Source organism: Zalophus californianus, chromosome 5 (genome assembly GCF_009762305.2).
Source record: "Zalophus californianus isolate mZalCal1 chromosome 5, mZalCal1.pri.v2, whole genome shotgun sequence".
Taxonomy (NCBI): Eukaryota; Metazoa; Chordata; class Mammalia; order Carnivora; family Otariidae; genus Zalophus; species Zalophus californianus.
This window is the reverse complement of record NC_045599.1, coordinates 53693985-53982342: the sequence shown is the minus strand read 5'-3', so window position 1 is coordinate 53982342 and position 288358 is coordinate 53693985. Positions and strand designations below refer to the sequence as shown.

The following is a 288358-nucleotide window of genomic DNA, read 5'->3' as shown; positions in this document are numbered from 1 at the left end:
CACTTTCCACAGAATGTGGAAGGGAGATGGGGAGTCAATGGAGCCTGACTCAGAGCAGCATCTCCTGGCTGCAGGAGGAAGTCAGAACTCTGGCTCCCAAGTCCTTCCAAAGCTGCTCAGGAGCTCTGCCAGTATCTCCAAGGGCATCACATCCCCAAACTGAATCCATCTGAATTAAAAAAAAAAATCTATGCCATGCATCTCATGTGAGAGGAAGCAAATGTCAAAAAACAAAAACAAACAAACAAAACAAAACAAAATCAAACAAAAATGTTGTGAATAACTTATGGACAATTGTCTGGAGAGAGGTGATTCCTGTATCAGACTTTTTAAAAGACATCTGGCAGGGACAGGAATTCCTGGCAGCCCACTTATAATGGTCCCAAACTAGAAACAACCCAAATGTCCATCTGCAATAGAGTAGATATATAAATTGTAGTACTGCCACAAAATAAAATACTCTCTAGAAACATGAATGAATGAATCACACCTGCGCTCTACAATAGGGGTGAATTTCACAAATACTGGGGTAATGAAACCCAAAACAAAAACTACAGTCTGATATCATCCGTTATGTAAATTCAAAACCAGGTAATTCACATCTATATCAGGTATGAGACGTCATGATCATGTGACCCCTGAGGGGAGGTAGTGGCTGGAGTGCCCCAGTTGCTGGGGGGGGGGGTCTTCTGTTTCTGTTACTCAGATGTGTTCATTTTGTGAAAGTTCACTGACATACACTTATTTTTTGTGTACTATTCTGACCATATGTTGTATTTCAGCCCACCCTTCATTTCCTCACCTTCCAAGACTGGGGACAAGTTAGTTCTGGGGTCAATAGATAGCCCCAGAGTTCTGGATAATCAGAAGCTGGAGAAGTACCAAAGAGAATGCTTCTGAACTGGGAATCCATTTTGCTTAGAGCTCATATTTCTGTCGTGCTGGTCCTGAGTCTTGAGTCCTTCTTTGGCCTCACTGAATCTTACATCTCAGGTTTTCTTCTTGTCCTCTGATTCAGTCATAGGGTCTCCCAGTCCTGTTTATACTAAACAATCTCTACAATATCTAGTGCCATGTGGGGCTTACCTGAGAGGTGAATGGCTGAGCCATATTCCATTTCTACACACGTGTTTCCTCAGTTGTCTGTGGTACACACATCCATTCCCTTCACTTTCAGTCAAAACCCGAAGAAGCCATGAGACAGCGGGGCAGTAAGCTTCACCAGCTTGAGGGACCACAGGGATCTCTCCTGTGAAACCTAATGGGAGGGATTCAGGAATTTCAGCTTCTAGACACATGGTGGGTGATGTTCCAAGCATCACAGGATGACTCCTCATGTGACTGGCAGGGCCGGGAAGGAGGGAGAAGCCTTTCCTGTGAGCCTCACAGGCTGGGTTACAACAAGATACGTGAGTGGAACGGCTTGCCACAGGCAACGTCGAGAACTCTTTTTCAGAAACGGTGGCAGGCAGATTCAGACCTCCGCTGCTTCACGGTTCTTTGAAAACATGAGAAATGGCCTTCCAGGTTTTCCAGAGGTGCCGTGGCCAGATCCCGACTGGACGCCGGGCCGTTACATCAAAGCCACAAGGCTCGGATGGCACATGGCCCTGGCCAGGCCAGCCTGTCTTTGGGCGGGTCAGCTGGCTTACAGAAAACAACAGGCCTCAACGTGACAGTTCCCACATTCTGCAGACTTAAAAGGGAAATCCTCTGGCCTCTGACTGGGCTCCTGGGGCTCAGCCCTGGCCTTGCCTGAGGCTGCAGGAGGAAAAACAATAAGGAAAGGGGGCCTGTTGCTGTCACCGGCTCTTCAGGTGATCAGAGACATCTTCAGGCCTGCCAGAGTTCTGTAGCCTGAGCTTCCTTGTTCCTCCATGTCCCCTCACTGCCTCTGCTGACTGATGCTACAGAAACCTAGCCCAGCCTCTGCCTACCTCTCCCCACTCACCCTCACCTCACCCCCTTCTACTTCCACTTCCTATTGCACATCCCGGCAGAGGGCTTCCTGACCCTCACAGGCACCCAACGTTTGCCCCCAATACTGCTACTCCTTTAAAAAAAATCCGTACCTATCCTTCTCTGCCCCATTCTCTCCTGCTCTTTTGCTTTCTTAGATTCTCATTGTGATTTCCCTTCCCATTTCTACAAAGGCAGGGTACAGAGGAAGGCCAGCAGGGGGCCAAGGGCCCTATGGCTGACTCAGGAGACAGATGAGTGTTTTGGGTTTTGCCACTGATGTGTGTGACCTCGGGCAAGTGGGACGGACTCTTCTCTCTGGGTGTGAGTTTTCTCATGTGTCCATGGGGTTGGGGGACCCTTGCCAGAAATCCGTATGTTGTGCCAGAAGGGCTGCCATGGGGAATGCAAGGAAGAAGACTCTGTTCTGGCTCTTATAAACCTATTGAGTAACAGTCTCTTCATGTTCTCTTTGATATACACACACACACTCAGTTAGATGGATGGACGGATGGATAGGCAGGTAAGTTAATGGAGGAAGAAAACTGGGGATAAAACAGTAACCTTATTCACCACTGAACCCAATAAAAGTCTTTCAGAGGGACTGAATCAGAATCTTTCCTTCCCTGAATTCATTTTAATTGCTCCTTGTGATCAGGTGTGACTCTCCACCCCATTTTTTCACAACTGAGTGAAATAAGGAAGTACCTTAAAGTTGGTTTTTCTTCTGCTGCCACAAAGGTCCACATAACTGCTGGTTCCTGTTTGTGGTAAAATGGTCTTAGCCAGATGAATGAACGGCACAAGATCCACAACACAATCAGAGCACAGTTACTCCAAACAGAGCTCATGCTGACCCACTGAACTGCCAAGCACCTCTCACTTGTTAAAGGATATTCCCTCCATGTCTTTCTCCTTCTAGTCAGCCTCCCCTTCCCTTTCCAACAACTAGCTGACTTATCTAAGACCTATGCTGCTTCACCGTATTTTGTGAAAACAAATGAGAAATCGCCTTTCAGTTTTTCCAGAGGTGACTAAATCCAGCATGAGCTAACTATGTCCAACGGCAGTGTTGGCAAGTGGCTTCTTTTTTTTTTCTCTTTTGAAAATATCAGCAAAGATGGAAGCTTGACTTGGTGTTGGCTGCAGAGAGCTCAGGGACCAGTGCATAAATCTGCTTTGTTCCTGGAAGAACTCTAAGGATCTAGAGTCAGGCTACAAAATTGCTGCAACGCTGGTGTTTCAAAGAACCCAAGAAGAGTCAAATGTCCTGGCTGACCAGCACCCTGCCCAGCTTCATATGCTGCAGGTTTGCCTCGGTTAGCACAACAGACCAACCATTCCTTTGCTCAGAGGCAACATGAAATGATTTGTTTCCTTTTGGCTGTGTCAGTTCGGCAAACCAGATACCAGAGGCTATAAGCTCAGGAGAGCCTGCCTTTCTGGAACACCATTTGTTTGGACAGGACAGGCCAGTAAGGCTTTTCATCTCTTTAAACCTCTTGGGGTGGGGGTGGGGGGAGAGCATATTTGAGGAATTCCTTTTTTCAAAGATTTTTTTTTTTTGCTCCTTCCAACATTTTGTTTAAGAGAAAATGAGATGTCTATCTTCTGTTTCCTTATTTTTTTTCAGGAAAGCAAAGGGTTGTTGACTTCCTCCCTCTCCCCTCCCTTCCTTCCTTCTTCCCGAAGGTACTCATCTGAGAAAAAGAGAACGAAGTATTGTTCCTGTTCTCTTTCTTAAGTCATTTGAAACATTGTCCCTGCGAGTTCTTTAAGTTCCCTGCAATCTGTACACAAGAGAAGGAGGGAGAGAGAGAGGGAGAGAGACAGAGAGAGCAAGGGATCAGGTAAAGCACTGGGGCTGCTGCAGCCATTCAGACTCAGGAGCTGGTAAGTTACCCATGCAATCATTTCTACTTCCATTTCAATGTCCCTGGGATGGGTACTGCCGTCGGCACCTCCAACAGAACATACCTCGCTGTGTATAATCCTAAATCAAAGGGTATGACTGATGGATGGCCCAGGATTTAAGCTTATACTTTTTTTTTTAAGAGAATACTGATGCTTTGCAGAGCTATGGCTGGCCGAACTGGAAATAAAATTGCACTGGGGCTAAGGAGGACAGTGTGTTAAATGTGATTTTTGGTACAGATAGTGTGGCTGGGTTAGCCAGGAGCCACTGGAGTGTGTGATGTGTCTTACTGGAGGATTCAGTCTTCCTCAGTGCTATGTCCTGGGAAACTCAGGAGGGTGTCTGCTAAGAACTGTGGTTTGCTGTAGGGCTTTTGTTACTTGTTGTCTAGATTGAGGGTGGCCTTCTCTTGTTCTTTTCTTTCCATTCAAGACCGCCCCCTCCCCAAAAAGAATGTTAAGTTATAACTGTTATTCTGCATCACTGAGGCTGGAGAAAAAAGAAAAGACTGTCACTTTGAATTGTACTGCATGCTTATGTGTTCCGTTTTCACATGTGGATTGAGTGTAAATTTATCATCCACTGTCAATGGAAGGTGTCATCTGCCACACGAAAGAAGGCAAAGATTTTGGGGCATATAGCTTTAGTTTTGGAAAACAACATGTGGCTAGAATAGGATTAAGATTGATCTCTTCTGAGAGTAGGAGCAAAAAACTAAGCTACAGACGCAATTGAAAAATATTCACCCAGCACCTGATTTTCCAAGCACCAAATAGAACAGAGCAAAGTGGTCAAGCTTATACAGACAGCTAGTTTTTAAAAGTCTAACTTGCTTCATTTAAACTTGTCAGAAAGGATAATTTTACCAAGAACTCATCATGGCAAGCCACAAGGGAGCCAAGAGCACATTGTCAAAAATAGGCCAGCAAGGTCTCTCAGAAATACTATGTATAATTACTAATATTAGCCATTTAATTCAGAGAGGTGTTGAGTGGGTGAAAGACAAAGATCATGCAGTTTTTAAAAAATATTCATTTCTATAAAACTTAGGGAATGAAGTAACTTAGGAAGTGAAGAGTATAATAAAAACAACCAGTCTCTCATTTATAAATTAATTTGGCCAGACTGAGTATGAACCAATCAAGTAATTAATCTTTACTCAAAACTGAGCCATCATCTTAATAAGCCTGAGAAAGTATGCTGCCACTAGGCTGCAATGTACATTTTGTTCCATTAGTCAGATTTCTTTTTTCCTTTCCTTTTCTCAAGAGGCTTTCCTTATGAGCACTGTAAAATGAGCAATGTAAGAAAGGCGAGATTAGCGTTTGCCTGCTTGAGGATGCAAAATTATTCTAGTAACACTTGAAAGGGGCTTCCAGCCACCCCATTTCATAGATCTTCAGGTGAAAAGGTATCCAGGACTGACTGACTTGGGCGTTTTGCATCTTTTATCAGCAAATGTGACCCCAGTGGAAAACTCTGGGTTGCGATCTTGACTTGCTTCTTTCGGTTTCATTTTTTCTTGACAACATATTTAATTTTGTGCTTAATTAAAACAACATCATAGAATGCTCTGTAGTTTGGGTTATTGAATAAAAGCATCAGATGCAATACAGTATGACAAAAAATGACAGCAGAGTCACAGTGTCTAAAGACAAGTAAGGCAAAAGGTGGGTATGATGTCAATGGTGCAGAAAACAGCCACACTTTTAACATGCGTCTTCACTGTGGCCCAAGATTAAGCTCAGGATATGTTCTCTTCTTTAGAAGAAAAAAATACACGTTATTTCCATTTAAGTTGTTAAGCCATTGCAATGAGAATATTTGTTTGATTCTGGGGGGAAATATTCAGCGACCTAAAGAAAAAAGCCACTGACTCATTTAGTGTATTTGCTACCAATCTGTCTCCACTCAACTCCAAGGAGTTGGCATTTGTGGAAACTTCCACCGTGTGATTCTTCTTTGGGGTCATCAGAGGCTCTTTTGTGATATCATCAGGGGAACTCCAGCTTGGAATGATTCAGAATTTGATGCAAAGAAGATTTTGTTAATTAATTTGGGTCAACACTGTGCATCTAATTACAAATTTGTCGAATGAATGTCAAATTATGTTAGGATGTGTCCTGTAGGTCTTTGTGCTGCGATGTGAATCAAATTAGAGCATCAAAGGCAGAGCATCAAAAGCACAGACTTTGTTGTCCTACAAACGTGGGTTTGAATTCCAGCTTTGTCACTTGCTGACTATGGGGCTTAGGCCAGGTTGTTCACCCCCAAGCCTCAGTTTCCTCAAGTGTAAACCTGCATCCATGTAATAGACTTGTGAGGATTAAATAAGATTATGTACGTAATGCAATTAAGTGTGGCGACTATGGACAATGCATGGCAAGCAGCAGGAGTCAATGTCAGTTGTAATCTTTTAAGTCGTATATTATTTAAGGGTACTGTATTTTTTAAACGTATTTTAAGATGTACTTTAAGAGAATACATCTTCCATAATTTGTGTCATTATCTTTGGTCAATACTGTGCCAAGGGTCCATCAGAACAAAATGATTCCTCACAGCTTTAGAGGTGGACACACATTTAGTAAAGGTATCCTGGACCCCAAATTCTTATAAAATAAAGGAAGGCAGAGCTGAATGTTTTGATGTTCCTCGCTGCTCATGGCAGAAACACCAGATTTAGCCTCACTAAAATGCCAGCTCTGTTTAACAGAGCTCAATGCAGGGGAAAGGTTGCCTTGGAAGAAAAGTTTTCAGCTTAGATGAGTGTTCAAAGAGACTGCAATTACACTGTAGACGTCCCATTCTCCCTTTCACCTACTTCCCCAAACTGTTGAGCTCTGTGTCGTTGGTGACCTTTTCCCTGGCCATGGAGGGCTGGAGACACAATTTTTGGAGACCATCGTGGCAGTTCCGTGACTCAGCCACAGAGAAAGGACTTGAAATGACATGTTGTCTTCCTACTGAGGGCGGCACACTTGGTGATCTATTTCCCTAAACATTTTTGTAAAGAGCCATTTAACCTCACATGAATATTAAGAACACCATTATCACCATAGTGTGTGTCTGTGTGTCTGTGTGTGTGGCTGGAGGTACGTGGGTGGGGGGTGTGGTTCATCCAACTGCTATTTTTCTCTCACTCTAAACTTTAAAACATACATACTGATTAATTTGTCAAGTAATAATGATACTTTAGCTTAGGTCTTGGTTAAACTTCCCTCTCTACTTTCCTGAAGAAAATGTACAACCACAACAACGACCAGAAATCTGTCACTAATAATGCGAAACTTTGAGGTTCTTTGTTGTAATAAGAGTTTCTGATACAATAAAGATTTGTTTGAACAACTTCATCTTTGGAGAGCAAACTGAAGTTGGGTTGTTCTACACTAATGTGCAAAAGGTGTCTTCTAATGTGGCTTAGTGCAGTAGAACAAAGAGCAGATTAGGAGTCACAACACTTTGGTTCTGTTCTTTTCTGACCTCCACCATTCCCTATACGTGTGACCTGGAAGGTTTCTTTACTTTCTTGGACCTCAGTTTTCTTATCTACAAAATGATGGAGTCAGACCAAATCGGTAATTCTCAGGGTGGTCTGTGTGTGTTCATTGTGTATCAGAATTCACCTGGGGGCTTGTTTATACTCTTCTCTCCTGCCCACTGCACTGGATGATCTATGAGATTCTGATACTGACATCCTATGATTCTCTAAACAAATGGTAAGTGTCTTGTTCTGTTTCGTCAGGATTGCATTGACATTAAATAAAAATGTATGTGTTAAAAACCATGCTTTTAAGTGGAATTCCTATTCAGCATTGGACATCCTCTCTAGAAATTAGTTTTAAATTTATCAATTGGTGTTCTAGAAGCTGTTAGTATTATAAAGTGAGAAATATGCTAGCTGGTCAAACAATCTGGTGAGACTAATCAATGTTCTATAACCATACATAAATCATAAAAAGAGCAATTACTTAGGTGTATAAATATTGTAATGCTGCATGCATAGCACTTTTTGATTTATGCATTTCTATATTATTTTCATCTTATAATGAGCATGCACTGTTTATTTGGTCAAGAAAAATAGATACTAAATTTTTCTATGCAAGTTTTAAAAATTATTGCTAGATTCAATCTCATAAGCTTTTTGTTTTGTTTTTACACTCTTACAGTGTGTGCTTGCTGAAGCCTATTTTAGACAACAGATCCTTGTCTCTAAGTTAATGGTGACATGGAAAGGCAAAAGAATGATTATGGTGTTTGAAAAACCAGCACTCACAAGCCATGTTAAATCTGCTTTAATTATAAGAAAAATCTGCAACTTAAAGAAAATGTTGTTCTGATTTTCCTGATTTTGTTTCTACCTAAATCACCCAATTTTTTCCCCATATGCTTATACCTAATTAAGTTGAGCAGCAATGGACGCAGGTCTCCATCTGCTAGGAACAGAAAGACAACAAGTATTTCGATGGGTACTCTTAGAAACAGCTACCCTAATAATGGTTGCTCGCTTTTGACCATTCAAATACCAAATAATTTTAGATAAAAACAAAGACATTTAGATAAAAGAATAAGAACATGTCTTCATCAGGAGATATGTGTAATATAGGAGTTCACCAGAAAATAGGCACCATGAGGACAGGGACCCCGTTTGTTCACTGCTTATGTGCCCAGGGCCTAGAATAGCTCATGGCATATAACAGATGCACGATAAATATTTGTTGAATAGGTAACTTAACACATAAAGGGGCTGTGGAGTGAAATATGCTATCTTTATATAAAGCCAAATGCAGAAGTTAGTCAAACTTTTTTAGGGTCTAGACAATGACAAACTACCAGCTTCACATATTTATTCCCTGCCTGAATTGACGGCAATTATGGCTTATTCCGCCATTATGTGCGTGGGGCTGCTACATTTATGTATATTAATGTGTCATCTTGGCAAGGACCCCACCTACTCTCTCGTGGGAGATAAACATTTATCAGATCCTCAGAGAAGACTGTTGGTTGCATTTTATTTTCCATTTGTTTTCTGGGCAGATGATGGGTTAGCAAATTGTTTTTGGAGAAAGAGAGACAGAGAGAGGCCATTTGTTTTTCCTTGGCTAAAAGAGCTGTGAGCCAGAATTCAGCCTTGTAGGAAATGCTCAGTGCTCTCTGTTTTTTTATAGGCAGGGTTGTAAATTCAAGTAAAGGGATGCCACTCGGGCTGAGTTTACACAAACATGAAGGGGTGAATTCAGGGAGGAAAATGTGATATCCTTGTGGTGCACAACACCCTTTCCTTTATATAAGTAGGCAGTAGAGACAATCAAATGAACAAATACTGGTTTGAGGCAGTCCTGCACTTATTTGGCCTATTTAAAGTGGTAAATATAATAACAACAAGGGGTTTTGCCCATGGGGTCCAAGGTTTCTGTAATTTGCAGTAGAAACTGGAAAAGCTCTTTCTGTTCACATTGATAAAGCCAAGCACCAGAGCACACAAAGGCAATTTTAACCCATTCTCCTATTTTCCTATAACATGTTATGGCCTCACGTGGACCTCATTCTATGATGGCCACTGATATTAAATGGGAGAATGAGCCCCACAACAGTACCACCACCACCAATGGCAACATTTATGGGAGTCATTTCCAAGTCTGGGGCCTGCTAAGAATTGTATATACATCATTTCACCTAACCTTCCCATTCTAAGAAGTAAGTGCTTTCTTGCTCTCATTTCTGAAATGAAGAAAGACAACCACCTTGTTTAACAGATAAACTAGAGAAAGTAAGTGATTTACTTAAGTCACTAAATTGATGTTGCGTGTTGGGTTTCTCATTAAGGAGAACATGTTACCTGCAGCTAATAATATTTTTAAAAAACTAAGTATCCCTTAAGGTAGTGCTCCTCAAATGTAGTCCAAGAATCAACAGCATGGCATCACCTAGGAGTCTGTTAGAAAAGCACAACCTCCAGCTCTATCCCAGACCTCCTGATTCAGAATCAGTATCTTAACATGATCTCCACGTGATTAAGGTACACATTCAAGTTTGAGCAGCACTGTGTTAGGGTTTTGACTGGTTGTATACAGAGTGATTTCAGAATATAGGTCCCTGTTCAAAAGAGTTACAGAGCCATTGGTTAACTTTGACCTTATCCAAGACAACAGAACTACCTCTTGGAGAGTGGTTACAGTGGTTTTTGGACAAGTCTTGACTCTATTCAGCTCTGAGCAACATTAGGCATGATTTTTATGGTCTCACCAAGCAGGTCAACTCCACACCAAAGGACCCTGATAATAACAGAGAGGAAAGGTCTGGGGTATTGTTTTTCAAGTGTGTTCTGAGCACCAAACATCAGAATTACCCAGGGCAGATTTCTAGGCCTTCTCCAGATCTAATGAAGCTGGGGAGGGGGCCAAGTGTCTGCCTATTCCATAAGCTACTAGCTCAGGGTAAGGAAGTCCCAGCAGGGTGGTGACAAGTATTTGGGTGACATCAGTCCCAAAAGACATTCAGCTTTTCAGCAGCTTGAAAAAAAAATTTAAGCAACCATACCAAAGAGAGTAAGCTCAGAGTCCTTCCAGGAAGAAGAGGTACTCTACCAGCTTCTTCCATTGACTGCTGGAGGATGGGGACAAGAAACCCTGTTACCTGCCTTGAGTCTGCCTCAGGGAAAAGGATGGGGGCCTCCGGGGTCTCCAACATCCCTGCCAAGGAGCAGATGCCAACACACACACCTCACTCTTCCCAGTTAGAAAACTTCATGGAAAGAATCCTTAAAGTTTCCTTTTCATTGGGACTCACCGTTCTGTCTTGGAACAGAAATCAAGAGGGGGTATTGTTGGAGGGGTGGGGAAAGGAAGCAGGGCCGGAAGAGAGTGAGGGAGAGGACCGGAATAGCCTCTGGTTTGCTTCATCCAGGCCTCTGCCTGGATGGAGATGGTGGCTTCTCCCCCTTAATCAAGGCCCTCTGGGCTTCTTCCACAGGAAGTGCAGGGAGACGGAGAACTGCACGTTTTCAGCTCTGTTTTATGGAACACCCACTGTAGTACACCACCACTTTGTTTCTTGCTGTTTTTCTAATTCGGGCAGTTTTCTTCCCCATAGCACAGTGGATCCTCCCTCCCCCAGCCACCACCCTACAGGACTTTTTCAGTCAAGAAAGGAAGATAAAGAGAGATCTTCCAGCATTATCCTAAAAATATTTACATATATATACTGAACAATTTAAGGTGCTGAGAATTGTACTTAATCCATCAAGATGGGGTTCCTGATATACTAGACCTTGAATTTTTAGGGTGAGGAACATTCAAAAAGTTCCACACAGTGACTCATAGGTGTGTGCAGAATCTCTCCTCCTACCAGGTTTTTTTTTAAAGAGGTGAGTGAGGAGGGACTATTCCGAGCACCATCTTTCTTGACACTCAGGAGACATCAGGTAATGCAGCAAGCCAGTCAGTGGTTCCTCCAACTTTGTCCACGGTGCTCCTGCCACCCAGCCCCATCTCAGCACAATGATCCATCTCTGGCTCTGTCTAGGTCCTCGGGGGTAGAGTTCTTTTCTCCTGACTGCAGCCTGGGCCCCAGGTCTGAGCGGGCATGCTGGAGAGAAGGAGTGGAGAGCCCAGTTTGGGGACAAGAAGATACAGCCCAGTACTACATCATTTTGAAGAAGGCAATTCTATGCAGAGTGTCTTCACAACCTCTAAGGGCTCAGACCGCCACGTACTCTTTACAATGGCTTACACTGGCTCCTTTGTGCTCCTTCTAACCCTCCTAGGAGAGAAATACTGGCATCACATATTCATCCATGAAGCTGGGAAGGACCTTGAACCATGAGCAAATCCCACCCCAGAATGATTAGGACATGAAGTGACAGCCTTATTTGTTTTTCAACCACTATGGATTTTGGGGAGTGGAGGATTTGGTTTATTTAGTAAAGTGCTATTTCTTCTGTTTATGGCACATGAGCCTTACACACATGTGAATAAACATACACATACACACAGAGAGACACAGCTTATCCAAAGTCATTGGTTGTTCTAGAAGGAAACCACAGATTAGCACCAACTTATTTATTTGACTCAAAAAATGTAGTTATTTGATTATTAACCACCTATGCTTCTAAACAGACTTACTATCCTAATCATATTTTCCTTAGGGATGTTAAAAAGAGTTTGAATTTTGTTAGCTAGTAACAGCAGGATAGAAGGTGAGAAAGGACTTAAGTGTTACTGCAAGCAATTCATAAAGGCTTTCATTCACTGTCATTTTGAAAATATACGTAACACAGGACAGAAGGAGTCAGAGAATAGAGAGTTGAGCATGCTTATTAACACGTGAATAGGCGGCAGATCAGTAAACCCGAATGCATATGGAAATTTAGTATATGACAAAAACAGCATTGCATTATCAGAGGGGAATGCTGGATCATGTAATTAATGATGTTAGGGACACTCAGTAGCTATTTGGGGGGAAATTTACATCCCTACTTTATCTCTTAAATTAAAATAAATTCCAAATAGATAAAAAATTGAAAAGATTAAAAATAAGAACATCAAAAATAAGAAAAAAATGAGAGATTCATCTTTTGAATCTCAGAGTAGGGAAAATCTTTTTGGTTTTACCAAGAAGTCTTAACATTTATTATACATTTTATCACTTAAAGGGCTTCTACAAGGCCAAAACTCAATTAACAAAGTCAAAAGACAAACACAAAACTGGGGGAAACATATAATGTGTATCACAAGGAACTTAATATCACAAGAAATGGGCAAATGACATGAACTACTACATTTCACATAAAATGAAATATAGTTGGCTCTAAAATTTATAAATAAAAGATACTTATCCTACTTCATAATAAGAAAATATAAATTAAAACTATGAGACACTATTTTTTACCTACTCGATGAAACAAAAGATGAAACATTTGTTAGCATATTTGTTTCTGGGGATCTGGAGAGTACTGTCATGCATCTGGTGCAATAGTGGACTAGCAAAACTTACTGTAGGGAGCAATTTGTTAATGTCTATCAAAACGTAAAACTGACTTCTCTTGGAATTAATCCTACAATATACTTATAAGATGCAAAAAGACATTCCCACAATGCAATATATTTGCCCAGCATTATTTGAAATAGGAAGAAAAGATTGTAAGTAGTATAATTGCCCATTAATAAGGGATTGATTAAGTTAAGCACAGTACTGCTATAGAATAGAGTATTATGGCACCCTAAAAAAGAATGAATAGAATAAAGACCAGGACTGGACTCTAGGTATATGGTCAACTGTGACAAAGGTGTAAAGGTAATGCAACGAGGGAAAGATAATCTTTGAAACAAATGTCACTGGAGCAACTGAATATCTATATGCAAAAGAAAATCTGACCTTAGGCTCTTACTTCACATGATACACATATATTAACTTAGAGTAGATCAAAGACTTAAATGTAAGAGTTAAAATTATAAAAAAATTTTTTTAAAATGTAGGAGAAAATCTTTGTAACCATGGTTAGTCAATGATATCTTAGTCATGACACAAGATGCACAAACAATACATGAAAAAATTGATAAATTGGACTTTGTCAAAATTAAAAACTTTTGCTGTTCAAAAAAAGGACACTGTTAGTAAAATAAAAAGACAAGCCATAAACTAGGAGAAAAATATTTGCAAAACAGAGCTGATAAAGCACTTGTTTCCAGAATATATAAAGAACTCTTAACAACTCAAGAATAGGACAATTAAAAGCTGGGCACAATTTTTGAATAGATACTTAACCACAGAAGATATACAAATGGCAAATAAGCACATGAAAAGATATGTAATATCAATAAATAAAGTGCAAATTAAAACCATGCATGATAAGATATAACTACACACCCAGTAAAATGTCCCAAACCAAAAAGACTGAAAATACCAAATGTTCTCAAGGATGTGCAGAAACTAGAAGAACTCTAATACATTGCTGGTGGGAATGTGACAGGGTACTGGCACTTTGGGAAACAGTTTGGCAGCTTCTTAAATAGTTAAATACATACTTACCATGCAACCCAGCAATTCTACTTCTGGGTAACCACCCGCTAATAATGAAATCAAATGTCCATATAAAAGACTCGTACACAAATGTTCACAGCATCCTTATTCATAATTGTCCCAAAGTGGAAACGATTCAAAGGTCAATCAACTGGTAGAGAAACAAAAGGTGGTAGATCTGTGCAATGGGGTACCACCCAGGCATGAAAAGGGACTACTGTTCTATGCAATAATGTGGTGAATCTTAAAAACATCTTGCTAAGGAAAAGAAGCCAGACACGATAGTATTTAAGGAGCCAGAGGTATAACAAATATTGAATGATTTCATTTATTTGAAATTTTGAAAACCAAAAAATCTAGAGAGAGGAAAAGTAGCTGGGTGGCTGCCTGGGGTTAGAAGTAGAAGCTGGAAGTGACTGCAAATGAACAAAATGGAACTTTCTGGGAGTAATGAAATTATTCCAAAAGTGGGGTTTGGTGATGATTATACAACTATATAAATTTTCTAAAACACATCACATTGACACTTAGAAATGTATGAATTTTATATTATGTAAGTTATATCTCAATAAAGCTGTCAAATTTGTGAAAGAAAAAAAGTGAGGAAGTTCTATACGTTGTAATGATGGAGCAACCTCCAACCTGTATGGTTTAAGGGAAGAAAAGCAAGATTCTGCCAGTGTACGTGATGCTACCACTTTTGTGTAAAAAAACAAAACAAAACAAAGTATATTTTTTGGTATGCAGAGAGTTTCTCTAAAAGGATACAAGAATTTGCCTTTGGGAACAAAAGAGATGAACATAGGGGAAGGGAAGGAAAAATAAAATAAGAGGAAAACAGAGAGGGAGGCAAACCATAAGAAGCCCTTAACTCTAGGAAACAAACTGAGGGTTGCTGGAGGGGAGGAGGGGAGGGGGGTAGGGGGATGGGGTAACTGGGTGATGGACATTAAGGACAGCACTTGAAGGAATGAGCACTGGGTGTTATAGGCAACTGATCAGTCACTGACCTCTACCTCTGAAACTAAAAGTACAGTATATCTTAATCAAATTTAAATAAATAAATAAATTTAAATTAAAAAAAGAAAAGAATTTGCCTTTGTGCAGGCGAGTGGGGTGGCTGGGGTAGGGGAAGGGGCATAAAGGAAACATTTTCACTGAATATCCTTTTGTACTCAATAAAAACAGATGAGAGGAGAGAGGGAGAGAGAAAGGGGCATTCTGAGTCCCACACCAGCTCTGTGACTGTGGGCAACTGTCTGAGCCTCTTTTCCTCATCTGTAAAATGAAGGCGTTGGACCACTTGCTCTCTAAGGATGCCTCTGACTTCAAGTTCCATACTCTGAGAATTTCTTTAAGGATGATCATCTCACATCTGTCTACCTTCCCGTTGTCTTTCCCCTGCCAGCCCGTCATGGACTGCCACATAGAAAGCCACAACCCAAGGTTTTGTTCTTTCTCACTCAGGTGCATCTCAGTGTATCAGGTCCCCATCGTCTCAGCAACATGTAAAATATGGTTGTCAACTAGGGTGACAAGGCATTCCAGAGTGACAAAACAATACAGAGGAGTGCTCACAACTCATCTGTCCTAGGGGCAGCTGGTTGAAATCAAGTCCCAGCCCTCCTGTTGGCCAGAAGTGTGATAATAAACACATGGGTAGTTCTAATTTCTTCATCTGCATGATAGATATAAAACAGCATCCCTCTTCTTAAGGTTTACTGTGGGGATTACGAGTGATAATTCATGTAATTGCTTAGTACAGTGCCTGCCTCATAGTAATATTCAATAAATGTTAGCCCTTGTAATTATTAATCTGAACTCCACTGCTCATGGGACCCACTTTCCTGGAAGTGGAGGGAAGAGAGGCAGCTAGGTTATCAAGCTGTGTACTCACTAATGTCAGGAACTGGGAGTTTAGGGGTGACAGAATGGCTTGTTTTCTTAATCCCAGGACCCAAATGGAGATATTGGAGTCACTTCTGCTGCCCCCAAGCCAATATCACTGAGGGAAACTTCTAAGATTTCATCCCTGGAGTTGATTATAACCTGAACATGTGATGAATGCAAGCTGCAAAATTGTGAGACTGTGACATCAGGCTGGGGGTCAAGCCTGTTAAGTTAAAGAGCAAGTTTCAATATGCATGATAAAAGTGCCTTAAATTACATTTGGATCAAAATATCATCAAATATTAATATCAGGGCCATTGTATAACCTCCTCACCATGGTAGCTACTCAATAAATGTGAGTTGCAGCTTTCCAAGCAAATCAAACCAAACCTCTTCCATCACCACGATGCGCACAGGCTCATGGTCCCCAACTTCAGTCTCAGCACCGCACAGCAAGAGAGGTATCTAAACCCGGACAACCTGGGGTCCCTGTAACTTCAAGTGTCTCAGCCACAGATAGGAGCCCTACCCTAACAACAACAAATTGATAACTTTCAAGTGATTTAAATTTCCCGTTTGTAAGGTGATAGGGAACCCCTTTTGCATACACTCCCTGCCTTATACATTATCACGTCACATTCTAGAACTAGGTTCCAGAAGGCATAGTTTACTTTAGTGGGTTGCCCAGCTCACTAAATCTCTCATGTGTTTCTGTTCTGCCTAACTACATCGGAACTATATTTGTTAGGGACTGTGTTTTTAAGGATTTTTGTCCCCTCAAGAACAAGAGCCCTCCAAATTCCTGCTGGCCTCACATTAATTCTCTCTGAGATCCTACGAAAAGCTCTTATTATCCCCACTTTAGAGATGAGAAAACTGAGGCTCAGGGAAGAGAAACAAGTGGCTGAAGTGATACAGCTCTGTGGATCTCTGGGGGTCGGGGGACTCAGTTTAAGGAGGCAAGGAATCTGTATTTCGATATCAAGCGCTTAATAGTTGGCATGCAGACTAAACAATGTTGTGAATGTATATGTACCTCTGCTTTTCAAATCTAATTATATCAGGGTAATTAATAAAAGACAAATTAATTTAAAGAGGTTACTGAATTCAAAGAGCGTTAGGTTATTTCATATTTTTTCTAACATACTGGGGATTTGGAAAATGGGTTTATTTTTATAATTTGCAATGGGAGTCCTCATGCTGAGAAGCCTGGGAATCACTGCAGGAGACCAAAACTGGGAGGTACTTGGAAAAACCTAGGTCTTTGGTGGCAATGAGTTTTCCATTCTTAAACTGCTACCTAGAATCAGTTTCTATATTTGATAGAAGTCTAGAAATTGTCTGGATGTAGGCGTCATTACTATTTAATTTCTTCATCTAACAACTGTCTTCAAAAAAAAAAAAAAAGTCCTGGTTCCTTTCCTTTTTATCTGTGTGACCTTGGGCAATTTGTTTAACTTATTCATGTCCTAGTTTCCTCATTGGTAAGATGGGGAAAAGAACAGTACCTACCTCACACAATGCTGGGGCCGTCACATTAGCTAACTCATGTGATGTCTTTCACACATTCTTGACACACAGCAAAATACTCAGCAAATATTATGGTTGTGTTAGGCACCACTTGCCACTGTTTTTTGACACATAGTCGGGACTTGATAGACATTTTTGGAATGAACAATGAGTAACTGAAAATGTGAAACTGGAAGAGAGGGCAGTTCTAGATATGTGATTCATCTACATATCCTTCATCCCAGGACAGCTGTTTTTGTGCAGGTGCTCTGTTGAGGAGTTTTTGCTTCAGTGAGCTCAAACTAGCGAGATGATGATGCCTTATCTAGCCTGGTCCCTCAGACTTTACAAGTCTCTCAACTTATGTGTTAGACGCATCAAGACACATGTGGAAGGGATCAGGCAGAACGAGCTGGGCTTAGAACCGAAGTACAGGCTATATTCCTCTTTAAAAACTGTAAGAGGAAATAAGACCAGTAGACCTTCTAGACAGGAGAGAAGCAATGCTTTCTTACCACAAACCAAAATGCTGAGGACCACAGTTATAAGAGGGTCAAAGGAAGTTAGAATGAACTTTCATAGCAGGCTCAATGCTTATCTAGCTTAAAATTTCACTTCCAGATTATCCCCTGGATAGTTATTTGGCTTTATTACATAAATAATCTTTGAGCCTAACAGAAAGAGGGTTTTACTTTTGCAAAGTGAAATGTTGAAGGTAGGGGTAAAGCACCTGTTCGGTGTTTGCAAAGTGAAGTGTTGAAGGTAGGGGTAAAGCACCTGTTGCTAGACTTTAAAAGATGGGCTGCCCTGAGTTTCAGTGCTGGCTGACATAGCTTTCTTTTTTTTTTTTTTAAGAGGGGGTGGGGAGAGGCAGAGGGATCAGGCAGGCTCCAGGCCCAGCATGGAGTCCACAGTGGGGCGGAATCTCACAACCCTGAGATCACAACCTGAGCCAAAATCAAGAGTTGGATGCTTAACTGACTGCGCCACCCAGGCATCCCTGACATAGTGTTTTTTAACATAAGTCTGAGGCAGATGGGCCACTGAAGAGAATTACTTATTTGTCTAATTATTTTTCTAGCTCCCAGCCCTCACCTTGTCTTAGGTCTTCTTCCTTCCTCTTTACAACTATGAGAATATCTTCTTACCAGCATTGTTAGGAAGCCCAAATACAGGTAAAAGGGTGGCTACTATTTATGGAGTGCCTTTTTTAAAGATCAAGTGGTTTATATTTCTTATTTTGTGAAATTTCCTAATAACCCTGTGAGGTGGGTTAATTATTTTTTTTAATCACCATTTTCCAACTGAGGAAACTGGGACTCAGCGATTAAGTACCTTGTCACAGACGATAAGTAGAAGACCTAGAATCAAGCCCTGGGCTTCCTGACTTCCAAGTTGATGCTCCTTGTCATATATCGCTCAGCCTCTCTGTGACAGAACATACTTGAACATTCTTAGTACTTTACCTGGCCATACTGGGTGCTCAGTAAGTGTTTCCCTTTCTTCTATCATCTTTTGTCTTCCTTGGGGAAATATGTAGACAGCAAGTGCCATCTCAGGGAGAGGAAGGGCATCTCAGTGTGGACTTCCCTCTCACTCCTTCTACCCTCACTGGGGTCCCTTATGCACCTTTGAGTGCTTGGTTCTGTCACCTTCAGCAACTACCATTACTCAAGTTCAATAGTTCTCAGCTGGAGGTAGTCCAGTCCCCGCACTGAGACATTTGAAAACAGGGAGGATACCTTTTGGTTATCAGAATGAGTAGGGGGCACCCTTGGCATCTAGTGTTGGGATGGGCCGGGATGGTAAAGTTCTGCAATGAACCCGTGCAAAATAGCAATGATGTCTATTCCCTTTGAGAAGGTCAGGGCCATGACTGTCTTCTTGCTACCATCCCTCCATGCCTGGCATAGTACCTGTCCCCCCGTAGATGCTTAATACAAATCTTTGTTCTCCTTTGCTACCCTTCCCATTTTCTGTATCTCTCTTCTCCCACTGGAGGTTCTGAAAGAGAGTTGTACAGCTTGCCTCTAATTCTAATTTCTGGAGGCCTTATATAGCTCTGTCTCATCTATATTCCAATCCTCTTTCCTTCCCCTCTTTTCAAAATGTTCAACAATTTGGAGGCCCACATCCCTTATGAATGCCTTCTAACTTGATCAGTGATGATTTACTCTTTTAGTAAAGCTCAGAGACATGGCTTTCTAGAGTAATTTTAGGTAGAAACTTTTTTCTTTTAAAGTGGATTTAAATACCCTAAAAAGGTATGAGGTCGATGGCCTCAGTGAATGGATTGTGATGTGATTAACTCTAAGTGATCTGGTTTTGGCCCAGACAGCAGCAGTGGCCCTGGCTGGCTTCCCCTCTCAGACCCATGAAGCTACAGTCTGGATTGGGTGGAGGAAGGGAGTGGCCCCTTAAGAAACCAAGAAGGAAAACGCTAAAAGCTTGAGGTCTGACCAGTTTCATCATTCTCGCTGACATGTCAGGAAAGCTGGTACCGTGTAAATCAAGGACTACTTCACTCCAGGACAGATAACCTGGTAAAGAGTAGTCAAAACTGGAATCCCAGGAGATGTCTGTGCCCTGATTCCAGCTCCAGAATGGTAGCATGACGCGGCAGGGTGGCGCATATCTATGGTTGGATATTTTCAGAGTTCATTGTTTTTATTTTCTCACTGATTTCTTTGATAAGACCCCTAGCTCCTTTCTCTTTTACAAATTTCAGATAGGAGGTTCTCTGCCCATCCTGGGAATTCCCCACTCTAATCCACTCAGGCTCTCTCACTTTTGAGAGCATATTAGGGAATTAAGAAGTCTTAAAGTTCATTTTCATTCTTTCTTAATTGAAAATCACTCTCTACAGAGTAGCACAGCTTAGGACTGATCAGGAAGGGCTGAGAAGGATCACAAAGCAGAGAAATTTGGTGAAGGTCAAAAGAGCTAGCATTTACTTAGCACCAGCTATGTGCCAAGCAGACTACCTATCACGTATCACATTCTAATCTTTCTCCAGATCCACGAAGGAGTCTATTAGTCAGGGTATACTAGCCTATGCCTTAATAACAAACAACCTTCAAATTGCCATTGCTTAAAAAAAAAGAAAAAGGAAAAAAGAAAGAAAACAAGGATTTATATCTTATTTCTATTACATGGCTCAACTGTAGCTTTGTTCCAGGGCATCTTAACTTTAGACCTGAGGCTGACAGAATAGCTATTATTGGAAATGTTTCAGGTTGCTATGGCAGGCATGAACTACTTCTCAAAGATTCCACAAGGAAATGACACATGTCACATATGCTCACGTTTTGTTGGCCAAAGCAAGTCTCAAGGCCATGCCTACATATAAAGGGAAGAGAGAAATGCAATCCAACTATATGTGCAGGAGAGCTAGAAACATCTGGTCGATAAAGTGTTATTATAGCTGAGAAAATGGATGCTTAGGAAAGTCAGTAGGTGGTGGAGTTAGAACTCCAAGCCGAGTTTTGTGACTTGGTCTCCTGGGCTCTCTACTCTCCTACAGCAGGTACGTTCTATAAGCACGTTGTCACATACGTGGTGCTGTACCTTCTCTCCAAATAAAGTGTCCCTGGGGCTTAAGAAGGAAGTGTGCACATGCACCTGGGTATGAACAGGTTAGAGTCAAATCAAAGTTAATGCGACTCAGCCTTTACTTTATTGTACCAATTTCTACTCTCTGTAAAGATCTTTACCACACTTGGCATGAAATCATTATGTAATAGAAGTTTCATCTTTGAACACATGCCAGATTTTTGTTTTTAATCATAGTTTCAAGTACAACAGGTTTCTTTGCTTATTGCCTTTATTTGCTATTTAATGAGAAAAGGGCCACTCTGCCCTTAGTTTGGTAAGGTTGCTGCCTGGTGGATGTTCAAGGTCAAGGGGAAAGGATGTCCCAGTCTCCCTCTATTACTTTCAAGACAATCTCTAGAAAAAAAAAATCTTGCTCAAAGAAACAAAATAACAAGACTGATTCTACCAGCCCTTAGAAAATCAATCCCAATATTTCATCTCCCTGGAGCCCAGACGAAGGGCTATGCTATGTTAGTTCTCCTCAGACTTTTCTAATCCAAGTACCCCTAATGAGAGAGGAAAATAAATCCCAAGTGGTCTACCACAGGTGCAATTTCAGACTTTAACCAGTCCTGGGTGCGTGCGTGTAGGTTTGCATTCTGCTCCATAACATATCCACATTTGTTTGCATGTAAAATGTTTTAAATCACTCACCACTACATAAAATTGATAGGCCAGAAAAATATACTTATTCTTGATTTTCACCACTCCCTAGGAAACTGACCTCAAGCCTTCCCCATCCATGAATAATAATATGCTTATCACCTGAAAATGGGCCCCAGAGGGGCAGGGATAAGGATTACTTTTAGGCTGGGGATATGGGAGGTTTCCCTTGGCAGCTAGAGTACCCCTAGAAACCAGGAGAGGATAAAGGCGAGAAAAGGAGGAAGAAGGGGGGGGGCGCCTGGGTGGCTCCGTTAAGCGTCTGCCTCCGGCTCAGGTCATGATACCAGGGTCCTGGGATCAAGCCCAGCATCTGCGATGCTTCTCAGGGAGCCTGCCTCTCCCTCTCCCTCCCTTCTGCTCTCCCCCTGCTCCTGCACTCTCTCTCTCAAATAAAATATTTTTTAAAAATGAGGAAAAGGAGGGATAGGGGAGAAGGGAGAAGAAGACCATGAAATGGTATCTGGAAGCAAAGAGAAGCCAGCACAGCCATGGCAGCAAGTTACAAATATGGCTTTAAAAAGCACATGGAAAGAACTGAAAACTAATTTATTAAGTCAGTTGCTAAAGAATAACATTTTTATTGGTTATATTTCCTTATCCATTAAAAAAGCAAAGTGCTTTGCCTGAAGCACAGCTAGCTAGAGTCTAAGCAAATTATTTAACCTTGCTGGTTTCTGAGCCATAAAGCATGAACTCAAGTGCTGCTCAGCCTAATGAGTATATAGTTTGCAAAACTCTTTGAAGACAGAGAGTGCAACTGAAGTATTATGTATTATTAAATAAAATGCCTACTTAGGAAGGGAACTCTCCATTAGCATTATATGTGCCTTAACTAGTAGTCAACACCTGGTAGAGCTAGAAGTCAAAAATTTTTTGACATAAGCAACCCAGGCACTGATCACTTAAAATAGAAAATAAGAGAACAAAGAAACAAGCCCGGGCAGTGACAAATGGCAGGCAGCATTAAGGCATTGGCTTGGTTCAGAGAGAGATTCCTGAGCTAAAGAAGGCCTCATTTACTGGAATGGAAAAATATAGGGCCAGGAAATTGCTCAGAGGTCTTCTGTCTCTTCCTGCGCACATGGAGGTGCACTGTGCTACTGTTTTGGATCAGAATCTCAGTTTTGGAAATAGCCTGAGTTGTGTCCTTGGAAAGTGAGAGGGTTGTGTGGTGTATTTGTGTGTGATGAAGGAGGGGGAGGAGGAGAGGATATTGGGAGGAGACATTTAGATGCTCTCTGGAACCAAACCATTTCCTTGGGCCTCATAGACAGTTACCAGAATGACACTGGGAAACTGGGCAGATGATCCAGGCTAAGGGAACCTCCAAGATTCCTGAACCAGCTCCAAGGTAGAGCCAAGTCAGCCTGCTGACAACAAAGGCCACTTCTGAACGTTCACATTAGATGGCTGATTTCGAGCCTGCCTATTTCTCAGCATGGGCTGAGTCTTGGTTTTTCATTCAACAAACATCTATTAACCGATTCCAGCAGACACTGTTATAGGCACTGGGGATATATCAGGAAACAAAAGACAAACATCTCTGTGCTTATGGAGCCTGCATTCTAGTGGACGGAAATGAACACTAAATAAAATAAATAAGTTACATGTTAAAAGGTATGGAGCATTACAAAGCAGGAAGAAAGAGTGAATAGGGAGTACGAGTGCTGAGGGGGGCAGGGTTAGGGTGGCCTCAGTGAAAAGGTTGTACTGCACAAAAACTTGAAGGAAGCAAAAGAGAGAACCATGTAGATATCTGGGGAAGAGCTCTCCAGGTAGAAAGAGAAGCAAGTGCCAAGATCTGGAAGTGGGAGACTGCTTTCTGTGGCCAATGGGGTTGGAGTGGAGTAAGCAATGGAGGGTGTGGTAGTGTATGCTCTGTTGGGGGCGGGGTAAGTATAACATGGATAGCCTTGGATGCCACTGGGTGGACTCTGGCTTTTCTTCTTCTTCTTCTTCTTTTTTTTTTAAGATTTATTTATTTATTTGAGAGAGAGAGAGAGCGAGAGAGCACTCAGAGGGAGAGGGAGAAGCAGGCTCCCCGCTGAGCAGGGAGTCTGATGCGGGGTTCCATTCCAAGACCCTGGGATCATGACCTGAGTTGCAGGCAGACGCTTAACCGACTGAGCCACCCAGGCGTCCCTACTTTGGCTTTTATTCTAAAATAAAAGATGGCGGGAAAATTTTAGGCAGGGGAGTGACAAGATCTGACTTACATTTTAATAGAATCAATTTGACTAGTGTGTTGAGAGTAAGCTAAAGGGAGCCAAAGTTTGGAAATGAGGAGAAGAGCTAGGAGGCTATTAGGAAGTGATTTTCCACTGATTTTAGAGTAAAAGGCAAAGTTTCTGGGGGTGCCTGGGTGGCTCAGTCAGTTAAAAGTCTGACTCATGATTTCGGCTAGGGTCATGATCTCAGGGTCATGAGATCTAGCCCCACATCGGGTTCTGGGCTTAATGGGGAGTCTGCTTGGGATTCTTTCTCTCTCCTTCTGCCCCTTCACCTGCCCTCTCTCTCTAAAAATAAATAAATAAATCTTTACCAAAAAAATAAGCCAAAGTTCCTAGAAGAAGCCTGTTGTGGTATGGGCCAGGGTAGGGGCAGTGCAGGTGGTGAGAAAGGGCTGGAATCTGCATGGACAATGAAAACAGAACCCAGAGAATTTGGTAATCCATATACTTGGGAACTTAAGAGGTCTGTCCAGGACCATGTCAGTGAGCTGTGAAGGAATGGTTATGAAGGATGTACCCTCTTCCCTTCCAGTAAAGGAAGAAGAGGCAGGATTCTCGTTGGTTCAACCACCTTGCCTTTTGTCCTTTATCCTTCATGTAAATTGAGGGCCAATTTTGTGCCAAGCACTGTGCTGGGATATAGCAGTGAATGTAAATAGGATTACTGCCCTTATAGAGCAAACAGTTTACAAAGGGAGTCAGATGTTAAGTGAATAATCACACACATAAATGTAAAATGACTACTCTGATATACGCTGAGTGTCAAAATTGGTTTATCTGCCCTGGTCAGGAGGTGCTGAGGAAAGAACACTTGAGCTGGGATCTGAATAGACACATGCCAACCACACAAAGATGGCAGAGGGAGGAGAAGAGTGTCCTAGGCAATGGGAATGGCATGTACAGAGGTTCTGGAGGGAGGGGGAGCACAGTATGGATGAGGAACTGAGAGAACACCAATGTGAGTAAAATGTAGAGTTTGGGGAATGTGAGCAAAATGCAGCTGGAGAAATGGACAGGGTCAGACTGTTGGGCTTGTGGGCCATGTTCAGATTTTGAACCTCATCCTGGAATCAATGGGAAACAGCTGGAGGCCTCAAAGCAGGGGAATGATGGTCCTACGTGCTTGCTGAGTGAAGTAAGAGTGATGCTGAAGGCCAAGTACGAGACAAAGGCAGAAGCTCAGGTGAGTCAGTGCTTGGTGCTCCTGTGGACCTGGGAGAGAGCTGGGAGGTCATGATGAGAAGAGAAGAAAGATCAAGATCCGAGAGCTATTTAGAAAGTAGACCCGGGTTTGGATGGCCCAGTGGTGTGTTCCCAGTTCTTTGTTTCAGATACTTGTACCAGTGGATGTAAGACTCTCCTATTTGTAGAACTCACCTACCTGTATTAGACCAAGCCACAGGGTAAGTTGGAAAATCTATTTTTCTATAAATATTTCAAAAAGATAAGATTTACTGTAGGATGGTTTAATGTCTGGGCTTACCAGAAAGAGAGGGTGAGAGAGATGACTGTCCCTAGCCCTCTCCTGGCTTGGTTGTATAATGAATTAATGTAGTCCCAGCATTGTACAATAGAAACATAAAATAATGCAAGCCACAAATGTAATTTTATATTTGCAAGTAGCTATATTTAAAAAAGAAAAAAAAAAGCCCAGATGAAATTAATTTGAATAACCTATTTTATTTAACACAATAAATCAAAATATTGAGACATGTAACCACCAGAATAATTATTGAGATAATTTCTTTTTTTTAACTAAATTTTTAAAATCCAGTGTGCTTCTACATGTACAGCATGTCTGCATTTTGATTAGCCAATTTCATGTGCTCAAAAGCCACATCACACATGGCTAGTGAGTACTGAACTAGATCACGTAGCTCTAAACCATTAAAGCAGCCACACAGATCCTAAACCCATGTACAAAACACTGAAAATATAGGTCCTTCTATAGGAGTTTAAAAAGGCAAGTAATACTTTAAATAGAACTTCTTAAATTTCAAAAGCAATTAATTTGTGATTAACTATATGAATTCAAGGAAGTTGGTTTTCTCTTCCATGCCTCAGTGCCCAGAAAAGAACCACAGTGGGGCTGGATAGTATGTATCAATGTTTTCAATCTTAACAATCACTGGCTCCCCAAGAAGGAAGTCCAAATAGTTTTTCCTCCTCTTTAATTATCATTTCCCAAAGAAATCTTTCCTTCCAAACTTCTAAATTCTATGATAGTTGAAGGTGGGAAATTAGCTAGTTCAATAGTAAGCAGACAAAACTCCAATAATGGTTTTCATTCTGAGGCAAAAAAGTTGGATTTTCTTAGGAAATTTGAATACTAACTGGATATTTATTGATTAAGGAAACTAATGATGTTTTAGATATTACATATATCACTGTGGCTGTGTTTTAAGAAAAAATCCTTATGTTTAAGGGATACATCCTAAAATATATTTATAGATGAAATAATACGATGTCGTGGATCTACTTAAAAATCATCCTAATTAGGAGGTAGGGGAGAAGGTGGGGTTTAGATGAAATAAGATTTGTTGTAATTGAAACTTGGTGTGAGATTCACATGGGGATTCACTGTATTATTCTCTCTACTTTTATAGTTTGAATACTTATGTAATAAACTTTTTCTTTTCCTGAAGGTAGATTTCCAGACTTTCTTAGGTCCTACTAGAGGTAGGATTTTCAAACATTCCCCTTAAATACTGTGTATGCTTCATAGTACAGATGCAAAAGCCTACCTAAGCATCAAGTACAAGTAATTCTTATTTAATAGTGCAGTGAAATAAAGCTGTATGTTTAAGGACCCCGAATTCCCATTGTAGTTTAAATCTCTGGTGTTTTTGGTATAACAAGACTTTACCCTTTCATCCTACCCTTTAGTACTGATTTAGGATCAATATTTATAAGCAAAGCCTGTATCTTCTGTGTCAAGGAGAGCCCCAGACTCTGCCTGAGCCACACTGGGGATCAGGGAGCACAGTGATAAATCATATAGACAAAGTACGTTGCAAACCCAGAATGGTGCAGATGCTTGGCCCACGGGCATTCTTTGCATCATGGAGGCGACATGTGACAGGGATAGGTAGAAACAGAGGAGGGAACTCAGAGGGAATGGAGCTTCAAAGGCCAGAAGACATAACACCTAAGACCCACAAAGGGGGATGTATGAATATAGGTCACTTGTCACCTTAGGTTGCCTGGGCATTTTGTAAATTTCTGGTGTAACACTCTCTCTAAATTCCATGAGAGATTTCTGGCTACCTCCTGTCCACTCAGCCCTCTCGAACATTTGATGGAAAATGAGGAGGCTGGAGTCTACTTCCAAGTTCTTGCCCAAGACATTGTGAGGAGCTGAATAATAAACTGAGAACATAGGACTACCTTGCAGATATGCTGCCTTCAGGCACCCTTGCCTGCTAACATCGGGTCTTCCTGCCTCCAAGTCTTTGGGTGCTTGACCTCTCACCAAGAATTACAGAGCAGGTGCTCATTTTCACGCCCAAAGGAATATCACTGCTAGTGTCTACATAAAAGGATATACAAAGAAAGAGAACAGGACTTAGTCTGAGAATGTTTTCCTTTTGCATTTTCATCAGCCAAAGGAGTATTGAGTTTAGGGTACCAACATATGGCACAAATGTTAATTCTAAGGAAAATTTGGCACACATAATACGCTAAGCCATGCTACTTTCTACACATGTGGTACTTGACTTCAGTGGTGGCAATACCAGTGCCAGATTTTCTTAAATGTCAAGCATTTTAAGAAATGGTTTCTTTGAATTAAAATTACACACCCCCAAAATGGAAATACTACTGAGATGTTTCTAAATAAAATGAGGCAACAGCTGACCAGAGGCCATGGTGGACCGCTGGAGAGCCAAACATCAGCAGAATGGTGTTTTAACTTCTAAGCAATATATTATAATCCTGCAGCGCATTAACCAGATGATAATCTGCAAAGAGTGTCCAAGTCTTTGGGGTAGAAGACTTGACAGTTTTCACTGAAGATTCGACCTGTCCGTTGACAGAATTCACCTGTGCTACCTAAGTCACATGAGCAGGTGAGACTTATCCATGGAAATGATTCCCCCTGTGTCAGCATACTCGGGCATTCAGCAGTCTTCATGGTCAGAACAGTCTGGTGGTGAAATATGCTGAGCCTGGAACCTTAGACTTGTTCTTACTAAGTTTCCCTTGACCACTTTCGTTTATCAAGTTCACTCCAAGTTCAGACCTGATTACCTCAACTCCACTGGCTCATTTTCATCCATATGCTTCTTTTCTAAGTCATCATATACATCACAGATAAAATGCTTGTTTCCAAATTGCTCTGTCTCTGCTTAGGAATCTGTGTCTAGATTTCTAGTTATTCACAAATCCCTTAATATAGGGAGAGACTGAGTGGTATACTTCCCAATGGACTGATAAAAAAAGTACAGGAGGGGAGGAAATTGGGAATGACAAAAGGCTTACAGGAGCCAGTATAGAGTCAAGGTCATCCAGTAGGAAGTAATATATGAACTGAGATTATAGCCACTTGGGCTCTAGAACTTTAAGACTCACATTCTCCCTTTGCCTCTGTCACATGGAAACATTCATACAACCTGAACAAGATGATGCCTGAAATCCTCTCCCATGCTCGAAACATTCTACCAATGAATTCTCTTCATCTCATGGGGTTTTTGTGGGAACCAAATGTAATAATGAGTATGAAAAGTTTTCTTTTTTTTTTTACAACTTGAGAATTATCTCTGTGTTAAGTTACAATATCACAAAATAATTCTCTCAATAAACCTGGAATTATTTTCCATTTCTATTACAAAAATGTTGGGTCAAGTTTAGGAGTTTACTTAATTTCAGGTGGAAAATGAAAGGATCCACAGCAGGTAAAAAGATGCATTGAAGGAAATGAGTAGTTTACGTATAAATTTGACCTTTCTGGAAATCAATTTAGCAATATATATATATGCTAAGACCTGAAAATTCATATCCTTTGACTCAGTAATTCTTTTTCTAGAGACTCTAATCTAAGGAAATGATAGTCAACCAAGATTTATGTATAAACTTGTCTACTGCAGTGTTATTTGCATATTGTATAGAGATGTACAGTAAATAGTAAGTGTTGGAAAAGAAAACATTCATTCATGTAAAAGACTTGAAAGAAACAAGCCAAAATATTAACAGCTACTCTTGGTTGGTGGTATTATTATTTTCATTTTCTTCTTTAAGCATTTCAGTATTAAATTTTATGATGGTAATGAATTCATATTAAAGTCATTAAAAATAAATTGTGTAGAGTTGCTCACCTTCATCTAACTGTGTTGTTAACTCATTTTGTCTTTTAATTCATCTTGATCAATAGCCAGCTTATCTGAACTGTGTTCATGACTTTCTTCTTGTTCTTCTGCTAACAACAACATTCTCTGGGCTTTATATTATGCCTGTTGTTTGCCAGCAGCCTAGAAAGCACCCAGAGAGCAGATTCACCTGTCAGTTTTAGAGTGTCCACATGTGGTGCTCATTCTTTCCTTGAATATCCCATATATTCTTTCTTCTCATGAAGTTCACAAGATATGAATTGGCCTAGGACTCATTTCTTTTAGAATAAGATCTACCAAGCGACACTCTTAAAGTGTGGCTTGCTTGATTCTCCCTAAAAAGTCCCCATGCAGAGGGGCACCTCTGTGGCTCAGTTGGTTGAGCATCTGGCTCTTGATTTCAGTTCAGGTCATGATCTCATGGACCCCCATGTCGGGCTCTGTGCTGGACATGGACCTTTTCTCTCTCTCTCTCTCCCTCCCTCCCTCTCTTAAAAAAAAAGTTCTCAGGTGGAGGCATTATCTGCTCATGAATTTCTCATCAATCCCCTACACAATAGCCTACACAATAGCCTTTTATTCTGAAAAACCAAAGGTTTCAGAAATTATAGGCAATTCTCTAAACTCTAGATCAAATTTACTCACATTGTGTTTTTAAGTGGAATTCACATGAGTTACCTGTTACCAGATAGTAAGTAGAAAGGTGTTTTGTTATTTACTCACTACATTATTCACTCAAACAGTTCCATGTTAAGTTAGCTCCAGCATTTCTTCAATCAGCACAAATGAAGATGAAAACTTGAAGGGGTTATTTCCCAAATAGTCCATCAAATGATGCTATCTATCAAATGTAGCTTTTTTATTAGAAAGCCAGAGAAGGTTAATAATCTAACAGAATCAGCCTGTTGCTAGTAATGGAGACTGGGGAGAAGGGGAGAACGGGAGAAAGAGACAAACTGATCAACTAAAACCAAGTTACCCCCAAACGCTCAAAGTCAAAAAGCTCCCCAAAACAGACAATAACCTATGGCAAAGCCCGTCAAAGAATTCTTTCTTTGGCTAACCCTTCCAAGGAAATAGTCTTTAGCCAGAATCTTCCAGATTCAGTCTTGTAGCATTCAGACTCTCAGAGTAAGCCTGTCAGTATCTTAACTAGCTTTTCCTCACCACCTCATCAGTTTGTCGCACAATTCTCACTCAATTTAGATCCAGCTATTTCTTCACACTTTTACGTTGATTTGGAAAATGTCCTTCACACTTTGGTTGTAGTCTCTCCTCATGAAATGCCATTTGCATTAGGACGATTTAGTTTCATGAATGGATTTTCTTCCTGTGTGATTGTAGCCTTAGATGAGCCTAGGGCCTTGTATACTTCATTCCAGATATTGTTGCAAAACAAGAGTTTGTGAGGCTGCTTCTATCTTCCTCCCTAAATATAAAAGTATTTCTTTCTCCCTTTGTCCAAATTCTCAGATTTGAAATCTTGGTTGTATTTGTATATGGTGTTTTCATAAATTTTAAATTTGAAACAGTCCAATCCCTGTTTCTGGTACCATTCTCTTCCATCATCTACACTGTCTCAGGCAGGTGTGGGCTTATACAGAGATTACACACACCCATGGGCACACACACAACTTACGAATGGCAGATATGATCCTGTATGTTTTGTCAAAACAATTCCATTACTGGCGAGTCCATGAGAATTGGATGTCTGGTGTTACTTGAAACTAGCCAAAAAAAAAAATTTTTTTTTTAGATCTGTCTTTAGAACTGTTCATTTGCATTCCCTTTTGATGGTTTTTGCCAAATTTTCCACTTTAAGTAGTCACATTTGTGATCTGTGGAAGCTCTTAGATATCAAATGATACTGTTTCTCTGTCATATGTTGTAATTATTTTTCCAGTCTGCCATTTCATTTTTAATTTTTTAAATAAGATTTTATTTATTTATCTGAGTGAGCATATGAGTGGTGGGGTGAGGAGAGGGATAAGCAGGCTCCCTGCTGAGCAAGGAGCCTGATGTGGGGCTTGGTCCTAGGATTCTGGGATCATGACATGAACCGAAGGCAGACTGAGTCACCCAGATGCCCCAATTTTACGTGATTTTTGGCATACACGAATTTTTTTCCTTATATCATCAAACTATTCAAACTTTTCTAGTTTTTTTTTAGCCAAGGGCTTTAAAAGGTTACAGGTTTAAGGCAAAGACACATGAAAGCCCTCTTCCCAATGAGTTGGAACTTCAGGCTTCGAATGAAGCTGGTACAATCTTTCCCTACCATGTTGTTGAAACAACTGGGCAGGGGATCAGTCTGGAAGATATGGTTGGATTTACCCTCATCCTGAGGAGAAAAAAGCCACTGTGAAACTAGAGGAATAGAAGTAGGGTGAATGCAGTGTGAGGAGGGACAGCAATGACACTAATGTGTGTGCTTAAGAGTCACTATGTGACCAGAAAGTGGATGACTATTCTGTAACCTTTTCCTAGTTCCTGAGCTTTGGGTTGATTTCAGGGGATTTTGGGGGGGGCCAATTCCTTCCCAGACTTGGGCAATCTGAATGATTCAGTGGCCAGGGTCCCCTGGGTGCAGGGGAATACTTTCAGTGGCCAGCAATGTGGTGAGGGGGTGAAGGGGCCTGCCTCACCACAGCTATGACCAGTTCCCTGACAGATGGCACTGCTGCACATCCATAGAGTGTTTCACCCTTTGCAAGTATCCTTTAGATGCTCTACCTGGTTTGGTTATGACAGTGACTATGCGAAGCAAGGAGGGTACACCAAGGTTTCCTATTCTCTTTTCTACAGACTAGAAGTAAATAGAATATCAAATGTAACTGATTTTCCAAACGTAAGTGAGTTTGTGATTGAGTTATGAAGCAAGATGAGAGGTGTGCGGTCTACTACAAAGGGGCAGCGTGGTCTAACAGGTGTACAGGCAAAGAAGGTGGGCACATCTGGGATGAAATGCCAACTCAGCCAGTTATTTGCTCTTTGACCTCAAGCAAGTGACTTTCCTCTGAGCTTCTATTTCTCATCTATAAAATGGAATAATGGCCTTACAGGATTGATGTGAGGATTAAGTTATATAATGCTCCATCTCCTTCAGGTCTTTTATCGGGTTGGTGCTGTATGTTTTTGAGTGTCACTGTGAAACTTGCATGGAAGGAGTAGTATATAAAGACCCTCTCAGGAAGGGCAGAGCATGAAGAGCCCCTGCACAATGCCTGGCACAGAGTGGGTGTTGCAAGAACCTAACTTCTCTTCTACCATGCCAGCTTCCAAACTCCTGAGAGCTAAGATGCACTTGGAGGCTTTCCTCTGAAGAGTCCTTGTGTGGTTTATAACCCTGCTCATCTAAAAGCTCTTTTCTATCATAACATTTAGAGTGCTGCTGGCATTGAGGATTATGATTCATCGAAAAACTCAATTATTTGCCCAGTAGGCCATTGTATAAGTAGGCTTGATTAGCGTTTGCAATAGCCCATATGTAAATGTAAAAGATCTTGAAAGAGGGTTATTAAAACAAGAGTCCAGCCACAGGCCTCAAGAGAGAGCTCAGTGTCATGGCTAAGAGCAGGAGTTGGCAAACTATGGCCCCCAAGCCAAATCTAACCCACCCCCTGTTTTTGTATATAAAGTTTTATTGGAACACAGCCACTCCCATTTGTTGACATGGCTACTATGGCTGCTTTAGTTACAAGGACAGGGTTGAATAGTTGCAACAGAGACTGTAGGTCTCACAAAGCCAACAATACTTGCTCTTTGACCTTTTAAGTAAAAGTTTACCAATACCTGGCTAAGAGCTGCTACTTTCAGGCTATGTGACCTTAGACAAATAATTTATACTTATTGTGCCTCAAATTCCTTTTCTGTAAAGTAGGGATAGTAATAGTAGTGATTGAATGAGATAATCCAAAGCTTTGCATGTGCTGAGTCCTTGGTTAATGATAGCTATAATTTTACTCATAATCTCATTGATTTATAGCAAAGTCCATTGTGTAAAACTCACCCTGACCCAGGGACCAAAAATCCTGTTTGCTCAACTCCAATTTCAAAGCCCCCGGGCCCACTGCAGATATCAACAGCACCTAAAATAGTCACCTTTTCCTGCCACAATGGCTTTTTAAGAGCAGCCATTTCAATGCCATTAGCTCAGCTTCCGGGATATTAAACACATACTCTACCTTTCCTCCACACTTAATATAGACATTTGGATTCGTGTCACTGAATATTTTCCAATAGTCTGCGTATCCTATCTGGGAGAGGGGGAATTGGATGAGGCATTTGATGGAATTAAATGTCAATAGTATCAGCTGTTCCTTTCTAAAAATACAAGCAAGATATTCTAAAAGGTGTGAACCATCAACCAACGTATAAGGGAAGATTTTGCATTTAGTCACTTATTGTTCGAAAATGAAAAGTTTTTTTTTCGAAGACAATCAAGCTTGACAAACGGCATTAAAAGCCACTAAGGAAGCTGCAAAAACAGCAGCTCCACATTGCTTCCTAAATATAATGGGAAATGCTCTCTCAATGTAAAGAAGAAGTCTTATCCTACAGTCCAATCAGCATATGGAGGTGATTTCCAAGAGAGAAGTGAGAAAAAAAAAAAATCCCACAGCTCAACCTTTCACAAGTATCAGTCATGCAGGGAGAAAACTTTCTTGTACTCTCTTCCGCATTGTCAAGCTTTGCAGGTTAGAAGAGCCGAGAAGAGCCATCCCTATGAGGGACCAAATCTGCAGCCTAACTTCTTAGCAGGTGGCTTGGCAGGGCCTTGGGGTAGGTTGGGGCTTGGGAAGAGAAAAAGGGGTGGGGAACTTCTCTAGTCTGAGACTCATATGCACTCAAATGAGGCACTGGTGGTACCCCACCACCACCAGGTACAGCATGACCTGCCCAGGATGTTTCCCTTTGTGGATTACCTGAGCCCTAAAATAGCCATTGCATGAGTTGTGCCTCATCAACTCAGCCTTGTCATAGAGAAGAATCTTAACACCCCTATACCCCATCCCTAGTAGCCTGATTGTGTGGAAGAAAGGGAAGGATGACTACATGTCACAGGGCTTCTTCCATCAGAATCCTTCCTCTACCACCCTAGGCCCAATCACCTTTCCCTTATTGTAGAGGTTCTGCCATTGATAGACAACAGAGTTTTATCACACGCCTCCCTGAAGTAGTTCTTAATCTTGGATGGCTGTGAGAATCACCCACAGAGCTCTTAAAATACACCAATGCTTGGTCCCCATCCCCAGAGATCCTGATATAATTTAGATCTGGGGAGGGGTCTAGGCATGGCATTGTGTTTAGTCATGGTGGTGGGTGGATACTGTACATTTAAAGGTTCCCAAGTGATTCCCATGTGCTAATCTGCTATGCACAGGGTACTCTTCTTGGTGGGTACAACTGTGAATAGAACAGGCAAGGACCTGGTCTCATGGAGCTTATGGTCTAGTGGAGTAAGACAGAGAACAAATAAATGAATGGCAAAGATTTTTTCTGACTGCCACTGGAAAATAAAGCGTGGGGCCGTGAAAGAGCTGGAGGATGGGAGATTACGTAACTTTAGAATAGTCAGGGCATCATCACTGTAGGGTCCTACTCTGCTTCTTTGCTTATGGTAAGCTCTGTTAGCACTCAGGGCTAGTGGCAGGGCTGTGGTTTAGATGCCTGCTTCTTGTTCAGGACAATTAGTGTCACTGTGTCCCCTGAGCCCAGTTTCCATGGACTGATGAACCATGGGAGACCCTCACTGGACAGCCCAGATCAATCACTGTAACCAGAAGCAGACTCACAGGGCATGTGTTATCCTCAGTATGCCAGCATGCCCCCTCCCTATTTCCCTTTCACCCACTATTAATTGAGTGCCCCACTCTAAAGTAATATCCTATCATCAGCATCATTACTGAACATAATTTGCTGACTTGTAATAATGATAATACTAAAAACAGATTGAACTACACTTATTATGTGCAGGCACTCTACAAGATACATTATCTCATTCAATTCACTACCAAGGTAGAATCAGCTCTGTTTCATAAATGTGGAAAATAAGACCCTGAATGGTTAAGAGACTTATAATGTGGCTTACATTTTAGACCTTTTAAGTCCCCTCCAATTCAGACAGTCTGTGATCCTACAATTTCTAGCTCATTTCCTTAACTAGGTGGCAAGCTCCCTGAGGAAAGGCACTGTGTCATATACATCTTTGCAGGAGAATCCCTTCTCTTCTCAAACCCATGTTCCTTGCCTGAGGTGAGCAATAAATATATCAGCGGTCAATTTGTGGAGGCATCCTGGCAATCACTCCAGAGCCCTTGAGGCCCCAAGGAATCCTTTGAGTCCTTCGAGCCTCAGTGTTGTTGCTCATAAGCTTGGACTTTGTCCTTTCCCATCAGAACTGCCCAGAGGAGTTTTTACCAAGCAACACTGAGACTACTTGAAGTGCCCCAAAGCAACTCACAGACACTTATAAATGGGTCCTGTGGGCATTTGCCCCAAGGTCTGTCCCCAAAGAAATGATATTTCATGTTCCCCATCAGTTTTGTTTTGCTAATTAAATTTTTTTTTAAAAAGAGATTAATATACCAAATAACAAAGTCAAAGTCATTGCAATTTCTTAGACTAGACATTGTTATTCCAGAAGACACACTTCTGCTGATGTTTAAAGGTATTAGGAGGACATATCTTGGAAGAGACTTCCTCATTTTTTTCCAGCTTTTCTGAGGTATAACTGGTAAATAAAATTTTAAGATATTTAAACAACGTGATGACTTGCTAGACATACATTGTGAAAAGATCCCCTCCAACTAGTTAATTAACACATCCATCACCCCACATATTTACCACTTTTTTTTTTTTGGTGAGAACATTTAAGCTCTACTCTTTTAGCAAATTTCAAATATATAGTACAGTGTTATCAACTACAGCCACCATGTTTTACATGAGATCCTCAGATTTTTCATCGTATAACTGAAATTGTATACCCTTTTACCAGCCTCCGTTTCCCCCACACCCAAACCTCTGGTAACTACTTCTCTACACTGTTTCTATGAGTTCAACTTTTTTTTTTTTTTTTTTTTTTAGATTCCATGTATAAGTGATGCCATGCAGTATTTATCATTCTGTGTCTGGTTTATTTCAATTATCAGAATGCCTTCAAAGTCCATTCATGTTGTCACAGATGCCAGGATTCCTTCTTTTTTTAAGGCTGAATAATATTCCATTACATACATTTTCTTGATTTATTCATCCATTGGCAGACACTTGGGTTGTTTCCACCTCTTGACTATTGTGAATAATACTGCAGTAAACATGGGAATGCAGGTATCTCTTCAATAATAGTTGCGTTTCCTTTGGATATATACCCAGAAGTGATATTGCTGATCATATGTAGTTCTATTTTTAATTTCTTGAGGAACCTCCATATTGTGTTCCATAATGCCTATATTTCTTAATGTAACAGATACAAAGAATATAACAAATTAGATAAGAGATAGCTTTACATGGCTTGTCAGTGTATGCACATATATGTGTGTATGTTTGAGACAAAGGGGAAGAAAGCAAGGATATTAATGTGGTGATATCTCCTTGAAAAAAATATAGGAAATTGAGAAATTAGGGGTGCCTGGGTGGCACAGTCAGTTAAAAGACCAACTCCTGATTTCTTGAACATCCAACTCTTGGTTTCAGCTTGGGTTGTCATCTCAGGGTTGCGGGATTGAGCCCCACATGGAGCCCAGTGTGGAGCTCCACATGGGGCTCAACATAGAGTCTGCTTGTGACTCTCTCTCCCTCTCCCTCTACCCCCCCCCCACCCCATGCTCTCTCTATAAAATAAGTAAAATCTTTAAGAGAAAAAAAAGAAAGCTGGTAAATTACAGTAACCTTCATTTCTGAATTTGGAACCCCCTCCTTGTGCTGATGTCCCTTTCATTTTTCACAGTTGAAGTGTCTAAGGAAGAACACAAAACTGTCCACCATATAAGTCCAGTGATTATTTCCATTTCATAGAAGAGTAACTAAACCCCCAGAGGTTTAATCAAAGGTGGTATTTTCCCCTCTTCTCCCTCCTTTCTTTGCATTCAGCAGAACATGAGGAATGCCACTCTCTGAGGAGAGTATTGGGCTGGTTTGGCCCACTGTGGCAGCCTAGCCCCAGCTCAGCACAGGAACCTGACAGTACATCTGTGGCCTTGCACCCAAGCTGAGTCTTTTAATTGGCCTTTGTAGTGCTTCTGAGACAGGGAGAAATGGGCTCCAAAGAGTCCTAATCTCACATTCTCTTGATGCTGAAAACCCAGATTAAGGGCCTAGGGGTGGATCTCCAATGTTAGCAAATGTTCTATCAACAATGTGTGATTTCAACATAATGCTCATAGGAACTAAAAATCCACAATGACGATGTTTGCTGCTGCAAATATCTCCAACTGGCAAATCATACTGAATCTGAACTGGCAATCTATAGTAACATTAACTTACTAGATGGAAATACAACCTAAATTCACATGTCCTCTTAAAGCCACAAACAAATGTGCTTTAAAAGGCAGGTACAGCAGCACATAGTAAAAGAATCTTAACCAGGCAACAGCTCTGTATTGAGTAACTTCATGGCAATTAGTACCATGCAAGGCACAATGGGAGACAGAAGGGTATGAATCCCAGGCTGAAAGGAGCTTATGGGTAAAACAAAACCTAAACATGAAAGAACCAGAGTGCAGTAAAGACAAAAAAAAAAAAAAAAAAAAAAAAAAAAAAACCTCTGTATTTAACCCGGGGCTCATTGGGTGATACAATAGGATTTGAAAGAAGGGAAGGGCACCTGGGTGGCTCAGATGGTTAAGTGACTGACTCTTATTTTTGGCTCAGGTCATGATCTCAGGGTCCTGAGATAGAGTCCTGAGTGGGGCTCAGTGCTCAGTGGGGAGTCTGCTTGAGATTCTCTCTCTCCTTCTCCCTTTGCCCCCCCCCCCACTACAGGCACTCTCTCTCTCTCTCTTAAATAAATTAATAAATCTTAAAAAAAAAAGAAAGAGGAGAAAGATAACTGTGCATAAGGATAGGGTGGAAAAGTTTCCAGGAGGAAGACTGGAACAATGGGATGGATCAATGGAAAGAATATTTCTGGATGGCTGACCAGTCTAAACAAAAGCCAGGAGGTAGAAATCAGTTTGCTCCACGTAAAGAGAATAGCGAAAGCCTGGTCTCATTGCGGTTGAGAGGATTTTAGTGAGAAGGGGAACTGAGTTGGATCTGTTTTATTAAAGGACCTAAAAGTCAGGGAGAGGAGTTGCACATTTGCTTTGAAAGTCAGGGAGTGAAGTTTACATTGCTCTGTGTATCAGGTAGGGATTCTGTTTAGTTGTAAGCCATAGAACTCTGAATACATTTTCTTAACAAAGTAAAGGATTTGTTTTGTCAAATAACAAGAAGACCAGCACCAAGGGGGTAACGGAAGTTTCATACTGACAACTACCCTCTTCCCCTCTACTATACTTTGTGGGAAGCATTGTCATTAACCTTGTTTCATGGATGCAATATGACCGCTCCACCTCCAACCTCATATCCACATTCCAGGCAGAAAGAATTAAAAAAGGAAAAGATAAAGCAGGTGGTTTCTGTGTTGGGAATGCAAGAGCTTTCTCAGAAATCCCTAGCCCCAGCTGCTTACATCTCACTGGCCAGAAGTGTGGTACGAGAGAACCCTTAACTGAAGGGATGTCTGAAAAGGTTAGAACTTTGGCTGGGCACATGGCCACCACAAACAAAATCAGGGTTCTGTTTCTAATGGTAGAAGGAAGAACGGATATGGGAGCAGCAATTAGCAAGCTCTACACTCCATGTATAGCAATATATACACTATTGTTGTCGGTTCCTCAAGAGAGAGCTGTCTTAGAAAAAGTGACGACTGTTTAGAAGATGAATTTGATGCTGGTATTCAGGAAGGAGGAAGAAGTTCTGGAAGAGTGGATGGAAACGGCTGAAAGTAACATAGGAGTGAGTGGGCACCCAGACTACAGTCCTAGCTCTGGGAATGGAAACAAAGAGAGAAGCTAATAGCCATTTCTAAGAAACAGTGAACAAGATTTTCTAGCACCCACCCAACAATGCATGGTCAATGTGGAAGGTATTGGCAAGTTGACTTCTTGGTTCCCTCCCTCCCTCCTTCCATTCCTTCCTTCCTTATTTTTTACATAAAGTTAGTATTGAGGGTTTATGGGAGAGAACATATTAAAGGGAGAAACTAACAAAGAAAAATGCCAGAATGAGACATGTTGAGGCAATTACAAATCTTGGAGTATTATTACATGTTAATGTAATAAGCACTTAAGGTATGGAAAAGAGACGAGTTAGATTCGAAGTTACGGATTCTAATATGAATGTGCTCCTTCTTGGGAATGTGAGCATTGCATTCTCTAAACACAACACTTAGCAGATGATTAGAACAGATTAGAATATAAAATACATTTGTGACTAATAAGCAAGATGAACCACATCTGAAAGCAAATTATGTTCCTTTTGATGACTAATACTAAACAACAACAAAAAAGCATTGTCTATTTGTTAGAAGGGAAGTAGAAAGAAAAGGGTACAAGGAAAGAACTCCACAGACTTTTTTGGTACTTTTATCTACTAGTTAGTGCTAATGAACAGAATAAGCTCATTTTACAACTAGAAAATTATTGCAATTTGAAAATGTCTCACTTAAAACTGTTAGTAAGTACCAGTCACTGTACAAGGCGGTGGAGACTCGGAGAAGTTTAGGAATTAGTCTGGACCTCAAGGGGATCACAGTGACGTGGGGAAGCAAGTTGTTGCAGCGTTCCAGGAGGAATCAGCGTGATGGGTGTGGGCACAGACTGTGGGAGCCCAGATGAGGGAGGGACTAATTCTGTCTGAGGGCTGGAGCATGCTTGTCTTTTGACGTTTTATGATTGTGCAGTGGCATTAATAGGATTGGACTTTTACCCTGGAAGAAGTTTTAAGCAACTTAATTACCTTAGGGCCCTGGGGGAGGACCTGATAATCCAAGGGCCTCATCCTTAGTGTCCCAAAGTTCCTTCTCACCAGGGGGGAGGGAGCCAAGGAAAAACTCAGGGATGGGTAGGGTGGAGAAACTGGATTAGTCATATTTGCAGCGTGTGATTCTGTAATTACTACGAATCTTCACATCAGACTCATTTAATCTGAACTTCCAAGGTTGAATGTATTTTTGTCTTTAGATCCACCTCGTTTTCTTAATGCAGTTCATCAAAGGTCAGCCCACTTTTCAAGTCACCAAAGTCTTCCTCTGTTCTGTAGGATACATGGCTAGTGTAGACTGGGGCACTGGTTGGAGAAAAGGGTAGTTTTCCTCATTTCTTTCACATCCACAGATATTCCTTCATCTGTTTCTTGTTATTCTAATAGAAGTTTTAATGATAAAAAAAAGGAAATTAAGGAATATCTTGAAAGAAAATATTTTATGTCAAAGAAATGTCATTCTGCTTCTTGATCTCTCATATCCAACAAATCAACCTGCCAGTTCAAGAATCCTCTATTGTAGTTCCTAGAATACTTTTCTCCACATCTGTTTGTCAGTTTCTTCTCCCAGACGGCAAGTTCCTTGAAGTTAGCACTTGGCTAATTAGACATTGTCCTCTGGCTCCCACACAGTGCAGGCACAGAGAAAGCACTTGAAGGCGTTTCCTGAGTGAATGCCTTTGAGGAGGTTTCTCCAAGGCTGAGTCTTTGTGGTTGCTTATACTTACTTCCCTGGGTCGTAAAGCTGCATGCCCAAAGTCTAAACCGGGATTAACTTTGCCAGGGGCATCAAAAGACCTTGGGCAGAAAACTTGAGGAGTCCAAAGAAATGCTTCCAGAGAATTCTTCAGTACTCTAAAAGGATGGGGATCCCAAGTCTAATTTTGTCTGAACGTTTGCTGTTTGAAAGCCAATATGAATTTTTACTTTTTCAGTGCAAATATTTGAGCAGCTAAGTCAGTCACAGTTGCTAAAGTATAAGTTGAAAGGGTATACAATTAAAAGTTTCCTCTCCACCCAGGGAACTCCAAACCCAAAGGGCACGTTCCCATGTCTATAGACTATGATGCCAATGATCCATGCTGAACAGGTAACTCAACTGCTGGACTCCCAAGCCTTCCTCCACCAGCCATACAGTCTGCCTCCTCAGAGGCAACCAGTCTTATCAGATTCTTATATTTCCTTCCAGAGACAGGCTAGGGGTACAAGAACATGAGGAAATAAATACATATAAGTATATGTATTTTCCAAGAATGCTTTTAGTGAGCAGAATCAGTAGAAAAATCAACATGAAACAGAAGATCTTAAACTTAAAAAAGTACGAGGGGAAAACTGGTATCCAGGATGAAAAGTGATCACTCATCAGATGACAAAAATAGAGAAGGAATTTTCTCTACATAAAAATAAAAACAAAGGGTGAGGTCACAGATCCCTTTGACCATTAGGGTGGACAATTCCACAAAACTAATGGACATTTGCCCAGCAGATCATGGGGGAACTTGCAGTTATGGAGTGACTGAGAGAAATTGTGGTGGCCTGCCTTCCTGGGATATTGTTTGCTAGAACGTGGGCATGTTCTACTCTAGGGTGACACACTCCCTCAGAGGCTCGGTGGCATTTGATCACTGGGCATTTCCAGAGCCCTCCCACATTCACTCATATTATTTCAGTGTAACAGGACTGAATTCCACCTTTCAGGTCAAAGGAATATGGCACACACTGGCTAAGGATCCTGCACCCGCATGAAGCAAAGGGGGCCATGCTTTCTGAAAAGTAAAACCCTAGGCATTGCTACACCTTAGCTAAACCACCTTCCTCATCAGAGTTGTTCTTGGCCTGGATGTGAAGTTGGCCTGGGATGGACTGGGACAGGGCATAGGAACAGGGATCAGAGAGCAAGAGCAAGCTAAAACATGGGACTTGTTAAATAGGTAATGCACCAGGCAAGTTTCTGACTTTCTAACCAGATTGTTAGAAATATAAGATACCTACCCACAGAGAAAGGTGACTAGCAACACAGGAACTAGTCAATGAGTCAAACAGACAAATGTGATAACCATCAGAGAAGTGAGGAATTTTCTTCCAGCTCTGATAGAAAGGAAAGTTTCACCTGTATGTCTCCATAAAGCCTCCAGTAGGCAAGAGTCTCTCTACCTCCTGCCCTTTACAATCTTGGGACTGTCTGGCTCATATATCCAGTGAAAGGTGTCAAAGAAAGAAGGCAGCTGACTGCTCAGGTAGACTTCATGGGATAGCAGCGCCTGGTGGGACTGCCATTATTTAGTCTGTGGGTTTGGATATTCTAGTGTTCCATTTCATAAAAGCACTCAGCTAATCACTCTTAGAGGAAATGATTCATTCACAAGAGTTATCTGTGGACCTGCATGTCAATACCAATCTATTGATTTACACGGGGGAAAAATATCTTTCCTAATGACCAGAATGATCCTGTCCACCGATGGTAGACATACATTTCAAAAATGTTGGAGAAGTAACAGAAGATTATTTACTGAATATGCAATCAGGGCCAAAAATTAGACCTTGAAGTGTAATTTAAAGCACTATCCCTGCCCCCATAACATTCATGCTGAAAAGAAAACGTAAAAAACCAAAAAAAAAAAAAAAAAAAAAAAAAAAAAAGCTGGCATATCTGCCATATTTAAAGTCTCCCCTTCGGAAAGAGCAATAATTAAGATCAAATACTTATAACCGAGTTCCCCTCTTCATACACCATATGCATATTATTGTATGCATTCCAAAGAGAGGGTGGAGTCTGCTTGCCTTGACAGATATTTCCCAAATATCCCCAGTTACTCTTTTTATAATAATGTGGAGAGTAGGATTTTGGGGTATGTTTCTTTTTATTTTTAAACTTATTTTTAATTTACATACTATAAAATTCATTTGAGTTCTAGGAGTTTTGACAAATAGAGTTGTGTAACCACCACCACAATTAAGATACAAAACAGTTCTTCACACCCCTCTCCCAAAAACACAGCCTTGAGTTATACTTTTAAGACAGGTTCCCTCCATAGATGGCTATCCTCGTTTATTATGTGTTAATTCTTACCATTCTTGCTTGCCAGAGGGTCATATTTTCTGGCATTAGCTACCCATTCTAAGGCTTACCTAACAGAATATGCTGTCATTCCCAGAGATAGACAAAATAAAGCTTTATCATATGCATGTGTATATTTGCTTAGCCAGGAGGAGGTATAACAAGTGTACTTCATCTACAAACATAAAGCCAAAAAACAAACAAACAAAAACCTGACATATATTCTAAGGACATTTCCCCCAAAAGAAAGTAGGAAAAAATTTTAATTCCAGTTACAGCTCCATCCACAAGAGATATATTAGCTCTCAGGGTTGGGAAAGCAAACTGCTCAGCCACATCTCCAATTCATTTCCTTTCTTTAAATGGGTCACGAGGGCAGAGATAACCCCAACACCCTAGCAGCTGTTCCGGGGCTCAAGTAATTATATTCATTCTGCTTTCTAGAACCTGACCTAGGCATCAAGCACTTTCCTAAATGAAAACCACATCTCTTTATTTACTTTTTCCCACATCTATTTAATCTATGCAAGTTAGTAGCTGTTGCTGTTTTAATAAGACCTATTCAGTGTATATGTCAATATGAGGTAAATACGCATACTCAGCATGGACAATCTTAACAATGAAAAACTAAACTTGACTTTAACTATGTCATGTCTTGGTGATATTTAGGAACTTAAAAAAAATAAATCATGTGAGTTCAATGAACTATTTTACATGTAAATCGGTCTCATCACCAATTAATATTTTCTGACCACCATGCTGCGGGCTGACAGGTTACTTTTTATAACAAAACGGGAGGAATTTGGGTTTATAAATTAAATCAGGGCCACAGGGCCATCCAGAAGGGCCCTACCTGGGGTCTTGCTCCCGGGTATCTGGTTACCTCTTCTGAGGTAGAGCACTAATTCAGGGAGTGACAAGGCAGACCATTCCTTTCTTTAGAACATATTACCTTATCTACCAGCTGCATACAGAGACCCTCCTATGCCTGCCGACTACAGGAAGACAAGACCGAATCATTATTTGCCAAACATATCATACACATGAAGAACGCAGCAATACAACTGCATACATATTAAGACAATTATGTTCCATCATTACAATGTTTAATTCTAAGATTCAAAGTCTCCTTTTATTATCAAAAATTCACAGAGAACCAGGTGATCCAATGAAATCCCACTCTGGAGGAATGTTACAACAAAATCTTCTTGTATGAACAGAGACAGGTTAGTAATCAGTCCATGTATCTCCCATCCTGCCTTCCTGGTACCTTCCCCCCAACTCCCTACCCTTTGCTTCTCTTAGCACTATTGCTTTTTCTTAAACGTCTCCTCAATGCCCACCTCCTCTCTGCTTCCATCTTTGTTGAGAGCAGAGCTCCAGGTAGACCACATAAAAAAGTGCCACTCTCTCAAATGAAAAGGGAAGCCACTGTCTCCAGTACCAAGATCTAACAACCTCCAGTGAAAGGTGGAAATCTTCAAGTAATAAAGAATGTGAGAGAATATTCTTCCATGAATTTCAGGATGAACAAAAATCAGTGTTACGGAGTCAAGATAAGTAGATCTGCCTCTGCCTTGCTGACTCACCATGACTCTTCTGATACCATTTACTGGAATGACCTTAGATTCGAGTGAGAACCACAAAATACCAGTAATTTTATCTGGGGAATATTTATATTTTAGTACAGTAGGTGAATTCCTGATTAAAGGGCATTATTAGAAGAATTTTTTTTTCCCAAACTAAATGTGGTTTCATCTTAGGCCTTGCATTTCTAACTGGTCCTTATGATTCAGAAGATTTTATTCTTGTTTTTAAAATCCTTTCATTCCCCATTTCCTCACCACTAACTCTTGTGGATAATACGCATGAAAGAAGACATCTTAAGTCCCAGATTTTTCTACACAGATCAACCCAATATTTTCCTCCTCAAATTATTTGCTTCCTGACTTATAGCCTATTTGCTTTGGTGATTGAGTATACAAGGAAGAAAGTCAGGGACATTCTCAGAGAGTAGCAATGAAAATCTATGACGATTCTAAACCTCCACCCTTACCTCACAGTACAAAAGGTGGACTGCTACTACCTTTCCAAACATCTCCTTTGGGTGGAAGAGTGCAGGGTGACTACTTAGTCTTGGTTTATGTTTCACATTCTTGATCCAGCACCTCTCTCCCCCTTTTTTTAAAAAGTAGGCTCCATGCAGGGCTTGAACTCACGACCCTGAGATCAAGGCCCTGAGCTGAGATTAAGAGGCAGATGCTTGACCGACTGGGCCACCCAGGCGCCCCCAAGGGTCTGTCTTTCCACTCACTATTGCCTGTTGGCCTTTTCAGGCACCTGTTGTCTGACTGGGTTGCAGAACCTTATGGCACTTTGAGGATGGCTCCCTGGAATTAGTTTCCATATACTTTGCATCCTGGAAATAGCCAGGACGTAGGCCTTACCCTGATTTGAGGATCAGTTCAGAGACTGCAGCCCTTGGAAACTGAGGAGGGTAAGCAATAGCACACGTAAGGTGTATATTTCAAGTTCTTCCCACAGTAACTACCTGAGAGTTTATGAGTGTGCTCATGCTCTGATTAGGGATGTCTCAAAAAGTCATCTGCAGTCTAAATAAAGTAAGATAAAATTATACATTTAAAAGTTCCATGTGGAGACTTTAAAAACAAGAGTTTTTCATTCCTTCTCTCATCCCACAGCAGTTTATTGAGCACTTTGTTGCTCAATAAAAAGCAAAGCACCGTGCTGGGCACTGGAAATGCAGTGGTGAACAAAACAGACCCAGTCCCTGCCCTTACAGTCTAGCAGGAATTGCAAGAGTCAGGTTGTCACTGTTGGCTCAGCAGTGTCCTAAGTATCTGAGACTTGGGGTTTGACAAACAGGTCCTCCTATCTCTGGGTTAGTGACCTCTGATATTAGGCTGGGGACAATCCTTCAGCTTCCCACAGACTGGCTGAAATAGCTTACAAGACCACCCGACCCCTTTGGTCCCCACTCACGGAAGCCATCTGTTACTAATGTAGGCCCAGAGCCATCTCCATAATAGGAAAGACAGCCAAGGAGAAGGGATGGGGGACCATTCTCAAACCAGAAGGCTGCTCTTCACACTGAATGAATACACACGTCCTGTCCTCGCCCACCGGCCTCTTTTAGTGTGGTTCATATCCACTGCTGCGACAAGACCGACTCAGGGTAAATGAGTCAAGTCTATGTTTTAACCTGCAAAGCAGAGGCTGACCAAGAGCTTCAGCTTGGAAAAGAGAGATGCTGTCAGTCAGCATCCATCTACTGATCACAAGAGCAATCCTCCCCTCTTGTCCACTCAAGAGCACCACGCTGTCCAGTGTTTAACACACTTTCACATACACCCCCTATTTTAAGTTTGCAGCAACCCAGTGGGGATATCCCAACCTCCATGGCCAAGGAAACCAAGCCCCAAAATTAACTTGCTCAGTTTCTCACAGCTGCTAACACAAAGAATTCAAATCCAGGTCCTCAGCCTACAAAGCAAGTCTCCAAACTACCCCATAGGTGGCTACTTTACAATTCCAGTTCTTCTTTTTTGCATATTGCCTTGCTCACCCTGGTGGGGTATGGTCTTATGACACGCTAGTTTTCTGGGAGAAGCCATGGGTTACTGGCCAGGGGAGGGCCTACAGTTCCCTGATCCTCTGCCCTTGGCCAAGAAGATTATTGTGGCTCTCAGATCTCTTCTTGCCACCTGAATGGGAATCCCTATCTGCCATGGATGCCTGTGGACCTATTTTTAGAAATAGAGGGGAGCCTGTGGGTGGCACACATTGAGGTTTTCTAGGAGTTAATATTTTTGTAGAGGCCACTCAGAGTTTTAAGTTGACTGATTTCAAGATAAATTACCTCCTGGGGAAAACATCCTTTCCCTGTTCTTCCCTTCAGCATTCCCCATCCCAAAATGAGTTTGCTTTTTGTGTTTTTCTTTTACCCCTTAGGGCTTCTCCTTAGCACCCTGTGCTCAGAAGACAGGGATATTAATAACCAGCAGCAGCTACAGCTGATTTCTCTCTCAAGAGGGCCAAGAGGAAGCAGATCCAGCTCTCCTTGACCTCTGTAGGGACTGGTAGTGTCCCTTAAGATCTTTATGCAGAGGGGACTGCTGTTTTAAAGTTCTGGAAAAATGTCTGTGGATGGATCTCAATGCCTTTTTAATGCTCCTGAATTAATGATTTTATTCTAGAATAGGCACACTACTATTTTAGGGGTGGGGTGTGTATACACACAAGTTAGAACCGGGGAAAATTTTAATCATATTAAAACAGGGAGGAAATTAAAATGTACATATGGAAAATCTCTGTATTTGGGGAACACAATTCTGCTGTTGATGTTTAAAAACACATCATCTCTGTTCAACAATGTCTCTTTGCCTTACTAGGTTGATGGTGATAAAATTAAAATGCAAACACTGAAAATAAATATGCTTTTGAACTTAGTATTGTATTAAAAATGTCACTTCTAATACAGTAAAGTGACTCAATTAGTTGACTATGTCACAACTAAAAACAAATATATTAAACAAAGGCAATAATGTGTATATACCAAAACACCTTTTGTTTCAAAATTAGTGATGACATTCATTTCCATGTAAGTAGTTTTCTAGTGTAAGATATTAACACATGGTATAAAGACACCAGACATCATTAGCCATGCATTTTCTAATACCTTCTTAACAATAAAATACACAAAAAACTCAATACATTCTGGTCCATGCTCTGATATGTCTCTCTGTATCTTTTTCTCTCCCCGCAACCTTTTTTTTTTTTACACTAATTCTCCAATCAAGCTCTCAAATAGGAAATAGGAATCCCTGCCTCTTTAAACTAGATCAGAATAAGACAGACAGAACCAGTGTGCACTTGGATGGGCTCTGCCGTGGTCTGCCATAGTCACATGTAGCCTGGAGTAGTTCTCTTCAGTCTGAGTAGCCTTTTTAAAAATAGAATCTTCTCTCCACCGAGGGTATACAACCAACCATGGTCAAGATGAAATCCAGAGAAAGGAGCTGCCATTTTTCACCTTTATTTCAATAGGACACATTAACCTTATCTGGAAGCCAACTATTTTTATAGAAGCAACACTCTCAGATCAGGGTCCCCTGCACCCTCTATAACGGCATGTGAATTCAGGGAGCAGGAGCTGCTGAAGTGCAAGGCGAGACCTAGTAAACATGGAAAACCATCCAAGAGCCTCTTCCCTCTCTGTCCTTGCCCTGGTGTCGTCAACAGCAGAGCAGGATTCCCCGACCTCATAAACCTAGATATTCATTCTCCTACTGCTCTCTTCACCTCCTACAGGTGCCTGGTCCTTGAGTCTGCAGTGGTAGAAGACCCAGCATTTTGGTAACAATTTTAGAAAGAAGCAGAAGAAAGATGGGACTTAGGGCTGAGGTTTCCTTCTGCTAAACAAGCAAGCTCTTGCTCTTAATTACTAAGCCCCAAACCCAAGGAAAGAAGACAAACCAGGACTGTCTTCCCACCACGTAAATACAAAGATTAATAGACATTTTTTTCGTTTTCTGATGATTTTATGTAACACTTTTAAGTAATGCCCAAATATTCATATAATAAAGGCACATATTTTTTCTCTCAGTTGGATCCTCTGTGTATGGAATTGGTAATCCAATATAAAAAGGCCCATTTTGTTTTAATTATGCTGCAGTTTTCAAACCTCTCATGAAGACACATGTGCAGTTTTGGGAATATCCAATATTGCAAATGAAGAAAATCACTAGAAGCTGTTGGCCCTCTCACCCCCTGGGACCCTCACCCTACATTGCTCAGCATGTAGCCAATCTCACAGGGTCAGGGCCCTAAGTATCCCATCCAAGCTCAGAGAATTTGGGTACAAAGGGCCTTCACTGGAAACGTGGAGTCAGCCACTTGGTTCTTTCTACCACTATCCACATGAGGAGGGTAGAAAAATGGCAAGGAGACATGTGAAAGGAAGCAGAGTCCTTGGTTTAGACTCCAGCCCACAGGCTCTCGCACACATACCTGATGTAGTCACCAGGATACAGTAACTGGCTCAGCAAGGAAATGTCATGCACCTCAGGAGTCACCGAAAGCCAAGCTTTACCCCGACACCTGTGTGAAGGAGGAGATACAAGCGCAGTTTTAGAGATTCACAGTCTTGGAAATTTTCACCTGAGGTTGCTCCAGGTGGAAGATGAAAATGCATAAGTTGCCAAGATGACTTTGTGACACTGGCTCACAGGCTTTTCTTAATCACATTGACCTCATCCACTTGATATACCCCAGCAGCACACCTTGCTCGGAGTGGGTAACTCAGAAAATCTGAGATCCCAGTTAAGCAGTTAAATCTCTTCACCTGTGTGGACTTGAGTACTCTCATCCTCCAGCAGCAAAGGTCCCCAAGACAGGGAGGGGCACAGGAAATTGGTTCCTCCAGAACAGAAACAACCCCAAAGACCATTAGCAGATGACAATTCCATCTCAGGCTGAAAACCCACATCAGAATGCATCCCCATTCTTAACTCCTGCACTGAGCATGTCACTTCATCTGTCTGGGCCTTGCTACTCTTTTTTTTTTTTTTTTTTGTAGCCTCATCTTAAGTGGGCACAACGGCTGGTTGAATTCTCAGGTTTCTTCCCAGTCCAGTGCACTCCCAAGCGCCCCCCACCAACCCCCAGCTATGATTCTGTGGCTGTGGATTTACACTGGACCTCTAGGGTCCCACTCCAGGAGGCCAGGGCTTTCCACTTTAGTAACGGGTTTGTAAGGGGAAAAAATGTGATACCTCAAACAGCCCTAGGATAAGTGAGGGTCAGTATTAAACAAGCATCACTCTTCATAAATTAGTACTGATCTCTAGCCAGAACCCTTCAGGGAAAAAAAGGGACTCTTTTTTAAACAGTAAGTTTCTTTCTCTTTAAAGGAAAATTGCCAAGGATGCAGAAGGAAATGAAGATGATCAAAGATGAGGATGTGCATTTCAGTTTGGGTGTGAAGAGAGCCCCCTCCTTTCCCCACTGCCTGCAGCCAGTGGTTTCCCAAGGGAAAGCTCCCCAAAGACACCCCTTCCCAGAAGCTCTCCGGGGGCCTTTTTCCCAATTTCGGTATGAACCTCCTCCGGGACACCTGGATGGATTCCCAGGGGTCTTTGAAGGAGGAGGGTCTCGGAAACGGAAGAGCATGCCCACCAAGATGCCCTACAACCACCCTGCGGAAGAAGCCCCTCTCGCCCTCCATGAGGAGAGCAAAAACCACGGCCCTCCGAACCTCTCTCTGCTCTTCCCGCAGCCCCCGCGCCCCAAGTATGACTCGCAAATGATCGACCTGTGCAACGTTGGCTTCCAGTTCTACCGCACCCTGGAACACTTGGGGGGCAAGCCCGTCAAGCAGGAGCCCGTGAAGCCCAGTGCTGTGTGGCCCCAGCCGTCCCCCGCTCCGTTCCTGCCCACGCCCTACCCCTACTACCCCAAGGTGCCCCCGGGCCTCATGTTCCCCTTCTTCATGCCCTCGGCCTCCCCCTTCCCCTTCAGTCGGCACACCTTCCTGCCCAAGCAGCCCCCGGAAGTGCTGCTGCCGCGCAAAGCCGAGCCTCAAGAGAGCGAGGAGACCAAGCAGAAGGTGGAGAGGGTGGATGTGAACGTGCGCATCGACGACAGTTACTACGTGGACGTGGGCGGGGCGCAGAAGCGCTGGCAGTGCCCCACCTGCGAGAAGTCCTACACCTCCAAGTACAACCTGGTCACCCACATCCTGGGCCACAGCGGGATCAAGCCGCACGCCTGCACCCGCTGCGGGAAGCTCTTCAAGCAGCTCAGCCACCTGCACACCCACATGCTGACCCACCAGGGCACGCGGCCCCACAAGTGCCAGGTGTGCCACAAGGCCTTCACGCAGACCAGCCACCTGAAGCGCCACATGATGCAGCATAGCGAGGTGAAGCCGCACAACTGCCGCGTGTGCGGCCGCGGCTTCGCCTACCCCAGCGAGCTCAAGGCCCACGAGGCCAAGCACGCCAGCGGGCGCGAGAACATCTGTGTGGAGTGCGGCCTCGACTTCCCCACTTTGGCCCAGCTGAAGAGACACCTCACCACGCACCGGGGGCCCATCCAGTACAGCTGCTCCGAGTGCGACAAGACCTTCCAGTACCCGAGCCAGCTGCAGAACCACATGATGAAGCACAAGGACATCCGGCCCTACATCTGCTCCGAGTGCGGCATGGAGTTCGTGCAGCCCCACCACCTCAAGCAGCACTCCCTCACGCACAAGGTACGGCGGGGGGGGGGGGGGGGGGGGCTTGGGGAGCAGGCGCAGAGCCCTGGCGGGGAGGGGCCAAGAGCCCTTCTCTGCCCTCCGCCTGGGACAGGTGGGGTTTGCAGCTCTGGGCAAGGGGCTGCTTCCCTGAGTCCTCACCTCCCTCCTCACCTTGACATGGCAGATGCTTAGGAGACCAGCAAGCACGTCCTTTGCCCCCTCCAGCCTTCTAGAGTCTAAGATGGGCGTCGAAATAAATAATGTGGCCAGTTCGGAAAAGAGGGTGAGGAAGGCCGAAGGAAACAACAGGTCCTTGTGCTGTTGCTTCTTAGCCTCCTACAACCACTAAAATTCGGTTTCTGGAAACCTCATCCAAGGCACTAGCATGAGTGTGGCCTTAGGCCTCATTTACCCAAGACCAGCTCTGTGCCTGGGATATACTAATCAGAGCCTTCTAGAGACTTCTCTTGGTCCTTTGCTGCCGAAGCCGTGGCTCCGTTTTGGGCCGATTTCTCGCTCAGCTGTGAGAACTGCTTCATATGCACATGGCTCTGGGTCCAGCAAGGCCTGCGCTTCCGGCAGTAGAGCCCCCGCCTAGTTGGAGGAGTGAGAGAGTATCCTTCTGTTTGCCTGGATTTTATTTTCCCTGGGAATTACAGGCCCGAGGGTCTAATTTCAGCCTAGCTTGCAACCAGAGCTCTTGAGTCCTGCAGGATGAACTAAGGCAGGGCCTCAGTTGTGTCCCTAAAATCTTACCCAGCAAAGCTGACTTGGGTCTGCTTTGAGCTTCCGAGAGGGGAGCTCTGCCCCACTGACCTCTCCCCTCACACTTTTGACCTCAAGTGGTTTTCTTGGCGGGAGAGACTTCTAGTAAGCCAGAGTTTCTAAAACCCACTCTTTAATTCAGAAAGGTCAGTGGAGGACTTTGCCCAGCCAAGAAAACATCTCTACTCTGCCATAATGGGTTTCATTTGATAGGTTAGGACACAACAGGGGCATTTTTTTGGCTCTGCAGCAGAGGACAAAATGTGTGGCTGCCCTGTGGGCAGTGCACCTGTAGATTCTACAGCTCCTGCCCTACAAAAGGCACTGTAGATTCCACCCAGAGAGGAGGCACCTGCCAAATGCAGGAACCATCAACAAAGAATCTATACTGAGATTCAGCCACAAAGGGGACCATATGCTGATTTCAAGGGCTCCTACATGTGTGGAAAAGGAGTCAAAGATGCATTTTAGAACATATAAAAATTCTGTAAAATAGTAGAAAATGAAGTCAGAAATGGACAAAACAACCTGGTATCTGAAATGTCTCATTTGAATTAGGAAACAAAACCCATTTTAATCCACAGTGTCCGCAAACAGTGAGGGGTAGTATTTACTGAACACTTGCTGTGTACCAGGTGCTTTACTTCTCATTTAATCCTCTTCAACAACTCTAAGAGCTACCTGCAGGTATCTCTACTCCAGATTTGCAGATGAAGGCACTGAGGCATGGGGCAGCCACCCAGAATCTGGGACTCCAGCTCTTGAACGCTACTGTCAAGTGTTCCCCTTCTCCACCCCCTTTCCTCCCTCACTCCTAACAACCCCCACAGGCTCCTTCTCTGTGCTTTCACTGATCCTGTTAGTGACACAGTCGCTTCCTTTGTTCCCCAAGTTGTGTCCAGCCTTCCATTCACTTGAGTTCTAGGCCAGCCTATGTGTGAATTTTACTCTTCAGAGAATTCCGAAAACAGTGATAAGTAGATTCTTCTCCTTGGTCGCAAGACAACAGAATCATAGGCAAGTGGATAGGCGATCTTGAGAAGAAAGATGCTGAAGTAATGTTTGAAACCAATCAAGAACATAATTTTTATTAATTTCAAAATTTTAAACTCACGGCTTGAATATGCAACATACTGTTAAAATTCATCTTCTTAGGAGGGCATTAAAATTTAGGTCTCTTTGTTAGCATAAATTCATACTCATCTACAATCATCTAGACTCAAGAGTATTCCAGCTGGAAAGAGTACCTGATTCTCATACCTACCACCACATCTTGAGATGAGGAAGCCATCACCAAGGGAGGCCATGAGACTTGTCTAAAGTTACACAGCCAATAAATGGCTGGGCAGAAGACCTGGATTCACCCTTGGGTGCCATGGGCTCACCAAAACTGAAGAGTGATATTTTCTTATCATGTCCCACATTAAAGAAATGGACATATAGGCAGAGAGACCGAGAGCTATACTTGGAACTCCTCTCTCCCTAGGTCACTATGGATACCAGATAATATGTGTTTTATAAGGTACAATTGTTAGCTAAGCAACTTGTTATGATCCTGTAACAACCTTAGTTTTAATGCCATGGTTCTCTAAGTTTTCCTTCTGAAAAGTCATTCTGTGTTAAGATGGCTTGTAGAGGCCTTTTCAGGAAAGCACTGGTGAGTCAGGAATAGCTAATACTCTACGTATGCTATGAGTTCCTGAGAGTGCTTTCAATTGAGGGCATTGATGCTTAAGAATTCAAACACTTCTCCATAAACAGCAAGGAAAATAGAAGGTCTCCTTCTGTCCTGTTTTCTAATTCAGAAAGCTGTCCTCTGCCAAATTTCTCTATAGGACAGAAGCTAGCTGAGCAGAGGCTCCATAGCCAAATCACACGGAGGTCACCATGACCTGTGGGAGCCCTGGAGACTATTTCAAGAGTTGTAATTTATTCAAGTGTGCATAAGAATTGTTCTTCTGGGATTTTCAAGTCCATTAATGAGAACGCCAGCAAACAGTGGTTTTCATATGAGAAATGATATTATCTTGAGAAGGTTTTATTTTTTTCATTATCAGGAAAGGTGGATTATAGACTCATTTCACATATTCCACAGTGCTCTTACCAAAATCCTATTAATCCCCAGAACTGTTACTGTAGAATTAACCCCTGTAGCAGCAGGAACAAGAGCAGTGGCTTTCTTTTCCTCTAAAGGTCTGGCTTAGTTCATGGTTTTCAGAAAACAAAAAAGATTATGTAATCAACACTTTTCAAGAAAACATCAGTTAACAAGGCTAGTGCCACACTATTTGGGACTCAGCATCTGTCACCAAGCTCTTCATGGACTTGTGTGGCAAAGAGAAAAATGAAGACTGTAATTCTGATGAAAGCATGTTACCTGCTAACCACAGCATTTTTGGAATCTTGCTTCCCTCCAGGGCGTGAAGGAGCACAAATGTGGGATCTGTGGACGGGAGTTCACTCTGTTGGCCAACATGAAGAGACACGTGCTGATCCATACCAACATTCGTGCCTACCAGTGTCACCTCTGCTACAAGAGTTTTGTGCAGAAACAGACCCTCAAGGCACACATGATCGTCCACTCTGACGTGAAGCCTTTCAAATGCAAGGTGGGCAGTGGGCCCCGGGAGGGATGCAGGTGGGGAGGACTCAGAGGGTTGTGCTAATGCCCTGTGGGGGAGAATCTCCAGGAGACTTTCTACGGTGTCATCAGGTGGGGTCACTGAGGCTGTGGCCAACCCCCGGCCCATCTGCAGCTCTGTTCCTCTTTGCACCACCTACGCTCACACCAGCCCTTCGCTGGTCCCTGAGAATCTTGCCCTGTTTGTCTCACTGAGTGTAGAGGGGAGGACGCAGCCAGTAGGGGAGGTCTGAGGATGGAAGGCCCATTTGGGGAATGAGGTGGTTAAAGGACGAAGGCGATGTGGAGAGTTCCCATTCCAGAAAGGAGCAATCGGGTATAGTCCTCTTCTCCTTACAAGCCAATAAGTAGAATAGAGAAAGGAGTCATAGAGGCTTCTAGCACTGCCCCTCCTGTCTCATACCACCCCCCTTGCCCTCCTGACACTTGGCCTGAGCCGTGTAATTTGAGGGCAGTTCTCCCAGGCAAGATGAATGAGATTCTGAGGTTAGCCCCTCTGATGAACTTAGAAATGCTTGTTTGGGTCAAGGAATAACTGTGAGCACGGTCATCTGAAGTGTTTCTCCTTTGTTCCTAAGTACCATGGAGTGCAAGGATTGAGCATCTTCATTAAAATGTCTGTATCAGGTTAACCTGGTTGGATTTTTATTGTATCAGCGGAGATAACGTGGGAACTGGAGATCTGTAAAACTCAATGCAATGACTGGTATTACTTAAAATGCTTGGGCTTTCCAGACTGTTCCCCTCTCCTCCCGTCCCCTCCCCACATTGTTTCCCTTCTCTACCTCCAGAGTGAGAAGGAATCTTGCCGGGGATTGGGTAGTTTAATTCAAGGAATGTACAGGCACGTGTCATCCCCATCGTGAAGAGAGGGCTGAGGGCGAATGAAAGGGGAACCCCACCTTCAGTTAGAGCCTCTCTGTTTGAAATGGAAGCCTTCCTTCTTGGTTACTGCATGTCTGATAGGGTCCCGATGATATGCTCTGTGCATCCGAGGGGCTGTTCCTGCTTTAAACCCTCTACAGCATGTCCCCTGTCCCCCCCCTCCCCACTTGAAGGAACCCCCCGTGAAGCTAACTGCTTTCCTGTGTTGGCCACTCCTGGACGGGGTGAGAGGGGTCAGGAACCAGAGCTTCCCTAGACCTGTATGAGCATTCTCTGGAGGTGGGGGAGGGAGGTTTCTCCCTCCAGCCCTTTCCTGCCACCCACTTGTGTTTCCCCTCCTTTCCTTCAAGTTCCCAGTGGTTTGAAAGTCAATTTATGTCCATCTTGAGTCATCTGAGCCAAAGGGGGAGGAAGCTGCATGCACATGGGGCTACAGAATTCACAGTGCCTGGTGCAAAATGAAAATGTGAGGCCGCTTGTTCAAACATCATTAAGAATTTCAAGGTGTTAAACTCAGGACCCTTCTGAGTTGGGGCCTGTGTGACTGCGCTGGCCACGTGTCTGTGAAGCCGGCCCTGGCTGCACGAGTCTGTGGAGTCCATATCCCACCTCTTTGTTCTCTTGTTAGGCACCCTTGATTTCCTTCCCACTTCCCACTTGAGCCCGGGGGTTTGCTGTCTCCTACAGTGGGGGTGTAAACAGATGCTGTCAGTCACTCCCCATGTGTTACACTGAGTGTACTCTTGGGCTTCGAGCACGAACTGTGTTTTTTATCTGATCAACTGGTGGTGGAACATGTACCTTGTTAAAACACGAAGGGAGCCATGCTTGCCGTCCCTTCCACACCTGTCCAGTCCAGCCAACTGCCACTTCCACCTCATCAATTCAGGTCCAGAAGTAGTGATTAAACCAGGCAGAAAATATCTCTGAAACAAGGGATATGGCAGGGAGCAGAGCCGATACAGGAAAAGGGCTTGCAGGTTGGGTTTGATCTGGGGACATAGGGGCAGTTCTTTGTGCCTACCTCAAGGGCCTTGGAACGGCCTGGAGAATTTCTTGGGCCAGGTGGTATCTGAGGGTTTAGAAGTTTCCCTCTGGTACCAGTGCACAGAAGACTGCACATTGTAGTGCAACCTGGGCCCAATGATCAGTGAGCCAGCTTTGCCCAATGCTTTGTGGGCATTGGGCATCCACCATCCACCCCAATGATAGTGTACCATACAGGGCTCAACAGGTGCCTGAGGTTCCACTTTGTGGCTCAGAAACTCAATTTGACCTCTCCTTGAGGGTGCATTAGGCTCTGTATGTGGGCTCACACCACCAGATTGCAGGATGAAATGCCAGCTCTGAGACGATGCACAGTTTATATTCTTCAGTGGCAGATGGGCCTGTTGCAGGAATTGGACGAGTCATCTGCAAAGGCCACCTTTCCCTGGTGGAAGGGTTTTCCCAGAAGACCACACTATGGGTCAGGAGGCTGCCTAGGAGAGTGTATCTATCATTAAAAAAAACAAGTGGCTGTTGAAAGGTACTTTTGTCAAGCAGGTGGCCCTTCTCCATTCTTAGACATTTCTGAAACAAGGACAGGTGTCAGTCATCTCACTGAAGAGCCCTCTGCCGCCAGGGAGGTGCCAGAAGCATCTCCCTGTCCCCATCTCCCTGCCAAGTGCTCCCCTGCTTGGTGTGCTCTTTGTATCATCACCCTTCTTCATTTCAAAGGAATTTCAGCACATGTCTGCATTTACAGAGTATGTGACAGGGCTCTTTGTGTTTGTAAACTAGCTCCAGATCCCACTGTAGGATGGGCCATCTCAAGATAGTGTCCCTGTGGACTTTGCTCCCCATCAGTTGTCATTGTGGATTCTTGGAAATCTGGCCCTGAGTGGAGGTTGATGGGACTTTGGGAGTTGGGTACGGAATGGAGGGCCATTTGCTCATCACTACAAAATTCACAGTCAATCAGAAATGAGTCACAGGCTGACTGCATAGCGATGTTGGAGAAGAGGCCCAAAAACTCAACCCAAGCTTTATTGTGGGTAACAGGGAGGAGATGTTCCCTTTACATGATTGACATGGCTGGAAAAGGAGGCAGACCTTGCTTCAGTCATGTTCCAAGAGTTAGCTCTGTCTCTTTGACCCAAAACCTTGTAAAAAGGGGAGATTGCTTAAGTAACAGATTCTACTTTCTTGGGTTTCTCACCACTAAAAATCCTTCCTAACCTAAAGCCCTCCCCCCCTCCAAGCCCCATTGCAACATGGACTGGCTCTCTCTGGCCCCATGCTCAGTGGAAACAGCTGTCCACAGCAAGCAGAAACATTCACTCACTGTGAGATTAAGCATTAACAATAGGATGGAAAATTAGAGGAGAGGAAAGGTTTCCATTCTATATTTCTTTTTTTTTCTCAAAAAAAAAAATTACTGCCCTTCTGGGCTCTTTTGCTATTGGCTCCACTTCTGGACTCCCTGCTTCTTGGAGCCAGCTGGAGGATCTCCAAAGACCTGCGCCTGTAGACTTAAGCCATGTTTCAGAAATATGCTTCCCAGATTCTGCGTAAGCACGCAGGGGTTGATTTGGATGCTATCCTTGTAGCAGCCACACTCCATAATAGCAAAGAACCAGCTGCCGTCTTTGGGAAACCTGTCCAGGAAAAGCAGCCATCCAGAATTTCCGGGACAAATTCTCCTTTGAGATGGGTGAAGCCGGGAGCTGCCTAAGTTATGAATCACCAGGTCATCTGCAGCCTCGTCTGAGGCAGAGGCCCGAAGGCGGAGGGCAGAGCTGATAGAAGAGGATGAGGTCTCCTTGGAAAAGGTCCCACCACCTTTGCCACAATGGCTTTGCTTGGCACTCCAGCTCTTGGATGCCCTATGGGGGACAAACCGGCTGGGGCCTGTGAGGGGCCCAGAACTTTGGGTCTGGGCTCTCAGGCTGGCATGGAGGGGGTTAAGGCAGTGACCAGATAGCAGCCTTTTGGCAGTAAAGCCCTCCTCAGCAGAAGGAAGGATATAACTGTATGAACTGCCTGCTTAACAATGCCTCACATGTCCCCAGGGGCCCTCCTGCAAATAGATTTCATCTTGCTTTCTCTTGTACTTTTCAAAGCTTCCTGTTTTCTCACGGTCCTTTTGGACAGTTTACAGTCTCTCTCTCTCCCTCCCTCCCTCTCCCTTTGAGGAAAGGAACACCCTTCTTATTAAAAAGAGAGAGAGAGAGAGAGAAGAATGTAAGGGAAGGGCAGTTTAGCAGAGGCCATTCTCCTCGGCTGCAGGCTTCAGCTCTTTGACCTTTTCTCCTAGAATAGGAAAACACAGGCTTCCTGGTGCATCTCAGTCCTCAGGCTCAGATGAGGCTGGTTGGCACGAAGCGGCGTGCCTCTTCTTGGCTCTGTGGGCCTCTGGCCAGGGCTGCCTGCTGCCATCCCCCAGTCTCTTCACAAAGCTGGCTTCTCGGTGTGGCTGGCCGGCCCCGTTGTCACTGCAGCTCACGCAAAGTGCCTGAGGTGCCTCCAGGCCCTGGACAGTGAGGGGCGGGGCAGGAGGAGGCCAGAATTCAGAGTGAAGGGCTTCGGCCAGCTATTTAAAGGGCTGAGGACTGGGTTGCCGCATAAAGGGCTTTCCCAAAGGCTGCAATTCGGGATGCATCTTCTCTTTCCAACCACATTTCTTAGTGCTGGGTCAGGCACAACTCCTTCCATTTCTGTACGCCTCAAGTGACCTGGCAAGTATTTGCTCAAAGGATTCCTTACTTCATCCTCCCTTTAATATTTCCTCCAAATAATTTGGTTTAAAAAGCACTCTTATCTGTAAAGATCTTTCTATTTCCAGATTGTAAAGGAGTCTACTATGTACACGGTAATGATAATAATAAGAGCTAATATTTATTGAGCTCTTACTATTTGGCAAGACCTTTGCATGAATTATCTTATTTGATCCTTACAACAACCTTCATAAGAAACTATTATCATTGACATTTTACAGAAGAGAAAATGGAGCAAGTTCTCTATCCTTTTGGGCTCTCAGCATCACCTCTCTGCTCTGCTATTTCCAAACCTAATGATTCGTGCAACCCACTTTGAAAGGACAGTTCAAAACATTTGTTCCAATTTTCTATTAAATGTTGAGGTCCCCCTCCATTTAAAAAGTAGGCATAAAAGTGTGTCTTTGATGGAGAAGCTGAGATTTAATGTCAGAGGCACACGAATACCCCTCATTAGAGCAACTGAGAGTTCAGGAGGGGCAGACTGGTTGAGATGACCATCTGCACCATGACATCTGAGACTTCACCATTCCATTAGCTTCCTGTATCCCCCGACAGCCACCTTAATTTAATCCCCACAGACCTTGGCAGGAGATGATTCAGCAAGTCTTGACTTGGGTAAGCTCTTAGCCTTACACCTCATGATTATAGGGGCCTTGACATAGACTGACTGCTTTCCCCAGGAGAAAAAACTAGCATTTTGGTGATCCCTCCCAACTCTTCTTCTTCCTTCCGGTCTACTTCCCTTTCTCTATTATAATGAGTCTTCCTGAAGCTCACATCTCAAACCCTACCCGAGGGGGCCATCTTTAATTCACCCAGTTCTCTTTCTCTGGCCTCTCTTCAGTAACAGTGACTGAGAGGTCTCTCTCTGAATTTCACAGACATAAAATATCTTCTACTATGTGGATAGCCCTGTGCTTGATATTGAGGTTGGCCACAAAGAAAAGGAAGGTAGCCCTTGCATTTCAGAAGATAACCTAGGGTTCCTTTTAGTGCCCCAAACATCTTTCAGAGTTAACACACCTTCGTTCAACCCTGCAAAAGCTTTCCATTGGTTGGTCCAGCAGGCTACCATAAACCATGAGGGATAACTCTGATATATAAAAAATAAATTTTACCAATAGCACAAAAATAAGTGTCCTCTACCAGTCACCTTCTGATAATATAGCTGACCAGTCATGCCCTACAGTGGACCTTCCCTAAAGCCATATGCTTTGACTTCAGGGGACAATATCATTTTAATGTCCTGATGTACTCATGTACCACTAAAAATGTCTCATGATTTTCAGGAGTGAATGAATTGAGTTAGAAAAACATTATATTAGAAAAATACACACTGGGCTATGTTAAAGGATCATAAAATGTGGCTTGTCTAAAGCTAAGAAAGAATCCGGAAATTACTTACCAGTAGCCATTCTGATGTGTGCACACATCTCTGTGTGTTGGAGTGGGGGTGGGGTAGGGAAGGGGAAAGGGAAGTGGGACCTTGGGGCAGGTGAACTGCACGACCCCTCTGACCTCCAAGTCATAGCAGCTGTGGCAACAGCAAATAGTTGGTCATTAGCACAGCTGTGATCACTGTGTTGCCTATGATCTAAGGTGGAATAGAGTGCCTGAAACTACTTAATGAAGAGAAGTCATTCTGTATCAAAACAAAAACAAATGGCACCTTATACATCCTTCAAGGTTTGGCTAAAATTCCATCTCCTTTATAAAAACTGTTTCAGACAAGTCCAGCTTCTAATACCTTAGCAAGTAGAGGTAATACCTAAAAGTAGAATCTCTCCTTTACAGGAGCCAAGTAAAGAAGGCACCCATCTCTTCAATTCTGTCTGGTTTAAACTACCACGAGACCCATCCAAGCCTGGACTAGCGCAGTAGTCTGATCTTGCAGCCTCCAGCTCCTCTCTTCCCATGTGTCTTGTGCTTAACCACCCAGGGCTTCTGCTGTTTTCAGATCTTTTGCTGCAACCTCACTCCAAATAATCAGGAAGCACCCCACAAACCGAATGAGATATACTTTTTCTAAAATGAATCATGAGTGGAAATACCTAATGTAGAATCTCTAGATTCAAAGCTTTCTTTCCCCCTTAGTCAGGATGGAGAACTGGATAAACTAAGCTAAGCTAATAAATAATACTGTACCAGAACTTCCACACATGTGCAAAGCTGAGTCACAGATTGATTCATCTTACTAAATCGTCTCTATTGAGAATAAAAGAAAGCAAGTATCCATCCCACACGTAGGGCTTCTCCCCAGGACATTAAAATTAGACCAACACTCTCAGCCTTTTCACTCTTGGGTCACCTTTTCCACATGAATGTGGTGTGCAGGTGCTCTGAATACTGAGTGTGGGACACCAGTATGCCAAATTCATTCTTGCCAGTAAGGAAGTAAAAAGGGAAAAAAGTACTTAACACCCCCAAATATGAATCATTTAAAAATACAGAACCAATTATTCATTATCCATGCGTGGATTATCTGTGACAAAGTTGTCATCCCAGCTGGCTGCCTCTTACCACCCAGCATTCTTTTCAGCTGGCCTCCCAAGGTCATTGTTTGTTAGGTCTACCCATTCTTCCAGGGCCAGTTAAGTCTCATCTCCAAGGCCACCTAACAGAAACAGTGCCTTCTTTAATAAATATTCAATCCAGGATCCCCAACACTGTCCCTGAAAATCTCTCTCCATGAGAAAGGAAAACTGGTGTCAGCCTCAGGGGACACTTACCCTGAGTCCTGTCTCCAAGCCATCTTTCCCCCCATCTCACTGCCCTCACGACATGGGCCTCTGAGGTTGGGGAGGGAAGGAAGATGTTCCTTCTTAACACTCTGGCCTTAGCACACACAGAAAACCCTTCTTTCTATTCTTCCCAGCACAGCTGAGGGAGGGCTGGATTCTCTAAACTCTGCTCTGCTAGGGCTTGGGGACGAGAAAAGGAAGGAAAAGACCCAGAGCAGCAGATTCTGTTTTCCACCTTTTGCACCTGCATAAATTGCCTTCGAAAAGGCAGTTCAGTTCTTTCAAAAGAAGTTGGAGAACCACTGTTCTGATCCATCATGCATCTGCACTTTGTTGGAAAAAGAAATGACAAAACAACAAAAAGAAAGAAATGAATAAAACATGTTTACTTTTTGTATAGCTGAGATAATATTTTTCAGTACTTCAAATCTCTGCCCATAGAGAAGACATATTCCTTCCTTTAGCTCTCTCTTTGTTCTTTCTAATTTTGACATCCATCCCAAAAATAAGCAAATTAAAAAATTAGAAACACATTGCACGATACAGTCTAACAAAAGAGTTATGTTGAAGGGACACAAGATGGTGTGGTGGTTTACCATGTGGCTTCTGGTGTCTAGTGGCCTTAGATCATTATCCCAGCTCCAGTACCCATTAGCTGTGTACCTTGGCCAAGTGCCTTAATCCCTCATTTTGTCCATCTGTAAAATGGGGGTGATAACAGCACCCATCTCATGGAATTGACGTGAGAATTAGATGTGACACTCCATGGCAGACTTAAGACAGTATCTTCCATGTTATAATGCTCCATAGATATTAAACAAGTAATCATATACTTACGATTAAAGTGAAACACACTTTGAACCATTGCTTTTCACATCAGCCTTTCTCCTTTTCTACAACTTGCATTCAACTGAAGCTGAAATAGGTCTGCAAGTTTTGCCTTGTGTTTAAAAATCACTGTGTAATAGGAACACAATCTCATGAGTCCATTCCTACTGGCTCCACCTCTGAGCCTGGGCACAATCCAGGCCCTCCCTGACGTCACTGGGGACATTTCACTTGGAGGCTGCTTAAAATGCCAAGATCCAAACAAAGGAGAAACACATCCATCCTCACATGGGCCTGGGTGTGGGCTCATCTGGGGAGGGCCCACCACCACGAGTAACCTGTCTTATCCTCATCATTGTTTCTGACAGCTGTGTGGGAAGGAATTCAACCGGATGCACAACCTAATGGGTCACATGCACCTGCACTCTGACAGCAAACCCTTCAAGTGTCTCTACTGTCCGAGCAAATTCACCCTAAAGGGGAACCTGACACGCCACATGAAAGTCAAGCACGGGGTCATGGAGCGGGGCCTCCATTCTCAAGGTAATCACTCTTCCAGGAAGCACCCAAGGCTGCTGAGGCCAGTGGATAACAAAAGGGAGCTGAACTTGTTTTTAGGGGGCTTTACTTTAGGGGCTATACCTGTAGTTGAAAAGGGATCAGAATTTTCAAGACCACAGCAGAGGAAAAGGAAGAGTCTTACAATGTTACCATAACAAATAGAATGCTAATATCTGAAGGTAGTGCATAAAAGTGAATTATAGAGGAGAAACTGGAATATCCAAATGACGCCCGTCAGTACTGTTATTAGTTTTTGCTCCAGACACCACATCAGGTGTCCTGTCTCCTTTAATCTTTAAACAACTCAAGGCGAGGGGCGCCTGGGTGGCTCAGTCAGTTGGGCGGCTGCCTTCGGCTCAGGTCATGATCCTGGGGTCCTGGGATCGAGCCCTACATCCAGCTCCCTGCTCGACGGAGAGCCTGCTTCTCCCTCTCCCTCTGCCTGCCACTCTGCCTATTTGTGCTCTCTATCTCTCTGTCAAATAAATAAATAAAATCTTTTAAAAAAATAAACAACTCAAGGCGAGAGGAACTTCTATTACCTCCATTTTACAGATGGGATAACTGAGGCTTCAAGATCCTGATTTTCCCAAAGCTGCTCAACTCAAAAGTGGCAGAGTCAAGATTTGAACACAGACCTTCCTGACCCTAAAGCCCTTAGTGGATCTTTTTCATCACACTGCTGTTAAAGGACGTGTGATTTTTCTTTCCTTTCTAAAAACCAGGTCTGTAAGCTCCGCATTAGCAGAAGTATATCTGTAGCAGGCCAGGGCTCCTTGTGTTTACAACCAGATGCACCCAGGGACAGTTTTCCTGCCTGGTGGGGCTAATTGGCCCATATGCAGAGCACAGGCTGCTGCCTCCCCCCACTGAGTCCTCACTGAACTGGTAAAAAGATCTTGCCTCTTCCATTTTCTCAGTCCCAGGGCCCTTAGCTGTGAAGAGTTTAGGTTCCCGATCCACTAAATTCAGCAGGTTGCTCTTTAGTCACTTAAACAAGCAGGCAAGAGATGCACCTCTATCCCAAACAGCACGCTACGTGCTGCCAGAGAGACCAGGGAAGTGAGACCATCTTTGCTCCCTGGAAGGTCCGTGTGCGGGGAGAGCAGACACACACTGAGGTAACTTACAAAACCCTGTGAACTGCTGTTTTCTGATGCTGGTGTGATTAAAGCGCAGTGCCATGCACTCTAGAAATACTATTATTTGTGCCCACAACTTCACAAAGTAGCCTGTGTTATTCCCATTTTATGTAAGAGGAGACAAAACCAAGAGACGTTATAAACTGTTCGATGTTATACACCAAATCTGAAGGCAGAACTGGGACTCCAACTCCAGAATTTCTGAATGAAGCCGGTGCCCACTACACTAGGTGAACACGTGGGGTGATCTGTTCTTGTTGGCCGCTTCTCCTACCCTTCTCAGAGAGCTGGTCAAATAGGCACACGTATTCATAAATACGACATACACGTATACCCACAGCATGAAACAGAATGATTATAGTTTTCCTATTTTTCACGGCACCCACTGAGCTTACACTGCTCCTGAGTGACAGGGAGCTGTGGTCATCACAAAACAAAGCCTAGAGTTTATGCAAAAGCGCTGAAAAATTCTGGTAAAAAATAAAAGCCGTTTTCTTTCCCCGAGATTGGTTTTCTCCTGAATTATTCTTTGCATCTCTAGTTGCCTGAGCTAATTTCCAACATAGGCCTGGATTTTTCCGGAATAGGTGAAGTTGCTCAATTGCTGTGGCTGGGGACAGAAGGCACTGAGGAGACAGTCCTCCACTTGACAGCCTACCCTGGTCATCGTGTCTTACCCCACATGGGGGCTCAAATCCTAAAAGGCACCTAATGACTCTGTCATTCTTCTGGAAAAATAAAGAGCATCATATATATCAGAGAGATGCTTTGAAAGTTAACAGGCTTTCAACAATTTTAATGTTTTCATCTACAGAAGGTGTTAGCACTTTTTCACTCTAGTGTTTGAAATGGCTCAAAAATCATGACTCAGATTAAAAAGATCCTCCCTGTGCCCCTTATGTGATTAAAGCTATAGACAGCTTCATTGCCTGACAATAGCATAAGGTAGGCTGACTTGGACCTTTACCTCCTTTATGTGCCCCCACCCTGGAAGCCTGATTGTTCCCACCTTCTCCCCAGGGCCTGACTGGGGGTTCACCAGAACCAGAGACCTTCAAGATCAAATCAGGCAGAGTGTTACCATGCGTTTGTTGGCTCCTGAAAAGTCCCTCCCTGCAGGGCCCTCAAACTGAAACTAAAAGTGAGACCCTTGCGCATGGCTGTGCCCAACAGCAGGGATACTTGTGGTTGGACACAGGGGCTTTGGATCTCTTTGTGCCCTCTCTATCTGTGCTTAGGGGCCCGGTATGGGGTGGCCTTCTTGGCCCCAAATGGTAAATATAATTTTTTCAAGATGAAAATACCTCTGTTATGGTTTTGTTTTTTCTTATGGTAAAATATATGCTCACTGAAAATAATAAGAAATATATTAGAAATGAAAAGAAAAATGTTAGAATCACCTAATGTTTGAGATTTTGACATAAATTCTTCCAGATATTTTTTGATAAAGATAGATAAAATCGGGACGGTACTATAAATATATATGATAAATATGTTTTTTACTTAAAATATATAGAATACCTTTTTATGACTATTAGTAGGTCTCTACATCTTCTACATGTGGTTCATTGTATTATTTAAGTAAACCTCTATCATTTCAGTTTCACTGTAAAAAAAAAATGTGATGAGCATCCTTATACATTTTGTGCACCTGTATGACTATTTTCATAGTTTAAATTCTCAATTGTATAATTGCTCAGTCAGAGCTATGCTTATTTTAAGCTTTTGGTACATGTTGCCAGATTTACCTTAAAGGAGTTCTACTGATGTAAACTACGTTTGTGACAAGGCCCATCTCTCCGTAGCCTTACTGGGAATTTATTTTCATTTTTTATTTTCATTTAATTATTTTTTTGAAGTAGGCTTCACACCCAGCGTGGAGCCAACACAGGGCTTGAACTCACGGCTGTAAGATCAAGAGCTGAGCTGAGATCAAGAGTCAGATGCTTAACCAACTGAGCCACCCAGGCGCGCCTGGGAATTTGTTTTTAAAATGTAAAATGAAACTATACTAAATGGCCCTGGGTACCATACAGTGACCCATTTTCACAGCTATTCCTGGGGCCTGAATATTGCTTTTGCTCTCACAGGTTTTGGAAGGGGGAGAATGGCCCTGGCCCCGGCGGCGGGCGTGCTCAGGAGTCTGGAACAGGAGGAGCCCTTTGACCTTTCCCAGAAGCGTGGGGCAAAGGGGCCAGTGTTCCGGTCGGACGGGGAGAGCGCCCGGGGCAGCCCCTGCCACGAGGAAGAGGGGGAGGACACCAGCCGTGAGGTGGGGCGAGACAGCCCGGGCCCGGCCCCGCAGAGCAGGCAGCCCTGCACACCCCATGGTCTACCCGCCCACCCCGAGCCGGCTCCCAGGGCCCTCGAGGACCCCTGTGAGGAGCAAGAGGAGGACGACGATGGGGACAAGCCCCGAGGAGAGCACCAGGAGAGGAGCAAGGGCAGCTGCGGGGCAGAGGGCAGCCCGCAGAGACGATCTGCCCTCAGAGAAGAGCGTCCCCGCCTCAGGGCTCTGCAGAGTGCCCGGCGGGGCCCCTCCTTCTCTGATTACTTGTACTTCAAGCACAGAGATGAGAGTTTAAAAGAATTACTGGAGAGGAAAATGGAAAAACAAGCAGTGCTTTTAGGTATCTAAGTGGACAGTTTTCAAATTGCATTTAGAAAATGAGAACTAGGCAGTTCAAATATAGCTTTCTGCATGAGTTGTCATTTGCTGGAGACTGGCAAATGGTGCAAATCTTTATAAATGGCTCAGACTACATGAGCAGGGATTTGTCCTCAGTCATGTAAACGCTTCTCAGGTCTCTCGTTGGGCCCTTGATTTCTAACACACATGCAGGGTCCTCTTCAGTGCTATTTTATGCATCTTCACTATAATAGACTGTACATATCCTAGATACCTAATTGTAAGCTGATGCCGAGGTGCTTTTAGAAAGTCTATTTTCCTTTGACTAATATGCAATACATGGGGAATTTTCTTTAGTTGCAAAAATATGGTGCTTGACACGTTACCTTATCAATGATGATTTAGTTGAATGTGTGGAAGTTATCATATTTTTCCAGATAGATGAAAACATTCCTAGTTGTATATATGAAAATCACCTTTATTAAATAAGCCAAGACACCAGAAATGACAAGAAGAGTGAGGTATTGAAGAGGATATTCTCAAGTGGTTGCTGCAGATATAAGAGAGAAGTTTAAAAAATATGAATAATTTCAACTAATGAAAAACCAGCAGGACTGAGCTTCCTGCCTGGGTCTGCCTTGTTCTGCTTCAGCTGCCTTCATCGCATGTGGAATTTGGAGCGTATTTTCAGATGGCCCCAAAGTGGTCAGTGTCTGCAGGCTCACCCCTTGTGTCCTGAGCAGAGCTCCCTCCTGGACACCTTGTTCTGAGGCCCCGTGCCCCATAAAAGTAGCTGCAGGAAGAGTTGTCGCCTTACGAGCAGCGGCTTTCTCCTCAGCGCCGGAGCTGGGGGCGTGGTGGGGAAGTCTTGCAATCTGAGTGCTGCTTCTTTAGAATATTAGAATCACCATCAGCTAATTACTGCTAAGGGAGTAGCTGAGGTCAGGCTCCTGCAAAGGGGATGCTGAAGGAAACAGTTTGGGTTTCTGTGGGTACAAGCCCAACTCTGGACTGTGTTCTCAATGCTGCCTGCACAGTAGAATCATCTAGGGGAACTTTTTAAAAAAATGCCAATGCTGAGGCCTCAAGTTCTGAGATTCTGATTTAATTTGGTCTAGAGTGGAGCCCCAACTTTGGTGTTTTTTAAAAGGTTCCCCCTGATGATTCTTCTGTGCAGGAGGATCAAGAAAGACTGACTGGGCTAATAGGGTGGCTCTCTTGGACTCCATGAATATGTGTTTCTGGCTTCAGACTCATTAAAATATGGAGCAGGAGACCTTGAAATCTTATTGCTGACCTAGGGCTTCTTACCTGTTCCGTAAGACCCTCACAAGGACACAAACATACACATGCATGTGCACGTGTGCACACACACACACACACACTCACACACACCGTATAAACACACACTCTTTGTATTAGGAGATGATGCCTGTGATGTTTATGGTCACCTAATATGTTTAAAAATACATAGCCAGCCTACAGTGACTCATTATTTCTTCCTAGATGCTTGAATCATGATTGTAGTGAGTGGCCATGACTGTCATGGGTGGGTTGAACCCAGCCAGTAGGCTTTCCTTAGGCACCGGTGCCAAGTAAAGCAGGGCTCACGGGATGTCGCAGATCTGTGACTGACCATAAGCAGTAACCCTCTGGTACTGTGTCTGTGTTTATGTAAAAACTGCCTCTTGGTTGGTAGTTTCAACTCTTATTTGTAGAGCGAGGTACTGTTTATTGTGTGCTTTCTCTCCTCCTAAAGTTCCAGTACATTTCTTGAGAAGACCTGGCCCGTGTCTGACTGCTGGATGTCAGCTTTTTCTCTTGGCCAAGGTGCTTCCCCCTGAGACTCATTGATTTCTAATCATCCCCTCATGGGCTTTGTCAGTCCCTGACGCATTTCTCCTGCCCCCCCTCGCCTAAAGCTCTTTCCTTCAGCCTCACCACCACCACAAATGCCAAAGCTGTTTGGGTTTCCTACCGCCGCCACCTGTGTCCTGAGGTCAGGCTCCTGCAAAGGGGATGCTGAAGGAAACAGTTTGGGTTTCTGTGGGTACAAGCCCAACTCTGTGCTGGGAAACTGTCCCAAGTCCTCGGAGGGGTGACTTGCCTTCCAGTCATTATTGATATAGCTCATTAGTGCCTTTGATCAAATCATGCAGGAGGCTGGCTGCATGGTCTGTGAGGGCTCCAGCTGTCAGGGTCCCATTACAAGTTCATTCTTTCAGTAGCCCATAGTAGTTGAAGACATACTTCCAGTGTGTTCTGGGTATGCCTCGCCAGAACCAGGAAATCTAGAATAGCAAGCTCTAGTTTTTTCCAACCAAATGAATCATACGGGAATGTTTGAGGATCAAGTTCATGTTGAGATAGAGAGAGTATGGTCTAGAATGGTGGTTTCCAAATTGTGGATCAAGGAGCCAGAGGTCCCTCTTAGGTCCCTCCAAAGCTACTAGAGGAGAAGGAGAAACTCTCAGCCCTCACGCCCACTTCACTCAAAGTGGCTCACATTTCATCTGTTTTTCATGTTAGCCTTCCAAGTAAAATTTCATTTTGAGGGAAAAAAATTCCTAAGAAAAGTAATTTAAAAAGTGTTAGGAAGTGTATTATAAAGCCTGTTTTTAGTTCTTGACTCTGGGTATGAGAGACTTAATTAGATCTAGCCTGATGATAAATATACACTGACTTTGTGAGAATTAAGGCTAAAATCTTGGTTTTGTATGTTGTTGAGTGACGACCATCCTGATTTGCCTGGACCAAGCCTGGTTTATACCTCTGCCCCAAGATAATTGCTAAGAGTATCACCTCAACTCTCAGAAGTATCCCAGTTTGGGAGATAAATTACATGGATACCTCATGTATAAGTGCAGAGCAAAGGAAAGGGTTGGCCAACCTTGCCTACTGGGCTAATTAATGAGAATGCAAACCTGAAGGACAGCACGTGGGGATCACCCTGAGAGAATTGAGGGGTAAAACCGTCCAAGGTTATCAGCATTCTAAGGGCTAGGGCAGAATAACATTCACCTTCTTGTGACACTCTGAAAATAGGTCACTACTGAAAGCTTTCCAGACTTTTGACCGCTGTCACTCTGAAACAGCCAACCGACCAGCCAAGTGGCATATTTCTCTTTTATCCTTTTATTCAGGCCTATGATTACCTCCCTCTTTTTGCCTTCTAATTCCTCTCTCATTCTTTCTTTTTAAAATTTGACTCCCCACTGGCCATGAGACTGAGGCTGACCTTTCATAACCCCACAAGGGTAACTGGTATATTTGTATACGAGTAGCTGCATGAGAAAGTCAATGTGCATACTGTATTTATTAAGCCCTAAAGGCATTTAATAAAATATTAACATCGCATTTTGAATCATGATCTTTGTCTGCTTTGCTGGAACAACATGTAACAGAGCTAACATTTAAAATCCTTTGCATATTTGGACAACATTACACCAAATGTTGATTTTGTACAGAATTCTGGCTTGCTATTTAAATACAAAAACTCCAAGTATGTAGTAACCCAAGTTGTGAATATCGCTTTCTACTTCGGTGAAAAAGCAGTTTACCTGAAAATAGCATGTAACCTATATTTTGTTAATTTAAGCAAATAAAGACATGTTGAAAAGGCTGAGTTAATTATTTGCAAATACCTGAAATTTTGCTAGGAAACTACCATTGTCAGTGTCTCGCTCCTGCCCTCATACCTTCTGCCAGAGTAGTTCCCTTTGGGGCTTCAACCCAGGGAGATAGATGTTCGATTCTCCCTGCCTCAAGGTTTCAGAAAGGATTCATGAAGCTCAGACCATCTGCAGCGGGGGTGACACTTTCCTCATCTTTTTCTTTCCCATTCAGAAAAACTAGTTCTGGAAGGGTGTCATGAGGAAGTGGGAAGTGAGCAGCAAGATTGCCTTACTCTGTGTCAAGTTCTTTGTAGGATAAAGTTGAACTAAGAGGCCATGTACCATACTGGGCATGAGCATAGGTACTGGTATCAGGTTCCTGGGTTCAAAGCCCAACTCTATTCCTTGCAATCTTTGAGACTGTGACCAGTTTGTGAATCTCTCTGTGCCTCCGTTTCCTCACCTGTGATAATGGGGTTCGGAACCTTCCTCACCAAGTTTTGTTTTTTTTTTAAGATTTTATTTATTTATTTGACACAGAGAGAGATAGCGAGAGCAGAAACACAAGCAGGGGGAGTGGGAGAGGGAAAAGCAGGTTTCCCGCCGAGCAGGGAGCCAGATACGGGGCTCAATCCCAGGACCCTGGGACCATGACCTGAGCCGAAGGCAGACACTTAATGACTGAGCCACCCAGGCGCCCCCTCACCAAGTTGTTTGTAGGTTAATATATGCAAGACACTTGAAAAGTGCCTGGCTCATGGTGCACGCTATGTGAGAATTTGCCATTATCGTCACCAACAAAGTGGCCAGAAGACAGAACACTCAGCTCTCCCTTCTCAGCTCACAACGCTGTGTCGGCATGGAAAGTCACCATTTCTGAGAAGGCTTCCCTTTTAAACATCATACACCACTCTACACCATGCATGGTGCTAGGTGATCACACACTTGATTTTATTCAAACCTCACACAACCCTGAGAGGCAAATTTTATTTCCATTTTACTGATGAAGAAATGGAGGATCGGCAGAGTGAAATAAGTTGCTCCAAACGACCTAGTTAGCAAGTTCCTCATTTGCCACCAAAGCATGTACCAGTTTGGGTTCTTTGGGAGTAGATGATGAGATAAATCTGGGTGCAAGATGTTTTCCAGGGATTAGAACCAGTGAAAAGAAAGGGGCGGAAAGAAGGCTGAGTAAAGAGAGGACAAACTGTGTGTGATGCTGGCCTGCTAAGCCTCACTCAACACAGCAGGTAGCTCATGGCAAGGATTGCCCATCAGAGTTGTGCCATGTTGAGCAGAGATGCCCGGGCCTTTGCACACACCCCCTTGCTCAGTCACCAGGTATGGGCTGCCCTAGAAAGGGCACGACCTCAGGACGGTGTGACTCTGTAGCAGGGACAGACCCTGAAGGAGCCAGTGGCCAGAGGTTGTCTACTGACTGACGGCTCGATACAAGTCCTTCCTTGAAGAGACACTGCTTGACTCATCCCTTGTCTACCACAGTCCACCCCTTGTATGACTCCAGTCCACTTGTTCATGTACGTTCATGGAACATCTCCTCCAGGATACCAGTGGGCCTCTCTTTCTGAAGGAAAACTTAGAAGAGGAAGATGAGTGGGAAAAACTTTAGCCCCCACTACTGTAATTAGTCTAGGAGACATAGCCAATACTCATCTTCTCCTTCCTCCACTACCTGTCTGGATCCCTGTCACCATCAGATACCACCTCTGCCAGTCTCAGAACCTGCCAACACCTTGATCTTGAAATTCCCAACCTCCAGAATTGTGAGAAATAAGTGTTTATTGCTAAAGCTACCCAGTCTATGGTATTTTGTTATAGCAGCCCAAGTGGACTAAGACACATGCCCTTTTCAGAATGAAGTTTCTATATTTATTCATTTGTAGTCACAAGTAGGAAAGGAGGAAGTACCAAAAGAAACCCAAATGGGTGATCTGGGTTCCACATGTATTCCTCCATGACCCATTTTGTAACCACAGCCTTCTCCCTCCGGATGATTAGGTTGATCACCTCTGCCCAAATGGTGACTCCATTCCTTATCTGCTGGTTCCTGGAGACAAGGAACAAAAAATGCCCAGATAGCAGCTGTAGCTTCTAATTCAATGGTACCCTCGCTGTATCCCCAGGTGAAAGTGTATCCCTTTTTGAGGATGAGAATCTCTAACCCCACAGAACCCAGAGTGCCAGGGATGAGAAGTGTAACAGTGTGTTACTGTGAGTATTGACAAGGTGGGGGGGCCCACTCCTGTCTCTACCGTTGGAAGTATGGGTCTGTCCCTATGACAAAGAAAACCACTGGATCTTTAAGATGAAAAGGACTCAATATAGTCAACTTCTCACTAAGTGACTGGTCGATCGTCCAGAGCAATGGTGCCGTATTGGAAGGTCAGCATCAGTCTTTGTTGCTGGTGTGTTGGATATTCAGCAGCGATAAGAGTTCGATCAGCCTTGGTAAATGTACTTTACGCTATTGGCGCATGTGTAGCCTCCATATCTATCACTGTGGCTACTTCATACGTTTTTTGTTTTGTTTCGTTTTGTTTAGCACTGGAGTGGCTGTTGATAGACGGATGAAGTCAACTGGCAAGGTCATTGTCTGCCTGATTTATTAATTTCTCTTTCATGATGCATGCAACCTGGTGGATGTTAACATGTGATACCATGATTTTCATTCTTGTGTTCACTCTCATATGTCCATCCACCCTACAAAGAGAATAATAGTGAATACCTACTTTAATTAGAGTGATCAGGAATTGTCTCTCTGAAAAAGTGACATTTAATTTGAGAACTTAAGGATATAAGGAGCCAGCCATATGGGGAAAACCAGGGGAAGAGCATTCCAGACAGAGCAGACAGCATGTGCAAAGGGCTGTTGTATAGGGAACATGGCCAGGGAGAGGAGACAGTGTGGCAGCACACAGCAGGGACAAGAGTGATGTAAGGAGATGCTGACATGGAAAGCCACTGAGCAAGGGGGGTGAAATGATGAGATTTACATGTTCTAAAGCTCATTCTGGCTGTAGTGTGGAAGATGGGTTGGAAGGAAGCCAGGATGATGTTGAGAGACCACTAAGAAGCAGTTTTAATAGTCTGTGAGAGTTAACATTGGCCTTGATTAAGGAGGTAGCAAGGAAGAGTTAGGAGTGGATGGTTCAAAAGCTCTTTTGGGGGTCCAGTTGATTTGTTCTATCGAAGGCTAATCATCATAATAACAAAAATGTATATTTTTCTAAGTGCAAAATAGAATGCCACTTACTACAAAGTCTATCTCCTCACATAATGATAGAAGGGATGAATTAGAGTCTCAGAGCTATCATAAAACCCACGCTCTTTACTCAGTTGGCAAGACAGCATATTTACCAAGTACTGTAGGTAGAATTAAGCCCATCTGGTTTCTTGGGTTTTGTTCTGAGTTATAGTTGCTGATGAAATAAATAGTGAGGACCAAAGAAATCAATGAAGCTTCTCAGACAGAGATCCTCAGAAGGAATGGCAGAACTGAGGACAAATGAGCACACAGTTAGAAATCTGAAAACCAAGGGAAGACGCTAGAACTCCAAGACCACAAGCGAGGCTGCAAAGAGTCCTTTTTGTCTCTGTAGGCCCTGAGGACATCTCTGATGCAGCCGGTAAAATAATGCATGTTAATAACAATGAACTTGCCTGTTTATTCACTAGATGCCCTCCAAATAACATTTTCTTTTTAAGCTCTTCAAAGGGTGACAGTACCGTCATCCGGAAATTTTTATCCAGTGCACACATTGTTCTGCAACAATGCAGAATAAATGGGATGTTGTCATATTTTAAGTCCCCAAATCGAATTGGCCCACGGCACCATAGTCAGCACCCAAAGAAGAAATAAAACACAAAAACGTGTGGAAGGAATTGGCTCCTGTCCTTAAGGAACACACAGTTCCTAGAGAGGCCTATGGAGGCTGGCAGGAACATGGCTAATGGTTTTTCAAACCTCCAAAGCCTTCAAACTGAAAACTGTCTTCCCTGTGAAAACCCAGGTGTGAACACGGCCTGAATCCTGAGATGCTGCAGCATTTCATAGTTTTGCACTGCAGAGTTGAGCCGAAAGTAACTTCCAGTAACTGCCATTACAAACTTGCTGTAGCAAGTGGAGGAAGGCATGCTCATTTGATAGCTGGGAGTGACCCTTAGAGGGTCCCGGGGGATCCAGTATCAGTGGCGCTCACTGCTTCCTCTGCCCTGGATGCAACAATATATTAAGAGAGAGAGAAAAAAAAAAGAGGAGGCTGGTTCTTTTCATGATTTTCCTTTTTAATTTTTGTTGAAAATGAAACTGTGTTCTCTTGATCCTTCAAACAAATGGAGGGGAACTGGAAACCCAAACGTTTCTCTTCAGCTCCCCAGAGAGGGCGGCTCTGTTTGTAGTGTGATGTGGGAAAAGTGCTTGTGTGTCCGCTGCATTGTCACATCGTACCAGCGTGATTTGCAGTAGGAAGTATGCGACGAATACAATCTTTATGTAAGAGAAAGTGATGGAGCCACAGTCTTTGAATCCAAAGATCTCAGTTTGCCCTTCCTCCCTAAGACGTGCTTCTCCTGACCACAGCACCCCCCCATCCTCATTAGATGATGAAAGAAATACAAGAACACTCTCTGAACTTGACCCAAACATTGTCCAGCCAGAAATCTTTGTTATTCACAATGCCCTAGGGCAGGGAAGGGGCGACAGGAGGGAACTTGGAAGGACATGCCAGAGAATACAGAAGTGTTGCAAAGGGGGCTATTAAAGTTTCTGGCATCACACCTGAAGGATCATTTTAAACTGATGTTTGCAATAGGCCTTGCGAATCTTCACTGGGTGGATCTTAATAAACAAACGGTCTTTGGAAGGAAAATGAAGAGATACATTAAGAGACATCTAAAAGGAATATAAAGATACTTCTTCCATTTTAGCAATTCATCATTGTAAGCACACTGGCAAATAATTTTGTTTCTTCTTCCAGAAAGCAGTAATAATGAAACTGTTCTCCAACTTCTGTCAAGAGAGGGGAGGGATGAGGTAAAATCTATTCATCATTCTGGACTTGCAGAGATGATAGCTGTGTTATTTGCCATTGTTGAAGGACAGCTTCCCTGCCAACTTGTCACAAGCCTAGCCTTTGCTTAGAGTGGCACGTTCTCCAAATCGGGCTAATATTTAAAATCCTCAGCTGTGGTTTTGCAAGACTGTAGACACAGAGCATTGAGTCAACTGCCTCTTCTCCTGAAAAACCAGCTGAAAAGAAAAGAAATATGAAATCCCCAGCAGTAGCAGAGTCTTTAAAGGAAGAAAAAGCAAAAACCAAAGCAAGGTTAGGCAGAGCCTTCGAAAGAGATCATTAAAATGCCGGCCTCTCAGGAGACATTCAGTAAACATCACTGAGAATAATGATGCATCTTTAGGAAGTAGGCACCACCGACAGGGTCTAATCCCCTCCGAAGTCACTCTAAGCCCCTATCTGAGACACAGATGATTTTGTGGATTTCAAAGGGCTTGTCTTTCCAAAAGCTCCCGTTCCTGGTTGGAGGAGGGCTAGTCAAGGCCAACCCCGGGCAGCTCCCATTTCCCCTGCCTCTGGGCTATGTAAACCCTGTTCTGAGGGAGGCGGAGGCAGCTGGTGGTGATGTTTGTACAACACCGTGAATATAATTCATATATCCACAGGTTTTATAATATATTCTTTTTTTATTGTGATAAAATACGCATAACGTAAAAATGACCATTTTAACCATTTTCAAGTGTGCACCGCAGTAGCGTTAAGTACACTTATAATGCCATATAACTATCACCCCTATCCACTTCCAGAACTGTTGCATCATCCCAAATAGCAACTCTGGACTCACTGAACACTAACTCCCCACTCTCCGTCCCCCTGGCCCCTGGTAACCTATATTTTCCTTTCTGGCCCTATGAATGTGACTACTCTAGATTCCTTCATCTGTTCAGTTGTTATTGCTGAGATCCATATTTAGTTTCATAAGCTTGTGTTTTTCTCATGAATATAAACAGAAAATAAGGGATGAGCTGGAGTTTTTTCCTTGTAAATAATGTAAGTGGAACTATACAATAGTTGTCCTTTGTGTCTGGCTTAGTTTACTCGACGTTACTGTTGTCAAGGTCCATCCACGTTGTAGCGTGTGTCAAAATTGCATTCCTTTTTAAGTCTGAATAATATTCCATTGAATGTGTAGACTGCATTTCCATGTATCCATTCACCTGTCCTGGTATGAACAATTGTGTTATTTCTACCTTTTGGCTATTGTGAACAGTGCTGCCGGGAACAGTGGTGGAGAAAGATCTGTTTGAGTCCCTACTTTTAATTCTTTGGGGCATATACATAAAAGTGGCATTGCTGGGTCATATGGTAACTCTCTGTGTAACTTTTTGAGGAACCACCAGGCTGTTTTCCGCAGTAGCTGCACCATTTTATATTCCCACCAGCAATGAAGAAAGATTCTAATTTCTCTGCATCCTCTCCAACACTTGGCAATTTTCCATTTTTTGGATAACAGCCATTCTAATGGGTATGAAGTGGTATCTCATTGTGATCATAATTTTTAGATTAACACGTGTAAATTCCTTCATCTGTTCGGCTGTTAATGCTGAGATTCCTATATAGTTTTATCATCTCCTTGTGTTTTATCATCTCCTTGTGTTTTTCTCATGAATATCAACAGAAAATAACTGGATGAACTGGAGGTTTTTCCTTGTAAATAGAAACTGAATAGTCCAGGGATTTATGCGGCTTTTATCCCTGTTGTCTTGCCATTGTTTTGTACCTCCTATTCTTCAAAGGGCAAGGACTCTGCTTGAATTTTGAAAAGAAGTCTTTACTCCAGTTGTTTTCCTCCACTTTACCAGTCTATTTTCTTTTTGGGCCTCTGTTCCTATCTTCCCTTGACCCTGAATAGTCAGGTGCAACTAACAGCTAGAGCAAGCCGGCTGTACCCTTGGGTGGCCCTTGTAACACTTGCACCAAAAAGATTGAGGGCAGTCTTCCCTGGGACTTGTCTGTAAACAGTCTGGAGAAACGCACCTTCCCTGTGAGTGGGGGTGAGAGGACAGAGACATGCGAGTACCCACGGTCAGGAGTAGAACACACGTCCACCACGAATCCAGTCCCCAGGAACTGTCTATCTTCTTGTCCAAGGTCGCCAATTTTAAACTGTACAAGCTTCCCAAAACAACCCCCAAACCAAAAAACCTCTATTCGACATTTGTTTGTTTGAAGAGAATGAACCAATGTGGCTAATCTTGTAGTAATATGAGTTGTTTAGGGATGAAAGCCTCTATTTAGTCTCTAAAACAATGGAACAGAATTCATTCACCAAAACCCTGACACTTACTCTTAAGCTAAAAACATGTCTGCAGTATTTGCCAACCATTATTTTCCCATTTGAACTAAAAAAGGGGTAAGATATCAACAACTCCACTCATCCAATGAATGTTTATTGAGCACCTGCTATGTGACAGGCAGTGTGCTGAGAGGCTCTGGAGATACCAGAATGAGCATTACAGACCCAGTCACTCTCCTAAATAAACTTGTGAGGGGAGCCCCCTGGGTGACTCAGTCAGTTAAGCATCTGCCTTCAGCTCAGGTCATGATCCCAGGGTCCTGGGATCGAGCCCCACATTGGGCTCCTTGATCAGCAAGGAGCCTGCTTCTCCCTTTCCCTCTGCCCCTTCCCCCTGCTTGTGCTCTCAATCTCGTTCTCTCTCTCTCTCTCTCAAATAAATAAATAATATCTTTAAAAAAAAATAAACTTGTGAGGCCATTATATATAAAGGCCATTGATATGAGTAACTTAAAACAATATATCAGTTATAGAGAAAATGTACAGATGAGCAGAATAATTATGTTCCTGTTGAGAGAATGATTCTAGAATTCTTATGTTAATTAACTATAATATTAACATCTATTACAACTATTGCTTAATAGTGGTATTAATTAGCAGGGGTTACCACCTCCCCTCCCCACAACTTTTAAGTATCTTCCCTGACACTGGAAATTCCTTTTTGGGGCTTTACAAGGTAACAGTGGAGAAGGACTTGAGAGCTAAGTATTCTAAGGGCCATGCAGCATGGTTCCTGCCCTCTAGGAATTTGTTTCTATTTATCTAAGCAAGGAAGTATTTAACATTTCTCTTGGCCTCTCATAAGATGCATGGTTTAAGAAGGAATTTTAAGAGTCCAATCTTTCTATAGAACTAAAAAATTTTCAAAGCCCTCACACCTTTAGGTCTGATCCTCAGGGAAAGCTCACAAATGTCCACGAGCTTGCAGTGTTACTGTTACTTGCCTGAAGATGCAGGATGATTTATCTGAGACATCCCTCTCCTTAACCTCCAGTCCTCACAGGTTTGTGGGGAATCACACCAGAGTCCCGGTTTCTCAGTAGCAGCCCTGGGATTGTTTCACCCTACCCTATTCAAGCTTACATTCCTGGAAGAACCACATTTGTCTTTAAATTATCCCAGGTTGCCATGGGCTTGGGATACAGCAGTGCTGAGCAGTTCCAGTGAAAGACCATGGTGTTGGGACAGACTCCACGTGACTCCCGGCTCTGCCACCTCTTAGCTGTGTGACCTTGGACACAAACTTTCTGAGTCAGTTTCCTATCTGCCAAAGAGAGATGACGCAGGGTGGTGGTGACACGCACAAGCTTGGGCCCGGGGCAGATCTGGGCGCTGGGCCTGGCTCCCTCTTATACTGGCAATGTAGCCTAGAGGAAATTAGTCTCCCTCCCTAAGCTTCAGTTTTCTCTGCAAAACTGAGAGCCACAGAGCATCCACCTCAGAGAATTGTGAGATTTAAATGGGATAAGGCACATAAATGCCTCAAGTAAAATAAGCCCTCAGTACATGTTAACTCCTTACTGCAGTGACCGCATGGAAATGTGCCTAGAGAAGGGCCTGACACACAAGGCAACTTACAGACCATGTCGGTCTCTCGCCCCCATCCTCCCGGACTGACTTGAACGCAAGTGTGGCATCATTAATGCCGCTTTGGGCGGGATGGCATAAGGTTAGGGAGAATTCTCCCATACCTGTACCCCTTCCCTTGTCTTCTCACTGCACTCCATCCCCCTGGTTTTCCCATACAACACATCACTCTTTCCAGTGACAGACACACATGCCACTCGGCCATGTAATCCAATCAGCTACAGGGGGATGGATTCTTGGCCGGAGCTGACTAGCATTTGCGTTCTCTTCATGCAAGCTGCATCAAAGGGCATCTGGAGGCAAAGTACTTCCCCAGCTGTGACAGACAATCAAGCAGAATGACAGAGCCAGGTGCACTTACTGATATTCCCAGCGCTGGCACCAAATTACAGCACATTAATGCCAACTTCTGAGAAAGTCTCAGATTTATGTGGCTTCCAGAACATTTAGTGAGGATAACTTTTAAGTTTTAAAGGAAGAACAATTTAGCAAGCAGCCAGCACCGCTTTTAAGGTTTTTATTACACAAGGCGAACACCTGAAATTTACCCCAGGCCTGTGGTGTGGCACAGACAGCCGTGGTTTTCAAACCACAGGTCGCGACCCATTAATCGTTCATGAAATCAAGTGCGTTAAGACCAGCATTTTTACAAAAAGGAATAGACTAGAATGGAAAATATCTATTCTAGAGTACTGTGCATATAAGGCTAGGGGCTTTTGGTGATACCTTCTAAAAAAGACATATATAGATAGGTGGATAATTGGATAGATTGCAAGGTAAATGGTTTTGTTACTGTTGGCCATGACCAAAATAGTTTGAAAGCCATTGAAATACTAGACTTACAGACATACATATGTGGATTTTAATAAAACAAACGAAAACACCCACTCTGGATTAAGGAATTATATGAAGATAATGGGAAACCCAAGTCATTCAGCCAATACCTTCTGTTTGTAATGGCATAATTTTATCACAAAAAGTGTGTGAGGGGAGGGGGAAGGAAGGAAGGGAAGGAAGGAGAAAGGGCAGTGGTGGGAGGGAGGGAAAGACTACTAAAGAGTGTCCTCACATCTTCAGTGACCTCCGGGCAGTTCCTCCCCCTGGTAACCGGAGCTGTGTCAGTGAGGGAGAAAAACTAGCTGATTGGATTCAGCTCCTCTGGGTCCCAACTAATGATGTAGACTTGATTTTCAGTTTCTAAAGAGTAAAGACCGAGTCTCTAACTTCTTTTGACTTTCTTACAGTGTCCTATCACAGTAAGGGTTTGAGAACTTTGTGTTAACCTAAAAGTCTGTACAGGACACAGTGGTGGACTTGTTGAGCTAGTTCTCTGTTAATGTCTTAATAGAACGCACCCATAAGGTTTTCAGGAATTTTCTCTGAGTTCACATAAAGTGCCTTTCGTGTGATGAGTGCAGTAGGATCTCCAGACAATTCACAGAAGAGAAAGGTTTCAGCACTTAGGTGAGAACCAGGGGTAGGTAGATGAAGCACAAAGGGCCAGGCAGCTCCTATAGATCAGTGCTGAACCATGAGTGAGAAGCCTGAGTATCATCAATTCCAACTCCAGGGGTTAGTTCTATGCTTCTACCTGTGAGTGTGTACAAAGAAGATATATACATACGTACCTTTAAGCATGTTTTGAAATAGCAAGACTCTCTAAATGTCCACCAAGAAGAGATTGTCTGAACAAATTATGATACCTACCTCCACACAGTGGAGTACTATGTAGCTGTGGAAAAGAATAAGGAAGCTATTTATGAACGGATATGGAATGATCTCCAATAGACAGAAAAAAAAAATGAAATCACCATAGTTTAAAAAAAGAATACGTATCACTGCAAAGGGTCATGCGAGCTTCAGAAACTCTCATAGCGTCGGCTGAGGTGATCACACCTCAACCGCTCCCTCTGCCCAAACCTGGCTCAGTCCCTTCTGGTCCACAGGTTGTTATACTGGTTATTTACTGTAGTGAATCACCCCACAACTTAGCAGCTTAAGACAATAGTAAGCATCATTATCCTGTAGGTTAAGAATTCAGGAGCAGCTGATCTGGTGGTTCTGGCTGATGGTCTCTCATGGGTTTGTGGTCTATATGTCAATTGTGGTTAACATGTCAGGCAGAGTCTGGGGCAGGGTGCATCTGGTTGGGAAGACTGGCTGTGCTTTCCATGCTGAGGCAGGGAGAACAGTGGTGAGAGTTGGGGGCTGTAACTAAGCCTTATGAGAACAAGCGCATCTCTTCTGTTCCGGAGAACTGAGGAGGAAATTCTATTACCCAGATCAATGTCCCCTCTGGCTGCAGTCTATTTTCTTTTATTATGTCTACCCTGGGCATGGAATATGTGCTCATTATTGACTGAGTATCCCTTTTACACTTAATGATTAATGTTTTTCTCCCTTTTTCTTGACAGAACTAAATAATCTTATTCCTATTATATTTTTCTCCTTCACCCTTCTTTTCATTATTTCCCTATTTGCATGGATGAAAATGAAAATACAGCCTGGAAATCTGAACTGTGTTCCCTTGCATCACTGGTATACATTAAATTGTTGGTGGCAGGCAGTATCTCTGTGTGTCCTGTCCTCCACACCATCACAGCCTCCTGCAAACATCTTGTCCACAGTTCTCTGTATCTTTCACAATATGCCTTCATCGTCAGTGGAGTAAACTAATTTAATTGTGAAAGGAAATGGTGCCAAGAAGTGGTTTGAGGACTCTGGACTTTCCGTAGCCACCAGCCCCCATCTCCATCAACCTCAGAGCTGCCCCAAAATAAATGCGCAATCTAACTGAATCTAGCTTCTGTTAAGCTTCCTAGCCCCTTCTACCAATAATGTTTTAATCCCCAAGACCAGGAGAGGCTGCTGGTTTTGGTACCCTGTAAGATAAACCATCCCTTTGACTTTTCAGCTTTTACTCACTGAGGGGAGCATTCTAGAAGGAAATCTCTAGAGAATGGAGGATGTGTCTTTAAAACCAGTGGCTCTTATTCAGTGTGTCCAGTGCCTTCAACCTAGGCTGCCCTACCCACACCCTGGAGAATCAGTCATATGAAAGAGAGAGCTCCAGTCTCCCAGCCCTACTCAGGGCAAAATGGTCTTTCCTTCTTCCTGCTTTTTTCTCCTCTTTTCTTGTGTTGTTCTTGAATCCCTGGACCATGAACTTGGCTTCTCCCGTTTGACTCTTAGCATTCTCTTAGACCAATGTTATTTTACCTCCAGCTCCCCTCACATGTAAGTACCCCAGAAAACTACTTTGCCTAGTAAGTGCCGGAGTGGGAGCACTTTCAGTGGTTGCATGCCTGGCCATTGTCAGATCTCATAAATTCATTAAAGACAGCTGAAAGAAAAGGAAACTGAGTCATTGGCAAGTTTCAAATTTCAGATTATTATGTCTCTGAAACTAAAAGGGCATCCCAAAGACAGATTCCAGTGTAAACTTCTTCTCTCTCTCCTTTTTTTTTTTTTTTTTTTTTTTAGAGAAAGAGCACATGCACACACGAATGGGGGTAGGGGTTGAGGGAGAGGGAGAGAGAGAATCTTAAGCAGGCTTCACACTCAGTGTGGAGCCTGGCATGGGGCTCAATCTCAAGAACCTGAGATCATGACCTGAGCCAAAATCAAGAGCCAGATGCTTAACTGACTGAGCCACCCAGGTGCCCCCAGTGTAAACTTCTAATGGGTCTCTCAATTCCTCGAGGCAGCTGTGCTTTCTCAAGAGTCAGCAACTTTTCTAACAAAGTCCAAGTCTTTCTGGGGTTGGTAACACCTGTGTGTGACATTTAGGACTAGTCATGGGCCCTGCGCTTCAATTTCAAATAGTCCCTGGAAGTCAGAAGTTTTAAAAGATAATCTCCCAGTTCCACTATCCTTCTGATTTGTTAAGGAGGGGAGATCTCCAAGATAATATGAGAAAACTCATTCGCAGAAAAGCTTCAGGAATTTTGTTCTTTTCTATTTACCATGTTTCTCCTTTAGTCTCATCTTTCCAGCCACTCTCACTACCTCCAAAGACTTTGTCTTTGAATCAATGATTCTAAGAATTGCTCTTACTCCTCCAACATCTATATGCTTAATCATTTTCTAGGTGGAAGATGTGTTTTGTGGAGCTTATCCATGGTGAGGAATAAGGAGATGACTGTAGCTAACCTGTCCTGGTCACTTTAGAATTGGGTTGTCTGTTGGGAGGATGTTTGACAAGGAAAGCGTCCCTTTGGTCAACTACCACAGGGGAGCAAACGGTAGAATTTGGAAGAAACGTTCCTATCTCTGGTTCTAGATAGGAAATTAAAGGACTGGACATCACAATAATTTTTTATCCCTTCTTGTGGAAGATTCTGTCTTTAAAAGAAGATGGTCATGAGAAATGATCAGCTGGCTACATGGCAGGCATACGTTCCGGGCAAAAGTTGAGGACAACTTATGGTGGCTTGAAGGAACACATTTAATAGGATAGCGATAAATGCCATTCCTGAAATGATGAGAAGGGAGAAAAAGTCCAAAAAAACTATAATATCAAAGATTATAAATGGTACTAGGCATGAATAAGAAAGATGAAATGGAGTATCAGGAAGTCCAGAGTCAGCACTCTCACAGAGGGATTATTAATGTTATTGAGGGGATGGCTCATAATTTTCAGGAAGAAATAATGGGAAAGACTCAGGACAATATTTATGATTCCCAAAGTCTGATAAGCTCAAAATAGATTGTTATAGTAATTCAATATTTTAATAGAAGATAAATGCATTTGTTTGTGAATACTCCTCTCTAAAAGATTTGGGATCACAGGGTAAATAGAATCTTAGAGGTATTGTTAAAATTGGCACAGAGATTACTGGTATTCCTGGGACTTCCACTATTCAGATAACTGTGGGAAGTCTTCTGGTAAAAGCAGAACATCTCATAAATTCTTAATACCCCTTGCTAACAACACTTTTTTTCAGAAGCAGATGGATCAATAAAGCCAATACTGACCAATGCTTAATTCCAAGAAAAAAAAGGTAGAACTTGTTGATAAAGTAGAAGTGAGGTTAACCTTGTGAGACAGTAGCTAGTGGACATTTGTTGTTCTTCAGAGTTCTATTCATCCTACTACAGGTGATTGCACCCAATTCCCTGTGGAGTGATTATATCCGCACATTGAGGGCAGTCTTACTGGGCATGTTAAGCAGGTTTCCCTGCCTGCCCCTGGCCAAGGGATAGGTGTCAGACAGTTAGGTCAGTCAGATGCACTGTCTCTCCTAGAACTTTTGATCTTAAGTAGATTGACGCAAGGAGAGAATAATTCCTGCTGAGTGAACCCTTGGAGCTGCCTTGGTTCTATCTGTTTCACAGCCTGGTTCCAAAACTTCTCATCAGTCTTGAGCTTCAACTCTCCCAACAAATTCCATTCCTGTATAACTTAGCCATTGTCTGTTTCTACAGCTACTAACCTAATAACTGTGCTGAATATGACATCTATATACTCCTTATTGAATATGACACTCCATATCATCTTTGTGATAACCCAGAGTAAAACAGAGGGAATAGTGAGGTATCTATCTGATATCTCAAAAACTCAAAGAAGAGATAGCTATGTTGATATAGCTCCGAGTCTATCAAGGGGTAAGTGACTTATGATTCTACAAAAAAATAAATCTGAAAATATGATTTTAGGGGTGGCTGGGTGGCTCAGTCTCTTAAGCATCTGCTTTCAGCTCACGTCATGATCTCAGGGTCCTGGGATTGAGCCCCGCATCCGGCTCCCTGCTCAGCCGGGGAGTCTGCTTCTCCCTCCCTCTGCCCCTTCCCCCACTTGTGCTCACTCTCAAATAAATAAATACAATCTTTAAAAAAAGAAAATATGACTTTTATTTTTTTATTTTTCATTTTTTTTAAAGATTTTATTTATTTGAGACAGAGAGAATGAGAGAGAGAGAGAGAGAGTACATGGGGGGGGAGGGTCCGAGGGAGAAGCAGACTCCCTGCTGAGCAGGGAGCCCGATGCGGGACTCCATCTGGGGACTCCAGGATCATGACCTGAGCCGAAGGCAGTTGCTCAACCAACTGAGCCACCCAGGCGCCTGAAAATATGATTTTTAAAAATGATCTTTGTGTAAAAGAAAAGAGAAAGGAATGTAAGAAAGCGAATGCGTGCATAATGGGCCACTTCAATGAAATCAGATTGTGAAAGATCATACACACACAGGGTCAGAGAACAGTATATTGCTAAGGGGCAAAAAAAAAAGGTTGGTATAAAAGACTTAAAATTATAGCTTGAAGGCTTGAGCTGAGAAAAAAATGAATGGAAAAAAAAGTGAGAGGCATCAAAATGGTTTTTTGTTGGATATGACCAGAGCAAAGTGGCCAGAACAATGTACTGAGTCTGATGTTCTAAGGCTAACAGATGAAGGTGGGGGGAGGGGTGGACTGGAGAACTTCCTCACAACTCTTGCTTCCATCTTCTCTATGAAAGTGGAAGATCTTCAAAGCTGAAAGTGTGGAACAAACATGGTTAAGAGGTAATTGAAGTCCAAGATAGGAGCCGAGATAGTAAGGGAACAGGAAGCCTCTGTTAAAGCCTTCATTCTTCAGACCTGGCTGAATTCTATCCCAAGGTGCTGAGAGACCCAACCAAAGAAATTATAGAATTGCTGCCAATAATTTCTGGAAAATCGAAAAGAATGGAAAAAGTGCCTGAAAATTGGAAATGGACAAATGACTGTATTTCTGAAAGGAGGTAGAGTAGTATAATTTGGGTTTTGGAAACTACAAAATAGTCAACTTAATGTGGAGCCTGGTTACTTCAGAATTACAAGACTGAGATCACATTTGCAGGTGGCATAGTGATCGTCACAACTGAAATAGGTGAAGCCTCTCATGCAATCTATCAGAATAACATGGACAACTAGACTAAGGGTACTAACATGTGGATTTCTAAATGGTTGAAAGCTGCTATCTAATGAGTGTTGAATGATCACTCAGTAGTCTTCTGGAGGGCAGGATCTTGGGCAATGCTGCAGGATCCTGTCCTTGCCCATCTTATACAATATTTTATCAACAAAACACAGAAGCCACTTTTGGCTGGCAGAGCTAGAAGGAATATAAAACATATTGGATTTATAATAAGCCTAAAAATAATCTCTATGGATCATTTATGTACAGAAATGCGTGGACATTTTGGAAGGATGTTTATCAAGGTTGTAGAAAGATATGCACCAAGGTATTGATAATGATTAACTTTGGGTGGGTGGCATAATAAAATTTTTAATGTTCTTCTTTCTGTTTATCTATATTTTATGACTTTTTTGGTAATGTAGAAGCATTCTCTTCATAATAAGAAAAAATAATAAAGAGACTTATTTCAAAAAGAAAAAAATCCATTGGCTGGAACAATATAAAAACACACAAGATGCAAGTTAACATGAGTAACCGTAAAGTCCTCCATCAAAGTGAAAACGATTTTATAGAAACATAAAATGGAGGAAAGATGGGTGTGAGAATGGTTTATTTGAAAAACATTTGGAAGTCTTGTGTCAAAACTCAATGTATGCCAAAAGGGTAAACTGATGCAATCACGGGCAGTGTTAACAGGACATAAAAGTCTGGAAGAGAGGAAGTGATGGTTGCAGTGAATTGGGATCAGATCCCATAGGGAGCACTGTGTCTAGTTCTGAGCTCCACACACTAAGTGAGTATAGATAGCCTAGAGAGAGGTCGGAAGAGGTTCAGCTGAACAGTGACAGGTTTGAGGACATGCTACCTGCGAACATGTGACCTCCATTAATTGTTCTAGGTCAGAGAAGCTTTTTTTTTTAAGATTTTATTTATTTATTTGACAGAAAGAGACACAGCGAGAGAGGGAACACAAGCAGGGGGAGTGGGAGAGGGAGAAGCAGGCTTCCCGCTGAGCAGAGAGCCCGATGCGGGGCTCGATCCCAGGACCCTGGGATCATGACCTGAGCTGAAGGCAGACAATTAATGACCGAACCACCCAGGCGCCCAAGGTCAGAGAAGCTTTAAGGGATGATAGCTCTCAGCCACAGCTCAGTCAGTACTCAGACAGGACAGAGCAGGATCAATAGACAAGACAAACCCATCATGGAGTGGCTATGTTTGGGGAGATTTCTAGCATCTGGAAGCACAAGAAGAAAGACTGAGACAGGAACACCTGGCGGATGACAATAGACAGAGATTCAGGAAAACAAGTATTATCAGGGTTATCTCAGAGCAGAGAATGGGAGCCTAGTCATACTCTGGAACTTAGAAAGAGCTGTCCAGTTCTTGAGCAGTTGGAGTGCCAGGCAGGCAACAAAAGAGAGAACTCAAAAATGGAGATCAAGAGAAGGATTTAATTAGCACCAACTAGTGGTTCTCAAAATGTGGTTCAGACTACCAGCACCAACATAACCTAGGAACTAGTTAGAAATGCAAATTCTCAGGCTGAGTCCAGGCCTATTGAATCAATTAGAAGCATCCCGCAATTTATGTTTGAATAGACCCTCTGTGATTCTGATGCATACTCGAATTTGAGAACCACTGGCTTAGTGATGAAGTATGTGAACTCTAGAGCCAGAATGCCTGGGTTTAAATCCTAGCTCTGCCAGTAACTAGCTATGTGATCTCAATTTTCTCATCTGTAAAATGGGAATAAAAATAGTACCTACCTCATAGGGTAGTTCCCAGTATTAAATGGGACACACGATCATGTGTGTGTGTGTGTGTGTGTGTGTGTGTGTGTGTGTGTGTGTGTGTGTGTATCATCCTGATTGACCTGCAATGAGGGGCAAGCATTTCCAGATGTGGACACCAGGGAACTCAGAGAACCAGATGGGAGAGTGTGATAACTCGCTTTAAATGTTGACTCGGAGAAACGAACTGAGGGTTTTAGAGGTGAGGGGGGTAGGGGGAAGGGCTAGCCCGGTGATGGGTATTAAGGAGGGCATGTATTGCATGGAGCACTGGGTGTTATATGCAAACAATGAATCATGGAACACTACATCAAAAACTAATGATGTAATGTATGATGACTAACATAATAAAAAAATTATAAAAATAAATAAATGTTTGAATGCTGTGCTGCCCTATCCCATATTACTCCTAAAAAACAAAAACAAAACAAAACCAAACCTATGGGTAAAGGACAAAATATAGAGTGTTTTGTTAAAAAGATTTTATTTATTCATTTGACAGAGAGAGAGCACAAGCAGAGGGAGCAGGAGAGGGAGAAGCAGGCTCTTTACTGAGCAGGGAGCCTGATGTGGGACTGGATCCCAGGATCCTGGGATCATGACCTGAGCCAAAGGCAAACGCTTAACCAACTGAGCCACCCAGATGCCCTAGAACGTTTTTGATTTAAGACAAGGAAGAACTTTAAAAATTGTTAGAACTGTTCAGGGATGGAAGGAGACATCTCCAAAAGAAGCAGGCTTTTCCCCACCATACATATGTAGTCTGAGACAAGGTCATTATTTGCAAGAGATATCCTGAAACAGATTTCTTAATTGGAAGGGAAGTTAAGAGTCTCAATGATTTCTTCTACTCTTTAGAATCTAGGAGTCTAGATCATTGAGCATTTAGACATGCAATAGGCCCCTGCTTTCTCCCCTTATGAATGCAGTTGCTATTAGCATACATGCTCCCACCTCCCACCACCCCACTATTTTCTTTTGGCTCGTATTTATTTCAGCTTTGGAATCCAGATGTGACCTAATTTTGAATCTGGAATGAATTAATATGTAACAAGAGAAGTTACTGTTATATTAATTACTGCCTTTTTGTTTGTTTTTTCCTCCTTACTTTAGACTTTTGGAAAGAAACAAAAGGGTATTTTACCCCCTTCTCCCCACAAACAAAGGCTAGGGAGTTAGGCCTTTATTCTTACTTTCAAAGAGGAACTAACATTGGTTTTATATGTCTCAGTGATGTTACACACACACACACACACACACACACACACATACACACACACACACACTCAGAGAGAGAAGGAAATCTTCAGATACTAGGAAGACAGCCTCAAAGAGGCCTTATTGTCAAAGGCCTGAGGATCATCCAGCATGGAGAAAGCCTTTTGTGTAATAAAGATAAAAGAGGAGAGTATTTCTTATTGGATACCTTGGTTTCCAGAATACTAGGAGAGAAGTAGGGCTGTGGGTTATCATGGGGCAGAGTTCAACCTACAGGACCTGTGTGATGTTTGCAGAGGCCAGATGCCAAATGATTCTGCTGGCTTTCACAGCAGAGCTGGGACCTTATGTCCGGACCTCTAGTGAGGGTAGAGATCTGCTGAAACCTGTCTAAAGTGGCCTCCCCAGCAAACAGGGGAGCAGTCCACAATAAGAGCGATATGCAAGAAAAGGGACAGTGACATTGAAGGTAACCAGTGGGAAATGATAACCAGATGATTTTCTTGTCTCCCCCCCCCCACCCTACCACACACACACCTTTCAAGACACATCTATAAGGAGCCACTGTCCAGGTGTAAGCCAAAGGAAATGACAGACATTCGAATCTTCTACATGCTACAAAAGGGGGAAGGATTTCTTATTTCTAGGAGAATCAGAACAAGTTTTATACTGACTGGGTTTATTAAAACAAGATCCATCAACTGAAGTCATAGTGAGTGGGTTAAAAGTTACAAGGTGGCTGAATAAATTAAAAACCAATTTCTTTTAACAAAGTGCAAGTCAATAAAATTTCCTACAAAAATAAACAAACAAGCATCATAATCTCAAAACAAGGTTATATAACCAGAAGCAATAGCAGTTAGTAGCTCAGAAAAGTTTCTTATAAATGAACCAGCCAGAACTGAATTCTATGATGACAAGACACAGAACAAGAGTATATCTGAGGGACGCCTGGGTGGCTCAGTCATTAAGTGTCTGCCTTCGGCTCAGGTCATGATCCCAGGGTCCTGGGATTGAGCCCCACATCAGGCTCCTTGCTCAGGGGGAAGCCTGCTTCTCCCTCTCCCACTCCCCCTGCTTGTGTTCCCTCTCTCGCTGTGTCTCTCTCTGTCAAGTAATAAAAAAAAAAAAATTTTTTTTAAAGACTGTATTTGACAATTTTTAACAAAACTTTACTCAAAGTTTTATTTTCTCAGATCTTCAAATATCTGATCTGAACATATTCTTTTATCTTCATTTGTATAAAAGCTTTATTCTCAAAACCTTATGCCAATACATCAAAGTTTCTCCTTTCCTCAAGTTTCCTACTATTAAAACTTTGTGACCTTTCATTTCACTTTAGTTTCTGAATTTAAAAACTTGGGGGGCTTTGAATTTTCAATTCTACAGTGGCCTTGGAGAACATGTTATCACACTACTGTTTATACTCTTGGAAAATAGAGGACATTACGGTTAGGACATTATAATTATCTACCATATATTAAAGATCTTTTAAAAATGCTCGTAGACCTAGCAGTTCTAAGGAAATTATTGGGCAAGAAACCAAAGATGTAGGTCCAAAGAAGTATTTTTAATAGTTAGAAGAAGAAAACTTAATTTAAATATTTAATAAGAGATTGGCTGAGCAAATCTAGGTATATTCAATTGAAGGTAATGTTATGCAGAAAATAAAGATGATGTAAACACACACTGACATAAAAAGGTATTCAGATTATATTGTGAAGTTTAAAAAGTAGATTACTAAATAGCTTTCCGAGCGTAGAAAAAAGTCCAGAAGGTTACACACCAAAATGTTCACAGAACTTGCAGGTCTTCACGGTAGGATACATGCATTCTTCCTGTTTTCTTCTCTCTATTTTCTAATGTGGCTACAGTAAACATAGGCATGTTTGTGTAATTAAGACATCCTCGTGTAACTAAGAATTAAAGGAACACTACGTGAAAGAAAAAGGAATACTTTTACTTCTCATCATGAAGAAACACTCCTTTAACCCTATATTGCTTCCAGTTTCTGTCCCATCTCCTGTTTCCATTGATAGCCAATCTTTGCCCGCTTTTTCTGCGTTAGTCCCTCTCTTTTCTCTTGAGTTCCCTCCCTACACTCCACCAGCACCACCGCTGTCGGTGTCACCGGTGACCTCCGCACTGCCCCTTCTGCTGGCCCCCTCCTCCTCTCCCCTCAGCCGGGACAGAGCCCATCACAACTGCCTTCTTCCAACTCTTTCTCACTTGGTACCAGCAGACCTCTCCCTCTCCTCTCTCTCTGTCTCTCTCTCTCATCCCCTCCACTGACAGCTCCTCTCCCCTCTCCCCTGCTGAGGCCTCCTCATCTCCCTGACCTCAGATACCCACATTAGTATTTCCCCTAAATCCCTGACCTTTAGAGTCAGCTGCTTCGTCTACTTGAATATCTAACAGATATCTCAAACGAATACATCTAAAACAAACTGTGGATTTCCTTCCACTGCTTCCACGCTATTCATCCTCTACCCTCACATCAGTTAGCACATCTTGAAAGCTCTGCCTTCACAGTATCTCACGGATCTGACCACGTCTCAACCACGTCTACCCCGACTGCCTCAGTCCAAGCCACGCTGTCAGTCTCTGGGTAGAACTTTGGCAAAAAGCCTCCTGTGTTCAGCGTGTCCCAGGCTCCCTGACCCCCTCACTGCTTCTTGAATGAGCCACCTTCACTCTGGACTCCTGTCCTTTGGATTTGCTATTTCCTCTGCCTAGAATGTTCTTCCGCCATACATCCCCTGGCTCCTTCTCCCACTTTGTTTTGGTTTCTGCTCACATGTCCTTTATCAGAGAGGCCCTTCCCGGCCACCCTATTTAAAATACCACAGCCCCATCCCACCTCTATCTCCTCGCGTCTTGCCTCATTCTGCCCTGGTTGGCCCACAGTTCTTATTGCCGTCGAACGTCCTCGCCATGTATCTGTTACTGTCTGTCTGTCCCCAGCAGATCATATGCCCCATGAGTGCAGGGATTTGTCTGGTTTGCTGCCACACTGCCAGCACCAAGAAGAGCAAAACCCGAGCCAGGATAAGTACTCAATAAATATTTGTAGAAAGAATGACTGGCCTGAGCTAAGACTTTTTTTTTCCTTTGTAAAAAGGAACTCTTCTTACATTCTCTGAATTCTTCAACATCTTTGGGGTGGAGGGATGAAGTGGTGTTCGAGGGAGGCAGAGCAAGGGAAAGGAGCTGTAGCCCCTTCTTCGGGGAGTCTCAGCCAACTGCAGAGATGCTAGAGTGACAAGAGGAGGAGCACGGAGCAATGGAAACTGCTTAGAAATGTTCCAGAACTTCCAATCTGCGTGGGGACCTCTTGGCCTTGGCCTTGATCCCTGATAGTTCCCATTGAACATTTTGGCTTAAAAATGGAAGGAAGGAAAAAATACTTTTGAGCAGCAGCTAGATCACAAAGGAAGATGAGCTCACAGCCATGAAAACTCCAGACAAGAAGAGCCGAGGGTGTCTTGTTCTCGTTCCTCTCCTCCTCTTTGGGGGCACCTACGCTTCTGCAACCACTGTGTCCTGATTCTAGTTCCCTTTGTCCAGCCTTGTTCGCCTGAATCCCCTATACAGTACCTGGTTTACACCTAACAGCAGAAAGCACCCTTCTTCCTCCTTCCTTGGTAACTCACTACCTTGTCTGACACGACACCCAGAATCTTGGTGGACTATGTCTGTCTCTTTTGGAAAACAAAGGTCTGGAAATTACTTCAAGGGCTCACAAAGTTGAAAAATGCCTCATAGCCCTAACAGCACCCATGGGGGCTTTCTGTCATCACTTTAGTAATGTGGGGAAGTAAAATACAAAGCAGAGTCCAGTGATGGGAACTTAAAGGCAGGCTGTGCCTTTGATTTGCCTGAGTCTCTGATATTGTGAGCGGAGGGCCGGGGGCCAGGGACATGGTGCTGTCTCTCCCTCAGTTATCTGTAAATGAATGTGAACAAACGGCTTCCTCTCTTTCCACAGACCCTGGAGGCTTTTATTTACTCAAGGCAGCATTGTCTTTTGGTCTGAGTCTTGGATGTGTTCATATGTTTTATTTGAAAATCCGTTCAGACACAGACCTAGGGAAGAAGCTGCCTTACCTGAGGAATAGTAAACTCCAGCGTTTGCGGCATATTCCAGAGCCTGAGAGGAGTCTCCTCCATTTCTGAGAATATTGCCAGGGGCGGTAACTTTATTATGCTATTCTGTGAGAAAATGATTTCCTATCTTTCCCGATCTTACTTTTGAGTTTATGTAATGCTAAGGGTGCTGATGTGGTTAGTTTCAGAAAGAGTACTCACGTACTCTTTCTGTTATCAGTCAACACACACACACAGACACACACACACACACACACACACACACACACTTATATACAGAACACCTACTACAAGTCTCATACCAGGCTGAATTTGGGGATATAAAACTGAGAAGAAAAGTCCGTGTGAATGTTGCCATCCAGCGAGATGAACTACTAAACTGGGGGATCAGAAGGCAGAATTGGTGGGATTTCTGGCTGGATTTTTTTAGCTGCATACTGCTGGGATGCAAGTTCAAGAATTCAGGGAGAGCAAATGTTCAGAAAAATGCCTAGAAGATGGACACTCTTGTGAACAGCAACTCTCATTTTGCATGTAATAAGGTATTTAGTACATTATCCCATTCCGTTTCTAGAACAGTTATTGAACACTTGCTGATGTGTATGAGGCACAGTCCACCATGATTGTCACTGAGTGGTAAAGGCAGAGAGGATTTTTTTCTGTTTGCTTTTCTAGTTTCCAAATTTCCCACAGTGAATATGCACTGCCTTTGAAAAAAGAGGAAAATGTTATTTACTAAATTTAAATTCTCAGGCACCTGGGTGGCTCAGTCAGTTAAGCGTCTGCCTTCGGCTCAGGTCATGTTCCCAGGGTCCTGGGATCAAGCCCCTCATCGGGCTCCTTGCTCCTCGGGGAGTCAGCTTCTCCCTCTCCCTCCGCCTGCTGCTTCCCCTGTTTGTGTGCACTCTCTCACTCAAATAAATGAATAAAATCTTAAAAAACAATTTAACTTCTAAATAAAAGCAAAAGCGTTATGAGACAGGCCCTCATTTATTACTATGAGAGTGTACATTGCTAGATACTTTCTGGAAAGCATTTAGCAATGCAGCAGATGCTTACAGCGCCACATACCTGTACCAGCCTCTGTCCATTTGCCCCCAGGTCACTTCTGCCTTTGGCTGATCTGCTCTGAATTTCAGAGAGCTGCTGCCTGGGGGTCATGTACTTGATTCCCCGGTCACCTGGCTGAGGGGGATACTAGTGGGAAGCTGGGGGGGGGGGGTGGGAGGAAAGGAGAAGGCAGTTCCCCTCCCTCTTTTTACCTTGGGTGGCACTTCCAAAATCCAGGGCTAGGGATCCACCTCCTGCCCACCAGGCCTGTTGTGGTTCTAGATTCCCTCGGGTGCTCACAGCGGTAGTAGTGGCTTCAACCCTAAACCCCGGCTTACCTCACTTGCCCTGAGTGACTCCACAGCTACCACCCATGTGAACAATTTTTTGCATGAACTTCCCCATTGTTACAAAAACTTCAGTGTTTTTTGTTTTCCTGATTGGACTCTGATACTCCATTGGACCCACCACTGACTTCTAGTAATCTCTCATAGGGGAACAATCAGAGACGATGACATCAAAGATTTATACAAAAGAATGTCCATCGTACCATTATCATTTGGAAAAAAATTAGAAACAACATAAATGTCCAACAGGAAGTGTTGTGGGTTGGATTGTGTTCCCCAAGAAGATATGTTCAAGTCCCAATCCCTAGTACCTATGCATGTGACCATATTTGGAAATAGGGTCTTTACAGGTATAATTAAGAGTAGCCATACTCAATTAAAGTAGGCCTTAATTCGATGAATGGTGTCCTTCTAAGAAGAGGGAAATAGGGAAACAGACACACAGGAGAGAAGGCCATGTGATGATGGAGGTGGAGACTGGAGAGACACAGCTACAATCCAAGGAACATCAAGGATTGCTGGCTGCCACTGGAAGCTACAGGAGGCAAGAAAGGATTCTTTCCTAGAGCCTTCAGTGGGAGCATGCACCTGTCAACAGATGGGTTTTGGACATGGGGCTTCAGAACAGTGAGAGAATACATTTCTGTCACTTTAAGCTACCCAGTTTGTGGTAATTTGTTTAGTAGTCCAAGAATAAATGTTTTAGAAGAACTAAGTGCCATATATATATATATATATATATATATATATATATGATATATTCAAAAAATAACATAAAACTTGATGAGGGAATTTATTTAAAATGCATGTTCCTGGGTCCTAGATAGTCTGATGCATTAAGTCTGGCTTAGCAGCCAGTAATATGTTCTAGAAATCTTCGCCATCATCAGCTGGCAGGCTGCTCAGCTACCCCTGGCTAGAGTCAATCACAGTTGGTCCTTAATCTTGTTCTCTGAGATATCATTTAAATTATTTGAGAGAGAGGCCACTTTTCTTGGTTTCCACTCTTAAGCAGTCTCAAACTTCAATGGAGCCTTAATTTCCAGCTAATTAACCTGTCAGTCTTACTTAGAAGAAGTTAGTTTCCTTCAATCAGAATTGGGAAGATGGCATTGATGCCTAGAGAGGTGTTTGCCAGCTTTCTGAAAGTCTTAGATTAGGCCCTTCTGATCCCAAATTATAGAAATCAAACTTAGCTAATCTAAACATAAGGAAGTAAATAACAAATAAATAAGGAAGTCCCCAGAAGAGTTGAAAAACCTGCCTGAAGGAGGGCTGGACCCAAGGCAGATCCAGTCATTAGCATTAGCAACAGTTCCAGACCACTACCCTCATTCAACACCAGGAACTCCTGATATCTGTACTTCTCAGTTCAAACTTCCAAATCCTGCAGAGAGAAATCTTATTGGCTCCATTTAGCTCTGAGGTCCCCTGTATCAATCACCTATGCCTAACAAAGAATAGGGTCACGCAATTCAGACACAGGAGTTGGAAGCCCAACCATGTGGTAGGGGCCAGTTCCCTGAGAAGGGAGACAAGAGAGTGAAAACTGCCCCAAGAAGCTGCCACTCTCCTGACTCCCTTTCCCAGCTCCTATCCTGAGTTCCTCTGTGAGAGCAGATCCTAAACCTTCTCCTAGGATAGACCAGTTCTGTCTTCCTTGCCTAGTCACACTCCACTCCAAACCAACCTATTTCTGAAATGTCTCTCGAGTTCTCTTTCTCACAGCTCTCATCCATGTCAAATTTGGATTCTTGTTCATCTTGCACACTTAGGCACTTCTGAGAAATCCCCTCTCTGGAGGGGATTCCTATAGGATCAATGAGATGATACTGCTCTTTAGATAAATGACACCAGGAAATCAGAGCCCGTATGTCTTGCTTTGGGATATTTTTCTAGTGGTGGTGATGGGTCATGTTGAGTCATCCACACTAGTCTCCCTTGTGACCACTCTCAGACACTGGAGAGCAAACCAGCTGACTAATGGCAAAACGGGGCTTTTCCCAGTGGAAAGGCGGGGTGGTAGGGAGTGAAAAGTTAATCTAAGCACAATAGCACCTAAATGAGATGAGTTATCAGTTTTGAAAATGACATGTCTATACCAAGTTAACTCTCTTCTCCCCAGTATTGCTCTCAAGGATGAGCCAACTACACTGTTAAAAAAGCAGCTTCCTTGGGTACTTCATACTTTATTTTTTCTCCGCAGACAATACCCTAGCTACCACATACTGAAACACTAGCTATAACAAAACAGCTCTTAAGAGTCATGTAAAGTTGGGGCGCCAGGGTGGCTCAGTCAGTAAAGCCTCTGACTCTTGATTTCCACTCTGGTCATGATCTCGGGGTCATGGGATCGAGCCCTGCATTGGGCTTCATGCTCAGCGGGGAGTCTGCTTGGGATTCTCTCTCCCTCTCCCTCTGCTCCTCCCCCTGCTCATGTTCTCACTCTCTCTAAAATAAATAAATTAATTAAAAAAAGTCATGTCAGGGTGCCACTAAACTCAGATATGTTGCCTCTGAATTGAATTTTTAGAAAAAACATAATGGAAATGCTTAGCTTACACTGTGTGCCTTTGGAGGCAGTTATATAACCTCTCTATGACTGTTTTCTCATCAGTGAGATGGTATAATAATAGTCCCTCCCTCAGGGTATTGTTGAGATGATTAAATAAGTATAAAAAAATTAGAGCAGTTCCTCACATGTGGTAAGTGCTCAATAAATGTTAGTCATTATAACCATTTCCTGACATCCTCATGTAAACTTTGATATGCCTAATCTCCCTGAAAGCATCCTGCACTGTAAATATTAGTTTATGTCTTTTTTCACCCATACATGAGGGCATCAGGTGGGAGCCCCTTCATACTTGCATGTTCAGCACCCAAGGAGCCAATGATGTTGGATGCCTGCATGAATGCCTGCTGGAGAACCAGGGTGCATCATCAGGACCAGGATGCAATAAAAAGAATTGTGACCCCAAGATTCTTTAGCGTCCTAGAAGAGTGAATGTGTTCATTGGAGGGTCTGCCCAAAGGTCATAAAGGGAGAGTGGAGAGGACTAGTCGGAGTTTTGTGTGACCTTGGGCAAGTTGTGTAACCATGTTCAGCCTCAGTTTCTGATCCAGACATGTGGAGTGGGGCCCAAGCATTCACATTTCTAACAAGTTCCCAGGGTGATGCTAAAGATACTGTTCTGGAAACCACATTTTGAGGACCTCTTATTTGTATCTTTCTTCTTCTAAAAGACTGGTCTTCACTTATGGTCACTTAGAAAAGGATCCATATGTATCAGTGAATTAATTTTGCTATAAGGGAAGAGCCTGGACTTTGGAGGCAGCCCCCACAGACCCTGCCCTTTGATGCTGAACCAGAATCTTCACTTCTCTCAGCCTCCATTCCTCATCTGTAAAACGGGAATCACAATCCCTATTATCATATAACTAAATAATGTGGGTCATAGGCCTAAACCATATTGGATATTCAATGAATATCATTTCTTTAACTCTACTCCCTTTCCTGATATGTACTAGGCTGATTACCATTCAAAGTGTTAACCCTTCCAGGAATGCCCTGAATGATAAGAGCAATTACTTACATTTGCACAAGTCTTTACATTTATAAAATTAGTCAATAAATATATCTTCTTTTTATTTTCAAAGTAAAGTTCATAAACATTATCTTCTGAAGGAAGCCTGAAATCTACATTTTTAACCAACACCCAAGATAATTCTCATATGCACCAAAATTTGATAACAGTTAATATCTCATTTAATCCTCACAGCCTAAAAGACAGCATTGTTAATCCAATTGTATAGATGAGAAATGGGCTCCAAGAGGTTAAGTGACTTGCCACAATAACCCAATGACACAATCCCAAACCTCTGGCTTATAAACCCAGTTCTTTAACACACAGATAAAAATCTGTACTGGTGGTATTTTAGGCATCAGGGACTGGAAAGTGGGGCAGATGTTTTTGCCTAGAAAAAGTATTCTTGGCATCACCTGATGCCTGATGTGTGATTTGCAGGGAGATTTGGGAGGCTGATTGGTCAGTTCACATTCGACATTGTCTGAGTATGTGGCAACTGTACCCTTAAGATAAGGAAGGAAGCACCTGATCCAGGTGTTCTGTGGCCTTTCAATTCTGAATGGCTGACCAAGTGCCAGTTGGCTTTCTGGAATGAAATATTTAGCGACCTTGCTGACAGACAAGCTTCCTCCTTTTCCATTCCTCCTTCGACTGCTCAAGCCTTAATAAGGGAAGGATGCAGTTGCTCCTAAATGTGGAAAAATCTTAAAAAGCTGGAAAAATCTTAACCCAGGAAAGAACAAATCTTGGCTTGGAGCTTTGTGAGTGGGTATGGCCATCAGCCAACACACCACCAGTTGTGTTATTTATACAGCAAAAGGAAATCATTTACTTGTAAGCTACCCCCTTTCAGCTTCCCCTAATCCTAAATGTCCCAGAAACCAAAAGGTGGATTTGAAATTAATGAAAGAAAATATTTTGTAGACATTTACATAGCTTCACAAAAGTGAAATTCCTTGCACTTACCCCTATTAGAGTCTTATTGTTTAAGTGGCTATTTTTATTTATTTATTTATTTATTTATTTAAGATTTTATTTATTTATTTGACAGAGAGAGAGAGAGCGAGAGCAGGAACACAGCAGGGGGAGTGGGAGAGGGAGAAGCAGGCTTCCTGCAGAGCAGGGAGCCCGATGTGGGGCTCCACCCCAGGACCCTGGGATCATGACCTGAGCCGAAGGCAGAGGCTTAACAACTGAGCCACCCAGGCGCCCTAAGTGGCTATTTTTAATCGAGACTGACCTGCTTCTCTCTCTGACCTTCCCATCCCAGAAATCACTTGCTTCTGGGAAACTCGTCTTATGCTCCTCTGTATGGAATGACCCTCAGGCTACTATGGAGATTTTTTTGGGTACTTATTTATATTGAGTAAAGGATGCTTGAGAGTGAAACATAACTATGGACAAGGGCACTGAAACTAGCTGTGATAGAAATTAATACTCAAGTTGGTATAGAGTTCGAAACAGTTTCTTATACTTAAGGACGGTCTGACCTCCGTGGTTGTGGCAGCAAAATCAAGTAAGCCAAAAATTTCCCCATGAGCTTTGGGAGGGAAATCCCACTTTCTCATTAAAAAAAAAATGCAGTTTATCTCTTTTTGCTTCTAATTAGAAACAGGACATGATTTTTCTTGTTGTTGAGATCCCAAGAATTCACAATAAGACCCACTGGGACTATGACACCTGTAACTCAGCAGTAAGACCTGCTCTTTACGGAAAAGGGCTTGAATAGTGTTATTTATACCAGACTGTGAAATACTTTAGGGTTCAAATCAACTTTATGCCCGCCTTTCACAAGTGAGTATGTACCTAGATTATCGTGGGCAGTAACAACTCCCAGAGGAGCCAGTAACTGTAAAAGAGACCATTTTTGCATTACAGACAAGGCTAATATGTGGTCTTCATTGACTATGATGAAGTCAAATCAGAAACATTAAAACCAATTTCTGCAGTCTAGCGAAAGAACCAAAACAAGAGTTTTTATAAGCCTGGTGAGAAAATGAACATGAAGGGGCCTCTTGGGAATATTCTTAAAATCACAAAAATATAAATCACAAACCATTATTTTCTCTACACACTGTGAATTACTCTGGTTGGAAATGGAAGTTTTCGAGAGGAGTACCAACCGGTTCAGTCATTTGATATCCAAAGTAAACCTTGTCTCCTGGGTGTGGACAAAGCCCTACTGGTCTTGAGCCATCTCCCTGCAGGTGTGCTATTTCTTTGCCAGCTGGAATTCTCCGTCAGGGAATCCAAGAGGTGAGTCAGTGTCCTTCTCTATTGGTTTCAGCACAATTTTACGTAGTACCAGACCTGTCCTGAATTGCACTATAAAATTACTGGGCTTGAACTCCAAACACAAGTGAATCTGACGCATGCCATGGTAAGGAAGACAACAGTGGGAAGACTAGGTGCTGGGAGAATACAAACAATTGATGTATAATCCTGAAGTGTGAGCAGCAGGTTCATTTATCCACCCATTCATCCATTCAGGGAGTATTTATTGAGCTCGTGGTCAGAGGGGCATTGTATAACCCCAGGGCATGCCATTCACAAAGGTTTCCATGCTCTGGGTAAAGCTCTAGTGGAACAAGGGACAGTCCCTGCCTTCAAGGAGCTCTCAGTGCAGTGGGAGAAAGACACAGTGGTCAGGGAAGTACAATACAGAGTGGAAAGTCATAAGGCAAAACAGTCAGCACGGGTGAACCTGGAAGGTGGGCATTTACCCAGCCTCGGGGGATCAAGGGCAACTGCTTGGAGAAGGCTGCACCTGAGAACACTCTGAAGAAGCAGACAGGATCCAACCAAGATACGAAGAGAAGGGAGAACCATCCAGGGTGAAGACGCAACACATGCAAAGGTGAAGGGATGAAGGAGAGAAGGTGGGCTATCCAGAAGAAGTCCTTTTGGGTCAGCTGAGTAGATAGAGGAGAGAAGAAAGTTGCCAAGAAAAGAAGAGGAGAGAAGGGGAAGGAACAGGAGGGAAAGAAGGGGGAGGGAAGGGATGGGGAGAGCAGGAGAGGAGAGAACATAGCCAGTGTCCAAAGTTGACTTGGTTCTTACCCTTCCTGTGGCCTGGTGGTCAGCTTCCCTGGATCTCAGCATGTGGATTTTTCTTTTTCTTTTTTTGCATTAACATGTGACCACACTGTGCCTTAAAATCAAAGGAATTCTAACCACATCAGGGCACTGATAGTCAGCAGACTTAAATGCAAGTAGGCTTTTCGTTCTTTCTTTCTTTCTTTCTTTCCTCTTTCTTTCTTTCTTCCTTTCTTCCTTACTTCTTTCCTTCCTTCCTTCCTTGCTTCCTTCCTTCCTTCCTTTCTTTCTTCCTTTCTTTTTTTAAAGCATGTGGGTAATAAGCATGTGATTTGCCAAGGATAGTTCAGTGAAACTGCCATTTTGATACTCTGGGTTTAGACAGCTACTCAGGACTGGAGGTAGAAACAGCTAGTTTTGCTCCTTTATTTACTGCCACTTTCTATTCAACACTCCCTCTGCTACTCACTGGCTGGGGTCTTCCCGCTTGAAGAAATGCTGGCTCTGAAGTCCTCCCTTCTGGTCTTCAGGCTCAACAGTTACACATCCATCTACTCGGTAATTAGGGGAAATAGGGTTGCTGACTTTTCAAAGCCAGATTTCAACCTAATGATCAACATATTCTAGTGGGAAAAGTGCTACAAAGGAGGTTTTTAAAAATGAGTAATGAAACAAGCCTTATGTTTTCCTGGACAACAACTCTCTTATCTTCATAACTCCTATACCTAAAAAAAACCTAGCTCAATGAATAATAAGTGCTTAAGAACAATAATAAAAATAGTTTAACCCTACTTTGGAGAATTCATTCATTTCTCTCCACTTTACAACTTCCTATTCAATCATTGTCTATTAATTTCTTTTCACACCACACTCAGAAACCGATAATACAAAGTTACCAAGCATAAACATCTCTAGCCTACCTCTTTCTTACAGTTTTGTTCCTCATTTTTCTTCCCACTTCCCCTTAAGGAGGATTTTTCTCTCTTTCCTAAATGGGCTCAAGCCCACAATTAGCCCTCTGAAAGCTTGTGCGGGATCTTATTTTCAAATGTTTTCTCACGCAAAATGCCTTTAGGGCTCTAATCTCAACACAATGATCTCCAAAAATACGGTGGCTATTTTTGGGAGAAAAAATAAATTCTAAGAAGTCTGGTTACGAATCAGTAGTAGGCTCTGCAAACAGTCATAGCCATAAACAAAAAAACAGAAAGATTTTCACATGTACCCTACTTGGTAAATATCACTCTTTAGTTTCTTAGACACTTCCTAATTATAAATCTTCTGTTAAAAATGTCAGTGTACCTCGTTAACGTCAGACTCTCCGTTTTCTGCTTAATATTTTCTTATTACCAGGCCTTTTTCATCCACCCCATCATCCCTTTGCCTCTGTGCTAAATGGGTTGTGCCCAGGGCCTTAAAAACTGAGCAACTAGCAATCAGATGTTGCCTACTCTGTTCTTCATTTCACTGACAGCCCTGAAGGACCCTGTCATGCTTCTGCCCGAGCCCTCCACATCCCTTGAGTGAGCTGTTTCCCATGCTGTGTGAACCACACTCTATCTCTACTTCTCCCTGGAAGTTTCAATTCTTAAAACTTGGTAAAACTGAATCTCTTCTTCATTTCCCTCCAACAAACTGAATTCCTCTCTAAGGGTACACTTTTCTCTCAGAATGTTTTTTTTTAGGCTTGTCTCTTATTCTTTTTGCTTCCCCCTTTGTAGGCTTCGTTCTCACCTCAAGCCCATTTTGTGTACGGGCAAGATACAGGCTAATTCTCTTTCCCCGACTTTTTTTTTCCCCCACATCTTAAAAACATTTTAAGAAAATGTGTTCTGCTTATTCAGGTATTTTCAAAATATGTTTAAGCAATGGTTATCCCTGAGTATGGAACTGAGGTAGTTTGGGGGTAAGAGTTGGGAGGGAAACCGGACACCTTTACATTTTATTTTACTTGTTTTTGCTTAAGGTATTTATAGAGATGTACTATATTTTTAAAGATTTTATTTATTTATTTATTTGACAGAGAGAGAGAGCACAAACGGGGGAGCGGCGGAGGGAGAGGGAGAAGCAGGCTCCCCACTGAGCAGGGAGCCTGATATAACACAGGGCTCCATTCCAGGACCCCAAGATCATGCCCTGAGCCGAAGGCAGACGCTTAACTGACTGAACCACCCAGGCGCCCCAGTGATGTACCATTTTTGAAATTTAAAAATATTTCTTTCACTCAAAAATACCTTTACATTGTTCAGAAGAAAAAAAAAACTCCTCTAAAATTATGGTTATCAAGGGTTTCATAGTTAAATGGTTATTCACTGAAAAGAAGAGAACAGAGGTAGTGAGAGATGGTGTATCTCGGGAAGACAGTATTGTTCAAAGTCAGCCTTCCCTTCACTTGATTTCAGCTGTGAGCATACAACCAAGTTCTGTGAGTACCACAGTATAAAGGCTGAACATAGAGACGGTGTAGATAATTATGAAATAAAACTACGTAGGTTATTTGGATGTACCTTTTAGGAACTTCTGATTCAAAAGGAAAAGGTACTTCTTAATTTTTCCTCTACACAGTTTGATACACTCAGAAAAATTTTCAAAATCAGCATATGTTGCTATTGCAGTTAAACACATACATGCGTGCACGCATGCACACCCGCACACTCACTCACACAAAATTTCCATTCTCCTGAGGTTGCTAATTTAATCAGGTTTCTTTCCTAACACGTAGCACTGAGGTACAGTATCCAGGGTCCCCACAGGGATCTAGGGGGTAAAGGGCCCTGTGATGCAGTCCAAACAGGGCAGCTTCCTGGGACAGAGAGCAGAGCAGTGAAGGGTGAAGAGAAGACACAGAAGGAAGAATGAGAAATCTTCAGCACAGGTGTGAGGACTAGGTTATTTTAGTAGTTTTATTTTTATAGAACATCATATTTAAGTATTGAAGCATATATTTTAAAACTCTGTCACAACCATTATATATGCCACAAATAATTCTGCCTGGTGGGTCTAAGTAGCTGGGTGCTGGCAACCAGGTTTGCAGACCTAGAGAATTAGGGGCAAATTGCCAGTCTCTGGAAATACTCTTTTCAATGATAATCTATTTAATTGTGACATATGTGGGCCACGGTATTCCTTCAAGCCCAGGTGTAGGTCTAAGGCCCTTAAAAGGATCTGTCTCTCAGTTGTCTCCCTGATTCACATAACCCATTTGTAAATCTCCAGGCCTTTCCAAATTTAATTGCTATGACTAACATTGCAATCTCAAAGTTACCCATCCCCAGAGTCACATTCCAAAATATCACCTTTTCCTGAATTTTATACAAAAAAGAGTCTACCTATAGAATTAAATTTAGCTTCAGTATTTTCTATATGGTAACTTTAAAATACTGGCATGTGTCTTAAGGTAGGAATTCTTTATTTCTGCTTTCATATTTTACTCAGAATTCATTCCCTCTTTAGGGAATTTTTTGGGCAACTCTATCTTATCAACCACCTTAAAATCTCCCTGGAAATTCTCCTTCTGGTAAGTACAGTCTTGCTTCTCTGAAAAGCTTTTCCTCATGGTAGAATCATGAACAAGAAATGGTCTCAGAGGTTTGCTACACCAACCCCTTCATTTGGCTGATGAGAAAAAGTCTTCCTGCTTTTTTTTTCCTTTTTTAATGACAGTGCCTAGATTTCAACTAATCTCTTCCTCTCCCATTTGTTCTCCAGTATCATTTATCTTTCAATTACAGTCTAAGATCTGCTATACTTCTAATAACTTGAGATAAAAACACCAAAAACTACAGGGTTTCTTTCTCCCAGAGAGCCTTTCCTAAATTCCACTCCTCAAGTCAGATTACTGAGGACACTGGGATTCTTGTTCTCAGCATCTGGTTAGGTTGACCAGCAGGAGTGGAGACTTCTGCCACGAATGGTTGCTTTCATCTCTGGCCTTCTGGGACCTGATGCCAGCACACTTTGCACACCTAAGTATGCTTTGCCCCAGAACTCTGGGTCCTCGTGGTTGAGTCTACTAGGGTCCTACTGTGCAGCAGGTACGTTCACAAGCCTCCCCCACCCCCAGTACACACCTTGAGCCTCCCACCCCCCTCCGTTCCCATTTTATTTTATTTTTTAAAGATTTTTATTTATTTATTTGAGAGAGTGAGAGAGAGCACAAGCAGGGGTAGAGAAAGAAGGAGAAGCAGATCCCCCGCTGAGCAGGGAGCCCGATGTGGGACTCGATCCCGGGAACCCCGGAATCATGACCTGAGCCGAAGGAAGCCGCTTAACCGACTGAGCCACCCAGGCGCCCTATTGTTCCCATTTTAAAGGGGAAGAAACCAAGACTCTGAGATCAAGTATCTGGCCTGAGGTGACTTAGCTAGCTGAGGGCAGAGCCAGGATATAAGCCTGAGTTTTCCAACGTTTCCACAGCATTATTTTCTGTATATGTTACTGGCTGAGCGCTCTGTTCTCCCCCCTCTCTTTGACACTCTCCTAACTCACTCTATGTCACCAGAAGAGAGATAAGAGAATGACAGAGGAAGACCTCACCAGCCTCTCCCATGGTCCACCTCGAGAGTCAAGGTCCACGCCGAGGCCTCTGCTTTTTCTTTCATAATCTCTGGATAGAATCAGTAGTATCGTTAGCCACTTCTTCCCTCCTGCTTTCCATCCTCTTGTGACTATTAATGTAATGTTAGGTGTACTGCACCATTTGTCTGACCGTAATTTCTGTGCTGTGTTTTAGGTTTTGTTCCCATTTCATCTCACACAAGCTCATTTTCCTCCATTCTCGGTAAAATCTTTTAGAGACTGTGACATTCTGAAAACTCTTCCCTATCGCTGTTTTCCTTCAGTAGGACTACTTCTGTGCCACTTCGAGGATACAGCAAAGGGGACACAGGAGATTATATGTTGCCATGAAGGAGTTTATAGTAGAACCAAGAAAAAAGAAAAGAAGAGAAAAAGCCAGTCACACCAAAAGATGATCCATAAAATAAAAATATTGATACATTGGAATCATGGAACACTGCACCAAAAACTGATGATGTAATATATGGTGATTAACATAACAATAAAAAAATTAAAAAAAAATATTGATACATTGGACCTTATCAAAATTAAAAACTTTTGTTCTTCAAAAGACCCCACTAAAACAAAAAACAAGTCACAGACAAGGAGGAAATAATTGCAAATCATATAGCTAATAACTTGTATCCAGAATATATAAAGAACTCTCACAACTCAATAAGATAAATAACCCAATAAAATATAAGCAAAAGATTTAAATGGATATTTCACCAAAGAAGATATAGCAATATTTAATAAGCATATGAAAAGGTGTTCATGTCATTACTCATCAGAGAAATGTAAATTAAAACAACAATGACTTACCTTTTCATACTCACCAGAGTGGCTAAAATCAAGACAGACAATAACAAGGGTTGGAAGGGACATGGAGAAATAACCTTCATACACTGCCGATGGGCACGTAAAATGGTAAGCCACTTTGGAAAATAGTTTGGTAGTTTCTTAAAAAGTTAAACATAACCTTACCATGCAATTTAGCAATCCTACTCTGAAGTATCTAGCCAAGAGAGAGAAAAATCAAACATCTACAGAGACTTGTACAGAATGTTCATCATTGTGTTGTTCATAATTGCCAAACATTAGGCCAACTGAAAGAAGCCAAATGTACAAAAGAGTACATATTGTATTCCATTTATAAGAAATCTATGAAGACAGAAATTAGGTTAGTGTCTCAGCCTGAGGCTAGAGTGGAGATTTACTGCAAAATGGCATAAGAGAACTTTCTGGGGCAATAGAAAAACTCTAAAACTGGGTATGATAATGGTTGCACAACAGCCAATTGGTGAAAAATAACTGAACACTCACAATGGGTAAATTTTGTGGTATGTAAATTAGAGAATTATTCTTTATTTCCATTTTGCCAAGTTTTTATCCTTAGCTTTATTGACTTTTAAACCTATAAACCCACCCTACTTTGTTATGCATTTATTCATTTCTAGTAAAATTCTAGAATCACATAGGAGAGGGGGTCCAAACATATTACATTGTCCCTTGCTCAGCAACTGAGCAATCTAAACTACAATTAGACTTTAAAGAGTGTGTTGATTTCCTTTAGGGGGTATACCAAATTTTGATAATGTAGTCAACATCTTCAAAATCTAACATTAAACGGACATATTTGAAATGCTGACTCTTATGCCTGAAAGAATGTTTTCATTTTGGTCAGTCAATTAAAAGATTTACAGACAAGTGATAAAAAGAGGCCATATTTTTTGTTTTATCAGGGTCAACTTTTCTTATGAAAATCTGGGCCCTCTGTTACCCACCAGATTTAGTTTCTTCCTGCAAAGAGGGCATTAACCTACTCTGGTTTCATGTTGGTAAAAGGTCAGGAATGTTTGCCATGGGTCCTCACCCCATCTAAACGTCATGTGGCCTGCCTGCTTTAGAGCTGTACTATTTTAGTAATGAGAATTATCCTGCTTGGGAAAAGGGCCAGAGTGGCCCCAGAAACCAGAAAAGAGGTGGCTAATGGATATACTCTCCTTGATCTGGCTTTCAGTACCTGGAAAGAAAGTACATTTCCTTGTCAGACTATTTACACAATTGTTATTTCCACATATAACTGATCTCTGTACTGAATGCCTGAGGCAGTTTACCTATCATATGCCAAATGCTTTAATATGTTAAAGTAAGAAGTTGTAAGATTCTTTGCTTGGCAAACATTTTCAGCAATAACAAAACAGTCATGAACAATACAGGAAATTAGGTTGTGATTCATTAAACAACTCCAAGTTAAATGCCACGACCTGCATGGATTCCTGGAGGGCTCACACACTTGAATTCTCCCTCTGGTTATGTAGGCCTTTGGTATATTTGAAAATGGAAAAGCAGTTGATAATGCATGTATTCAGAAGTACAGCAAGCTTGAATCACAGACCTGTACCTCTGAAACAAATAATACATTATATGTTGAAAAAAAAAAAAGAGGTTAGTAGGAAGGGAAAAATGAAGGAGGGGAAATCAGAGGGGGAGTTGAACCATGAGAGACTATGGACTCTGAGAAACAAACTGAGGGTCCTAGAGGGGAGGGGGGGTGAGGGGATGCGTTAGCCCGGTGATGGGTATTAAAGAGGGCACGTATTGAACGGAGCACTGGGTGTTATACGCAAACAATGAATCATGGAACACTACATCAAAAACTAATGATGTAATGTATGGCGACTAACATGACATAATAAAATACAATTTAAAAAAATAATAAAAAAAAGTACAGCAAGCTAGCTGCCAAGAGACTCGCAATAAAGTGTTTACCTTGATAATTTACTAGTATGTGGCTATCAGTCTTAAAACTAGAAATTTTTATCAATCCATTGCTTGACTGATTGATTGATATTTGGCAGACACTGAGAACGGACTCCTATAGGGGCAGACTCACATTACCAAACTCACTGGGACTGATAAACACAACCCAGAATGACAATCTATGAATTTACCATTAATTGTCACAACATCCAGAAGACTCAAAAACTTGTGTTAGCAAGTTGGTACATCCTCCTCTCACCCTCAGCCACAGGAAGCTCAAGTATAATCAGAATTACCAGTGTGTGCACTGTGTTCATTTTCAATGAGAAATATAACCATAAGGCTGAGATAATCTTAGGTTTCCCCCACTGCACCATCTCTCTCTCCCTCCTCTCCCCAACCCTCCCCTCAACCCCTCTCATTCTCTGTCTCTCTCAACTTGTTACATGGTGAGCTGATTTACCCAAAGGTGATGATGGAATCAGAACAATGGTAATTAATCAACCCTAAGGAGCATCTTTCTACTTAGAAAAATGGATGCCCTCTCACCAACCTGAGGGAAAATTTGCTATGGAAATGGAAACATTTTAGGCTTTGGGCTGAGAGTCCCACCCCTTGTGCTGGACTTGGGCAGGTGTCAACAACATCAGCCTGCTGTCCCACTCTCTTTGTCTTTGTTTCCATGGTGAGCGATCCAGCTCTGACTGACACACTCAGCCAGGTACAGTAATTTCTAAGGCCTGCAGTTATTCCATCTCCTTAAGGATATGTGGGTTATCTTGACTATGAAACATGATGTATTGGTTTCTGAGGCTAATTTATAGTCAATATGTTGAACAAGAACAATTCTTAAGATGGACTCATCAAACAGCTTTCTCTTCTGTCCCCACTGTCTCTTTAAATTCACTCTTCAAGTTAGTTCTTCTCTAGTCCCTAGAAGAAAATCTAGAACAATCCCATGATGTTTCGGTTCACTCGCTGGGAATATGTAACAAGTTATGGTCTCAGTTAAGTAAGCAAAACACCCAGCTTTATATAATCACTGGACTCTAAACTCATTTTAAAGTTGAGTCTTCCCTTCCTCTGCTTATAGGTTACAATCAGATGGAGAAAGGGGCTTGGTTGGCTGCTCACTGTGTTAGTGTGTTCAGGCTACCCCCAACAAAATACTGCAGACTGGATAGTTTCCACAACAGAATCTATTCCTCACAGTTCTGGAGGCTGGGAAGTCCAAGATCAAAGTGCTGGCCAGTTCAGTTCCTTGTGAGGACTGTCTTCCTGGCTTGCAGACAATTGCCTTCTCACTGTGTCCTAACGAGATGCACAGAGATCTCTTTAGTGTTTCTTCTGATAAGGGCACTAATCCTATTGGATCAGGGCTCTATCCTTATGACTTCACTTAACCTTAATTATTTCCTTAACAGCCTAGTCTTAAATTCAGCTACTTTGGGGGTTGGGGCTTTGGGCTTCAACATAGGAATTGAGGGTGAGGACACCACTCAGTCCATAGCACTCACTTTCACCACCTTGCAGCTCCTCCTCCTTCCCTTCTTGTACCTAGTTTCTGACCCATGAATGTAGGGAGAGAGGAGATTCAAGGAAGCAGGACCATTTGTACTGGTCTGAGGCTGACCTGAGCCTTCAGCCACTCAAGCAGGCCTGGCAGAGTGTAAAACCCGATTCCTTCTCTGAGGGTGAAAATCTGTCGATTCTTGGAAGTCCTTCTTAATAGGGCTGTTCCAGGCTCCTCCTGCCCCATGCTTCTGGCTCTTGTTGCTCAACCCCTAAGAATTCAGAGCCGGTCTCCACCCTCTTCCTGCTGCAGGTCCTTCTCCACTTCAGACAACCCACTTGCACAGACAGGAGTCTCCCGTGAGTAGGGGCCATTGGAGACCTTCATGCTTCCTTTTACTTCCTTCCCTTCGAATCCCCAACTCTGAGAGAACAAGCCAGTCACGATGCTGCAGCTCCAAAATCACCTCGGCTCCTGCAGTCAGAGAACCTCTCGTTCTTAGGCTCCCTGGGCAGGGATCAGAATTCACTTCCCCTCCCCCCTCCTAAACTGCAAAGTGCAGAGGACACATTGCGAGCTTTCTGACTAGTGTCCCTGAAGCTCATCTCCCTGGACCTGAAGGGAATGGGAGTCTCCCCCCTGATGCCTCTCCCATCCCAGTCCTCCCTTCTATAGCAGATATGGTGGATTGGTCCCCAGCATCAATTCTAGTTTCTTGTCTTCTGTGCTTTCCTATACTGCAAAATTGAAAATCATTATTTTTCAGATTCTCCTGCAGTTAGGATTCTGGATACAAATCGGGTTCTGCCAATTGATAGCACTTGAACAAGATTTAGAAGGCAGAAGGGAGCAGGCAAGTGGGGCAAGGGACCTTCTCCCTGCTAACAAGGCCACGGATGTGGAGATTGTACTTTTCCGCATCCATGATCCAGTGTCCATTCATTATCTTCATGGACACTAAGAAGCAGCTGCATCAGTCCATGGCAGACGTTTCCTTCTGTCGGGATCACAGCTCCAGTGGTATGAGCTTGACGTCATGGTTCTAAGTTCTAGTGTCATAGCTTCCTGAACCCTCATCTCTGAAGAGCGACCAGAGTAGCAGCTTGCCCTGGGGCACATTCAGTGGGTCTGCCCCAAAAGTCAGTTTCTATAGGCCGAGCCTGAAGTCTACTCCTCCAGCCCTTCTAAAACTTTCTAACCACCAAATTCCTCGAGATGAACCTCATTTTGATGAAAATATCTAGAGTAGTTTTTGTTTCCTACAAACAGTCTCTGGCTAATCCACCGCCTCCCCTTAGGAAAGGCCGTAGAGAATGAAATTCCCTGGAACATCAACAACTAGGCTGAAACTTCCATTTTAACATCCTCTTATAAAGCCCCGGAGGGCGATCCTTATTTTCAGCCCTTGCAGAGCCCTTCGGCAGAGCTCCTATGTCCTTACCGGGCTTGATCCTATGAAAAGGGTCCAGTGAATTTAAAATAGCACATTTCGCTCACAACAAAGATATTTTCATTTACATATCTTCACATACTCGAGAATCAACCCAATATTTTATTTATTTGACCAATGATAGTGTAATTTCTCCCTATCCTAAATGCATCGACTAAATCCCTGGACTCTCATTTGGCCTGGCCTCGGGAGCAGGCGGAGAGGTAGACAAACATCAGGAGCCTGTGAGGACCAACTTCTCTTGCAGAATACTCACTCCACCAGCTAACTTTGCACCCCAAATAGAGGGATTCTTTGGGTTAAGTTTTGTTCCCTGACTCATGCGGATAGCCCAGTCTTTGCAGCAGCTGAGCTTACGATCCAGAAGTTCCTTATCCCAGCTTGTCCTCACCAGTCCTCAGGGCAACTTTTTAAGAGAGGGAGGCAGAGAGAACATGAGGACCATGGCCAGCAATACAAAGGATTAAGTGCATGGCCTGGGCAGGATTTCACTTTCTCCAATCCCCCAAAACGCCTCATATAAAATAAGAGAAATATTGTTTGAGGTGACTAATTAACTTTCTCTTAATATAATGTAGAATGTGGATAAAAACATCTTTTGGAAACTTTGCTATTTGTCTTGTTTTAGAACATTCTTAAATAGCTGCCTCTAAGCTCCCCCCCACTATAGAAATTGGGGAGCTGCCACAGTGACTCAGGGCATCAGAGGGTGGAGGAGGCCATCCAAGGTGGGAGAAAGCTGAGGATGAGGAGGTGGGGACCCGGACAGGGTTGGCGTCTCCACTGCAATTTTGCCTAGAGGCAACACATCGTTTTTATAGCCTTCATCATTGGTATGCATAAGCCCCAAAATAAGTACATGAACACCATTCCCCTCCTAAAGCTTGCATCATGCTTTTTTTATTCCAATCTGAGTCATGGCAATGTTCTTTGAGTCATCTGCCAGGCCTTAATCAAAATTTCACAATGTCCTTCCTATGTGAATGCTTCTGGCTTCTCCCTTACATTTTATTTTGGCAACAGAATATCCTTTGAAAAACATGGCTCCAAGGTTCTCCACACAGTTCCTTAGTCCCTCCTGTGATCTCCCTCTTCTCTTCGAGGGCCCTTGGCAAGGTCACCGACTCCCTTTGTCCTTCCTTCTTCCCTTGCCCGTTGTGTCACTTTCCTGCCTCCTTTCCTTGTATTATTTTCTCCACTGAAAGCTTCTTCCCCCTCTCAGTGCCCTTCCAGTCCCCAGGGGACAGTGGCTTCACTGGCTCAAAAAAGAAGACCCCAGGCTGAGAAGCAGGCAGATGGCTCAGTGCCCTCCAACCCTGGACAAGTTCTGTAAAGCCTCAGGGCCTGTTTTCCGTATATTCAAATGGTTCTAAGTTCATATCCATAGTCGGTTTAAAAGCGTTTAGATAAAAATCGTCCCACAGCATAGGTACATTCTACCTTCACATGGAAAGAATCCTACCATTACATAGAAAACTTCTTACCTGAAAGTAACTTTCGAAATGTTTAGCCATCAGAGGCTGGCAAAATAATAATACATTCGTTAAAAAGCATGAGCGGGGGCGGGGGGGGGCGCCTGGGTGGCTCAGTTGGTCAAGCGACTGCCTTCGGCTCAGGTCATGATCCTGGAGTCCCCGGATCGAGTCCCGCATCAGGCTCCCTGCTCGGCGGGGAGTCTGCTTCTCCCTCTGACCCTCTTCCCTCTCGTGCTCTCTATCTCTCATTCTCTCTCTCTCTCAAATAAATAAATAAAATCTTTAAAAAAATTAAAAAAAATAAAAAGCATGAGGGGGCTCTTTAAGTACAGTGTCTAGAGAATAAAACAGCAGTTTACAGAATAATATGTGTAGTAGAACCCCTGCTTTAAAAAAAACTATACAGGGGCGCCTGGGTGGCTCTGTCGTTAAGTGCCTGCCTTCGGCTCAGGTCATGGTCCCAGGGTCCTGGGATCAAGCCCCGCATCGGGCTCCCTGCTCTGCGGGAAGCCTGCTTCTCCCTCTCCCACTCCCCCTGCTTGTGTTCCCTCTCCTGCTGTCTCTCTCTCTGTCAAATAAATAAATAAATTCTTTTAAAAAAATAAATAAAAAGAAAATTTAAAAATCTATGCTATATGCTATGTGTTAGTACTATGTTACCTATTACACATAAATTTGTGTTGTGCTTAGAAACAATCTGAAAGGATATGGACCCCATGTAACAGTGGTTGCTTTGAGAGGAGGAGGGGCTGTAGGAAGGGAGAAAGGGAATTTTGATTTTTTCCATGCTTCTGAAATTGTCTGAAATTTTTACCAGCATTTCCTCAACAATTAACACCAATTTTGAATAATTTGGGGGGGGAGCATCTTCTATATCCTGGACTAGAGCTTTAATGATATGTTTAAAATCTTGTGAAATAAATTACCTTAGAGTTTATTTATTAATATATAAGTATATATAAACTACAGTTTATATATTACTTATTAATCATCACTTTCCTTTCATTCCCCACTCACAAAATGTCATTTGTTTGTTAGTAAGTAAGTTAACAAACAAACTGACGGCTTTGCCCTGTGGAAAAATGAGAGCTGAGTTGACCACAGATTTTTGTTCTGGCCTCAGGTAGCAGGCTCCCTTCTCCCCACCTCCAACATCTCAACCACCCAAGCAAGCCCCAGCGTGTAGCCTCAAGAGAGGAAATGGGGTTAAAGGCTGAGGTGAGGCAGAGTACTGGGTCTCCTTTTCCCTTATGAGGTTCACATCAAAGAATGCTGTTTTACGTGATAAATTCATGACCCAGAGAACAGGCCCAAATTCTGCCTTATAGACTATAGCTTCTGTAGAGGGAGTTTACGAAGTTATTTATTTCAAACCTGTCTTATTTGCTGCCAGCAAATTAGATGCACACGAAGTTTGCTATGGCAGGGGGAGGAACTTATGTCACCAAATGAAGCCATTTCTCTCAAAACTTACTCACTGACAGAATTTCTGTGAGTTTGTTTTGTTTATAGTTAGCTATGGTGATGTATGGGTTATTAAAGTGGTGAGATACACACATGTGTACACAGAATCCATTCACTACAGCCTCCCAGGATAAGCTGACACATCTTTGATAATAGATCCCCTGAACCCAATGCCCCAAAAGGAAATTAGTAAGAACAACTTGGGAATGTGATTTCCACCGTTTTCCCTCCTTCTACCGTCCAGCCTATTTTAAGACAACTGTATATAAACAGGCCTGTTGCCTGCATGACTCAGCCTCTGCTAATCACAGAGAACAGGAGTTTATTTGGTAGAAGAATCAGTCACTGTTCCTAAGTTCCTATGGCTATGGCTGGTGTAGGTGTTCTCTTCTGCCCAGGCATGAGAATTCAACAAAAATGACATAAAAATTATGTGTCAATTCTATGAATTTATGGGAAATTGGGCATTATTTTTTCCATAATGTTAGTGCATTTCTTGGGGGAACATCAATATGAAAATACTCAATTCTTGGGGCACCCGGGTGGCTCAGTTGGTTAAGCACCTGCCTTCAGCTGAGGTCATGATCCCGGAGTCCCAGGATCCAGCCCTGCATCAGGCTCCCTGCTCAATGGGAAATCTGCTTCTCCCTCAGCCCTTCAACCAGCTCATGCTCGCTCTCTCTCTCTCTCTCTCTGTCTCTTGCTCTCTCTCTCAAATAAATAAATAAAATCTTTTAAAAAAATAAAATAAATAGGGGTGGCTCAGTCGTTAAGCGTCTGGCTTCAGTTCAGGTCATGATCCCAGGGTCCTGGGATCAAGCCCCATATCAGCTCCTTGCTCAGCCAGGAGCCTGCGTCTCCCTCTGCCTGCCACTTCCCCTTCTTGCGTGCTCTGTCTCTCTCTGTCAAATAAAAAATAAATAAAATTAAAAGTTAAAAAAATACTCAATTATTATTTTTAACAAGCATGTATTTAACGATGAGACATATTTATTTGTACATTTTCAGGGCCTGACTGCCATCAGCCTTACAGAAGCCCCATCATCTCTCACTCACTGCTCCAAGGCCTCCTAACTGGTCTCGCTGCTTCTGTTCTGGCCCCACGACAACTGGTTCTCTTCGTATGATGTAAAGCAATCACTTTAAAATGCAATGAAATAAGTCAGTCAGAGAAGGACAAATACCATATGATTTTGCTCATATGTGGAATTTAAGAAACAAAACAAACAAGCAAATGGGGAAAAACAACTAGAGAAAGAGGGGCAAACCAAGAAATAGACTCTTAACTCTAGAGAACACACTGATGGTTACCAGAGGGGAGGTGGGCGGTGGAGGGGGGGAAATAGGTGATGGGGATGAAGGAGTGCCCTTGTTATGATGAGCACTGGGTGATGTATGAATAGCTACATTGGACACCTGAAACTCATATTACATTGTATGTTAACTAGCTGGAATTTGAATAAAAACTTAAAAAAATTTAAAAATAAAAACCAAGAATAAAAAAAAAAGAACGATAGAATCTGCCTGTTAAAACATCTGATCCTGGTGCTTTTATTTGTAATGGACATCTTTTAACATCTATTTATATGGGAAAATAAATACATAAATAAAATGAAAATCAGGTCCAATTCCAACCTAGTTCACAAACCCTTCACTGGTTTACCACTGTATGTCAAATCAAACATGGTCTGGGCCTGGCTCCCTGTCCACCTTAGCATTTGGCATTGTCCCCCCTGCACTCCAGGCACACAGGCTCTCCCTTGCTTCAGAAACAACACCAGGCTCATCCTGCCTCAGTGCCAAAGCAGTGCCCACACCACTCTCCTCTGCCTGGGGGCTCATCTCTCTGCTTGTTCCCTGGGCCAGCACCTTCTCTTCCTTCTACTCAAAGCCTCCTCAAAATGCTTCCCTTGATGGATTTACCAAAGGGGCCCCTCCTTATTTTCCTTAACAGCTTCCTATTTGTGCCCTTTTAATACTTATCATACACATAATTACTTAACTGTCTCCCTTCCCAGGTGACTGAAAACTCCATGTGGGGATGGGCCATTAGAGCTTACATTGTGAATGCTTCCTTCAGGGACCCACCAGAGCCCCCAGAGGCTGAGGAACTGATGAAGATTCTTTTCTTGACCAAATTTGGGTCAGGTTGCTTAACCTTGTTCTAGACCCATCTGTGCACTTCCTTGCAAAGTCCAGTCTTAGCAAGAACCCTGCCAAGTCAGTTTAATTAGAACCCCCCACCCTCAACATCTGATGATCTTCAGCCAACTCCCAGGCAAAGTCCCATCACCCTGGCCTATCTTCAGTAAGAATGCTGTTGGGTTGGTTTAGCCAAATACCCCTGATCCCTGATGTTTCCTCCAAGTAATCTTCCATGCACTGACTCCCACCCTATTCCTTAGCTATAAATCCCCATGTGCCCATGCTGCATTCAAAGTTGAATCCAATCTGTCTCCCCCACCTCAAAATTCCATCAAAGTGGTCCCCACATCTATCATGATGGTCCTAAATAAAGTCTGCCTTACCATCTTTAACAACTGTCACTGGATTTTTTTTTAATGTAAGTCCAGGTTATGAATGCCTACCATATCATCAGTGTGAGTCATCATTAGCAAAAATTGTGTTAAGGTTCTTGTTAACATTGTCAACTTTATTTCATTGGACAATTTGTTAATAGTAGTCTAAATCTTTTAACTCTTTTCCTGTTGAATTCTGTAAGTAAAGATTTTAGGTCAACATCAAGGAAGTAGGACATAGAAAATGGCCAGCTTTGAGACAGAGGTGTTGTTTATGTTCACTTTCCATCAGTTTGAGGGGTGCAATCGCCAATTTTTCTAATGGAGTAAAGACCAGGGAGCATTTTGATAGGACAGGATATAGAAGTATGACTCAGCTCTCCCAAACCAAGTCTTTTCACAATGACCTCACTTTATTTGAAACAATGGGAATCCAGGATCACTGGCACATCTGTACTAAAAAAAAAAATAAGGGAAATATTTTAACCTTCTCTTAAAAGTTTCTGTATCAACGTCTCCTTCCACTCATGCTTATGATCAGTGTGATTTTTTTTATGTATTCACACAAATAAAAGTATAAAACAATTTCTTTAGTTTTCAACAATAAAATTATTTGCATATTTGTAAAGATTTAGTCAAAGTCACACATGGAAATCATTGTTATTTTATGAGAACCTAGATTCAAAATATAGAAAATTAAGCATAAATCTATTGCAAGACATACTTTATATTAGCTACATAATTCCATAGTTTTGAAACAAAATAGCCATGATTGTTGCTACTGACCAAAGGCTAAATATGATAAGGTTCTATTGTGAGTATCATGTAACTAATCAGTCAAACTGACACACACTTATTGAGCTTCTACTATGACCTTAGGAAGAAGAGTCATGGTCCCTCCCTTCAAGAAGCTTAAGTTTAAGGGGGAAAAGGTAGCACATAGGTTATTATATTTTACATTTATTACTTATTGAGTGCCTACTTACATGTATTAAGTGCTCACTACTTCTAAGTTTTCCATTCATTTATTTTATTCATGTTCATATTTATAATTATATTCATATTTTATTTAATCCTCACCACAACCTATTAGGTATTTTAACTACATAGCAATTTAACGTTTAAGAAAACAGGCTCAGAGCAGTTAATTGGCTTATCTACTTACACACAGCTGGTAAGTGGCAGGGCTAGGGTTCCTCCCAGATCTTCCTGATTCAAAGGCTCAGAACTTTTCCATCATAAAAAATGTGCTGTGGTCAGATACTATTCAGGGTCTTCCCAGGAATGCAAAATTAGACCTGACAATAAGATTAGAATGTGAATTTCATGAAGAATAGACTATGTCCATTTTAACCCCAAAACTCAGGACAGTTACTGGCATATAATCTGACCTTGATAAATTTTTTAATTAATTAATTAAGCTTTGAAACCAACAGATTCTAGCTCAGAGCAGAATATACAGAGGGAGATTGAAAAGATGACTCTTGGGTGGCTATAGGAGCCTCTAGATAGCTCACAAAGATCTGATGTAAGTGTATTTTTCTGGACAGAGGGAACACAGCCTTCATCAGACTTTCAAGGGACCATGACCTAAAGATATTTATAAACCACTGATATAATCTCTCCCCTTGATTTAAAATATGGGAAGAATAATGCTCAGAAAGCCAAGTGATTGTCCCAAGGTTATGCAGCTACACAAGGACTGGGTCTGAATGTAGAACATAGATACACAGATTATCTGATCTTCGAACTTCCAAAATGTCACCCATGAAAAGACAATGTGGTGTTGTAGGACTCAGCCATGAGCAAATCAGGCTTTCCTCTGAAATGGACACTCAGCTTTCCGACAGATGATAGAGGGCTATTTAGTCAGTATAGGCTCCTTGCTGAAACAAATAAACCCCAAATCTCAGGCACTTAACACAGTGAAAGCTTTATTTATTGCTCTCATCACACCTGATATGGGTGGTGAGGCTTTCCTCCAAGTGACAATTCAGGGACCCCGGTTTGTTTCATTGAATGGCCCCACCATCTTGGAGGCTTTTACTTTTAGGCGTGCAGATAAGAAGGAAAGAGGGCATGGAGGGTCGTAGAAACTATGACAAGGCCTCACCGCCATCCACATTCCGTGGTTTCAACCAACTGCAGAAGAAGACTGAGAGACCCAATCTTCCTGAGCGCCCAGTAGGGTAAGCCATCACGCTGGTTTGCCTGGGACTGTCCCAGTTTTAGCACCTGAAGTTCCATTTCCCAGGCCAACTAGGAGAGTTGATCAGCCTAGTGCTGCAAGAAGTGGAAGTGGCTTGGGTGAACATCTAACAGCCACAGGATGTTTGATAGGGCCTAATAAATAGCATTATTTATCCAGAAATAAAATAAGAAAGATAGATGGGGGTCAAAATAGTCACCTTTTCTGGTGGGAAACCTAGATCAGGGAACAAGGCTTTTCTCTAGGGGAGAGGCTCCCTCATTCTGAACCCCAGAAGAGGTAGACTTTCCCACCTTGAGTAGTGCTAGACCTTTCACATGGGAAGCATGACGGGTGGAGCACAGGAGAAGTCCTATTTTCTGTGAGCAGGTCTACTGCCAAAAAGAAAAAGGAGCTAACCTTGTATACTCATTTTTCCCCAAATTTACCAAGGAGAGAAGCCACCCCATCTTCCTGAGGGATGAGGAGGGGGAGGGTGTGAGGGAAGAGGTGGGGGGAGGAAAAGGAAGTCCAGGACATTATAATAAATGATCTCCCCTCAGAAAGAAGGAAACATCAGCCAGAGGAAAAAGCATTCCCACGTAGTGAGGAACAGACCATGGAGTCTAATTGTGTGACTTGCACTGAGGGCACCCAGGACTTCAGCCCAGGAGAACTCAAGGTGACAGGACTGGAATGTTACTGTACTTTAGTTGGAGAAAGATGCATGAAGAGCATAGACCAGAAAACAGAAAATGGAATCTAGGGGCGCCTGGGTGGCTCAGTTGGTTGGGCGTCTGCCTTCAGCTCAGGTCATGATCTCGGGGTCCTGGGGTCGAGCTCCACCTCGGGCTCTCTGCTAGGTGGGGAGCCTGCTTCTCTCTCTCCCTCTGTGTTCTCCCTCTTGCTCTCTCTCAACTAACTAAATAAATCTAAAAAAGAAAAAGAAAAAGAAAGAAAATGGAATCTAGAACATGAAAGACTGGATGTGGCCACCTTAGCATGCTCTAGTTGTTGAGAGAGAGAGGGAGGAAGCTTTTAGGGCCTCCTAAAAATTGACATTGTGGAGCCAATTTCTCTTGTTTTGTACCACTAATAAACGGTTGTTCCTCCTCCTCCTCTAGCACCACTCCTACCACCACCACCACTGGAATATTTTTCACTGTAAGTTCAAGAATCAGCATTCTGGTTTGTATGTTTCAATCTCTGTAACTTCAGTTAACACAGAGTCCCAGAGAAGGAGAACCTCCATCAGTATAGGACAAATCAGGTTCTGCGTCTGAAGGCTGAAGATGAGGCCTTGGGCCCCCATGAGTTCCCATGGGATAAATGCCACTTTGAAAGTCCCCTTGAGGTGCCCATGTGGCTCAGTCATTTAAGCGTCCAACTCTTGATTCTGGCTCAGGTCATGATCTCTGGGTCACGAGATCAAGCCACATGTCAAGTTTCACGCTGGGTATGGAGCCTGCTTAGGATTCCCTCTCTCCCTCTGCCCCTCTCTCCCTCCCAGTCCTACTTGCACATGCTCTCTCTCTCTAAAAAAAAAAAGAAAGAAAGAAAGAAGGAAGGAAAGGAAATGAAAGGAAAAGGAAAAGGAAAAAAGGAAGCCCTTGATAGCCACCCAGCAGCTCTCTGAGGGGATACCCCACTGGACCACGCAGGGACCAAGCGTTTCCTTTGAACTGACATTATCACAGAATGCAGAACTGTAAGAAAATGAATTCCAGTTCTAGACCAAAAAGAGATTGTCAACTGCACAAATACCATCTGGAGGTAATAAATGCTACGGTGTATGATGGGGGTGGGGAGAGGGAGAAGGTGAGGAGGACTAACTGGGTGCCTGACTTGTTTTGCCAGGTCCTACATACTTATTTTAAACGAAAAGAATAACCAGGGAACAGGTGTGGGGAGGTTAAGTAAATTGACCAGACTCATAACTAGTAGCTCTGAAAGATGGTGTCCAACCCCAGACCCATCTAGTTTGAAGAGTAATAATAACAACAAAAGGACATACTCAGTATAAAGGTAGATACAAGTGCCCTTGTAATAAGACTTGGAAATTAGAATGCATAGTTACCTAACAGAAACTCTCTCCTCAAATTGTTTTTCAAACATTCAGTAGATACACGCCGTTTGGAATCATTTTTCAGTCCTGCATGAAGGCAAAGAGATAATCAGCTCAACGAGAAACTCTGGGAAAAAGGGAGTCTATGGAGCATACTTCCTGATCCTGTCTCTGACCCGGCATGCATGGGAACGAGTGCTGGGAGAAGTGATAGAGACTCAGTTTTTACATGACTTGGTCTTGCCTTTGCTTGCTCTTGGATTTTGAAAACAGATTACATTCCAAATTAAAATGGCCACACTGCTGCTTATTAAATATTCACTTTTTATAAACTGACAACAGGAAAGATTCAATATTTGCATTGCTTTTTGAAAGAGCCCCTCACTGGAGCATGTGACCAGAACCTTCCTCCTGGGCCAGAGGATGAGATGAAATGAGTGTTTTTTTTGGTGCGGATCTTGAGAACGTTGGCTTAACTGGGCTAGGGAGCCACCTTGGTTAATGCCAAAGTTGCACCCACACGTGGACCTCTGATTTTCCTTATTCCTTATCTCTCACCAGTGTTCCACTAAGTATAGGCATCTGGCCATGTAGGGTAGAATCTCCTGGGATGAATTTTCAAAATGCATCAGCATTAAATTTTTTTTTTGTAAACTTTAGGGTTGAGAATCACTGTTTTAACCAAGATGGTCTTTGTAGAAAAGCTGCCTTAAGCCTCACCTTGACTCAGAGTTTGGACTTTTTCTTGTGAGCACTGGGGAAGCACTAAAGGGATTAAAGCAGAGAAAAGACAAGGTCACATTTTGCACTGTAAAAGATTAGTGCAGGTGCAGTGTGGAGAACGGACTGCTTGGACAAAGAAGACCAGACACGAGGCTGTGGTCCAGGTGAGAGAGAGTGCTGACCTGATGTGGAGCAGTAGCAGTGGATGGATTTGCCAGGCATCTAGGGGCAAGAATCAACAGAGCCTGGGGGCTCATTGGGGGGAGGGGAGGGAGGTCAACATGGGCTGGAGAGAGAGAAATTCAAGATGAACTTCGTATGTTTGGAGTGGGATGACTAACATGAGCAGCACACGTTACTGTTGAAGTCAGATTATAGCCCACCCACTCTGATACTTAGGGTTTCTCAAATACACTATACTTCTTCCATCTGTATGAGATCAATTAAGTGATAGAGTTTTGTTTCTTCTATTTTACAATTAACAAAAGGGTATTCTTTGAAAAAAATTTGGCTTGGGGGGCTTGGTAAGAAAAACTCAATTAAAACAATACATTGAGGTTCCTACTGAAATTATTTCTCTATTTAAGTTCTCTGAAAGGTTGAACACGGAACCAAAGCTTCATCTTTCATGCCATAGGACTGAAAATACTATCTCCTAACTTGAAATTTGGAAGTAAGCACCATCTTTTTAAAATCATTGGCAAGTCATCTCTTCCTTTTCCTCTCTGTCTTACTCCCTCTATCCTAGATTCTCTTGGGAAGCTTTATTTGGAGATTTTTAGTCCACAGATGGGTGAGACCTGCCTGGACCTGGAGGAATTTAGAGGAGACAGAGTGTAGAAATAGTCATAAGGAAGAGGTAAAATCTGATCACTTCGTTTTTCAGTTTTATTCTTTATATTTACAGTGGCTTCTTCTTGATTACAAAATAATAAAGAATTATTATCATTATTAGAAATTCAAATGGTACTGGAAAGTATGACACAGAAAGGGGAAAATAATCTGTCATCTCAGCCTCAGAGATAACCATGTTAACGGTTTGGTATATACTCTTCCAGATTCCTGCCTAACATAGGATTAAGGTTAAGAATGAGCCAGGCATTGAGTGGGAGACTAGGGCTGAGGGAGCATATGTTCTTAAGAGAATGCTGGACCTGGTGGAGATGCTGGAGACTCCATATGTGCTAGAGGAAGGCATGGGAGGTGAACATGGCAAGTGGTAAAGGTGGTAACAGGCAGGGACATTTCAGAGCCCTGTGCACATGTGCACATGCCCTGGTACAGGTACACACTTGTGCACCTTTTAAAGATATTGGATCAGGGGCGCCTGGGTGGCTCAGATGGTTAAGCGTCTGCCTTCAGCTCAGGTCATGATCCCAGGGTCCTGGGATCGAGTCCCACATTGGGCTCCCTGCTCCTTGGGAGCCTGCTTCTCCCTCTGCCTCTCTCTCTGTCTCTCATTAATAAATAAATAAAATCTGTAAAAAACAAAGATATTGGATACTATGGATTCTCTTCCCAAACTTGTCTTTTTTACATAGAGATCTTCCTACATCAGTACATTTAGAAATAGTTCATCACCTTAAAAAAAGCTATACAGCACTCTATTATTTGGATGTACAAAGTTCGTTGAACCCATCCACTATGGATGTGAGTAGTTTCCAATTTTTGCAATGAAAAGCAAGTGGACATTGCTAAGTAAATACCCATAGAAGAATTTCTGATGGCTTAATTTCTAGGATTGATATTGCTAGGTCAAAGGCTATGCATATTTAAAATTTTGCTTTACCTAGTGTGTACTAGATTGACTTATTTCCTTATTCCCTTACATTTATTGCCAATATGATGGGGGAAAAAATCTCATTTAAAATTTTATTTTAATTATTATTGAGGTTGAACACATTTTCCTATCTTTCTTGCCTGTAGGTATTTATTCCATGAATTATCAGTTCACACCTTTTGTAACTGAATGCTTTAGGTCAACTGCATCTCCAGGCCAATAAAAATGTCACTGTAGAGTTTGTGCTGTCATTTAAGTAGACATTTGCTGTGTTGGTGAAACAATGAAAGTCAGCAACCTTTAGTATCTTGGAGTCATTTGGGCGCCTTTCAGTTTTTATTAAAATTGTAGGGCTTTTAATTTCTTTTATAACTAGCTGTATTTGTTTCTGTCCTTTTTCTTTTAACCTGTACCTCCCGATCTGTGGACCTCAAAATTCTTAATTTTTACCAATTTAATCTTTGAAAGAAGAAATTTTAAAAGGCCTTGTGGAATGCTTTGGGCTCCACACTTTCATTTTCTATTTATGGATTTATGATTTTTCTGGGAAGGAGACACATCTTTCCTTTTGAATATGGTCTGTCTTCCTATTTAGACTTCACAGTTCTTCATCAGCAACCAGAAGAATTTGTGCCACTAGAAATCCAAATTAGTTCACATGTCTGTTCCAACTAGCTTTGGACTGAAAAACACCAGATTTCCCCCCAGCATTCTTTATACTTAGTCTGTAGCTGGACAAAATGAAATAGTAAGTGTTCCTAAGAATTGTGTCCCAGGCTGCTTTCCGGATCATCAGGGTTAAGAAAGAAAAACAAGGTAAGGAATTTTAAATACAAATGTAAGGAGGGATTAGAGTCATAGATTTGAGATGTTTAGAGATCGTAGAATCATGGAATTTGAAATGCCCTTTTGATAACGCACAAACCAGCTCCCTTGTTTTATGGGTGAGACCCAGAAGGGTCACGTGTGCTGCCTGACCTTGTCCAGCGAGGGTGTAGCAGAACTAAACTGCAGGTTTCCTGACTCCTGGTCCAGAGTCTTTCTTCTTCTTCTATGCTGTCTCTTTTTCTTATCTAACTGGAGGAAGAACTTTACTTAGAAGATTCATAACATTATTAATTCCAAAAGTCACGTTAGTGATCCTATGTCAGAAGGGAAGAAACTGAGACTCAGAGAGATGAAGTCACTCTCTCAGGGTCACCAATCATACGGCACAGATGACATGCTTTCTCTTTGCCAAAGATGGCTCTCTCTTCCAATTCATCCTGGCATCCTGCACCAGGGATGGTCCCAGTCCTCAGAGCAGGTGGGAACATTTTTCAGTGTCAGACTGTGGTGGTTTACCTCAGAAGTGAAGTGATAAGAGACTCCTTGTTGCCAGAGCTCTGAGAAGGTGTTAGTCTCTGTCCCTTAAGGTAGTCTAACCCTCCACCTTGTCTTACTGAAAATAAATTATCCTCACTGGTCCTATGGGTCCTATATCCTTACGGAATATTGTGTAAATTCAGAGTAGGTGTATTTATTTTCTTCAAGTAATAAAATATTTCACTGCTTTCCTACTGTTTAAGTTAGGTTCTTTTGTTTACAAGGAATACTGATATAAGCTAGCTTGAGACGGGGGTTTTATTGTAGGAACTGAGACAACTCCAAAGACTGAGACAGCCTGAGGAACTGGTCAGCTCCAGGGACCCACTGCTTTCTCCATCCCTTTCTTATGGCTTCTTGCTTCTGCTTGTGCTTGTGCTCAGTTCTCCTCTACCTAATTGGCTGATTCTGCTTGTCAGACGTTTCTGAACTTTCTTAACTCTGGCTCGCTCATAATGTTCCTGACTCTCTCTCAGAGCATCCTCACCATTTCTACTCTTGTTGATATAGGCTCCTTTCTTCGTTTCCTAGTTCCAGTTCTTGAAAGATAGGGAATCTCATTGGCTTAGCTCATCTTGTTGCACTAGAACATAAGTCACAGTTACCCTCCAGATTATGGGATTGGCTGTCTGTTGGTCAGGTTGCCCATCCCAGTGCCAATGGGTTGTGCACAAAGAAGGGCTCCATTACATGGCATTGCCTGCCAAATTTAGAGTCTGCTAGTGGGTCAGTTTCTTTCAAAGGGGCTGAGAAGTCTAATGCCTCTGCTTTTTTCTTCTTTTTAATTAAGATTCAAGTATCATGGAAGTGAATGTTAATTGGTATCTTTTGTCAATTTTGGGGGAATTATAAAAATGTGTTATTCAGGAATTCTTTCAGCTATCTAACACTGAGTTCTGTCAATACTTATAATTCCCCAACTATGGGCTGGTTGACTCTTTTCCAAGTACTTGTATTGGGTTCCACTCCCTTGTAACTGAAATTTCCATGTGTCTTTGCCAGAAAATGAACCCATGCGCCTTGGCCTCTGAGCTTTGTCCTGAGAGTGTCTTGGGATTTTTACATTCTTGACCTGGCCCATTCCTTGATGATAATTTTACTGCACCCAAATCTTATTCTCATATGTCAACCATATTTTATGGCCCATCTGATAGGAATTAGGATCTTGGGAGGGTGCCTGGAGTTGAGTAGATATGCAGAAAAAAAGAATTAATCTTTACTGAGCATCTACCATGAACCTGGTGGGAACATTCTCATTTTGTAGTTGAGGAAGCAGAGATTCAGAGAAGATCAGACACTTGCCCAATGACACACAGCAAGCAGGTAGTAGGGCTAGAATTTAACCCAGATCTACCTAATTCTAAATCTTTGGAATCTCTTTGTATCATACCTTGAAGTTGGGTGTTTTGAAGGGGCGGGAAGAGGAGGCTATTCTAGGTGAGGAGAATAGAGACCATCACAGGTAAAGGTATAGAGGCAGGCAAATAGGAAGTGATGCAGAAACTCTCGACAGGAGTGTCAGATTCCTGTAGGAGAGAGAGGGAGATTAAATGTCAGAGGCAGCTAGATTCTTGCACAATATAAAGGCCAGGCTAGGGTATAACTGACATTTTTGGAGGCCCTGGGAGTCACTAACAGTGAAGCATGACGTGACCACGGCAGCTGTCTAGATTAGAAGGATTAGTCTGGAGACAGGTGTCAGAAGGACTGCAATAGGAAAAGACTCGAGGTGATTTAGGCATGCATAGCTATGGTGGGCCCCTGTAATCTTAGGCCATGTCTCACAGCTGGCCTCATCATCTCAAGCAGGGACCCCTTTCAAGTCCTCTACCTCCTCCTCTTCTCTGTGACAATCACAAGCTTGCAACCGTCAGTCCTCTGGGCACTGAGCTCTCCTATAAAGTATCACCTTTGATGGAGAGAAATGCTGTTCATCTCTCATAAGGTATATCTAATCTGAAGCTTCCAAGTGTTGCATTTTTTTAATTATTGTTTTTAAAAACAGAACTACTCCAAAGGGTAGTGAGCACTGGGAAGCTGAGGCTGTGGTCTAAATTTCCCCTGAAAGTCTTAACCACTGGTGAGATTTTGTATATGTATCAATCATACCATTTCCATCCTTGTTCTCTGTTCCTGTCACTCCAAGTGTGAGAAGAGATGGACGATTGAGATAAAGGAGAAGTTCCTAGGACTTTACCTTCTATTTCTCCTTTTTTTTTTCTATAGTAAAATTACCATGAAATTATTTAAAAGAAGTTGCAGGCAGTCTGGCTAAGCTACTTGTGGATTTGTCTTGGGAAGAGGGAAAATTGGTAAATTTTATTTTCTTCCCTGACTTTTGCAGCTATTGAGGCTACTTATAAAGTCCAGGCATGCCAACAACATAATGTGGGCACTGAAACAAGTCTTTCTGTCCCTAGAGATTAAGTAACAAGTTTGGAGGTGAGTCTGTTTGTCAGTTTTATCGCTGAGAAGACTGAAGAAGAGGGAGTTTAACCCCTAGACCCCGAGGGGTCCTGTAATAATATAGGTGGAAATCCAGTGGATAAAAATGGTGACAGGATGACCTCCTTTCCTTTTGCCCCAGGCTAAACTTGGAGCCTCTCTTCCCTGAAATAGCTCAAGTCATAAAACAAACTTACAACCTTGACAAAACAGAGGAAGAAGTCCTCTGTGCAAAAGTTAAACTGCTGATTCCTCCCACTCAATGAAATATTAATGAAACCAAATCAAAAACCTTAATTGGTCACCCTCAATGTGTGACACACTATGCTAAGAGCCAACACTGAAACTTTTTCCTTAAGTTTAGGGACAGAGAATTTTTGTCCTGTCATAGTAACAGTCAATATTGAAGCAGAGGTGACTTGTTAAAATTTTAAATTCTATTTAACAACTCCAAGGACACACTCTTCACCCAGTGGTTTCTCTGCCGAGTGCTGAAGTCAACTCATGCATTCTCTGGTTAAAGCATAGGCCATTCGATGTTTCAGACAATACAAGACCTGTGGATTCCTAAAAAAGCTGCATTTTCAGGGGACTCTCTGGATGCGAAAGCAGGCACTGGCCATCAAGTCATGGGGTTTGCTGTCAGACCTGGAAGAAGGCCAGATGCTGTGGGTGATCCTTAAACCAACTCCGTAGGGGGTCTGGAGGCTAGGATCACCATATTCTCCTCTTGATTCCATCCCAGATAGATTGGGTGGATGTAAGGGTTAAGAGTTTTAGGTAGGAATTGTGAAAAATAGGATCTATTCAACATAATGGAGTTGGTCCAGACAAGCTTTGTGCACAGTTCTGTTGGTATCTAGTTCTAATCCGGGGTAGTTGTGATGGTCATATCTATGATTTGTATTTCTAGGAATTCCAGGATCCAGGGCAGAATGGTCACAGTAGATCTGTTGATGATAGGTGTTTAAGCTCCCTGGAAAACAGTGGGAATTTGGGGATTCTTGAACAAAAAGAGGAGATTGTGTCTGTGCCAACTCTTGGCAGAAAGAGGGACTCCAGGTAGGCAAAGAACTCTCTGAGGTGAAGGAGGGCCATAGCTCATATTCCCCGTCTTGAAACATGCATTCTTCACAGTCAAGGAATGCTTTTGAGTACAACAGAGAGCTGTGTCTCCTTGCCCAGGGACCTAGTAAATTCCTGCATAGAGGTGGCTTCAAGGGGTCTTCAAAGTCTATGGTCACTTAAGGGTCAGACAATTCAAAGTTATCTGGAAAAGTTTTGTTTTTTTGTTTTTGCTTGGGGTGGGGGCTAGGGTATAAACCCTCTAGTTTGGATAGAAACTGAGCAGAGCAGGGACTACAGGAGATTTGGGGACAGCAGTAAAGAATGAGAGCATTTATTGAGAAATGGAACAGTCTAACAACACTGGCAAATCCTTGAGGAAGATACCAGGGATCACTGGGGAAGGGAGGGACTTGGGAGTTTAGGGTTACGGTAACTCAACCATGTGAAAGCTCAGAGCCAAGTATCTTCATGCCCATCATCCAAGCTTTAAATATCGCCAAGGCCTGTGTAGCCTGAAAAAAATGAGGGTTTTTCAATATTCAGTGAAATGTTGGCTCCTTTAAAGTCATTGCCATTTTCATCAAAGTTTTATGGTATAAAAGACTTGGGAAGGTGAACACAAGTAAGGGACTCTTCTAGGTGGCATGCTAGATACAGGGTTGGGGGCGGGGAGAGAAAGGAGAGTCTGAGATTAGCTCTTGGGGTCAGAATTGTCCCACTATTTAGAGACATGACCTCCATGCCTGCCATGATTAAATAACATTCGAATATCTGATTCAGTGTCCAGTGATATTCTCCAAACGTTTGTCTGATGCGGCAAAGAGCACCAAGGGGGCCTTCTCACTTCCCTCAAGTCAGGTGCTGAGAATGTCTATCTTAGTTACCTCTTCAGTCTGGGGGAAGGACAAGTCCTAATGTGGTTAAAACCAGCCTTCCTTACCCATTAGCTCTTGTGAACTGAGGCTGGTCAAGGACCAGGATTGACTGTGTGGCACTTATCTGTTTATTGATACTCATACAACCATTTACAATGATGGTATATTGTTTACTTATTGCTCTGTAACAAATTACCCCAAAACTTACCCGCTTAAAACAACAATGAGCATTTATTTCACACAATTTCTATAGGTCAGGAATCCAGGAGCTGCTTAATCAGGGTGTTCTGGCTCAAGGTCTCTCTTGAGGTTGCAGTCAAGATGTTGGCCAGGGCTACATCATCTGAAGGCTTGACTGGGGCTGAAGGATCAGTGTCCAAGATGGCATGCTCATATGGATGGTGACTTGATGCTGGCTGTTGGTAGGAAGCCTAGTTCTTCACAACATGTACTTCATAGGGCTGCTTGAAGTGTCTTCATGATATGGTATCTCGCTCTTCCCAGGGCAGGTGATCCAAGAGAGAACAAGGTGGAAGCCTCAATAATTTTTATGACCTAGTCTCATAAACCACACTCTGTCAATCCTCCAATGTCCTATTTGTCACATAGTCAGCCCTATTCAGTGTGAGAAGGAACTAGGATACTAGGATACTGTGGCTACTAGGAGGTGAAAGTCACTGGGGGCCATCTTGAAGGCTGGCTACCACAAAGAGCTACCACCTACTGAGAGCTTGCTGTGAAACAGGCCCTTTGCCAAGCATTGTATATACAATAACTCTTCAGGGTTATTGTTTCCTTATTATCCCCATTTTACAGATGAAGAAACTGAGGCTTTGAGAGGGTAAATGACTTTTGCAAGGTTTTTCTAGGCGCGGCTCTCCCTTAATTTTCACTTCTAAAGAATTAATTTCATGCCATGCCTTTCTTTTAGCACACAAGCATTGTGTGCCTACTATGAAACGCGCCCTGTAGTAGGATCTAGGAATCCAAGAACAGCAAGACCCAGGCCCCAAGGCACGTGAAAGTTACATGCACAAAGATAGCACTGTATTTAAGGTATAGCAGGGCTCAACCAAGGAAGTAATCAATACTTTGTGGGTAGGATTATCCTTCTTGTAGGCTTGATGACTGAGATACATCTTCAAAGGAATGAGGCACGTTCTCAACTATGAATGCACTATTACATTCAGGTGAGGGGAGGATAGGGGTGAGGACTTCCACTGATTCGTACAGAGGGTACCCATCTTTAACTCCTAGCTTTTGGTCTGTGTTTAGTGAAGCTGGATGACACTTTATAATATGGTCTACCAAATGGAGCCCTGGGGTCCAGAATCAGGAGACGGGTTTTACACCATATTTTTCCACTTTCCCCCTATGTGACCTCTGGGAAACTCTTAATGGACATACACCTTGGTTCTAGTTTCTGTTAAATGGGCGTAAAGTAATCTTTCCTACATCATGGGAAAGGGAGAGTAGTGGTGACAATCAAATAAGTTAAAAAATATAAAATGAAAAAAGTTCAAAGCTCTGCTTTCAAGAAGACTGAAGTCATGAGCCAGTTCTTCTGCAACGTATTTCTTACCTCTGCCACCCTGTCCTGTCCCCACCCTATAGACACAGAGGGGCTGTTGTTTTTACTTCATTTTCACAGTTTATATTTAGCCAAGGGGAAAAAAGATCAACAGCTCCTGAGGATGTTTGGTGTACTAGGCTACCTCTGAAACAATTTAGAGACACTGCAATTGTCCAACTGAAGTGATGTTGCTGCAAATGGATGATGGTGGACAAAGAGAAAGAAGTATAATATTTGCGATTGTGACATCATTTGTGCTTTGTGTCGCTTTCAGGACGAATATCAGTCAGATGACCCTTTCTGATTCTCACTGTTGCCATGCATTTCATTCTCTGAGAAGTCAAGCACGTTCATTTCTGATGTGATAATCCTGTGGTTTACTATTATTACTGCATAAGGACATGAGCAACATTTTCTTGTGAACAGTCCTTTTGTACATATGTAAATCACAGCCTGCAGTACCCCCTGAAAGAGAGGAAGGATGAATATGCTTACCCTGAACTGGATGCTCATGGGGCAGGATTCTAGATAAGGGTCACCACTACCTTCCCATATATGCCCTGGGCCCCATCATCATCATAGATGAACAGACTCGATATTTTAGATGAGTACAAAATTTCTCAGAAATGATTATTTCATATATACATGAATCTGGTGTCATTATTCATATGAATAATAAAACAGGATATTGATCTCTTTTAGAATCAAGTCACTTTCATTTCATTATGCTCTCTGTTCCTTCTCTTGCCTGGAGCCTTGGAAAGCTAGCCCCACACTCTCTTAGGCTCTCTTTTATCACTACACAATAGTGTCATACTGATAAAATGTTATACACCTCAAAGGATGCTGGTAAGCCTGCTCCAATATACATCATGTTTTGAAATATTTTCTTTCTTCTGCCCAAGGGAGGCTCAAGCAATTCTAGGGTGAAATTTGGCAACTGTGGATTGAGAAGTGAAGATCACCTTGTTCTACAGAAAGTGAAAGAGGAATTGAAGCAAGGAAGCTAAAGCTCTTCATTTGGTTCCAGAATATCTACTTGCCCCTCTCCCCTGGAACGCTCTAATTACTGGTGGTCAAGGCCTTGTTGCCCAGCACATTTTCTTAAAATATGGCTTTAAATGCTTCATTGTGGTTAGAAGAAGACATGTATTAAGTATTAAAAACCCATCATATTCTTCAGCAGCTACTCTTTTATTTTTTTTTCATTAACATACAATAAAAAAACCTCTCATGTTGTCCCTTTGTGGTACACACTCGCCCCACTCCAACCCCTGGGAACCACTAATCTGTGCTCACTATAGTTTTGCATTTTCCAGAAAGTCATATAAATGAAATCAGACAGTATGTAACCTTTTGAGACTATCTTCTTTCCCTCAGCATCCTACCTTTGAGGCTCATCCATGTTGATGCATTATCAAAAGCTTATTCCTTTTTATTGCTGAGTAGGGTCCTATTGTCCTCCCATCCAAGTACTAACCAGGCCTGACCCTGCTTAGCTTCCAAGATCAGACAAGATCGGGTGCATTCACAGTGGCATGGGCGTCAGTGGGTTCTATTGTCCTCATGCATATTTAACTTGGCATGTTTCAGTAGAGCACAGACCCCATGAATCCATAGACAAAATGGCACTTGGTAGCCAAGTGAAGAACTAATGTTTATCTTTCTAATTCTATAGTTACTTGTCATAATCATGTTGGGTGATCATCTGGAGACAAAAAAGAACAGGCAGTTTTTATTCCAGAGGCTCGAGTGCCTTGGACTTTCATAATCTCCCTACATCCAGCATTTGTAGGTTATTAATACATTTCATCTTCAGGTTGTCTAGTGTGTGTTACTGGCACTATCTAATGCACTGGTTACCAACAGAGGGTGATATTGCCCCCCCCAGGGGACATTTAGTGGTATCTGGAGACAATTTTGATTGTCACACTGTGGGAGTGCTACTGGCATCTAGTGTGTAGAGCCCGAAGATGCCATGAAACATCCTACAATGCACAGGGCACCTCCACAACAACAAAATTATTGGTCCAAATGTCAATAGTGCCAAGGCTGAGAAATCTTAATATAATGTATCTGAGACATCTCTTCAAATAAAACACATTTAGTGTGTTTTGGGTTGGGCCAAAAACATTGGCAGGAAAATGGTAGGCTTTTTGAAGAGAATCATTATTTTCCTCCAAATTTTAAGTGGCAACCAAGGGAGTAAGAGTCAGAAAGATAAAAGAGTGATTATTCAAGAAATTGTTTAAACCCCGTTCAAACAACTCTCATATACCACACAAACTACTGATCCCTCAGACAACTGTGGTTGCCTATCTCTGGACCATTACATTTCTACCCTCTGCCTGCAATGCCCTTCACACTTCTCTCAGCTTGGAGAACTCATTTTTAGGGATCACTGGCTTTAGATGCCTTGGTCAGGTATCTTTCTTTCTGGCTCCCATAACAACTGTCATGAAGAACATGACATTCCTCCTAGCACCATTTAATTTACTGGTCTCTCATCATCATGGTATCCTCTGCACAGAGTCCGATGCCTGGCATAAGTTGGTGCTCAATAATTGTTGAATTAAGGAAATCATTTTCTAGATACATTTGGATACTCATTCATCCATATGCTCAATCATTTAATAAAATTTATCAAGTACCTACTGAGTGCCAGGCAATATGAGTGTTGGAGATACAGGAGTGAGCAAAACACATAAAGCCCCTGTCCTCATAGGGTTTACATTATAGAGTAAGGGTTGGCAAGCTTTCTCTGTAAAGGGCCAGATAATAAATATTTTTGGCTTCGTGGACAATGCAGTCTCTATTGCAACTACTCAACCCTACAGTTGTAGTGTGAAAACAGTCAGACAATATGTAAATGAGTGAGAGCAGCTATGTACCAATAAAACTTTATTTACAAAAATAGGTAGCAAGTGTAATTGGCCCTCAGACTAGTTTTTCAAACCGTTTTAGAGAGAAGTCAAATAATAAATAAATAAATATAAAATTCAAATAGTTAAGTGCTTTAAAAAAAAAGCAGGAAAAGGAAAAGAGAGGAAAGAAGGTGGAACTTAAAGTAGACAGGGAAGGCCTCTCTGAGGAGATGACATTTGATAGACATCTGAATGAAGTGAGGGAGCAAGGCAGAGGAACAGCCAGTGCAAAGGCCCTGAAGCATGAATGTGCAGGGGATCTTCTGGGCCAGTAAAAGGCCTATGTGGCAGGAAAGAGACAAGCAAGGGAAGTAAGAGAGCTGAGATTGCAGAGGTCAAAGGGACCAGACTGTGGACCTGGAGTTGATTCTGTGTAATGAGAAGCCTGTGGAGGTTTTGAGAGAGGGAGCAACCAATAAGAAGGGGTCAGGGTGACTTTTGACAACTCCCCCCCGCCCCACCTTGTCCACACAGTGGATTTGGGTGAATTAGGAAAAGGTGCTTCCTATAGGAGGAAGCAGCCTTGGATTTTAGTCTCCACTCAGCCCTCTGCCAGGCATCCTTGGTTGGGACACAGTTTGGACATCATGGTCTGTGGTCTTAAGTGCTGCTGAAGTTACCTAAGAAACTCCAAATCAAATGGTATCAAATGGTATTTTTTTTAAAGATTTTATTTATTTATTTGAGAGAGAGAGTGAGCGAGAGAGAAAGCACAAGTGGGGGCAGATGGAGAGGGAGAAGCAAGCTGGCTGCTGAGCTGGGAGTCTGATGCGGAGCTCAATCCCAGGACCCTGAGATCTTGACATGAGCCTCCCAGGCACCCCCTCAAATAGTATTCTTGAGACTTTCTAGGACTTTGACATCTTTGGTATGCAAAGTATTGTCATTAAGGCAATGGTTTCTGGGGCTTAGCTCAGTGTTTTGGGGCAATTGGGAGGGTGCTGAATCTTAGGGGTACCTCTTCCTTTTCCCCAGGGGTCACAGCCAATTCCTGAGACCTTTCACCCCTCAGACAAGCACTTCCTTTTCTTCATTTTGAGGTAAGGCAGAGGAGTACAGATGAAGGAAACAGGGTAGAGAGTAAGCAGCAAGGTGCCTTTCCAAGTTATGGAAACTTGTGTAAAAGAAACCTTGTGGTGATAATGATGGTTTCACTTCCTGTTCTTTGTTGAACTACAGGTTGCCAGGAAAGCCCTGTCACACATTTACATGCAGGTTAAATTTCTCAAAATCAGAGCCACAACAGCCTAGTAACTGTAGGGAATATGATACAAATGCTGCTGTGCTGTTGTCATTGTCAGTGGGTAAATTTCTTTAGCAACTTGATGTGGTTGTTTCTCTTGGATCCGATGGGAACAAATCCAGTCATGGGCTCACTATTTGTTAGTTGGTCTTCCTTTTTACTTATTGTTTTGGACAGGGAGTCTGATAGACAAGATGAAGAAATGAAATGCATTTTCATTATCATCATTAAATACTGCAGGGCCTTCCAAAATAACCCTAGACAAACTTATCACGGGCCAGCATCTTTTACTTTTCTATGTGCTTTTGGAGGTTTTGACACCAGGGATGAAAATGTGCTTTCCAAACAGTGTGGACTTTACCTAAAAGTGTTGTCAACTGAGTCATAATGAGCATCACGGTTCATTCTTTTCCCTTTGTTGTCTTCATTAGGTGTACAATTTCCCCTAATCTCACATGCATACAGTCTTGGACTTTTAACCGCAGGTCTGATTGAGCATCTTCTATTCATTTATCACTTTCTAAGAATGAACAAATTGGACCAACTTAAAAATAAATATTCCTCTCCTAGTTGCCATAGACGAATGCAATTTGGGTACCTCAGCTTAAAACAATAAAGATGGAAGTGATGGAATATTATTAATTTTGTGCTAATAAGCATCTTCCAAGCTATAACAGAGGATGGGAGATGCTGTCCTGGAGTTGGACTTTAAACTTGGATCTGAATTTCAGAGTTGTTAGTAGGTATCTGAATATTAGGTCTGGAAATGTTAAACTGGCACACACGTTGTATTATTTCTAATCTGTCCTCTCTGTTTTCCAGGCAAAATGGACACTTGTAAATATTCTCTGTTGAACAAACTAAGAAAGTTGAAATGTACCTTGGGTTGCAGTTAAAGACAGTTTTAGCTGGTGAATCTTGCCCATGCCCTACTTTGAGGGATTTAACTCATGTTGAAGGCTGCATAAGACTCTGGGCATGGGAGTTGTACTTGGGGAGCAAATGGGCAATTCCAAATGGTTTTGTTGCCTTTCTCCAGAATATAGCCCAGGAGGAGCTGGTGAGGAACATGAGTTTTTAGGCTTGTTGCTTGCTTTTCTCAATCTGGCCTATTCAGAACTTCTCCCTTGAGATTAGAGCTTTATGCTAGGGAGAAAACAGGACTGAAAACAAACCTGAGGTTTCTCCTAAGTTCCAGTAAAGCAGCCTCCACTCTGAGTCAGTGAGTGAAAGAGTGAGGATACAGGAAGCTAGACTCCGTCACCAAAGAACCCAAAAAAAGGGATCTAAAATTTTTTTTTTCAAAGGAGAAGCATTAATAAAATGATGGGGAAGATACAAAATAGAAGAACAGAGAAAGAAGAAAGAGGAAGTAGAGTTCAGGAGGAAAAAAAATCATAAGGCATTAGTCCATTGAAATACGAGAAGGCAAAATCACACCCAACCTACTCTAGCCCAGTTTACCTGCCAAAACTTTAACTCAGAGACATGGGGACTCCTATTTATCTATTTACCTATTTATCTCAGAATCTTCAAAACTGAGGAGACTGGCTAGTGAAAGTAGCAATGGTGTGCTGGTTATCTTTGTTTCCTCCTATCTTTCCAGTTGTTTTACACCTGAAAGGATTTCAAGAGAGTATGAAATAATCAATAACTTATAAGCCATGTCTACAAATGCAAAGTGAAATGTAGAATTGGAATGGTTTGGAAAACAAACCCAAATGATCCACATGAAGAAAAGATTTATACTTTTGGTCCGGACCCATGGTCCACTGAGGTTGGGACTTTAACTAAAGGGGATAATAAAGGTTGTGGAAGGCCAGGGATATAGAAGTCCAGAGCTGCCATTCATACCAATTGGTTCACCGGTTAGCTGCTTAGCTCTCAACCTTGTCAAAAACAGATCCTGCCTGAGTGAGCTTCATACTACTGATTCTTTACCTGCCGTGTAGGCATTATGTCATAGTGAGATCACCCCCACCCTGTGCAGTGCAGTGGAACACTACCTTCATATGGCCTTCCCTCTACCTGCAATGTCTGATGGGATAAAAGCTTAACACAGCAGTGTAAATAGAGACTTAGTCCTGGCCACTTCCACTCCAGACTCCTAGAGGACCAAATGCCCATCCACCAGGTGTTTCAGGAGTGTTTCATTTCATAAAGTGAGAAAAATCAAAGAGAATATGTGTGGAATAGCATGGACTATAGGATTTTTCCCCAGGCCTTTTTTTTCAGTACCTATGTCCCTGAGCTGTTGTACCCAAGCCATACCAACTCAGTGGGCCACATTTAGAATAATTAACAGTTTCTTTCTTTTATCCCCATCAGTTGTTATAGGATGTCCAGTTGCACAGAATTTCCTCTGCTTTTGGTGGTAACCCGTTATCTCTTGTATACTCATGAGCAAGTCATCTTGAGCAAGAGCATCTGCCACTCTCCTCCTCCCAGGCTCGGGTGTCTGTCAGGGACATCTTTCACCAGAATTCCCAATCCCATGGTAATAATTAGTACTCTGTGAAATCTCAACATATATGTAAGGTCTGTGATAATGAAAAGCTGGTCTTTGACCTGCTCCTAGAAATGGGCAGTGATAAATACACCAGGATACTGAAATCTCTCTTAAAGGAGAAAGCTCCAAGACTTAGTAACTCCATGAGGAAGGCTGGAAGAGAGAGGTTGCTGTTATTTGATGGATTTGAGAAGGTAGAAAGACAGAACAAATAATTAAGAGCCTAATTCCTTTTCACTTCTCTCACATCCCAATATGATTTTAGTAAATAACAGCAAACAATTCATTCTGGGTTTTTTCTTATTAATTTAGGAGGAAACTTTCCCAAGTGAGACAAAGGCTCATTCTCTTTTTTTCATAAGGAGCTGAGGACGTTTTTTCATGAAACATCTAGCATGTGCCCCCCCCCCCCCACTATCTGCAGAGGATCATCCTGTTTTCTTTCTTCTCAAAACATCCTTTCAACACAATAATTCTCAATCTTGAGTGAAGGCAACATTCTATATCCTCCCTGAAGTCTATCTACAGCTACCTTTCCCATCTAGACTGCAGTGTGGACCTCTGTTCTCTCTGAATTTCAGAAATGGAAGATGCTTTTTTAAAAATAGTGACTCTGGGCGCCCTCTGCTGTCCACTTAAATTCTTCAGCTGTACACTAGTGATACGAACAAGGCATGAAGGCTGGGAGGGATTACTGAAAAAAATCCAAACATACAGCATACACAAACATTAAGTATGTGCATGTGTCTATGTATATGTATATGTAATCTATGCATATTATATGTATGTATGTGTGTATGCATATATACCTTAACCGTTTTTACTCAGTGGCCCTTTCAAGGTTCTGCTGAATCAATAGTATAAACCACCTTTCCTGAAAAGGGCACATATAAGCATGTACATGCATACACACACACACACACAGAGCCACCATCTGGGCACACAATACACAGAGTTAAAAACCCGAGCTTTGGTGTCAGACCATCTGTGCTTGCCCACTCCCTGGTATTACATCTATGGCCAAGAACTTTACCTCTCTGAGCTTGTTTCCTCATCTGTGAAATGGGGTTTTCCTGAGGGTTAAGTGAGATACTGTATACAAAGTGCTTTGTATAGAGCCTCACAATTGTTAAGTCTTATTAAGTGTTAGCAGGTTTTTTTTTCCTTTATTTTATAAACCCTACCATACCAAGCCCTGTTTTGTTGTCAAATTCCTTGTTACTTCAGCATCAGTGTGTCCAAGAAAACGCTGTGCTCATCTAAATTGGAAATGACATTTCCTCTGCTCTCCATAGTTTTATACAGGGAGATAAACCCTGTGGCCCAAAAGCCTCATGTGGAGTTGCTTCATCTGTCCTGGCTTCTCAGTGAGTAGCACTCATGTTGAATTATCTTTGGACATGCCTGTGGCCATCCTGCCACCAGCGACAGTCAGAACATAACTCTTTAAACTGATATTCAGTAATTTCCAGCCGTGAAAGTGAAGGCCTCCTTAATCCTCTTGAACTTAATGGTGACACGATGTGTCCCCATGGAGTGCAGTGGGACACACCAGGAGGTTCTGCTGCTCAGTTGCCAGGCATGTGAATTGGATTCGTGGATTCAAAATCAAATCGAGTTGTAGGGCAGTCACTTTGGGGAGGTTACACCTTCTTTTGTGATGTCACTTGTACCTTGACAAGATGATCCTGCTGTCTGGGAATGAGGGAGATCTGGGGAATTAAGTGACATGGGGATGCTGGGCTCTTCTGGGTGAGGAGCTTGGCCTGGAGTTGGGGCAGGGAAAAGGAATCAGGAAAGATGAGGGATCACTAATTGGGCAATGCATTTCCCAGGCAGGCCAGGTGACAGACCATGATTCCGTGATGATTTCTAGGGGGACTGAGGGACTCCTGGTGCCTTTTCCACTCGGGACCTAATTAAATGAGGCCTTCTAAATGAGGCCTTCTTCTCCTATCCTTAGCACCCAGCTTTGGAGTATTTCAGCTGCAGGACAGTGATTACCAGCCAAATGTGGGGTTCTTTTCGTCTCCCTGGGCCTTCTTTTCCAGACCTCACCTTTAATCACTGTGGTAAAGTTGCCCTGAGGCTCTTGGAGGCCACAGTCCTCAGAAAAAGATCAACTCAGTAAGGCAGGCAAGCGGGTAAGCTGTTTGGCAGTTCTGATCCTGTTCCGTTAGTAGCTGGGAAGTTTCACATAAAACCTTTGTGTCCTCCCTCTACTCTCCTTTTCTCCCCAAATCACTTCTGTCTCAGATTAGCCGAGAGCCTAGAAATACTGGGGGGAAACCCCATGGAGACAAACTAAGAAAGAGGGCTCTGGCCAGGGTGTTATGCACTAGTCACCTATGCCCCCTTCTCTGCCATCCCACTTCTTTAGGGCTTGGCCCTGTCTCAGGTAAAACTAAGATAGGAAGAGCAACCAGTTTATGAGAAAGTTGTGAAATACTGAAAGCAGAGCATAGCAGGCTATACATATGAACTAAAACCTGCCATTAATTAATTACCCTTTCAAAACACATTAAGGCCACATTATAGTATCATAGGACAGTAATATGCTACACAGGAACTTTGGGGTCATATAAAACAGAGGTAGGATAGTTTGTCCTTCAGGAGACACTAGATATACTTGGAAAAAGTCCTGTAACAACACAAGGCGATGTACTTTATGTGTCAAAATGAATGACAGACAATTGGTGCTATCAAAGACCAGAGAAGGTCCTCATGTGTGGGTATGCGCACATGTGCGAACACACGCCACTTACAATCTATGCCACGGGGTGATGGAAGTATCACCCCAGACTTATCCCAATCATTAACAACGTGGTCACTTGCACAGTTGTTCATTTAATGTGTTTCTCTTGCAGAAGGCAAACTCATGATAACAGAGGGCATTTTTCACAAAAACCGACACACAGATCAATGGAACAGCTATAAAGAGCCCAGAAATGGACCCTCAACTCTATGGTCAACTAATCTTCGACAAAGCAGGAAAGAATGTCCAATGGAAAAAAAGACAGTGTCTTCAACAAATGGTGTTGGGAAAATTGGACAGCCACATGCAGAAGAAGGAAACTGGACCATTTCCTTGCACCACACACAAAAATAGACTCAAAATGGATGAAAGGCCTAAATGTGAGACAGGAATCCATCAAAATCCTAGAGGAGAACACAGGCAACAACCTCTTCGGCCTGCAGCAACTTCTTCCTAGACACATCACCAAAGGCAAGGGAAGCAAGGGCAAAAATGAACTACTGGGACTTCATCGAGATAAAAAGCTTTTGCACAGCAAAGGAAACAGCCAACAAAACCAAAAGACAACCGACAGAATGGGAGAAGATAGTTGCAAATGACATATCAGATAAAGGGCTAGTATCCAAAACCTATAAAGAACTTACCAAACTCAACACCCAAAGAACAAATAATCCAATCAAGAAATGGGCAGAAGACATGAACAGACATTTCCGCAAAGAAGACATCCAAATGCCCAACTGACACATGAAAAAGTGCTCAACATCACTTGGCATCAGGAAAATACAATCAAAACACAATGAGATACCGCCTCACACCAGTCAGAATGGCTAAAATTAACAAGTCAGGAAATGACAGATGTTGGTGAGGATGCAGAGAAAGGGGAAACCCTCCTACACTGTTGGTGGGAATGCAAGCTGGTGCAGCCACTCTGGAAAACAGTATGGAGGTTCCTCAAAAAGTTGAAAATAAAGCTACCCTACGACCCAGCAATGGCACTATTGGGTATTTACCCCAAAGATACAAAGGTAGTGATCCAAAGGGGCACGTACACCCCAATGTTTATAGCAGCAATGTCCACAATAGCCAAACTATGGAAAGAGCCAAGATGTCCATCAACAGATGAATGGATAAAGACGATGTGGTATATATATACAATGGAATATTATGCAGCCATAAAAAAAAACACCCTGAAATCTTACCACTTGCAATGATGTGGGTGGAACTAGAGGGTATTATGCTAAGCGAAATAAGTCAATCAGAGAAAGACAAGTATCATATGATCTCACTGATATGAGCAATTGGAGAAACAAGACAGAGGATCATAGGGGAAGGGAGGAAAATATGAAACAAGATGAAACCAGAGAGGGAGACAAACCATAGGAGACTCTTAATCTCAGGAAACAAACGAGGGTTGCTGGAGTGGCGGGGGGTGGGAGGGATGGGGGGCTGGGTGATGGAGATTGGGGAGGGTATGTGCTATGGTTGAGTGCTGTGAATTGTGTAAGACTGATGAATCACAGACCTGTACCTCTGAAATAATACATTATATGTTAAAAAAAAAAAAAAAAGAAGATAGTAAGAAGGGAAAAATGAAGCGGGGGAAATCGGATGGGGAGACGAACCATGAGAGACGATGGACTCTGAGAAACAAACTGAGGGTTTTAGAGCAGAAGGGGGTGGGGGGTAGGGTTAGTCCGGTCATGGGTATTAAGAAGGGCACGTATTGAATGGAGCACTGGGTGTTATATGCAAACAATGAATCATGGAACACTACATCAAAAAGTAATGATATAATGTATGGTGACTAACATAACATAATAAAATAAAACTAATTTAAAAAAAGGGCATTTTTAAATCCCGTTTCTACTCCATGTTAGCAAAAATATTTCAATCAGAATTACACCAATATCAATTTTTGCTCAAGATATTTTTGAGGTAATGCCACTTAAGCCAACTTAATTCCTTGATTCCTTTTTTATGTAATATAAACCATGTCCTTTTAAAAAAATTTGTTTTACTTTTCTGAAATATTTCCATTGGGGGGTTAATTCACAATGATTTGGCTCACCACACATTTTTTTTATGCATAATGTATGTCAAATTTGTAGAGAGAAATCTTATTAGGTAAATTTGAATCTTGAGTTATTTTTGTCAAGCTCTGTACTATTCTGCCATGTTGCCTTAGTTTACATGGATATGTATGCATATGTGTGTATATGTATACATGTGTCTCTGTGTGTGTGTATATATATATATATAATTTGGGAAAATGCTAGATACATTTTTCACTAATCTTAAATCATAATGACCTGGGACTGCTGATTCATTGACTCTAGTGGAGAGGGTTTGGGACTGAGGTGGGTCAACATCAGAGTGAGGTGCCTCAGGAGTAGAAGCAAAAGGCAGACATACACACCTCATTAGGTACTTGCTTAGGAGTCCAGGGACGAGGCCATACTTACCTGCTCTTCCCTCTTTGTGAAAGCAGAGACCAGAGGACCCAGAGATGGTATCTGAAGCCCAAGTCTCATGTCCAAGTCCCCAGACTAGCAACAGCAGCATGAGAATTTATTAGAGAGAATTTATTAGAAATTCACATTCTTGGACCCTGCTCCAGATCTGTGGAATCAGAAATTCTAGAGATGGGGCCCAGCATTCTGGGTTTGAACAAGCTCTCCAGATGACTCTGATGTTTGCTGAAGTTTGAGAACCACTGCCTTATACTCAGCTGTCATCTTGGCTATGAAAAAAAGGGGTAAAAGGAACATATCCAGAAAGATCAAAGATTTGCCTAAAGAAAAAAAAAAATCAGAGCTTAAAATATCCTTTAAGCAAGATCAAGTCGCCCATGAATTCCTCTCTGAGGTTCTCAACAGGAGTAGAGAATACATAAGAAATTTTTGTTTGCTTGCAAAGAAATAGAGAAAGCTATAATTTTGCCTACCTGAATTGTAGCAGATACCTCCCCATTATATTTTCTCAGTAATAGTCATTAGGAATTAGTTCAATTTTGTATTAATTCCTTGGATCACTGTCAACAAAACTGTCAGCCAAAATTGCCCAGGATTGGTCTATTTCACGACTGAGTCTATTCTTCAGGATTTTGATCACTCTGTAAGGAGTACTATCTATAGAAGCAAAGAGCAAATGACTAGGCCAAGGGTCCTTAAATTCGACATGGCAGGCCAAAAGTGTTCTGCTTTGGGAAAGGGATGTCTTCTCCCTGTGGTATCTTAAGAGCCTTTCATAGTGCCTTGTCCTCTGTAGCTGCTCAATATTGATTTGGGGAATGAGTGGAGAATCCATAAGGGTTCTACAGCTTGAGAACACCCAAAGAGGTGACACATGAGCTGGATCTTGAAAAATGGGAAGAAAAGGATACATAATAGGCTGAGCAAAAGCCTGGGGTCAGGTCTAAATGTTTGGGACTGAGTGGAAGGCATTGGAGAGAAAACGCTATTTACAGGGGGATATGATGACAATCAACAACCAACATAAATGAATTAGTGAGTTAAATGAGTACTCATCCTCTGATATGATCCCTACTGTGCTAGGTATGGGGTCAACAGTGGAAAACAAGATAGACATGGCACCTAAACCTAGTGAAGAGTAGAGAACGATGGTAGGAGGATGGTAAGTGTGTTGATAAGTGAAGTATAGGAGCACATAGGCAGCTCACCTAACCTGAACTTAAGGAAGTAGGTGGCTCAAGAAAGCCTTTCCAAATGACAAGATGTCTCAGTCATGGCCTGGAAGAGAGGAGGAGGGAAGGAGTATGGGGTAGCACGGGATGAGGTGGGCTGGGCAAACCTGGGCTAGATTGTGAAGGACCATCTAAGCCATGTTAAAGAGACACAGCTTTATCCAGAGGGGTGTGAAGAGCCCTCAGGAAGTTTTTAAATAGAAACGGACAAGTTAGTTTTGGAAACCTCACCGGCTGTAGTAAACACAGCTGAAAGAGGACCAATGATGGTGACTTTAATTAGAAGTAGCAATGGGAAATAAGTTCAAAGAGCTTGCTGGAAAAGTGTCTGATAGTTTAAAACATGTATTTCCTTGACATTCCCACCAATGGAAGCCAGAATGAATGCTCCCTCCCTTTGAATCTGGATGGGCCTGTGATTCGAGTGGAAGGGCTGCCATGGGATTTCTGAAACCATGAGGCTTCTAAACCCAGGTCATAAAAGGGGACAACAGCTTCTGCCTGGTCCTCTTGGGACACTCCCTAGTACTCAGCCACTGTGCTGTCAGGGAGCTACACGTAGATGTTCTGACCCCAGTCTCAGCTGAGGTCCCAGCATCACCCGCCATAAATAGTAAGTGAGGAAGCCTCTGAGGTGACTCTAATCCCAGCCATCAAGTGACTAATAACCACCTGAGACACTGAGTAAGAACTGCCTGGCTGAGCCAGTCAATTCTAAAGATAATGAGAAAACGATTGGCATTGTTTTAAGCCACTAAGTTCTGACATGTTTTAGACATAGCAAGAGAGAACCAGAACACTCTTCTGATAACACTTAATGAAAGAGGTACTTTTTGTCTTTCTCATACTGTGCTGTACTCACCATGGTGACTTCTGGAGTCTGAAGCAACAGATATTTATAATAAATGAAACAATCTACAAAGGCACATAATAGGGTCGGGGAATAAGATGTTCTGTCCAAATATTCTCATTAACAGAGTAAGTACATGCTTTAGGCAAATTATCGATTGCAAAAAAACACACCATTTTTGAAAGAAATTATGAAATTTTAAAGAAATAAATGCTCACTATAGACTAAGCAAACTTCTTCTGATGGTTCTTTAGCCTTCAGAATCGTCTATTATTTGGGGGTAAACATGGGCCTCTTAGTTCCCTCTGTACTCTTGCCCTTCAGCATAACTGTGGGAAAAGGTCGAAGAGCCCAGCTTTTACCTGCAGCACAGTGACCACAGTCATCAGCTGTTCAGAGCAGCAGGGCTTGTGAGGGTCAGGGCTGCTATTTATCGCTCACATTTTTGTTTTCTCCTAATGAATGGTTGTTAGCTAACAACCAGGGCCATAGTCACACAGGGCTTAATAGCCATTCGAATTCTCTTTGTGAACATCAGAAGATAAAAGATAAGTTGGGGGACAGGAAGCACGCCCTATTACTCCCTAAGACTTTGAAGGTAGAGAAATCCAAATGTTTTCTGAAAACACCAGACACAAAAAAAATACAATTAAGATTCTATAAAGGCACAGAATTTTCCTTAAAAGGGGCTAAGTCTTCACAGAGCTTAAGCAGAAGGAAGAACGCGGTTGTTATATAATTCTTCAACTAGGTATCCACATTCTGAATGCTGACGGTAATTATAATAGCGTTTACGTAGCACTTCTCAGTACCAGCCACTGTTCTGCTTGCTTTACGTTTAGTATCTCATTCTGTTCTCACAGCAGGCCTATGAGGTGGATATGATTACCCCATTTAACAAATGAGGAAAGTGAAGTGAGCCTTTACCTAGTATTCTATCTCTGAAGAGACCTAATATGCTCTACTGGGAAGGGTACTGGACTAGGAATCTGGATTTTCCTTTCAGCTCCACCCCCAACAAGTTACACCAATTTGGACCAGTCATTTCTTTCACCTAAAAGATGACGGAATTCAGTTAGGAGACTCAGAAGATTCCTCCTACTCTAAAACTGCTGATTCTATGATCAATTCTGGACTCTGAAAAACAATCAAGTTAAAAGCAAACCTTAGTTTTTGAAACAGCACTGAAGGAAGCATGTACAGAAATCTAGGAAGACAGCTGAGAGGCGTGAACATCATGTGGGCCTTTAGAAACAAAAGGCACAACTCACCAGTGCTGTGTTTCAAACCATCACGTGACAGATCAGGACGAGGAAGCTTTAACCTGCTGTCATGACACGTTTATTTAAAAAAAAAAAAGCATCCCAAGAGAAAAGAGATCATTATTAACACGACAAACTGTAGAACCAAATATTTATGATCCACATTAAAAAAAAAATACAGACAGCATTATGTGGTTTTTATTGGCACTTATTTTGAAAAAGCACATGGCCTGCCCATGACCACAGCAGTAACCATTTAAATTTTAGTTTATTGATCAGTTCTGAGAGCTAAATTCTGGGTTAGTTCGTGCTGCTGAGAAAACAACCTCAAGATGTTTTCTCAGGAATATTTTCTCTCATTTTTGAGAAAATTTGACACTACTGAACCTTAAATGAAAATTTCAAGTCTGTATGCAGGTTCACAGTATCTTATTTGGGGTCACAGATAAATGATGATAGAAGCAGTGAAAAAATCCTAGGCTATTGCCCAGTGTGGCATGATAAGTTTCAGACCTCCTGAATTCAGCAAAGGTGTAATTTGCAAGCAACTACTCCCCTGAAAATTCACTGAAGTTGACCACCTAGGGTGAATTCCTTCCCACTGGTGCTTACTGGGTTCTACTCTGGTACCGGGAGCTGGACTGGAGACCACAGGCATGTTCCTTCATGGATCCTCGGAAGTTTACACAGGGGAAGCGTCCTTCCTAAAGGAGTGGAGCTTTCTGCTTTATTGTATTTAGATCTTCACAGCGGCACAACATTAACTTCTCCAGTCAGCATGCCAGTTCTCAATGAACTCAGAAATTTAAGGAGACCAAGTGTTTGTTAGTATACCATCCACTGGAGTACAACCCCTGATTTCTTAGGAAGCCATTAACTCACTAGAAGCAGGCCCTTTCCAGCTCAGACCCATGGCGGGTTTGAAGCTAGGGTTACTCAGCCCACAGGGACTGGTTGAGTGGCTGGAAGGTCCGATGGCTGACTGTCCTCCTGTTTAATAGCATCATGTGGGATTTCCTGTCCCCAGGGGTGTAGCAGAGCAGAGTATCCAACGTGTAAGTGGTGACCTGGCCATTTATGTGCAGTTTCCCATAGATCTCATCAAATCTGGCTAGAAGGGCAGGCACATCCTTTACTTTTTTCCTTGCTTTGGCCAGCTGGGAAAAAGAAGAGCAGATCATTATGTATCTGCAAGATTTCTTCTTTGTTCCTCTTATCCTCCAAGAAGCAGAGATACAAATGCATAAAAATGTATACTGTATACCTATAATGGTGAAAACCAGGGTACCAGGGCACACAGAAGTATGAACGGATTCCATAAGCTATACACAAAATTCAGAATTAGTACCTGAAAATCATTCCTAGTATCTCATAAAAAGGTGGTACATAATATACAATGAAACATATCAGGATAAAGAGTCAAATAGCAATGGAAACAAAGTTTGCCCAATTTAAAAATCAGAGCAGGAAGCAAATTATGTAAAGGTTTATAGCACATGGTAAGTTTTCTGGAATTCATTCTAGAAGCCATCCGAAGGTCCAAATTAGGACATGATCTGACTTAGGTTTAAATGGCTGTGTAGAGAAATTGAGGGTGGAGACTAATCTGGAGGCCAGTATCCTAGTCCAGATGAGAGAGGATGACAGTCTAGACTGGAAAATGTATACACAAGATGAAGAAATAGATGTGTAACAAGTATATCTGGGAGGTCCAACTGAAAGGATTTATTATTGAAGAGGTCAAGGAAAGGGAAGAATCAAAAACATCTTCCCAATTTGGGCTTTAGCAACTTGGTGACGGGTGAGGTCATTAACGGAGACGGGGAAGATGGGAAGACCAGATTTGGAGGGGGAACAAGTCAAGAGTTCTGTTTTGGACATGGCTGAGATGCCTGTGAAGGATCTAAGTGGGTAAGTCAAGAGACTGTTGGATATACACCAATATGAAGCAAGGAGGGGAGGTCTAGACCAAAAGTATAAATATCAGAATCACAAGTGTGTAAGTGCTATTTAATTCTACAAAAATGGGTGAGCTCTAAATTATAATGCAGAGCTACTTTCTGAACAAAATCAATATTTTACTTAGTTCAGTCCTTATTACTGATACAACCCGTGGCACCTGGGTGACTCGGTTAAGCATCTGACTCTGGATTTTGGCTCAGGTTAAGATCTCCGGGTAGTGAGATGGAGCCCTGCGTCAGGCTCCCTGCTCAGTGGGGAGTCTGCTCTCTCTCTCTCTCTCCCTCTCCCTATGTCCCTCCCCCAACTTGTGCACACGCTCTCTAAAATAAATAAATCTAAAAAAAAAAGAAAAAAAACTTCTCTTTAAAAAAAACGAAATGATACAACCTAACAGTTCTTGATGAAATTTATGTATATGCAAGGTCCCTAAGAAATCCTCTGGTCATCTTCTAAATATATAACCCTATTTGCTGCCAGCATACCCTCTTTTCAAACAAGGGATCCCCACTGAACCTTCAGGTAAGAAGTTCCAGCACTTGATGTTCTTAAAAAGAATAGCTTTAGTCCCCACCTCATGCTGAAGGTGAAGTGACTTAAGGTGAAGCACATGGTTTCCAAAAGCAGCCAAGCAAATATACCAAGCTGGAGATAACCTTGCTCTAAGTGCATATACCACATCAGTTCTCTCCTATCACTACACAAATATCAAATGGTGTCATTGGGATCATTCTACAGTTTAAGCAGAAAAGAGATTGTACTCCACTGTTAGTTGCAAAAATGAAATCAGTGAAGCAACAGTGACGTCTGGAGTGGTTTTAGTCATAGTAATTAAAAAAATCAGTAATTCTGTTCAACACTTCTCTGGTGGTGTAATAGCACCTTATCACCACACATGAATCATCTTTAATAACTGTTGGTATCAACACTCAACAGTGCATTTGTAAGGTGCAAGTTTTACAGTGCAAGGGTCTCCACACGCACCCTCACAAGCATCCTTAGAGCCAGCTCAAAGGCTGCTGGAGTCAGAGGAGTCATTTTCTTCTCAATAGCAGCTCCCTGCGCGGCCTCACAACAGCCAGGGAATACAGGCAACTACAGGTGGAGCTTTTTAAGTAAATCAGTCTTACAGACTTGGGGGGAAGAATCAGATAAAAATCAGTATTTTTCAATGTGGACTTTGTTTGGATGCTTTAGTCGTATAATTGGACAACATATTGATGGAGCAGGTCTAAGTAGAGTGATTGACATCAGTGCTATTGAGAAAACTGAAGTTGTGTCAGTAATGGATGCACACAACCGTGCCCTTTAAAACCTGTTTGCATTTCCAGTTCCCCTACATTTTTTTAAACACACTCTGAAAGGGTTTGGGTGGATCACAACCTACAGAAAGCTAAGAATTTGAATAAAAGAAGCTTTAAATTAATCGTATCCCGTTAGTTTCCTGACAAGCTCCCTCTGCCAGCAGGAAGAAGCCTTTGGGTGGAAGTGTGAAAACGGGAAGGGGCTGGGAGGGCAACAGTGTGGCAGAGGGGGAGAAAGGAGCCCGCGGTGCTCCACCACCAACCCTGCCATCTCAGACGCCAGCAGGGACCTGTACTATCAAAAGGCAAGGGAGGGAGGAAGAACCAATCAACAGGCCCCTTCATAAGTCAAAATGACAATACCAATCATTACTAACAAACTGATCACTGCCAGTAATTTATGACTTCCTTACAGTTTTTTTCCCTTTAGCTATAGATGTATAAATTACTGAATTTCAAATGACTTACAGTAACTCCTCTTTGTGTGCTTTTTTTTTTTTAAGATTTTATTTGTCAGAGAGAGAGAGTTAGCGAACACACAAGCAGGGGGAGCAGCAGAGGGAGAGGGAGAAGCAGGCTCCCTGCTGAGCGAGGAGCCCGATGCAGGACTCGATCCCAGGACCCTTGGATCATGATCTGAGCTGAAGGCACATGCTTAAACGACTGAGCTGCCCAGGCACCCAAGACTTTTCTTTTAGGATGAGAGATACTGTAGCTGATTGTTTGCTGATAAGAATGATCCATAGGGAAGGGGATGTTAATGATGCTCAAAAGAGAGTAAGACATCTTTTGAACTGATGCCCTGCAGTGGGTTAGAGGGATGCGCCCCGGGGCTCAATGGGGGAACCTGCTCTAGAGAGGTGTGTGTAGTCACCACGGCCTCAGCAGGGAAGCTGAGCACACAGGGACAGGAAGAGGTTGTCTGTGAGGCAGCAGTTCTTTGTTGATTGCCTCCATTTCCTCCATGAAACAGGAAGCGGGGGGGGCAGTGGGGAGAAGGCACTGGAAGCTTGAGGAGAAAGGAAAGAGAAAAGGGGAGCCGGGACCCAGGAAAACAGTGTGTGTGGGGGGGTGGTGGGGAGCGGGATGGTGAGAATAATGTAAAAGGACAAAGTTTTTCTAGAATTTCAGAAGGCATTTTCTGTTGCAAGAAAAAAATTGTTGCACCCAGACACAGAAGTCTTATAACAGGAAGAAGAGAGAGGTTGTCATATTTGACACTCTTTAAGGTGGCAGCCTGGAGAATGAAGACAGTAAGTGCACATTTTAATGAGAGCCCTTTCACCTTTAAATGATTTCTGCAGCAATCACATACTCACCACTTCTTCTGAGAACTCTTGTCTTCTCACAAATTTTGATAAATTTCCCTCTGCAGCATCCTTTAGTATCTCTATCAGGGTTTTCAACATATTTGCCTGGATATGAATCAAAATCTGAATACAAAGAACAAACAAGCAGAAACAAGACTGAGCCAGTGCTTAACAATGAGATATGTACCCTGCTACACAAGCCTACATTTATAGGCATCTACCTGCTTTCATGTTATTTCCTAATTCATTCTCTTGCACAAGTTCAAAAATGCTTCAAATATATGTCTATCAGCCAAAACTTATTTTCCAATAGCTAATCAAAACACCTCAACTTCAAAACTTGCTTAAAAGTAGAAATGCAGAAAAAAGGGATGGTGGAGTTTGGCATGTTTGGGCTTGAATCCTGGCATGGGCCATTACCAGCTCTATGACTCTGGCCATGTATTTAATCTCTTCCAACTTCTGTATTTGTAAAATGAGGAAAATAGGTTTACATCTTACATCTGAGTTATCGTGAACGTCGAATAAAATGCCAGCATACAGGAGGTACTCAAACATTACTATCAGTTTCTTCCTCCCTATTCCTTCTAGATTCAGAGGAGAGGACAATCACACAATCTTGTAAGACTGACTCTGGGGAAAAAGATACCTTTACCTTTGTTTATTTAGGTTTGGAAATTGTAGGCAAATCAGTTGCTGCAGGTATAAAGTGGAGGCTGGTTCAAGGCTTAATGAGGTACACCTATTTACACTGCAGCCATTAAGGAACTTTCAAGACTGGGTACTGTACTTTGGTACCACTAAACTACCTTCCATCAGACACACACAATTAACACAAGAAAAAGAAAAACACATTTCCCAGGCGCCTGGGTGGCTCAGTCTGTTAAGCATCTGCCTTTGGCTCAGGTCATGATCCTGGAGTCCCAGGATGGAGTGTGCATCAGGCTTCTTGCTCAGCAGGGAGTCTGCTTCTCCCTCTGACCCTCCCCACTTCTGGTGCTTTCTCTCTCTCACACTCTCTCAAATAAATGAATTAAAATCTTTAAAAAAAAAACACACTCATTTCCCCCCCTCGTTACCAGTATTCACTAGTACAATTTGAAAAATACAGAAAAGGCCAAAGAAAATAAGAATAAGCCAGAATTCCCCAACTAATGTTATCCACTGTTTAATATATTTGGAAGGTAATACATGAAATTATAGTTTACTTTTTTTATTATACAATTCTTATACAATGAATATTTTCTCATTAAGAAATTATAGAATAACTCATTTTTAATAATGAATGCATAGCAATCCATCATATACCTACAATGATTCATTAATTTAACAATACCACTCTTCAATATATTGATAAATGTGCATACATTAAAAAAAAAACTTGTTAATTTCTAAGACTTGATTTTCCCAGAAGTGAAATTACTAAGTCAAAGGAGGTAAACATTTTAAAGGCTCTTGATCCTTTGGAAAAGTAGTGTTTCTGGAAGAGCTATTTCTTTTTTTATAGCAAACCAGCTAAGTTCTTTCTATAGTCCATTTTATAACAATTTAAGTTTGTTGAGCAGTTGATCAGGATGAGGGGTTATCTTTGGTCCCAAAGAACAGAATGAAATGATTCCAAGAAGACTAAATCCAAAGAACCTGATGTAAGTTCAGTGTTCTAAAGCAAAGGCAAAATCATGAGCACACCTTTCATTAGGAAGCAACACTCCATAGGTTTCTCATATTCAAGCAGAAGCACTGACTGCCTTTGGTCCAGACTATTTTTTCAAGGATATCCATATAACCAACACCCTGGAAAGACATACACAGTGCCACATGCAGAGAAAAGGACAGGAATGCTTACTGCCCATTTTGAAAGATCCAAATTCAAGATTCCTCTCTTAAACTATAACCTCCTGTATGTCAAAGAGGAATAAAGACCTGTGTCATCCTGTGGGAATTGGGTTCAAGAAACTGATGCAAAATGCTAATGTTGTGGCTACTACTACTGCTCTAATTAATAAACTATCCTTTACCTCTCGGTGCCTTGTGAACTCTACTAGTATCCACAAAACTATGGAAGGTTAACTCATTAGCTTAAAAGTAGGGTAAAATCTCTGACTCCCAATAGTACTTCAAACTCTTGTTAATAAAAAACAACTGACTGGGTTGGCAGCTGTCCTATTGAGGGCAAGGAGAAGTCGCCCTTGTTACATGTTATGTCTCTAGTGCCTGGCACCTAGTAGACCCTCTACAATAATGAATGAGAAGGAGAGCTGAGGTCCCCTAGCAATTTACACAGATAACCTCCAGGAGCTCCATGCTAGAAACTATTAATGATGTGCTCCTGGAAGGTTTCAACATCTCTTCTTAAGTTTTCCCAATTTCTCTCCCTGCCTCCAGCAACTATCTCTGATTCAGAAGGGATTTCAACAGTCAAGTTCAATACCTCGCAATATACTGATGAAGGGCAATATAGATGAGGCAGTTACTGATGAAAAGCCAAGAAAAAATGTAAAGCTAGGAGAGCTTATCTCAGGCTGAAACCTTAGGTTATGGTTAAGGAAAACTAGATCAAAGTACAGCACACTGCTTTAATCTTACAGATTTCAAACAAAAGGTTAGGAAAATTAGCAAGGAATAGGGGGAATTTAGGTAAGAAAAACCATTCAAACAACTACGGAAGGACACTTCCTGCCCCTCTGATTTTCTGAAACCCCAAGAAATGTTCACAAATCATTGGATGCCTTTGACCAAAAGAAGAGAAGCCCTGACCATGCAGTAATTTGCATTTCGTCTTTTTCTTTTCAAGTTTGCTATATTTGAAGTAGGATATCATAGTGCAGTAGAGGCTGCCAGTTTTCTAAATAATATCCATTCCCCCCCCCCTTTTTTTTCTTGACTAACGGAACTCCCTAACTTCAACTGATGCTGTCATGTACAAAACTCAAAGACTATTTCTCAGGTTTCTTTCTACTAGGTATGGCCACAGGATTATATTCTTGCCAGTAACATGTAAGTACAAGTGGCTGGTGAGACATTTGGGAAAGCATCCACAAAGGGGCCTAATTTCTTTGTCCTCCATTCTTCTTACTTCTTGCTGGAAAAGGTGTAATGGATGGAAATCATATGCTCAGGATGGTGTTGTGAAAATACAGAAAGAGGCTGGGTTCCTGATGTTACATGTCACACCAGACCCAAACTGACCATCTCTGGTTTTCTACATGGAAGAAGAACAAAGCTGTATAGATTCTTATTTTTCTCAGATCTACATTACTCTCAACTAAAATGCAATTCTTAACTTCCACATACAGGCGAGATGCTGCCACAAAGAGATTTATGAGAAATGAGTTCTGTCTCCTTGCCTACCCCCATGCAGCCTAGGAGACTTCCTAGCGTGGGCTCTAACCTTAGGGTGACCTTAGTGACTGGAGAAAGGGGCACTAAAACATTTATCTGTGTTAACAAATAATGATAAAAGCAGCAAAACTAACCAACTGCCAATTCCCCTGCAAGGTAATTCAATTCCAAAATGGGTGTCCACTTGGAGACATGCCTTATTTCTAGAGACATGATTAGAATTCAAATAGCATCAGTGGAAAGCTACCCCATGTTGGTCTTGGCTACTTTCAAACATATTTAGAAGTGGAAATTAATCCTTCGATATTGATCAACACTGCTAAAGAGGGGACTATAGTTCTTTTGAGACTGATGGGTTTAAATTCAGAGAGCAGAGCCAACATGCATGTGCCTCAGTGAGATCATCTGCTAAATCAATTCAGTGTGTAGCAAGTATTAGCTGGGAAAATGGAAAATCAAGCCCTCTGGGTCATATTGGCAGCAAGAGCAATTTTGATGAAAAGAAAATTAAGTTGAGGGGAGAAAAGTAGGTGAGTTCAAATTCCAAATGGCAGCAGGAAAAAATTTTAGTATAAGACATTAATTTTTAAAGTAGATCAGAAAAAAAAACTTCATTTATTTCTGCTACTACTGACTGAACAGACTTTCTACTCAGCCTATTTGTGAGGTTTCCATTTCTTAATAATTAACAAATTGCCCTTAAGGATTCTAAGTAGATGACTCAGCCTTAGAGAAGCTAGGGCCCATTAAATCAGTTTTTAAAAACCTGCTCTAATAACAGAGATCTGAATCTGAAAGATTATTAAACCTGAGAACGGCACCCATCTCTTTTTCAATATCCCTAAGGAAGCCAAACCAGGTTTACACTGAAGTATGACAAACTTAGATTGGACATTTGGAAATAGTTCCTGAGTGAGCATTTTTAAACAATAAAATGGTCTTTAAGTTTCTGAACAACATACACTTCTGTGACCCAATTCATGGACGGGACGATTCACATTCAAGATCAGTTCAAGGTTCCTTACAGAGTGCTTGCCCAAAACATGCCCATTCCACCAAGTTTAACTGGCTACCTTTCCTTTCTAGCTCTCAGAGAAGCGGAGCTACTCCTGCTGCTCTGGCTCATGAGCATATTCCCACCATGCTCTGGATTTCTCCTCTTACTATTAATCAATAGCTTCATTCTCAGCAGCCTATGCTTTATTTCCAACAAAGCACTTTCTCATACGAAAACAAAATTATTACTAGATTCTCATAACCACTGCAACAGATAGCCAAGGATTGCAAGAGATGAAGCATCTAAACTCAAGGACATGGAGTACATGTACTACCGGCACCTTGGCTTTTTGACATCCAATCCTATGTCCTTTTCATCACTCAGAAGGAGTAGCTAATCCCAATCCTGGATAAAAAAAGACACAACCCTTGTCTCTCTAGGTCTCGAGTGGTGGGGAAACTCCTTGACTTTGTAGTCAAACATACCTGTGTTAAAACTCTGACTCTGCTACATAATTAGCTTCAAGGACTTGGGTGATCTACTTACTCTTTGAATCTCCATTTTCCACATGTATGATATGGCCAGATATTGTTTCTACAGTATCATATAAAATGAGCCAATGAGTATTAAGTAGCTAGCTGAATTAAAACTCTGCTAATCTGTATCTCTTCAATTTCTCACCACCAATCCTTATTGATCCCTCCAACCTCACTTCACCTCTAAGAAAAGTTGCCAATGATCCATAGAACACTCCTCTCCCCACACTCTTGTGTACCTCTTTCCTGCATAATGCAATGAACTACCTGAAATGCTAGCAATTCTACTTCAGTCCCAATCATGAAATGAGTTCATCTGCAGGCCACTCTCTCTCTCAGAAGGAATGATATACTTGGGTACCCAGAGCTGTCCAAATCCAGTAGGAAGCAGAGAAGAAGGTACAACACATATGGCACCTCCTGGAAGACCAGGCTTCCTAATGTGTTTGGCTTACTGATATTGTTGGCTCAAACAACCGGAACTTCTGGACTCTGGACCTTTGCCACCTCGACCTCCCAGATCTGCTTATGCCTGTGAGCTTTTCAGGCTGACCCATCTGCTCTGATCTGCAGTTTCTGCATAGGCATGCAGTCTTGGGATAGGGGCTGTCTGCAGCAGGCTCTGATGGGGTTTCTATACACTGGTGCTATTTCTTCCCTTTTTCTGATAATTCCTCTGCCTCACCACTGATGTCTTATTAAACTCACTTCTGGGTTCTCCTTTTTTTGTGGCATTTGTTGGTTCCTATCAGATCTGCGGCTGGTTTTATATAGATGAGCTCTCAACTGACAGCTCTGACATTCATCCCCCCTCTAGGCTCATGTCCTTTAAAAACTGCAAGATCTCTTTTTGGATACTTTCCTAGTATTTAGTCTCTTCCCTTCCAAAACCATCCTTTTTTCAGGGTCTCTATTATCCCTGTGCCTATCTTTCTGGTTCCCTAGGCTCATCTTTCCCTCACATGAACGGACTTTGAAAAGGTATTCTTATCTCAGACATCTTGGCAACCTTATTCTCTAAAGTTTACCATAAAGGCTCATCTAGTCCTTCTCTTGAAAGTCATCTGGGCACTGGTCTGGGGGTAACATTTGAGGATAATCACTATGGAAGAAATGAAAACCATGGAACCTTGGAGTTATGCCCAATTCCTACTCACTAGGTTCTAGGATTTGTTGAATATAAATATTTAACACACTTCATTTCAAACAAATAAAACTGGTATTACCAAGCATTCACTGAACACTGATTACATGCCAGGTACTGTGTTAACTACTTTAAATGCATTAGTCTTTCAATTTTCATAATGAAAGGACAGTAATATATTTATTACTACTGTTGTTCCAGATAAAAGGAAAATGGGGACCATAGAGTTTAAGTAAGTTGCCTAAGGATGAGCTCAAGGCTAGTAAGAAGTGGTTACGTTTAAAAGTTTACATTCTTTTAAATGGAACCCTCAGCAAAACTAATCTCCCAGCACAGAATGCCCTTTCACTCTCAGCCCTCCAAACCCATGGCCCTGTCCTCCCTCAGACACTGCTCAGCAATTCTCTCCTCCCTGAGATATGCTCAGTCTGTTCCCACTGGCCAGTCCTTCACTCCCCATGCTGCAACACTGCACTGGCTGTGAGCCCTTATCCTAGTTCATACCGTATTGGTGTTAACACATTTCTCTTCTTTTGACAATGTTTTCCTCATCTTGACCCCTTAATGTTTCAGGAGACTAAGTTCTTGAAAGTTAGGGGCTTTCTTTTCAACACCCCATAACACAAGTATAGTCACCATAAGCAGGGCCTCAGTAGGGGCCAGCTGAGTGGGGCACATGGTGTCTCTAATGACCACAGAGTCTCCCAGTCTTTTTCATTGCTCCAGGAAGGTGTGGATGACTCACCGCTTACTGGGGCAAATGGGCCATGGCAGTCTGGCAATATAGAATGAAAACAGCTAACACATACTGAGTGCTTACCATGTCAAGCACTATTTTATGCACCATAGGTATACTAACTCCCTATGTTAGGCACCATGAGTCAGATGCAATTAGCACAAAGATTTTTCTCAAGTCTTTGTCAAGAGAAAATAGAGACCATCTCCTTCCTCTCTGTATCTACAGCCTTCTGCGGTCGTGTGTTATGCCTGCAGCATTTAGCTACATCTTATATCTGAGCATATCTACATTTTCTACCTATTTATAAATGTCTGTATTGACTCCTGTTACAGGGCCTATACTGTAACACAGAGCTCAATAAATCACTGAAATGAATCAAGATCTTGGGAGATCAAAATTCATCATACCTATATAAAAAAAATCTAGACATCATTTTGCCACCTTTCATGCCTTACTTTAAACAATAAAGAAGTCACTTACATTTAAATTAGTGCAGACTATGTTTTCTTGCTTCATGATTTGGGAAAAAATGGATATAGCTTTTGCCACCTGGTTCTAGAAGAAAAAAAAACAAGTTATACTCCAAATCATATGAACATTCCTCTGCTATCATAAAGATTGTTATTTTTTTTTTAAGATTTATTTGACAGAGAGCACAAGTAGGAGGAGCAGCAGAGGGAGAAGCAGGCCCCCTGCTGAGCAGGGAGCCCGATGCAGGACTTGATCCCAGGACCCCGGGATCATGTTCTGAGCTGAAGGCAGACTTTTAACCGACTGAGCCACCCAGGCGTCCCACATAAAGATCATTTAAGTAGAGTAGGATATTCTTGTTCATTGGTGCCCCAGGGGTTTTGAAGTCCACAAAGTTTTTTTGGTAATCAAAAATGAACTTTCTATAGAATGTTTCCTACAGTTGCATATTACTGAATTTTAAAAATAGCTTCCAAAACATTTTATTTTTATTGAAGTAGAGTTGACACACGACGTTAGAGTAGTTTCAGGGGCACAACATAGTGATTCAACAACTCTATACATTATGCTGTGCTCGCCACAAGCGTAGCTGCCATCTGTCACCATACAGTGCTATCACAATGCCATCGACTATATTCCCAATGCTGTGCCTTTCATTCTGTGATCTATGCATTCCAAAGCTGAAGATTACTCAATGTTTTAATAATCCTCCTGTGTTCCAGTTTTTAAGATGGAGGCATGAATTTGGCATTTCTCCTTATTCCACTGGAAGACTTAAAAAAAAAAAAAAAGAAAAAAACAAAATTGAGAAGTAGAAATGCAAACTCCATCTCTGACATCATTAGAAGGTCCAAGCCACAGAAGAGACGGAAGCACTGGCAACAATATAGGAGACGGAGCACAGGGGTAAGGTCTGGACAAAGCAGTGTGCAGAGACCACTGCTGCCTATCTTAGCAAGAGCCCACCAAGTAGTTCTCAAATGTGAGGGGCATCCCCTGAAGTACAAAACCTAAATTCCATTTATAGTGATGGTAATGGAATTTAGGACTATGAGAAATCCTCTGGACCCTTCTTGTGGCAAAGGTGAGGCCAATCAAAAATTTAAACAGATAAGCCATATTTGCAGGAAACAGACCGTCATTACAGCAGTGTCAGAGAATGAGATTTTTCATTGAAAACCGCCTCCGTGCCTATTCCCATTAGCTAGGGAGAAATAAAGCCTAGGCAGACAAAATGCATACATTAAAAAAAATTCCTTCTAGTCTGGAGCATGGCAACATGTCTCTGGTCTCTCTCTGACATGAATCTTCTGTAAGCGGTTGGTCTAAGAAACTTGCTTTCAATGACGAGTACTCAAAAATGTGCCAGCACATGATCTATATAAAGACACTAGGACGAACAAAAGAGTGAGAAAAGGGATATAAAAATCAGAAACAAAATCAGAAAATAACTGGCAGATGAAGAAACCCCAACAGGGAAATGTTACCATGGATACAGAGGACAATAATGAGAAAAACAAACAAGATCAAGTAACTCAGAAGCAGGAAAATAAAAAAATCAGACAGGCTTCAGCTTTCTCCACAGCAACATTCTATACTATAAGACAGAAGAGCAATGCATAGAAAAACTTCAAGAAAAACAAGTGTCACTTCAAAATTTTATATCTGGTCAAAATGTAGTTCAAGCCAAAAACCAGGCAAATAATTTTAAATACCAAAAACCTGGGGAATAGTCTTCCTCTGAAGAAGGGAGATACTTTACTAGAAGACACATTTCAATCAACAAAGAGATGACTGGAAAACCAACAGTAAATGAATATTTTTAAATATGTAAATATATTTAAATATATGTAAGAATATATATTTAAATACATACAGGACCAAAACAAATGTGGGGAATATGGTTACAGAATGGAGCACAAGTGTTATATTCTCAAATAATGAAGACAAAGGAAGAAAGAGTGTAAGAGAAAGTACGCCTATTGCCTTGTCTTTATTACATGGGGTCAGAAAAACAGCATTTAAAGCTGACAAATCAAGCACACTTAAGAGAAAAATGAGTACTATGAAAGTTAATGTATCAACCAGAATTGGGTGTGGAGAAGAAGGAAAATGAGGGAAAAAAGAGGAAATATACTAATTTCAGCATTAGTTACATTAGGGAATTAACAGGTACAGTCATGGTAACCAGAGGACTAAGCATATGAAATCAAGTTATGGTTTTAAAGTAACCACTAAAGCAAAAACACAAACCAAAACAAAGAAAACCATTACATGCTAGAAGTAATTTTAAAAGTTATAAAAACAAAGTATAACTGAAACCTAAAATTAAACATGACGTGTCTATCTAGATGGGTTAACTATCTAGATAGTTAAAAGAAAGACTAGCCGTGTATCGTGTATCATGAAACAAAGTTCAAATCTATGTAGTATACAAGATACACAAAAACAAACCAATTCAGAAAGACTGCAAATAAAAGGATAGGAAAAGGTGTATAGGAGGCGAATACAAACCCAATTAAACCAAAGAGGCATAAAGAGATATTAACATTAGGTAAGGTGAAATTTAGAGTGGAAGCATGAAACAAGACCAAGACAGGCACTTTGTAATGCTACAGTGATAGATTCACAATGATAAATGCATCAGTGTTATATCATAACTGTACATATCTATGCACCAAATGGTGTAACTTAAACACACATAAAAGAAAAAACTAGAGGAGCTACAAAAAGGAACAAACATTCTTAAAAAGGGACTTTAATTCATCTCCTTCAGCTCATGACAAATTCGGACAAAGCAATCCCCCTGGCCAGACAGGCAAGCTTAGAAAGTTAAAGCAGCAGAAACTAGCAACTGTGTATCCTCTTCAGTCTTTGTCTTTCAATGACTTCCCTAGAAGGAGATGCAAATAGATCTCCCTGATATTTTCATTTCTAATTAATGATAAAAAGGGTTCTCTAGCCATACTTTACCAGCTGGATAAATAAACTGGCTTGGTTATTTTTGTTGCCCTAAAATCTTCTTCTACCACATATGAAATGTTTAACATATTTCACATTTTCTTAAGCCTTGGAATAGGACCTCTTAGGAAGAAGGGCTCTTCAAGAGGGGGGGTATTCCAGGGTTCCAACTCTAACTGTCCTTTACTGCTTGTGACAGCAGGCAGGTCCTCTCTTCTCTCTCTGACCTCAGTTGCCTCCATTTATTTGTCCAGAGATGGGGGGGTGGGGGGCTAAAAGATCACTGAAACCGCTTCCAAATAAGAGTATTTGGGTTGAACTAAGAAATGTAAGCTGACCCCACTTAAACAATGAGCTGACCCAGGATTCCTCATTCATCTGAGGTAAATTTCCCTATGGAGAGCATTAAGTTAAACTGTTCTGAAAATATTACATAGTAAATCAATCATTTGAAATTTTCACTTGAATTACTTGAGAAATTTCTCTCAGAGTAGAGCTTCCCTCACTGAGTCTCCCCAGAATCTTGGCCAGCCCCTTCTAAGTAGCAATGCATGGTAGGTCCTCAACTGCAAACAAAACATCCTTTGGAGGCACAGGTATGGATGTAGGTTGCCATGGCACCAAAGGCATTGGTCTTTTTATGGGAACTTTTTCTTTAGGATACAGTCAGAAGGAAAAAATAAATAAAAACAAGAACAAATGAAGGCAGTCAAGGCTTCCACTCTTGACTGACTAATGTGCACCCCAAAGCCTTACCTGATTCAGAGCTAATGCCACAGCAAAACAAGATGCTCTCCTGGAGAGGACTTCTCCTTTGATCAGGGCTTCTTCTCTTAATGTACTACAGATTTTCAAAGATTCAGGGCTATTCTGGCAGGAGACAGAATTGCTCAGTAAATAAATGTCATGCACCTTGAAGTTTAATAAAATGATTAATAGTGTTCAGTATTTCAGATTTCCTTTTGTAAGAATTTCCCAGAGCCCATCTCAAGCCACTTAAGAGATTAAGCCCCATATAGAGACAACTTGCAAACAGACCTAATTATCTACACATTAGCAGTTCAAATGTCTACATTAACTTCATTTGTAAAGCCCTTTGTCAATTTTCTGAATTGGGGCTTTTTGACCACCAGTGTACAGATCTCTTTGTATCTGGGCAGACTGGTTTCTAGACACAAGTACCATAATGTAAAGGTGTAAAATCTCAGTTTGTTACTATATTAAATAATAGTGTAAAGCTTAGCAACACTGAAAAGTTTTCCTGAGGGAAGTTCCAATCTGAAAATATCCATGTAAGTAAAATACTTGAAAACATGAACACTTATATGAATGTAAGCCATGAAGAATCCCATGAAAATAGAAAACTTAAAAACAAATCCACGAACATGAACGACACACAAACCATCAGACAGCAATGGTAAAACTGAATCTTCTTCCTTTGTACACGCTATAGGTGGATTAGGTTTATAAAAACAGCATTAGCTTTGCATCTATGTCTATCTGTCATGACATGATTCACAACTCAAAACCTAAAGTAAAAACTGAATTTGATGAGCGAAGGCAGTTCCCAGAATTGATCTGTAATTTGTAATGGCTGACTATTTCAATTTTTCAACTCTCATCTCCACTGAGTAAAACAAGTTATTTTTAGACACAACATAGGGGAGAAATGTCATCCGGCCTTCCTAAATAGCAGAATTAAATTCTCTCCACTTCATTATACACTCAGGGAGGCATCTCTAAAAAGGTCAGAAAGCTCAGTATTACAGTGCTGAATAAGCTGACACTTAAGTGTTGTGTGTTTGGTTGGCCTTCTGTTTCACAGAAAAAGAAAATGGTACAACTGGGAAGGATGACATGGGGCGCCCGGGTGGCGCAGTCAGTTAAGTGTCTTGACTTTTGGTTTCAGCTCAGGTCATGATCTCAGGGTTGTGAGATCGAGCCTTGTGTCCAGCTCTGCACTCAGAGCAGAGTCCGCTTGTCCCTCTCCCTCCCCTTCTGCCTCCCTGCCCCAGCCCCCACTCACACACTCTCTCTCTCAAATAAATAAATAAAATCTTCAAAAAATAAAGAAAGGATTACCTAATAATCTAGCAATGAGCCAACTAAGACCCTCAGGGGCCAAGTCTAGCCTATGGCTAAAAATGGTTTTCATACTTTTAAAGGTTTGTAAAAACAAAAACAAATTACAATGTGCAACAGAGACCATATGTGGTAGAGACCATACATGGCCTCTAAAGCCTAAAGCATTTACTTACTATCTGGCCTTTTATAGTAAAAGCTTGGGGCTCTTGAATTCAACCCTTTCATTTTACAAATAAATTAAGTGACCACTTCAAAGCCAGTTAATGCTAAAGTTGAGACTAGACTTCAAGTTTCTCAATTTCCAGGATGGTTTTCTTTCCACTATAACGCTACTGCCTCTCTTGTTTTGGAAAATTGGTATTGCTTCAATTTTCAGGGAAGTGTTTTAATGGCCCATGTTCTTCCACCTTGCCTGGTGTTCCTTCATTTTTGCCATAATAAGGTTTTGTTAAGTTTCCAAAGTTTAAATGACATGAATGTCTACAGTAATGCATAGAACTTTGGTCGCTGCACTTTATCAGTCATCCTTTATTCACTGATTCATTCAATCAATAAGGGAGAAATAGTTTCTAAGTATAAAAAACAATCCCGATACAGTAATGACATAATGGACTTATAAGTAATATTTCCCGTCATCAAAGAGTTCATTTTAATGTCACATACATTTACTAAAGATCAATTGTATACCAGGGTGCTGTTAGGTGCTGGCATACAAAAATGCCACAAGCTTATCCTCAAGCGGAGAGGATGAAACATCCATTTACTTAGAACATCAGGCAGTGGTGTCACATAGGTGATACAAATAGAGCACAACTAGAGAATGTTGGGCAACAGACATTACTTCAAACTTTGAACCACCGACAAATTTACAGATAATAATAAAGTAGCCCTTCAGTTCACCAATGAAGGATGGTCAGATTTCCATGGGAGAGAACTACAGAGAAGACTTGTCTAGTGGAGTCTAGCTTGAGCCGGATAATAAGAAGACTGACTGACTGTACAGCAGAGCTTGAACCCAGCATACTGTTTCTTGTTCTCCCTATCTACACAATTGCCAGAGAAGGGTGAAAGATGATAAAATTGCTTTTCCCATGATAAAACTGTGCGATGTGGCTAACTTGAGTTTTCTAAAAAAGAACACATTTAAAATGGAAATATCTGTACCAGATGGGAAAAAAAGACTTCAGAGAAACTATATTTTTCTTTGTAGAGGAAAAAAAATAATAAATTCTCTCTCAAACAGTACCCACAGTGCTCTAAAAGTTAAGGGAAGACATTCTTACCAGTTTGTAGCAAATCGCAAAAGCAAGGACATAGGTGTCTTTGTTGAACTTCACATCTTGGTTTTTCATCTCTATCAGTACTTCCAATGCACCTACCAAAAGTGACACGTGGGTGGGCAGTGTTAAATGCATCCAAATGAGTTCAGAGTCCTTGGCTATTTATCCCCAGAGTTCTAATCTGTTCAGTACCATCTACTGAAAAGTGTATTCCAGAAGCACAATAAAAGCTATCTGTCAAAGTCATTTAGCAATTAACTAAATTTCAAAAAAAAAATTATTAAGTCATACAGCAAGAACTAATATTTAAAAACCTATTATACTTTCAACATAAGTAAAATCTGGGTGTTTAGCTTAAGGCATGACATGATTTGCAACAAAGTTGTTTTTCAGACTTAAAAGAATGAAATCTCCATAATTCAGCCACTCATCATGAATATAAGCATCATTTTTGCATGGTCCACTGTTTTTCCTAACTGCTATACCTATACCAGCAAAGACAGAATTTTTCAGCAAACATAAATTCCAATACTTACTTGAATACTTGCCTTTGATAAATAACATATCTATCAAAATATTGAATGATGTGGAGTCTGAGAAGAAACCTCGTAAATGCTAATGAAAAAAAACAAAACAATACCAGTTTGGTTAAAAGCTGTAACTATTTAGTGAATACTTATTCTTATACTCCATCTTCTCTATCCAGGACTTATTTTTGTGTATTCTTTATCCATTTGGTTCCCTGAATTCTCTAATAAATTTCTGATACACCAGGATTTATTTTTCAAAAAAATTCAAATGCTGCCCCTCTTTTGGCTGTCATGCCTTTGGCAATGGGCACACCCAACAAGAGACAAGAGGTATGGCAAGAGTTCTCTGAGTTTCAAAAATACACTGAAGAACACGTTCATTAAACATGGCTCTCCTCACTAGGAGAAAAGAAACAAGCCAATTCACCCTGATAAGGGTGGTCCTGGAATGTGGGTGGCAGCATATTAATATGAAATGGCAGGTATAAGCATGCTTGAAGACTAAGCAAGGAGAGTCTTATACAACTATGATCCTCTTCTGGCAAATGAATAATAAAGAGTAATTCACTTTTTGAAATAATTCACTAAAAGTGGTTCCTGACGTTTTTTTTCTCAACATTCTTAATCTCATGATAATACAACACATGCTATTGAAAGTGCCATTAAATGCCCTGCTCAAGTTTGTTCTTATTTTGAGAACCTACTATGTAGACCCTGCTCTAAAGGCTGAAAATAAATGATGAACAAGACACATAAGCCTGCCCTAACTCTAGTGGGGCTTATAGTCTAGTAGAGCTTAAATTCTTGCATGGGAGACAATGAACAAGGGAGTAAAACCTGTGAAAAAAGTAAAAATGTAATCTCAAGTTATCAATAAGGGCGGTGAAGAACAACGAAGCAGGAAAAAGGGACAGAGAAGATGATAGAAGGTCGTCAGAGAAGGCTTTCTGAGAAAAGAACTCAATGAAGTAAAGTAGAGCCTCAATAATGAGAATGTAGACCACTCTAGTCTGAGGACATGGGTATGGCATCTCTTAAAAAGAATAAGAAGGCCCAGAGAGGAATGAGCAAGGGGGACGGCAGGCGATGAGATACTATAAGGGGCATCTAAGTCATGATCAGGGGTCTGCATTCTACTCTAAGTGAGACGGGGAGTGCCCAGAGCAGCCCTGTCCACAGTGTACGCCATCTATGTGGTTCTATATTTTCAAGTAGCTTCATTAAAAAAGGTAAAAATACATGCTCAGTTTTAATAATGTTACTTAACCCACTAAATTCAAAATATAATTTCAGCATGTAATCAATAAAAAAATGAATAAAGTACTTTATTTCTTCTTTTGTATACTAAGCATTTGAAATGCATCAGGTATTTTACCCTTATAGCACATGTGGTTTGAACTAGCCACGGTCCAGGGGCTCCGGAGATACATGCCTTTAGTGCCTACTGCACTGGCAACACCACAGGGTTCTGGGTAGGGGACACACTAAATTGAGAGTGGAAACAGGATTAGGCTTTAGGTCACTGGACTCAAATTCAGTTTATTCTGCTACTCCAGGAAACTTGGTTGTATATGAGTATTTCAGACATGAGTCTAAGTTAAAGAAAACAAAAACAAAAAGTAAAGTTGCATTTTCTTTCTTTTTGTTTTTTATCATTATACTCATGGCTATCACTGCAGTAAAGTTTTCATTTTCCTTTAATTACAACATATGATTATTGAATAGTCAAACAATACAAAAAGGTATAGAGTAAAAAGTGAGAATTTCCTGTACTTCTACCCCCTAAAGATAAGCAGTAGGGGATTCATTAGATTCTTACAGATTTTTAATACATATATACTAAAATGTAAATATGTATATTTCTTCTTTTAGGAAAAAAACAGGTTCAAACCAATCCACACTGTTGCAAAACCACCTTTTCTCTCGTAACTAATATTTTATAGTCATTTTTCTAAACCATAGGTGTCCTTAAAAGAGGGGCAAGAGAAGAGTTAACAGTTCCATCATGCACAGGACACTTGAGATGAAGAGTACTAGACAGAAAGAGAACTTAGGAGGGTTCCAAAAAATACAAAAGTATCCCAGGTGGCCAGCCCTGGCTCCAAAATAAATGTTTCTGACCATGCATAAGTTTATGTCTCTAAGACCCAGTTTTATCATCTGTAAAATGGATAGATTAATAGTATCTACCTCAGCAGGGTCTGTGGGAAACAAATCAAACAGATACAGTGCTTAAGCACAATGCTGAGGACACAGTAAATAGCCAGTAAATAATTATAAAAATAATCACTGTTATCTTTGCTTTAGGAATAGAAAATCAGAAGATGTGAAAGTATTCTGAAAACAGAAAAGCACTTTACAATGTGGCCATCAACCAGAAGTAAAAAATACAACCACAAAGGAGAAGCACATGAGAAGGTTAGGAAAGGCAATCTTAAAATGGTAGCCAGCCTTAAACTACTGCCCACTAAAAGCTTCTCAGAGAGGAGGTCAGTACCAAGTCACACCCAAAGCAATTTGTACATACAGCTCTTCTGCACCTGTCCTACACCTCTTTATTAAAAGACCTAGGCCTTTTCATAGCAAGGACTCTACGGACACCTTAAAATGCACGTCAACACTGATTCCTTCAGCCCAGCAGCCTTGCTCTGAAAATCTAACCCAGGAATAATGTGCAGAAGAGAGATGCCTTCGCTAACATCACTAAAAACACCCCATGCTCAGCAAAAGGAAATCACATCGACAGGGAAAGCAATCAGGGGACAATAACCTGGTCTTTGATGAGTTCCACTGCAGATTCCTCAAGATCCAACTCATAGCACAACCTCATGAAAAGTGGTCCAAATTTATACTCCCCGAAAGTCACATTTCTGTTCTCTGCATGGTACCTGGTAATCAAAATGATTCCATGAGCCAAACAGTGGATGCAGAGAAAAGGACAGGAAGATTTTGGCATACACTCTGTTAAACACTGGGGACACAATAAAGCATGAGGTACTCTCAGTCTGGAGGGAGAAAAGTACAGAAATGAAGATAATCAGAGGAATTCTGGAGTGCAGAAGTATACCAGGCATTTAAATAAAAGTGTTAGATGCCCACATAATCAGGTGAAATAAAAGAATGGAAAAATGTACATTGTAATCGTCTCCTCAATTTATTAACAACCTGCTAGGACTGAATGTTAGCATATGTCAGGGAGTAACAGGGACCTTGCATCAGCAAGCCCATGACAATGGCACTGTCTCTGTGTGGACCTCATCTAGAGAGGAACAAATGGAAGCAGTGAAGTGATGTTATGCTCTGTCCCTCTCAAATCTGACTTCTCCATATAGGATGGCAGACAACCTACAGATGTACTTTACAGTTTAGACCCATCTGTTTTTCTCTGCTCAGGCAAAGGCATATGTGAACTACCATCAATTAACAATTGAACAAATTAAAAACCATTCTGAAGTTTAGTTTTACGAAAAGGCTAATTTCAAAGACAGTGACATCTTTTATGTGGCTTGAGATTTCTACAAGCAGTCAGCCACCAGTGAGAACTGTAGAACTGAAAATTGCTAGCATAAATTTACTTTCAATAACCAACTCTTTCTGTTTTAGAAACCAAGAAGACAATCTGGTGACAAAATAAGTATCTCATGATTACATGTAAACCAGATTTTAGTAAGACTCATTATGTGAATAAATCACACATACCATGGGGAGAAGCTGACTTTAAAGACAGAATACTTTTTACCTTGCTGAAATCACAGAAGAAAGTCAGAGTAACATTATGGATAGTGTATCCTAAACATACATACTGCCAAACAGAATGACGATAGGTACTTTTATTTTTTTTTCATTTTATTTACTTGAGAGAGCAAGCAAGTGAGCACAAATGAGAGAGAGCACAAGGCGGGGCAGAGGGAGAGGGAGAAGCAGACACCCCTCTGAGCAGGGAGCCCAACAAGGGGCTCCATTCCAGGACCCAAGGATCATGACCTGAGCTGAAGGCAGATGCTTAATTGACTGAGCCACCCAGGCGCCCTGAGAACATGTACCTTTAAAGATGCATTTCATAATCGAATTATAGAAGTAACAAAATATATTCATTGCTTCATTACAAGTTTGAATTAAATTATATCAAAGCTTCAGTTGTATACATTCAATATACAAGACTTCTAGTTGTCAATTATACCTCAATAATACTAGAGGGAAAAAAGAATTAAGTTATTAAAAGGCAGCATAGTATAGTGATTAAGGATTTTTAGACTCTGATTCCAAACTCAGCTCTTTTACTAACTGTATAATGATGAGCAAATTAATTAACCACTCTATGCCTCAATTTCATCTATAAATGAAGATAAAAGTTCAAGTCAAAGGGTTTTTGTGAGGATTAAATGAGACGACATGCCTAGCACACAGAAAACCTTCCATATATGTTAGCTTTTAAGAAATGTAAGGTATGCTGTGGAAAAAAACTTTAAAAATCAAAATATCCCAAAAATAGCATTATGAAAAATTTGTGCCAGATTAAAAACAAAACAATGCAAAAACAAAAGTTTTCCCTATTTAGAGGACCTTTACACTAATAAAAATGCTAGAAATTCACAGAGATAATATATTACCTCTTCTTGACAAGAAATGTTCAAATCAGAGAATCTGAAAATCTCCCTATAAACTGCATAACAGCAGGTGGTCAAGATTATGGAGGGATTAAGTTCCTCCTCATTTTTGACTCAATAAAGAGCTTATGTTCTGGCTCATTACTGTTCTTCCCCAGCAGTGGGGTGCCTGTCTCAGCAAGAGAGAGAACAGGATGGTTAGGCCATGGACCTGCCCATCTTCCCACTTTTCATTCTCCACAAGTAAAGGGAAGAGACAGCAATTCAGCAGAGTTACCAGCATCGAATTAGCTTTGGGTAGTAAAAAGAGACTGACGGTAAAACAGGCCAGAGGGTCTCAATGATTCAACTTTGTGAAACAGAAACAGAATTAGGATGTTAATACTGTGTGACTGTAAATTAGCATAACCCTCCTAGAAAATAACGTGACACTTTGTATAGACAAGTTTTAAAAGGTTCCTATCTTCTGATCACCACCAAAACATAAAGAGTAAGTTTTACGCATAGAATTGCTCATTATGGCATTATTTATACTGATGAAAAATCAAATAATGCATTCAACAATAGCAGCACAATTAATTAGAAAACCTGACATACAATGGAATATTGTAAAGCCATTAAAATATAATTCCTAAGTATATCATTTTTTTAAAAGATTTTATTTATTCATTTGACAGAGAGAGAGAGAGCACAGGCAGGGGGAGCGGCAGGCAGAGGGAGAGGGAGAAGCAGGCTTCCCGCTGAGCAGGGAGCCTGACATGGGGCTCGATCCCAGGACTCTGGGATCATGACTCAAGCCAAAGGCAGACACTTAACCAGCTGAGCCACCCAGGTGCCCCAATTCCTAAGTATATCATTAACAAGCAAAAACATATATGCTATAATACTAACTAGAAAACACTATCATTATATATACAACCCAATTAGAAATGTGTAAATAAACACCACCAAAACCACACAACCTTTGCACATAAAAAATCAGTGAGAAAGTATAAGAATATCAACAGTGGTTGATCCATTCAGAGGTGGAACTCTTGCTTCTCCCCCTGCATGTGGGTTGGCCAGGTAAATCGCCTTGACCAAGAGAATGTGACAGAAGTGAAGCTGTGCCAGCTCTGGGCAGCTTTACAAGGCCTGCACCTTCTACTTGTGCTGGGTGCTAACGCAGCCCAGGCTAGACTCACAAATGGTGAGACAGTCCAAGGGGAAAGAAGCGCCACATGGACTCAGGCACCAGAAATATAAGTGAAGCTTCTTGGACCTTCCAGCTCAGCCTAGCCAGCAGCTGACTATGGATGAGCAAGTGACTGACACCAACAAAGAACGGCCCCACTAACTGGCTTCAATTCCTGACCCACAGTAATAATAGAGAATAGACAGTAATAGAAAATAGAGAAATAATAAATTGTTGTCTTGTTAAGCCATTAAGTTCTGGTGTGTAACAGCTAACCTAAGGGGCCCTGGGCGGCTCAGTTGGTTAAGGGTCTGCCTTCGGCTCAGGTCATGATCCTAGGGTCCTGGGATTGAACCCCACATCAGGCTCCTTGCTCAACGGAGAGCCTGCTTCTCCCTCTCCTTCTGCCTGCTACTCTGCCTGCTTGTGCTCTCTCTCTCTGTCAAATTAAAAAAAATTAAAAGTTCTGGTATACAACAAGAGACAACTGAAATATCAGAATTTATGACATATTTCTTCTACTTTTTTGGGGTTTTTCAAACTTTCAATGAATTTAGTGTAATTTTGTGTTTTTTTCCTTTTTAAAAATAACACAATTTTTTTCACATTATAAAACTGATAATGCCCACTATAGACAAGTTTGAGAAATCAAAAAAGTACATATTTAGAGGAAAAAAAAATGTGTAATTCCCAGAGAACCACAGTTAACTTTTGGTACATATCCTTCCAGTATTCTATATATGAACACCTTGTAGTTCTCTCTATAAATGTACAATATAAATGCAGGTCCATGTATAGAAATATATTTTTCAAGAATGTTAAAAAAAAAAGGGGGGGTGGGGAGATGGGGTGGCTGGATGATGGAAAGTGGGGAGGGTATGTGTTGTGGTGAGTGCTGGGTGTTATGTAAGACTGATGAATCACAGACCTGTACCCATGAAACAAATAATACTTTATATGTTAATTAAAAAATAAAAAGGCCATGAACTTAATTTCAGAAATGAAGCCTGTTGATTTCACGTCATACACTTCCTGAGTAGGCGAAACCTTTGCCAGGTTTCCCAACAGCAGGCTATGATTACCCGTGAGTTCCCCTGACATGAGACACTGACAAGGGATCAGAGACAATGGAACATAATAGGCATACGCCAGGAGGAGGGAGCCCAACCAGGAGTCCATGAAGTGATCCAAGTGAGATACGATGAGGCCTGTACCAAGACACTGGTAATGAGGGCAGAGAGAGGAAGGCTAGAGATGAGAGATACTAGGGAAGTGGAAGCAGTGGGATTTCTTAATCTGTCAGGGAGGAGAGCAAAAGAGATTAGGGGAAAGAGGCTCCCCGGTGTCTGTCCTGAGTGGTCAGTGCAAAAGAAAACACAGCAAAAAGAAGCAAGCTGAATGTGAGGACCTAGGGGACATAGAAGAAGAGTTCATCAGGCTGGTGATTTCTTGAGGCATGAATTCTGGTTTTCTATCCTCAGTACCTGGCATATAGAAGAAATCCAGTAAGTGTTTGATAAATGAATATGAATGTCTGGAGCTCAGTGCAGGCATGTGGACAAGAGATTTAAAAGTCATCAATGCACAGGTGACAGCTGAGACCTTGTTAAGTGGATGAGACTGTTCAGGGAAAAGAACAGAATGAGAAGAGACCAAAGCTGGCAGAATTCTAGGGAAATGCCTCACCTGTAAATGACATTTTTAACCAGTTCCATATCGTCCCGGGAATCGCTCAAATGAAGCAAGGTTTTCAACTCTTCCTTCAGGATGAGCTTGTTCTGAGTCAATTTCTCCTCCATGTTTCTCAGATAGGTTGCTGGAAGAAAGCACGGTATAATGGTCATCACTCAGGCTGACTGGGACTATCAGGAATCTGGCCTCAAGAAGGGGAAGCTGGATCCTTGCACATTGCAAAGGGGCATTGAGAGGGGCTCATGACCACGTAGCTCCCATCACTGGCTAGTCTCCTAAAGAACAGTGTCACAGAAGGTCTACGAAGCAAACTAGCTGTGCTATAGGCTAGAGGACCACTGAAAACTTTCTAACATACAATCTCTGGGGGTAGGAACACAAGAATATGCAATTTGGACTATCTGGGTGACCCACACATTAAAGTTTAAGAACTCATTACCAGAGAGGCTTACCTCAAAGAACTGTACCCATAGGTGACCCATTAGGGAAAAAAAAAAAAAGTAACCAAGACATCCAAACCATCAACTGGCAGGGTACCTAGCAGGAAAAGTGAAAGGAAAATATGCAGTGAAGGTGGGTTTGCCCCAATGGCTGACTCACAAAATTCAGGAATACTTCACATCTCTTTCATTTGGTTCAACTCTACTGCTCATTTATCTTGGTCTCCCTACTCAGTTGTTAGAAAGCATGCCACAGAACTACATAATGCACAGGGGGTAAAAAAACTACCCTCTAAATAGCAGCAAGCACTCTCTGTAACAGAATCGTATTAAGGTGATTACGCTCTATCTCTGTTCCCTATCTTGTATTTGACTGACTATGGAGACAGTCAAACACCAAAAGGAAACACTGCTTCTTGGCATTAGGAAGGGACCAGATTCTCAGCAGAATGGGGGTGAGATGCAAGGGCGGCATCAAAGAAGCATGTGAGCTGCCAATTAAAGTCTACAGGTTTTGCTCTAAAACCCAAAGCTGTGAAGGAAGGCTGCTTAAAGGAATGGTACAATACACATTAAAACACAAGATTGGGAAGCTGAGACAGACACTGTTCTCAATTTACAAGAAAAGAAGGCCCATTTGCTTTAAGTTAATGCTGTGGACCCTTCAATCTTTATTTGCAGAACCATATCATGGTTGAAGGTTTTAGAGATGGAAAGACCTGGGCTTTGCCACTAGTATGCTATGGGGAGACGCTTGTTTGTGAGATTTGATTCCTCACGTGTAAAGTGAGGATCATGAGAGCTACCTCATGGGGTATCCTGAGATAATGTATGTTAAGCACTTAGCACAGGGCCTAGCACATAGTAACTGCCAGTAAATCATACAGATTATTCTCATCTTCATTCTGTCACTCGTCAGATTTAAGGGAATTTATTCCGTTAATTATTTCTAAATAATTTCTAATATAAAAAATTTTAATGGGATGACTTTATATCTTATACTTTTTAATAACCTTTAAGAATCCAAAATTTCAAGAGATGTAATTTGCATTTTAAAACAAATAATCAAGATTTAAGTGCTTGTAACACAGGGAAGGCTAAGCTATGGTTCATGCCCTTAGTCTACTTGAGAAAACAAGATATATTTGTAGAAAGCTATCTGAAAACAGTGATGGAGGGGGTGACATTTGACCAACTATACACATGATACAAAAAAAAGATATCAGGGTGGCAGAAGCAGACCAGGTATGGTTGAAGCGGAGCAGTACCAGAGAGAAAGGAAGGGGCTGGAGAAGGAAGGGGTTGGGAGAAACTCAGGAGAGGGGAGCATTCTTGGTATGAGAATCAGCATGAATAATATCACAGGATGGAGCGGGCGAGGGAGTGCTGGGAGGAGAACTGTGACTAGATTAACAGGAAATCATACTGGACTCCAGAAAGGGTAAGGTCCCACTATGGAGGAGCTAGGAAGTCAGGGAGGTGTGCACAATGTGGTATATGACAGAGGACCATTGCGGGTTTTTATAATGAAGAAATGTGGATGGGATTTTATAAATATCAGACCATGGAGTAACCTGGCACTTATTATATTAATTGCCTTTCAGAACATATGCACAACTGTCCCAGCCTTAGAATGACTATGACAATTGGATCTAACTAGAAAATGACATAAACCCTAATTCTGCCAATTTTACAAAGCTCCAAAAGGTAAAGGGGTAAAAAGAAGACTGAGGTAAAATCTAGACTGAGTCTCCCATACTGAAGATGAACATATTCTCCCTCACTTTTAAAGTTTATGTTCTCATTCCACAGGTGGTATAATGTAACAAAATGATCAGTGGAGAGGTGAGGAAAGAGTGATTTCTGGAGGGCTAGAAGCAATAAGTGTTTTTTAGGTGCTCAGAAACATTTGACAGTGAGAGTAAGGAGATTTGAAAAAGTCAGTAGGGACAAACTAAACTGTTACTGAAAGAGAGGAGTCTTGTTATGTTTATAAAGGAATTTAAAGTACTGGAAAAAATGTGCAGGGGAGAGAGAGAATGAATTCAACAAGATTTCCCAAATGCTGAAAGGAGTTAAGACCTAGGGTGGTGGTGTGTTTTCAGCTTTTTGTAATAAAAATATTCAAACATAGCCCAAAACAGAGAGAGAACATTATGCTCTCATGTGTCCATCACCCAGGCTAAACAATGACTAATATTTTGATAATTAAAAAAAAAAAGTCTTTGTTTTAGCCTATTGATTTTTTCAGCCGAAGAGAAAAATATGAAAATGCATCACAGGGGGCACCTGGGTGGCTCAGTTGAGCTTCCGACTCTTGATTTCAGCTAAGGTCATGATCTCAGGGTCACTGGATCAAGTGAGCCCCTAGGCAGGCTCCATGCTCAGCAGGGAGTTCACTTGAGATTCTCTCTTCTCCTTCTGTCCCTTCTTCCCTCCCCCCCACCCTCACTCTCTCTCAATATTAAAAAAAAGAAAGAAAGAAAGAAAGAAAGAGAAAAAGAAAAAAGAAAATGCATCACACATGGGATAGTTTTGTTTCACTATATTTCACTTGTGTATATATATAGTATGCGTATACTGGAAATACTATGTAAAATATACTTTTTACTCAGAGGTGCATCAAAAATGTGAAAGCCAATCATCTCGAGCAGTTCTTCTCAGACTTTACTGTGCATATTAACAGTTTGGGGCTTCAAGTTTGGTATTTCTATGAAACTCCCAGTTGCTGCTGACCCCGTGATCCTTAGTCTGGATGGCATGGATCTAGAGAGGGCTGATTCCAACACTAATTTTAGCATTTCCCTGGGATCCTGGGAAAAGTGACAAGAGGAGAGTGGTAGACTCTGTAGTAGTAGAAAGTGAGATGAGAAGTACATTTAAGAGTAGTCTAGGAAATTAAGAATAATCCATGTCAATTTTTTCTCAGAGATAAAGAGAGAAAAAACTTGAATGACACATTAATGAAAGAATTAACAAAACAGATTCAATTACCTTTGGTGCCAGGAAGATGACAGGCAATAGCCACCTTCTTATGCTGAAATTCTTTTAATTTCACAATATTATCTGTAAGTAGGTATCTTTTAGCTAAAAATCAAAGAAAAAAGTAAAATCATTTTCACTATCTTATACTTAGCAAAAACATGAGTAGAACTTGATTGCGTCTTTCTAATAACTGATCTTCACTTAATATAAATAATCCATTTGGACAGCTACAAGTCACCCTGGTGGAAAAGTAAACATCTCTAAACTATCAGAAAATTCAAATTCTCAGCAAGTTTTGTTTTTGTGTGTGAAAGGAGCTAGTGATTAACTGTATGGAGATGGGTTGAGAGGAATCTGGGAAGTGAAAGACAAATAAATATACATTCCCCATCTAGTTATGGGATTACAAGGGAATAAAAAAACAAAAAAACAAAACTAAAGGTTACTGTTTAAACGTCAAACTGGTAGATTTAGTTTCGGTTTATCTAGGTGGAAGCGCATAGGGTAGTGCAAACAGCTAGAGTGTGACCGCTGGAATTCCCGGTTCTGCCATTTGTGAAATCAGGAGTTAAGGCCTCTCAGAATTGGGTTGTTGGTATCCTCATGATGTATCAGAAATCACTGACCACAGCTTAGTAGAAAAGATAAGTTTGGGAAACATTTCTTTTGGATGCTTGGCTGTGCACGGAGTGGAGCCTGGTCAAAGAATCATTCACTGAAGACCTCTCTGTACTGCAATAACGGGTTACCAATAAAAAAAGTGTTGTCTATTTATGAGGAGAGAGTCCAGAGATACGGTTACAGCAGGATTGTACTGATGTGCTGCCTGAGTGCAAATCCTTCCTCTACCACTTTCCTCTCACCTTGGGCTAATTACTTGGCTTAGCTGTTTCCACCCCTGTAAATAGAGAAAAGAATGGGAAACTCTCTCACCGAGGGTTGTGAAGAGAAAAGGAATTAATACACGTTAAATGCAGAGAGTAATACCTGACACCAAGTGTTAAGTATTTTATTATCACTCACCAGTATATTCAAATTTAATCATTTCCATAAAGTTATTAAGGGACAATTTTACAAATGAAAAACCTGCACAAGGTCTTCCAGACTATCAGCGGCAGAGCTGGGGCGCCAAACTCAGAGTCTAAGACCTCTGCTACCGAATTGTGCAGAACAGTACACCCAAGGGGGAGAGATTTCCAGACAACAGCGTCGCCTCCTCTGAGGGACTACTACAGCCTCAAGGTCGAGACCCCAGCCCGGCTGTCCTTTCGTTCCCAGGCACACGGGTGTCCATGACACCCAGAGCCAGTGCTGCACACGCACGCAACCAGAGGACGAAAGAGCAAGCTCGAAAGCTCCAGGCCAGAGAGTGACTGAGGAGCTGTTATTTCCCAAGTGATGCCTGCTGAGGTGTTAACCTCCCCTCTTTCCCATCCTCCCCTCCTTCACGACCAGAGGCCGCGGATACCTCCGAGAGGGCAGCGGCAGCATGTGGAGCCTGAGCCTCCCACCCGGGGATACACCGAACTCCGCAGCGCCTGCAACACGTCGTGCTTCCGCAGCCGAATCGTGGCAGCCATGCTGTCCCGGGCCACACCAACTACGGGAGCCGGAGAGGGGGGCGGAGCGTCGGCCTATGACCCCACCCCTTCCTCTGCCCGCAATCCCCGGACGTTCATCCTCTTGGTATGCTCCAAGATGGCAGCCCTCATATTGAGCCGCTGCTTCCTTCTGGCGCGGAAAGTGCCTCTGCTTCCGCTCTCTCTGGCAGGTTGGTGGCTGTTCTGCTTTTGTGGGGCTACTTCTTTAGTCACCTGATAACTCTTCCTTTAGTGAAGGGAGCTGTGGGCTTTCAACAGGACAGGAAATGCTTCTGGGATCTCGTTGCTAACCATTTGGAGCGTTGGGTAGTACAGCAAGGGGAAGTATGGCCTCGGACCCGTCTCCTTACCCAAAATAGTGCCTGCCCGTCCAGGGGTGTGCAGAGTAGATGAAGTTATGGCCATGAGGTCTTTTGCATATGATTTGCAGGGTTTGTGTGTTAGGGTCTCTCTCCTGACCATGAAGAGTCCAAATGTGCCCACTTCAGAGCTAGGAAGTTTTCCTCCCTGCTTAAGTGTCTTTGGAGGGGCGTCCTAAACCTACTCCTCACCACCTCACAGTTGGAGACCTTTGGTCTCCACTTGGGATAAGAATTTCAGTGCTAATTTCTCATTATCTGATGACCTGGGGCACAACTTTTGAGTTACCTTTCTATGCCAGTTTTCCACGTGTAGAGCCAATAGGTACTTCTGAAGTATAGTTGACCCTTGAACAACTCAGGGGTTAGAGGCATGATCCCGGGCAGTTGGAAAATTGTGTTTAAGTTTTGACTCCCCCCAAACTTAAGCCTACTGTTGACCTTACCCGTAACAAACAGTCCATTAACACTTATTTTTTATGTTTTATGTAATTGTATAGTGTATTCTTCACAGTAAAGTGAGCTACGGAAAATGTTACTAAAATCTTTAGTAAAGATTTAGTAATTCTAGAGGACTATACTGTATTTATTGAAAATAATCTATGTAAGTGGACCCCTGCAGTTCAAAGTCATATTATTCAAGGGTCAACTGTACTTGGATATTTGAGTAAACGGCACCTCACTCAAAATGTTTTTAATGGATCTGCTGATAAAGACATTAGGAAAAGTTGACATTTATACAAGCTAAACCCTGATAGGTGTATGATTATATGACTAAAATGCAGTAATCACAATTGATGTTTCCAGTGCCTGTTATCTTCTCTTCCCAACATACCCTCTAGCTCCTATTAAAAACCAACACTTACACTGTTGTTCACAGTTCTTTAGGAACAGCTATTAATTATCAACTCAAAACCTTATTGTTGGCCACCAGGTTTTCTGAAGATTAACTGGTTGACCTAGCAAGTGAAAATGTTTAGTGCTACACATTAGGTAAAGCAGTATGTACAGTACCTGGCATCTCAATAAGAATTAGCTGCTCTATCTATTTGCTAGCATTATGGCTCTTAGTAAATGCTTTTCAATTTACACAAGACCTTGAATTGTGTATCAGGGAGACTATCATGGTTGCATAGTGTTTGAGGCAATCTTTCTAACAAGGGAATGGATATTAGATAAGGGTGAATTGAATTTCCAGTTAGCATTTTGTTCTCCACTGGTGAACTTGCAGTCAGATATACCTGTGTTGTTACACTGTGGTAGCTATTAGCTACATGTGGCTATTGAAATTAGTTAAAATAAGAAATTCAGGTTTTTTAGTCACACTGACCACATTTTAAGTGTTCAGTAGAGACCTGTAGTTAGTGGCTACAGTTTCACTGCTCAGAATTGATTATTTCCATCATTAGGTTCTATTGAATAAGCACTAGGTTAGACCACAGAAGAAAGGAGTCTGGAAATCAGGAACTGGAAGCTCTAAGGCAAGTAATAGGAGTATGCTGGGTAGTGCATTAAGGACCATCCCGGATTTGACAGTGCAGATAAGGTGATTGACTTTTAAGGCAGCGTAACATCTTGAGCCATTACGGGATAAGAGAAGGGGAAATGTACTTGGTACAAACTAGAAAAGTGATTTAAAGTTATGAAGAGAGTAGAGAAAGCAAATTTATTGGGACCTATTACATAGTGAACATTTGAGTAGGCACTTAACATGCCCTCATTGCAACTATGATACAAGGTAGGCAATATTTCTCTATTTTACATATGATGAAAGAGGCTCAGAGACTATGCAACTTGTCCAGGTTTCATACGATTTATTAGCCAGGCAAGGATTCCAGCTGCAGACTTTGTGACTCTAGAGCACATCTGTGTCAACAATCACTGCTTTTCTTTGGATGGAAAACATGTTTGGAGACATTGGTCTGAAGGCCAAAATTAACTATAAAATGAGTAAGTATATAGAGCCATTCACTTTTCACTAAAATTTGAAATTATGGTCTTCGGAGGTAGCTTTTCTGGAATTAAATAGAGGAAATATTTCTTTTTATGGTGGAGAGTTTTATCTTAGAGAATATGGTTGCTCCCAAAGCTAACTGGAAGGATAGCCAAGTTCAAGAAAGGTTTGTATATACTGTTGGGTGGCATTTGCAGAGTGGGATTATTCAGACTCAGACCTGAAACTGGGAGGCTGTTATTGTTTTATCCACTTACTTCAATGTGGTCTGAGGATTAACATTGTATCACGTGGAAAATTGTTAGAAATAGAGTCTCTGTCCCCACTGAAGACCTACTGAATCAGAACCTTCACTTTATCAAGGTTCACATACACATTAAAGTTTAAGAAACTTTTAGATTTTCCGCTTTACCATTGTTAACCCAATTTAACATTCTGACTTCATAGGAATCTTTGATTCTAATGTTAATATACAGACCTTCCAACTACTATACAGAAATGCAAAGATTTTTTTTAAATGACGTCATTTGTAAAGTATCAGAAAGATAAACATCTTGCTTTAAAAGGCTTACAGAAATGGAATGTTTGTCTTTCTTAAGGTGTAGTAATTTCCTATTGCTGTTGTAACAAATTACCACAAATTCGGTGGTTTAAAACAATACAAGTATTATGGTACAGTTCTGTAGGTCAGAAGTCCAACATAGGGTCTAGCTGTGCTAAATTCAAGGTGTTGAAAAAGACGGGTTTCCTTCAGGAATCTCTAGGGGAAAATCTGTTTCCATGTCTTTTCCCTCTTCGAGAAACCCCTTACATTCCTTGGCTGATGCTCCCCTTTTTCAAACATCTTGAACACGAGCAAGTCAAGGCCTTATAGCACCCCATCCTTCATACATCATAGTGTTGCAGGATTTTTTTTTCTCCGTCCATGCCCACGGTTCTTGGTCACACCACTTTGAAGTGTGAAGAGGGAGACCAGACAGTAGTGGACAGAGAAGCAAGGTTTATTGAGCGATAGCAAAGTGATAGCACAAGCTCCCAAGGAGGGAGGGGACCCAAGGGGGTTGCCACCGGAGTTTCTGAGTCTCGGGCTTTTTATGGGCTTGTTGGTGGGCTGTTTCAATCTGATTAACGCTCCCTGTGCCTGTCATCCAATCAGATTTTTGTCACCTGTGTATCATATGGGAAAGGGTGGAGGGCTTCTTCCAGGGCTGTGTAAATCCTTTTAAGGGTGGTTTCTTCTTAGGGCGGGGATGGGGCTTGTCCCTGCCTGCCTGCCTTCCTTCCTTCCTATACCCTTCATCAGTAGTACCTGTCTTTCCCCCTTTTTCACTTTTAAAGACCTTGTGAATACATTGGGTTCACCTGAATAACCCAGTACAATCGCCTCATTTTAACATCAGCTGATTTGGTCTTAACCTCAATCCCCTTTAGCTGTGTACCCTAACATGTTCACGGGTTCTGGAGATTAAGACATGGACGTCTTTTGGAGGGTCATTTTTCTGCCTACCAGACTTGGCCACTCATTCCTACATTTATCATTGGTTTCTGTTGGTCTAGGAAAATTCGCCATTTGCCAAATTTAAATTCTTCGTCCTTAAACCCTTTTGTTCTATACTCATTGGAGATGGAAAGTGATTACTGGTTACTTTCTTATAAAGCAAACTTTAAAAAGTTCATGTATATAAGGGTTGCTGGGTTTACCTTTTGTAGATTTACTGGTCTTCGTTTGTTTTTTGTTTTCAGTTCATGTGATCCCCCTTGAACAACTGTACACAAAGGGCACTCTTGGATTCCTGTCTTTCCCCACCATTACTTCCCCTGCCTTTTTGTCTTCCAATTAGAAACTCTTTGAACATTGACCTTCATAATTGTCTTTTCTGACTCCAGAATAGGAAAGGGTGATTTCTTATGCTAGAAGCAGAAATAGAGAATAAGAAATTATAGTAATAATAGAGAATAAGTCACTGGTATCCTGATGTATATAGCTTAATAGTCCTTAGCTCATGCTCACATAGAGAAGAACTGCTCTTGTTTCCCACAGAAAGGAGACACCTTCCTGGTTTTAGAAATTGGAATTCAGTTTGCATAGAAATGCTGCTATAAATTATGAATGAATTAGGTGAATTTATTCTTTTGGTTCTATGTAAGAACAAGCAGGGACCTTGACTATCACCAAGGTCAGCTCCTTCATTTGTAACTGCAGGATCTCTAGTTTTCGACCAACTGGTAAAATTCAGACCAAATCTCAGGTCTCCCACTCCTGACTTGTACAGCTACACAGCTAATGCCATTGGATTTTATTCATCCTTCTTGGCAGATGTAGGAATGTAACTAACAATTTATAACATTGTTTCTTTGAAAAATGTGTGCTATGAAAAATGTTTCTATGAAAAGGTATTATGCCAAACATCTAATTTTTTTAAATAATACACTTGAAGTGTAGGCACTTTTTAATGGTTATTATTTCTTTAAAAATCTCTTAGTTCCACTTTGAGATAGTCTTTGGAAGCTTTTTCATATTACTGCATCATTACTTAAGCTTTAGGCCTCAAATTTAGCATATTATTCTAGTAAAGTTTTGACCTGTAATTACAGTAAGGGAGGGTGACTCCTTTTAATTAAGGTAATTAAGGTAACTCCCATGCTGTCGCATTATGGACTGTGTGTGACCTTTAGATACTTATCTGCCATTCCTTCCTTTTTTTTTTCTTGTAAATAGCTTTATTGAGATACAGTTCACCCATTTCAATAATTCAATGCAGTGGGTTTTTTCTTTAATATATATATATACACACAGTGTTGCACAATCATCACCTTAGCACATTTTTATCACCTCAAAAAACCCCTCATAGTCATTAGCAGTCATTCCCCATTTTCCTACAAGCTTTCCTGACTCCCTTCCCTCCAGTTCTAGGCAACCACTAATCTGTTTCTATGGATTTGCCTGTTATGGGCATTTCATATAAATGGAGTTATGTAATATGTGGCCTTTTGTGACTGGCTTCTTTTTCACTTAACATAAAGTTTTCAAGGTTCATCCATGTTGTAGCCTGTATCAATACTTCATTTCTTTTTATTGCCAAATAATATTCTATGGTAAGAATTTATCACATTTTGTTTATCTTTTTATTAATTGTTGGATATTTGCATTATTTTCACTTTGGGGCTATTATGAATAATATTGCTATGACCATTTGTATACCAATTTTTGTGTGGATACATGATTTCATTTCTCCTGGGTATATACCTAGGAGTGAGATTGCCGGGTTGCATGGTAACTCCATGTTAATGATGTAGGAAAGATGTTAGGGTTCCAAGCCGAAGGCCAAGACAGAATTCTTGAGACGTCTTTGGTGCAAAAAGGTGCTTTCATTAAAGCACGAGGACGAGAGGGCAGTAAGAGCTGCACTGGGGTCATGAGGAGTCACCCATTATATACTTTCAAGCTGGGAGGGGGTTAGGGATAATGTAAGCCTCCCAGGTATTTTGGAAACAAGGTTTCCAGGATCCTGAGGGGGCTAGCTATTGTTAGGAAAGGTCATTTATTACTGTTTAGTAAAAACTCAGTCTGAGACCCTCAGATGTCTATCAATGGTTCATATACTTGGGGGATAATTGCCAACATGTATCCTGAGGGGTAGAGATAAAGGAAGTTTCCAAAGGAATTCTTATATGTGAAAGTAGACTCACAGGGACCTGGGGGTTGGGCCAAGATTGCCTTTTGTCCTTAGCAAAGTATCAACGTAAAGGCAGTTGAGTCCTTGAGGAATGTCACTCTACCTGTTTCAAGGACTTGTCAATGGCTGTAGGTAGTAAGGAAATTTAATAATTTTTCTTCTGTCTTTGTTTTCCACATCATTAACATTTTGAGGAACTACCAAACTTTTCCAAAGTGGCTGGTCACCTACAATATATGAGGGTTCCAGTTTCTCTACATCCTTATCAATAGCTGTTACTATGTCTTTTTTATTATAGTCATTCTAGAGAGAGTATCAAGTTGTATTTCAGTGTACTTTGCATTTCCCTAATGGCAAATCATATTAAACATCTTTCCATGTACTTGGCCATTTATCTGTGCATTTTTGTTTTTAAGAAATGTCTGTTCAGATCCTTTGCCCATTTTTCAGTGGGTTGTCTTTTTAAATTTTGAGTTGTAAGAGCCATTTACATATTCTGGATATAAGTCCCTTATCAGGTAAGTAATTTGCAAATATTTTCTCCATTCTGTGAGTTGGCATTTCACTTTCTTAATGGTGTCCTTTAAAACACAAAAGGTTCTAGTTTTGGTTAAGTTGCTGCTCATTCATTCCTTGAGCTTATGTTTATCGAGCATTGCCGTATACCAGTCATTGTGCCAGATTCTGGGAATACAGTTATACCATCTAGTGAGTTACCTCAACTCTGGCTTGTTAGGTTTCTCTTATTTACCAGTAGGGTGCTTGGTTACTGGGTAAGATACTCTTTGCTTTATGTGAGTGAGGGTAAATATGCTGATCCAAGTCAGATGGAAATGTTTTTAGGGCTAATGATTATAAAGCATTCCGTTAATGAGTTAATCAACAGTTCAGCAAGTATTTGGGTTATAAGAAGGAGTTCTAGGGCTCACTTAGGCTATAATGTAGGGGCAACAAATGGCTTCTAGTACTAAAGTTATAGGAACAAAATTACCAACATTCTTACCCGTAACATTATTGTAGAAATTTTCGGTTTTTCTGTATCTTCTACTTGTTAGAGGTGGAATGCATGTTGTCATGAACTGAATTATGAACTCTGCGATATTGGTTATAGTATCATACTAGAATCTTTACATAACCTAGTACATTGAAAATATGACAAAGCTATGTTTAATAAGACATATAAACTGAACCCGTTGCGAAGCCACACCTGTTAATAATTGACTTTTTTCCTCAGGTGAAAGAGGACTGCTTTCTGCAGCATATGTGGACAGCCATAAATGGGAAGCAAGAGAAAAAGAACATTGTCACCTTGGTAGGTACCTATTGAGCTGTTAGATATGTCATGTCATTCACTCTGTATGTTTACCATCATGTTCGTATGATGTATTTATGAAATCATGCTTTTATGATGATCCCATTCATATAAGCACATTTTAAGTCTTACAAAGAATTAGATTATTTTATTTATTATATTTATTTATTTACTATATTATTTTACATGTGGCAAAATCATTTTTGCTATCCTGAAAATTTCTATTTAATTTTTGCCTTGATTAGTCTCCCTAAATTATGTAAACAATTCTCTTCTTTCTTGTTTTTTATCCATTTTAGTCATATAGTTAGTTACCATGCAGGTTGTCTCTGTTTTATATTATCTGCAGAGAAAAATATATTTTATATTTTCATCCTTTTTTATTGTAATTTTTTAACTTGTGGTCTTTAGAGCTCTTTCTGACTCTTTTTATTACCATGTAATAGATTTGAAAGCAGTGTTATAATTTCATACAAACCATTTAGGAAAAATAGTTAGCTAACATCTTCTCAGGCAGTAGGCTCCTAATTATTCTTCCCTTTCCTTGTTCTCTAGGTCATATTACACAGGTAGCAGCCTTTCCTAAAATAACAAGGCCTAGGGGCGCCTGGGAGGCTCAGTCAGTTAAGCGTTGACTCTAACTCTTGGTTTTAGTTCAGGTCATGATCTCAGGGTTGTTAGATCAAGCCCCATGGCTGGCTCTGCGCTCAGCATCGAGTCTGCTTTAGATTCTCTTTCCCTTTCCCTCCCCCTCTGCCCCTCTCCCCACTTGTGTTCTTGCTCTGTCTCTAAATAAAATGAAATCTCTAAAAGAAGTCACTGACCCTATGAACATTTTGTAGAAATATAAATACTTCATATATGTAATATACATTATATGTAACATCATGAGGACATGATAAAGTCAGATGATTGCTGATAGTTTTATGGGACTGATGTAATTTTTTGATCAATTCTAGTGCTGATCTAATATTCTCCCCCAGATTTCTTTCTCTGCTTTTTTGGGCTTATGTTAAAGAATAAAGTCTCCCTGTGTTTATGGATTCTTCTAATAAGTGGGGGGAAGGAGGAGGGAGACATTCTTTTGTAGCTGTCTGTGATGGCCAAGCTTGGGGTGGGGAGGGCTTTCAAAGAACTCATAATTTTCTCCCCTGATGATGTTATTGCAAGAGCAAAATTGGTTTGTATGTCCTGGAATGGCTATGTAGGCAGGGGCTAACCAAAGCAGAGCTGTGGAGAATCTGAAGGTAAGTAACTACATACTTGCACTGAAATGTAGAATCACTGTGAATAGATAGAAATGCAGATGGGTACAGATATGGTATACCGGCAAGGTCCAATACCAGGAGTGGCATTATCATATGGGATACAGTTTAATTCACAAAATGGTGAACCCTCTTGGTAAAGTTCTGAACAAGTCTGATTACTGTCTTCAGTTTACATGGTAGTTGCATCTATGGAAAATTCAGCTTATTTTCAAATTTCGCCCCAAAAAGTACTTTGCCTTTGTTTATATGTAAAATGGAGTTAGTTCTGTCCATTGTCAACAGGTTGATTTTTTTTTTTTATTCGTGTTAATGTCTGCCGTGTCATAGATGCCATGGTACATGGGGCAAATATTTTAACTTTTATTTGTAAATTATTTTAAACTTACAAAAACTTGTAAGAATAATACAAAGAGCATCTGTATACTCTTTGCCCAGATTCACCAGTTGTCATCATTTTGACCCTTTTGTTTTTGCTTTCTCATTCTCTATACACACATTTTTTTTTTTAACCATTTGAGAGTTTGTTACATATGTTATAGCCCGTTAAGCTGAGTGCTTTGGTGTATACTACCTGACATTTTTTAAGAAGCCAGTCCCTTTTTTTAATAGAATATTCTTCTTTTGGGATTTGTCTTGTATTTCTTCATAATTAGATTCAAGGAAGGGTCCCCTGGCCAGAATGTTGTCAGTAATGTTGTGTCCATCTCAGGATGTCTTCTCATCTGGAGACACCCGATGTCCATCTGCCCTCACTGGTGAGGTTAACTTTGATCACCCAGTCAAGTGTGTGTGATTTTTCCTCTGGAGAGTTACTGTTTTTCTCCCTTGTGACTAATGGGCAATCTGTGGAGAGATACTTTAGTATCATGCCACTGTCCTGCTGCTTATAGGAAGTTTCCCCCTAAGTTTAGTATCCATTTAGCTTCTTGCCTGAATCAATCTTTACTATGGTGGTTGCAAAATGATGGTTTTCCAATTCGTTAATACCTCCACATTTAGTAATTAGTACTCAATATTCTAATGTAAGTAAGAGCCTTCCATTCCCTCCCATTTCTTTCTCTGTTTATTATCAGTTTGGTCTTGTGGATTGTGGATTCCTCTTTTTCTTTTAATGATTCGTTACCATCCTTGTTATTTGGGTGGTCACATATTTTCAGTGTTGGCTGGTAGAAGTCGTTTCAACCTGACTCCCAGTTTTCCATCTTGTACCTTTCCTGCTCTAGCCCTGGAATCAACTATTTCTCCAAGGAGTCCTGGTTCCTTTTAGTAAGGAATGGTATTAGAAACCAAGATCTGTGCACAAGTTGTCCTCTTGCTACTGTGGAGTTTTTGCCTTTTGGCTTATTCAGTGGCTAGAACTAGGAAAAATAAGTATACATAGCCACATAAACATATATGCACATACATGCATATAAGCTTACGTTTTCATATTTTACAAATAATGAATTCATGCTGAAACCTCCATTCCAGTTCATCCCCACAGAGCTCCTTGCCTTTTCTAGGCCATATTTGTATCAGCCTTCTATACCGAAAACTCTGGCCCCCAACAAGGACAATGTTTTGATGTGTTGGACAGTCTGTGCATTGCAGGGTATCTAATTTTCCTATCTTCTGCCCATTCAGTACTCCCTGCAGTCACTGTGATAGTCAGAAAACACCCCCATATTTCTAGTTGTCCTCTGGGGCCATTAGTACTCCTTTTGGGAACCACTGTTCCAGTGATGAAACCAACATGGACTCCATTGATTATATTGCAAAGCGTGTTCTGATATGCCATGCATGAACTGTAAGAAAAGTGCTGTGGAAGTGCAGAGAAGAAAATGAAGAATTTCAGGAAAGCTATTATTAATGCTTTCCTAGGCATGAAGGGAAAATTAGAAAAGACCCTTATATTTGGTGCCTTGGAATAGGATATAGTCAGCTCTTTGTTATTAGGGGACAGATTTACAGGGACTTTTACATAGATCCTGAATAAGCAGAAGCTGTTTGCCAAAGAATGAGTATAGTAAGTCTGCAATAAATAAAATATCACATGTAGGTAACTGTCTTTGTTAAGATTAGTATACTTGGAAAAGCGTTAACAGCTACCGTTTACTGAAGACTACCCTCCTTAAATATCCTCTGTACATACCTTCTGAATCCCTATCCAGTCAGAATTTTTTCCTCACCCTGTATTCTTACAGCACTTTATACCATCATTGTGACGTTTGGTGTGGTGAAAAGTCTGCCCTTGGGGGCAGACATCTGGATGTGAGCCCTAGTTAAGCCGGCTTTCAGAAACTATGTCATTTAACCTTGTTCCTGTAGTCATAAATTAGGGATGATGATAATGCCTGCTTCACTTCATGCCCTACCATATAATAGGTGCTCCAGAAATGTGGAATGAACGAATTTCTAGGCCCCTTGATTCTACCCCTATATAAAAGATTAGGGTATGAGGTAAGGTTTGGAAACTCAAACTGCTTGGGAAAAAAAAGAGACTCTTTGAGACAGTATTTTTTTTCTGCTGTGTAATAAAATGTAATTAAAACTTTCGCACCCGTGTGGTAGTATTGCATGTATTCCCTAACTCTTGAGTGTTTGGGTTCAGATGTATGTCCTGAGAATTCAGGCACCGCGCCTGGGGCTGCATCCCGAAGATCGTGCAGTAGGTGGCAGCGCCGCCTCTGCCCAGACCGCTGCGCAGCCTTTGGAACTTGGAGTTTGGGTGCGGACCTTTCCGGAAGCCACCCCCATACGCGCTTGCGCGGAGTGCTGCCCTTAGCATGTGGAGCGCTGTGATTGGGCGCTGCGACCTGGTGCGGGCTCGCTGATTGGGGGAAGGAGGAGGGGCGATATGAGGCTTTTGCTCCGCGCGCCGCTATTGGAGGGCGTGGGGTGGAGTGGAGCGGGGTGGGAGAGGGAAGATGCCTGGGTGTGGGTGTGGGGCTTCAGCTTCCATCTGCTTAAGTGATTTCGTTTCCACGCAGAGTACTTGCGGGGGAGGTGTTCGGTGTTTTCTCTGATGGGCGTGAGGCTCTGGTGCCTCCTGTTCAGTCTCATTAGTGGTTTTCTATTAGAGCCTTGGGGGCGGGCAAATAGGGATCTGTCCAGCTCCCAGTATGAGGGTAATTTATTGCTGCGGAGCTCTTTGATTAAAACCAGGAGTGCTATTTAGTACTTACACTGCATTTTAGGGATCAAGCAGGCCATGAATGCAGGGCAGGTCCTCAGACATAAGAGTCAAAGGCAACCTTCATTCCTTGCTAGTTCTGTTGTAAGCACTTCATAGGTGCCATCCCATTTAATGCTCAACAGCAGCCAGCTAATGCAGCTGCTGCTATTCCCCCTTATGGATGAGGAAACTGAGACCATAGTCTGACACTTATTTAGGGCCATTGCCTTTATGCTGAAAAACAGCTTTCTCAGTGATGCTGTAGTACCTTCACTTCTACCATAGTGTCTTCCCTTGCACTGAAGAGTGGATTTCTTGCTTTTTAAAAAATACATTTTGGTTGCAGAATAATATATACAGAAACGTGCATAAATCATAATGTATAGATTGATGAACCAAGTAAACTAATGTAAGAAATAAAACATTCCTCCCACTCAGGAAGCCCTTATGGTGGCTCCCATTTTCTCCTTAAAGGTAACCATTATCCTGACTTCTAACACCATGGGTAAAATTTTTAAAAAATGTTTTATAATGGAAAACGTAAACATACAAAAATAGAGTAATTGAAATGTGGAATCCCCTGTACCCATCATCTGGCTTCAACAGTTACCAGCTCATGGCTAATCTTTACTTCACCTCTAATTCTACTCCCCATCCTGATCCTTTGGTTTTATTTTGAGGCAAATCCCAGATAGTATGTAATTTCACCCATAAATATTTTAACATATATGTCTCAAAGGTATGGGTATTTTTAATACCATTATCATACCGAAAATTTTAATAATTATTTAAGTATGAAAGATACAGTGTTCAGATTACCTGGGTACTCTTATAAATCTTTTTAATGGTTTGGTTGAATCAGGATGCATAAAAGGTCCATACAGTGCAATTAATTTTATTCTCCCCTTCTCTTCCTCTTTTAAAATATTTTTTATAGAAACATACAAAAGTAGAGAGAATGGTATAATGAATCCTCCTGTATACTGTCACCTGTCTCCAGCAATTACCAATTCCTTGCTAGTCTTGTTTCATCAATCCTCTTTCCCATCACCTGAATACTTTTTAACAAATCTTTATTAGCAGATCATTTTATGTGTATTTTTACATGTACCTCTAAAAGATAGGATTTTTTAAAAAATATAGTACCATTCTTATTTTTAAAAATTAGTCATTCCTTAACATCATTAAATATGCCATCAATGTTTACATTTCCTCAGATGTCTTGTAAGTTTTTTTTTTTAATTTAGTTTCTTGAAAGGGGTCCCAGATAAGGTTGATACATTGTAATGTGTTGAGATGTCTCTTATTTTTTAATCTTTAAGTTTCTTTCTTGTAATTTGTTGAGGAAAGCAGGTCTTTTGTCTGAGAGTTTCCCACATTCTGGATTTGCTGTTTTCATCCTTATGGTGGTGTTTAACATGTTCTTCTATCTTCCATATGCCCTATAAAGCTGGCAGTTAGAGCAGGAGACTTGATCAGATTCACGATTTCTTTTTTGTTTTTCTTTTGGCATGACTACTTCATAGGAAGTATTGTTTACTTTTATCAGGAGGTACACAGCATTTGGTTTTCCCTCTGTGATATTAAAGGCCATTCATGATCATTGCTTATATATCTATTATTTCATTAGGAGCTGCAGAATGTTACTATTTTAATTCTATCATTTCTTCCTCATTTATTACTGAGAAAATTTTTTAGAAGATTTTTTTTTCATCAGCAGTTTAGTTATCCTGAGATACAGTTTTTATGAAGAGGCAGCTTTCAAGATAATCCTACCATCCTACCATCCTCCAAAAATGATCAATGAGGATATATTTTTTTTAAATACCGTTTTGAACTCCTGGATTTAAGCATTCCACACATTTTAATCCATTACGGTTGGTGTTTTTATTGAAAGGGCCTCAGTTCTCCAATTGCGCTTTTTATAGAACCCTAGGATTCTTGGGCTTTCCAACTCAAGCCAGAAGATTGCCGTTTTAGACTGTTTCTGTACTAGGCTTCCCTTTGGTTAAAATAAACACTGAATTTAAGCATTGTGTTTGAAATTCCTCCACTAACCATGCAGATCTGTTGAGGAGGTACAGGGTGCAAGTTAACAGCGTTAGCCAGTTAGCAGCTTTTTAAATTACAGACTAGGGCCCACAGTGAATAGGACTAAGAAGAAAACCATTTGGGGGAACTGAGTAGGGTGCAGTAGGAGGGCAGGCCTGATGAGGAAGCTGCCTGCCTTCCATCAGAGGAAGTTCTCTCCCTTGGGTCACCTTGTTAGGGGTAAGGGCCCTGGTGATGAGCTGAATTGGATTTCTGAGCCTTACTGAATTAAATATTTTATTTCTAATTTTTCAGATTATAAGTAATTATAAAGGACACCTTTTGGTTTCAGTTACTTTTTGTTTTTAAGAACTCCCTTTCTGAATTCAAAGAGAATTACACCATTGACACATTTGAATTCAGGTTGAAACTAAGCACTGTGGTCATTTCTTGCACTTCTCCCATTAGCTGAGGTTTAGTTTTGCCGTGTCATTTCAGCTGGGGAGGTCTTTGGCTTGTTGCAGTGATTTTTCAAATCTTGCTCTTGAAGCCTGACAGAAATTTTCTGAAACCTGCTTTTTCTAACTTGGTCAGTTCCATATTTGCATCTATATCTGACATCTATTTATTAGGTTTCATATTTCTCATCTGGCAGTTCTAGAGATGGGTCTGAGTTGTGTACATCATCCTTTAGTCTCATTTTCTTAGTATATATGTATATAAAGCTTGCCTTTAGATTTTCCTTTACTGGAACTGTTTGTTTTAAAGCTTCTGGTGACAAACAGATACATGGAAACCAAATACCTGAGTGCAGAATGGTTCCTAGGTTAGTTTTTCCTACTTCCTTCTGTTGCTTCTATACATATGTCATGTGTGCTTGTAGTTTTTCTTAAATGTGGGAAACAAAAACATAGCTTCAGACTCTGTTTTCTGCTCACCTTTTCTAGAGGGTACAATAATAACTTGTATCTAGGGGCGCCTGGGTGGCTCAGTCGTTAAGCTTCTACCTTCGGCTCGGGTCATGATCCCAGGGACCTGCGATCAAGCCCCGCATTGGGCTCCCTGCTCAACGGGAAGCCTGCTTCTCCCTCTCCCACTCCCCTGCTTGTTTTCCCTCTCTCACTGTGTCTCTCTGTCAAATAAATAAAATATTTAAAAAAATAACTTGTATCTAATTCTTTATTACATAAATTAGATAAGGCACACAAATATTCTTAAGCCCAGAAAAAGTTTAGTGTTGATTGGGTAACAATGGTACGCATTTACATAGAAATCATGAAAGGCAAAACCATCTAAGAATCTCTCACCTAAAGCTCAGTCATATATTTGAATTTTTAAAAAATATTTTATTTAGGTATTTTATTTTCCATCTTATTCCAGAAATGGAATTCAGTTTAATACCCTCTTCGAGCTTACGAGCAACATCCAAGGCTTACTTTGTGTTGCCTCCATAGTAGTTCTCAGACATAATTCATTCTTGGTCTTGCGAGGGTGCATCACAGTCTCTTGGGGCTTTTGTTTAAAAATTTTTATTTCCCCGGTCTTACCTCAAGCCTACAGAATTAGAATCGCCCTCTGGGTGTGTGAAACTGAGGAATCTGAAGTTTTCAAGTTTTGCAGGTGATTCAGATCCTTAACCAGGTTTGTGAATGATTACACTCCTATACTTGGAATAGTGCACGGTCCTTAATAAAATCTTTTATGACCCTAGATCATCAGTGGTATTGTTTTCTTCAGAAAAGAAGAGCACTTTATACTAGTATACATTTCATTTTCTGGACATACTTTCACGTTGTCTGTACAGCTTTACGTTTTGTTAGATGAAGATCCATTTTCCCATACAGCTTTTGTTGACCTCAACCATCCTCTGCAGTATATATTCCTGAGGAGCTGAATGACAGGCAAGAAGGCATCTTCTTTGGCACATTTCTTTGAAGAAAAACTGGGCATCTGTAGGCCCCTCACTGAAACATGAAGTGTGATTTTGGCTGTTGAAGCTCATGGTCCAGAAGCCTGTGGCGCTGGCCCTCTGTAGGCCACAGCTGCCCTGGCTTTCCTGGCCGTCCCCGCTCTGTGCAGTTTTCTGCCTCGTTCATCACACCGGCACTGTCGCATAAGGTGATTGGTCACATATAATATTTAGCAGCAAATCCCTCTCTGACTTCTAATATGCAAATATTATTCCTCTAATGCTGGCTCTGCAGCTGTTGCCTTTTTGAGGCCCCAACCAATGTCACTTGACTGATGATGTCTTGGTGTGAAGGATTAAAAGGGAATCTTGAGTTACCACAGTACAGAAGCCAACTCAATCGAGTGTTTATCGGAAAGATTTGGTATCGTGAGACCACTGTTCAATATCATCCTATTTACAATATTAATTTGCCTTAACATGAGGAGGTTTTTGGGACTTCTTTGTGTGTGTGTGTGTTAATGTTCTTTAATCACGTGGTATCAATCACTTTAAGATAATCATAAGAAAAGTAATTACTTTTACATCATATCAGGTTTTCAGCATTTTGTGTTGCTTTCCCACAGTAGCTACTGAGTCATTGAGAGCATTGCCCCAGGGAAAGGAAAGAGGAAAAAATGGTTAAATGCACAGCAAAAAGTCTTCAACAGATACTCGAAGATTGATTACCTCTGTCTTCTTTTTACTTGACCCTAATTTCTTCTACCACGGAGTAAAAAAAACTTGGAAATTCAATTACTGCTTTCTCCTTCCTTCCTCTCATCCTTCCCTCCCTCTCTCTTTCCCTTTCTTTCTTTTATTCATTTTTTAAAGCTATTTATTGAGTGCCTTTTATAAAAAGTGTTCTAGGGACTGAGAATACATCAGTGAATTAAGTCCTTGCCTTCATGGACTTTACTTCTCAGTATAAAAGAGAAAACAAAAAACACAGACCAACTTGTGTAGGCATTTGTAGGTCATAGAAAATATTTTGGATTTTATTCCACCGTATGATAGCAAGCTGTTGGCTGGTTGAGAAAAGTAAGTGGCAGGATCTGATTTATCTTTTAAAAGGCTTACTCAGACTGTTGTGCAGAGATTAGATTGTTAGGGTGGGGGCACTGGTTAAGATGACTAGTTGGGAGGTGAGAGGTTCGTAATGGTAGTAGTGAAAAATAATATATTTCTATTTCAAATCTAGAACCCATAGATTTGCTGACAGTTGGTTATAGAATTAAAAAGAATGGGCTTTAGGATAATGCCTAGGTTTTTGACCTGAATAAGCCAGCAAATGTAGTCACTGTTTGCTGAGATGGGAAATGCTTGGGGAAAAGCAGGCTTGAGGGCAAAGTTGGAGAATTAAGAGAACATGCCATGTTTAGGTATGTATTAGACAACCAAATGGAGATGTCACCTCTGCAGTCGGAAATACAAGTCTGAAGTTACAGGCAGAAGTCAGGGTAAGCATATACGTGTGGAGCGAATAATCCGTAGATGATGATTAAAGCTGTGGGAGAGAGAGTGCATGAGATCACCCAGGGACTGAGCAGATATATCAGGGAGGACTGTTTTGAGAACTCTTACTACTGAGGGGAACAGAGCAAAGGAGAAGTAGCTGGAAGGAGATAATGAGGTCAAGGGAGATTTTTGTCATTTTGATTTGTTGTTTAATAAAGTTCATCCTTTGTTAGAAAATAGAAGGCAGGGTGTATGTGCACAGATCCTGGTAGCCTGGAAACCTGATGGTAGGAGGATAAAGTTCTCCTGATTGCTTCTGTTTTATACTCAGGGAAATAAGACACAAAGTCATGAGCTGAGGGAAGGGGAGAAGGGGAAAGAGCATATTGTTAAGTTTGAGAAGCAATGGGAAGGTGTGAAATAGTTCTTTTGGAGAATATGTTGCTTAGTATTTCAGACTTTTAGACTCTGAGATAACAGTGTAATCTCAGGAATGCCAAGTATTTCTGTGGATATTTTGCTTAAAGGAACCAGAATAGGAATAGTTCAGTCCAAAAATCACTAAATGTAGACAGTGTTTCTCTGATTTGTTCAGAAAATATATAAAAGTCATTTGATAAATTCCAGCCTTTAAATTTTTGAATCCCTAATAGAGCTCCCTGGTTCAAAATGCAAAAAGAATAAACATGTAAGCAATGAAGTGTCTTCTTTCCTTGGGTCCCTACCATCTAATTCCTTTCCCTGGAGTCTGTCAATGATAAAACACTTCCTTGTGTTTCCTTCCAGAGATACTTCATTGATCCATTTTTTATTTTTATTTTTTTTAAGTTGGCTCCACGCCCAGCTTGGAGTCCAACGCAGGGCTTGAACTCATGACCCTGAGATTGAGACCTGAGCTGAGATATTGATCTATTTTTTAAAAGCTAAATATATAGTAGGATTTTTAAAATACTCCTTACTCCAATTAAATAAATCATTTTTGAAAATATTATTAATATTCCTTTATCCTCTTTATACAAAAATGATTTATAAAAAGAGCAAGAAAGAGCATCTGTTTTAATAGTGACTTTACAATGTTGGCAGCCATCTGGCAGGAGTTGTATCTGTTAGATTTTTCTTAAGAAATATGTATATTTAACAAGGTTCTTTTTCCTTCTTTGTCTTCACAGCTGATCTAGCATCTTTAATGGATAAAACATATGAGAGAAAGTTGCCTGTTAGTTCTTTAACAATATCGCGGGTAAGAAAACTTAAACATGTATATTTTCAAAGAAGGAGAACGAGAGGCTCTTTATATAGATGAGGCTATGTAAATAAAGACTATCACTCATAGGAAATATTTCTCCAGAGTATGGTATGTTTTTGTAGTTACTAATAGATGTTTTTGTAGTAAAGTAGTAAATTTCTATAAGTGAAATAAAAGGTAATAAATTTACCTGGTATCAGTAATCTGGTATCAGTAATCACTGTTGTGTATCTGATTTATTTTTATTTTTCCAGAGTCATGATATTCTGTTCTGTGATACCATGATTTTTTTTAAGTTGGTACGCCTTTCAAAGTTAATAGTATTCATTTGTTAATATTGGAAGTAATTTTGATACTTGGAAGTCTATAAAAGAATGGATATTGTTAATGTTAGATATGCAGTGCAGTGGAAGGAAGAATAGTATTAGTCTGGGAATCGGGAATAGTAATTGATAGTAACCATTACTGAACACTTTTTATGCCAGCCATTTTACTAGTTTCTTATTGTACATTATCTCTGTTACTTCTTATAGAGGTTATTTGAGATAAGCACTGTAAACTGCATTTTACGTGTAAGACTCAGACTGGTTGATAACTTTCTCAAGTTCACACAGTTCATAAGTAGAAAAAGTGGGCTTCAAACCCAGATCTCTGTGACATCAAACTTCTTTTCTGTTGCCTCCCTCAAATAGATCTGACTTTTTCTTTATCATGAATTCACTTTGTGACATTATCTGTTGGCCCCCTCTCAGTCTCCTCATTTCCAGTATGGGGTCAATAGTATCTCCCTCACAGGGCTGATGCGATGCTAAAATGAAATCTTAGTTGTGAAAATTCTTTGTTGAAATTAATGGCACCATAAAATTCAAGATGAGGAAAAGTAAAGAGACTCTTATCCTTTTTAAAAAGTCGGGGCCCTTTTTTTCTCCCTCTTGATATTTTCCTTTTAGTAGGGAAATAGTTTTAACTAGGTCATAACCTAAATTGTATAGACTCATAATTTTCAGAGGGGAACTGAAAAGCCATTGCTCATCTCTTACATGATGGATAAAATTTCTGTATGCCATAATACCTGATACTTGTTTAAGCAGCACCTTAGAGCTTAACAGGCTTTCATGTACATTTTCTCACTGGGCCCTCACACTCTTTAGTGCAGGTGCCTTTATTCTAGTTATGCAGATGGAGCAGCTAAGTTCCAGAGCGGCTGTGCCATCTGTCTCTGCCACACAGCAAGCAATCAGGAAAGCTAGTTCTCAACTTTAAGTCCTGTGTTTGAAGCGTGTTTTCTCTGCTCCTTAATGAGATTTCTAAATAAAATCCCTAAGTCCTAGACATTTTTAGAAAGTCTCCCCCTTTTTACTCTCTCTTCCTCTTCATGAGGTTTTAATTATATTCACAACATGCATTTTTTCCTACTACATCCTTTTTGCCTGTGTTCTACTTTAGGGTAGAATCCATCCTTGGAATAATTATTTCTGTTTGTTTTTTTATTTTAGAGTTAAGGAGCACACACGGGGATTTTATGGTTTAAAGGAAGACTTTGTTGGTGCAAGGATCACAGGTTGACTCTGAACCAGAGTAGGAAAAATGGTCATAAGGCTGCATTTTCTAAATTTAGATTTTCATCTCTTGGGCCATATTTTTTCAGCCATTAGAGACTTCATCCTTTCAACTATGTGTTCTCATGTTTGGAACTTGGAACACAGAGAAAATATCAACGTTTAAAGATAAAGGGAAATACTGATAACTATACACGTAGTAGGAGGAGCTCTTTTTTGTTCTGAGCAAGTTTCATGTTTGGTTTTCAGTTTATCTAACCAAGGTTGATCTACACATAGAAAAAGAGAAGCCATTGTATATTCTTTGCATTAGTATAAAAGGGTTTCAAGGATGGAGTCATACCATGCGAACAGTGGTCCAATAAAATGGGTGTCTTGATCTTTTTTAAGGTCAGTGTGTGAATTAGATCCAATATATGGCATAATTTGCATTCAACCGAAGGTTTATTTTTCTGTGTTTTAGTTTGTGGACAACATTTCCTCTAGAGAAGAGATAGACCATGCCGAGTATTACCTTTACAAGTAAGTTTTCCATTTTATTTGGTTGTATATTCTCTTACAAAAGGTGGTAGGTATTGTATATGTTTAGCACCTTGCTTTTTAAGTTTACATTTTGGAGATATTTCCATATCAATATATAGAGAGCTTCCTCATTTTTAAATAACTGCATCAAATTCCATATTATGAATATACAATTAAATCAGTTCCCTGTTATAGCCAAGAGCTTGAGGTTGTTTGCGCTCTCTCTTTGTAATTAGGTGCAGTGGAGTAATGAACAACCTTGTACGTATGTAATTTTGCACATAATTCTCATAAGTATATACATTTGTAATTATAATGGCTATTGCCAAATTGCTTTCTGCTGAGATTTCACCAACCAACATTCCTGCCAGCAGTGTATGAGAAAGGCCTGTTTTTACATCTTGGTCAACAGGAATTTTCACATTTCTGGATTTTTTGTCAGTCTGATATGTGAAAAATTTTATGTATCCATTTACTTCTTCTCTCCCTTATTTGGATGGAAATACAGTCTGCACTATTCACCTATTTTTAATTAACACTATATTTTAAAACTTTGTACATTGCCACATTTACTTCATTCTTTCTCACAGCTGTGAACATCCCACTAAGAACTATAGACGCACACCCATGTGTACGAAGAAAAAGTACAGCACCATCTATAGTAGCAAAAGACACAAATAACCTAAAGCTGGTTAAATAAGGGGATGGTCAATAAATTGATTTATTCTGATAGTTGGTTTTTCATCATTCAGATATCTGTCCAAATGATACCCTACAACTTTTTATTTTGATTCCCTTATTGTGTTTTAAAAATCTGATTTATGATTTGTTCCACTTGCTAGGTTTCAAAAATAGACTCCAATTGAAACTTTTAAAATGTTTTCTAGTAAGCATTACATTAAAATTTGCCATTTGATCTTACTTTGCTTTGATTAAAGAGTGTTTTATTTTTTCCATCTGGGTACAATTTTTAAAGCTTTATATTGGTGAAAATTTATTCAGGTTTTTTCATGTGATTTTACTACATAGTAATGAGCCTTTTTTTTTTTCTTTCTGAATTGGGTAAATTCTACCACCTTTTTGGTGTTTCCTGTTCAAAATTAAAACTTAAGCAGATTAGATTTCACACCTGAAAACATTTTATTTTTTTTTCAAAGATTTTATTTATTTGAGAGAGAGAGAATGAGAGATAGAGAGCACGAGAGGGAAGAGGGTCAGAGGGAGAAGCAGACTCCCCGCTGAGCAGGGAGCCCGATGTGGGACTCGATCCCGGGACTCCAGGATCATGACCTGAGCCGAAGGCAGTCGCTTAACCAACTGAGCCACCCAGGCTCCCAAAAACATTTATTTTAAATCTAAGTTGCCTTTAATGATGTGGTAAGTTTAAATTCTTGGGGCACCTGGGTAGCTCAGTCAGTTAAGCATCTGCCTTAGGCTCAGGTCATGATCCCGGGGTCCTGGGATCTAGGCCCGCATTGGGCTCTCTGTTCAGCAGGGAGTCTACTTCTCCCTCTGCCCCTCCCCTGCTCATGCTCTCTCTTTCTCTCCCTCAAATAAATAAATAAAATCTTAAAAAAATAAGTTTAAATTCTAAGTCCTGAAATCATTGCAAGTGCCCTCCTACTCTCCATTAAGATAAATATAAAGGGATTCCTTGATGAGAGTAAGCCCTGCCTTTTTTTTTTTAAAGATTTTATTTATTTATTCGACAGAGAGAGAGAGACAGCGAGAGAGGGAATACAAGCGGGGGGAGTGGGAGAGGGAGAGGCAGGCTTCCCGCCGAGCAGGGAGCCCGATGCAGGGCTTGATCCCAGGACCCTGGGATCATGACCTGAGCCAAAGGCAGCCGCTTAACGACTGAGCCACTCAGGCGCCCCAAGCCCTGCCTTTCTTGAGTGGTTCTTTGGCACTGTAAGTCTCCTTTGAGAGTTATTTTTGCCTGTGGTGGAAGGTATATTTGGTCTATCATCTACCTAGTTCTCATTCTTTTGCTTTGTTGATGGCAAAATGCAGAAAACAGTTACAATGTCTAAAGAGAAATTATTTCTTAAAATTCGATCCTGTGGGACACAGTGCCATAGCCTTGGAAGAAATACATGCCAAATTTACAAGTACCTCTGTAGCATGTAATTGATTTCAGTGATTCAACGTTCAGCAAGTATTTACTGAGCACCTACAGCATGGCCAGGCTGGGTCAAGGTGGTGGCATACAGTGACCAATAAGTTAAACACTGTCCCATTCCTCGTACATTAAAGTTTAACTGAGAAATTTAAGTCCCGCCTTTAAGACCATCCATGATTCTTCACATGAGGTTTGGCCTGGAGTCTTACGGAAAGTTTCCTAAAATTTCTCTCCTGTTTCCATATAGAACATATACCAGACTCTTACCCATCTTAAATCTGAGCCACTGTTTAATTTGACGTCCCATCCTTTGCTTAATCAAAACTGATGTTCTTATATGATATTGAATGTGAACAATACTTCAATAAAAAAACAAAACTAATGTTCTAACTATGACTTATCACTTTTTTATTTCTATTCTTTCTTCTCCCTAACCATTGCCAAGAAAATTGGCTCTCTTTTTCTCAGCCTTTTTTTTTTTAAGAAACATTTTTGTGACTTCATGAGATTACTATTATATGTGTATGGGACTAGGTAATAACCCCAAAAACCTGCATCAAGATGTAGATAATGGAGTTGGCTAGATTCACACATTAGCTAAATGTCTCACTTCTGCTCTCCACCCCTAGAAAATATATAAAACAGTTATGCCTCAGCAAAATTAGAAGTTACAAGTTATGAACTCTTGGGGATTCTCTCCATTAATTGATATCAGGAATGTTAATCCTGAAGACATCAGGGGCCTATGGTGTTTTCACTGGTTAGGCTTTCTGCGTGCGTTCCAGATGGGATGGCTTTAGGCATCTTAAAGTTAAAATCACAGGTCCAGGGTGAAGAAATGTTGAAGCGATTTCTTAATCCCAAACAATAGACAGCTTCTTGCTCGAATGCCCTGAGGAATTCTCATTCCCCAGACAGTACCATCTTTGAGACTAAGGCCCCCAACAGGACTTTGGGCTGTCACCTCTGTCATTAGCTCAGCTTTTTCACTGCCTCAGCCAGTGCAGCACAGGCTTAGCAAGCAGAGCTTAGCTGCCACATCCTCTTGTCTTCTAGCGATCACATCTCCCCAGTGATTATGTGAAGAGTATTAGGGCCAAAGAAGTTTGGAACCTGGAGTGATCAGTGGAGAGCTGACTGAGCATCTGCCATCCTGTCAGGTGAACAAGTAAGCAGTTCCAAATTGCGGCAGTTCAGGGTGCTGCCGACACATGACAGCTTGTTACCCATCCTGTCATCCCAGGAGAGAATTTTAGCGTTTGAATCTCCTGAAGGACACAGGTTTAAGAGTTTAGGGGCTTCAAGATTAAGAGTCCCAGGAATCTTTTAAGGAGAGTTAGAAAGGCTGCTATTGAGAGAGCAGGAGGGAGGAGAATTTCCAAACCCCCTCTTTGGACTGTGATCTGTTAGCTGGGGTCCTACAACCTGATCAACTTTTTCCCCCCCACCATCCATTTAAAAAAACAAAAAAACAAAAACAAGGAAAGGGAAGTGATGCATAAACAAAGAAATAATAGGAGCTAAAGAGGAACTACAATAAATTGGAATACAATAAGTAAAACCCAACAGCTAAGAAACAAGAAAATAAGGCATGCTAAGAGCTGTTGGGCTATAACAAAGTAAAAGAAATATGATTAAAACAGGAGAATAAAAAAGTGAAAAAGAATAAAATGAGGTAAGAAGGACTTGATCCTCTACATAGTCTATTCACCAAATATGTACAGATATGGCCACAGAGTGGGAAATAGACATAGGCCTGCTATTGGAGAAGTACTCTCAGCAGGCTGAATAGTTACCCTCTATCTGAGTGGTTTTTCCACGCTTTCCACTGGAAAGCTGTCTTTCCAGAAGCCCTGGAGCTGGCTTCTCACAGGGGTTTGGGGGTGTGGGTTTGGGAGGAAGAGGCAGTGAGGGAGAAGCCAAGTGCTGTTGCCACCAGCCTTCTGCCTCTGCTTCTGTTTAAGCCAGAGAAGCTGTGTCTCCAGCTGCTTTATGGATCAGGGTCTGCAGAGAGAATTCATAGAGGTCTGTGAACTTAAGAGTAAAACTATGTGTTTTTTTTTCACTAACCTCAGTAATAATTTAGCATTTCCTTTCATTATGAATACAGACAACAGATGACAGTATTATAAGCAGCATCTGTGTCTTGCTCACTAATAAAAACAGATTTTTCAAATAGCATTACGTTTGTTGCAGATATTTTAAATTATGCTCATCAATGCTTAGAAATTACATTTGGAGTTAAACCGCTAGAGAAGCACATTTTCTCACATCTTAAAGATTTTTTTAAATATTTCAATAATTGTATGTCACTATAATTGGTTTCCTTTGTGATCCTATGTGCTTTTATTTTATGCATGTAAAAACATTCTGGGAAGGGGCTTATGAGCTTTCAGCGTTCCAGAGAGTTCTATGCCACAAAGAAATGTCAAGAACCCCGCTATGAGATCATGTTTGAAAAAAAGGTGCTTTGCTTAGGCTTAGTCCTGCTGCTTCCCCCAGGCCTTTTGAAGTTTTCTAGGTCTTTGTTTTTTTCTTCCTACAAAGAAGGCTTTATTTTCTTAGTTTAGACTCTATGGAGTAAGACGAACATATGGCTGCTACGGTGTGCTGTTTTCCAAATGAAAGCTTAAATGGAGCGGGCCTCCTGAGCTTCCCCACGGAGCTGGGAAGGTGAGGGGAGACGGGGAGGAGAGGACGGCCCCTGTCTGCCCCCTGTCTGCCGCGGCAGGAGACCGGGCGGGGCGGCGTGCTGCAGGAACGGGAACATTTCTGCTGGGTTTTGGTATCACCACCCCTCCTGGCGTGGTGAGGGAGAAGCCATGAGACGGCCCAGCAGTAGCAGCAGAGGTTTTGAGGCACCGAGGAGAAAGGTAACCCCACAACTGGCGGCTGCTGAGAGGAAAGGGCCGTTCAGTGGGCAGCGGACTGCCGGGCAGAAGCAGCTTGACTGCTGAGTCAAGCTTGATGTTTGTTCAAGAGTTTCGTATGTCCCATGTTAGTGTTAAAAAGAGTTGCACAAAATAGTTTTTCCCTTGGGCATAGGATTAATTTCTGCTTCCTATTCACATGCCTTCTCCTTGGCTTTTCAAGGAAAAAGTCTTCCTACCTTTGCTGTACTATACATTGTTTAGAGCATTCCTAAGGATTAGATTTGCATCTTTATTTTACGGATACAGGGACTAAGGCATAGAGATTCACTGAGAAAAGCCAACATAGATGGTGTGCGTGTGAGCCACTGCCTGCCCCACACAGAAAAGGGAAGCCACGAGGATGGATTGTGAACAGAGACCAACACTGTAAAAACAATATGGTGTCTTCCCAGTGCAAGATATTATCAATAAGGATCCCAGAGGGAGCTATAGTTTTTTTCAAGGAAGCTGAGACAGAAGGGATTCCATAGAGACCAGAGTATAGAGCATGTTAGAACAGGAGAAAATTAAGAGATAGGAGGAAATCCCTTGTATTTCTTGTAGTCTGTGGGTCGTTGGTGGTACTTGGTTTCTAAAAACTGTGATCTTAGCTTTTTCTCCACAAGGGATCCCCTTTTAGGATCTTTCAACTTGAGGTCAGTGTTATAGCAAGCTTATCTAGAGTTTTCCTTTATCATTTTGTGGAGTGTCTCTTGGGCCACCTACTCAATAGTTCTGAGCCCAGGACTCCCCAAATCCATGTGCGCTGCCTACGTGCACACAGATGATCCCTGAGGCAGGCTCTGTGTCTCCATTTTCGGGAGATAAAACTGTTTGTCATCAGTAAAATTTTGGCACCAGTAAAAGCTATTGTTTTCATGGTTCTAATAAGCTTTATTCCCATATCGGTATTTGATTATTGCGTTAATTGAATGCAACCTAAAGCCATAAAAATTCCTTTTTTCCATGTGGTATCCTCTTCTTTACCAAGAATGTTTACACATTACATCTTTCATCTTTAAAGTCTTATTTAGACTTTCAAGTACTTTTGGGCAATTTAGACATGCATGAAATGAGACATTCCTTTTATTATCACGGTGTCAGTAATCGTAACTGATAATTTAATCTGCAACATAATGGTCATTCCTGAAGGCTAAGTGATAGAAATTTCTAATATATGTAACATATTCTATTTTAAGAATATAACATATTTTTAAAGTAGCCTTTTAGGGGCACCTGGGTGACTCAGTCGGTTAAGCGTCTGACTCTTGATTTCGGCTCAGGTCATGGTCTCAGGATCGAGCCCCAAGTTGGGCTCCTTGCTCAGCAGGGAATCTGCTTGAGGATTCTCTCTCTTCCTCCCTGCCTCCTTGCCCCCAACTCAGGTGCGCGCGCGTGCGCTCGCGTGCGCTCGCTCTCACTGACGAGCTCTCTCTCTCTAAGGTAAATAAATACATTTAAAAAAATAAAGTAGCCTTTTGGTTTTTAGCAAAAATGTGGGGAATGCTGAATTAATTGTCATTCAATAAGAAGAGATGGTTGCAGAGCTCCATGAGAAGGTCTGTTTTTCTCAGAATACAGCTCTGTGTTGTCATGGAAAGTGGCATGCCACCCATTAATGAGAAGAAGTCAAGGTTGTGTGGCAGGCTGTGTGCTGCCAACACATTCATCCACTCGGTACCTTGGCCTCAAGCATCTTTCGTGAGTTTTTTAACTGACCTGGCAGATATCAGGCGTCCCTGGTTGGAGACGGATGGTAGGTCAGGAACAGCTGGGGTGAGACAGATGGCAGCCTGCGTGTCTCCAGGTCCCAGGTTGGCAGCAAGTCTAAAAAAGGATGGACCAAAATAGCTTCATTTTTCACTAAACAAAAATATCCCAGTGTTTCCTTAGAAGGTAAGCGTGTTACCCTAGGCCTATGTTGTAAGAATCTATGTCTGTTTGTTGAAAGAGGGGAAGGTGGGAGCTTATTAGGAGTTTAAACAATAGTAATTTTCCTTTGAGGGCATAGAGACTGTATATTTCAGCAATAAAAGGAAATTATAGATTTTTCTGTTAGCGTATTACCAGGTGTCATTATGTTTGAACATTATTAAGAAAAGAGAGCCCAATGGAGGTAAATGACTCTTAGAGCACTTCCATACTTTAATATTGCTGAGTGCTTTATTTAGTTCTTATTTGCGGATCCTTACCACAGGGCTGGGAGAGTTTCTTACTGTTATTGGCTCTGCATTAGAGAATAGTCACTTGTCAGGGGCATTGTCTGTACCTTGCCAAAGACCCGCTGGAGCCGTGTGTGGGGAGTTGGGGTGAGAACTCTGTGCCCCCGCTCCTTCCCGTTTTGCACTTCTCTCCCCACTGGTTTCCTTTCAGCCAGGAGCCTGGCCAGAGCAGCCATGTAGAGGTAACTTCCAAGGGTATTTTCCTGGCTTTTGTTCACACATCCTACCTAACTTTCCCAGAGTGATCTGATGCCATAGTTACTTTCTTTTATTCCTCTGGTGTGATGAGTAGTCCCCTGGAGGCTCTTCTCCTAAGAGTCCATAGCCATCCATGCAGCTACAAACATCCATGTACAAGGCTTTGTAGGGACGAATGCTTTCATTTGGAGTAAATATTCTAGGAGTGGAATGGCTGGAGCATATGGCTGGTAGATATTTTCCCAACTGTTTTCCAAAGTGGTTGTACTGTTTTACATCCCAACAGCAGTTCCAGTGCCTTCACATTTTTGCCAACACATTTAGCCTTGCTAATAGGGCTTGGTGGTATCTCACTGTGATTTTACTTTGTATTTGCCTAAATGTCTGTGATGTGGAGCATCTTTTCATGTGCTTATCTGCCCTCCCTACATCCTCTTTGGTGAAGTGTCTGTTTAAGTCTCTTTCCATTTTTTTTTTTAATCAGGGTGCTCGTTCTTTTACTTCTGAATGTTAAGAATTCTTTTTCTCATAGTTGTGTCTTTTCATTCATTTAACAGTGATTTTCAGAGGGTAGTTTTTATTTTTGATGGAAGTCCAGTTTGTCAGGTTTTTTTTTTCTTTTGTGGATTGTGCTTTTGCTGTCAGTGAAGAAGTTCTTGCCTAACCCAGCACCACAAAGATTTTTCTCCTGTGGTTTCTTTTAGGAGTTTCATAGTTTTAGGCCGCACAGTTAGGACTGTGATCCATTCTGAATTATTTGTTCTATATGGTATGAGGTAAGAATCAGGCGCGCCTGGGTGGCTCAGTCGTTAAGCCTTCGGCTCAGGTCATGATCCCAGGGTCCTGGGATCGAGCCCCGCATCGGGCTCCCTGCTCAGCAGGAAGCCTGCTTCTTCCTCTCCCACTCCCCCTGCTTGTGTTCCCTCTCTTGTTGTATCTCTCTCTGTCAAATAAATAAAAAATAAAATCTAAAAGAAAAAAAAGTTAATTTTTTTGGTATAAGAATATCTAGTTGTATGAGCACCATTTGTTGAAAAGACTGTTCTTTCTGTACTGAATTATCTTTGAGTTGCTTTGAAAATGAGTGGTTTGTATATGTGTAAGTCTACTTCTGTACTGTTTTGTTCCATTGACCTCTGTTCCATTGTTATCTTGATGCCAGTACCACACTGTCTTGATGGCTCTGGTTTTATAATAAGTCTTAAAATTAGCTACTGTAAGGGCGCCTGGGTGGCTCAGATGGTTAAGCATCTGCCTTCGACTCAGGTCATGATCCCAGGGTCCTGGGATCGAGTCCCGCATCGGGCTCCCTGCTTCTTGGGAGCCTGCTTCTCCCTCTGCTTCTCTCTCTCTCTCTCTCTCTCTCTCTCTCTCTCTCCCTCCCTCCGTCTCTCATGAATAAATAAATAAAATCTTTAAAAAAAAAATTAGCTACTGTAAGTCTTCCAGCTTGGTTCTTTCTCAAAATCATTTTGGCTGTTCAGGTCCTTTGCATCCCATATCAGTTTTAGTGTGTGTTCTCTCTCTCACACACACACACACACACACACACACACACTCGCGCACACATGCTTACATGCATTGTTAATGTATAGAAATTAGGAACAAACTCAATTCAAGAAATATGCAATGAATTCCTAGTATATATTTAGAAACAAGAAGGATAAGAGGGAAGATTATAAGGAATGTGAAGGGGGATTGATTTTATGAAAGTCAGCAGTCATTCTTTTCCTATTGAAGGCAAAGTTAAACTGCCCTGACACAATTTGAGATGGAATTACATGAAGACAGATTTCATGTCTGTAAGACAAATGATTCTCAGTTCTGTTTATAAGGGAAGTTCTGAAGCCAGTAGAAGATTTAAGAGAAGTATTTTTTAATTTGCCTGAACTGTGGGTGTTCAAAGGAAGGATGTGATATAATTACTACAATCAAAAAGATTATAAATTGGTTGGAGATAACTAGATAAGTGCAATAATTCAAAATCAGCATAAACCCGAGATATAATAAATCTTTTTCTATATATAATATAGTAATAAATGTATATATTCTATATATAATATAGTAATAAATATATACTATATTGGTATAACAAGTTGTGTTTTAGAGAAAACATTCTTTGGACATGCTGAAGAGGAGGTGATGTTATCAGAAAGCCTTGATAAAAGAAGTAGAATTTGAGATAGCCTTGAAGAATGGACAAGTAGAAGGAACAGGAACAAATGTTCAAGATGGAAGAAGCAGTATAGGTAGAGTTAGTAGGGTAGGGCAAAAACTGGCTTTATGGGGGACAGGGGACTGCTCTAACCAGAAAGACTGGGACTTACCAGGGAATAGTAAGAAATAAGGTAGGAGATTATAGAGGGAATAGGGTGCTGGCAGGGGAGAAGGCAGAGTTTAAAATCTGTCATTATCATACATTGCTAATAGATAAGTGAATTGGTACAACTTTTATACAGAGAGAGCTTTGGCAGCATATATCAAAATTACGAATGTACATACCCTTTGACACAATAATTTCACTTCTAGGTATTTGGCTTCATCACACACCTATGAAATAATATCCATGACAAAAACTAAAAGATTATGTTGATCAGTAGGGGCCTGAATAAGTTAATTATTTACAGTAGAATACAGGGCATTAGAAAGAATGAAAACTTTATTCATATTTCCGATGGGACAAGTTATAAAGTGCATTCAGTGAAAAAAAGCAAGGTATAGAACTTTCTGTTACATTACCACTATGGATTCTATGTACATGCAATATGTATATATGTGCTTTTATATATATGTGCATATTTGTGTGGAGGTGCATAGACTGTCTCTGGAATGATACGTATATACACATAAAAACTGGTAATAGTGGTTTCTTTGGGAGAAGAGACCTGGGTGACTTTCTTTTTAAAGACCTGGGTGACTATTGATTGAATTCTCTCTTGTACCTTCTGAATTTCATATCATGGATATATATTACTTATTATTTTTTACTATATTATTTTTTTTTAAATAAAGAACCTCAACATGGTTATCAGTAGAGTCTTGAGAAATGTATATCATAATAAAGGTATTTTAGGAATATTAGAAACAGTAAGTTTTGGATTGAAAAGGGAAAATGTTGGGGGAAAATGTGTAAGGTGATAAAGGCCTGATCCATGGTAATTGACAGTGGAAATGAAGAGAGAAGTGTTTTGCACATAGGAGGGGAAAAAAGTCAACAGGATTAATGACAGGTTGAATATAAAGATAGAAAACAAGGAGGGTCAAAGTGAGCTGAAAATTGAACCTCAGTTAATGAGGAAACGGCTAGTCCATTGATGGAAGTTTTGAACTGGAAGCAGATTTAGAAGACAGTGAGATGGTGGGTTTTTCTTTTGCCTTTTCATCCTATACATACAGATTTCGTAAGTTTGCTGCATCACATCTTACACCTACTGACCACATGTGAGCTGTTTGAGAGGAACTCGTCACAGACCTTTGGAGAAAGAACAGCTGCCAAAACATGCCTACATTAGGGTCTTCCTGATGTCCTGGTGCCAGCTGGGAAATTTTAGAGTAGGCATCTCTGAAGACTTACTAACTTTCAGGGTCTGTGAAATTGAGACTTGGGAAGACTTAAGCAATTTCCTTAGAGCCATGTGACAAATCCAAGCACTAGCTGCAGATGAAGGCCTCAATCCAATAGAGAGGCTCATCAGTTAGACCAGTCTCTTGCATTGTGCCAGTTCTTTGTCCTAAGGCATTCTAGGTAATAAAGCAGAAGATAAAAACTCAGTGGATACTTCAGTACCTCATTACGCAGTGACATAAAATTAATTAAACCCAGAAAAAACCTAGCATATACATAGATACAACTGTAAAAAGTGCATAATCATGAAAAAAAAAAGTGCTGAAAGGACACTGAAGGAATCAGGATGGCAGGAAATAGATGACATGGATTTTTAGGACCAATTTAGTTTCCACTTTGATCTGTAACTTGGAGCCAGTTAATGAACTCTCTGGACATCAGCTTCCTAGATGAGCAGATGATCTTGGATGCTTCCCAAGGCACAATACATAGCTAAAATTCTGTTTCTCAGTCTCACTGACCTAGAAGTTACACCTTATCCACCAGAAACCTGACTTTGAAAGCCTGACATTCTGGTGTTTGTTTATTTTCTTACTCAGAACTTTATTTACTTATTCAGGAGTTGCAGTTTTAGCCACACTAACTATGAATATTCCCAGAAAAACTAATGGATATAAATAAACAACAGAAAGTATAAGGGGATCTCTTAATCTCATCTGGATTTGGGTGACAGGCTTCATTTACTATCTCATCTATAAATACTTTTAGTAAATTTCTTGGTATGAGAAGTTAGGTATTTACTCTTGTTTTCCAGGGAGCTGGGTTTTTTTTAATATGTATTTGATATTTTCCTATTATCTTTTTCTGAAGAGCCCTCAGGGATTTAAAAGGAGAGAGCTAAAATAGATCTATTCTGATAACTGATGAAACCTCTGACTTAAACCTAAAAATCTTCTATAGTTTCATATAAAAAGATAATCCCAAGTTGTTTTTTTCCACAGTATAAGGTCCTTCGATCAAAAAAAATCATTTTCTTGGCTGTTTTCATAACTGCGAAGTCATTATCAAAATAGCAGAAATTATAGCCGTAGGGCCAAGAGAAAGGCATAACTATAATGTCTTAATGTTTATTAAATGGAGAGTCTTCAGCACGATTTTGCATGTAAGGCAGTTTGATTTAAAGATAATTAAGAAATCTTGGGGCACGTGGGTGGCTCAGTCGTTAAGTGTCTGCCTTCAGCTCAGGTCATGATCCCGGGGTCCTGGGATCGAGCCCCACATCGGGCTCCCTGCTCCGCAGGAAGCCTGCTTCTCCCTCTCCCACTCCCCCTGCTTATGTTCCTTCTCTCACTGTGTCTCTCTCTGTCAAATAAATAAAATCTTTGAAAAAAATAAAGATATCTTTGGGGTAAATACCTGGTAGTGCAATTGCTGGCCGGTAGGGTAGCTCTATTTTCAACTTTCTGAGGAACCTCTATACTGTTTTCCAGAGTGACTACACCAGCTTGCATTCCCACTAACAGTGTAGGAGGGTATGAAAGAGGGCATGTACTGAATGGAGCACTGGGTGTTATATGCAAACAATGAATCATGGAACACTACATCAAAAACTAATGGTGTAATGTGTGGTGATTAACATAACAAAATAAAATAAAAGCAAAAAAAAAAAGATAAATCTTTTCAGAAGCTGGTACAGTATTTAAGGAAGAGATGAAACTGAAGCTTCAAGAAGACCTTTGTGAAGACTGAAGTTTCAGCTGATTTCATAACGAGTTTTGAGGCCAGTGGCAAGTGAATTCCTAAGTATTTTTGGATGCCATGTGTCTAGGCAAGAGGATACTTGAAGAACTAGAAGTATTTGATGTGAATTCTCTTTAGTGCCCATGCTGCAGTCATTTTCATGAGATTCCGGTTATGGTTTGTTTGTTGTTTTTTTTTTTTTTACAGACTTTATATTTTGAGATCTATTCTCTTCTTCTTTTTAATAGCAATGCTGATTTTAAGACCAGTGGTACCACATTTCATAACTAGTAATGGCCAAGGCTGGGATGTAAAACCAGGCCTTCCAACTCCAAGCCAGTACAGCTCATAAACAGTATATTTATGACACACTGGCTGCTGTTATATGGCTCAGTGATGAATACTACCAAGAGCTGAAATTCACATTGGCCATTTGTCTTCATTCATGAAAAGTCAGGCAGAAATTTGAGAGTTTTGAAGAACACTGAAATTATTTGTTAAAATGAGAAATTTGTGGATCTCATATATATAGCTGATTATAGTCCTTCATTTGCTAAGATAATAGCAGGTACTATCAGTTAACACAGATGGCACACTTTCACAGAGCTTTCAGACTCCAGCCAGAATGGATTGCTATTCTGTGAATGTGCCCAATGTTTTCTTATCTTTGCCCTATCCCCCATCTCCTGATAAAATGCAACCTGTCTTTTAAGCACTGTCCCAAATTCTGCTATATCCATAAACTTGCCTGATTCTCATCATTTGAATGTGATCTCTCTGACCCTCTGCTACAGAATTGTCTTTTATCTCTTCAGTGGTGCTTATTTGGTTTATTTTTTTTTTCTTTGACTAGTCAGAAATATGTATTTCTTAATTTTTCTTTACTTGAGAAGCAGTATAGTATAGTAGACAAGAGCATGGTCTCTGGGGCCATTCTGTCTAGATTTGAATCCCAGATGTGCCATCTTTTAGCTGTATGATTTAGTTACTTATATTCTCTGTCCCTCAGTTTCCTCGTCATTAAAATGGGGGATTAATATAGTGCCTGTGCTTTAGGATAGTTATGAGACTTCAAGAAATTAATACATAAGATCCTTAGAACAGTCTTGGGATGGATTAGGTCGGTACTCAGTAAATTTTAGCTTTAATGTTGTCTATGATACATTGTAATGTTTTGAAGAGCAAGGACGCTTAACGACTGAGCCACCCAGGCGCCCCTTCCCCATACTTTTCTCCTTAGGGAAAATGTCTTTTGAACTCTAATTTTGGTTACTAAGACTAATATTGTCACCGTTGTCACCCACCGTTGTCACCACCCCCACCTGGGGCATCGAAGTACAGAGAGTATCAGGACTCAGGGATAGGGAGAAATAGTTGCTTATGAACACTTACACTAACATTCAGATGGAAAGGCTCTCACAAAGTGAGGAGACGCTGCCTAACCCGAAAAGATAACTCATTGAAGGTGTCTTGTATACCCATATTGCTAAGCTTACGGTGGCCAAAAACCAGAAGGGGGCAGCAGAAAGTCATCTGCGTCCCAGTTGTGGAGAAAGGGGAGAAGCCCAAAGAAGGTGATTGCCAGTTAAGAACAACCTTGCAGCAGAACTGGTCTCTGATAAGATATTACTGAATCAGTTATCAACATGAAGATTAGAACTGAAAGGAGAGGTCTGTTCGGAGGGCTGGGAGCATGATAGGAAAACATTTAAACAGTTGAAATAGAAATTGAGGGACTACTTCCAGTGAGTTTAGCTCTGATATTTGGAGTACACAGAGCGGCTCAGAATGTCTAAAGATGTTTAATGCTGTCAGCATTCCCCACAATTTATTTCGTTTTATTGTTCCCCCACCCCCAGATGTAGCAACTCAGTAAGAATTCCTATTTGTGTGGCTTATTTTATGGAAAACTGGGCTGCAAATTATTTTTAAAAAATCACTTTCTTTTTAGTGTATTTCCTGCTGGGCTTTCAACTACATCTTTTAATTTAATTTGTTTTAAACTAGTTGACACTAACTCTCAGATTTCTTCTATAAAGTCAGTGCAAGTCCAGCCAAAATCTTGGCAGATGGAGAAGATGACCCTGAAATGCAAATGAAAGAGTAAAGGGCCAAGAATAACTGAGACACTTTTTTTTTTAAAGATTTTATTTATTTATTTGACAGAGAGAGACACAGCGAGAGAGGGAACACACACAAGCAGGGGGAGTGGGAGAGGGAGAAGCAGACTTCCCCCAGAGCAGGGAGCCCGATGCGGAGCTTGATCCCAGGACCTGGGATCATGACCTGAGCCAAAGGCAGACGCTTAACAACTGAGCCACCCAGGTGCCGCGAGACACTTTTAAAAAGACTAAGATGAAATGATTGATCTACCAGATAGATAACATGACTTAGAAAGCGATGGTAAATAAAAATGAGATGCTATGTTAGGCTAGTGGAATCGAATGGAGAGAGTCCAGAAATCAATGTGTACACATATGGAAACTAGAGATGCTTTATACATCAAAGGAGAAAGAATAGATTAGTTAATAAATGGTACTTGGACAATTAATTATATGAAAAAAATTAATTCCTACCTCAAGACACACACATACACATTTTGTTTGGGTAGATTAAAAACTTCAATGACAAAAACCTAAAACTTTTAGAAAGATATAGGAAAATATTAATACTTGTATAATATTGTGGAGAATTTTTTTGAATAAGACATAACTGGTAAAAGATTGATAATTTTTTTGATAAATTTTAATGCATTAAAAAGTTATATACCACAAATTAACAAATAAACTATTAGCAATTTAAATTAGTACCATTAACAAATTAAAAGACAGGCCAAAGGCCAGACTCATGCAGTGGAATTCTGGACAACAGTGAGAAAGAATGAATTAAAGCCACACATCTCAGCTTGGTCATCTCAAAAACGAAATGAGTGAAAAAAGGCATGATGAAGAATCATACATACAGTATAACATTTATGTAGTTTGAAAACATACAGAGCAATGTGGTAGCTTATATGTTTATGTGGATACAAGTATAAAATGTAAGAGTAAAAACATGCTAAACAATGAAAAACAGAAAATTCAGGAAATTATTTACATGTGAAGAAGGACGGTGAGGTGTAGGAATAGGATCAGGAGATGTATATCAGGGGTTCTTCAGCTACACTTAATCTCTTCTCCCACCACACACACACAAAAAGTCCATTTTCACATTTGTTAAAAAATTTATTTGAACAACTTCGAGGCTAATTCCTTCTCACTTCCTCCTTGAAAAATCTTGAGATAGGACTGACCCAGCTTGGATCAGAGTCTACTTTGGCAAGAAAGACAAAGTGCTATATTTGGGCCAGGTAACTACCCATGTTGTAAGGATAACCATCTTGGGCCTAATATGGCTCTTTTCTATATACAGTCCTTTAAAAAACATAAGCACTCTCTTTAGCTCGGAAGCCGTATAGAAACAGGCTGCTGCCAGATGTAGTCCATAGGCCCTGGTTTGCCAACCTTTGATCAATACCCTCGTTTACTATCTCCTGTCCTTAAAATTTTCAGAGAAAAATCCCAGTATGTCATTTCATCTACCCTTACTCTTTTGTTATGTTGGGAAAAAGTAAAGACTAACACATAAACTAACTCCTGAGCTCTCTGATTTTGCACCTTGGAGCTTGAGGAGGAACAGTCCATCTGATGGCTATTCTATATCCCGTGATAAACATAGGTAGGAATTTCATCAGCCCTGTAGCAGATGCTGGGTAACAGCGAATGGTTGGCCAGTGCTCCTTTTTACAGAGGCCCCAGGAGAAGAAAAATGACCTTGTTAACTGATAGATACCAAGTTAGACGGATACTGTTTATTAATACTGATAAGTTGACCCTTTATTTAGGCATTTCTCCTGCATAACTACTATACAATGATTAAAATCAGAACATTTAACAGTACTACAGTAGTATGATCTAATAGTAGTCCCTACTCAAATTTTGTCAGTTGCCTCATTAATGTTCTTTTTTTTTTTTAAAGATTTTATTTATTTATTTGAGAGAGAGAATGAGAGATAGAGAGCACGAGAGGGAAGAGGGTCAGAGGGAGAAGCAGACTCCCTGCCGAGCAGGGAGCCCGATGCGGGACTCGATCCCGGGACTCCAGGATCATGACCTGAGCCGAAGGCAGTTGCTTAACCAACTGAGCCACCCAGGCGCCCACCTCATTAATGTTCTTTATGAGTGTTATTTTTTTTTTCTAGCTCAGGATCCTAACTAGGATCATGCATTATATTTAGTTGGTCATAATCTCTTTAGTCTCCTTTAATTTGAAAGTTTCTCACCTTCAGTGTGTGTGTGTGTGGGCATGTGTGTTTCTTGACCTTGACGTTTTTTAAAAGTATACGCCAGTTATACTGTAGAATGTTACCCAGTTAGGATTCCCTGATATTTCCTAGGAAGGAAGGAGCTTGTGGACAGGAGGACCACAGAAGTGATGCTCCATTCTCAATGTGTCATTATCCGGAAATGCATATTGATGATTCATTCCAGTATTGGTGATGTTAATTTTGATCACCTTAATAAGGTGGTATCTACCAGACTGGGCCACTATAAATTCAGTTGTCTCTTTGTAATTAGTAAATAGTGTGTAAGGCATTAAACTTTTGTCTACTAATATTGGCATCCTTTGATGATTTTCTAATTCCTTCTATATTTTAGTTAGCATTCCATGAAAAAAAAACCTCGTCCTCCCTCCTCATTTATTTATTCATTAATTTTTATCATAAGGACTCATGACTTGATGTTATTCAGTAAGTTGTAATACATTATTGATTGCTCAAAATGTTCCCTGTTTGGTGAGTAGGAGACCCTGTTTCTTGCATTGTTTTGATCCTTCTTTGAGCATTTTCTTATTTTCTAGACAAAAAGATCTTTCACTGTCATCTTACACTTTACCTGCCCCAGCCCTGGAACGAGCCATCTTTCCGAAGAGTCCCGGTTCTTTTTTGAGGAGAATGGCATTCAGAAACCAAAATCTGCTTATAGGGTATGCTTTGTTATGGGGGTATTATTTTTCCTAGACTTTCTCAGTGGTCAGAGCTAGCAAATCAATCTATCCATTAATGTGGATTATATTTTTATATATGTTATGTTTATATTACATATAAAAAATATATATTTTAAACTACCTTCTTGCTAATGCCTCCCATTCCGCTCTACCACTTCAGTTTTCCATTTAGACTTGCCCCTTCTTAATTTTGTAATTCTCTTCTGGCGGTGAGAAATCTGATTGTCAGTATTTTTTAATATGTATCTGTTTTGCAGATATTTTTTCCTATATAAGGCTTTTCTATTTAGTTTCTTAATGTAGTGTTTGATGAGTAGAAGCTTTTAATTTTGATGAAAATGAATCTCGCTATCTTTCATTTTATGGTTTTTGTTTTCTGTGTCCTAAGTAGTTATTGCCTACCCCTTAGTCATAGATATTCTTCTGTTTTCTTCCTCAAAATGTCATCGTTTTACGTTTTATGTCTCAATTTAATTTTATATCTCAAACCAATTCTTGCATATGATGTAAGTATTGACGTTCCTTTTTTTCCCTTATGGATGTTCCTGCTTTCTGTGTTGTTTTCCATTCATCGGTCTATCTTAATCCAGTACTATACTCCTACTGCGGTCTTGAAGCCAGATAGTGTAAGACCTTCACCTTTGTTCTTTTTTAATATTATTGTTATTGTAGGTCCTTTGCTTTCCCATATACGTTTTGGAATGAGATTGTCAATTTTCCTTAAATAGGCCTACTGGGATTCTGACTGGGATATTATTAAATCTGTAGATAAATTTAAGAAGAATTGGTATCTTAATCGGGACCTTATATGATGTCATAAAATATTGAATCTTCCAACCTGTGAACATGGGTTGAATCTTTTACTTATTTATTTATTTATTAGGTCCTTTTTTCTCAACAATGCTTTATAAATTTCATTGTAGGGTTTTTGTGAGTCTTTTGTCACATTTATTACTAAATATTATAGGGGTTTTGATGTTACTGTAAGTGAAGTTATTTTTCTAAATTTGATTTTCTGGGGCACCTGGGTGGCTCAGTTGGTTAAATGTCCACTCCTGATTTCAGCTCAGGTCACGATCTCAGGGTCATGAGCTTGATCCCTGAGTTGGGCTCCATGCTAGGTGTAAAGCCTGCTTAAGATTATCTCTCTCCTTCTGCCCCTCCTCCTGCTTGTGCACGTACATGCACACACACTCTCTAAAAAAATAATAATTTTTATTTTCCAAGTTTACTAGAAATACAGTTGATTTTTGTCCAATGACCTTGTATCCTGAGACCTTGATAAATTCACTCGTTAATTCTAGTAGTTATTTGTAGATTGATTGTTTTCTTCATATCCAGTTATATTGTCTATGAATAGAAATACATTTTATATCCTTCCAAATTTTAGGCCTTTTAATTTTTTTTTCTTGCCTTATTGCATTAGCTAGGACTTCCAATACAGTGTTCAATAAAAGGAGTGGGGCAGGTATCCTTGCTTTGTTCCCAGTCTTGGCAGAAAGTAATTTACTCTTTCACCTTTAGGAATGATGTTAGTTGTAGGTTTTTCATAGATGCCCTTTATCAGGTTGAGGAAGTTCACTTTTATTCCTAGTTTCCTGACAGTTTTTATCATGAATAGATTTAAATTCTGTTAAATATTATTTCTACAAAGGTAAAGGTGATCATATGTTATCATATGTGAATTACTGTTATGATAGTGAATTATAATAGTGGAACCAGCCATTTTTCTCCATTCTGTTATAAAAATTCTTAAAAGTAAATTTGTTAATATTTGTCAAAGATATTTGTGTCTCTGGTCTCTAAGTTTTTTTGCTTATAACATCCTTGTGTGGTTTTGGCATCAGGATTATGTGATGCCATAAAATGTTTTAGGAAGTGTTCTCTCTTATTTTTCTGAAACTTTATATAAGATTTATATTATTTCTTCAATATTTGATATCATTCATCAGTGAAGTCATCTGGGTGGGCCAGGAGTTTTCTTCTTAGGAAGATTTTAATTAGAAATTCATATTTTTGAACAGATACATGTCTTCTCAATATAATTTTGTTTTGTATTTTTCATTATTGGTGATGTTGACATGTTCTTACATGCTTAACTGTCATTCATATTTCCTTGAACTTTCTTGTCTTTTATCCTGTCTTTTCACTGCATTGTTGGTCTTTTTCTTACTAATTTGTAGGACCTCTCAATGGTTAGGGAATAGCTTTGAATGATGAATATTTTTATTTTTCTCATTTATTTTTGTTTTTGTAAATTATTTTGCTTTATGGTAGTTCTTGTTGTGTAGCAATCTTTTCTTTTATGACTTTTCCATTCATCTAAGAATGACATTCTCCATCGCAAGAAATTTCTCCATATTTTCCTCTAGTGAATGTGTACTTTCATTTTTAATATGTAAATATACAGTTCATCTGGAGTTTATTTTGGTTTAATTATGTGAAGTACAGATCCACACATACATGTACCCACATTTAAAAAAAAAAAAAGGCTAACCAGTTATCCTAATGCCATTTTTTAAATAATACCTCTTTTGCCTACTGATAATTTATGCTGCTTTATCATATACTAATTTCTTGTTTGAGTTTGAGTCTGTCTCTGAACTTTCTGGGCTATTCCATTGATCTGCTTTTTCATCCAGTAGCATCACATTTGTTTTAATCATCTTAGCTTCTGAATATGTTTTAATATATGAGTAAAAGTTCACAGTTTTGTCCACGCCTTGACTCAGCCTCCACTATTTCCCTTTCTCCTACGCTTAACAACCTTGTTAATTGTTAGAAATATTTTTCAAGCACCTTATTTGGATATACGTTTTTTCCTCCTTTTCTGTAGTGGGGAGGCTCAAGTGGTGGTTGAAAGTCTTGAGATAGGTGACCAGGGCTTCAAATAGCCTTTAGGTCATGTTTATGTGAACAAGAAAAAGATTGCCTCTTCTAGACAGATGAATTAGGGAAAAAGTACCTTTTCCTGAAAGATTCAGTCTTGTACCTGATTACACAGTTGCTAGGGCTGGCTTTTGTCTCTATTCACACCTTTGGGCAGTGCTCAAAATGAACCACTTTACAATCATAACAATCTCGAATTATACTGCATCATATAAATAATAGTGGAACCAGCCACTTTTTTTTATTTATTTACATAAATAATGTAGTCAGTGAAAGAATTACCAGGAAAGCCAGATGCATATTCCTTCCCTTGCCGCCTCCTCCCCATCTGAGCTGTTAGCCCCAGAGCTGGCTAATTACATCATTCAATAATGTGCTTCCTTAAGTCGGGATACAAGTGGCTGTTCACACTAAATAACTCCCTGCCTTCAGGGATGCCCAGATTGGGATGAGAGTAAATAAACCTCTTGAAAGTCCAGTTGGCCACCCATCAATTGGATTGACACTGTGGGTCATCATGGTGAAGGTCAAATAATAATAATTACTTGTACCTGTCCAAAAGTACATCGTCATCTCATTGTTGTTATCGTCCCCTTGAAAAAGCTTGCAAAACTGAAGGGGCAGGTATTGTTCTTGCCCTTCTTTTGTGGGTGAAGGAAGTCAGCCAGAGGAGAAACTTTTCCAAAGTCAAAACAGCTAGTAAGTGACAGCTCACTTGACCTTAGATCTTTTGAAGTTTGAGGTTCTTCCTCTAAGCCTGAAAGAACACTTATTTCCCATATCACAGCATCTCATAAAAACATTATTTGTCAACTCCACATTCAGGCAGATTAAATGTGTATCATCATTAAATTGTGGTGATATGTTTCATCCTCCTGAAAGTATACTCATATTTTTGGCATGTTCATATCACCTTCCTTAGTGTGCCAAAGTCTTGATATCTTATCACTACAAGATAGTACAGATTCTTTTTAATTTGTTTTGATATCTGCATATTTGGCAGCAGTAAATTTGATTTTGACTGGAGGCACTTTTGACTTTGAACAAAATGCGTTTCTGGAGAGCCAGCAATCCAAGGTGAATTTTTTGAAAATAATGATTATATCTTATTTGATTTTGTATTCCCAGCACTTATCTGTGCCTGGAACATAGCTGACCCTCAATAAATATTTGTTGAATGAATGATGGGACAAAGTCTATAGCAAATTAATGCCACCCAAGATCCTGACTGTGTACACGTTGCTTTTGTTTATACATTATTTGAACCCACTTAATAAGTAAGGATACATTTTTTAGGCAGTTTCAAATAAGTTTCTTTGTGAAACAGAGTAGGGAAGTAGTGTGGTTGGTAGTAAGCCCTAGACTGGAAGTGGAAGTTCCCTGTGGTTCTCCAAAAATGATGATAGTCTGATCCTGGTCAGGTCACTTAGCCTTGCTGACCTCAGTTTTCTCATCTTTAAAATAAAGATTGAAAGTTGTATAGAAATCACTTAGCTCATACATGTAGAAATGTTCTAGAAAGGTTAAAAGCATTGTAAAGGTACAAAGGGGCACTGCTTTCTTGATGGCTTTCCCTAGAGCTCTGAGCCACAGTTTGGGAATGTTTGGGGTCCCTTTTGCCATAAAATTCAGCATGTTTTTTACAATGAAGAAAGGTTCATGAACCTAGTGGTAACACAGAGCACGTTTCTGGTTCCTTCTGTATTGCTGCCTCTTCTGTAGTTCAATAACATTTTCCTTGTCATTCATGTCTCTGCCTATAACTATGAACTGAGTCAACAGCAGATACATAGAAGATGAAAAAGCACATGGTGCCACTTTGGGGACCTCCACCTCCATTCAAATCCTGGCCTTGGGAAAGGTGCTGTTCAACTCCTTTATTAGCGGTAGGAGTTGGGGCAGTTGTGTGTATACTACCTCTAGTGGTCCTTGAGGGAAGCTGATAGAGATACCCATTTCCTTGACACATTAGGATTGGGTCAGACAAGAAAGCTGTCGGTCTTAGAAATAGGAGGAAGCAATATTATATCTGATTTGTCAAATCCAGTATCTTATCATTTCATTGAAAATAAAAGAGCTGCCATATAGGTAGATATATGTACTCCATCAAATTGTCACTCCTTTCTTTTGTTCTTCATGATTTACTTGTAATGTCCTAACATCTTTCGTTTATTTTTTTATCCATTCCAGCAAGGCCTGTTCTTTCTCCCTCCACATTCTTGTGTCTTCCACTTCTCTGTCCTATAAAATGTAATCCTGGGTCAAGCTCTAACCTGCTTTCTTTTTTTATTTCTGGTGTCCATATTCAAATTTTGTTTATACCAATCTTCAAAGAAGAAAAAATATTATTAATGGATTTCAAATCAGAATCCTGCTTTCATTTCAAAATTCTACTCAGTGGTTTCAAATAAGGTATTTGACCTTAGTTAAATTCATTAATGTCATAGATTTGAAGTCATATTCTTGGTTTTCCTAATAGAACCAAGCTCTTTTTTAATTAAGACACTAGATATTGCTTGTATTTTACAAGTTACATATATGGCTCCTTGGATTAACAATTCCCAGTGGTAAAATAAAAGCGTGGACGTTATTATCTACTTATTTTATAACTCTGAGACATCTGTCCAAATAAACTTTCTTTATCGAGGTGATAAAGCAACATGACTCATACATTGACATTCATCAGTAGGTCCACTATCATTTACTAGATTATAAATTAGAAGAGGAATAAAATGGTTATCCAATCTCCCCACTCCTAATGGCTCAGTCCTGTTCTTGATGCCACATATTTCAAGGATAGACCAGACTGTTTATACAATTTGGTTCCAACCTAATTTTCCAGCCTTGGTATCACTAATCCCTAAAAAAACCCCTACATTTATGGAATTATCGTTCCTGGCTCATTCAGTTTGTATAACAAGTATTAATTGTATTTCCTCTGTAAACAGGGCCCTGCTCTTGCCCTAGGAATTCATTCCTTTCCCTTTAAGTGTTTGCCAAATATTAAGTGTCCAGACTCCATGATCCCATTTCACATCACTGCAGCCAGTAAAAATCCTCTGACTTGCACAGGAGTAGCATTTAGTTTGCATCACTCAGGTTACATTGGTCACATGTGGCCTAGCTTTGTGATAATATCAAATTGTGAGATTATCTGCATTTTGAGTAAACCTTTTCTAATAAAACAATAATTAGCAAAGGGCCTTAAAAAGTACCCTACATGTAATAAGTGTTCAATAATTGCCTGTTAAATAAATGAGTACCTGCAACACTTCTTCCATGAAGTCTTGTTGCTCTCTTTCTTTAACTTTTTTTATCATTATGTTAATCACCATACATCACATCATTAGTTTTTGATGTAGTGTTCCATGATTCATTGTTTGTGCATAACACCCAGTGCTCCACACAGAACGTGCCCTCTTTAATACCCATCACCAGGCTAACCCATCCCCCCACCCCCCTCCCTTCCAGAACCCTCAGTTTGTTTTTCAGAGTCCATCGTCTCTCATGGTTCGTCTCCCCCTCCGATTTACTCCCCTTCATTCATCCCCTCCTGCTATCTTCTCTTTTTTTCTTAACATATATTGCATTGTTTCAGAGGTACAGATCTGTGATTCAACAGTCTTGCACAATTCACAGCGCTCACCATAGCACATACCCTACCCAATGTCTATCACCCAGCCACCCCATCCCTCCCACCCCCCACCACTCCAGCACCCCTCAGTTTGTTTCCTGAGATTAAGAATTCCTCATATCGGTGAGGTCATATGATACATGTCTTTCTCTGATTGACTTATTTCACTGAGCATAACACCCTCCACTTCCATCCACGTCGTTGCAAATGGCAAGATCTCATTCCTTTTGATGGCTGCATAATATTCCATCGTGTATATATATACCACTTCTTCTTTATCCATTCATCTGTCGATGGACATCTTGGCTCTTTCCACAGTTTGGCCATTGTGGACATTGCTGCTATAAACATTGGGGTGCACGTACCCCTTCGGATCCCTACATTTGTATCTTTGTGGTAAATACCCAGTAGTGCAATGGCTGGATCGTATGGTAGCTCTATTTTCAACTGTTTGAGGAACCTCCCTACTGTTTTCCAGAGTGGTTGCACCAGCTTGCATTCCCACCAACAGTGTAGGAGGGCTCCCCTTTCTCCGCATCCCCGCCAACATCTGTCGTTTCCTGACTTGTTAATTTTAGCCATTCTGACTGGTGGGAGGTGGTATCTCATTGAGGTTTTGATTTGGATTTCCCTGATGCCGAGCAACGTTGAGCACTTTTTCATGTGTCTGTTGGCCATTTGGATGTCTTCTCTGGAAAAATGTCTGTTCATGTCTTCTGCCCATTTCTTGATTGGATCATTTGTTCTTTGGGTGTTGAGTTTGATAAGTTCTTTATAGATTTTGATACTAGCCCTTTATCTGATATGTCATTTGCAAATATCTTCTCCCATTCTGTCAGTTGTCTTTTGGTTTTGTGGACTGTTTCTTTTGCTGTGCAAAAGCTTTTGATCTTGATGAAATCCCAATAGTTCATTTTTGCCCTTGCTTCCCTTGCCTTTGGCGATGTTTCTAGGAAGAAGTTGCTGTGGCTGAGGTCGAAGAGGTTGCTGCCTGTGTTCTCCTTTAGGATTTTGATGGACTCCTGTCTCACGTTTAGGTCTTTCAACCATTTGGAGTCTTATTTTTGTGTGTGGTGTAAGGAAGTGGTCCAGTTTCATTCTTCTGCATGTGGCTGTCCAATTTTCCCAACACCATTTGTTGAAGAGACTTTTTTCCATTGGACATTCTTTCCTGCTTTGTCAAAGATTAGTTGACCATAGAGTTGAGGGTCCATTTCTGGGCTCTCTATTCTGTTCCATTGATCTATGTGTCTGTTTTTGTGCCAGTACCATACTGTCTTGATGATGACAGCTTTGTAACAGAGCTGGAAGTCCGGAATTGTGATGCTGCCAGCTTTGCTTTTCTTTTTCAAGATTCCTCTGGCTATTCGGGGTCTCTTCTGGTTCCATACAAATTTTAGGATTATTTGTTCCATTTCTTTGAAAAAAGTGGATGGTATTTTGATGGGGATTGCATTGAATGTGTAGATTGCTCTAGGTAGCACTGACATCTCCACAATGTTTGTTCTTCCAATCCATGAGCACGGAACGTTTTTCCATTTCTTTGTGTCTTCCTCAGTTTCTTTCATGAGTATTTTATAGTTTTCTGAGTACAGATCCTTTGCCTCTTTGGTTAGATTTATTCCTAGGTATCTTACGGTTTTGGGTGCAATTGTAAGTGGGATCGACTCCTTCATGTCTCTCTCTTCTGTCTTGTTGCTGGTGTATAGGAATGCCACTGATTTCTGTGCATTGATTTTATATCCTGCCACTTTACTGAATTCCTGTATGAGTTCTAGCAGTTTTGGGGTGGAGTCTTTTGGGTTTTCCACATAAAGTATCATATCATCTGCAAAGAGTGAGAGTTTGACTTCCTCTTTGCCCATCTGGATGCCTTTGATTTCTTTTTGTTGTCTGATTGCTGTGGCTAGGACTTCTAACACTATGTTGAATAGCAGTGGTGAGAGTGGACATCCCTGCCGCGTTCCTGACCTTAGGGGGAAAGCTCTCAGCTTTTCCCCATCGAGAATGATATTCGCTGTAGGTTTTTCATAGATGGCTTTTATGATATTGGGGTATGTACCCTCTATCCGTATACTCTGAAGAGTTTTGATCAAGAACGGATGCTGCACTTTGTCAAATGCTTTTTCTGCATCTATTGAGAGGATCCTATGATTCTTGTTCTTTGTTTTGTTAATGTATTGTATCACGTTGATTGATTTGCGGGTGTTGAACCAACCTTGCAGCCCAGGGATAAATCCCACTTGGTCATGGTGAATAATCCTTTTAATGTACTCTTGGATCCTATTGGCTAGTATTTTGGTGAGAATTTTTGCATCCATGTGCATCAAGGATATTGGTCTGTAATTCTCCTTTTTGATGGGGTCTTTGTCTGGTTTTGGGATCAAGGTAATGGTGGCCTCATAAAATGAGTTTGGAAGTTTTTCCTTCCATTTCTATTTTTTGGAACAGTTTCAGGAGAATAGGTATTAATTCTTCTTTAAATGTTTGGTAGAATTCCCCTGGGAAGCCATCTGGCCCTGCGCTTTTGTTTGTTGGGAGATTTTTGATGACTGCTTTAGTTTCCTTAGTGGTTATAGGTCTGTTCAGGGTTTCTGTTTCTTCCTGGTTCAATTTTAGTAGTTGATACATCTCTAGGAATGCATCCATTTCTTCCAGATTATCTAATTTGCTGGCATAGAGTATGTAGTAGTAGTTCTTTACAATTGCTCGTAGTATGTTCTTTACAATTGTTTGTATTTCTTTGGTGTTGGTTGTGATCTCTCCTCTTTCATTCATGATTTTGTTGATTTGGGTCGTTTCTCTTTTCTTTTTGATAAGTCTGGCCAGGGGTTTATCAGTCTTGTTAATTCTTTCAAAGAACCAGCTCCTAGTTTCGTTGATCTGTTCTACTGTTCTTTTGGTTTCTATTTCATTGATTTCTGCTCTGATCTTTTTATTTCTCTTCTCCTGCTGGGTTTAGGCTTTATTTGCTGTTTTTACTCTAGCTCCTTTAGGTGTAGGGTTAGGTTGTGTATTTGAGATCTTTCTTGTTTCTTGAGAAAGGCTTGTATTGCTATATACTTTCCTCTTAGGACTGCCTTGGCTGCATCCCAAAGATTTTGAACAGTTGTGTTTTTGTTTTCATGGGTTTCCATGAACTTTCTTAATTCTTCTTTAGTTTCCTGGTTGACCCATTCATTCTTTAGTAGGATGCTCTTTAGCCTCCATGTATTTGAGTTCCTTCCGACTTTCCTCTTGTGATTGAGTTCTAGTTTCAAAGCATGGTGGTCTGAAAATATGCAGGGAATAATCCCAATCTTTTCGTACCGGTTGAGACCTGATTTGTGACCTAGGATGTGATCTATTCGGAGAATGTTCCATGGGCACTAGAGAAGAATGTGTATTCCGTTGCTTTGGGATGGAATGTTCTGAATATGTCTGTGAAGTCCATTTGGTCCAGTGTGTCATTTAAAGTCCTTATTTCCTTGTTGATCTTTTGCTTAGATGATCTGTCCATTTCAGTGAGAGCGGTGTGAATGTCCCCACTATTATTGTATTGTTGTCAATGTGTTTCTTTGCTTTTGTTATTAACTGGCCTATATAATTGGCTGCTCCCATGTTCGGGGCATAGATATTTACAATTGTTAGATCTTCTTGTTGGATAGACCCTTTAAGTAGGATATAGTGTCCTTCCTCATCTCTTATTACAGTCTTTGGTTTAAAATCTCATTTGTCTGATATAAGGATTGCCACCCCAGCTTTCTTTTGGTGTCCATTAGCATGGTAAATGGTTTTCCACCCCCTCACTTGCAATGTGGGGGTGTCTTTGGGTCTAAAATGAGTCTCTTACAGACAGCATATCGATGGGTCTTGTTTTTTAATCCAATCTGATAGCCTGTGTCTTTTGATTGGGGCATTTAGCCCATTTACATTCAGGGTAACTATTGAAAGATATGAATTTAGTGCCATTGTTTTGCCTGTAAGGAGACTGTTACTGTATATTGTCTGTATTCCTTTCTGGTCTATGCTGCTTTTAGGCTCTCTCTTTGCTTAGAGGACCCCTTTCCGTATTTCTTGTAGGGCTGGTTTCATGTTTGCAAATTCCTTTAGTGTTTGTTTGTCCTGGAAGCTTTTTATCTCTCCTTCTATTTTCAGTGACAGCCTAGCTGGATATAGTATTCTTGGCTGCATATTTTTCTCGTTTAGTGCTCTGAAGATATCATGCCAGCCCTTTCTGGCCTGCCAGGTCTCTGTGGATAGGTCTGTTGCCAATCTAATGTTTCTACCATTATAGGTTACATATCTCTTCTCCCGAGCTGCTTTCAAGATTTTCTCTTTGTCTCTGAGACTCGTAAGTTTTACTATTAGATGTCGGGGTGTTGACCTATTTTTACTGATTTTGAGAGGGGTTCTCTGTGCCTCCTGGATTTTGATGCCTGTTTCCTTCCCCACATTAGGGAGGTTCTCTGCTATAATTTGCTCCAATATACCTTGTGCCCCTCTCTCTCTTTCTTCTTCTTCTGGGATCCCAATTATTCTAATGTTGTTTCGTCTTATCGTATCGCTTATCTCTCGAATTCTGCCCTCGTGATCCAGTAGTTGTTTATCTCTCTCTTTCTCAGCTTCTTTGTTTTCCATCATTTGGTCTTCTATATCGCTAATTCTCTCTTCTGCCTCATTTATCCTAGCAGTTAGAGCCCCCATTTTTGATTGCACCTCATGAATAGCCTTTTTGATTTCGATTTGGTTAGATTTTAGTTCTTTTATTTCTCCAGGAAGGGTGTCTCTAATAACTTCCATGCTTTTTTCAAGCCCAGCTGGTATCTTTAAAATCATGATTCTGAACTCTAGGTCCGACATCATACTAATGTCCGTATTGAGTAGGTCCCTGGCAGACGGTACTACCTCTTGTTCTGTTTGTTGAGGTGATTTTTTTCGTCTTGTCATTTTGTCCAGAGGAGAATAGATGAATGAGAGAACAAAATGCTAACAGGTTAACAACGTCCCCAGCAAATACACTCTAAACAAATCAGAAAAGACCTGAAATCAGGGGAAAAGAAAGAGAAAAAAAAGAAAAAGAAAAAGATAAAAACAAAAAAAAACAGAATATGATCAGATATGATCAGGCTGGTGCATAGATCGGTGCCACACACTAGATTTTGGGGGTATTTTGGTCTGTTAGAAGAAAGTGCCTCCTAAAATTTTAAAGAAAGAAAGACTTATATATGTACAAAATCAGGGTTGAATCGATGAAGGGATGGAAGATGACTTCAGTAAGTGGTCACTTTTCTGTTCAGAGAGTTGTTGCTATTCTTTTCTTCGATCTCCTGTTGAGTTTGTAGGTGTTCAGAATGGTTTGATTCCTATTCAGCTGAATTCCTGAGACCAGACGAAATCCAGGTCTCGTACTCCTCCGCCATCTTGTTCCCCCCCCCCGTAGTAATTTTCTTGTAAATTCAATCCATATAGAAGTACAGAGAAGTAAAAATCACCTGAATTCTCACGACCAAGAGCTAGTTTTCCACTGTTTATTTAACCAATCCTCTGGTCATTTAACTAATCTCCTAATACCGGGCATATTTTACTTTTAAAAACAAAAGTATAGCTAATTTTCTTGACCTATGTACAGATTTTTCCTTAGGATAAATTCTTTCCAAAAAGTACCAATTAAAATTTGTTGAGAATATCTGTTGCTATGAGAATGAATGCTGCTGAACTTTTAATCATCCTCTAGATGACAGGCAAAAAGTATTTCATTATGTTATTTATTTGCATATTTTACTTAGTGGTAAGGCTGAACATCTTTTCATATGCTTACTGGGTATTTGCCTTCCTTGTTTCTAGAACTGCCTTTGTAGTTCTTTTCTACTGAATGTTTACCTTCCTATTTTACTTATAATTTAGAACTAATTACTAAGTTTATTAATAAACAACTAATGTTTTAATTACTTTTTTTAAAGATTTATTTATTTATTTATTTATTTGACAGAGAGAGAGAGACAGCAAGAGAGGGAACACAAGCAGGGGGAGTCGGAGAGGGAGAAGCAGACCTCCTGCTGAGCAGGGACCCCCCCTCCCACCGATGCAGGGCTCGATCCCAGGACCCTGGGATCATGACCTGAACCGAAGGCAGATGCTTAACAACTTAGCCACCGAGACACCCCTAATTACTCCTATTTTTTGCATCATATTACTTAGATTAAGGAATTTTGTATTTTACTTTTTAAACATTCTTATGAACAAATCTCTTGTCTTTTACTGTATGATTTTAGATATTTATGTCATGTTCAGAAAGGTCTCTATGTGTCAAGATTACAAGCATTTGCCTATTATATTTTCACATACTAAGATGGTTTCAGTTTTTAAATTTAAATCTTTAGTCACTTGGAATCCATTCTGGTATGAGGATACAGGAAAGCCTGAAGAGTATCTTCCCATTACATATTTCTTATGTTACATGTCCAGTCCTCGAGGCACTGATTTTTGTTTTCCCTTCTGCTTTATTTCTCCTTTCTATCTACTGACTCCTAATTTTAAGATAATCACACATATGTTTTTGACTGTGTTCTGAGTGAAACAAGGCTCCGCTTACAACATATATCATAGAGAGAAAAGTTTATCACAATATAATTAGAAAGGGATTATATCCTGCTCCTTATCCTACAGTCTTTTTAAAAAAATCTTTTTGTGCTAAAAACAGTACAGAGATAAAATGGCTGGCCAATGAGAGAAAGTGTAAAATCACTACATAATAAAATATGTATCAGATATAAAAGAATCTCATCTAACAGTGAAGTACTCAAGTAGTCAAAGTGTTATTACAAGTAATTAGATGGTTCAAAATATATATGGAATACTGAGCCGGTGTTTCCAGGGCAACAAAACAACCAAGTTTCATAGTACTTTCTACAATAATTAACTAAATCATTTACATTTAAGTGGCACCTTCCCCATGCTTCTAAAGATTGCTACATTGGTGTGATTAAAATGTGATCAGGAGATGGGATCGGGAGCAAGATGGCGGAGGAGTAGGAGACCTAAATTTCGTCTGGCCCCAGGAATTCAGCTAGATAGTTATCAAACCATTCTGGACACCTACAAACACAACAGGAGAACGAAGAAAAGAATAACAGCAATTCTATGAACAGAAAAGCAACCACTTTCTGGAAGAGTATATTTTTTCTGGGGTCATTGTTACTCTTTTAGCATTTTGTTCTCTTATTCATCTATTCTTCTCTGGACAAAATGACAAAACAGAAAAACTCAAAAAACTTCAAAAAAAAGAACATGAGGTAGTACTGACTGCCAGGGACCTAATCAAAATGGACATTAGTAAGATGTCGGAACTAGAGTTCAGAATGATGATTATAAAGACACTAGCTGGGCTTAAAAAAAGCAGAGAAGATACTAGAGAATCCCTTTCTGGAGAATTAAAAGAACTAAAATCTAACCAAGTTGAAATAAAAAAGGCTATTAATGAGGTGCAATAAAACATGAAGGCTCTAACTGCTAGGATAAATGAGGCAGATGTAGTCCATAGGCCCTGGTTTGCCAACCTATCGGGACTTCATCAAGATAAAAAGTTTTTGCACAGCAAAGGAAACAGTCAACAAAACCAAAAGCAACTGACAGAATGGGAGAAGATATATGCAAATGACATATCAGATAAATGGCTAGTATCCAAAATATGTAAAGAACTTACCAAACTCAACACCCAAAGAACAAGTAATCCAATCAAGAAATGGGCAGAAGACAGGAACAGACACATTTCTGCAAAGAAGACATCCAAATGGCCAACAGACACATGAAAAAGTGATCAACAGCAATTGGCATCAGGGAAATACAAATCAAAATCTCAACGAGATACACCTCACACCAGTCAGAATGGCTACGATTAACAAGTCAGGAAACGACAGATGCTGGCGAGGCTGCAGAGAAAGGGGAACCCTCTTACACTGTTGGTGGGAATGCAAGCTGGTGCAGCCACTCTGGAAAACAGTATGGAGGTTTCTCAAAAAGTTGAAAACAGAGCTACCCTACGACTCAGCAATTGCACTACTGAGTGTTTACCCCAAAGATACAAGCGTAGTGATCCGAAGGGGCACGTGCACCCCAATGTTTACAGCAGCAATGTCCACAACAGCCAAACTATGGAAAGAGCCTAGATGTCCATCAACAGATTAATGGATAAAGAAGATGTGGTATATATATACAATTGAGTATTATGCAGCTATCAAAAAAAATGAAATCTTGCCATTTGCAATGATGTGGATGGAACTAGAGGGTATTATGCTAAGCAAAATAAGTCAATCAGAGAGACAAGTGTCACATGATCTCACTGATATGATCAATTTGAGAAACAAGACAGAGGATCATAGGGGAAGGGAGGGAAAAATGAAGCAAGATGAAACCAGAGAGGGAGACAAGCCAAAAGAGACTCTTAATCTCAGGAAACAAACAGCGTTGCTGGAGTGGAGGAGGGTGGGAAGGACGGGGTACTGGGTGATGGACATTGGGGAGCGTATGTGCTATGGTGAGCGTGTGAATTGTGTAAGACTGATGAATCACAGACCTGTAACCCTGAAACAAATAATACATTATATGTTAATAAAAAAATGTGATCAGAAAACTGTAACTTAAAAATATGTGTCTTCAGCTGCTATACAATCATGGGGGGAGAAAAAAAACCCCAAAGCAAAAAACTTTGCATTCTGGAGGCTGCACTCCATTTTTATACTAGATTATGCAAGAATAACAACAGTAGAAAAACTGAAAAACAAAACAAAACACTTTTTGGCAGCAATAGCTCTGATACTCATGTAGTATTTATGAGTATTATGAGAGAAGTGCTGATATGTAGTATCCCTATCATGAAGCAAAACAAGGATTAGTCATAATTATCCACAATTTCTTTCTTGTCCATTGCCCATTACCCCACACTTCACCACTGCCTTAAGACAAACATAACACAGATTTCATTTGTAGGCCAGTTCCCAACTGTTGGCAATGGTCAGTATATCGCTGTGTTGAGAAGGAGTCTAAGGCTCAGTCACAACAGCTGAAATGCATCCATGATCAAAGAGTAATGTCTGTCAAGAGTAGAGAACAATTAGATAAGTACAAATATATTATCTGCCATACCTACAAAAAAACACCACTCTCCTCTGCTCCTAAAATCCTTCCATTCATTAAGTTCAAACACATACACCCATGCATGCTACACTCACTAAGTTCTATTTGGGAAAACTGGTATGGCATAATGGTTAAAAAATTGGGCTTTAATTCTCTGGCCTAGCTTTGACTCCATGGTCAGCTACTTCGTACCTAGCTGTGGGGAATTTTAGGCAAGCTACTTAATTTTTTCTGATTCTTGATATCCTTATCTACAAAATGAGGAAAATAAAAGTTCCACTTTAAAGGTTTTATGGCAACTCAATCCATAACATGCGATCATGTGGTCAGTACTCAGGCCTGTTGCTACTATCACCTCTATTAAGTTACCATTTTTGTGGGGCTTGTTATCTTGTAGCATCCTCTCCCCCCTCACCAAAAAATACCCACACCAATAAGCAAACTCAGAAAAAGCATTCCAAAGCTCAGCAATAACAATGCAGCAAACAGTAAATACTCACTGGATACTAGGCTTTGCTGAATGCTAGAGACACAAAAACAAATACGACAAAGCCACCCCTGGACTGCTGTTGCATACTCCATTAGAAGAAAACCAAGTGTTACATGAAAATCTACACTCTAGTCAACATTAATGAACAAATTCTCCATAAGGAACAAGGGTAATGAAAGCAAGTGGATGGAAGAAAAGGAGAGAGCTCCAACCTACTGACGGAAGGGGGAAGGTACTCTTCATAGGAATTCTCCCAGGAATAAAGTGACAGGCCTTCACGCCTGCCTCTCATAACCTGTGTGGTGGGGTGGCAGGCTTTTATGCCTGTTTCTGTACCTGTGTGATGGTGAATTTTATGTGTCAACTTGATTGGGCCACACAGGGTATTCAGATATTTGGGTAACATTATTTTGGTATGTCTGTGCAGGTGTTCCTGGATAAGACTAACATTTGAATCAGCAGACCAAAAAAAAGACTGCCCTCCTCAGTGTAGGCGGGTCTTAACCAATCTGTTAAAATCCTGAATAGAACAAAAAAGGCTGAGTGAGAGAAGATTCTCTCTTTCCTAACTATCTTTGAGCTGGAACATCAGTTTTCTCTTGCCTTTGGACTCAGACTGGAACTAAACCATTGGCTCTCCTGGGTTTTCAGCTTGCTGGCCCACCCTGCAGATCTTGTCACTTCCCAGCCTGCATAACCACATGAGCCAACTCTTTACAGCAAAACAATTTCTCAGTCTCTCTCCCTCTCTTGATATATATATATATATATATATATATATAACATGATAGGATATATATATCATATATATATGATAGGACATAAATAATAAATATAAATAATAGGGCATTTTATTAATCAGAACCAACAGGAGATACACACACACAATAATATGGATGAACCTTGAAAACATTTATGTGTGCGTGTGTGTGTGTGTGTGTGTGTGTGTGTGTGTGTGTGTGTGTATATCTCCTAATCTCTGGAGAACTCAGACTAATAGAATCTGTAAGTACTGACTGAAACCGCTATTTGGTTCAATAATTTTCATGACTGGGTTCACCACATACCCCACCCCCACAAAGAAAACAAAGTTAAGGTTTCTGCCCTTTGGCTACAAGGTACCAAGTTTCATGGTATGAAAAGCACTGTGGTTTGCAACGCCTCTTAAAACAAAACATTTCTCCCTGATCATCTCCTAGGGCTTTTCTCTATCAGTAAAACAGTGAATTTAGCACATTAGACCATAAGGTCTTTGAGGGCAGGCACTCTTCAGTATTTTTGACAGTATCCAGTTTGTGCATAATTGGAACATGAACTCAAAATGGATCAGTGATCTAAATATAAAACCTAAACCCATTAAACTCTTAGAAGAAAACATGGGGTAAATCTTCATGACACTGGATTTAGCAATGGATTCTTACATATAATTAAAAGAATGAGTAACAAAAGAAAAAAACCCAGGTAATTGGAAATCATCAAAATCAAACTCCTGTGCATTAAAGGGCACTACCAAGAAGGCAAAAAGACAACCTTCGTTGTGGGAGAAAATATTTACAAATCATATATTAATAAGGGTCTATTAATAAGAATATATAAAGAACTCTTACAATTCAACAAAGAACCTATTTAAAAAATTGCAAAGCAGTTCAATAGACATTTCTCTAAAGATATACAAATGACAAAAAAAAATATGAAAAGATGATTAACATTAGTCATTAAGGAAACGCAAATCAAAATCACAATGGAATAATACTTCATACCCACTAGAAGCACAATTATAGAAAAATGGAAAGCTGGTGAGGATGTGGAAAAAATGGAACCTTTGTACATTGCTGGTGGGAAAGTAAAAAGGTTTACCCACTGTGTAAAATTTGGCAGAGTTTGGCAGTTCCTCAAAAAGCTAAACAGAGGGAAGCCTGGGTGGCTCAGTCAGTAGAGCATCCAACTCTTAATTTCGGTTCTGGTCATGATCTCAGGGTCCTGGGATCGAGCCATAGGGCAGGCTCCGAGCATTGACAGGGAGTCTGCTTAAGGATTCTCTCCCTCTCCCTCTGCCTCTCTTCCTGCTCACACATGTGCTTTCTCTCTCTCAAATAAATAAATCTTAAAAAAAAAAAGCTAAACAGAATTACCACATGATCCAGCAATTCTACTCCTAGGTTCATACCCAAAAGAACTGAAAGCAGATACTCAAATACAGGTACACATATATTTATAATGGCACTATTCATAGTAGCCAAAAGGTGGAAACAACATAACTGCAATCAACAGATGAATGGACAAACAACTGTAGTATATTCTTACAATGGAATATTGTTCAGCCACAAAAAGGACTGAAGTGTTGATATATGCTGTAATATGGATGAACCTTGAAAACATTATTCTAAGTGAAAGAAGTCAGATACAAAAGGTCACATACTGTATGATTCTATTTATATGAAATATAAAGAATAGGTAAATCCACAGACATGAGAAGTATAGTTGCCCGGGGTTGGAGAGAAAGGGTAATGAAGAACAACTGCTTCATGAGTATAGGGTTTCCTTTGGGGGTGATGAAAATGTTTTGGAACTAGACAGAGGTGGTTATTGCACAAAACTGAATATACTCAATGTCACTGAATTCTTCACTTTGCTTAATTTTTTAAAAAAATAATGTTTATTTTTGTTATATAAATTTCATTAAAAAAAAAGATATGGTGTGTGCTGGGTTGAATGGTGTGTGTCCCTTCCCCCCATACAATGAAATCCTAATCTCCAGTACCTGTGAATGTGACCTTATTTGGAAATAGGGCCCTTGCAAATGTCATCAAGTTAAGATGAGGTCATTAGGGGAGCCTTAGTCTATTACAACTGATGTCCTTAAGACAGACAGATAGAAAGACGTAGACACACAGAAAGGTATGTGATTGGAGTGATATATCTAAAAGCCAACTCCAACGATTAATGAAAACATTAGAAGCTAAGAGAAACGCATGGAACAGATTCTCCCTTAGAATCTCTAGACAGACCATGGCCCCTACTGACACTTTCATCTCAGACTTCTAGTCAGAACTGTTAGAAAATAAATTTCTGTCATTTGAAGCTACCTAGTTTGTGGTACTTTGTTATAGCAGCCCCATGAAACTAACACATAATGGACAAGCAGGTAGTGGGCTTAGAGAAGGAAATAAGGATAAAGCTGGAAGGGAACTAGATTGTGAAGAGAGCCCAAACAGGAAATTCAGAGTATCTCTATGGGGAGAACTGGAAAAAAATGCTTAACATAGCAACAAGACGGTGATGGGCAAGATGGCCAGAGGAGTAGGAGACCTGGATTTAGTCTGGTCTCAGGAATTCAGCTGGATAGGGATCAAACCATTCTGAACACCTACAAACTCAACAGGAGATCGAAGAAAAGAATAGCAACACATCTCTGAACAGAAAAGCGGCCACTTTCTGGAAGGTAGGACGTGCGGAGAAGCGAATCCGAGGAGATATTCGGGAGGATAGACGGCGGGGAGGGGGCCTCCGTCAGCCCCTTCTGGCAAGTGATAGAGCGGAGCACAAAATCAGAACTTTTAGAAGTCGGCTCTGCTGAGGGACGTAGCTCCAGTGGCTAAGCAGGGGGTGGAACCCTCGCAGGACAGTGTGGTCTCAGGACCCTCGGGGTCACAGAAAGACCGGGGGTGCCTGAGTGCGGCAGAGCTCCCAGGTATCGGAGCGGGGAAGCCGGCTGCAGAGACGGAGCCGAGGCGCGGGCTCTCAGCTCGGGATTGCCATAAACTGTGATCCGCGGCCCAGTCGGGCCACTGCTCCTCCAGCAGGGACCCAACAAGCGGCAGAGCCGGGGAGACTCCCCTTCCTCCCCCGGGAGGAGCGGCACGGAGCGCACCGCGGGGATCTGCTGGGTTTGGAAACTCCACACGGGGTCAGGTGCCAGAGAGAAACGCTGGGTCACAGGCCGGGTGAGCACGGAGTGCGTCCGGAGACCGGGGACACGGGAGAGACTGACTGCTTTTCTCTGGGGGCGCACTGAGGAGCGGGGGCCCCCGAGTTGTTGGCTCCTCCCAGGCTGAGATTGGGAGGCCACCACTTTCACTTTCATCCTCCAAAGCTGTACGGAAACCTTACAGGGAACAAAAGCTCCCGAGAGCAAACCCAAGCGGATTGCTTAGCCCGCCCAGCAAGGGCAGGGCAATTCCGCCTCTGGCAAAGACATTTGGGAACCACGGCAACAAGCCCCTTCCCCAGAAGATCAGCACAAACAGCCAGCAAGCCAAGACCAAGTTTACCGATCAATGAGAACGGGAGAACTCCAGTGCTAGGGGAATACTTGCATATAGAATTCATGGCTTTTTTACCATGATTCATTAGTCTTTCAAAGTTAATTTTTGTAACTGTTTTTTTTTGAATTTTTCTTTTTCCCTTTTTCAACCAACATCTTATCAGTCCCTTTTTTAAAAAAACATTTTTATTTTTCATGTTTAGAGTCACATTCTATCCCTCATAGTAGTTACCCTTATTTTTAGCATATATATAAGTTGTTCTCTCTTTAAAATTTTGAGATACAGTTTCTTCTAACATATGAAAATATACCCTAAAACTCTAGTATATGGCTTTTTTCCACTCTCCTGCCTGATCACATTCTCTCCCCTATTTTTTCTTTCTTTCTTTTTTTTAATCCTCTTCTCTTTTTTCAAACACCTTATCAATTCGTTTTTTAAAATTTTTTATAATTTTCATCTTTACAGTCATCTTCCATCCCTTCATCGATTCAACCCTGATTTTGTACATATATAAGTCTTTCTTTCTTTAAAATTTTAGGAGGCACTTTCTTCTAACAGACCAAAATACCCCCAAAATCTAGTGTGTGGCACCGATCTATGCACCAGCCTGATCATATCTGATCATATTCTGTTTTTTTTTGTTTTTATCTTTTTCTTTTTCTTTTTTTTCTCTTTCTTTTCCCCTGATTTCAGGTCTTTTCTGATTTGTTTAGAGTGTATTTGCTGGGGACGTTGTTAACCTGTTAGCATTTTGTTCTCTCATTCATCTATTCTCCTCTGGACAAAATGACAAGACGAAAAAAATCACCTCAACAAACAGAACAAGAGGTAGTACCGTCTGCCAGGGACCTACTCAATACGGACATTAGTATGATGTCGGACCTAGAGTTCAGAATCATGATTTTAAAGATACCAGCTGGGCTTGAAAAAAGCATGGAAGTTATTAGAGACACCCTTCCTGGAGAAATAAAAGAACTAAAATCTAACCAAATCGAAATCAAAAAGGCTATTCATGAGGTGCAATCAAAAATGGGGGCTCTAACTGCTAGGATAAATGAGGCAGAAGAGAGAATTAGCGATATAGAAGACCAAATGATGGAAAACAAAGAAGCTGAGAAAGAGAGAGATAAACAACTACTGGATCACGAGGGCAGAATTCGAGAGATAAGCGATACGATAAGACGAAACAACATTAGAATAATTGGGATCCCAGAAGAAGAAGAAAGAGAGAGAGGGGCACAAGGTATATTGGAGCAAATTATAGCAGAGAACCTCCCTAATGTGGGGAAGGAAACAGGCATCAAAATCCAGGAGGCACAGAGAACCCCTCTCAAAATCAGTAAAAATAGGTCAACACCCCGACATCTAATAGTAAAACTTACGAGTCTCAGAGACAAAGAGAAAATCTTGAAAGCAGCTCGGGAGAAGAGATATGTAACCTATAATGGTAGAAACATTAGATTGGCAACAGACCTATCCACAGAGACCTGGCAGGCCAGAAAGGGCTGGCATGATATCTTCAGAGCACTAAACGAGAAAAATATGCAGCCAAGAATACTATATCCAGCTAGGCTGTCACTGAAAATAGAAGGAGAGATAAAAAGCTTCCAGGACAAACAAACACTAAAGGAATTTGCAAACATGAAACCAGCCCTACAAGAAATACGGAAAGGGGTCCTCTAAGCAAAGAGAGAGCCTAAAAGCAGCATAGACCAGAAAGGAATACAGACAATATACAGTAACAGTCTCCTTACAGGCAAAACAATGGCACTAAATTCATATCTTTCAATAGTTACCCTGAATGTAAATGGGCTAAATGCCCCAATCAAAAGACACAGGCTATCAGATTGGATTAAAAAACAAGACCCATCGATATGCTGTCTGTAAGAGACTCATTTTAGACCCAAAGACACCCCCACATTGCAAGTGAGGGGGTGGAAAACCATTTACCATGCTAATGGACACCAAAAGAAAGCTGGGGTGGCAATCCTTATATCAGACAAATGAGATTTTAAACCAAAGACTGTAATAAGAGATGAGGAAGGACACTATATCCTACTTAAAGGGTCTATCCAACAAGAAGATCTAACAATTGTAAATATCTATGCCCCGAACATGGGAGCAGCCAATTATATAGGCCAGTTAATAACAAAAGCAAAGAAACACATTGACAACAATACAATAATAGTGGGGACATTCACACCGCTCTCACTGAAATGGACAGATCATCTAAGCAAAAGATCAACAAGGAAATAAGGACTTTAAATGACACACTGGACCAAATGGACTTCACAGACATATTCAGAACATTCCATCCCAAAGCAACGGAATACACATTCTTCTCTAGTGCCCATGGAACATTCTCCGAATAGATCACATCCTAGGTCACAAATCAGGTCTCAACCGGTACGAAAAGATTGGGATTATTCCCTGCATATTTTCAGACCACCATGCTTTGAAACTAGAACTCAATCACAAGAGGAAAGTCGGAAGGAACTCAAATACATGGAGGCTAAAGAGCATCCTACTAAAGAATGAATGGGTCAACCAGGAAACTAAAGAAGAATTAAAAAAGTTCATGGAAACCCATGAAAACAAAAACACAACTGTTCAAAATCTTTGGGATGCAGCCAAGGCAGTCCTAAGAGGAAAGTATATAGCAATACAAGCCTTTCTCAAGAAACAAGAAAGATCTCAAATACACAACCTAACCCTACACCTAAAGGAGCTAGAGTAAAAACAGCAAATAAAGCCTAAACCCAGCAGGAGAAGAGAAATAAAAAGATCAGAGCAGAAATCAATGAAATAGAAACCAAAAGAACAGTAGAACAGATCAACGAAACTAGGAGCTGGTTCTTTGAAAGAATTAACAAGACTGATAAACCCCTGGCCAGACTTATCAAAAAGAAAAGAGAAACGACCCAAATCAACAAAATCATGAATGAAAGAGGAGAGATCACAACCAACACCAAAGAAATACAAACAATTGTAAAGAACATACTACGAGCAATTGTAAAGAACTACTACTACATACTCTATGCCAGCAAATTAGATAATCTGGAAGAAATGGATGCATTCCTAGAGATGTATCAACTACTAAAATTGAACCAGGAAGAAACAGAAACCCTGAACAGACCTATAACCACTAAGGAAACTAAAGCAGTCATCAAAAATCTCCCAACAAACAAAAGCGCAGGGCCAGATGGCTTCCCAGGGGAATTCTACCAAACATTTAAAGAAGAATTAATACCTATTCTCCTGAAACTGTTCCAAAAAATAGAAATGGAAGGAAAAACTTCCAAACTCATTTTATGAGGCCACCATTACCTTGATCCCAAAACCAGACAAAGACCCCATCAAAAAGGAGAATTACAGACCAATATCCTTGATGCACATGGATGCAAAAATTCTCACCAAAATACTAGCCAATAGGATCCAAGAGTACATTAAAAGGATTATTCACCATGACCAAGTGGGATTTATCCCTGGGCTGCAAGGTTGGTTCAACACCCGCAAATCAATCAACGTGATACAATACATTAACAAAACAAAGAACAAGAATCATAGGATCCTCTCAATAGATGCAGAAAAAGCATTTGACAAAGTGCAGCATCCGTTCTTGATCAAAACTCTTCAGAGTATACGGATAGAGGGTACATACCCCAATATCATAAAAGCCATCTATGAAAAACCTACAGCGAATATCATTCTCGATGGGGAAAAGCTGAGAGCTTTCCCCCTAAGGTCAGGAACGCGGCAGGGATGTCCACTCTCACCACTGCTATTCAACATAGTGTTAGAAGTCCTAGCCACAGCAATCAGACAACAAAAAGAAATCAAAGGCATCCAGATGGGCAAAGAGGAAGTCAAACTCTCACTCTTTGCAGATGATATGATACTTTATGTGGAAAACCCAAAAGACTCCACCCCAAAACTGCTAGAACTCATACAGGAATTCAGTAAAGTGGCAGGATATAAAATCAATGCACAGAAATCAGTGGCATTCCTATACACCAGCAACAAGACAGAAGAGAGAGACATGAAGGAGTCGATCCCACTTACAATTGCACCCAAAACCGTAAGATACCTAGGAATAAATCTAACCAAAGAGGCAAAGGATCTGTACTCAGAAAACTATAAAATACTCATGAAAGAAACTGAGGAAGACACAAAGAAATGGAAAAACGTTCCGTGCTCATGGATTGGAAGAACAAACATTGTGGAGATGTCAGTGCTACCTAGAGCAATCTACACATTCAATGCAATCCCCATCAAAATACCATCCACTTTTTTCAAAGAAATGGAACAAATAATCCTAAAATTTGTATGGAACCAGAAGAGACCCCGAATAGCCAGAGGAATCTTGAAAAAGAAAAGCAAAGCTGGCAGCATCACAATTCCGGACTTCCAGCTCTGTTACAAAGCTGTCATCATCAAGACAGTATGGTACTGGCACAAAAACAGACACATAGATCAATGGAACAGAATAGAGAGCCCAGAAATGGACCCTCAACTCTATGGTCAACTAATCTTTGACAAAGCAGGAAAGAATGTCCAATGGAAAAAAGTCTCTTCAACAAATGGTGTTGGGAAAATTGGACAGCCACATGCAGAAGAATGAAACTGGACCACTTCCTTACACCACACACAAAAATAAGACTCCAAATGGTTGAAAGACCTAAACGTGAGACAGGAGTCCATCAAAATCCTAAAGGAGAACACAGGCAGCAACCTCTTCGACCTCAGCCACAGCAACTTCTTCCTAGAAACATCGCCAAAGGCAAGGGAAGCAAGGGCAAAAATGAACTATTGGGATTTCATCAAGATCAAAAGCTTTTGCACAGCAAAAGAAACAGTCCACAAAACCAAAAGACAACTGACAGAATGGGAGAAGATATTTGCAAATGACATATCAGATAAAGGGCTAGTATCAAAATCTATAAAGAACTTATCAAACTCAACACCCAAAGAACAAATGATCCAATCAAGAAATGGGCAGAAGACATGAACAGACATTTTTCCAGAGAAGACATCCAAATGGCCAACAGACACATGAAAAAGTGCTCAACGTTGCTCGGCATCAGGGAAATCCAAATCAAAACCTCAATGAGATACCACCTCCCACCAGTCAGAATGGCTAAAATTAACAAGTCAGGAAACGACAGATGTTGGCGGGGATGCGGAGAAAGGGGAGCCCTCCTACACTGTTGGTGGGAATGCAAGCTGGTGCAACCACTCTGGAAAACAGTAGGGAGGTTCCTCAAACAGTTGAAAATAGAGCTACCATACGATCCAGCCATTGCACTACTGGGTATTTACCACAAAGATACAAATGTAGGGATCCGAAGGGGTACGTGCACCCCAATGTTTATAGCAGCAATGTCCACAATGGCCAAACTGTGGAAAGAGCCAAGATGTCCATCGACAGATGAATGGATAAAGAAGAAGTGGTATATATATACACGATGGAATATTATGCAGCCATCAAAAGGAATGAGATCTTGCCATTTGCAACGACGTGGATGGAAGTGGAGGGTGTTATGCTCAGTGAAATAAGTCAATCAGAGAAAGACATGTATCATATGACCTCACCGATATGAGGAATTCTTAATCTCAGGAAACAAACTGAGGGGTGCTGGAGTGGTGGGGGGTGGGAGGGATGGGGTGGCTGGGTGATAGACATTGGGTAGGGTATGTGCTATGGTGAGCGCTGTGAATTGTGCAAGACTGTTGAATCACAGATCTGTACCTCTGAAACAAATAATGCAATATATGTTAAGAAAAAAAAAAGTTAGCAAGAGGGGAAGAATGAAGGAGTAAATCGGAGAGGGAGACGAACCATGAGAGACGATGGACTCTGAAAAACAAACTGAGGGTTCTGGAGGGGAGGCGGTGGGGGGATGGGTTAGCCTGGTGATGGGTATTAAAGAGGGCACGTTCTGTGTGGAGCTACTGGGTGTTATGCACAAACAATGAATCATGGAACATTACATCAAAAACTAATGATGTGATGTGATTAACATAATAAAAAATTAAAAAAGAAAAATTTACTATGTTTATATCAGAAAGGATAGTTTCTTGCAATTAAAAAAAAAGGTTTTCAAATGCAGTCTTGTAAAGAAGCCACTGGAGGAATTAGACTTTTAAACTGGTACAACATAGGCTAAGAGATATTCAGGAGGTCTGGTAGTAGAATTCAGATAATGGAATTTGGGTGATCTTCAGTGATCTTAGATCATTGAAGATTAAGAATACAGAAAGTTTAAACAGAAGTGAAGGGCGGAAGATAAAGTAGGTATTCTTAGTTCTGAATGTGGTGTCTATGAAGAGCCTGTGTGAGACCAAATGGAAATGTCCAGGAAGGAATTGAAATGTGTCTGCAGCTATGGGCCATATTTGGGTTGGAGATATATAGATTCAATGGTTATTTGCTTCTAGGTAAGCTATTTTATTACCTACATTTCTGCCTAATGTCATTTTGGTCAATGAAATCATGAAACAAAATGGTTCATATTCATTCATCCTTGATCCTAGAGACAAAATGTGTTGTCTCCCTTTACTTGCTAAGCCTCTAAAACAAAAAATCAGAACATAGTAGGCTTCTTCATATCACACAGTATACATCAGTGCATTTTTGGAACAGCAGGTCCATTCACTTAAGATTCGTGAGCTTTCCTACCAGCTTCTCTGGTCAGGTTTCTTTGATGTCATCTCTGTTTGAGATGTTGTTCAAAATAATATAATTTACGGAGCTGGAAACTATAAGAGAGAAGGAGTAAAAGATTTTCCCAGAGTCACATAGTCATTTGTAATAGGGTACAGTTATATAAAAATTCCACCAAAATACATTACAATTATAAATAGCATTTGGTGGAAGTAGGGAATCAAAGCCCAAGTTTCATGTACATGGGATACCTTATGGTGGTTGAGTTTCCTTCCTTTCAGTGGTATGTAGATGACATATAGTTGCACATCTATTTTACTTATCTGTTGTACTTATATTTGTATTTCTTTAGAAATCATCTTACGGACTGCCTTTAAATCCTGAGGTTACCAAGAATGGCATGTCTGGTTGTTCTGTAGAGGACATACCACAGCATCTTGTAAGAATAGTATTACCTTCTGATGATGAATGGATGAGTACATTAGACTTCAAGGATTCTCTTAATGTTTTCTGATTATTCTTGAGATCTGATAACAGAGCATGAGTCAGCATAGAGGTGTTGAGTACAGAATTGGTGGGCATTTTATGAGAAAATGAGCATTGCTATAGACTCCTTAAGGTTCACGTAGTCAAATGCCTAAAATCAGAGTACATGGAATAATTCTCCTTTCTCAGTGAGGCTTCTTTCTGAACCACTTCCACTCCCCCTCACCTGTACATTTCTGCGGTCATGTCCACTACAACGCTAAATGCCCTTGGATAGCTGGGAGAAAAGAGAGGGCAATACATGAAGGCTCAGTTAATATAATTTACATAATGAAATTGTCAATGAGCTCGTGACCATGTTTGCCTTATCATTGCAAGCTCACTTTTTTATAATGAAGAAGGTGAAGGGGTTGAATGGATAAGTAGAAGCATCCCTTAACAACTCTACAATATTCTCAGAATAGGATGTCTTGCCACTAAGTGAGCATGGGACCTTTCTCTTAAATTTTAAGTCGCTATCTACCCCTCTCCTTAAATTTTATTTTACCTATTCATTTATTAATACCTTTAGGTAATTAAATTTTTGGAATGGGTGTAGCTCTGCTTCTAAAATGTAAGGTACATAGTATTCCATTTGATAGCATTTTTTTATGTGGGAGTATATGCATAAACATGAATGGGAATGAAACACATAATTCCGTTATGAATGGAATATATCAGAAATACACAGATATACCTGTCTGTGATCTCATTAGATGCATTATGGTCATTAAAGAGATATAATAGCAAATGGTGACATTTGATTGTCGTTAGTGAATAATAGTGGAAATTCTAGGGCTGGGGTAGCTTGCTAAACATCTAGTTAAAATATTGCATTCCAGAATCAGGGGAGAAAGAACAATGACTTTCATTCAGTATGATTCAAACCAAATGATTTTATCTCTAATTTCTGAAAATGACAGGTTTTCTAGCCAAAAGCTCCTTTTGCTAGAGGATAATCTTAATTGAAGTAGCACCTCCTGTGTCATTGTTGATACCCTGATTGGAGCATTAAGAAGCCCCAGTCTTTTTGGTAGAAAGTTAATGGAAATTTTACCATAAAATCTACCTGATTAGAGGCGCCTGGCTGGCTCCGTTGGTAGACCATGCGACTCTTGATCTCAGGGTCCTGAGTTCAAGCCCCACATTGGACGTAGAACTTACTTAAAAATATAAATAAAATAAAATGTCACAAATAAAATTTTTTAAAAATAAATAAAATCACCTGATTTTAATATCAGGCAGTATAGCTCAGTGGTCGAAAGCTCTGGATTCAGACTGTCTGGGTTTAAATCCTGGCCTTGTTTCATCCTAACTGCATGACATTGGGGAGATTGTCTAACCTTTTGATGTTGAGGTTCCTCATCTGTAAAATGGAGATGGTAGCATACTTACTCTACGTAGAGCTGTTTTGACACATAAATGAAATAATCTTTAGGAAGTGGTGAACACAGTGACTGGAAAAATGTAAGAGTTCAAAAACTGAGCACTCTTTTGTTACTGAACACATCGTGTCGGTGTTGTCGTCTGAGTGCCTAGAGAGAGGAGAGCTGTCAAGGCATTGCCCTGGGCCGCAGGAAAGTCATGTTATTCATGAGTGTCATACCAGAGACAGATGGGTACCAAACTGATATATAGGCATTAGCCTTTTGTCCACATCTGCTGTCCTTATTTCAGATGTATATGTGTTTAGTGAATGCATATCAATAAATGTATTACATTATCGGTATGAAAGATAAGCTCTTCTTTACAGAGCTACTAAATCTCACATTATTTGATTCAGTGAGAAAAAATGACCTTCACATTCTTGGCGGCAGGTGCTTCTCTAAAGCAAAGGACAGTGGTAGCCAGAAAGCACAAGATTATTAAACATATGCAACAGTCCTGATTGTCGAAAGACCCGAATTCACTGAAGTATAATTTTTAACTCAACCCTTTGGGTTTTTATTATCCCTTGAATTGGTACAAAATAAAATACACCTGATGACATGGCTTGTGTGTAATGTCACATCCTGTGTGGCATTTGCAAGGAATGAAAAGTTCAGTTACATGCACTGGGAAGCAGGTGCTCTCAGGTACTGTATTGCTGTATTGTGCGATCATGCCTGCGGGTCTCCACAGTATGCAAAGGACGAGAGCTTGTTCTTCGTTCTAATGCGGTACTGTATTCACTACAGTCTGACAGTTTCCTGTCTCTGTTAGACGGTGGCTCTCCTCCTTACATACAAAGTAAGGGGGTCCATGTATGGGGGAAATGGTGTTAACTTTGAACCCTAAGGATAATAAGTACAGGTGGTCATTGTGTTCCCCCTTTCCCCTGTTCCCTTTCTTTTTTTTTTTTAAAGATTTTATTTATTTGACAGAGAGATAGAAGAGCACAAGCAGAGGGAATGGCAGAGGGAGAGGGGGAAGCAGGCTCTGCACTGAGCAGGGAGCTCAATGTGGGACTTGATCCCAGGACCCTGGGATCATGACCCAAGCCGAAGGCAGAAGCTTAACCATCTAAGCCACCGAGGCGCCCCCCCCCATTCTCTTTCTTTTTCCCCTCCCTTCTGATCCCTGCGGATAATGCCAGGAAGCTGGGCTATGGCATCAGCTGTTGACACAGAAGTGCCTTGGTGCTTCAGCCTGAGCTACATTGTTTCTGTTGTACTGGTTTCATAGTTTTGTGAGATCCATTCTCCTAGCTCCTTGACTCTTCACATATAGAGAAAACATTTTTTTTTAAATCATCAGAGCAGAGAAAGTTCTATGAGTATGGCTGAAGTTTCATCTTTTAAGACATTGTTGCAATATTACATAATTTTCTACCTTCTGAATTTTCTCCCTTCTTAAAGGAGAATTTGCCAAGCTTGATTTAACTTGGTTTCCTTTTTCAAGTAATCCTGAATAATATTGTTACGTGTGATTATCCTTTTTTCCCCCAGAAAAGAAAACGAGGGAATATTACAATTTAGGGACCTTGTCTTAATATTTTTTAACACTTAGCATACCATCCACATATTGGGGTCTTAATATATGTGCACAGATATTTTCAATAAAATATTTTAGATTGAACAAATAATAGCACTGTGATTTATTTTGGGCCTTTGTTGAAGGTATTAGAGTTAATGGGGCTATTAAAGGGCTGTTCTCTGATCTAGCCTTTTGTTTTGCAATTTACTGACGCAGAAATCCAGAGAGTTAAGTGTCTTCCTCAAGATGTGTTCTTCTTTAAGAAGATGGCTTGTGTGTAATGTCACATTACTGCTGAAATACATTTGAATGTTTGAAATACATTTTCTTTCCATCATTGCTTTCAGATTATTGTACAATCCATTGACTAGTTCACAGAGATCAAATGGCTTATAGAAGTCTTCTGACTTCTGACAGTTTGAACATAAGGTCTTAGTTCCATTCCTTATAAAATCTCTAAACATGACAATAAAAGTTAAAAAAGACAAAAATTAAAAAATAAGACAGAAAATAGGAACAAAATTTTGAAAATTATAAAATAGTTGGACAAGAGGTAACACACTTAGCAGAAAGAGAAAGCTACCACTGAAGCTGGCAGGAGGAGAAATTTGGTTGCAAGAACATCCATACCGTAGGACCCTAGAAAGGCTCATAAAGAAAAAGCAGCAAGGAAGGAGGATTGATTGAAAGTTTTCAGAAGTAGTGAAATACCCAGATTGTTTCTCTCCAACCCTAGCAGAAGACTGGTAGTTTTCTTTCTGGAGAGACTGAACCAGAGGGACTCTGGACTTGGCGATGGAGGATTATTATCCCTTTCAGGGAGGAGCCTGGAGGAATCCTCTCTGGGGAACAACCCAAGAGAAAAGACCTGGACTGGGGCGAGGGTGGGGGGGTTACCCAGCAAAATAGCCCTGTCAGGCTACCCTGGCATAAGAACCTATTGTCTTCACTTCTACATTCCTCTCATGATATGAACATCCTGCTGTGCCAAATGTAGTTCTGGTGTTCAGAGTGACACAGTTTTTTGTAAAGCAGGCTATCTAAATGAAGCTAACTACTGATGCTCAACAGCAACCAGTAGTCTTTTTCAAACACTGTAGTAAAAATAAAAACCACCTGTGTTGGCTTTATTGCAAGCTCTCAGGCTAGATTTTTATCCTTTTCAGTTTTCAGTTTCCTACTCTGTAAAAACGAAAAAGTATATATAAAGTACTGAGGATATCGCACATGAAATGTTCAGTACTTTTTAATTTAACTGTTATTTTGATCCTTCTCATCATTCTCAGTTACAATTAGATGAAGATTTTGCACAAACTGATTCAGGAAAAGGAAGCTTCCCTTTAGTATTTTTTTTTTTTTTTAAGAGATCTAGGAGTGCCTGGGTGGCTCAGTTGGTTGAGAGTCTGACTCTTGGTTTTGGCTCAGGTCATGATATCAAGCCCCATGTTGGGCTCCGCACTCAGCAGGGAGTCTGCTTGAGATTCTCTATCTCCCTCTCCCCCTCCCCCTTCAATGCTCACTCTTTCTCTGTCTCTCTCTCTCAAATAAAATCTTTAAAAAATTTTAAAAATTAAATTTAAAAAGATCTAAATATTCAAAAAAAGCAAGCTTCTCAGTATGTTGCACCCTTTTATAAGTACTCATTCATTCCTAAAAATATAGTTGGTACAAGTATTGCTAATAAATCAGACTTTTCTAGACTTGCATGGGATTATGGGAAATCTTAGAGATGATCAAATACCGTGGCTACCATAGCAACAGCTATGTCTTTCTCTCATTTTTTGAGCCTAGCTTAACATAGGATCCTAAAACACAGTAATTGGTTGTATTCACAATTTTTTTAACTTGAAAAAAACTATTGTGTATTTGTTTTCATAGATATTCCATTAACTCAGTGGCCCTTTGCTGTCATGTGGTTGCCATTAGCTGCTTTGCCCAGGTTGTGAAAGGGCTGATGGCTCCATCTGGATTGCAGGCAGGAATGGGAGCTTTCAGCCTTAAAGTCTTTTTGGGTTACTAGTAGTGCATAAAAGATGGAAAAGAGGGTTCTTGGCTTCTGGGGGGTGTGGTGCGGCAGATGGGTGGGCAAAGATTACAGGCTGGGACAGTAGCTTGCTCAGCAGCAAATGCATTGCCTCTGTTGCTCTTTTCCTTTACTTCCTAGGCTTGGATGGGTGGCATGCCCCATATAGATACCTTTTTCCTTCCTCTGAGATTCTGCCCCAAGTGTAGATCAAGAGCCATGAGCAGTGCTTGGCAACTTCTCTTTTGAGTGGTTCAGTTTATCTTCAGTAGATATTCATACTCCTTAGTTATTGAGTCCAACCAGACAGAGGCTGGTGGGCACTGAACCAACAGAGGACTCAAGGCATAATCTCTGTTGTGTTGTAACTCTGGCTTGCCAAGCTTGTGAAAACCAGTCCAAGAGTAGAAGAGCAGTAATAGGTAAATTAACTCCTTATTAGGTCATCTCCTGACTCCCATCTCTCTGCCGAGTCCTTTTTCTATCATAAGATCAGAAACCCTACTACCAGTCATCAGACTGACTGGCACACTCCTGTACTGGTTGGCTTTGAGCCTTTGTGATTGTGGAAAGCCTCTCTGTTCTCCCCTCTGGCTCGCCTTCCAGCTCCTCCTTTGAGATTGTTTTTTAAAGGAATGAGGCACACGGGACACGTCACCCTCTTACTGACCCTGTCCTTCCTACTGTAGCCATCCCAGTTGGCTGATGATAGTCAGGTATTTGCTGCTGGTGTGTGCCCAGCACTATGCAGGTCACAGCCCAAGTGGAGGGAATAGTCAGTGGAGTTCACATTTAACTCCGTGTCCTTTTGCATGTGGCTACTGTCAGCTGCTCTGTCCAGCCTGTCGGAAAGGGCTGTGTGCTGGCCATTGTTTCAAGGAGTTTACACGTCTAACCTCCTCGATGCTCATATCAATCCAGAGTTGTGCCATGTGAGGTGTTGACAACTTTTACTCATTTTACAGGTGGCATCCTCAGGTTTAGGTCAGTTTCCTGGGGGTTGTAAAGTAGTATTGAAGTCCACCTGATGCCAAATCTTGTGTCTTAACTACTTCTCTACTCCCAGAGGCAGTTATGCCACAGGCCTTAGTCTTAGGAACGAAACATATTTAAAGCAAATAGTGACCAGTACCAGACAGAATGCCATCAAGTGTATATCAAATAGACTAACAGTAATGTTTGTTTTTGTGCATATTTGTACTCTGCTTGGTTCCAAAGAGGATTAAAAGTTGTCAAAATACTTAACCTAATTCTCCTTTGATTTTCAAAGTAACCTCGTGATTAAGGTATTTTCACCTCTATTTTATAGATGACAAAACTGCTTCTCAGGTTGATTTAACCAAGTCAGCAAGTTAAGGCTGGGTTCCAGTCAAATGCAGAGCAACAATCACCTTGTCAGGGATTTTCCTAATGGTGGTGCTGATTAATTTCCACAGTAAAAGTGGTGTCTGATCCCACCTTTTATCTGAGATATAATTTTGTCGCTTCTGTCTCTACTCTTCTGCCCCTGGCAAAACACAATGCTGTGGTTTGGCTGGCTCAGTTCTCTATCAGACAGGCCTTGAATGCAGAGTTAAAAGGCACATACATGTACCTTAAATTGGATTTATCCCTAGGTGATAAAGGTATAAAAACATGTATGAGCATGATGGACACCAACGTTATTCCTAGGAAAGTAGCAGCAGGAGGGTACAGCTTTTTTTTTAGATTTCTTTATTTTAGAGAATGTGCATGGGAATGGGGAGAGGGGCAGAGTGAGAGAATCTTCAAGCAGACTCTCCGCTGAATGGGGAGTCCAACTTGGGGCTTGGTCCCACGACCCATGAGATTACTACCTGAGCCGAAACCAAGAGTCAGACGCTCAACCAACTGAGCCACCCAGGCAGGTACAGCTTTTATATCTGTAACACTTTATTTCTTAAATATATCCAAAGAAAACAAACAGAAAAAGACATACTAAGAAGAGGAGAGGAAAGTTGGATTCACTTCTCTTCTGAGAGCCAATTTTTGAAAATTTAGTACCAGGGTGTTATGAAATAATCAGTGTTAAGTAAATGAGGACTTGCATTGATGGTAATGAAGTAACCTAAGCTTGTTTCAGATGCTCACAAAATACTTGTGTTTTGATAATCCCAATCTAACGTCACTGAAGGCAAGGAGTATATATATGTGTTTATCTCTGTCACCTAGTGCCCAGCGTAATATCTTGATTCATGGTAGGTTGGTGGATGAGCACATGCAGAAGAGAACAGCTTTGCCAACACCAAATTCTCCATTCTGTTATAAGTGACTCCATATAGGTACCCAAGTAAAACTTTTCTCTCTCTAGTTCGACATTCAACTTTTCCTTAACGTTGCTCTCTTTTTATTTAAAAAAAAAAAAAAAAACTAGTTCTCTTGCTTTTTTGCCTAAAATTAGGGAAGGAAAAATTGTGCCTGTTGACTGGAGGCTGCAAGCATTATAGCAGACATGTACAGATGGATAGCCTCCAGCTACCACAGTTGAAATTCCATTCCACTTAATGTGCCCTCATAAAGGACAAGCTCCTGCCCCTTCCAGCTCACTGTAATCGTCCAGCATATGAGCTAATGATGTTTCTGAAGCTTGGGAAGTGGAGGTATTTTTATAGTTCATTTCTCTCTCCTCTCCCAGAAAGCACAGCCATAATCTGACACATGATCAATGGGACCAGCCCTTTTTAGGATGCAGAAGATGCCTCCCTGCGTCTGTGGCTCACAGTGGCAAACAATAGAGACTTCTACAATGATATTTTGCCTCCCTGGTGTTCAAACTTCTTCAGTTAAGCCTGTCTGGAATCTATAAACTATTAGCTATTAAAGCTTTTTTTTTTTTTTTAAATAAAATAAAAGGGGTCGGAGGGTGGAACCAAAGAGGAAAGACTGTATCTTTGCCAAGATGCTCTCTCTGCTTTCCCTATGAGTCATACTTAGAGGAGCAGAGGGACTTTGGAAAGCTGCCTGCAGTCACATTGAAACAGCTCTCCTGGCACTTTTAGACATTTTTAAAAATTTTCTCAGGGAATAAAGATGTTTTTCAAATTGTTCATTCCCTCCTTTTGGGCCAGCCTGAGAGCTTTTGTTTAGCTGTAGCGTGGTGGTTTTATGGAAGATTTACCAGCCAGAACAGTTGAACCCAGATCTTTGTATTTGGTGTATTACTAAAGAATGAGCTCTTTGCTGTTCAAAATTTGTAATCATTCTTTCTTAAAATTATCATATTAAAAGGAATTGTCTCAGACCCATAGCATTCCTGTGGAATTAAGTTTGCATTTGGGACATTCTTAAGCATTTTCTTAGTATATTATGTTTGTAGAATTTCAAATATTCAGGTTTTTTTTTTAAAGTTTGGTTTTAGTATGGCAGGGCTAGCCCATGCTAAATAAGGGAGCTGCTTAATAAATGTAGCCATCCTGATTTTAAACATTTGGCAGCACAAGAAAAAAGAAAGGTCACCTTAATTTTCCTACTTACCTTATATATAAATAAGGGTTTTGTTTTGTTTTGTTTTGTTTTCTAAGTGTTGAATTAAAGCTTCCTGAAAACCAGTTGCACTGACAAATCTAAATCTCAGTTTTTCAAATTTTTTTTCTTTTTAGCTATAAAAAGTGATTGTGTCCTTTCATAGTTCCAGAAACTGGCAGACAACTTAATATCCCTATGACCACCCCCATGTTACTCCCCCCTTTTTAAAGGGTTCCACGGTTTCTGCTCTAGAAATAACCAGATCTTAGGGGGTTTGGTACCAAAACTAAGTTATGATTGAACTGTTTGGGTAATTATGACTGCTTAGCAGGAATTTATTTAAGGAGTAGAAGAAAGTAGCAACATACAGAGCAATTTGTGTTGTATAGGAAAGTTGCTTTGGATGGCTGACTCTTAGATATAAACTGAATACAATACTCATTGGAGTAGGAAATACTAGTGGAGGGATTAATTGCTAAAAATTTTATTTCCTGCAGAACTTGATCTCTCTAATTAAAATCTACTTTCGGGACCTTGAGTTCAACTTTAGTGGTTTTATCATTTCATCTTGTAATTTTAGAGGCCACTTTGCAAGGTCTAGTGCCCCCATAATAATCTCTAGTGACTGCCCAAACTGGGTAAAATGATGTTCAGCTGGTAGGGGAGTGGAGGATAGTGGAAAAGAGTAGAATCAGCTGTGGGCTGAATGATTATTTATCCTTGAATCTCTGTTCACTTATTTGTATCACTGCCATTTTTCTGGCGTAATAGAAACGTGTAAATGACTGATGTTTTAATGAGTGGATTAAGCGTATTATTCCATAGAGTCATTAACTTTGAGAGCTGGCAGGAGTTTCAGGGGGTCTGGTCCAGTCCACAGTTCAGTATATTTTGTTTATGTTTTCAAACATAGTAGCTACTTTGCTTCATAGTTACAAACAGCTTGCACCTATTGTCTTACCTGGTTCTTCATACATTTCTATTAACTGGCCCCTGTGGACATGTGAGTTCATGGATCCAGTTAATCTTACCTCTTCATTTTACAGTTACAGGAATTGAAACCCTGAAGGATCAAATGACTTCCCAAAGTCAAACAGCTAGTTCAGGGCAATTCCAGAACTATTTTATAGTTTGAGTATTTTTCTCTGAATTCTTCTAAATTTAGAAAAGATGTTACTTGGGATGTCTGGGTGTCTCAGCCATTTGAGTGTCCCACTGTTAATTTCGGCTCCAGTCATGATCTCAGGGTTGTGAAATTGAGCCCCATGTTGGGAGTCTGCTTGAGATTCTCTCCCCCTGCCCCTGCTTGCATGCATGTGCTTTTGCGTGCTCTCTCTCAAGTAAATAAATAATTTTTTTAAAAAGATGTTATTTATTTTTCAGTAAGTTATAGACCTTTGTCAAACTGCAGAGATGCTTTTTTTTTTAAGATTTTATTTGAGAGAGATCATGAGCAGGGGGAGGGGCATAGGGAGAGGGAGAAGCAGACTCCCCCTGAGCACTGAGCCCAAGTCGGGGCTCGATCCCAGGACCCTGAGATCATGACCTGAGCCAGAATGAAGAGTTGGTTGCTTAACCGAATGAGCCACCCAGGTGCCCCCAGAGATGCTTTTTAAAGATGTCTTACAAATAAAAGAATTGAGAAGCACTGGTGGAATAAGATTGAAGAGTCTAGTTTAGGTCCTGTTACAAACCTAAAACTTTTCATCTCAGTAGACACCAAGATTTTTCTGTCGATAACGTAAAGGAATTGTACTAGACAATTTCACATCACCCAGTACAGGGCTTGGTAAATAGTAACTTCTCAATAAATAGTTGAGTGAACAGTGGGTTTTGAAGGTCCCTACCAGCACTAAATTATAGATTCTCTAACTGTATATCAGCTTTTCTTCCTTCCCCTATCCCCAGTTTACTTGGCCTAGATGGCTTTCGGAATATCTTCCAGTCTTAGGTGTCTAAGTTTTTTGGTTTAGAACTTGTTAGGGGAGTTCTTTGAACCGCGTATTCTCTCTTCTGTCCTCATATTTGTGGTTTCACTCTCCCTTCAGCTTGTCTATTCCTGAACTTACTACACTGCAAAAAGATCCATGGACCTGTTTGATGGGAAGGAAAGAGCAGGCAGAGGAAGTAAGGAGTAGGTGGCTTTTCAGAAACCACATTATTCCACACCTCTGCCATCTCTTATCTCCTCTGGCCTCATACAAAAAGAGGTAGCGTTTCCTCCTGGCCTCATCTGTTTGTAGGCAGGATGATATTTCAAAACTGGAAATGGATTACTGTTTCATTATAAACAATACTCGTGAATTTCAACATACATTATTGGGATTTATACAGTCTTGAGCAGGCCGAGTCACTGTCGCCAAATCATCAAACACCTACTGTTGTAGGACGTGAGAGGATAGAAAAGTTCTCTCCTACCTGTTAAGAGATTGAAAGCTTTATAGGTAAGTTAGTGGAGTTACAGAAATAGAAACTAGCTGTGAACTTGGGTTGTATAACTGCACTAAATCCAACTGTACCTTTTGATATAAACGGAGAATCCTTATGGAATTCAGCTTTTCCATGTATTAGAGAATCAGAATGTTGAAAACACTGAGGTGCTTTTTTTCTTCATTAAAAAGAAAATCTGATTCTTAAGAAACCCAGATTAGTGCTGAGCTTCTCTTCCCTCAGAAATACCCCTAAAGAAACCCTCCTACACTGTTGGTGGGAATGCAACCTGGTGCAGCCACTCTGGAAAACAGTATGGAGGTTCCTCAAAAAGTTGAAAATAGAGCTACCCTACTCCTCAGCAATTGCACTGCTGGGTATTAACCCCAAAGATACAAATGTAGGGATCCGAAGGGGCACATGCACCCCAATGTTTATAGCACCAAAGTCAACAATAGCTAAACTATGGAAAGAGCCCAGATGTCCATCAATAGACGAATGGATAAAGAAGATGTGGTGTATGTGTGTGTGTATACACACACACACACACACACACACACACACACACATACACAATGGGATATTATGCAGCCAATCAAAAAAACTGAAATCTTGTCATTTGCAACAACATGGGTGGAACTAGAGGGTATTAGGCTAAGCGAAATAAGTCTATCAAGGAAAGACAAGTATCGTATGATGTCACTGATTTGAGGAATTTGAGAAACAAGACAGGATCATAGGGGAAGGGAGGAAAAAATGAAACAGACGAAAGAGAGGGAGATAAGCCATAAGAGACTCTTAATCTCAGGAAACAAACTGAGGGTTGCTGGAGGGGAGGGGGGTGGGAGGGACGGGGTGGCTGGGTGATGGACATTAGGGAGGGTATGTGCTATGGTGAGCGCTGTGAATTGTGTAAGACTGTTGAATCACAGACCTGTACCCCTGAAACAATACATTATATGTTAATAAAAAAATACCCCTAAAGAAATCCATAATCTCACACACAAATACACATATAAATCTGCTCAACATCAGCTTAATTCTTCCCTGCTTTTTTTGCTGGTGTGCTTCATCCTCTGGGCCAGGAACCTATGCCTGCTCATTTCTTTTGTGGCAGACTTAATCCTGGCAACTTTACTAAGCCAAGAATACTCTAGAAATTCTGATTTTTATGCCTTTGTTTTTCTCCGTTTTGTTTCTCACCTTTCCCTTCCTCAGAACTATTCATGTGTACACCCTGCCAGTGATTAATAAATATATGTGATTTTCCTGTCTTAGTCATTGTATTATTCATGATTTTGCAGAAGTTTGTCTGAAGTTCCTAGCCAAACTATAGAAGGTATCAGGCAATGTTTGCATCTTTTTAAAACTGGCTCATTTATTGCTCATAGATTTCCTACCAAAAACCAAAAATATTTCCCTTATCTCTGCCTAAACCAAGCCAGTTCCCACAACTTTCTGTGCTTTTATAAATAGGACTGGTTCCAAGATCCAGTTTTTCTCAATTTCCTGTTCCTTGCTAAAAGAACTTCTTGTTCCTCCCTTTAGCCTCACCTTGCTCTCCAGTGACAGTGTCTCAGGTGTGAAGCTAACCTGTGTGTCCAGCTTTAAAGTAGCTGAGGAGCCCCTTCTGGGTACAGTTTCATAGCCAGCCGTTTTCTGCTTTTAGGACCATCACAAGCAAGGAAGCACCCCAGCAATCACTGTAAATATATTTTCTTCTCCCATTCTCCAACAAATAATCCTCCCCTGTCATCCACATGCATCACCTTTTGGAGGCTGATAAAAATGGCGTTCCAGGCTTCAGACAAAGAACAGTTGGTTTCATTCTGGTTGGCTTCTTACCTTTAAATACCTTGAGAGAAAGAACAGAGCAGAGTCAGTCTATAAGTGTTCTTTCTACATCAGAAAGGGAGAGATATCATCTTTAAGATTGGAGTTCAGGGAAATTGAGGACTAGAACATGGATCACCTGGCACGGGGTAGCTATTTGGTAGGTACTTACTTCATGAATAAAAAATATGTTTCCTAGATGGAGAAAGGTCCATCTGGCAAAACAATAACCAGGTCAGAGAGAAGAGAAAGAGGTAATAATTTGGGGCCATAATTATCTTACTTGTCATTACTTTCTTCCTATTCCGTAAAAGGACATGGAAAATGGGGTATTGCTCCTACTTCCCGATATGTCATACCACTGTGTTTTCAGGTGAAATGCTAATAGCCTCATTTTTAAGCCCCGAGTCTGACAAATTTAGACTTTGATATCTAACGAGTCCCTCTGTTATCCATCTTCACTTCAAAAAATGTGTTATTATGCTGCATTTATTTAGCACTTCACATTTGCAAAATTCTATGCCTGTGTTATTCTCTACCAAAACTCCACTTACTTATCACCCTTTTTAGAATGGCAAACAAGGATACCAGAAGGTCTTACGCAAACGGGGTTTTAATTTTTTTCAAATTCTTTTTGGAAATTGGCAGGATATAAATTATAAACTAACTGATAGAAATTGTAGTTTTATTACCATATTTGCTTTCCTCTCATAAATTAATCATGTGGGGTTAGAAAAAGACTTGAGGTTATCTATATAAAATTGGCTTAAATTGACCAGCAAACCATAGAGAGGTTAACTACAAAGGAGGCATTAATGAGTTTTTAGGGGCGACAGACCTGTTCTTACATCTTGATTGTGGTAGTGATTGAGTGATTGCACCAACTGGACACTTACAGACTCATACATTGAAAAGTATGAATTTTACTGTGTGTACATTCTGTCCCTGTAACCCTGTCCTTTAAAAAAGAAAAAAAGTATTAGAACTTGAAAATAAACATTTTTTATCTGCTTCATGAGGGAGATAATGAATTCACTGGCAGTGGTTGAGCCCAAACTGGTTGACCGTTTGAGGGAGGAGCATTTCAGAGCAGATTATTGCTCCTGGTGCTTCTCTTAGTGCACACTTGGGACATGTTTGCTGAAAGTTAAAATTAACTGAAGTTCCTCTATAAGAATAAGACTCTGGGATCTCAAGCAAGCAAGAGTTTTAAAATCTACAATACTGTGTCTTTATTATCAGTTCCTTTATTAGACCCTACCCCTTTTTCAAACACTTGACTAAAATATAACCGTCATGAGAAAAATTCTCAAAATTTGATTTTATTTATGGGTTTTATGGGGGAGGGCAATTAATAATTGATGAAAGCAGAATTTCCAGAAGGTTGCAAAAGAAAGTAATTATCCTTTTAGGATGAGAAAGTCAGCAGTGATTGAATCAGATTCTGGTTTAAATAGTCACACGACACCCTTTCCACCCTTTGGTTCTAGTTCAGGGAAGTGCTCGGGCCTTTTAATAATTACACACTTTGCTTCACTGATAAGATTCACAGTCCACACGACAGGCCTCAGTGCCAGCTGTATTTTCTTCTTGGCACTGTTTCTTTCCTCCCTTCACCCTGGCCCCTCACTCGCCTCCATGTGTGCCCAGCTCAAAAGCTGAGGTTTCCATCTGTAAAGCCTGTTGCCACAGGATACAGAATTCACTAGGGAGGAGGGAAAACTGCATGTGTATGTTTAAGGATGGTGGCTCTCATAATCAGATAAACGTTGTGGAAAGCTTGCTCATTCATATGGAAGAGCTGGTGCTGCAGCTAAATGGTGGAGCCACTGAGCTCCAGGCTCTGGCATCTGTGCATTAGCCCTGCCCAGCCAGAAGCACATTTACTAGCTGTACTGAACGGCTGATGAACATTGTCACTTTTGCCTTCAACAGTAACCTTTATATGAATCCTGTAGAGAAAAGGCTGTTTCCCCCTTTATTATTTTTTTCAATGAAATGATGAAATTGATTACACGTAGGAAATACCCTGTGACTTTTTCGCACAGTAAAGTACCTTTTATGTAATCATAGTAAGTCTCTGGTGTTTTGCTTTTCACTCTTGACTTCTTTGATATAACCTCTCTTCCCCGATTAAAAAAATCTCTAAGGTATCAAAGACTTCTGCCCCCGGTCAGTTTTGCAGCCTGTGATTCTCCTCTGCTTCCTTCCTGGTGACATTAATCTTGAATGAGCAATGGTGCAGGTGAATGCCCTGAGCAGTCCTGAATATAGCCTGATTTTTGAGGAGAGGAAGCTTCCCAGTTCCTGCCATTTGATTGGCCATGATTTGGCTTCTTAGGCCAGTTCTGTCTTCACCTGGAACTCCACTTAGCACTGTGGACAGAGGGTCCTTGGCCTTGGGATACCAACTTTGAGAACTAGAGGTAGAGCTTCAGAGTGCACGTCTTCATTCTCTCCTTCTCCTTCCTGTGCCCCTCCTTACTCCAGGAAGAACTCTTAGAATTGTTGTAAGTTTACTTATATTTTCTAAGCTGGAAGCTCAGAATATCCCTGGCCTCCATGAGCACAGGCATTGTTGGGGATATTTGGGTTGCATTTTGTTTATCTTTTCCACACTCACACGGTTTGCCCAGCTTGGCAGCCTGCTGGCCTGGACAATAATAAAGCTTCTGTCGAGGTGAGCAAACAGCTGATGGCACAGGGCACAGAGGGGACTCCTACAGTGGCTGCCTGTAATCTGCCAGGCTGGTGGTCAGAGCAGGCGAGAACAAAAGCCAGTCTGTTTGCAGGCAAATTGGAAAATCAATGTGTTAGTTGTGTTCTTGTCTCTTTGCCTTTCTCCTGGCTGAAAGGGAGAATGCTCGTCCAGCAGTCCACAGAATCATTCCAGGCAAGTATCCATTCCAGAGACTTACCTGCCTATCATATTACCACTGGCAGTTCTGAGCAGGGCCCAAGTTTATCTGTTTAAACTGCTTAAAACAGCATTGATAAAGAGAAATCCTCAAACTCACCATCCAGAGTGGGGTGGACCCTACTGTCTCAATGGTTTGAGTTGTTTATATTCTAGACAGCTAGATAACACACATACGTTTGTGTGCTCCTTTCTTTTTTAACACTGGTAAGGGCTTAGAAAGGAGTTTATGTGCTGCCTGGCTGGGAAATGCAGAAACTGCAGTTTGGGCAGCATATTTCATAAAATATGTGTAGTGTTTCCCTCTTATTCCTAAATTGATTTAATATGCTCACTTAGTTGAACATGTCCTAGACATGGTTGTGTATCTGGATTACCGGGTTCTAGAGAGCAGAGATCATACCAACTAGCCCCGTTCCAGGATGAGGGAGAGAGTAGACTTATTAAAGACCCCCGAGAGTTTGTTGACAAATGTCTCAAAGGATGCTGTGCTGATTATGTTGGATATGTGAAGTCTTGAGTAACTTTCCCTCTAGGTTTCTAAGAAATCGAAGTGTGAGAAGAAAAGACCTTTGAGAAGATAAAATTGTTCTGTTCCCCCATGTATGAAAGTTAGCCTCAGACGGTTAACAAATGACTTTAAACAAATTTTAATTTGAGCTTTGAAGGTCTAAACCTAGGTCCTATTAGTCTTTGTTTTCTTTAAAGCCTAAATAAAAATGGTCTGCTGATCCTGAATAAAAGAAAAGGGGGTTTGGTTGGATTTGGTCACAGTGCTCTTATTTTAAAGTCTTATCAGAAAGAAAAGCTGCAACTTCTCTGTCACTGGAGACATCCTGAGGCAGAAGATTAGATTTTAAAATGAGGTTTAGGTTTAAAATAATCTTGGGTAGGGAAGGTAATTGGCATTTTTAATTTTGTTTGTTTTTAAAGGAAAAATGGACAGACTGTAATAATCACTGCTACCCAAAAGACTTCCCAGCAGCTAGCAGTGCCCTGTGTCTCCTCAGCACCGTTTCCCACCTCTTACTGTTGTGAAACTATGTTTGTGTACTTTGTGTTTGTAATGAGATTATTAATGCCGCAAACAGGGAATTTACAGTTCTTCATATATGTCGTAGATGTTAGCAAAATGATCAGCACATTATAGCATTTTATACCTTTGTTGGCCAAAGCTGTTTTTTTATGTGCTGAAAACCTGTGGGCCACCAACTGTGTCAGGCACCGAGGAGTCAGCGTTGGGCGGTCAGCATGCCTCTCCTTGCCCAGCAAGCTTACAAGTGATGCTGGCAAGGCAGCATCACTCTCGTTTAGGCAGTACACCTGGTAATTCTCTTGAATTGTTTCTTTAAAAAATAAAATAAACTTTTAATTGGCCATTATGCTTTAAATTTCAGATGTTTCAGAGTAACACGGAGAGGAACTCAAGTAGCTTGACTGTTGACTTTAAAATGTGAGGGAAAACATGAAATCCTAAAAGATACATTTTGTTTCATTTCTATGCAGAAGATCTCCTTAGATCTAGATCTTGGGCACCTGTACAGTGCCTTTCTCTGGCTAGGTCATTTTTATCCAGAACATAATTTGGCATATTTCTGTCTTTCTGCTTTTTTTTTTTTTAAAGCTGTATAGGTTTTTTAAAATTTTTAAAGTAAACTCTACCCCCAACATGGAGCTCAAACTCATGACCCCAAGATCAAAAGTCACCTGCTCCACTGACTGAACCAGCCAGGTGCCCCATCTATCTTTCTGCTTTTAAACGGGTTAATTCTGTAAAGAAAGAGTGAGAAATAATTTCCAGCAAGATGTAAGATATTCCAAAGTCTAGAGAGGGTTAGGTGACTCTATATCCACAAAACCTCTTCAGATCTTATTTTTGCCAAATTTCTCACCAGAGCACTAATAAATATCCTAAATTAAATACTACTTCACACTTCCTCTTTTTCTCAGCTCTTACTTTGGCAGAGAACCTGTTCAGCAGGAAAACTAACCCCATAGCAGATGGCAGGAAATAGCAGGTGGCGGATTGAATAACCAGCTTCTAAAAAACACTAGTATTAGCCGTATCCTCGACTCAAATATGGCACAAAATCCTTTTGCTCCAAGTTTTTGTCTTACCTTTTTTAAGAAAATAGTTTGATTTTTGTAAGGAGGATCCGAGATTGATGTGCTTCCTGAACAATTAAAGAAAAGATGGGGACTTCCCCTGCCATGATACGACGTTTGATCCTGTGTCCCAGTCACAGCAGGTAAACAGAAAAAGGACCACAGAGCTCTTTAAACAGCCCCTCAGAGCAGCGTCTCCTCTCTCCCTCAGTCTGTGGCAGGGACCCCCAGGCACAAGAAGTCGCCTCAACCCCGGGTATCACCAGTGTGTGCACACTTGAGGCAAGAGCAGCGCTCAGAATCCCTTTCTAAGTTCCATTCCTTTGTAGGTACCATTGCCACACACGCCTCCACTCGGGCTGCTTCGGCCTTTTAAAACCATGTGGGCAGCTACAGGAAACGAAAAGGAGATGGGAGATGGACAAACTGATGAGCTAGACTGGAACTTTGAAGAGGGCAGTGGCGGATGTGGATCCTGGAAGACCTGGATGTTTAACTGTGCTCCATTTTTATTTTTTTCTGCTTTTTTGTTTTCTTTTGGTTCGGTGAAGAGTGTCCCAATCTCTCCTAAGTGCCATAAGAAATATCAGTATAACTCAAAGCTGATTTCCCCCTAGAGTTGCTGTGCTATTCCTTTCTTCATTTTTGCTTCATCTGTTTTATTTTAAACTTCAAAAGTGTCAGCGTCAGCCTCACATCTCTCTTCTAATGAAATGCGTATTTGTATAATGCTATGGTTAGTATTTTCCCCCAGATTATTTTTTAGAAATCTCGTATTTTAAAACAAGATGTTGAATCAGGAAGCGTTAAGTAAGGAATACAGCATTTACAGTACTTTGTTATTGATAATTCTGCCTTCTTTCCCATTTCAAACTTTACAGTTAACAGGTTTTATAGTCAAGTTTTTATTGACTGTTGACCTTTAGGACTTTTGGTCACATTGACTGCACATCTATAAATATCTAAGAGAAGGACCTGTTGATGGAGGATGCATTTTGGCATTGACGTTTCAATTAACCCCAGTTTTCTCTCTTCCTATGCTTTATTTAGATTTCGACACAGCCCCAACTGCTGGTACCTGAGAGACTGGACTATCCACACCTGGATTAGGCAGTGTTTAAAATACGGTGCACAAGACAAAGCCTTATATACCCTTGTAAATAAGGTGAGTGGTTTCCTGGTATTTGTGGCTGCTTTTCCTGAGTTTAGATGATAATACCTATTACAGTATAGCAAAGTCTAGGATAGGAAATAACTTTTGATATTTATTTGCTCCCAGATATCCTTTTTAGAATGGAATGGGCTGTAAGTTAATCAGTAGTCAAATGTATAAATTCCCCTAGCTACTGCTTTTCCACACCTAGTGACTGGAAAATGACAGCTAAAAACAAAAGGAAGTTCAATCACAAGAACTCGGACTGGTGGTTCATTTCATTCTTGATCCCTAAGACTTGGATTTCTTGCCTGGTTCCCTTTGGTGATGTTTAGGACATGACCATTTTGCTGGAATGTGATCTCCAGAGTATTCATACTATCTCACACAGTTTTTTAAAGTGTTCCTAATATTTTTAAAAATATTCCTAGGTTACTCAGAACATATCTGGCGAATTCCCTGACTCCTCTCCTTGAGCCGCAGAGTCCCCTATGATTAGGGCTTTTCTGAATGTTACATTACCCCAAGGGTTGAGTCTTCATTACCTTTATAGTATGAAATAAAGTACAACATAAGCAAAAATTGTGAATGTTATTTTTGTGAGTCTCAAGCTATAACCATTGTTTGACTCGTAAAAAGATTTTAACAATATTTCTGTGCAAACATATTATCTCTGTAGTATCACTGAACCTTGTATGTTAGAACTCAAAAGGATACCATAATTTTGTTTTTTTCCCCATGACTTGGGCCCAATCAGCTTAATATACATTGCAGAGTTTGTGTGTGAGACATTGCATTGGCTATAGCATTGTCTATAACAATGAGCAATATCATTTCCTTGCCCTCAGGAAGCTTATAATTGAGTAATGCAGGTAAATAGGTTTACTGAGAAATCTAATCTTAGGCCCCAGAGGAAGGAATGGATCAAATCCTGTTCCCATCAGTTCAGAGTTTAATGACACAGATTATACTCACAGAAGAGTTCTTTGAAAACAAAACAAGAAGGGTCTAGAAAGGCATAAAAGTTTATCTCATTTTCTGCTGTTCCTAGTCTTTTGGTGGAAAGAACACTGGACAAGGAGTCAGAAAACCCAGGCTGTAATCTCGTAAGTCCACCAGTTGCCCATAATTTCAGGCAAATAATTTTACCCATCTAGGTCTTAGTTTTTTCAGCTCTAAGTACTACATCAGTGATTCCCAACCCTAGCTACCCATTAGAATCACACAAGACTCTTTTAAAAATTAGAGATGCTTTTCTTTACCCCCAAGATTCTCATTTAACTGACCTTTATAGAACACAGGCTTTGGGGGTTTTTTTTAATGGATTAAAAAAAATTTTTTTAAGAAACTTTATTTTCTTAGAGCAGTTTTAGGTTCACAGCAAAATTGAGCAGGAGATACAGAGATTTCCTGTATGCTGCCTGCCTCACACATGCACAGCCTCCCCCATTATCAACACTGCCCCCCGCAACCAGAGTGATCCATCCGTTATAATTGATGAAGCTATATTGACACATCACAATCCCCCAAATCCATAGTTTACAGTAGGGCTCACTCTTGGTGGTATACAATCTGTAGGTCTGGACAAATGTGCAACGACATGTATATATTTGTATTATTGTATCCTCTAGTCATTTCACTGCCCTTAAAAGTCTTTGTGCTCTGCCTCTTCATCCCTCACTGGTATCTTTTTAAAGCTCTCCCACATTGATTCTCATTTGCAGCCAGGGTTGAGGATCACTGACTGGTTGATTTTTAAGGCTCTTTCCAGCTTTAATGTTTTATCATTCTAAAATATTTAGTTTTTGCCCTGCCCCTGGGGATTAGTGCTGATTTGGATGACTGCTTTGAGAAATATAGAAACTGCCCATGAGCCACAACCTTTAAAAAATGGCTTCTAAACCCTTTTTCCATTTCAGCATATCTGAGGCATCCCATACAGCCTGCTGTAACAGTAACTCAATTCAGCAGTGGTTCACAACTAGGGGGTTAGGACTGTCAGACTGTCCCCGGGAGTGGGTATCATTTGAAAAAATTCCTCAGGTGTTTCTGGTGGTTGCTGGAGGAAGGTCAGGGATGGTAGTTAATCCTACTCAAGTAATTTAAATTTAAATTTAATTTAAAACAAATTTAAAACAAATTAAATTTAAAATTTAAAACAAAAATACAACCACAGTCTAGGTCATTAGTAGTCAAACTTGATTGTGCATGAAAATCATATAGAATGGTCACTAAAACTTCAGGTTTATGTGCCCTGTTCCCAGACATTCTGATTCTCTAAGTCTGAGGTTTAGCAATCTGCATTTTTTTTTTAAGATTTTATTTATTTATTTTAGAGAGTGGGAGGGAGAGAGAAAACGGAGAGAATTCCACGCAGACTCCATACTGAGCATGGAGCCCAACACTGGGCTCGATCTCACAACCCTGAGATCCTGACCTGAGCCGAAACCAAGAGTTGAATGCTTAAGCAACTGAGCCACCCAGGTGCCCCAGAAATCTACTTTGTTAAAAGCACTCCTAAAGCGGTGCCTGGGTGGCTCAGTCAGTTAAGTGGCTGCCTTTGGCTCGGGTCGTGATCCTGGGGTCCTGGGATCAAGCCTCACGTGTGGCTACCTGCTCGGCAGAGAGCCTGCTTCTCCCTCTCCCTCTGCATGCCACTCTGCCTACTTCTGCTCTCTATCTCTCTGTCAAATAAATAAATAAATAATCTTTGAAAAAAATAAAAGCACTCCTAGAGAATTCTGAGGCAGATGCTAAAGGGTCCACACTTTGGGAAATCTGGATTCTCAAATACTTAGCTGCTCGTGAACCAGGAACTCAGTAATATTTTGTTGGCATATTTCTAAGGCCTTAAAAAAACCAATCTAAGAGTCAAGAAAAAACAAATGCTGGTGTGAATGTGGCAAAAAGAGAAGCCTTATGTACTGTTGGTGGAAATGCACATTGGTGCAGCCACTATGGAAGAGAGTATGGAGATTCCTCAAGAAATTAAAAATAGAACTTCCATATGATCCAGCAATCCCACTTCTGGGTATATATCCAAAGGAAATGAAAATAGAATCTCAAAGATATCTGCACTCCCCTGTTCACTGCAGCATTATTTATAATAGCCAACCATGAAAGCAACCTGAGTATCCATTGACGGATGAATGGATAAAGAAAATGTGGTGTATATGTATGCAATGGAATATTATTCAGCCATATAAATGAAGGAGATCTTACCATTTGTGACAACATGAATGAACTTTAAGGTCATCATGCAAAGTAACATAAATCAGTCAGAGAAAGATAGATACCCTATGATCTCACTTATATGTGGAATCAAAAAAGCCAAACTCGGGGCGCCTGGGTGGCTCAGTTGGTTAAGCGTCTGCCTTTAGCTCAGGTCATGATCTCAAGGTCCTGGGATCGAGCCTCACATCAGGCTTCCTGCTCACAAGGAACCTGCTTCTCCCTCTCCTCCCTGCTCGTGCTCTCTCTCACTATCTGTCTCTCTCAAATAAAATCTTTAAAAAAAAAAAAAAAGCCAAACTCATAGAAACAGTGTAGAATGGTAGATTCCAAGGACTGGGAGGTGGGGGAAATGAGGAGATGGTGATCAGAGGGTACAAACTTTCAGTCAAAAGATGAGTAAGTTCTGAGGGTCTAATGTACAGCGTGGTGACTATAGTTAACAATAGTGTATCATATACTTGGAAGTTGCAGAGATCTTAAATGTTCTCACCACCACCACCACCACACACATACACACACAAAATGGTACTTATGTGAGATGGTGGATGTGTTGACTAACCTTACTGTGGCGATCATAATCATTTTACAGTGTCTATGTGTATTAAATCATCATGTTGTTCACCTTAAACTTACATGATGGTTGTTTGTCAATTATAGCTCAATAAAGTTGGAGACAAAATAAAGACCAGAAAATGCTGCATAATGTGATAATATGTACTTCCTCGTGAGAGTCCATTTTTGCATTGATATTCTTACCTTATAAAAAGAACTGCTGAATCAGTGGAGTATCAGGGTGGGGGGTGGGAGATTGTTTTTGTTTTTGTTTTGTTTTGGTGTTTTTTTTTTTTAGCCTTCATAAAATACTAGAATTGAGCTTTATTTTCCACATATCAGTTGTCTTATATCATACACCCACTCGCAACTTTCTTACCCTGACCAAATTCCAATTACCAAACCTCATGAGTCACAGCTTCTGTTTCCACTGCCACAGATGCTGTAAAATGATGGGCAAATATCTTAAAGCTAATGGTGGCAGGTTTTGTCATGAATAATGCATGGGTATATATTATAAACTGAGTGAAAGTGGATATTTTTCTCTTATTTTCCTTTTATTTTCATTACCATTACAGGTCCAGTATGGAATTTTTCCAGATAACTTTACATTCAATTTACTGATGGATTATTTCATAAAGAATGAAAATTACAAAGGTAAGAAACCAAACCCGGGTCCATTTATAATGGGGCTTCAGCTCCTAAAGGGAAGTAAATATGGGCAATTTCCCTTATTTTATTTTGTAATGACATCTCTTTATATCACTGTTTCTGTCAGAAATAGGTGTGTGGTTGATGTACCATACCACTTGGCCAGATAGGACAATCATATCCAGGTTTTTTTTCCTCTTAATTTCTCAAGTTTATTTGTTCATGCCTCCTTGTGCAAAGGACAGTGAATTTAGTTAAGCAATAAACCTGCCTGAGCTTCCATGGCTGGTTAAGATTATGGTAATGCAATTATTAGCTTGACTCTTTAGTATTGTTTGCTAACTTTGTTTAATTTAAATCACAGTTGTTATTCTATGTGAAATATAAGACTATAAAATCAGTTGATTTCCTGGAAAGAGCAGTACCCTTGCTATGAAGAAAAGTCCTTTTACCTCCCCAGGCTCTTGTTTCCTCATCTATAAAATAAGTGGATGGGTAGTCTCTGGGATCTCTCTCTTTTTTTTTAATTAACATATAATGTATTGTTTGTTTCAGGGGTACAGGTCTTACACAATTCACAGTGCTCACCATAGCACATACCCTCCCCAATATCCATCACCAAGCCACCCCATCCCTCCCAGCACCACCCCCCCCACTCCAGCAACCTCAGTTTGTTTCCTGAGATTGAGTCTCTTATGGCTTGTCTCCCACTCTGGTTTCATCTTGTTTCATTTTTCCCTCCCTTCCCTTATGATCCTCTCTTGTTTCTCAAATTCCTTATATCAGTGAGATCATATGATGCTTGTCTTTTCTCCGATTGACTTATTTCACTTAGCATAATACCCTCTAGTTCCACCCACGTCATTGCAAATGGCAAGATTTCAAATTTTTGATGGCTGTGTAATAGTCCATTGTATATATATATATACCACATCTTCTTTATCCATTCATCTGTTGATGGACATCTAGGCTCTTTCCATAGTTTGGCTATTGTGGACATTGCAGCCATAAACATTGGGGTGCACGTGCCCCTTTGGGTCACTACATTTGTATATTTGGGGTAACTACCCAGTAGTGTAATTGGTAGGTCGTAGGGTAGCTCTGTTTTCAACCTTTTGAGGAACCTCCCTACTGTTTTCCAGAGTGGCTGCACCAGCTTGCATTTCCACCAACAGTGTAGGAGGGACTTGAAAGACTAATTTTAGCCGTTCTGACTGGTGTGAGGTGGTATCTCATTGAGTTTTTTATTTCCCTGATGCCAGTTGATGTTGAGCACTTTTTCATGTGTCTGTTGGCCATTTGGATGTCTTCTTTGGAAAAATGTCTGTTCATGTCTTCTGCCCGTTTCTTGATTGGATTATTTGTTCTTTGGGTGTTGAGTTTGAAAAATTCTTTATAGATTTTGGATACGAGTCCTTTATCTGATATGTCATTTGCAAGTATCTTCTCCCATTCTGTCGGTTGCCTTTGGTTTTTCTACTGTTTCCCGTGCAGAAGCTTTTTATCTTGTTGAGGTCCCAGTAGTTCATTTTTGCCCTTGCTTCCCTTGCCTTTGGCGATGTTTCTAGGAAGAAGTTGCTGTGGTTAAGGTCAAAGAGGTTGCTGCCTGTGTTCTCCTCAAGGATTTTGATGGATTCCTGTCTCACATTTAGGTCTTTTATCCATTTTGAGTCTATTTTTGTGTGCGGTGTAAGGAAATGGCTCAGTTTCATTCTTCTGTCTGAGATCTCTTTACCCCCAAAATTCCTTGATCCTGTGCAGTTAATTTGAAGTGACTCTTCCTCACTTCCACTACCATAAGGTAGTCCAAGGAAAGATGGAGGTCAATTACAGAGGAGTCTGGTAGACCCCGGCCAATGTCCATGGGTTAGGGAATCCTATGACAGCATGCTTGTGCTCGTGGCTGTGCTGAGAGTGAAGAAGGAAAGAGGAGCCTTGCCACTGTGTAAAGACACACACTGGCTTTCCCTTTCCCCCATTTCATCCTCAGCCTTGGTACTGAGGAGCCATGAGGGAGCTATGTTAGGGTAGTTACTACCTCAGGAACATGGATATGGACTGGTGGGCACTTACGCATTTATGACATCTGAGATTCCTGCCATTGGGTTCCATCCCCTCATCCCTGCACACCCGCACCAATGGCCTTTCCCCCTGCATCCACACTCAGTGTTTGGGCGAGGGACTGGGCATTCCTGCCCTGATGTGGCCACCTTTTCCCTTCGTCTCCTCTGGATTTCTGCTTTATCTTCCCTCTCAAAAGGCTTGCAGTTGTTGACTGCCGAAGAATATTTGCTGTATATTATTTTTTGAAATGTCAGTTTTCCCTTCTTGTCTATTTCTTATTCAGTTTTAAACCTACATTTCCTGAATTCAAGTGAAAGGGAATTAGCTTTTCTGTGTTTCTGAATCTGTGCTCCATGAACATCAGATTTAATAGTGTATCATGGGAGAATTACTAGAAGCAGTTTTCTCCCTGCCCTCTCTCTTTAAAGGGCATGGTGGAAGGGTCACAGGACTTTTTTTTCCCTAAATGCAGAGTAAATATTTAATATTGAGGATTTCTAAAAATAAAGTTTTAATGAAGATTATTATCATTTATGGCAAAAATTTAGAAAGTGTTATACTTTTTATTGTTAATGGGATAGGAAATGTCAAAGTACATAAATGAATTTGGAGGAAAAGTTAATTAACTATACAGGGTAATCTGATTTCACTTCCCAAGCTGAATGAAATGCAGAATATAAGTAAAAGATAAAGTAAGTTTGATTTATTTTTCATGTTTAATTTTGGATTCAGCAATGAACAGTTGAAAAACCAGATTTTTTTTTTTAAACTGGATTTTTAGCTTTAAATTGTGTTCTTTTAAAATACTGGTTTGTTTAGGGTTGTTGTTTGTTTTAAATATCTTCTAGATCCTTATTTGCTACTGATTATAGTAGATGACTTTCTGGTCTAAGTTTCCCCATTTGCAAAAAGAATATAGAAGTTCTTGCCTATGGGCTCATTTAAAACCATGACAACATGCACAAAGCCAGCTGGTTAGGAACAGCTGCGAGTCAGTGCTAACTCATAATTATGATTATATGCAAAAATTGGTTAACACAGCGACTTAGTTAGTCAAAAACATTTGTTGTGCCTGTTTTATGTGCTGGCACCATATTTTAAACCAATATTAACATTCTCTAATTTAACAACAAATATTAAGGAAAAGAAATTGTCTGAACTTGATTTTCTTGGCTTCCATCTATGTTGTGGAATCTTAAGGGAAAAGAAAAATTGCTCAAGATCTGATCTGCTGTGATCAGCATTTATGTGTCAACAAATACCTTACATTGTATTTTACATTCAGGGGTTTATCATTTATGAATGAGCATTTTCCTTTCCAGTCTTTCAAGTATTTTTAAACTGAGCCTGATTATGCTTTTTATAGTCATCAATTTTCTGTCTCCGAAATGATACCTGGGATTTAGGATCGTCTCTAGCATTTGTCTTCATTTGCCCCAGCACGGAGAAGGTTCCAGAACACATAATGGGGCAGTCAATCCAGCTTCTGCTCTGCTTGTCAGGGTGACCTGGAAAATATATTTGCCTCCTTTCTGTATACCTTAGCTCTTCCAGCTGATGGACCTGATGGATTAAATTTGCTTCACAATTTATGAGGCATTTTTGTATGTACTATCTTGATGGAGTATCCAATAGTCTTTTTTTTTTTTTAAGATTTTATTTATTTATTAGAGCAAGCATGAGCCGGGGGGAGAGGCAGATGGAGAGAGAGAGGCAGACTCCCCACTGAGCAGGGATCCCAATGCGGGGCTTGATCCTAGGACCCTGAGAGATCATGACCTGAGCCGAAGGCAGACACTTAACTGACTGGGCCACCCAGGCACCCCTCTCCCATAGTCTTTTGAAGTAGATGGGACAAATGGTATTTTTTTTAGCATCATGAGGATGATACTGGGAGAAGCTAAGAGAAATTAAATGGATTATTTCATGTCCTTGAGAACATTGATGCAAAAGCACCTGACTTAGTACATAATAGTAAATACAACAGAAGCTAAAGTCTTAAGAAAGATCTAGTTTATGGAAGAACTGGGATCAGAGCTCACATTTTTTTGCTTCTTAATTCTGTTTGTTTTTCTGTCATGCCCTGCTTTTTAAGTTTATAGTTAAATACAGATTTGGTGATGTTACCTAAAACTAATTCCCTCTCATTTTTACTTTGATCTTTTTGCCAGATGCTTTATCCGTGGTTTTTGAGATCATGATGCAAGAAGCCTTTGAAGTACCTTCCACCCAGCTTCTGTCACTCCATGTTTTATACCATTGCCTGGCCAAGAAGACAGACTGCAGCGTAAGTGACAGGTGGTACAGTGGTACTGAGAGCCCAAGAAGCCCACAGTGCCTCTTCAGCAGGGAGGAGGTGGCTGGAGGAGACCCCTACCCTCAGAATCTGACATGCGGCCCTGTGGCCCCTGAACAGCCAGGAATGAGTGCTCCTTCTGTACATTTTAGTTTCCGGTTTCTGACAGAGTGGACCTGGATTCCACTTGAAAGAATCTCAAGTGAAAGTCCTTACGTACATTTTGAAACTTGAGCTAGGCTGAATGCCCCTCAGACATTCAGAAATGGGTAACTGATCGTCAGTGACAGTTGGACTTGCATATCAGAGAAGCAGAGAGGCAGCTAACTGACCACGACCTCAGGCATTCAGTGCCGATTGTTCATTTGGCATTAGTATTTTCCTGACATTGCTCTGGTCAGTCCAGAATACCAAGTTTTGGTTTCTTCTCTTAGGTTAGGCTCTTTAATAATTGTTTACTGTTACTCTAAGAATAACAACAGTAATAACAGTAATAACTAGTATTTAAATAGTACCTACTTTACACCAGGCTGTGTTCTTGGTGTCTTAAATTTATTAATGTATTTAATCCTAACAGTTCTATGTGGATGAGAAGACTGGAGCACAGAGATGTTACAAAATAGCTGCCAGGCTCATAGGTGACAAAGCCACCTTGGGAAGCCAGGCAGCCCGGGCCTGCAGTCTACCGCAACTTTAATACCTCAGCTTCAAATGTAACATCAAAAAATACTAGTTTGCATAGGAACTGAAAAGGACATCTAATCCAGCTCACGTTCAAAAGAATTTATGGTCTGTTTTGCTTTTCTGAGATGAAGGTCATAGCCTGTGGCATACCTCACATTCATTAGTTGATTAAATTTATATTGGGCAATGACTGCCTTCCATACATTGCCAGGTACTGGTTATACAATAGTAAACAGACATTCCCTGCTTCCAGCCAAAGAATAATACAGGCATTCAAAGCAAAACAAAACAAATACATGAATATAAAACTATAACTATAATGAGCACTACGAAGACCTCTCATGTGACAAGCATATATTTTAGAGAGTTTTTGTTTGTATTCTACACTTAGGAATGGCTTCTTTGAGGAAATATTTCTTGAGTTAGTATTTGAAAGACAAATAGGAATTAACTGGCTGAAGAGAGGAAGAACAATCTAAAAAGGAACTCATGCAAAAGCCCTGTGGCAGAAAGAACATGGTGAGCAGAAAGGGGCTGGAAGAGGATCGGAAGACAGTGTAGGTGCAGCCGAGAGAATGGCAGGAAGGGCGTGTGGTGAAGTAAGGTTGGAGAATGCAGGTCATGCTAAGCTGTATTTGTGCATCGTAAAAATAGTGAGAAGCCATTGAAAAGTTTTAAGCAGAAGGGGTAACATGGTTCAGTTTGTGTTTTGAAAAGATGCATCTGGCCGTAATGTGGGTAAGAGATTGGATTGGGGCCATGATGGCTTATGGTCAGAGCACTTGGGAGACTACATGGTTGTCTGAGCAAAAGGTAGTGGTAATGTGGGGACCAGAATGTCTGGAGTTAGGAGTAGCCAGTGAACATATATTTAGGAGGCAGACAACATGATGGGGAACTGTATGTGGAGGCAGGGACATATAGGTGAAATCTTACCTCCTCAGTTTTTGACTTGTGTAATGGAAAGGTTGCCATTTGTTTGCACGTGGAACTTTGGAAAAAGACTGGATTTTATGAGGAAAATCATTAATTTGGCTATGAACATGTTGCATTTTGAGATGCCTTTTAGACAACCAAGAGATTTCATGAGAGAAATTGGATCTTCCTGGAAAAATCTGGACTGGAGATACAGTTTATACATGTAGGTGTAAATTTCTGCAGATGAGCCACAGAGCAAAAAGGGAAGTCAGGAACGTTTTAGGTCCCAAAAAACACAGAAGGAGAATGGTTTACAGTTTAGAATGCTTCTGAGAGGGTAGGTAAGGTGAGGACTTTTAAAAAGTTCATTGAATTTAGTGGCCTGAAGGCACTAAATTTTAGTAACCTGTGTTTCCATGGAATAATGGAGGAGGAAAGGAAATTGGAGTGGATAGTGGAATGAGTTAAAGGTGCAAAAAGGAGACAGCTGGTGTAGGTGAGTGCTTTGGATTTTCTAGCAGGGAAGCGGAGGGGAGAGGGAAGTGAGAGAATGAGATTTGCTTTGTATTAACAGGAAAGGCACAAGCACAAAGTGGGAGAACCTTGCGGACCCTGGTGCAGTAGCACCCGATTTCATCCTTAATAGTACGTACAATAGAAGCTACAGGTTTGGGAGAGATCTGATCTCTTACGTTAACACATAAATAGCTTTTCATATAAGCAGCAGTGTTTGTATTATTCTCAGAGAATCATCAAAAAAAATCTGTAAGACATTCATTTGTTTGTTTTCATCCAGCTTTTTAAAAGTCCCGTCAGCAGGGTCACTGTTCCAGCCAGCATCACTACCCCAGCTCAGTTCCTAGAGCAGCAAGGGTACTGTCCTTTTGGCTTTTGCCCTGTTGCATTTTGATACTATAGGTCCTGTTTTTCCCTAAAAAAAGAAAAAAGTTTAAGGCTCTTTATTTATTATTCACAGGGTCCCTTTTCATGCAGTTTACGTGGGGGAAAATCAAACCTTAGGGCGATTTGCTTTTGAAAGTGAAATGCCCTGGTCCTCAATTACCAGCTTTTACTTATCTGTACTACACAAGTGCCTGGGGAGGCTTTGTTTTTCTCCCAAGATCTTTGCTTTTTTCAAAGGTTTAGAAAACCCTTAAGAAATTACACTTTACCGCACAAAGGCCAATCCCAGGAAAGAGGCTTGGGTGCCCATTAACACCTGGGGTGCCTCACCTGGCTACTATTGTAGCTTGTACGCCTCATTCATTCTCTGCTTCCTCCCTGACCTCTGACTGCAGAGACCGATGCAGGGCATCCTGAGCTTTGTGTTCTTTATTTTCAAGTCCAAACAAGGGCTCCGGCCAATGTGTACCCGTACGGCACCCTGAAGACCACAGCTCTCATTGTCTGGGGGGTTGCCAAGGCCGTCCTCTGAGCACGGCGTTTACCGCGAGCCCCCGTCACTGCTCTTACTACTCTGCAGCAGGCTTAGCGATGCTTGCCTTTTTTGCCCCTTTTGTCCAAACTCTCAGAAGGCGCCAATTTTACTGAAGTGTAATTTTGTACCCTGGGTTGAAAGAAATGACCACTAGGTGTTTCTGATTGTCCAATTTATTTTTAAGAGGCGCAAATCTATCTAAAAGCAACCTAATAGTTGTATTTATTTTTACACTGTGAAGTAGAAGGAGTCTTATCATTGCTGAATTGTTTAAAATTCAAAAGCTTGCCCAGCATGTCGTAGCAATGTGAATGAATATTGGGCTGACAGCATGTGTGATCTTTATTGATTGTCTCAAGGCAGTATTGGTCCAGAGTGTGCTATTTATTCTTGTTTTCTGATTGCAAAAGGATTGCAAAAGGAACTCTTTATTCATTGCCAAAAATGTGGAAAACAATGAAAAGTTTAAAGAAAAAAAAGTTCATAATTTCCAGAAATCCATTAACAGAGGGTATTTCTTTTCTATATTAGTCATTAAACATAAATATCTTTTATTTATAAAATCAGGATTATAATGTACCTATAGTTTTGTTATTTTGCTTTTTTTCCTCAGTGCTACAATATGTTTTTCCCCTATTAAAAATCATTAAAAATCAAATTTTACATAAAGTATTCTTTGCTTAACTGGACCATGATCTGTTTTATTCTGTTGCAGTGGGAAGAGGAAAGGAACTTTGGTGCATCCCTATTACTCCCAGGCCTAAAGCAAAAGAACTCAGTGGGGTTAAGTTCCCAGTTGTATGGCTATGCACTTCTTGGTAAGCTAAGTGATCCTTACAAATATTGTTCTTCATGGATAGAACTGTTGCATTCTTCTACTTTGTAATAAATTTTTAATTTGATATCAGTGTACCAGTGAAATTCCAATATAGCTTTCATTTTTAAACATAAAAATAGACATTGATAGCCTTACAGTTATGGGATAATACCTTAAGAGACAGTAAAGAGGGTTCTAAAGCCTGTTACCACTGGCAAGGTGAAAACTAGTTCTGGTGGCTTTGGATTATATTTAGTGGTAATCAGTGTGAGGAAGGGATAAAGAAAGGAAAGTTCTGGCCCTCTTCTGGGATAACCAGCCAGTAAAAATTTTCCCAGTACTAACAAAGATCTTTGTGTCTCTTTTAGACCTTAAGTCCAGGAGGTAAGAAATTAAGAGTTAGGGTTGAACTAATATCCTTGGTAATGTTTTCAGGTGAGCAAAGGGACACTCAGAGAGTACATCTAGTAGCACTGTGGGAAAGCAGAGAGACTCATTGGTACAATGAGTGACTGTTCCATGCTGGGGGATGGTTGCTTTACTTTGATGCCTGGTTGCATTGAAAGGTCAAGAGGACGAAGCCTTGGAACCTGGGTTGTGTGGAATCAGGGCAAATAGCATCCAACCTAAGTATGCATAAAATGTGTCCTGATTTACAGAGATCTATTAAATACATTATTATTTCACTATTCTTCCATTCTCTCAAGTAGGCAGACATTTCAGAAGGCACCTTCTCTTGACCATACACTGCTTTGACTTACCTTCGTTTTATGAAAATCATCAAATTTTGATGATCTTCACCAAAAAAATGTGGTGTGGCCTTCTTAGATGCTGATTCTGATAGAGCCTGATGGAGCGGAATTTCAGAGTTCATCAGCTGGCTTTCAGACTAGCAAAAGAATTGACCACTCCTTTTAAAAATCGCTTTCTCTTGATATGCCATCTACTTTCTTGCTATTGGCTTACGTGTTTTGCCTTTGCCTTCAGGTGAGCATTCCAGACTATCAGGCTGCATGAGTTGTTGAGGGAGTTGTCAGGGCTAAGAAAATGTGCGTTGTTGTTACTGCGGTTTTGCGCAGAGGCCCTGGTGCTTTGGGACAGGCAGCCATCAGATCAAAAGCTCTTTGCTCCCGCTGTGTCGTGTGCTGTGCAGCCTCACTCAACCCCAGGGGAAGCAGCTTCCCCGAATGTGACTGCAGTCTAGCCCCAGACGTCTTAAAAGTCTAAAATTAGCTGTCACCTGATAAGCTTTGTCTATTTATGTCCTACTACAGCCTTCCCAAATCCTTCCCAGGAAAGATAAGTGAAGGCAGCTTGAAAACCTGGCAGCTCAAGGTGACTTTGGCCGTTAGTGCAGAGAGGGCTTCTGTTCCATAGGAACATGGAGACAGCCCCTTGCCCACCCGAGGACCCTGCTGTCTAGTGTCCACATCTTGAGCTCCAGTTGTGGTGGTTTGAGGTACGAAGAAAAACATTCATGTCCGAAGATCTGAAGAGGATGATGAAGACTTTTAGGATTTAAGTGCTGATGAAGCTCAAATAAAGGAAAGAAGAATAAAATGAGATTTTTTTTTCATAAGGACAGTCAATGGGGTGTTTTGGAGCATTTTGAAAAATGTCAAACATTTGCTGGCTAGGGAAAGTTGTCATATGTTGACAAGATTTCCACTGTAGGAGAATTGTGGGATTTCTTTTTCTGAGGAAGATTTTGTTCTTGAAACAAAAATAGTATTTCAGTTGTTTGACTCATTTTATAAGGGTAGTTCCACTTAAAGAGACAGATACATCAACCTCTCTAAATTTCCCTCAGCCCTATGATTCATATATCCTCCTGATAATTTCCACCAGCCCAAATGAAAAAGAAAAGCATATTCGTACAACTTTGTATTAAAAAACAGATTCAGTGAATTTCACCACATTCTTCATCATCCATCTGAAATGGCACCAGGTTGCTGGACAGGATGAGGCTCTTGATACAGATTTGAAATGATTTTCCAGGTTCATAATTGACTTGTGCTTTCAAGTCCTCCTTCTCCACTACAGTGGGAAGCCACAGCTGAAGCTTCTTCATTGTTCTTTTTGGCCATAGGGAAGGTGGAGCTGCAGCGAGGGCTGCGGGCTGTGTACCATAATATGCCTCTGCTGTGGCAACCCGGCTACCTTGACCGAGCCCTTCAAGTGATGGAGAAGGTGGCCTCATCCCCGGACAATGGGAAGCTGTGTGCAGAAGCGGTACGTCCCTCGGCCCTAAGTCCGTGTGCTTTAACCATCTCCTGTTCCTTGTGAGCCAGCCTGTGAATTTGTTTGCATTGTCTTCCCCTCCCCCTACTCTCCTACTTCTGTAGAATCGTGTACTCACCCAGTTGAAAAGGAATGAAAATCCACACACATTCTCCGTGTTACTGACAAAAAGTATTAGAGAATAAGATGAACGTTGATTCTATAGCTCACTGTCTGGGAGGAAAACTGTCCCTCTCCCCTGAAATTGAAACTGAGTTCAATAAAATACTGCCCACTCCCCCAGTAAAATCTCAGTGGGAGCTCAAAAGTTAATATTTCATTTTGAATTTTTGGCATTTCTGTGCCCTTGTAGTCCTGGGAGAGTACATGGCAATTATATTCACCCATAGAAGCCTTCAAGAAAGGAATCTGGGGACTGGAGATGGCACAGTCTTGTTTTGCCTCCATTTACTGTTCTGTGGTGAATGCTCAGTGCTGGAGAAATGTGGATCAGATGTTTCTTTCAGAGTTCTGAGGGGTTCATTTTGCCTGGACTAGGCAGCTGTCTTCCCTCCAGCCCCAGGTGCATCTCTCAGTCACCTAGGACTCTTGACACTATGAAGCTGCTAGACTTAGCTCAGGCTACAGGAAATGTAGCATCTTAGAGCCACATGAAAGCCTTAGCCTTACAGGCAGCCAGTATCCACCCCTATCCAAGCAGCTTATGTCATAAGAGGGAGGCCTAGATGGACGTTGGTTGTTGCAGTACCAGGATGTAAAAGTTAACTTTGAGCTCATTCTTGGTTTTGCCTTGACCCCAATCACTAGGACTCAGTCCTTGGCTTCATTTTAGTCATGAGATGTGCATGTCTGGTGCTTATACTGACCAGATACTGATGTCTAGTGAATCATCATGTTCTTTGGCAGACATTGATAACAGAACATACACATTCCTAAACCTATATTCATATTTAACCCTGCTATAGTCAGTGCTAGTGATCAAAAACACATTATATGTAAATCCTTTGCCAGGGAAATATTCCTTCCAATCTGAGCCAGATTTGCATTCTCTGTCTTAACAGGAAAGTGATTCAGATGTCAGCAAGAACGGAATATATTTTGGGTCTGGGTATAAGGTATTAATGGCATTAAAGGGCCTTAGTATTTTCTGGAATTTTGTTCTAAGGCGGTGTGGTCAGAATTAATTGGTATGCAAGGAGGTGCTAGTGCTGGCCTTGAGGTTGTAGAATCTCTGATGATTAGGCCCTCAGGGGGTCAGGGGAAGGCGTGCCCCAAAGTGAATGTGGTGCACGACAGAGGCCAAAACCAAAAGAAACCCTCTGTTTTACAATTTACTTACTTTGCAAGTCACAGAAATCACCTTATTACAGTACATTTCACGTCTGCCTGTCGAGTCTCTGTCAGCAGCTTATGTGGGTTGTGCGGCTCCCTAATTTATAGATGAATAAAGGCTAGGCTTTTCTAAGGCTCTCCCACGCATTCAGAATGGCCCTCTGTTGGTTGTGCTGTGCGGTGGTTTTTCTCTCCTTCTCCCAATTCCAAACCGGTTGAGGAAGACGACACGGAAGAAGGAATACTTTGAGTCCCCATTGAACATGATTTTTGGATCCCTCCCTGGTTGACTAAAGGTGAAATCAGACGCCGCGGTGCTGATCCGTACACAGATAATTCTGAGTTTGCGTATTTGTCCCGTGTGTTTTGTGCTAGGTCGTCCCTGCCGTACGATGGGGAATTTCTGACGTAAAATCAGATAACCACGTCTCTCTCTGGTGATTTTATAAGAGAGAGTTCCCGAGTGTGCAGATCCCAGCTGTTCCTTCCTTTCCCTGGCCCAGCCTCTGCATGGTGTGTTTTCAGGGCCACAGGATGGTTAGTCCCTACCTCTCTCTGCTCTACAGCTGGCTGTGCTGGACAGCACGCTGAAGGCGCTGACTGCTCCGGCCCCCGGGGCTTCGGAGGAGCAACCCCAGGAAGGGCAAGCCAGCCGGGGCTCAGAAGAGCTGCTGGAACAGCTGGACGTGGAGGAGACGGAACAGTCCAAGCTTCCCCAGTACCTGGAACGATTTAAGGTGCGTCGTAGCAGAATAGAGTCCCTGTCCGCCAGGCATTAAACATCCTTCTCAGCTGTGGTGACAGACAGGCAGGCCTTTTGTGCATCACTGTCACACACAGAGGCATGAAAAACTGACATCACAAATGAGGCTTCAAACAGGAAGCGGTCTTAAAGGAAACAAATGAATTTTTATGCTCCTTTTTGTGCGTGAGCTAATCGGTCCCAGTTTTGTTCACTGGGGCAGCGTGTCATTACACGCACTCATCCCTGATGTGTCTGATGGGTGGGTACTAGCTTGCTGCCTCAGAACGGTCGCCTGACTCCAACCCCAGGTGGAAAGGGTCTGGTCATTTCTCATATTGCACTCATGTGCTTGATAACCCAGAACCTCAAGTGGAAATTAGAAAGCCACATTTGAGTATGATGGAGATAAGCTGCAGGCATCTTCTGTTGCTCGGCTTTGTGTTGTGCACTCCGGCCCTCCGAATACGTTTTTGGACTACATGGAAGATGTAAACAAGTTTCTTTTCCAAACAGTCCCGAGCACTCAAGCTGCCTTTGGTAGCTTTACAGCCGCATGGCCTAAAATATTCTGTGATCCACATCCGGGAAGAAGAGTTGTGTTGCAGGTTAACCCCTCAGCCTCTTTGCTTTGTTTCTTGTCCATGTAGTGCAAAGAGAAAAGTGTGCTGCCTAAAGAATTCTTTGTATAAAGCAGGAAACCTTCCTATCCATGCCAGCTGACCTAGTGTGTCATTTTGGGGCAGAGAGGTGTGGTTTTGCCTGATGATGACATGTAGCTCTGTTCAGTAATGCTATGGAACCAGCTGTGGAATACCTCTGTCCCCGTGTTATAAGGACTCCTCTGTACTTGCAGCTGCTGTTCCTCCCGCTAATTCTGAAAAGTGATTCTTCAAGTTCCCTCGTTTAGAATTTGAAAACTGAGAAAGAAAGGTTGATGGATATTAGGTACACAGAGAATTGGCAGCTAAGTTAAGAACTTACATTCCTACCTGTTCCTCTTAACTTTGCAGATTAGGAAAGGCTGAAAAACAAACAAACAAAAATGCTGCTATAACACTCCTAAAAATGACTACTTCTTCCTCTTGTTTCTTATGTGTTTAATCTCAGAGAATAGAAATCTGTGCTGCATTAAATGCTCAGTCCTCATTCTTCTACACATGCATTTTTTTTTGAAAATTGAAAAAAAGAGACCTATTTATTGGCTGCTGGCTGCGTATTAGGCATCAGTGCATTTCATTCATCTTCACTGTGGCTCTGCACGGTGGATGCTGCTTTTCCTATGTTACATGACAACAGGCTGAGAGTAACTGGCCCGTAAGTGACTGTTTGGGGATTTGAACAAAGGTTTGCTGACTCAGATTCGAGTCCTTACCCTGGTGTCCCAAGCTGTCTCCTTGGCCCCAACCCACAAAGTGATATCAGAAATAATTTTCCTTGTACATTTCTTTTTCTTCCTGTGGCCTGATTTTTATTAGTCTCAGGTAATTTGGTTGGGGTCCATTTTTACAGGACTGACCCCTCACACGAGGCCTCTAGCCACTCCTCGACACATGGATCCTGCCCACCTTCCACCCCCGCCATTGGAACAGGCCTCATCACCTATGCCAGTGAATTGCATTTGTTTTTGGGACATGGGGATGTGTGGCATAAGCTACCGCTGGGGCCGTAAGTGGCTCGCTCTTGATGATCTACATCTTGAAGCACTTAAGGAGATTAGTGTTTTTAGTACTTGACTTCTCCAGGAATACGATACCGCCCAAACCAAGATGCCATTTCAGATGGAGCCGTAAGCAGTCGGTTTGCAAAGGCGGACCTGCAGTGGAGCTCAGCAGGTGGAAGCTTATAATAGTGTGAGCACTCATGGGAGCTGTTTAGCATGCCATTAGTAGAAAGTTCTTGAAATGATTTCCATCTGTTGAAAGAAACCCTGGTTAGGCAAACATTTATCTCAGTCATTCTGAAGGAAAGGATGTGGACGGGCTTGCTCCCGTTTATCAGGTGCTTCTGCCATTTTGTGTGCGTCTTAGAGTGCCTGGCTCTGGGAGTTTGCTGCTTGCTTTGGTGCAGGTCAGAGCAGAAATGTAGGTTTGTTAGACTTGTGCTGTCTTTGTGGATTAAAACAAGAAAGTACATAGGAAATCTCAGCATATGGAGTTCCATTTACTGTTCGTGAGTGAAGGGAGAGAAGTCACGTGTGGTGCATCTTAGCAAAATTGCTGGACTGAAAAAAAAGGGGGGCAGACGCTCACAGTGTCTAGATGAAAGGCAGTATGACAGGTTCCCAATAAAGTGCCTTTTCCTGCAAGCAGAATGTGTGGAGGTTTTGCAAGTGAGTTAATCTCCTTTCCTCTTTGTCTTCTCCCATCTGCACCCTCCTCCCCACCCCCCATCTCCTGTTTTTCCTTGGTTTCCAACAGGACTTGCACTCCAAGCTTGAGGCCCTGGGCAGAGTTGAGTCAGAAAGCCTTCTGACTCTGATGGCCCAGCTTCTGCAGGAACAGCTCCCCGCCTGCGAAGCCCAGGACATGGCAGCCTACGAGCAGAAGCTGCAGCACTGGCACCTGGAGCAGGCGCACTTGATTCAGAGGGAACGGGAGCAGAGGGAGAGGGCAAAGCAGGAGCACGAGGCCCAGAGAGCAGCAAAGGCGTCTGCCTAGCAGGCCCACAGCACCCCAGCCCCCACCACAAGCTTGCCCGGCCCCGCCTGGGACTCACAGCGACTGTGGGGGCAGCCTCAGCCCCCTCCCTTTGCCTAAAGCAGGCTGTCTGCAGGACCAGAGCCCCAGTGGTCGATGTAGTGAGGCACTGTGACTTCCCATCACATGCCGAGAAGGGCTGCAGAACCGTGAGTGGCAAGTGGTCAGACTGAAGCCCCAGCTAAGCACCTTAAATCAGGTGCTCTCGAGGCTTATGGTGGGGTTTCTGGGGTCAGGGATCAGTGTTGAACATTGAAAATTCCTAATCCGTAGCGGTGGTGGAGGGAGAGGCCGTGGTTGAACAGCCTGGTGTCGAGAGCACAGGCTTTTGAATGGTCTCTGTCTCCCCAGTGGCAAACTGCGTACCCCGAGCAGTGTCCTCCCAGCCTGAGCTGGGTGTGGGATGCCCACACGTCTCAGCTTCTCCTTCCCCCGTGTCTCTTCCCTGCAGACCTGAACTTGGGAAAAATTGAGGACAGGAGTGAACACAGCACCATGAACCCACTGGCTTTCAAATTTCAGGCACCCACGGTGACATTTTTAGAATGGAAGGGCTTCTGAGGAGAAAGCTAGCTCTAGCTCTGAAGCCACGGCTTGGCTTCTCCATCATGTTGGGGTAACTTCTTTCCAAAGCATTCTCAGCTCCTTCCTCAAGGTAAAGTGAGCCTTTTGTGTCCACACGTACAGCTTGTCAACACATTTCAGTTGGAGAAGTAGGAGAGAACAAGGCAGTGCATGGGAGACACGCGTGATTGTGCAGCCGTCGGGGTGGAAATTCCTTCCGGAAGCCTCTCTGTGGAAGGGTCCAGGGGCAGCTCCTACTTGCTATGTAATTTTGCCGTTACGTTCAGTGGTAAACTGTTATTCAAGGTTGTGCTCTTTTATCAGGAACCTGCGGAAATAAATGTTCTGGGATTCTTTTGGTGTATTCTTTGTCTTTTAGGGAAGGGAGGAAGAGAGGAAGTCACACCATCAATACGGTTAGTCTGATTTTGAGCAGCATCTTTTTAACCTTCCTTCTCTATCGGACTTCGGCATTTATAACCACCACCACAACCATTAACATGTATTGAGGACGAACTGTGTGCCAACACTCAAGCGGCCCTGTGAGGGGGTAGGAGTAACCCCATTCTTGAATGAGGAAGCAAACTAAGTGGCTGAGGTGAGGCCAGCCCCGCTCCTCACCCGGCGTGCTGACCACCAGCCATACCTGCAGTCCACATCCAGCGCAGGGCCTCGTGGCTGAGCAAAGCGGAGTCTTACTTAGGTAGAAGGTCAAGACCAAAAGTCGGTTGTGATATTTTGCTTTATCAGGGGCAGGGCTTTTTCAGCCACTCCCTTATTATATCAAGAAGAAGGTTCAAGATGAATCAGAAGGCCCCTTCTCCTCCGTAAATTACTGACCATCATGGCACGAAGCATCTGTTAATACTGCAGCTCATAATTTGGCTTTCTATTTCCTCCCCATCTGTCCCTGTCGCACGTGATTTCCAGTTTTTACCAGAGTGGGGAGCATGGAAACTCCCACTGAGCAACAGCCCAATACCTGACTCTCCTCCTCTTGGGGCCGTGTTGCCTTGGCACAAAACTTTGCTTCGTGTTTTCACACCTTCTGTCTGGCTGTGGATATCAGATATGTGTGTGGGATTTTTGTTGTAGATTTTCCATGTACTCACAGGCCCTGAAAATTAGTTTATTAAAGTCATTTTTTCACTATGAATGAATTAGCATCTCATGAGTAGAGGCCAGAAATGCTGCTAAACATCTCGTAGTGCACAGGGCAGCCCCATGACAAAGAAGTACCTGGTCCAAAATGTCAGTAGTGCCAAGGTCAGAAACCTTGGCTGAGGATATGTAAGCAGGGCATCCACAGGCATTTTTGCACTGATGTAGATGAGACTCAAGAATAATGTTTGTGCAAATGACATTTCTCAGGCTAGGAAAATAATTAACATTTAATAATTTTAATATTTAACTATTTGATAAAATAATAGTTGCTTTTTATCTAAGTGAAAGTATAAAATATGCAGTAATATAGGGTAGGCTGTTATTCTTCCTAAACAGAGTCCATTATGGAAAAGAGTAAATGATGATTTATATGATTTTGCTGTTGGGCGATAAGTAACTGGGACCAGGAGTCCTAAGTTCCAAAATGAAGCTGCTATGATGTGAGCTCCTGTGAGTCAGCGGGACTCTACACCATTGCACCCAGTTAACCTCGCTGGGAGTACATGGTGAGGAAGGGATGAAGTTTGAAATGGGCTCAGAGGGCTTTGGCTGTAGAGAATGAAAAGCAGAAAATGTGGTATGGTTGTATTTTCATTAAATGGTTATTAATAATCTTCAGACCTGAACTTTTCAAACTCTGACAATGATAAATTTTTTAAATCTTCTCTTAGAAAATGAGGTAAGAAGAGTGCTTTTCAACATCATTATGTTAGGGAAATTGCCTTTTATTCTAAATAACAGCTTCTTAGCTTGAAAATAACCTTTCCTTTCCCCATTGAGTTGGCTTTGTTGCTGACATTGCATGCTGCCGTGAGGATGCTCCTACCCATATGGTATACAAGGAAGTCCAGAGAAGGTGGTGGCTGTGCCCCTGAGATTGTGGCAGTTACCCCTGGGATCTTTGTTTAAAACAGTTACACTGAGGCTCTGAGTTTATTATGTATGAATGTTAGGGATTCCAGATGTGAGCTGGACATGTTCAGAAAACAAAGTTTATTCTTACAAGAAGTATCTGAAAATTAATTCCATTGTGGGCTTTAAATGCTAGATCAAGGAATGTAGGGAAGATTTATAAAGGGTTTCTAAGAGGTGCATTATATTCTCATGTACTCAGTGGTAGAATTTCACTTGCTTTTTTGGTTTCTACAATACTTCATCTCAGCAGAGTTCAAAATTTTAATCCTTAAACCACCACCCCCAGGTTGATATGCTAAAATAGTATGTGGAATAAAACCAGTGCCCGTTAAAAGCTTCCTCCAGTGACAGTATGCTGGGCCACTGTTGGATATCAGTGTTTCCCGGGCCCTGGCTCATCATTGGACCCATCTTGATTGCAAAAACTATATTTAACAACTCCTCTTTGTGAATGCCCATTTCTACCTGATTTAATTCCACCTACTTAGAACAGCCCTGCAGGGCAGGGATTATTACCTTCATTTCGCAGAGGAGAAAACTTGAGGCTTACGTGACTTGCCCAGGGCCAGACGACTAATAAGTGGGTTCATAGTGCTTGAACCCAAGTTTGTCCAATTCCAAACCCACTTCCCAGCAGCTGCACCATATAACCCCCAGGCCAGCCTGAGACCAAGTACAGTCATTCATTCAACCGATATTTATTGGACATCTGTTGTGTGTCAGGCACTGTTCAAATAATCACTGAGGACATAGCAAGGAGCAAAATAGACCAAGATCCCTTCCCTCATGGCATTTACATTCTGTGGAGGGAGACAGTTAATTCACGAGTACATAGTAAGTCATATGGTGATAAGTGGTAGAGAAAGCAAGGAAGAGAAAAAGAGAATGCTGCGTAGGGGCTGGAGGTTGCAGCTTCAACTAGGTTGGTTAGGGAAGGCCTTCCTGGAAAAATAACTTTTGACTGAAGACCCACGAGGGTGAGGGTGAGGGTGAGAATCATGGCGTTACCTGTGGAAAAGTGTGGCAGACAGAGGAACCAGCACCAAGGGAGCAGATGGAAGCCTGCCTAGAGTGCCAGAGGACTAGCCAGGAGGCCAGTGTGGCTGTAGCAGAAAGTATAAGGTGGAGAATAGCAGGAGATGAGGGGTGCAGGAGGGTATAAGATGGTATAAGACTCCCAGGCCCGTTAGTAAGGGTACTGGCCTTCACTCTGAGATGAGAGCCCATCTGAAGGTTCTGATGGCGTGCTCTGACGTAACAATTTCAGAGGGTTTGCTGGTCTAGCTGCTGTGTGGTGAACAAACATGGAGGGCAGAGATTGGACACGGGAATATCAGTTAGGAGGCTACCGCCGTAATCCAGGAGAAGAACGATGGGCTTAGACAGTCACAGTAAATGTGAGGAGAAGGGGTTGGACGAGATGTATTTGGAAAGAAGAGCCAGCAGACTTGCTGATGGGCCAAGATTTTTTACCTGAGCAACTGGAGTAATGAGTTTGCCATTTACTGAGGTAGAAAAGCCTAGGGGAAGAAGTAGTTTGGGGAAATCAAGGATTTGTTTGGGGGCATGTTAAATTTCATTGGAGTTATTTTACAGATCCTTATTAACCATCCAAATGGGGCTCTTAATAGACAGCAGGATCTGAATTTGGAGATCAGAGGAGGTACGGACTGGAGATAGTTGTAAAAGTCATCAGCTCAAATCCATGAGACTGCATTACAGTAACATGCAGTTTTGGTTTGAGTGGGGAGTCTGAGCCATGAAATGGAGCTGTGCCTATTTTTTATGCCGTGATCACCGCATGAAGCAGTCCTTATCATCATGCTCCATCATCTGTGAAAACATGGCCAGGAGCACCACCAGAATTACCCAGAAGAACTGCTCATTTTCAAGGAACTGGGTGTGACCAAGAGTCAATGTGCATACATGACTCCAGTGAATTTTCAAGATGCACAGTATAAAATCAAAGAGGAAATGGTGATCTGGGATTATGCAAGAACCCAAGAATTCACGAGTGAGGAGTTTGTCGAGAGATCATTGTAGGGACACAGAAACATTTAGAATGAGCAATACAAGTATAAAGAGAGAGAAGGTGGAGTCCGTACCTTAGCAGACCTTTGGTGATTTACCTGGAAGACAGGAAAAAAGAAACCGAAGAACGCCACGTCCAGTGTCTAGAAAAGGACCACGTGGAAGGGTATTAACTCCCTCCCCATCTCTGCTGTGCCTGGGTCTGCAGGGGGTGGGATAGAAACACGTGGGGAGGTTTGGGTCGGGTGAACACCTGGCAGGGCTTCCCTGGGACCGATGACCTCCTGAGACATAGGACTTGCAGAGCCAAAGCCTGGGCAGTTCCCGGTCTAACGCAGATGGGCCCGCACCCTCGGTTCCGGCCAGAAAGACATCCTGGAACCGAGTAGTTTGGCAGTGGAATAGAAGATAACTTACTTTAGCGTGATAGATGTAATTAAAATCTCTTGGTGATGATTTCCCACCCTGAGTTCTCACATGCTAAACCCTTTCATCTCTGGAGGCATTTCCAAATCCCTTCTGCCAAACAGCAACTTCTAACAAGACCAGTTCGTGAATCCCCAGGGTCTTGGAGGCACAATATAAGATAAAAGGAGTGTATGTAACAAAGAGACATCCTTATGACTCAGGACATACTGCAGTCACCTGTTGAGGCCAAAGGATCATCTCTGAAGACAGGGCCAGGTCCTGGAAGTCTCTGTTGAGCCCTCTGTGAGCATAGTGTGACCATGTGGAAGGAATCGAGGTGCCAGTGCCTCCCACTGCACACTCGCCATTCTGAGCTGAGTGGGCCCCCCCAACATAACTGCTTCTGCTCTGTTGGTGTGAGCTGTTGCATCTGCCTGGAGTTTGCGTCTGTCACACACACACACACACACACACACACACACACACACACACACACACACACACACACACACACACACACACACACACACACACAGCAGGTCTCAGCTTAGACATCACTTCTGGTGCTTTTCCTAGGTCACCAAAGCTCACCCTTGAACTTTG

General features: G+C 41.2%; 3 protein-coding genes across 23 annotated transcripts; 2 read left to right on the top strand and 1 right to left on the bottom strand.

Moving 5' to 3' along the window:
- The first annotated feature begins 3716 nt into the window (after nt 1–3716).
- Nucleotides 3717–71102, top strand: ZNF366 (zinc finger protein 366). Of its 16 annotated transcripts, none has more exons than XM_027604562.2 (9): nt 3717–3852; nt 24831–24964; nt 27721–27848; nt 44338–44411; nt 48517–48701; nt 50118–51460; nt 54628–54819; nt 63435–63609; nt 66860–71102. In XM_027604562.2, the coding sequence occupies exons 6-9, from the start codon at nt 50132–50134 to the stop codon at nt 67405–67407; spliced, it is 2244 nt and encodes a 747-aa protein (XP_027460363.2). In that variant the 5' UTR covers nt 3717–3852; nt 24831–24964; nt 27721–27848; nt 44338–44411; nt 48517–48701; nt 50118–50131; the 3' UTR covers nt 67408–71102. The 16 variants fall into 16 exon arrangements, with proteins under 16 accessions (XP_027460363.2, XP_027460356.2, XP_027460354.2 ...); XM_027604555.2 differs by lacking the exon at nt 48517–48701 and adding an exon at nt 25152–25184; XM_027604553.2 differs by lacking the exon at nt 48517–48701 and adding an exon at nt 25113–25184.
- A 59097-nt stretch (nt 71103–130199) lies between these two features.
- Nucleotides 130200–178222, bottom strand: PTCD2 (pentatricopeptide repeat domain 2). Of its 3 annotated transcripts, none has more exons than XM_027604572.2 (10): nt 178099–178222; nt 176640–176732; nt 173200–173329; nt 168503–168620; nt 165739–165817; nt 165206–165297; nt 162594–162707; nt 158886–158960; nt 151657–151770; nt 130200–132293 (listed from the first exon to the last, which is right to left on the bottom strand). In XM_027604572.2, exons 1-10 carry the CDS (start codon nt 178208–178210, stop codon nt 132111–132113), a joined length of 1110 nt encoding a protein of 369 aa, XP_027460373.1. In that variant the 5' UTR covers nt 178211–178222; the 3' UTR covers nt 130200–132110. The 3 variants fall into 3 exon arrangements, with proteins under 3 accessions (XP_027460373.1, XP_027460372.1, XP_027460374.1); XM_027604571.2 differs by lacking the exon at nt 130200–132293 and adding an exon at nt 147119–148231; XM_027604573.2 differs by lacking the exons at nt 130200–132293; nt 168503–168620; nt 176640–176732; nt 178099–178222 and adding an exon at nt 147119–148231 and having other exon boundaries at nt 173200–173331.
- A 29-nt stretch (nt 178223–178251) lies between these two features.
- MRPS27 (mitochondrial ribosomal protein S27) lies at nt 178252–283591 on the top strand. Of its 4 annotated transcripts, XM_027604568.2 has the most exons (12): nt 178274–178401; nt 185456–185533; nt 196562–196632; nt 198661–198719; nt 216378–216503; nt 262903–263017; nt 267370–267448; nt 271678–271793; nt 275558–275660; nt 277749–277891; nt 279799–279969; nt 282395–283591. In XM_027604568.2, exons 1-12 carry the CDS (start codon nt 178329–178331, stop codon nt 282632–282634), a joined length of 1374 nt encoding a protein of 457 aa, XP_027460369.1. In that variant the 5' UTR covers nt 178274–178328; the 3' UTR covers nt 282635–283591. The 4 variants fall into 4 exon arrangements, with proteins under 4 accessions (XP_027460370.2, XP_027460371.1, XP_035583437.1 ...); XM_027604569.2 differs by lacking the exon at nt 216378–216503 and having other exon boundaries at nt 178252–178401; XM_027604570.2 differs by lacking the exon at nt 196562–196632 and having other exon boundaries at nt 178268–178401.
- Nucleotides 283592–288358: the final 4767 nt, after the last annotated feature.

Coding starts and splice junctions, on each gene's coding strand:
- MRPS27 (XM_027604568.2), top strand. CDS start 178,329: ATGGCAGCCCTCATATTGAGCCGCTGCTTCCTTCTGGCGCGGAAAGTG. Junction 196,633..198,660: donor GTTCTTTAACAATATCGCGG/GTAAGAAAACTT, acceptor TCTGTGTTTTAG/TTTGTGGACAACATTTCCTC. Junction 267,449..271,677: donor AAAGAATGAAAATTACAAAG/GTAAGAAACCAA, acceptor TCTTTTTGCCAG/ATGCTTTATCCGTGGTTTTT.
- PTCD2 (XM_027604571.2), bottom strand. CDS start 178,210: ATGGCTGCCACGATTCGGCTGCGGAAGCACGACGTGTTGCAGGCGCTG. Junction 165,818..168,502: donor TGGAACTCATCAAAGACCAG/GTTATTGTCCCC, acceptor TTTTTTCATTAG/CATTTACGAGGTTTCTTCTC. Junction 151,771..158,885: donor TAGTCTGCACTAATTTAAAT/GTAAGTGACTTC, acceptor CTTTGTATTCAG/ATTTTGATTCATATCCAGGC.
- ZNF366 (XM_027604564.2), top strand. CDS start 50,132: ATGCAGAAGGAAATGAAGATGATCAAAGATGAGGATGTGCATTTCAGT. Junction 51,461..54,627: donor AGCACTCCCTCACGCACAAG/GTACGGCGGGGG, acceptor GCTTCCCTCCAG/GGCGTGAAGGAGCACAAATG. Junction 63,610..66,859: donor GCGGGGCCTCCATTCTCAAG/GTAATCACTCTT, acceptor TTGCTCTCACAG/GTTTTGGAAGGGGGAGAATG.